Genomic DNA, 288358 nt, shown 5'->3' with positions numbered 1-288358 from the left:
CAGGGACTTTTACTGACCCTGAAAGTCAGTTTTAGATAGATTAGCTATCCAACAAGTTTCCAGGATATGCCTGTCTCCTTCCCCTGGGTACTAGCCTTCTGCCTTGTTTTTATGTGGATTCTGGGGATCTGAACTTATGTCTTTGTGTTTACAAAGCAAGCACTTAACCCACTTAGGCAGCTCTCCAGCCTTTTCTTTTCAAAGGAAACTTCAAGGGGAGAAAGGAAGTTTTTCAAGCCCTTATAAAAAGAAAGTTTGATTACCAGGTTCTCCCATTTTGCATATTGGCTTCATTCGTAGGCTTCTTTTTTATTATTATTCATTAAAGATTTCTATTTGTGTCGGACAATTGGGAATTGCTTGCATTTAACAGTTTAATGCCTGTGCACTCAGTGATACAGAGAAATTAACGTGAGTGAAAATAAATTGAGTACTATGCCCAGTAGGAAAGCACTCCAGCCTATAACCCTCATCTAATTCACTGCCTAAGCCAGAGAGCAGAACTTTTAATGCGGTATAATTTCCTCTTCATAAGGTGCAAAACACAGCCTCCATTAATGGTCATTTTGAAGAATGTTTCACAAAGAGAAAGAGCATCTGTATCTAGGAAGGTGCTTGGGAAGCTGGTGTCCTCTATATGGATTCTGGCTGGGGCATTCATCCTGAAGGCAATTTGGAGAGAGAGACAATAGGCAATAAAGTTAAATCATTCCAGAGACATCAGAGGGCTCTCTTCTGTGTCCGGGCAGTGGAGCTGGACTGTGGCCAAGACCTTTCTCTCTGCTCAGAATACAACCCCAACACACACACACACACACACACACACACACGCCCCTTCAAGGTCATTCTTCCTAGTAGGACAGAAAAGCAGAAGGGGCTGGGCTGACATGAGATCACTAACCACCTTTGCCCAGGAAATCTATGGCCTCTTATTTCTTATAATGCCCTTTGTGCCACATTCTTCATACTCCCAGCATCAGGGCTCTAGCAGCTCCAGGAGAATCTGACTATATGTTCACAATACTTGAAGAGATTTGCTTGTTTTATGCCCAGAGTGAAAATACATACACTTTCCCTCAAAAAGTGAAAGAAAAATTATTGTCTCTGATAATTGTACTTATTATATACATCCTTTGCAATTGTCCATATCTTCTTCAATAGACATTTATTGTTTTTATAGTTAGAAAAACACTGTATGAAATGTAGAAGGCTCCAAACCACCTATACACATAAAATAAATAATTCTTTAAAATAATAAAAATAGTAACTGTTTTTAAAGGTTTTTATCAACTGGTCAATTATGTATATACTTCACTAAGATTTACCAAGCACACAGTAGGCTCTGACCTCTGTTAGGACTACAGAATAAATAAGGCTCTACCCAGGGGCTGGAGAAATGGCTCAGCCTGTACGAGGACCTGCTGCTCTACAGTGAATTCAGGTGCTGTTCCCAGCACCCACAGCCTCCTATAACTCCAGTTCCTTGTGCTCTGACACCCTCTTCTGGCCTCTGTAGGCACTGTATGCAAGTGGTACATATATATACATGAAACAAAATGTTCATACACATAAAATTAAAAATAACAATAAAATTTAAAATAGAACTCTTTTCTTATCTCAAATGGATGTCAAAATATAAAGACATTAATTTCTTCTAAGTGTTTTACATGTTTACTGTAGGCTAAACAATATTCTTCACATTTTTCTCATTTTTTTCTTGCCCTTTGTATTGCCGATCAGGTGACCTATATAAAAGGACAACATATAAATTGCAGTTGTTTCAGCGATCTGTAGGAAAATAGGAAAAAAAATCTATTCTGGAGGACTAAATTGCCTTTGTTTCACTTCCAAAAGGCTCGTCACAGACCAAATGGTGTGGGTGGTTGTATGCTTGGCTTGAGTGACACACGCTGAGTACGTAAGGTCAGTGAAGACAGCCCTCACGCTAAGGTTCAACACCACCCAAGAGAAGTCTGGGAGAGAAGTTCCCCGTGGTGGGAAGGAGAGGCACATAATCAACACTGTAGGAACCGAGAACACACAACTCCCTTCAGCAGGAAATAGGATGGTTCTTCCCCTTTGCTGTCCACGGTCCAGATTTCTAATCTCCAGGGTCTTTGATCTTTCTGTTAAGAGGTAGTAGTCACCCAGCAATTCTTTACAGACCCTCCTATTCCTGCTAACATCTTGGCCCCAGTTTAAGGAAGCACAGCTCTTTAATGCAGAACCTATCTCTCACTCATCTTTGCGTCTTTCCTCCCCATGAACACAGCTCACAAGACAATTCTTTATCAACCAAGATGGAAAATCACAGAGCAGTGAATCCAATGGCATCCTCGGAAGTGACCAAGCTAAACAGAAGCTCTGAAATCTCGTGTCCAGTTATCGCCTAACGAGAACATAGCATTAGCCACAGGAAGTGTTCTTGATTGTACCCAGCATGTAAACAGGCCCCACTCATCCGAGATGGCACTGATTCCTTCCTGTCTGAAGTATCAGGGTGACTTTGATAGCCGTCTTACCGCCATGATTTTGCAGAAGGTTAGCTGCTTCACACTGACAGCGTTTTCCTGAGTGACCAATTAGACAACGTGTCACTTTAATGTGAACCAATTAGTTCTACTCTGGAAACGGTTCTCTATCTACAGGAAGCAATCTGTAAGATCAGAGAAATGCAGCTTTCACTCCGGAACCTCTTTTCCCTAATACCTAAGACCTGCTAGACCTACAGGATAAATAGATCCCATTTTTTTTAACCCAGTCAATCTACCATGGCCCTGAGCAATATCCATAAATCTGCCTGTAATTTATTTAGGACTTTCAGGGCACTCTGTTGAACCGACTCACACAGACACCAGGCCTTGTTTTTTGTTTTTTGGGTTTTTTTTTGCTTGTTTGTTTTGTTTTTTAAAAATTATCCTATCACTGAAAATGAGAAAATACAATTCAAGGCCATCATATGTTTAGAGTGACGGCATTTAAATGTTTGTGAATTCAAGTCCCAAGTTATCTTGGTGATGGCAGGGCAAACTGTTCCTCGTTTGACAGCAATTGATGCTGTGTGTGTCCATGGACAGTTCCCAAAGACAGGTGAATGTAGTTTAATCTATAACTCTCCCTGTATCAGAGGAGCCTGGAACTTCGAGGATAAAATTAGAAACGATAAGCACTCCGGTATTCTGTATGACTGCTGCCTCTCGATGGCTTTGCAAGCACCTTTAGTCCTTAAAGGAACACTGAATGAGCACCCCAGGTGAGAACGACACACGGTTACTGTGCTATTTCAAACCCATGCTCAGGCCATATACTCAGACCCAGCAGAGGAAAGAGAAATGATGCATAGATTTCTTTTGGTTTGGTTTGGTTTGGTTTGAGACTGGGTTTCACCGTGTAGCTCTAGTTTTCCTGGGGCTCACTGTGTAGACCAGGCTGGCCCCAAACTCACAGAGATCTGCTTGCCTCTGCTTCCTGAGTGCTGGGATCAAAAATGTGCACCACCACACATGGGCTGGTGTATAGATTTCTTGAAGGGAATACGAAGAGGAAAACAGTGAGACACGACCTTATCAGAAAGTTCCTACCCAGGGCCTTGTTTAATGGGAAGAGTGGCTGCTAGGGTCTGAACGTATACCCAGCATTCGTGTGTTAGAATGTTGAGTCCCATTGCAACTGTGTGCAGAGGTGGCCCCTCTAAGAGGTAAGAAGGCTGTAAACATTTGTCCTTGGGTGGGGTGGTCAAAGTGGTTCTTGCAAGAGTGTGTCAGTTGTCAGAGAAGTAGCACCCTGATAAAAAAGATGAGATCAGGGCTGGGAATGTAGCTCAGCAATAAAAGAGATTTGCTCTCCGTTTATAAGGCTGTGGATTCAATAACTTGCGCCTGAAGAAACAAAACATAGAAGCCCACTTCCTTGTCCTCTCTTCACCTTGCACCCTCTGTGAGCATAGAAGGAAAAGTCTCACCAGAACTCCTGGTACTGGACTTCTATGCTGTGAAAAGTGTGTGTGTGTGTGTGTGTGTGTGTGTGTGTGTGTGTGTGTGTGTGTGTACATTTCTAGGGATTGAACTGAGCTAGGACGCAAGACATGCTAGGCAACTGCTATGCCAGCTATATCCCCAGACTTTTCTTTGAACTCTTTCCTTTGAGATAAAGTCTCACTAAGTTGACAGACCGTCCTAGAATTCATCTGTAGTCTAAGCAGACCTTGAACTTGTGAACCTTCCCCAAACTCCTGTGTGGTTGAGACTATAGACCAACACCACTAAATCCATCTAGTACTAAAAATTAACTACTGTGTGAGATCCTGTAAAGTATATAAGTAAGTTGACTAAGACAGTGGAGAAGCAAGACTAGTAAGAGTGTAAGCCTTCAATGGCATCTTCTGATATTCTCTGAGATGTCAACGTCAGAATTAGACAGGCTGCTCACATTTAAAGTCAGCCCATTATATGCTAAGCACTGTGCTAGCCAATATGGCTTTCATTATAACAATATGCAAAGGGTTCAAACTTTAGCAGAAGGAAGCTGAGCCTGATAATGTGACCAGTACTAAGATGTCAAGGGTTAGCGATCAGGTGTGACTAGAACCGACTGTTACTTTAGAGAAGTCAATGAAACTAGAAAAAGGAACTATCCCAAGAGTACCATCAAGGCAAGCAACAATAAATAACCAGTAATCCAATAAAAAAAAGTGGGGGTACAGACCTAACCAGAGAACTCTCAACAGACAAATCTCAAATGGCTGAAAGACACCTAAAGAAATGCTCAACATCCTTAAGCAAAACAACTCTGAGATTCCACCTTACACCTGTTGGAATGGCCAAGATTAAAAACACTGATGACAACTTATGCTGGAGAGGATGTGGGGTAAGGGGAACATTACTCCGTTGCTGGTAGGAGTGCAAAGTCATACACCTCCTTTGGAAATCAGTATGTGATTTCTCAGAAAATTAGGACACAATCTACCTCAAGACCCAGCAATATCACTGGTGGGTATGTACCCAAAGGATGTTCAATTGTATCACAAGGACATGTGCTCACCTTTGTTCATAGCAGCATTATTCACAATAACCAGAACCTGAAAATAACCTAGCTGCCCCTCAACCAAAGAATGGATAAAGAAAATGTGGTACATTTACACAATGGAATACTACTCGGAGTTAAAAAAATAATGACATCTTGAAATTTGCAGGTAAATGGATGGATCTAGAAAAAAACATACTGAGTGGGGTAACCCAGACCCAGAAAGACAAATATAATATTACCCACACATAAGTGGCTTTTAGACATAAACCAAAGAAAAATCAGCCTACAAACCAGAACCCCAGAGAACCTAGACAACAAAGAAAACTCTAAGAGAAACATACATGGATCTAAGTAGAAAGGAGAAAAAGACAAGATCTCTTAAGTAAACTGGGAGCGTGGGGGTCACAGGAAAGGATAAAAGGAGAGAGGGAAAGAAAGGAGGGGAATGGAGAAAAATGTATAGTGCAATAAAAACAATAAAAAAAGATCTCCCAACATAACCCCATGGGACAATACCTATCACCCTGAAGGTCAACACTGAGCAGTCCCATAACCTTACGGATTAGCTTGTCAGAATCCTGAAAATGAACCTATATCACATTAAACAAGCTAAAAAAAACTAATGTGCAAGGACGGAGAAGGGGGTATTTTCTCACAATGAGAAATCAGTATCAAAGGGAACGGGGAAAGCAGTGCCAAACTCCATTTAATCACTGTTTTATGACCCTGTACAAAGAATTTCACAGATGGTTAGTTAGGGTGTACTTAAAAACAAGCAATTGGAAAAAGCCAATTCAAGTTTGTTTAAATAATTTGAAAAAGGCGAAATTGATTTATAGAACTCAAAAGATCAGTTGTAGGGGGGCTTGAGGCAGGACTTGACCTAGCATCACCAAGAATGAGATTTCTATTCTCAACATTTCCATTACATTGGCACCCTCCTACTTTTGTGACTGGAATTCAATATGAGGAGGTGGGCTTCTGCCTAATCACCAAATAAGAGCCCTAAACGTCAGCTTGATTGAACCAACTTAAGTAAATATCGGCTGTCCTGCTTTCATTTCTCTCACTGCGATTAAATGCCCTGCCAAACAGCAACTTAGGGGAGAAAGGGTTCATTCTAGTTCACAATTCCATATTACATTTTATGGCTGCTGAGAAACCAAGGCTACGGAAGCTCGGAAACAGTCACAGCGCATCCAGTCAAGACCGGAGAGAAATGAATGCGCGCATGCTCCTAGTGCTTTCTGTGTACGTTTATACATTCCAGCGCTCAGAAACCAGAAATCCAGGGAATGGTGCCGCCCACAGTGGGCGGGGTCTTCCCACGTGCATGAACATAATCAAGTCAGTCCCTCACAGACACGCCCCCAGGTCAACCTGATCTGGACAAAACCTCATTGAGACTCTTTCTGGGTGACTCAAGGCTGTGTCAGGTTGACTGTTAAAGTTAGCAATCACACCTGCCCATGAATTAATCATAGCCAGAGGACTGGGTTAGGCCTAGGTCAACATCTACCTGCAGATTGGTCATTGTGCCAAAACATAGGTGGTTATGGGAAGAGGTTTAAAGTTTAATCTCTTGAGTTAAGGAATTGTGTTACCCCTCAAACCTCAATACAACACTGTGTAGCATAAACAAGGTTGGATGGAGGCTTGGAAATTGCTAGTTAAATGTAAGTTAGAAAAGCACACCATAACCAGAGTGTCGCTTTATTAGTATGGAATCAGAACAAAGCAAAGCACACATACAAATGCTTGCGTGACATTAAGATAAAAAGCAGGATTCGCCCAACACTCAGCATGGATTTTCTTGCTCAATTAGGGAACCAGGTAACTTTTTGTGTATTCTTGCTTACTTTTCTTCTATTACGTACATTCATTATATAAAATTATGCATTTATTATGATATTCTCACACATGTATTTTCTATTTTGCTCACAGTCACACCCCATTAAGGCTAAATGAGCATACAACAGATAAGTGGCGCCCCATGTTTACTGCTGCCCTGTTCAAAATAGACAAGATAAGAAATCAGCCTTGGTGTCCATCAACGGACAAACAGATAAGAAAAATATGGATCATCTATGCACAGAGGAGCTTTCTCAGCCATGTATAAGAATGAAATGATGTCATGTGTAAGAAAATGGATAGAATCGGTAATCCCCGGGAGAACTGAAGTACTCCCCCTTCCCCTTTCATGTCTTTAAAACATTATGTATTTTTTAAATGTGGATTGTGCATATGAGTAAAAGCATGGGGTTTGTCTTCCTGAGCTTCACGGGTTACATGTCGTATGCTAACTCACACTCTCAGGTTTATATCCTAGAGTACTATAGCTGGATTATATGGTAGCTCTAACTTGAGTTTCCTGAGAAGCCTTCACACTGCCCTCCATCATGACTGCTCTAGGTTTTCTCATGTACATGTTTTGATCATAGTCTTTTCCCACCCTCAGCACTTCCCAGTCCCTTCTACCTTCCTATCCTCCAGCTTCATGTTATTTTTCTCCCCTAAAAAGAAAAACCAAAAATCACACACACGCGCGCGCAACAACAACAGTCTGTATTTTGCGTTGGCCAACTATTCCTGAGAACTAGGCCTGCCATGGGGTGTGGTTGACATCCGGTATCATTCCATCAAAGAAAATGTGTTTTTCTCCCCCTCACCCATCAGCTACCAACTGCACATCGCTTCTCACGACACTTTATATCTGCTTCCCGTTCTCTGTGCTGGGGTCTGTGTCTGGCTTGACCTTGTACACGCTGTCACACTCCGTGAGTTTCTATCTGTATCAGCCCTGTTGTGTCTGGAAGACGCTCTTTCCTTGGAGCCATCACCATCCCTGGCTCTTTCAAATTGTGCGCCTCCACTTCTGCATAAATCCCTGGGTCCTGAGGGGAGGTAAAGACATCCCGTAAGGGCTGAGTCTCCCTCTACACATTGTCTGGTTGTAGATTTCTGACTTAAATCCTATTTACTGCGAGAAGCTTCTCTGGTAAGAGCTGAGGAAGGCACTGCTCTATCTATGGATGTAGTAATATGTTTTCAAGGTCCATTTTGTTTCTATGTTCCTTTAGTAGAATAATAGTAGGTTTCTCCCTAGGGTCATGACCTGTCTAGCCTCAGGTTTCTGGACTCATTTACAGCATCAAATATGGGTTCCATCTCATGGAGTGAGCCTTAAAGCCAATTTTTAAAAAACAATCAGTTACTGTTAATTACTCTTAGTTACTGTTCTATTATTTTGAAGAGACACCATGACCAAGTCAACTTATAAAAGAAAGCATTTAATTGGGGAATTACATAAATAATTCAAGTAAAATAAACAAAAATACCCACAAAAAACTTTAAAATACATTAGTCTCCCAACATTCCCTCTGCCCTGTGAAGTTCTCCTGGATCAGAGAAGTGATATCCGTGTCCATGATGTGGGACACAGCCCTGTCTTCCTGGCAACTGGTGACAGGTCACTAAAGATGAGGAATAAAGGCATCAACAGTCCAGGTGAAAGATCCATATCCATCTGCTTCCAAGATGCACAGCTTGTATCAGCAAACTGCTCGCTGCTTCAACTCCTAAATCTCAGGATCTGACTGTTCATCCAAAAAATTGTAACCAGAGTCTGTTTATGTGTCTGCAACCCTGAGAGAAAGAGAGTTAAATGGATATTTAATTCGTTTCTTTGATATTTATTGTACTTTCTATTACAAATAGCCATACAACTATTTAAAACAGAAGATGCTCAAACATCTAGGAAGCACATTCACCCATCCTTTATTGAGTAACCTTTCATCTAAGTGCACACTATCTGTCAGATACCGTAACCGCAGATATTTTCACAAGCCATTCAAATCAACCTCTAGCTGTGTCAAGAAAGCTCAGACTAAGGAGCTGTCTCAGTTACCTAAGATCAAAGAGTTTCTCATTGTACTGGATTCGGGGTATACAAAGCCTACTTAACTTCAGAAGCCATCCTAGTCCCCACTCTCCACATTCTAGTCCAGGCAGAGCAATGTCTTTATTCCAGGAGTGAGTTCGCAATGTCCAGTCGCTACGGTCTCTGGTTCTGGGGGTGGGAGGACAGACATCTGGATTCCTTGCTTTGATTCCACTTCATGTGTGACAAGAATATCCTCTAACTACAGCTCAAGAGGCCTACACACTATAGGACTCATGCCCTAGGAACAGATGAACTATCTGTTCTGAATGTCAGAGACAATCAGAGTCCTTTTCTCTGGTGTTGATGTCTGCTACCTAATAATAAAACTTACTATTTGGGGACCAAGAAATTGCAAAACCCTAAAAGTAAAATTGGCCAACCATAGGAAATGCCCAAGCAATGCTACACCTAGTCACACACCCAAGCATACTGGCTGTGATGATCTGAACACTTACATTCTTCTGAACACATGATACATTCTTCTTTCTGATCTGTAAAAATAAGGATAGTACCCAAAACTCATGTATACTAAAAATCATCATAGTATCATTTCCAAGGAAAAAAATGGAAGTGAACAATGAACAAGTAATGGTAACCAAAAGAATATCCATGTTTTAAAAACATGAACATATAAAAGTATCACTACAAAGGGTGACATTTGTGATTTGCTAAGTAATTAAAAACAGTTGATGAGACAGCTCAAAGGGTAAGCATATTTGCCAATATATTTGTTGACCTAAGTCCACTCCTGGAATCCACATGTTGAGAGAAGAGAATGCAAAACCAGCTGGGTGGCTAGGTATCATAGCACACTCTTGCAATTCCAGCATTTGTGAGACTGAGATAAGATGACCCAAGTTCTAGGTCAACCTAGGGCCCATCGTTAGATCTTGTCACACAAATATTTAAAATAGATGTTACAAAAATATTTAAAAATAAGGTGTTAAGCCTACCCTAAAAATATGTGTGGTGTTTGTTAATGTACATAGGCTAAGAAGAAAATATGCTGAATGCTAACAGTACTGATGCCTGAGTACTCATAAGTCTTTGCCTCTTCCCTTATATTTTATCCCTTTTTAAATACAAAAATGCCAAATATAATATTATTAGATCCCAAAACAGAAAAAAGATATCCATTATTTGAAAAGTTCATTAAATCTGAAAAAGAAGGTTAGCTTACTTAATAACGTACCAGTGCAAATAACTTAGTTTAGTAAATGCATGTGACTACATAAGATATTAAGATCAAGGAAATCCAAGTGAAGACTATATGGGGACTCATGGCGCACTAGCAATGTAGTCTAGAAGTAAATATGTGTCTGTATCTACAAGGCATATGGACAGCATATGAACTCAAACAATGGAGCACAAACATGCAGTTTTATTTCCTGTATACATCTTGTTCCCAGAACTTCCTGGCCTATACCAGTGTCCTCCAAACAAGACTAAAAGAGACACAAAAGTCATTGTACTGTTACTTTCCTCTTTTTTTCAAGAATTTGAACTTTATTTCCAAGGGTATTTTAAATACATGGTAGAAAAAATTAACAAATCAATTGGCTTTAACTGAATGAAACTGCACTATAAATGAAAGACGTGTGGCATTTGCATTGACTTGGCTCGCTTTAAATGTCAATAATCTTTATGCTAATCATTCTGAAACAATACCTAACAAGGATCAGCAAGGGCTCTACGGCAATTATTCCCAATCTCTCTTCTCCCACTTAGACTCTCAACTACATGCATTGTTTTCTTCCCTAAAAGTTTCATAAACAATAAAATGCTTCCTAGAAGTTCAAGACCAATTGCTAAAACATACACTCAAAAAATCAGGTCATTGTATCAACAAAACACCCGTCTTCATTAACTGTAGCAAGTAATTCACTGCCATAAAAAGTCTTTAATGTTTATAACTAGTTTATTGCTTGCCTGTTACTAGTAAATTTGTATTACTTAAGGTGGTCTCTGTAAGGCCTTACACTCGCCCTCACTAGCTTACCTGCTAACGTGGCTTCCTCTGACTTCCTCGGTGGAAAAGGAAGAGGGGCAGGCCAGGCAGGGCTCAGGAGACACAAAGCAGTCCGGGTTCATTTCGGTGGCAAGTGTCCGTAGGGTGTCAGTCTGTTTGCACCTGCAGACAAAGGGAGACTGAGAGCCTCTGTGAGAAGGACCAGGGCTTCAGCTGTGAATTCTTGGTGCAGAACCCTACAGTCTGCCTACTGACCCATCCCAAGTAGCTTGTTTGAATGAGAAAGCAGTAAGACATCTGTGAAGACATACATCTCTTGGGCGAATGGCCGTGTTCATTTAAAGCAATGCTTCTTACACTTTCTAAATTCAGGTACTTTTTTCAAATGCAATCTTGAAGATCTTTGTTCATTTCTCTAATAATTTTCTAGCATCTTTACTGTCTGCTATTAGGGTACTGATGTTGGAATTAATAAAGCAGACTTTTCCCCCACCACAGATAATTTGTGGTGGAGGCAAGCCATGAGATGTGAGAGCACTCAGAAAGAATTCTTTTTAAAGTGTCAGGGAGTAAACAGGGCAATGGGTAAGGGGATCTCTGTAGGTAGGAGATCCAGAAAGAACTCTCTGGGGCAGGCACATGTAAGGAGAGAGCTGGAGGGCAGGACAGGCATGCAAAGCAATCAGGAAGATGGATGCACGACACAAACTGAACAAAAGGCTGGTCCTCGGGCTGGAGTATGAAAATGCGGAGCGGTGCTGCCTGGACAGTCATGCGACCTACGCATCAAAGGGAACTATCAGAGACCTGAGATTTACCTATGAAGACAATCTGCTCCAAGTTCTACACTATCCTTGCAGTCTGCCATGGTGACATGGAGTTGCTGAGGCCTCTTCAGCAGCTTTCACGAACATCTGGATATCTGAAACAGAAGTGAAGGTTGCTATCAAGAGTCTCTCACTTCCTAAGACAGCCTAAAATGGAGCCTAAGACAGCATTTTCTGCTGTGCTCTCCTGCTCCATTGCCCCATCTAAGGAATTCTGCAAAACTCAGCGATCACTTGCCACGTCTCACACACTATCCACCATTAACATAAATCAAGGCTTCCCATTTGTAATTTATGTTTTAGCATTGAAAGAATACCTTGCTAGTTATTTTAAATACATAAATCAAGTCAAAAACCTGTTATAAAATATTAGAGATGTCATAAAGTCCTCTGATTTATTTAACAATGTGTAACTTTTTTGATTTCAATTTATTTCAAGTTTTTAGGAAGAAAAATGGTTCTCTGCCTTATCCTGTTCTTATTTTTATTCCTTGATCTGGGAGATTATATCTCAGCTCAAACCATTTTTAATAATAAGATATGTAATTTTTAACTGTTGATATTTTAAAAGAATGAAAATGATTAAGATTAATCACATAGTGTTTGATATACTCAAATAATATATTAGTCTAAGCAGGATTATGATTCATGTCTGATAGTCAAGGCTTTATATTTTAACTTCATCCAAATAGAGAGAAATTTACTCTCTTATTTGCCTAAAAACCAGAGCTGCTACTCAATAGAAAGAAATGAATATGGACTCAGCACCGCTTGGGAGTCCACAGTTTACAAAGGACATATATTCACAGAAAAAGACTATTCGATAGCACTTTGATAGGACAAAATAAAGAGAAAATCGTGTCTGAGGACCACATAAAAGTTCTTCTCAGAGGTATAACTTGACAGAAATTAAGAACCCAGTCCATGAAGCAGGTATAATTACACCGGCAATTCCACTTGGGAATAAGAGGAAGGAGGACCATGAGTTCAAGGTCAGCCTGGATAACCAACCATGAGGTCCAAAGCCAGCATAGGCTACAGAGATCTTATGGCAAACAAAGCAGAGAAATTTACATAAGAAAGGCATTGAAAAAGACAGAATCTTAATAAACAAATAGAACAATGGAAGAGATTTTTTCTTCTTCTAAAAACTCTGCCCACGCTAGGTCTCGAGTCAGAAAGATCACACTTTTAGGAGTCATCGTATGTATAGTTTCCATATACTGGGTCTGAGAATCAGAGTTCAAGGTTGATCATAGAAAGAATGGATAAATTTATTCACTTATATTTGATGAATTTCTGTACTTATTAGAGTGTGTGTATGTATATGAGAGAGAGAAAGGGAAAAGCCACATGCTGCAGGGCCTCTTATGTGCATTTTAGAATGGACATCAAAGATTTATACTTTGCCATGATATTCTAAGGCCTTAACATGATGGCTTTTTAGCATTTACCCAGAAATAATATTGTGACAGTGTTGAACTAAGATTCACTACAAAAGCTGAGCAGTGGTAGCACACGCCTTTAATCCCAGCACTTAGGAGGCAGAGGCAGGCAGATCTCTGTGAGTTTGAGGCCAGCCTGGTCTGCAAAGAGAGTTCCAGGACAGCCAGGGCTGTTACACAGAGAAACCCTGTCTCAAAAAAAAAAATATTCATTATAAAATGAGACTATAGTTCATGATAGAAAGGTTACAAATACAAATAAAAATTAGCTTAATCATTCTTACATTACATGTTTATTATTCCTATAAAAATTATTAAATTTAACAAAAAGGAGAGGTTGGGGGAAAACTGAAACAGACTAGAAACTGTGTGTCCATTTGATACAGAAACAAACAACCAAAAAACAAACAAGGTTTCAGTTCCACCAAGAATAAAGGAAAAATACAAAAGGGTTTGGCAGTCTAATAAAACAGTGTGTTTTAAACTTGGGGTTTTCTACCCCTAAGAAATATCGAATGAGAACACTTAAAGGGATCTTTAAAACCACTGCAGTTTCCTGCATCAGCTCAAGCCTACAGCAACAGCCTCCATTCAATTCACGTTTCTCTTTACTGCTCCAGGGAATAAACACACACAAGCAAATCCCACGATGCTGCTCTCTCCTCCCAGCCACAGTAGTACCACACCGCCACTGCACACATCCACGCCCTGTGAATTCACACCACTCCTGGCACACAGACCACTTACACGCATGGTGAAAACATTACAGGATTATCAAAGCAATGAGAAGTACCATAAGGTCAATGAAGAAACACGGGAAAATGATGTAACTTACCAGGATTAGTTCAAATACTTGCAGATATTTTAAAAGAAAAAGAGTTGCTTCTTAGGGTGAAAGAGCCGTCTGGAGACAGAAGGGAGAGGAGACTTCATTCTCAGTAATAATGAAAACAAAGCAAAGCCATTTCTTAAGAGAAATAAAGAAAAATGGTTAGCAATCAAGCTTAGGTTGAGCAAATATTTAGGAACAAAGGGGAATTGTAAGCCATGACATTAGTAAGTTTACTATCAAATCACCTCCATTTTCAGATTCTCAGTTTCTGTGAGTAACCTTCTTGCAATGTTGTCTACACCATACATAGTAACAAAAGCAGCAAATGAACAACTAGAAGTTACAGAGTGAGAAAACAATGTATTTACAGATCAAAGTTAAATTCAGCTTCTCTGGTTCACAGCCTGCCCCATAAAATGAAAGAGAAAGACTCAGATGCTTGAATTTGGCTCCCAGTGAGAAGCCGCCTTGTTGACCAAAGCCCTCACACTGTCCTCTCCGAGTCTCCTGCCATCAGCATCTCCACTCACGTTCCTCTTAGCACTGTCGTGGGAGCCTCAACATTAATGCTGGGGGCGCAAGTATCCAGATCGCCGATTTTAGGGGGTGGGGGGGAGAAGAGCATATCGTTTAGTGAAATGTGCTCAGAAAAGTGTTAAATTTGACCCCAACTTGAAAATACATTTACCTAGTATTCTTTCTTAAAAATTGAGCTATACTTATATTAAATCCATTTAACTAGCAATTAAACAATTACAGAGGCTAGGGATGTGAAAGAGCTAAGATGGTGAGATACTATACAGGACCACTTTCTGTCTAACCCGCTGACGGTATTAAAACATTTATAAATGGGGCTGGCAAACATCTGTAATCTCAGCACCCCAGAGGCTGAGACAAGAGGTTCACAAATGAAGGCCTGGTACATAAGGAAACTGTCTGTGTATTATTTAATGATATGTATTAACCACATAACAACAAACTGCAGGCAGTGTGTGGCCTGCACTTGGACCCTAATTTACACAAACCAAATGAAAGAAATTATCCATTATTTTCATGTAAATTTAAACTTGGATTTGAGATGGCAGTTATAGAAAACTGGATGACCTTAGAAAGGTCCCTATGCATTAAAAAGTAGGTGCTGAAGTATTTAATAGCTAAGGGAAAGATAGTTGAAATTTTCTTTAATATTCTCAAGAAATAAAGGGAGATTAGTGAAAACAATATGTATAAAGTGTTATTATTGAAACAGGGACAAGTACATGGGAGTTCTTTGGAAATTAGAAAAAAAATTCTTTGAAAGCCAGCATTACCACCTATTTTCTAAAGGAACATAAATATTATAATTTATCTCAGCACAAAATAAAAATACTCCAAATGCTCTGCAGTAGCAACAAAAATTAAACTTTATATAATTATGATAAACCAATCTGATGAAAATAACTTAGTAATTAAAATGACAATATGAAAGACTAAAAGAACAAAAATGCCTGTAAAGTCAACATGTTAGAATGAGGGCTGGAAGCACACTCTTCTGAGAGCTCAAGTTTGAATAATATAAACAAACCATAAATAATAACAAATAAAGCAGGGCAGTGGCAAGTATAAGGATGGTGACATGCTCGCCCTATGGTGACGCAATATTGCTTCCGAAACGAAAGGTGACACGAAGACAGAGAGGAAGAACTGACGGCATGCAGAGGCCGGCACTTGTCTTGCTACACTGGAAACTGCATCAGGGTTGATCTTGGACAATTGGGACAGGTTATTTAAGCAATCTGAGGATGCTTCCTCATCTGTAAAATTAAAGTAACCACCTTGTAGGAACAGTGGAGACTCTGAGACGGTCAAAGTAAAGGCCTGCAACCACACAGGCACACAGTACACCTTCAATGGGCGGTACTTACTGCTGCTACCATACTCAAGATGGACACATGCCATGACAGTAGGGACAGGGGTGGGGTAAACCCATAGGGAAATGGCCTCAGACTTTTCATTGACAGAGAAAGGATGGGGCAAAGGGCTTTAAGCGTTCTTGTAGGCCAGCTGCAGGTAAGAGGTGGCAGGAGAGAGGCCAGGAGTTCTGAGTGGGGGGCCAAGTGAGCAACGGGAGCAGTGGAGAGCAGAGCGAGGCCACCTGTGGGAAGGATCGGAACAATTAATACCACACTGGGTTCAAATTTCTCTGCAACTCAAGGCAAATCCTACAGGAAAAACAAAGAAAAACTACCCAGAGGACCTCAGACTGAAACAGAGTACGGGACTGCCCAAAAGCTTTATGGGGGCTAACAGGGTGGAGCTCGTCGTGGTGACAGACAATCCCTAAAAAGATCATTAAAACATGAAAAGCGTTTCAAAGCTCGACTGATCTGGAATTCATGTAAGATTACCTCTTCTTGTCTATTTAATGAAACTAAGGGAGGGTGGTCTAAGAAGGGTAAGTCCTAGAACTATAGCCAGGTCACACCGGGACCATACTCCACTACACTCTGCCAACTTGACTGTCCCATTCACTTACCGTCACCAAGCCAATGATGTACCCACACTTATGAAACATAGGCAACTTTCTGTGTCTTGTAACACACTAGAAAATGCAAGCACTTCCTATCTTTCACATCTAAAGCGCCCTATGACTTCATGTCATTTTGCGGCATGCTAACAAAAGAGACTTTGTTCAGCAAACATTGCATCAATGCCTATTATGTGTTCAATGGTAGAGACACATACTACCATCAAGGAGCCTGTGTAGCCTTGGGTAAAGCACATCTGCCTGTCCATATGATCCAGTGAATACACTTCGCTCAGAGCGTCTTAGAAACAAAGAGAACAGAACTCAGTAGGCCTGAGAAGTGAGAGAGGGAACAGGCGATCTCAGGGAGCTGAGGCTGGAGAAGACCCTGAAGAGAATTGCTGCTCAACAGACAGGCAGAGGAAGGCGACTCTGACCCTGATTGACATTCTTCTCTGCAGCATGCTTGCCTGTGCCTATTAGACTACTCAAATATTAACCGGGTCCTGGTGCCTGTCATTATTAATTTGGAGAGGAACAGAGGCATACTGAGCCTTGGTACTGATAGATGTGAAGAATATGTTAATCAGAATACTCATTAGTCAGCTAAGTTACTATTTTTTCAGATGGCCTTCTCCACTGATCATTTTTTACATTTAGCCATTTTTCATCTCCAATGAAATATACTTGTTCCTTAGAAGGGGGAATGACTGGAAGGAAGGAAGAATGACTGTGTTCAACTTATACACACACACACACACACACACACACACACACGTACATACATATAGAGTATAAAAGAATTCGACACATATTTTAAATTTACCTAAAGTTATTAAATGAGATTATTTAAAATAGGATGAAAAAAATGGTCCTGGAGAGATGGCTCAGTGGTTAAAAGCAGAGGACCTGGATTCCAGTCCCAGCATACACATGGTGACTCACAACCAGTTTTAGGGTATCTGTTGCCTTCTTCTGACTTTTGTGGGCACAATCAAAACATTCATGCATATAAGTCTTTTTTATAAAAAAAAAGAAAGGAAGGAAGGAAGAAAGGAAGGAAGGAAAGAAGGAAGGAAGGAAGATTTTGCTGGGCAGTGGCGGTACATGCCTTTAATCCTGGCACTCAAGAGGCAGAGGCAGGTGGACCTCTGAGTTTGAGGCCAGTCTGGTCTACAGAGTAAGTTCTAAAAAAAGTCAGGGATACACAGAGAAATCCTGCCTTGAAAACAAACAGAAAATAGCATGAAAATAATATTATTTTTCTATTTTTAATTCACTTGTTTATATTTCATCCCAGGTAAAGCTAGCGACGTTCAGAGCCAACTGCTCGGGACACAGTCTGCCTACACCTACAGCTCGAGGTTGACCCTCACAGCCCCTCCACAAGTGAGCTCCCCGCACCGGAGGCCTCAGACCAAGGCTGTGGAAATTATCAACTTTCTGGTATTAACAACTATTAGAAACTCCGATTCTGATATTCTGATACCAAAAAGATCTAAGCTATGTTCAAAAAAGACATCAAGATACCACCTCACAGGGGCTGCTCCTGCCTTTAACACCAGAAAGCCGAAGTCAAAAGCTCAATGTCTTCCAAGAAATGAGCAGCGAAAACAGACAGAAGAAGATTGCACCATCTCTGGTTTCTGAAACATGAGAAGGGCCACCTTCACATAAGGGTGTACGAAATCAAGCCTTTCTCTCAGGGTATTGGACTCAAATATCATTGAAAATGAAATTAAATGGTAACTTTTTGTCTCCAAAATTCTTCAACCCAAAGCTGTAGTTAAGGAAAGAACCACATGCAGTTTCTAGGGAGACATCGCGCCTCCATGTTTTCGCAGACGTTGTACGCTTTTCCTTGTCATTTCTAAAAGGTCAGGACTTCGGGAGAGGGCTGTGCTCACGAATTGAGTGCTTATCTAGCACGCATGGAGCTGTTGGGAATGATCCCTAGCACTGTGCAAACTGGGCATGGAGGTGCATGCTTGTAATTCTCACACTCAGTGCCAGAAGCAGGAAGATAGGTACTCAAGGTCATCCTCAGCTACGCAGCAAGTTTGAGGCCAGCCTGGACATGTGAGTCTTTGCCTCAAAAACAAACAAAAAGGGTCAGAACTTCACAAATCCAAATACGGTATGTATAAGCCAAAGTCTTCAGTTAAGAAGGCTCACGCTTCACACCCAACTGCAGCGCCATGTGCTGTACAATGAACAGTCCATTCTACATAACTGGGGTGACCAATAATCAGGCCACTCCTTAGGTAGCTTGATAACCGCCCTCACTGTAGCAACTTAAGCCTGCAAGAGGATGCCCTGAGGGTGAGACACGCCAGTGTAACCAGAAATTAATGCTGGCTGTACTATCTCCATCATGTACACAAAAGCAGAACCAGAAAGGTTTTCAATCAGGAAGCTGGAATGGTCTCCATCACATTTTGTCTAAGCTGCCTACCATAAATCAGACCAGTGATGTAAGTTTTTTAAACATGGTTAGCATTGCTTGTCACAGCCCGGACTCAGACAGTGACAACTTCAAATAATAATAATAGGCTTCTTTTGATTCTTCTCTGTGCGTCTCAAAGGAGTAAAATGAAAAGTGGGGGAGGCATTTTCAGCTTCCAGTGTTCTGCAATTCATGTTTAAATTGATAATCTAGATTTCATCTTCTGACCTTGAAGCGACTCACTATTGCAATTGTAAAATGCAAATCTTAACCCATCTCCCCAAAGCATTCAGTGATGGATTATATGGAAATAATATACACACAAAACAGAATGCTTAGAAAGCAGGGTTATAATTAATCTCTGATTCTCTACAAACTCTTCTATGCTTTCTATTCTAGTCATTCAAAACCTTCTGGAACTCAGTTCTTTTACACTCATTATAATATAAAGGAAATCATAATCAGAATATAATGAAAAATTTCCTGGGTAGATTAAGTCACCCCCCTGTGTTAATTTAATTCCAAATTCTAACTGGCCTGCATTACTGTGAGAACAGAAAGAACACAGAACATATAAGGGACTGATGACATCCAACCTCCCTAAAGTTGCCAATGTTCTTTTTAATAAGGAAATGCTCAACATCCTTAGCCATCAGAGAAATGCAAACCAAAACAACTCTGAGATTCCATCTTACACCTAGAAGAATGGACAAGATCAAAAACACTGATAACAGCTTATGCTGAAGAGAATGTAGGGTAAAGGGAACACTCATCCATTGCTGTTGGGAATGCAAACTGGTTCAACTACTTTGGAAATCAGTAAGGCTGTTTCTCAGAAAATTAGGAAACAACCTACCTCAAGACCCAGTAATACCACTTCTGTGTATGTACCCAAAGAATGTTCAATTATACCACAAGGACATATGCTCAACTATGTTCATTATGCTCAACTATGACAGCATTATTTGTCATAGCCAGAACTTGGAAACAACCTAATACCCCTTGACCAAAGAATGGATAAAGATGTGTTACATTTACACAATGAAGTACTACACAGTGGGAAAAAATGACATCTTGAAATTTGCAGGCAAATAGATGGATCTAGAAAACATCATATTGAGTGAGGTAACCCAGACCCAGAACAACAAATATGTACTCACTCATAAGTGGCTTTTAGACATAAACCCCCCCAAAAAAAGCCTACAATTTACAATCCCAGAGAACCTAGACAACAAAGAGGACTCTAAAAGAGACATACATGGATCTAATCTACATGGGAAGTAGAAAAATACAAGATCTCCTGAGTAAAATGGGAACATGTGGATCATTTGAGAGGGTAAAAGGGGAAGGGGGAGGAAGGGAGGGAGCAGAAAAAAATATATAGCTCAATAAAAAAAATTTAAAAATTGATGTAAACATTCTCTTGTGACTGATCTCCCTCTATTAAGACTAAAGTGGGTCCATCAGGGATGAGTAAGCATAGGCACCAGGGTGGGTATGGGTAAGGATGAAAAACACTCATGGCTGCCAAGACTCCCAGACAGCTGGTACTTATTCCATTGTGGACTGAATTGATAATCAAAGCTCCCAGACATGCTCTTGAGAAAGATAGTTCTCAAAGAAAATAGAGCAGTTTTGTTACTGGTGGTCTCTGTCTTAAAAGGTATTTCCAGGTTCTTGGGATCTTGTTCAAAGAGTTGAAGAATCAGACAAATTAAGAAAAGCAGCAGAGGTTTGATTCTGAAGCAAAGGTTAAGTAGAGGTCAAATACGCTGCAAGGTAGTGGGATGTGAGCAGGCTTGCCACGTGAGAGTATCTGCTCACTGGCTGGGTCCACGAGAGGGAACAGCTGGTAGCTAGGAGCAAGCAAGTGATCTGCTTTTGATTGACAGGCTTGGGTTATGGAAGCCTTGGTTCACTTTTCATGTTCTTTCCCATTGTCTTAGTTTGGGTTTTCATTGCTGCGAAAAGACACAATGACCATGGCAACACCCATAAGGAAACATTTAATCAAGGGGGCTCATTTACAGTTTCAGAAATTCAGTTTATTACCATCATTGTGGGAAGCACGGCAGCATGCAGGCAGATATGGTAGTAACTCAGAGTTCTAAATCTTGCAGGCAACAGGAACTTGACTGATAGAGAGAAGCTTGAGCAAAAGAGACCTCAAAGCCTGCCCCCACAGTGACATACTTCCTCCAACAAGGCCACACCTCCTAATAGTGTTGCTGTCTTTGAAGGCCATTTTCTTTTCAAACCACCACACCCATGATGCATGTGACTTCAATCATATGCATACCCAATCATGTACACACATAAGATGATATAATCAGAGCACATAATTTGCCTTACTATACATCCACCTAAACCCAGTGGCTGGACCAGCCCATCGCCTGTAGTTCCTGGACAAGTTTCGGGATATGTCTGATGTGAAAAGGACACCAAAAGGCCACTTATACCCCATCCCTAGCAACTGACTCCTCTTCCTGAATCCACAAAAGGGAGCCCCAAGCAGTCATCAGGTTCTCTTGAGCACTGTAGCTTGGAGTCTACGGCTCCTTTGCGGCATATAGAACCTTTACATTTGCGTTATTCTGGAGACCTTTACCTGATGCTTGTGTGTGTTCCTTTGGTCTTTGAACAATGTTTAAGCAGCCTGGAAACACTGGGTCCAGGTAGAAATTACCTGTGTGTGTGTGTGTTCCAATACATAAAATCACCTCTTTTTAACTGTATTTCTTTACTTTTCCCCTTGCCTGAGAACTCACTATGGAAAGATTCTAAAAGGCAAGACTATTTAGTTATTCCAGAGATACTCATGAGTGACTCTGGTCAAAGAACACAGATTTAGGTTATCCCAAACTCCATGTTCCTAAGCGGTAAACGGTTTTGTGAAGTTTCTTCTGAATCAAGGCCTAAATAAACATGGACACAACCAAGCGGATTTCAACAGGACAGGGAAATCTCTACTACAGGAAAAGTACCTGATGACACTCTTGCCCTTGGGTTGGTGAAGTATTATGCAGTAGAGTGCAAGAGAGGGTACAGGGGAGGGCTGTAGTTTCCCTTGAGAGACGTGTAGACCTCTCAGGTGTCTGTCAATCATCCACCATATAAGGATCAGGATGGAGTGACCCTCTTTCTGGGATTCCCTCGCTCCTTTGTACAGGGAGGATGCTTAGCGGAGGCTGTAAACACTTATATGTATGGCATCTCCAACCATCTGCCAGGTTGCTACATGCCTTGTCAGTAAAAAGGGATGTTTGTGGAGTTCAAGCAAAGCAGAGTCCCAGGTTGCTAAGTCTTCCCTTCATTTGTTCTAAGTACAATGAATCGTTATTTCATCTTATCCACATTCGGATTTACAGGTATTTCATTTTACAGTCTTCCCAGTACTCAGGGTTACCACCCTTAGAAGAGGAACAAGAAAGTGAATTGAGTCCTCATCAGAAGATGGATATATCAGTTCAATTTCTGCATATGATAGTTTTTAATTGCAGTAGATTAAAAACAAATGTGCTCCCAGTTCTGGAGGCAGTCAGACATTGTCGCAGTTGAGGACACCAACATTAGAGCAAACTCTCAACTGGATACACATTTGTTGCAGCCCCTCTGTACCTGGGCTCTCCCATGTCTCACAACCTACACTCCTAGGCCTTGCTAACACCAGGAAAAATGAAAGGAATTACATGAAAAGATCAATGGTCTTCAACATAGAGTAACTTAAAAGCCAATTGCTACATCCCACCCTATGAACTGTGTCTTTTTAGTTGTGATTCTGGCGAATTCAGTACTTTATACTGGAATCCACAGGGTTCTGATACATTAGGGCCCATGGAGTACTAAGGTGTACAGCTAGGTTTACCAGATGGCTATGGTCAAATGTGAAGATGCCCTTGAAGAACAGGTTCTGGTCACTTACCATTCACTGCTGTTCAAAGGAAGAAGAAAATGTCAATTTCACGCAGGCCAAGATTGATGTAGAAATGAAAGCTCTGCCCCAGACTGCAATATTTATTCGCTTTTTAATAAAATTGATTTGGATCAATTTGAGATAACCGCTGGGAATGGAACATTTTCCTTTCAGGTGTGCCACTTATTTTTGTTTCTGATACGGTCTCAAAAGGAACATTGCTGATGCTTTTCTGTGTGACATTGTAGTTCTAGAAGAGTTAAAATAAGAAACTACCTGCTTAATCTGCCAGAAAACACATGAGAGGAGCAATCCGCTCTGGGAAGAGCTGCTAAGAATGAGTATGCCTGGCTGCTTTAGACCATGCTGTTTGTCAGTCTTTCAAAATTCAAGTCATTACGAGATGCTGATCTACTATAATATTGTGATATTTTATCTGATTACACTTACCTGATTGTGCCTTATCTGCTATTTGCCTCCCCATTCTTCCATGTGTATTAAATGCAGGTGCTTTTATTATTCCGAGAGCTAGAGAGTGTTGACTGCTCTGAATATAAATGGGGATATTATATCATTAACTTGCTCTGAAAGCAGGGCCATTCACTGTGTAAATCACATGCAAGGTACCTGCTGGAGACACAATAAACCATAATGTCTTGAGAAAGAAAGCAATGCGGAATGGATAAGGAGATAAAAATTTAATGCATTGTTAAAGAAGGGTAATCTTCAAAATCCTATTTGGTTCTTCCAAACTAGCATTTGTTGATAATATAACCTTTATATTAGAAACTTTTTTTAAGTCAAGGAAAAAAAATCTTCTGGGAAGACATGACAATATGGGATACTATCACCAGGGGAAATGGCACAAAACACAACCAGTAACGGTCTGTGGTTTGTCTGAGTTCGGAGAACATATTGTATGCAGCAGTCTAATCTTCCGCAGGAATGTTCTTTGATTTGGCAAATATATTCTTACCTTACTTGGGTGTGCTGCCTAGACAACTTGAAGAAATGGCCAACAGTGTCAGCATTTCCAGGTATTAGAAGGTGAAAAACTTAGAATCTCACTGCAAATTTCAAAGGAAGCAATGTGCAGAGACCTGACGCAGAAGTGTGACCATGTGTGGCTTCCCAACACTCTTGAGGCTTTATGCTCTGTTAAGCTTCCTCTGTTTCGGCCTTGCCAAAAGTTAATCCACAGTGACTTAAGTTTCAGGAACTCTATTTTCAGAACAAACATTATGTGAGAGTTTAAATGAGCACCACCTTCTGGTGAAGAGAATATCCAATGACTTGCTCAGTCATCGGTGTCTCCACTTGCGTAGCAGATGGGAGCCACACCTCCCATGTTAGTTACCTTTGTCACTACTGAGACAAACGGCTACGTAGGGGCTAGAAGTACATCTCAGTGTTGGGCTGGGTTGAATTCTCAGAATTGCAATAACCAACAAAAAAGCTGAAAAGCAACTCAGTGGAGGGGTGATTTTGATCCACAATTTGAGGGTGCAGTCCATCATGTGAGAAAGGCAAAGTGGTCCTCGGCTGTGACTCCTCACCTCGCCATACTTGAATGAAACAGGAAATAGAGCAAGAAACACTGGTGCTCAACTTGGTTTCTCCTTTCTTCCTCTTTTGTTTATTTCAGGGCCCCCGCTCATGGAATAATGCTGCTCGCATCTCACGGTAGGTCTCCCCGTTCAGTTAAGCCCCTCTGGAAACACCCGTCTAGACACATCTGGACGTCTGATTCCAGATGACTTTAAAACCAATCATGTTGACAACTAAAATCAATCACCATGCCTCCCGCGGACACAAGCTACAATCTTAGCTTGAAGGAGTGTGGCCAGTCAAATTATTTCAGTCTAGAAGCGTGGAGAAAACAAGTATAAAGACCAGTGGGGCCAGGAGGAGGAAGGTAGCCTGTATATCCCCCTCACAGGTTCCCCGTGGGAGGGCTCCTTGTGCTAATTTGACCTTTACCCAAAAGTGTGCAGGCCAGAACCTCTTCTGCTTAAAGCCAATCAAGGTCCGCCTTTCATCAGAAGAACTTTTAGTATTCGTAAAGCACATGCTGGAAGGCAGAGTACAACTCTGGAGACGGCCTGGTCTTTTTAATAATTCCATGCCTGCATACATTTTCTCAAGAGAGACATTTAATAGGATTCTCATGATCTTGTTAAACTTACTCGTTCTTAAATAAAAGCAATTTTAACTGGCTATTATTTTACACTTCTTTAGAAGATCTACTCTGAAAATCACCAAGACAGAAATAAGAAATAAATGAGCTATGCCTAAACATTAAAGGTACAAGGTTTTTAGCAAAGGAGAATGTGTGCCTAGATCACAGAAACCAATAAAATGTAAACCTTGAGCTCATCAAATGACACCATGAAGAAGAAGAGTGATGATAGAGACGGCAAGCCTCTGAGGAGACACTGATGAAGCGTGTCTGACAAAGGACGGGGGTCGAGACTGTGGCAAGAGCTGCAACAACACAACAGAAAGACAAACACCCCACTTAAAATGGGAAAAATTTTCAGAATCAAAAATTATATCCACAAGTGAGCAGGGATCACATGAAAAGTACCATGAATTGTCAGGAAGATGCACATTAAAACCACGTGGAGAGGTGAGGCACACATTGAGAGGGAAAGAAGACACTTCCACGGCTTTGGTTCCTAGCATTTTCTGAATCTAGATTATCCTACGCTAGATTTCCAAACTTCTCCAGCTGAAGTTTCCAGACTGAATATTTCTCTTTCCTCTCACATACACACAGAATAACAATGCTAGTCTGCAGTACTTGATCATTAAAAGACAGCTGAAGCAAACTGTCATTTGTCTGGTTTCTAGAATAAAGAATTCTTGGTTCAAAACAAAAAAAATTGTGACCTCTCCCTGGCTTGCTCAGAGAAGCCATCTGCACATTGGTTCTTTCATGATCTCTTTTAGGTTTGGCAACTACTATGCTTATTATAATATAGCTTGATGTATACAAAAAATATTAAGATTTCTATGTTTCATATTGTTATATATTCTCTTAGGATCTTTGGCTAGAGGTATTTGGATTAGAGATCAGGTGCTTGAAATAAAATCTTTTATCATGTGATCTCACAACATGGATTGGAACACTGAAGTATTTTATTTTACATCTCAGTTGTCTCTGCACGTGCCCAATACATGCAGTTGTGCACAAGACAGTCAGGAGGCTGAGATGTGGCTTAGTTTGGAAAAGTGGTTTCCTTGAATGAATAAAGCCTGGGTTCAATGTTCAGAAATACCAAAATCAGGCATGAGGTAAATATCTGCAATCCCAGCATTTGGAAGTTAAGGGGACCAGAAGTTCAAGGTCATCTTCTGCTACATAGCAACTTCAAAGCCAGCCTGGGTTACATAAGACCTTGTCTCCCCTGTCACCCCACCCAAAAAAAAAGAAAAGCTCATATTTCTTATCCTTACACACTCAATTTATTGCATAAAAGGTCAGATTCCAGTATCTAGTTCCTTTTCAGTGTCAAACTTTCTTCTTTTTTTCTAGATTCTTCCACTTCAGGAGGCATCAACAGTGCACATAGCCCTACTCGGCTATAATAGCATAAATAATATTTCCTTTAGCAAACACAAGAAATGTACCAATAACAAAAGTAGATATGTCTACCTTCTTATTGATAGCACAAATTCTTTCGGGAGGAACAGCGCTTCAGAAGCAGCAGTACTTTATAATAAAGATGCTCAGCTCTCTTTACAGTCCTGTCGAGTTTCTCTATTCCAGTTATCTAATATTTCCCATGGCGGTTTTCGCCCCTGTGAAGTGATATGCCCAATAAAACTTATAGATGTAAAAAGCTATAAAAATTATCCAGATGTAAAAAGGTTTTCCAAACACACAAACATGTCTATAAAAAGCACTACATGGAGGAAACCACTGTATGAAGATTATTAAAAATGTGCATAAGGAGTCTGGGGAGACCGATGGCTCAGTAGGTAAGGGCTCCTTCTGTGAAAGCATGACCGTCTCACTCTGAATCCCCAGTGCCCATGTAAAAAGGCATGGCTGCACATGCCTGTAACCCCAGCATTGAAGAGTGGAGACAAACAAATCCCAGGAAGTCATTGGTCAGTTAGCGTAGCAAAAACAGCAAGCTTCTGGTTCAGTGAGAGACCCCATCTCAAACCAACAAGGCAGAAAGCAATAGAAGACACACAACTGTTCTCTTTGGGTCTCCACATATGTACACATATGCCCATACTTGCGACAGAAAATTTTAACTATTTAAAATGTTCCTCCCACCTGGCCTAAATGTGTCAGAGCCGATGGCACTTCACAGATTACATAAATATCTCCTGACACCTCATTCCTTGTCTTCAGGGACAGAAAAGGAATCATTCAGGTTTGTATTTCATTTGAAAGTTCAATCACATTTACTCACTTTTGAATCATCTCCTTGTTTACTCAAAGAATTGGAAATGCTGGCAGTTTCCAGAGAAGGAAACAGGAAGTCTTAGCAACACTATGAGTTTTACGTCCCTGTGGAGCATTTGCTAAAAAAAAAAAATGTGGAAAGAGCAGGAAGGACTGCTAACATTGTAGTACCATTTCATTTCTATTTTAATAAATAAAGCTTACGTGAAGATCAGAGAGTAAAACAGCCCCACTGGTCAGCCTTACAGACCAGGCAGTGGTGACACACACCTCTAATCTCAGTAGCCACACTAGTTGCCATAGAAACTGGGTAGTGGTACACACCTTTAATCTCAGCACTAGAGAGGATTATAAAACATGAGGAAACAGCTCTCAGGCTCAGTCTCATTCTGAGATTCCTGGAGGCAGGATCACCATTTTTGGATTGAGGTTGAGATAAGAGCCAGTGGCTGGCTGGTTTGCTTTTCTGGTCTTCAAGTTGAACCACAATTTCCCTCTCCAAGTTTTTATTAATCATGGTTCAAACATGTTTTAAACATTCCATGTTAAAAATCAAGCTCATTAAAACTGTTCCAAAGAGAGGACCCAGGTTCTATTCCTACAACACATATGCAGACTCACAGTCACCTATAACACTCTTCCGGCCTCCACAGGGACCAGGTACACATGTGGTATACAGATACACAAGCAGGCAAAACACCACACAGTAAATAAAAACAGAAAGAAATAAAGAAGCATAAAATTCCCTCCTGCAAGGAGCCTGTTAAGTAGCAGGAAGTAAACAACTCTGAAGGTTTAGGAAGTCCCTGAAACTGACAAGATGCACTAGCCTCTTATTTCACAGGCAAATATACAGAGTAAAAACTGCTCAGAGACACTCCCAGACAAAAGCAGGTGAAGACCCCCAGATCAGCTGAGCTACCTGGAAGAACTCGAACACATCAAGCTGCCTACAAGTATGTTCCAGGTTTCTATCTTTGTGAGACGTCAGCCATGCTGGGATAGGTTCTTGGTAATAAAACTGACATTGAGTCATTTTACTTCTTTAAGCAACCCCTTACCCATATTCCTGCAAGTAACCCCAATAAAAATCATTGGTTCATCAAGCTGGATTTCAGTGGTATTATTATTTTGGTTTGTTGTCAGTTCCCTATCCTGGTGAGTAGATGTTTGTTCACATGTTTCCAGGAATGGTATCAAACAACACAATATGTATGTGTGCTTTTTTTAAAAAAATAATCTATTTTTTTATTTTGTGTGCATTGGTGCACATGTATGTCTGTGTGAGGGTGTCAGATCTCGGAGTTACAGACATTTGTGAACTGCCATGTGGGTACTGAGAATTGAACTCGGGTCCTTTAGGAAAACAGCCAGTTCTCTTCACTAATCCATCTCTCCAGCCCCTGTATGCTTTTATGTATGTATGCTTTTAGACAAATTAAATTAACATACACATAGTACATGTCATATAACATAACCTTATAAATATGGCAGAAATAAAATAACAAGGCTGTCAAATGTTTTAATAGCAGAGTTTTGAAAGTCATCAACAAAACCTATATCAACTTCTCATCCCAAGACACCATTGTTAAATTAAACTCACTGAACAGTCATAGCTAATTTCCACGATAGCATGGAAAGGTGTTTTTCTAGGCCTAACAGGGCAGGATGCTCCTCCATGCTTCCCACTTAAAATACAATGTGTCCTCGTGTAAAATGCTCAGCTGCTGACCTATTAGCTTTTATTGTAGAAAATCTGCCATCTCTACTGATACCCAGGCATCTAGGTTAGAAACAAAGGTGTCCTTAAAAGTTGGAAGCCAAGCAGCTATTCGCTTACTGAGCACTCATCCATCTAGAGATTGATCTCTGCCAAACGCTCCGTGATTCCGTTACTCTGTTATTTACGAGCAGCCGCGCCTTCATGTTTCAAAAACTACCAGCCAGTCAGCACTGATGGCTATGTATTTGTCTTGCTCGCTCACTGGCAAAAAACATACATAATAAATTCTTAGGAATGGTATCTCTTTCATTTAGAGCCAAAGCAACTGCTGAATTATTGATCAGCCGTAGACTCTGTTCATAGGTGGAAGGAAGGAGCACCTGTTAAAGACGAGGACTTCAACACTTCCGTGTTTCCACAATCAGAGAAGGGCTCATGTCCTAATACCAGTATCTGAAAGGCTTTGGCGGGAGGCTCGTGAGTCTAAGGCCACCATAGGAACACAGCACACTCCAGGCTAGCCTGAATTACATGAAAAAATAAACAACACCTGAGAATCAAAATAAGAATGTATGTTTTATGACTGGAAAACTATTTCTGAATATTCTTCAATTACTTTAATTCAATTATTTATTTATTATGGGAAGATGGCAGCAGATTCATGGCCTACCTGTGCATTTGATTTATAAATAAATAAACTTTAAATGAACGTACTGTACTTTTATACTTTAAGGGGGAACTTACTAGCATCTGCCTTTGTATTTTCTAGTCATCATATAAACATTATTTTAAACCATAAAACAGACTGTACATTCATTTTCATTTTTGCTGTTTAATAAGGGCCATAAGCTGCTGTCATTCCAAGTGTTTAAAATCTTATTTCTTTAATACAAAAAACAAGATGATAGCATAGTATTTTATTACCAGTGAAGAAGTCCCAGAAGGGATTTTTGAATTTTATAACAGAATAACTATCTCTTTTGGAGAAAATATTTAAAAGGAAAAACAGATGACTTAAGTCAAAACTCACTGTTAAAAGAAATAGGGGGGGGCTGGAGAGATGGCTCAGTGGTTAAGAGCATTGCCTACTTTTCCAAAGGTCCTGAGTTCAATTCCCGGCAACCACGTAACAACCATCTGTAATGAGGTCTGGTGCCCTCTTCTGGCCGGCAGACAGAATATTGTATACACAATAAATAAATAAATATTAAAAAAAAAAGAAATAGGGGGTGGCCAACCAGCTGCTAGAGGACCCCACGAAGGGGAAATAGCTTAAATCTCTTGGGTAAACTTTGAAGGGGGGTAAGTGGAGGGATGGGAGTGGGAACATAAGGGATCCAGATGGCTGAGTTGGGAGAAAGGGCCAGAGAGGGAGAGCAATGAAAGAAACATCTTGGTAAAGGGAGCCATTATGGGGTTAGAGAGAAACCAGGTACTAGGAAAAATTCCCAGGAATCTGCAAGGATGACCCCAGCTAAGACTCCTAGCAATAGTGGAGAGGGAGCCTGAACTGACCTTTCCCTGTAATCAGATTGGTAACTACTCTAATTGTCATGATAGAGCCTCCATCCAGTAACTGATGGAAGCAGATGCAGAGATCCACAGCCAAGCACTGGGCTGAGCTCCTGGAGTCCAGTTGAAGAGAGGGAGGAGGGGTCATATAAGCAAGGGATGTCAAGATAATGACTGGGTAAACCACAGAGACAGATGACCTAAGCTAATGGGAGCTCGTGGACTCTGGACTGACAGCTAGGGAACCAAACTAGATTCTCTAAATATGGATGACAGTTATATGGCCTGATCTGTTGGAGGGGGTAGAGGTTGGCAGTGGTACCAGGACTTATCCTGGGTGCACAAACTGGTTTTTTGGAGCCCATTCCTTAGGGTGGGATACCTTGCTCAGCCTTGATACCTAGAGGAGGTACTTGGTCTTACCTCAAGTTAGTATGCCAGACTTAAACTGACTCCCCAAGAGAGGCATTACCCCCTCTGAGGAGTAGATGGGGGGTGGGATGAAGGAGATGAAGAAGGTGGAGGAGGATGGGAGAAGGGGAGGGAGAGGAAAGTGGGATTGGTATGTAAAATTAAAAAAATTCAATTAAAAATATTTAAATATCCATAAAAATAAAGTATAGATAAATAAATTTATATTATATGCAATGCATTAGATCAAACAAATAAGGCAGCTTTTTCTTCCCCATGACTCCCTGCTTGAGCTTGCCCTGTTCTGATGCACCACAGTGGAAATAATCAACTACAGCTGACCAGGGCATCACTCAATCCCCACAAGAAAGCTCGTTTGTGAAACAGATGTGAATTAACAAAGAGATCCACAGTGGACAGTGCACAGAGAGTGGGAAAGTTTGGAGCACTCAGTCCTAAGTGGGATGTCTCCATCCAAGTCCTCCCCTCGAGGCTCAGAGATGCGTGCAGGAGAGGAGGCGGAAGGGCTGTAAGAGCTCTCAGAGCTGGTGGGTGACTCCAAGGAAACAGTCTTCCAGGCACAACAGGACTGCTATGCATATTAATACATAAAGACTGTGACAGAATACACAAGACCTAACACGTTCAAATCAGCAAAAGAAGAAGAGGAAGTAGGTACAAAGCTCTAACCCTACCCAAGAAGCTATTTGCAAACTGATAGCTGTTGGGAAGGGAAAATGTTTTCTCTAATGGAGTATCGCTGGGTACCTCAACCACACTGCAGGTCAGGTCCCATACCCAGGAATAATTGGCCAAAACAACACAGACCACACAGAGAAACCAGGGTAAATGAAGGTTCAAGATCTCCTGAAGAGTGTGTTTGTCTCAAACGTATTAAGATTGGAGTAATATCTTCTAAACCAGAAGTCAAATAGCCAGAGGAAAATCATTGAAGACAAACCCTGATGTGTACCCTAAACCAATGTTACACAAATTATTCTCTTGGCTGCTTACAAAGGTCAGTGTTACAGCTTCTGAGATGGCTCCCAAAGACCCAGTCCCCATGGGTGCTTGGCTCAGTGTGGAGTCTGTTAATGCTGTTAAAGCATTGTCCATATTAAATGACAGTTACCTGCTGCAAGCACTTTCTGAGTTTTTGTTCGTTGATGTTGTTTTTCAATAAGCTGAGATGTTTATGCTGGGCATTCTGACGTGAACTGACTACCATTAGGCTCCTTCTTGGTGCTTGGATGCTTAGAGTGGAGGCAGGGGAGACAAGCAGTCCCTCCTTGGCAGCTGGACCGTCTTTGTGGCAGGCTGCTTTGGACTCCCCATGTCAACAATATCTCTTCCTGACAAAGCACAGTTCCAGCCCTGGAAGACACTATTCCAGCCATGACTGCTCCAAATAACCTGCACCAGAGGTTTTGCCATCACAAGCCTCAAGCTCCTGAAGCTGCTTCATACCGGCCACAGGGGGAGCCTTTCTCTTGGTAGACAAGTAGAGACAGATTGTGCTTGATCTAAACATAGTCTTTTATGCGAATGATGAAAAATCCATGCCACACCCCTCTTCTGACCACCTAAGCCGACTATCTGGCTCACTTTTCATCAGAAGACACCTTGGGGTGCTGATGCCTGATATTGCGATGTTAGGGTCATTAAAAACCTGGCAGTGGTCTTTTCTTCCTTGATTTTTATCATCGATAGTAGAACAGGCTGAGGTGAAGAGACAGCAAAAATAACAAACGGAAGCAACATCAAGAAAAAGTGGGCCGTCAGGTTCAAGAGTGACCGGGAGCACAGGTGATGGACAGCAGAGGCCAGAACGTGCAGACCGTCCTCATTGGAAGAGGTCTAGGGATAAAGTACTAAGGGAGAAGGATACCAAGACCCTATTAGAGCAGAGTGCTCCGATCCTGAGGCCTGTTCAGAAACGGTAATGGGCGCAGACCCGGCCTGCTAGTCACTAATGAAGAAAGCAAAGGATCCCACTAGCTTCCAAAAGCCAGGGTCACTGCCATCTAAATCGTAGCACAATAAGCCCCCAACTTAAGCATCTAGAGGTGAAACTCCCTGGCCTCGAAAGTTTGGGACAATATGGTGAACAGTGTGACAACCCAGAAGGAATGGAATTCTGCCAAAAATCATGAAGTGAATATGAAAGTGGATCTTTTTTCAAGTCTAGCTATCACAGCCCAAAAGACCTCCCAACCTGTGAGAGGTCCTGTGCCAGACAAGCCAGGGAAGCTGACTGGAGTTCTGACCCACAGAAACTGTGACACCAAGAAATATCTGCTTTTTGAAGCTCCAAAATTTAGGAGGGCTACTTACACCACAACAGGCGATTACACACAGCCTTTTTATTGAAGTTACTGAATCAACGCTTTCCTTTCTTTCTCTTTCAGTTTTCGAGACAAGGTTTCTCTGTGTATCCCGGCTGTCCTGGAACTCACTCTATAGTCCAGCCTGGCCTCAGACTCAGAGATCTGCCTGCCTCTACCTCCCAAGTGCTGGCATTAAAGGTGTCCACTACCACTGCCCAGCTTTTAATCAGTGTTTTTATGATGAGGTTCGCAACTCTTGGACAATGATTCTGCTTCTGCGTGTTTCACTAGCTGCAATGACAATTTCTTTAAAAAAATATAATGTCAGAATAATCCTGAAGCTCCTTCTGCAAAGTCTTGAAATCATTTTCCTGTGAAAGTGTCTAGAAGACCGCTTACACAACACACAGGTAATATTACTAAAGCACTCCAATATGAAAGTGAACTCAAGAGAGATACACACTGCTTCTAGGACAGCCGAGGATGTGCTCATGGAAGCTAAACTCGGAATTCAATGAAGAAGTCCAATATTCTCCTAAATGTGGAATATAGAAAAATAATTACATTTTAGTATGCTAAAAATGTAAGCAAATAGATAATATTCCTAAAAGAGTAAGACATACGATAGGAATTTCTCTATGAAGTATAACACAGAATAGTCCATAAATAATACTCTTAGATGGATCCGCAAAGAAAGCATAGCAATTTAACCGTCACTCTGCTGATAAAAGGGTCCTTGGTGCAGCCCACCACATGTAAGATTTATTTTACTCAGCATTACTGCTGTGAAGTTTTCCTTATTAGATGCAGCAGTCTGCTAATACTCATTGCTATATTAATGTTCTAATATATGAAGAGAACACAAGCTCCTTGTACGATTGATGGATATCTGGAATATTTTCATACCTCTTGCTTTATGAATACTAGGAACATTTTAGGCTGAGGATGGAGTGATGTGGCCGAGAGCTGACATGCAGAATTAGGCCCAGGCTGCTGGGTCTAGACATGTATAAACTGGGTGTGTGGTGCACGCCTGTAATCCTAATACTCCAGGTATAGGCAGTGGGGTCAAAAACATCTTCAGCTACAAAATGATTCCCAGGCCTGCATGTGATACATGAAAGCCTGTCTCAAAACACAAACTAACTAACTAAAAAAACCAACAACAACAAAAATATTAAATATACCTTTCTTTCATTGTTCTTCTAGCGTGATATGAAACACAGTTCTAAACAGGTACACGTGTGGGCATCAAAATATACTGCTAAAGCTGCAAAAAGAGCTTGCGCGGCTTGGCTGTCAGTTTTAGCCTCTCTGATGGCAGTGTGGAGGCCCTCACTGTGGCTCTAAGGGTGAAGCCGTGAAGACTAATATGGTCTAGCACCTTACTAGCTCTCTTCTTTTCAAGAATTTGACAGTTTATCTGCCTTGTAAACATAGTCATAAAGATAAATGTAATCATAAACATAAAACAGAATAGTAAACATACAAGTATTCTCATTCTTGAAAAACAAATCAAAAACCAATGCAAAAAAAGAAATAAAATGCAAAAACCCTAGAGTTTCCAGAGAGCTAACAGCATTCCTTTGCTTAACTGAGAGGCAGTGATAGATCTGTTCAAATTACATTAATGTGTTGTCTTTTAAAGACTCCCAAGGGTAAACAAACAACCTGGATATTAGAACCATTAAAGATATGGCAACAGCTATTTTGACCATGCTTAGTGAAGTAAAGTACTGTCTGGACGAGGGAAGTGACAGGTGTCTCAACAGAGACACTGAAAACACATAAAAAAGAGTCAAATGGAGATTTCATAATTGAAATGTACAATTTAAAAGGCTTTAACGGATATTTTACAGGTTTAACAATAAGACTGAGGTAAAATTGGAATGAATTAGTGAATTTTAAGATGGTCTAGCAAATTAATCAAAACAAGAGAAAAACTTTTCCCTTAACAAAGCCTCAGGGATCTTTGGATAATGTCAAAAAGGAAAATATATAAGTAACTGAAGTCTCAGAACATGAAAAGACAAAAAATAAAGCAAGTATTAGTAGTGGCAGTCCAAAAACTGGCATATTACACACAAAAGTAACAGTTTATACACCGTGGATTTAGAGACTATGGAGGCCAGGAGACAACCAATCAAATAGCATCCGAGTGCTGAGAGGGACAAGGGCAGGCAAGGCAGGATTCTACACTCCGTGAAAATACCAAGAATGAAAGCTCCACTTCTGGTCAAAATGAAGTAACAGGAAATGAGTTTGCTCATCCACAAGAACAACCAAAACCCAAAGAGAGCACGGGAATCAACAGTCCTGAATTCAGCAGCAATGGCAACACAGAAGACAGGCAGACTCCGGGAAGAAGGAAACACCCAAGGTGTGGCCTATGACTGTTCTGAAATCGTCCAGGGCACAGAGCAGGGGACCCACATAGAGCCCAGATCATTCCCTCAGTTGAGGAAGTAAAGTTTAAGTTCAGAAAGACTGGAGCAGCAAGAGTTCTCAGGGAAGTGCAGCAGAGCGGAAAGCCACACGAAGAAAGAACAAGACCTGCCGCAGATCCCCACAAACATGCAACTGAGCACTGACGCGATCTGAGGCCAAGGAAGGGATGGAGCAGCTGTAGCCCCCACAAGGCCAGGCACAGTCCCTGCTCAAGCAGCCAGGTAGAGAGTCTTAATGCTTCACACCACGTGGGTTAAGACAGAGGGTGTCTCAGTTCCAGGACATCATTAGCCCTAGGTTGAATGAGACACAGTTCTGCCTGCCAGATATCAACAGTAAGAACAGAGAGTCTCAAACTCTTTACAATAACTACATCTCGATAAAAAAGGTCCATGACTACTTATGCAAATAAAATGCGGTGCATCCAGCAAAGTAACATGCAGAATGAATGGCATTCAATCAAAAGATGTTAGGTCTGCAAAGAAACCCGGAAACTCTCCATCCCATCACAACCTAAACAAGCCCAGAACTGGCACAATTGCTAGAATTAAAAGGACAAAGCACTTACTCAAAAGGTTTAGAACTGATTCCTACAAGTCCAGACAATATACAGATACAGACAATATACAGAGGTACCTCTCAGCTTTCTTAAAGGGAATACCACAATGTGTAACAGGAAAGACACATTGAATGGGGTCAACAGCAGCTTAGGTTGGTGAGTTTAAATAGATAATTTTTTTCAAATGAACAGAGCATTGATGGAGATTTGCTAAAATCACTGTTCTATTTGTCTAATTGGAGTGCTCAAAGAAAAATGAAGGGCAACAAGAATATTTGAAGAAATGATGACCCTAAGTCTTCCAAATGTGACCCAAGAAATAAAATGACAAATCTAAGAATCTCAATGTTCTTAAATGAAAGCATAGTAGGAAAAAAATGCAGTAAACCACACTATAATCAACTCTTTGTTAATTAGCTATAAAGAAAATTCTAGAGTTTGCAGCTAATGGAGTACTATTTGGAGATGAATATAATGAAGTACTGATACATGTGACAATATGAGCAGAGGAATGATAAAATTTAAAAGCCGGGTGCCCATTCCAGGCTTCTCTTTGTAGGTACTGGTAGGCAAGCCCAAGTATAAATAGTATACCAGTGTTGCCAGAGGTTGGGAGAAGAAAAAAGCATCTTCTCTGGATTATAATGATTTCCGGAGTTAGATAACAACAAATCATAATTCTGTATAAGTCACTGAACTGTACTTTTAAAGGGTGACCTTTACATATACGAATGGAATATCAACAAAATGGAGACTAAAGTGATAGCAGTCCACTGAGGAGCATTGCTGGCGCAGCATACATCCCCTATTCCGTAAATACAGAATTCCGTAAAAGTACCAGACCGCGTAGTGACAAATTGGCAAAGTTCTAAGTACAAGTCCGAGATTTAATTACTGCATTTAAATATTTTAAATGTAACTGATACAGAAGGTGAGATAGCTATTGTAAGAATAGAAATGGGGCTGTTCAACTATCAAATACTTTTCCTACCAGCTGACAAAAAGAAGCTGTCTCTTAGCCTGATGGCAATGAAAGACAGAAGATGAATCACTGCCTGTGGAAACCAATTTATTTAGTCCCTCAGAGTGGCTGTTATTTATGACTTGTCAACACACGCTGTTAGTGCAATTAAACATAAAAATCGGAAATTCTCTCCACTCCACAACCCTACCTTTTACAGAAAACAATACACAAATTTAAAACGTGCAAATCACATCTGAAGTTCATTGTGGCTTTATTATTTTGCTGATATGCAACATTTATTGCTTTGACTTGTTAGATTTAAATGCTCACAGGGACCGCTGTGAAAACATATGTGGGATCATCCATTTCAAAATAACACAAACCCCACGTTTAAAACAAGGCACTGATAGAATGTTCACTGAAAGCCTGAGACAGTAAGTTCATGACTAAGAAAGAGCATGGCTTCTTAATTGCTATGTAGGCAAAGTCTTACAGATAAGGTATTCTGCACATATTTGTTACATGAAAAATGCATTATAAAATTTCACTTTGACCAGGCCTCCACAGGGTTTTCATCATGTAGCTGCAATCAACCTTACACACACGCACATATACACGCACACACACACACACACACACACACACAAACTCTTATTCATATTATTATAAATACCAGACCTATAATAGCAACTGTTTCCGTGGAAAAGAATATCTGGGAGAGCAGAGAGCTGTAAGCAATATTTGTTAACTACGTCACTTATCTACCAAACATAACAAGCAGTTATTCTGAATGACGTTTCTCATTGAATTTATACCTTTATTTTTTTTGCTTTTGTTTTGTGGGATATGGGGAGCATTGCTTTTTTTTAAGATTTATGTTACGCACTCAAATGTTTTGTCTGCATGTATGTACATCACATATGTCCCTGGTACCCATGGAGATCAAAAGAGAGCATCAGATTCCTTAGAACTGAAGCTATGAATGGTTGTGAACTACCACATAGGTGCTGGGAACCAAACCTGGGTTCCCTGTAAGAGTAGCAGGTGCTCTAAAACACTGAGCCATCTCCTCAACCCTGTTTTTCTGAACTCTATGTAGACCAGGCTGGCCTTGAACTTAGAGACTCACCTGTCTCTGTCTCCTGAATACTGGAATTAAAGACATGAAACACTATGATTTGCTTAATTTATACCTCTTAAGTACCAAATCCAGCTCACTAGCTGTGGACCTCTAGGAGCTTTCAATAATAATAAACACACGCTTTAAGTGAGAGCAAGGGACTATGGATCCGAAGTGCACAAGTTCACTTCTTTTATTCTATTGTTTCATTCTATTGTTACACTCCTTTCATTCTGTTCTATTGAAAAAGAATCCCATTGTTTCCAGCAAACTTAAAGAATGTGATTGCAACCAAGGCACAATTCAAATTCAAATACGTGAAAGTGCATTTAATAGTGTGTTTTCAAACAGCTGCCTCAAGTTGATGTCACATTTGCCTCGTAAATCAAGAACAGAAGCTCAGATAGTTTCAACAAAATATTTTTGCAATGAAATCTACTTGCCAAAATCCCACATGAATCCTACTTCTTGCAGACTGTCTCATCATTAGAAACATCACTTATCACGTGATACATGGTACGATACATGCGGAATGCTGTTTGCCTTTACTTCTCTCCTGTTGCACATACTTCCTCTGCGTGTCTCCAACACATCTTACCTCCAACGTTCACTGAACCTGAAGGATAAGCTACCAAAGTTTACATGTATTTTAGAATGCTAAGATTTTGCAATTTCTTAATTATATGTGGGACATCTTGCTATCATAAGGATATTGCCCAGCCATATGGTTTTCTTATTTGTGCAAATGTGTTTTCTCCAGATTGTATCCTGCCTTTTCTGTTTCATTTTTTATATACTTGGAAAATGAGCCTCAATACGATTGCATGCGTACACACACATAAATATATAATTTATTTAGTGAAAAAGTTTACATACCACTAATTTAATTAACATATTATGATTTATAAATACAGAAAAATCACTACAACCATTAACTTATATCTAAATAGGATTCTCTATAATATTCTTTTTTGTACAAGACAGCTGCAACACCCACAATATTGCAAAGAAATTGGGAACTAAGGAAACAAAGGTTTTCAAAAAAAATTCTTGCAGCTCAAAATGAATGAATATTCATGTACTTTTGATAACCGAAACCCATTTATGGGAGAAAATACAAGAAAAAGAACCACATTTGAGTAACTATGTGAAAAAAACTTAGATTCTTCATATCCAAATGTATATCTGCAATTCAAAATGAATATTAAAAATGAGTTTGGTCTACTCACAAAAAAGAAATGTTAAATGTATCAATATTTAAAACTAGATATCCTCTAACCGGAAAACAAACGTGAAGGCTGGAGAGATGGCTCAGTGGTTAGGAGCACAGCCTGCTCTTGCAGAGAACAGAGTTAGATTCCCAACACCCACATTGAGCAATTCACAAGGGCCTGTAACTCCAGCTCCAGGGGAATCAGACACCTTCTGGGCTTGTAGGCACCGCACCCATGTGCACAAACCCATTCGCACACATTAACATGTATAATTAAAAAGGAAAAAAAAATCCCTGGACAGGTAAGGCCCCTGCCACCAAGTCTGAGAAGCTGAGATCGATATCTGGAGCTGACATGGTTGAAGGAGAGAGCCCATTCCCATGAACTGCTTTCTGCTCTCCATACACACACAAATAAATATAACTAAATTTTTTAAAAAAATATTGTTTTGGTTCTAAGAGTGTAAAATTTCTACCTAAAAATTAAAGGATAAGCTGGCAGTGGTGGTGGTACATGCCTTTAATCCCAGCATTTGGGAGGCTGAGGCAGGTGGATCTCTGTGAGTTCAAGGCCAGTCTGGTCTACAGAGTGAGTTCCAGGACAGCTAGGACTGTTACACAGAGAAACACTGTCTCGAAAAACAAAACAACACACACACACACACACACACACACACAAGCACAAATTAAAAGACAAGTTTTCAGAAAAAGTTCATGATAGATGTTTTTCTTAATATTTTTATGAAGTATGCGTATGTGGGTGGGTGTAAGCATGCATGCACATGTATTTTCATGAATGTAGAAGCCAGAGGTCATTCACCTTGTTTTAAAACACAAGATCTCTCATAGGTCTGGGACTGTCCGTTAGACCAGCTAGGCTGACTGGTAAGCGAGACTAAAGGATCTGCCTATCTTTGCCTCCCCAACGCTGGGATAACAGGCATGCATTATCATGCCTAGCTTTTTAAAGATGCACTTTAAAAACCTAGCTCAGATTCTCTTCCTGAATGAGTTCTCCCCTAAGACTCTTTCTTATTTACAGACTGAGAATGAAACAAAGTTGTTTGTGGGATTGATTTTTTTGTTTTGTTTTGTTTTGTTTTGTTTTGTTTTGTTTTGTTTTGTTTTGTGAGACAGGATTTCTCTGTCTAACAGCCCTAGCTGTCCTGGAACTAGTTAGTTCTGTAGACGACGCTGACCTCAAACAGTGATCCCATCTGCCTGCCTCTGCCTCCCAAGTGCTGGGATTGAAGGCATGAGCCGTCACCACCACGTGGCTGCTTGTTGTTATTGCTTTTGTTTTAATTTTTTTATTTTTATTTTTTTTTCATTCTTTTTTTTTGTAATTTTATTAAATTATAAAAAGTTTCCATTTACGCCCCTCCTCCCCACGCCCTCCCACTCCCCCCCTCCCTCTCCTCCTCCCTCTTTGTCCCCAAGGGAAGTCAGGGTCTCCTGCCCTGTGGGAAGTCCAAGTTCCTCCCCCCTCACTCCAGGTCCAGGAAGGTGAGCATCCAAACAGACTGGATCCCTAATTTTTTTATTTTTAAGGGTTTTTTTCCTCAATGACCAGTTAAGGGGAAAGCTATAATGTAGAAAGAGGAGTTTACTAGAGAAGTGAGCCAAAAGAGGGAAGAAGGGCAGACAGAAATGGTTATTCAGGAAGGGCCGCTTCAGAAAGAGAACGTGAGCAAAGAAGGCAAGGGCAGAGGAAACCTTCATCCGACGTTGGATGGCGATACAGATGGAGACCCATATTGGAACACCGAACTGAGCACTCCACGGTCCAAATGAGGAACAGAAAGATGAAGAAAATTAAAAAAGTAATCAGGACTGCTAGGGATGCGAGCACCCACTGATACAAGGGAACTGATATAATGAGAGTTCACCAAGGCCTGTTGGACTGGGACTGAACGAGGACGTGATCCAACCAGATTCTCTGAATGTGGCTGGCCTGGAGCCTTTTTGAAAAGCCATTGACAATGACACTGGGACTTGCTTCCTCTGCATATACTGGATTTTGGCGCTCCAGTCTGTTTGGACTCTCACCTTTCCTGGACCTGGAGGGAGGGGGGAGGAACTTGAACTTCCCACAGGGCAGGAAACCCTGACTGCTCTAGGGGATAGAGAGGGAGAAGGAGAGGGAGTGGGGGGAGTGGGAGGGTGTTGGGAGGAGGGGCTGAAATGGAAACTTTTATAATTTAATAAAAAAAAAAAAAAGGAAGGGCCGCTTCAAAGCAGGCTAAGGCGGTTAACTATTCACACAAAGTTTCTGTTCACAAAGTTCCATAAGAACTATACACAGACCAATCAAAATTTTATTTTCTAACAACCGCTTACAAATAATTTCAAACCAATTAGCAATAAAATGTGTTCAATGTTGATGATTTACTCTTAAGAGAAACTATAATTTTAAAAGTTCCTGAATTTCATGACAATAAACATAATTAAAGGTTAATTTTGAGGGCTCAAAATAACTATCAACAACATGCTTATCCTTCATTAAGGACTATCAAGCTTTTAAAAACAATCAGTATTGGTTCATACAACAGTGGAATCATGAAAACCCAGGCCTTATATTGTCAAATGTTGGTGCAACATATTCTGCCAGAACTGGTAAAGATGGTTTCATTTATTCAACATAGAAACCTGCAAGCAACATGAGAGGCTTTTTCCACATAGAAACTAAAATTCATATCCTGGCAAGAAGCGTTCCCAATTCTGACAGGTTTCCCACCTACCGACAGAGAGGGAAGGATGAATCTTAAAGTGGGTAGGGCAGCTAACTATGAACAAGCAGTAAGGAAGGTGGATGAGTTGTCCTCTGCAATTTCGCAACCATGCAGCTGTAACTGGTGTTTTGTTTTCTCCACTGATTAGAGCAGCAATCTGATAAACTAGTGCACAGCAAAAACTTTTTTTACTGCCTGCAGAATACTCAGTTTACATATTTTAATGTTAATAGCATGAAAGAACTATAAATATTAAATTTGACAAGAAAATACTGTATTTTTAACATTTAAATTTGGCTGCAAAGAAGGAAACACAATAAATATTTTTTCTTTCTCTATACGTTGCAGATTTTTTGTAGAAATAAAAGGGTTTATATAATGATAAGTAAAAGTCCCCATAATCAAATTGCAATCTGATATCTTAGTGTCATTTTCTTTCACATTTACTAACAGCAAAATCTTGCAAAAAAGCAATCTTTTTTTCACTAGGAGAGATAAAAACTTTATCATGCTTATGGATGTTTCTAGAATCTCTTTTAGGCAGAGGTTTTTTTTTTGGGGGGTGGATGACATTTAGTTTTCCTTCTATTTTATGATAGGCCAACAAACATGGTAGGCACAAATATAAATTTGCTATTTTGGTGATTCTAAATATTATGTAAGAAATGGAACTGTATTCAAAAATCCCACAGCAAATGTGTGTATAAGGTGTAAATCTATTACAAGACTTCTCAATTTTTTTTAACTTTGATAAGAATATATTCTACAGAGAAGATATGCTAAAACAGTAGAGTAATAAAAAATAAAAACAACTTACCTTTTACAGTGACAATGAATTCTACTCTCTTAAATTTTTTTTAAAAAAAAACATTAAAACACTGGTCCTTTTAAATCTACATGTTGTAGGTTTTAAAGCACTTTCTACTTTATAATCAAGATCTATTTCCTGCCTCGCTACTGTGGAGTCTCCTATCCTCGCTTCTTCCCACCATCCAGGTTACTTTTTCCTTCTCTTTCAGAATCTCACTTCCAGGTAGGTCTTCTGCTCTGGATCCCAGGCCTTGCTCACACATCCAGCTTCCCAGGAGCTCCAACTGCCAACTGACTTGGAGGGCACAGCAGAGGGAAGCAGAGGAGAGCAGGGCGTGAGTGTGCAGAACAAAACTAGGACAACCTGCGGCCTTGAAACCAGTTTCACAAGAGCAAACAACAGCTCAGTCCTCGTACGACTTACTCCTTGTGAACATTGTACATGTCCAATAGAAAAGAAAAATGTTATTAGAGCAAAAAGGAAGATGCCACCTAACAAACTCCTTCAGATGTACAAGTCCCAGCGCAGAAACAAAAGCAGCACACAGCCAGGCATGGTGGCGCACACCTTTAATCCCAGCACTTGGGAGGCAGAGACAGGCTACGCTCTGAGTTCAAAGCCACTGGTCTACAGAGTGAGCTCCAGGACAGCCAGGGTTACACAGAGAAACCCTGTTGCGAGAAGAAAAAATAATACAGAAAAAAATACAACTTTCCCCCCAAAGAGTAACTCATAGTTAATGAACTCTAGTGAGAATTATCAGAAGGCCTTCCAGAGACAAACTTCAAAAGGATTTTAACTAAATTCTGACAACTCAAAGAATATACAAACGTACTTCCAGAAGACAAAAACAATACGCTGAATGAAATGCAGAGGCTAATCCAAGATTCAGAAATAAAATTCTGGGGAGGATATGGGGAGGAGGGGAGGATGTGGAAATTTTTATAAATAAATAAATAAGTAAATAAAAAAAATAAAATAAAATCCTGTAAAGAGGTATAATTGCTGAAGAAAAGCAATGATGTTGGAAAGGAAAGTTAGTCAGTTAAATGAAAGCTTGAGCGAAAAGCCTCGCCAATGCACCAACACAATGATCACGTGGAGACAGTAGAGGAAATGGATCATTCAGTTAAGCCCAGTGGAAACTTTCTCTTTTTTATTTTTTGTTTTTGCTTTATTTGGGGGGGGAGGGGGTGTTGTTTGTTTGTTTGGTTTTTTTTTTTGGTTTGTTGTTGTTGTTGTTTTTCAAAAGGGTTTCTCTGTGCAGCCTTGAAGCCTGTCCTAGAACTCACTCTGAAGACCAGACTGGCCTCGAACTCGTTGAGATAATTTATATTTTATAACTTTTTTAACTTGTATACCTTTTAAAGATGGCACTTTTGTAGAAGGAGAAAACCAACTTAAAAACATGTTTTAAGTAGCTCATTTTTTTAAATAAGGTGACAATGGTTTGGGCTCTGATATGGAAGAGGAGGCAGATGATGGCTCTAAGGTGGCATCCGATTTAATCAGTCAGTAGGTTAAAACACAAACACTTTCATTTTCATTTCTAAATTTGTTATTGTGAGCCAATTTCTGACAACGTGACAATGCAGGCAATTTGTTGTTAAATTTTTACTTGTTCAACCAGTATTCTTCATAATGAAGACAAAGTGGAGGTGCCTGGAACAGGTGATATTGCCTAACAGATTCCAGAAGACTGAAATTATCCATCCTCAAGGAAAGCTGATTTAGCAAGGAAATATACCCTAATAGTTTTAAGAAATCCCAGAAACCGACAATATTCAGTATCCATAACTGAAATAAAGAAACTCAAGACAAATCATGTCACATGTAAGAGGATTTGACAAACTGAGCCATCAAAATAGGATGCTCTTCCACATGTAGATGTGCAGTACGCTTCAGATAGTCACTATTCTTAAGTTGTATCATTGTGGGGTTCAAGCTTCACAACAGCAACTGTATTTAACATATTATCTCTTATCCCACATTCCTTTCAGTAACTCCAATACATGTCATTGGTTCAACAAAAAAAAATAATAATATGTGTTCTTGTATGAGTGTGTTGTCACATGTTGGTGGGGGAGGCTAGAGGAGGGCATCAGATCTCCTGGAGCAGGAGTTAATTGGTTGTGAGCTGCCGGAAGTGGATGCTGGGAGCCCAGCTTGGATCCTCTGGAAGAATAGGAAGTGCTCTTAACTGCTGAGCCATCTCTCCAGCCTCTCTTTGAAGATTATGATTGTTTTTCTAAGGGTGTGTGTGTGTGCGCGTGTGTGTATGAGAACCTTTATGTACATATATATGTGTATAAACGTTTTTGAACTATTTCTTTTTACATGTGAATATATTTATATGTGTACTGCTACTGTAAATATGTAATTGGAATATTGTGATGGTAAAAAGTACTTGAGATTTTGAGAACCACTGTCAGCGGGCAGAGCATGAGTGAGTGCATGAATCAGTACTTCGTGTTCAAGCTGAAGTCTAGAGCTTTTCATGTTTAATAGAATCTTAGTGAGTAAGTATAACTCAGAGGGACAGTTTCACATTAAAGTGTAGAGAGGGGCTGGAGAATTGGCTCAGCAGTTAAAAGCACTAGTTGCTCTTCTAGAGGACCCCAGTTTGATTCCCAGCACCCCCATCGTTGCTCATAACCATCCCTAATTCCAGTTCCATGGAATCTGATGCCCACTCCTTACCTCCTTGGGTACCAGGAGGTGCCCATTATGTGGTGCGCTTACATGTAGGCAAAGTACTCATAAATAAAATAAAATAGATCTAAGAAAAAGAAATTTGTTTTGTTTTGCTTTTTCAAGACAGGGCTTCTCTGTGTAGCTCTGGCTATCCTGGAACTCACTCTGTAGAACCAGAGGGTCTCAAATTCACAAAGATCTGCCTGCCTCTGCCTCCTGAGTGCTGGGATTAAAGGCATGTGCAACCACCACCCAGCTGTAAACACTTTGTAAAATACTAATGGGACACAATAGAGGTTTGGAACACCATGAAAAGTTCTAACCTTCAAGGTAAGTGCACAGAAAATGATAATACCATAACAAAGATGTAGAGGATTTATCAGTAAAATCATAGAAGAAAATAGAAAGATGTCTGTCTAGGTACAAGAGGCCTACAGAATACCAAATAACATGGGACCAGAAAAGGCATTCCCAACATAATACATATTAACATATTACAGTTAAACCATTAAAAGCGCGGAATAAACAAGGGTATTGACAGTGACTCCATATGTGCACCTCACACGACTGTCTTGGCACACTCCTTGAAGGACCACAGGCTGCTCCACTAGGATGAAGGTCAGTCTGGCCAGCCCAGCCAACCGAAATGCAAGTTCCATTCTGGAGCCACTACCTTACAGACACCAGTATCTCATGTCACATTAAAAGGGGACTATATATATACATGTGTGTATATATATCTATATATACAATATGTATATATTGGTTTTTTTTTTTTGAGACAGGGTTTCTCTTTATAGCCTTGGCTATCCTGGAACTCGCTCTGTAGACCACGATGGCCTCAAACTCATAGAGATTCACCTGCCTCTACTTTCCAAGAACTGGAATTAAAGGCATGTGCCACTACCAGTCGGCCTTAAAAGGGGAACATTTACAAGATAACAACAGCAAAATCTTTTGAAAGCTAAAAATAGGATTTTTTTCTTTATCACAGAAAATACTGGCAAAGAAAACTAGAAAGAGGAAAGAAAAAGATAAAAATTAAAAGCAATTAAAAGAATTTAAAATCAGATAATCCAGAAAAACAGGTAAAACCAATACAGACAGCAAACACTTACCCAGGAAGCAATACTTAAAAAGTATGCAAATCGTTACCCTGACACTTTATCAGGCAACTGCAGAACAGAGGCTAAAGATCAGACTCGAAAAGCTCCCGAAGGGAAAGAGACAATATGCATTAAGGATCAAAAATCAGCTGACAAACGGACTCTCAAGAGCTTGAGTAAGCCAGCAGGTACTGGTACGGTTCTTCTGATGACGCCAAGCCCACATTCCTTTCTCATATAAAGTTTTGAGAAGGTTGTGTAGAACTGAGTCATACTGAGTCACACCAACGAACCAAAACATAGTGTTCATGCAGTCTTTCAAAGGAAGCTACCGGAGTCGGAGTGTCATTAAAATGAGGAGCAAAAGCTGAAAAGGAGGACAGATTGTTCAGAAAATGGAGATTCAATAGCAGGTAAAACCAATCAATCCAGAGGCAGTAGAAATGCAAAAGAAGATGGAGGGAAGAAGGGAGGAAGGGAGGGAGGGAGAAAGGAAATCCATTGTGTCTCTGAATCTAATTGGAACTAATATTGGGGTATAAATACAGAACCCTGAGAAAATGAAGCAATAAGGCAATCATATTAATTCCAAAATAAATGCAAAAATGAACCAAAGAAGGATATTCCATATACTTGTCACATCATCCAGCTATAGGGTAATTACATAGCCAAACTATTATAAATACCAAATGCTAACTTTAACAGAAAAAAGTGAGGTGTTCTGTATGAGAAGGGTGAAGGAGCATGGTGTCTAGAAGAGCAGTATAAGAACTAAAATTTAATCTTCCTGGTCCATAGCAGACCAGCAGATAAAACCTAAAGCCGAGCCATCACAGAATAATATAAGAATCACGGTGTTCGGGTGATACAAAGACTACGGAACAGTAAAAGACTTGAAAGTGTTTTCTCTGAGTAGTGATAGCTGGGTATAAAAAGGACAAAACAAAGCGAAACTGCTCTTCTTCACTGTAAGCTTTGGGAGGAAAAACAATGTATATTGTAGTTTCCAAATGTGTGTTTATGAACTTTGTTTTATGTGTGTGTATGTGGTTTTTGTCTATATTCTATTTATGTGGTTTTGTTGCTTTTGTTTGCCTATTTTCTAAAGAGAGAGAAAGAAGGGATGTGGAGTTTGCTGGATGGGAAGGCGGCAGGAATCTGGGAGGAGTTGTGGGAGGGAAAACGGTGAGCAGAACATATGAGGAAAAAAATTCCAATTAAATAAAAACCTCAACTTGAAATTACTTATGATAAATAATATGTTTAAAATAATCTAAGTTTATGGGCAAAAGTGAATAATTCTGAGCAGTATACATACCAAGAGATTCGGACAACCAAGAAGTTATTTGGGTAAAGGAAAGAAGTCACAACTAGACTGCAGTTCAAACCGAGGAGTCACAGAGAACAAAGGATCACGGCTGTTCTGTTCGGAACTGCAGGAGAAAGGGAAGGGAGGGGCTAAGAAACACTGAAGAGCTCTGCTGCATAAATCATATGGTCTTACTATATTAGAATTACAGAGTATTGTGGCCGCAAAGAGCTGTTTACATGGTTAACCACCTATTTCCCTCACTCTGCAGCTGTCTGGACAGGATTACACAGCCGCTCAGTAGAGAATCTGCACTCTTGCCCTTTAGTCTCACATTCATTACAGCACACCTGTGTGTGTGGTCAGCACATGTGTGTATTTAGGTTTGCACATGCGAGGCTGGAAGTTAACCGTGGAAACCTCCTTCCCTCCATCATCCTCTGACTTACTGAGGCAGGGTCTCCCAGTCTGAACCCAGACCTCCCCCAAAGCACAGTCTAAGTAGCCAGCTTGCTCTGGTGGGCAACTGCCTCCAACTTAGAAGCATCGGGGTTACAGGTGGGATGTCAACACACAGTATTTACATGTTCCAGGGACTCACACTCAAGTCCTTATGTTTGTGTGACAGGTGCTTCACCCATGGATCTACGTCTCAAGGAAATAATGCACCTCAAGTACTAAATACAAAATACACTCAAGTGCTTACTGGAAAGAATTTACACTTCATTTTAAAAAGGAATCCAGTGGTCGGAGTCCACGGGATTGCCTGCGGTTCCAGTACTTAGACAGATGAAGCAACAAAAGGACTACCATAAGTTTCAGGCCTGCCTGAGCTAATGGTAAGTTCAAGGCCAGCATGGACTACAATGCAAAACCATGTCTCTGGCCAACAAGAGGACCCGGTGGACAAAATCAAAAGCTATCACGCCAAAGACCTCGTTCAATACAAGAAGCAAACGGTAGACAGAGATAAATGACGCCTGGAAGGTTGTCCTCTGACCTCCAGAAAACGTGTGTGTGAGTCCCAGACACAGAAATCAATTTTTAATTTAAAAAAAATTTAATTCAAAACTTTATCATCTTGTTGGGCAGTGGCGGCGCACCCCTTTAATCCCAGCACTCTGGAGGCAGAGGCAGGTGAATCTCCATGAGTTCAAGGCCAGCCTGGTCTACAAGAGCTAGTTCCAGAACAGGCTCCAAAGATACAGAGAAACCCTGTCTTGGAAAACAAAACAAAACAAAACAAAACAAAAACCCAACTTTCTCATCTCAAAAAGTTTCCTTGGGGCTGGAGAGGTGGTTGAGCGGTTAGAGTATGCACTGCTCTTGAAAAGGATCCAAGTTGGGTTCTCCGCATTCACATGAAGCCCCTCACAACAGCTTATCAGGGCTCCGTAGGCACTGCACTCACAAGCACACAAACATGTAACTGAAAAAAAAAAAAATAAATCTTTTTAAACTCTACTTGTTAAGGTAAAAAGTGAAAAACTGGGAATGGTTCCCAATTTCACTAACCATGCTGTTCTGGGCGGCCCTGCACGCCACCACAGAGTCTGAAGAACATGGGCAACCTGGGATAAGCAGTATTGCCTATCTACCACCTCTTTTTGAATATGAAGAAAAAGTACAAATGGGGCTGATCTCTGAGGAATTCTTCCAGTTCCTTTATCCTAAAACTGCTGTAACAAGACCCTATATACTTGGAACTGGGCTTATCTTGTATTTTCTATCCAAAAAAATAAATGCCAAGTAACCCAGAGACCTTTTCTGCCATATCAAGTAGGGTTAACTGTCTATGTGATTAAAAATCCATTGATAAACTTAGCAAAAAAAAAAAATGCTCAACTAGAAATAAAGCGAGTGACCACCAAGGGATTCATGGAAAAGGCACAGCAAACACCGATCCAGAAGCAGGGTTACCTCTGATGCTCAGACGAACATTACCATGGCCGTGGCGGTCACTTACCAGTAATGGCTGTACAGGGCTACATAGTACAGGAGGTAAAGAGTCACCTAGACTATGCCATACTCCTGTACAGGACACGGTGGTGGACTGGGAGAAGCATGTGATGCAGAGCATCTCGACACGGCAGGGAAAGGAGGCCACTGCCACGTGCACTGTATGTATCTGGTATGTACCTAAAGCTGCTGGTGCACGACTGTATCTCTCTCAACTGCGATAGCCAGACACAGTTCACTAAACGGGGCCTGCTCTGTGTGTCAAAAATCCTCCTGTATTGCTAGCTATTGAAATTACAGATTCATTCCGTGGCTTAAATCCATTCTCCAGTAAGGTACTGCAGATCCTTGATCTGCATCTGAAGTTGTTTGGTGATGGCTTTTGAATAAGCATTTTGCAGCAACTTGCTGACTGACTAAAATAACCAAGTTATAGTATACACTTGTAACTAATTATACTATCTTGCAATACATTGACAAATGGAAAAAATAGTGAAAGGTAAAATTTTCAAGCACTGATCTTTCGTTTGTAAGACAAACAGGCATAGTCGAAGGAAAAAAAATAACCAGTTTCTTTTCCAACTTTTTATGAAGATATAGAACTGAGAAATGTTAACATCTTTAAGCTGCTCAAATTGTAGATTTAAAAATGTTTGTCCACCTTGAAAATGAAAATAGAAATGTATATTTTACTGTAATTTGTATTAGTGTTCAAACTACGAAGAACTCCCCTATTCAAATAAGTGATCATGGCCTGGGATCCAACGCTTGACTCAAAACAAGCTCTGAGAACAGACTTGTAGTAATAAATAGTCTAGTAGTCTCAAGAAATTGTTAGCATTCTACAAAAAGACCCTTTACTTAAAATAGCCTCTCATTAATGCTGAGAACCCATCACCAGCATTCAAGATTTGGGTTAAAGCCAGACATGGTAGCACACACCATTAGCCCAGCACTGGAGGCAGGAGGAGGAGAAGAGAGGGCCAGCCTATACAACAAACAAGATCACGTCCCCAAAATAGGGGACATAATCAGGCTTCGTCCCCCCCCCCAAAAAAAACCACATTTGGGTCATTTTCTTAGTCATGTTAAAACTGTCTGACATTAAATGGAAAAATTGGGTCTTTTTAACTTAATTATTAATTTTAACTCAAGAATTTTCCTCATTTTACAAAAGAATTACATATACGAAGAGGTAGTTCTCACATATTCATTCATCAGTCTACTTCATGCTCAAAAACCTCCTTAGAGACATTGAGTGACTGTCTCAGAGTTGGGGGCTATATAGTGGCAGTAGAATTACATGGTCTTTATTCCATTTCAACATTTCTAACACAAAAGTTCCTATTTTTTTTTTACAGCCAATTGTTTTCAGAAAGTTTTCAGTTTTCAATGTGGAAAACAAGTTTTTTTGTTTGTTTTTTTTTTTTAAATAAAAAGTCAGGCATCCGAAAATCTTTAACATGTCTAGTTCGTTCTTTCTCACACATATTCTACTTCAAATATCCTCTAGAGTAATAAATACACCAACTAGAACTGGCACACACTTTTTATGAGCAGTAACTAGAACTCAGATTTTTCTATTCTTGTATATTTAATCAGAGAAATGCAAACTGCTATTTTATAATTAGTAAGCAGTAACAGTTATTCTGTACTGCTTCATTATTTTAACATTTATGTTAGGATAAAAAACTTATTTCACCATAACCAAAGCTTGTTCATATTAAAGCACTGACAAGATCACACACTACTGAAACCAGGCCTATGTTTTCAGTAAGAGAAGTACTTCATGTGACAAAGATCTCTGTGCTTCATTAAAATCGGAGGGGAGAGAATGAAAGGATTACTTAAAGACGTGTTCAGAAGCAATAAATCCACACCAATGGTTTATAAACACGTCTTCTGTGCACCTAAAACCTCTCCAAATCAACATATAATTAAGTCAGCTGATCAAAGACAATCACTGCAAATTGTGTGAAGAGACTTCCTATATTACATCACTAGAGCATGGCTTATCAATAAAATATACCAAAATATTTGTTGGCAAATATAAAAGAGTTCCAAATCTCTATTTTAGAAAAAAGTCATTTATTTTAAGGAACCCTACCAAAATTTATTTTGGTATCAAACAAGTGTAACTAGTAATGAAACAAAATGTATCTATAATTGTGGCAAGATGCTAATTTGTTTATTAAAAAGCATACAAAATTAGCTTAATTACAATATCAACTTATCAAAGGTTCTTAAAGTCAATTTTGCTTTTGGAAAAGTATCAAGTCTTCATATCCAGAATAACAGCCTTTTATTATTGGGATTTATGGAACTATACATCAGATCTTCAAACAATGACATCAAATGAAACCCTGTATCATATTATATTACCCTTTTCCTGAAAGCTTGGAATGTAAATAAATTTTTTTTAATTGAAGGAAAAAATGTGAACAAAATACCCCCTAAAACACCAAACATATGTCAGAATCGCTTGTTGATGGAATTCAACATGAACAAATTAATTTTACATTGCTAAAAAAAAAAAGCCTTAAATTGAGTTTTTTTCTTTATTAAAAAAGCTTTTAAAGCAATTTCAGATCTTTGAGTCTTACAACAAAACAGTTCATTAGTTTTAGCTAGGAAATTCACATCCACAAAGGCATCCTCAGACAGTACATATCTTCAAAGTATATATACACAAAACTAAAGTTCTTAAATTGTTAACAAATCTAAGAGCAATAATTTAATATTATATTGAAAAATACAGGTAGCCTTAAGAGACATGCTTGGTCAATTTTTCTTAAAGCTTTAGAGTTTGTTGCCCAAACATTTAAAAACAAAGGAAAAAATATCCCAACTCCTTCCTGTTGGCTTTCAAGGTATCAATTTACAGACAGAACTAAAAGAAATATCCATGGTCTCCAACTATATCTGCCATGAATTTAAACACACATCTATAGTCTATAATATAAAAGTAAAAAATATATATAATTTCAGCCTACGATGAATTTACCTAGTAAGTTTTACAGGAGAAATATCACATGAGACCCAAATAAATGTCAGATATAAAATTATATGACATGGCTTCATTCAAACACACAAAAAATTCAAGTCAGAAAAACTAGACTGGCTTTTTTACATCACCAGCTTTCATGAGAGCCTTAATGGCTCTTGCCCTCATCTCAAGTTCTAGAAGTTCCAGCTGCTGCGCAGAAGGCTGAACATCTTCTGGAGGAGGAACAGTCAGAGTGGCCGCTCTGAGCTCCTTTGGGCTGCACTCTGCCAGTCCCAGAATCTCATTCACACTTTTCTCAATGTCTTTCTCCAGGTCGTCTATCTGAGCAGCTTCACTCTGGACTGTATTTTCTGGGGCTTCTGGAGCAGTGGCAGTGGCAGTGGTGGCAGCAGCAGCGGCTTCGTCATTGCATGGGCCTTCTATATCGCTGTCATAAGCATCTGCATTTATACTGAGTACATCACTATCTTCCCCTTTGCCTGAAACAAACAAAAGAAGGGGGTGGGGGAGAACCATGTAACCCAAAGCTCTGGGTCAACATTTTCTTCTACTTCTGACGAAGGGGTTGCCCTGACCTATCCCCACTCCTGAGGCCCAAGTTCATCTGTAATTCTTAGTGCACTCACTTCTTACTTGACTCTTCAACTTGAAAAACAAATTATATTTCATGTAAATCCTAGAGTAGTTTTCATTCCAATTTGGTGAAACACGGATCATTGGGAAACTTGGCCCATCATATGCAGTTCCCTTGATCGATTTTCCTAATTAAAGTGTCATAATGTCTTATACCACAATGAAGTTTATAGATTACAAAATGAGGACTCATGTTGAAAACCTTTTAAATAGAATATTATTGGGGTAATACAATTTTATCCTAGAGGATACACTTTGCTTTGTAGACTAGAAAAAGAAAAAAATGTCATCAGGAAACTAGATATTCTGCACATCGCTTATCACAAATCCTCTCTTATACTCATTGAAGCACTTGGTTCTGAATCAGTAAATTAATGAAGTTGGTATACAAGCATTTTAATGTTATGAAACTCTGATGTCAAGAATTTAATCTAAATGCAGATTATGATGCTCACGTAACTGTCTTGGCCTTGGCACTGGATATTACCTAACTTTAGATATCATTTACAACATTGAGTGATCACTTATTATCTGAATTTATTTCTATTTTAAGTATCAAACATGTTTTTATTTAAAAATTAATTCTCACACTTTTGGTGTAAGAATAAAAGTTATTTATAAAATACTGAATGGCAAGTGAAAACAACTGTTAACAGAATGAACAGGAAAGAGAAAATTCTACCTCATTTGTTTTGTAACATATACTCTACCAACCTTAATCTATAGCACTCAAATTACAAAACCACTTCCAATTCTAAAATTAAAGCAGAAAAACCAGTCAATCTATCATTTTTGTTGCCACACATAGAATGTGTAAGATAGTTGCAATTTAATAGATTCTAAAGAGCATTTTGTATCTCCTCCAAAGAAGCAAGAATTTCCAAACAGCAAAAAAAAAAAAAATCACAGCAAAATGAATAATTCTTCTTCTACAAAATGTTTGATAGAAATATTCTAACTTGAGATAAAAACAAACATAAGACATGAGTCTGCAGAACACTGCACACTCAAATCATAGCATGTTCTTTAACTTCATCAGCAGAAAGATGGCTTCCAAATGCCCATCTGAGCTAAGAAGTACAAAGTTACACACACATTTTTAAAGCCTGTTTATATAGCCTTATTTAAGACCCAGCCATAGCTAAAGAGTCACTCCCCTGAGCGTACATAGTAAAATGCTTTATAAAATCAGGACCACCAGAGATTCAGGATCAAAATGTCCAGAGATTCAGTCCCAAGCTCAAAGAAAATCTTTTTGAGTGCATTTCAAACATTTAAATGGAAAGAGATATACTGCTTTATACCTTTGCTTTTCTATCACAATACATCATTCTATCACTAAAGAAATTTGGTGTTCTCTGCTCACATTCAGAATTATCAAATCCAAGTAACTCGAGTTCTCTACAACACAGTATTGCTGAAGGTATTCACAGGTTGCATCTGTCCACTGTATACCACAGGTACCAAAACTCTGTAGCATTACATACCTAAAATGATTTGACATGTGCAGTTTTTCACAAAATTGAAAGTAAGTAACTTGTAGAAGTCATTAATTGAAGGTATCAATACCATTAGCCTCTCTACTATTTCTTAAGTTTCATCATTTCAGTAGAATCAGTCAGTAACTCATTTTTTAAAATTATCACCTGAAAACATATGAACACATTTCCAAAATAATTTGTTCTCATCGTTTATCAGAAGGGACTTATAAGGAATTTCCTTGTCTCACTAAGCAGAAAAGGCAAAGCTTATACATTCTTTTCAAAGAAGTGATTATCTTAAATGCCTATTCAAACTCATTAAAACTGTGTTCTATTCCTCTATACTCTCACTCTAGGTATATCTGTAAACACAAGAGTTGTGTGCATACTCATTTTCAGGGCAAAGTGAGTGCCAACTGAAATCATGCAAGAATTCCACAAAGTACCAACTTCAAATTTACAAATAAACTTACAGGAGTCTTAGAGTAACAATCTAAAAGGTAAATTATTTCTATTCCTTTAAATAAAATCTCATCACTAGAAAGAGCTTAAGCAGATAATGTAATATCTACTTTAATCAAAGTTTTAGAATTATTTTTTAGAAATTTATGTTCAAACTTTTTTCATAATAGACATACTCATGTGAATTATGTTAAGAATCCCAAAACTTGGTTTGTAGGCAAATTACATACTTGGGACTTTACAAAAGCACTAGTACTTAAATCCACTTTAATTACTCAAGCTTTATTAAAGATCTTTTTTTAAAAAAAAGACTTGATATATGCATAATATAAACAAAGGTTATTAAAATACAATAAGAAAAATAAAGTACAAATAAACCTAAATTGAAATATCAAATATGCAATTAAAATAGTAAGAATAAAAATTCAAACTATTAACTAAAACTATAAAAGACTAATCAAAAATAGTGCAGGGGAAAAAAAACAAGAAAAAATGAGCCCCAAGTTGCTGATGTTACAGAGCTGTAGTAATTAACTTTATTCACAGGAAACGGAGTCTATGATATATTCCTTATATTAACTCTGCTCCTCCAGTAAGATGGGTGACACCTCATATTACAGACTTTATAGAACTCTTCAGAGAAAAGCAATGTAAATAAAGAATGGGGTGAACTGATTATAGGAAAGGATTAAGGGGCCTTAAGAGCTTGGCTAGGCTACAGTGCTAGGAGACAAAGTGAAAGTGGGGGGTGGGGAGAGTAAAAAGTAATAAAGAATACAGGGATTTCCTGCGCATTTTTCTCTTATACTTGATGCTGCAGTCAATTCTGTGCCAATGCACATCCTATCACACTGTCCTCCGGTCTGCACTCTGTTTCAATGCGCATCCTATCACACTGTCCTCCGGTCTGCACTCTGTGCCAATGCGCATCCTATCACACTGTCCTCCGGTCCATACTCTGTGCCAATGCGCATCCTATCACACTGTCCTCCGGTCCGTACTCTGTGCCAATGCGCATCCGATCACACTGTCCTTCGGTCTGTAAGCTCTCAGCACTTCTCTTTTGTTCATGTCCTTGCTATCCTCTGTCTATCCTACCTGGTTGGTTCATAACCCAAACGCTGAACATGAGCACTAAAGAATTTTAAATAATAAACCAATTCATCTAGACTCAATATCTAGGCAGAAACATTAATCAATCATTACTCAAATTAATCATTGACATAGGTGAATATTCTGATTTAACAGAGTAATATTTGTTTACATTATTTGATGAGCGACAGATACGAGCATAGGAGACGAGCATGAAGGTTAAATATTTGACACTAAACATAACACCTTACACACTTTAAACATTTTACTGCCAAGGAGAAGAAAATAACCACTATCCATTCAGTTTAACACAAACTTCTGGGTCGAGGATTATAGGTTCAGTCTCCAACACTGAGAATGCTCTGAAGAACACACACCCACAAGAAACATCATGGGTATAAATAAAAAGGGCTTTCACTATGGAATAGGCAAAGATAAAATGCAATATTTGTATTTTACAATAATCTGCAACAAATTTCACTGCTTGAGAACTGCAAGGTTTCACAAAATTAAGTAAGAGGAAAACATTTCATGTCTATACTTGACTTTTTTCTAAGTATTTTCGATAGGACAGTCAATAAAAGTAAATAAACACAAAAACAGTGATGCCATCACAAGCTACACCACAGTGGAACTCATAAAAGTTAAAAGGCTATTTTAAGTTGTATTGGCGTATTTAGCATTTGTAAGGTCTTGTTATATTCTGGTTGTTAATTGAGCTCTTATTTGTAACACGAAAGGCTGGCCTGCCTGTGAAACTTTCTGATGGTGCATTAATACATAAAGCCAAGAGACAAGGCCTAGAAGAGTGAGCATTTACACAGCGGTCCGATTCCTACAAATGGCGACTAGTCACACAGGAGAGAAATACCTAAAGAATAGTACAAAATGGAAATTACTTGAAGAGAAGACAAGTAAATATGAGTCCTTCCTAAGCAACAAGAGAAAAAGGCTAAATATGTAAATATGAAAATCCCGCAAACAACAATAAAGTCGTTTCAGTTAAAGTCCTAGGGTTAGGGGTACAGCCCAATGGCAAGGGTTGCTCTAGTCCATGAAAGGCCCTGAGTAGAAGCCTGGGACAGGAAGGAAAAAAAGAAAAGAAAAATGAAAAAGAAAAAGGTAAAGACTTCTGAGATATGGATAGAATTCAAGAAAACACTACCAAAATAATTTTGTAAAAAAGGAAAAGTATAGAAATATATAGTTACAGATATGTATCATTGAGAAACAATCACAAGCAAGGGCAAGGGGTAGCAAGGCAATAGAGCTGGCCCTGGCAGTGTGAGTGCAGGGGAGCCAGATGTGAGGCCTTGAGAACAACAGAACAAGGGAACTGGCCCCACTCCTTGCTGCCTGCTGCATTGGGTGAGCTAGTGGGGCAGAACTGGAGAGCACACCCAGGTGGTGAGCTACCACTCAGGTCCACCCAACATTCACCTCATCTGTGAACTGTTGGAGCATGTGAAGGGGGTGGACCTGCAGATCGAAAATTGCAGGACCTCCACCAATACAGGACAGTAATAAGATACCCAAGAGGAGTCCCAGTGAGGGCCCAGCATCAATACTGCACCAGAAGCCAGAGGCCTGGAACCAGACCAATGACTCATCGCAATGAACACTTACCCGTAAAGATGTATGGACTAAAGAGTATACTGTGTGACTTATTGAACCATACTACAGAATAGCGTGCGTGCGTGTGTGTTTTGGTTTTTGGTTCTTTTAAATTTTGTTTTGTTTTGAGGGTGGAGGTTGTAAGGGCAGAGGGCAAATGAGAGAGCATGGGGAAATGAGAGGGATCTGGATGCATAATACAAAATCCACAGAGAATCAATAAAAAGTTTAAAAAGAAAAAAAAGAGGGTGCGGGTAGCAAGCAACGGGTCAGGCTTTCCACAAATTAAAAACCACAAAGGACCAACAAATAGATGAAAAAAGTTTCAACATAATTTCTAGTTAAGAAAATGTAAATTTAAAAGATACTGCTTTTAAGCCAGGCATGGTAGCACATGCCTTTAATTGAAACACAAAGGAGTTTGAGGTCAGCCTGGTCTATATACTGATACCCAAAGAAAGAAAAAGATATTACTTTTTACTGATTAGAGCTTTTAGTTTTTTGTGAGACAAGAGGGAATCTAGTACATTGGCAAAATAGAAAAATTACAAAAATAAGTTAAGGGAATAGGGCTCAGTGGTTAAGAAAAACCTGTTGCTCTTGAAGAGGACCTGGGTTTAGTTCCCAGCACTGGCACAGTGATTCACAAACACCCTTAACTCCAGTTCCAGGGGACCATATGCCATCTTCTGACTTCCATAGGCATCAGGAATACACACTTGTACACATAAAGAAATTAAGCAAGGGGTGGTGAGAAACACCTATCATAAACTCTGGGGACAGGGCTGAGAGACCTTGAGTTCAAGACCAACCTGGTCTATACAGGAGAGCTCGTCTCAACAAAGAAAAGCAGGAGCTTTTTGCAGCAGATAGAAACTATTACGGAAGTTCACAACTGGTCAAAGTACAGAGTATACATAACTCCAGGGTACCCATCCCTAAAGTGGAACATCTATAACACAGCCCTACCCTCAAGGCACCAGGAACATCAAGGAACAGGAGATGGAAATATTCTAAGGGCTGAGGACCAGGAGGACTGCTATAAACAATATCTTCTGGGCATGACAGGGAAGTTATACCCATGAATTATCAACAATGATTGTCCACACAAGACCACATCAGTTCACACCCAGAATGAAACGGGGAAGGGCTCATAAGGTCCTGGTGCGGGAGAATTGTCTGTATTCTGTCAATCATATTTTAATAAAACGCTGATTGGCCAGGCAGGCAGTATAGGTGGGAAAACCAGACAGGAAGTAGAGGTGATGCAATGAAAACAGGAGTATCCTGGAAAGCAGGAAGCCATTCCTTCACTCCTGCGCAGACCACCGAAGAGGCAACATGTAAGCTGTCACACTGAGAAAGGTACTGAGCCCATGTGGCTAACATAGATAAGGATAATGGGGTAATATATGTTATAAGAGTTAACAAGAAGCCTGACCTAATGGGCCAATCAGTTTATAATCTTATGGAGTCCCGTATGTGATTTTCTTTGGGGTTTGCCGGCTGGGGGGTACCGGGCAGGACGGAAACCCCAACAAGCCGGCCCTCATGCTACATATGGCGCCCAGACGTGGATAACTGAATCCACAAAAAGCCTGAGAAAGCTTGGAAAAGAATAGAGTAAAGCATGGCTTCTTGGTGGCAGCAATTTCTCAGGTCTACTTTGCTTGCTAGAGGCAAGCAAGCGCTCTCATCTGAGAGAGGCTTCCTGACTCAGCTTTAGCTGCAAAACCTTGCAGCTCTTTAAAGAGGTCCTGCCACAAAACACTTAAATGTTGTTGATGACAAGCTGAACGCATTCTTTTCATTTTCAGCTGTAGCAGGAGAAAAGCTGTGCTGTTTTAAAATGCCGGCTATCTGGACTGTCCTGCCAGGACAAACTCTGACTCTTGCAGGCAGGCAGTCCGACTGAGTGTGGTCTGTGAGCAGAATGATGCAGCTTGCTTGCTAGCAAGGACCTTGAAACACCATAGAGTTGTGGCAGTGAACACAGCTCTGGCTGGTATCTCAGCTATGAATCTGGAAAGCTAAGGAATGAGCTGGATCTAGCTGTCAAAGTCACGGCTTTCCATATTGCTTTGTAAATTAAAGGCTCATGTGGTCAGAAAAAGAGATATACAGTAAAGAGAGATTCAAAGAGGAAGAAAACCTCTAAATGTTTTACAGTGTGTTAGAAATATATATGCAGGCTAAAAGTTAAAGTTCTTAATGTAAAAAAAGGAAGAAAGAAAATAGTTGGGTGTGGTGGTACACACCATTTATCCCAATGCCTGGGAGGTAGAGGCATATTGACCTCTGTGACTTCAAGGGGCAGAGGTAGATTGACCTCTGTGACCTCAAGGTGTGGTAGTACACGCCTTTAATCCCAATGCCTGTGAGGCAGAGACAGATCTCTGTGAGTTCAAAGTGTGGTAGCACACACCTTTAATCCCAGTGCTGGGGAGGCAGAGACGGAAGGATCTCTGAATTCAAGGACAGCCTGGTCTACAGTGTTATTCCAGGACAAAGATATACAGAGAACCTGTCTCAAAAAGTAAAAGTAAAAATAAAAGAAATAGAGGTTAAAGTAAAGCCACATAAAGATGGAAAATATACAGAGAATCTTGATACTGTATGCTATTATGCTCTCTTTGGATTGTTTGAATGCTGAGGAAGGAGCAACAACTGCTAAAAGACTTTTGTTTATAAATGCTGCTGAACCAACCCAAGATAGGTATTTTGAAAATACCTTGGCTTCAAAACTGAAGTCAAAAGGTATGTTACTTTGGAGAAGAGATTTTGCTTTTGTTTCCACAGAAAATGAGAGGCTATGGATTTATTCAGAGTTAAGAAAAATCATCTTTGACCAAGGGAGGCCACCTGAGAAATCTCCGACAGGAACAGATGGCCCAGATGACAGAGTTCTACATCCAGAACTGATTTAAGACTGCAGCCTGCGATGATCAAGACTCCCAGGATACTTCAGTCAGGACTTGATTATAACTCTAAATTTTCTTTAGGTCCCCATAAGATCATCAGTGCCCCCAACCAGCAGGAAGTAGCCTGAAATACTACGCCCACATTCCCAACAAATGGACTATGGGTATTTTTCTTTGTTTTAAAAAAAAAAAAGAGGGAAATGGTGCGGGAGAATTGTCTGTATTCTGTCAATCATATTTTAATAAAACGCTGATTGGCCAGGCAGGCAGTATAGGTGGGAAAACCAGACAGGAAGTAGAGGTGATGCAATGAAAACAGGAGTATCCTGGAAAGCAGGAAGCCATTCCTTCACTCCTGCGCAGACCACCGAAGAGGCAACATGTAAGCTGTCACACTGAGAAAGGTACTGAGCCCATGTGGCTAACATAGATAAGGATAATGGGGTAATATATGTTATAAGAGTTAACAAGAAGCCTGACCTAATGGGCCAATCAGTTTATAATCTTATGGAGTCCCGTATGTGATTTTCTTTGGGGTTTGCCGGCTGGGGGGTACCGGGCAGGACGGAAACCCCAACAAGCCGGCCCTCATGCTACAAGGTCCCACACCTAGATAAAGAACTACAGGCAATCACCTGCTAAGGGTCAGTTTTCTTTAGGAACAGGCCCCATAGGCTATCCATGCTCGTGTGGTTAGCCCTATGCCCCTGGGCATACAGCAATACTAATTGGTAGATTTTACACACATTCTCTCTGCTAGCAACATCTTAATACTTCACAATCTGTCGGAATAGTCTGTGCTCAGCTTTGCTGTCTATTTCACATATGGACATGTTGCCTAAAACATTGCTTTTGCTTAATTAAATATATATATATATATAAGCACGGGGAAAGGTAATAAAATATAAAGGTCTTTTAATAAACTCATAAAGCAAACTATCATTATCAGTATGCTAAAAAACCTGACACAATATTTCATTAAACAAGCAATCATTCCCCAAAACTCAGAATATTTTGATTGAAGAAGTAGTAAAAATAATGGCCACTGTCAGTTCTTTTTACAGTCATTCTTTTCCTCAGGAGACATAAAGAAGTAGAGGGAACCCATTTGGGGGGGGGGAATTATCACGCTAACAAAGGTGGAAATTGTAAAAGTATCCCATGGGTTTGGGGTTTTGTTTTGTTTTTGTTTTTCTCCTGGAATAGTCAGAGAGAAGGCATGGGGAAAGACAGTTTAGGGGCATAGGAAGGCTCTATATTAAACTCTATAAATATCACCCAAATTACAAAATATCAAAAGAAATGTGACCTACAGAAAAGTGACTATTATAAGCACATTTTAAAGAGTCCATCATCCATCAACATAGAAGACTGGTAGAGAGCCTTATTACACATGTAATGAAAACAAAGCCAGAGACTAAAGGAAGCAAACAACAGATGGCCCATCTTGGTGAGGACAGAAAGGAAAAACAAGCACAGAAACAATGTGCTTTTCTGAGAAGGCACTGGAACGGCAGGTGAAATAAGCCAATACTGTTACAAAGCTAGAGTACTTTGCTTTCGTCTTCTGTATAAAGAATAATGTACGGACTATGAGGGGCAGCGAGATGATTCAACCAGTAAGGTGCTTTTCACCAAAGCTGACTGGTGATCTGAATTTAATCCCCAGTACTCACAGGTAGAAGGAAAAAACAGATACCTACAATCCGCCCTCTGACCTGCACAACGGCACAAGCACACACATTTATTCATCTATTTTCTTACTTATTCAAAAAAATTGACTTAAGTCCAATGTCTATGAACTAGTACTGAAGACTTAAAAGAACCAAGATATAAATAACTCTGTCTAATGAAGCACTCTATTTAAGTGGATAATCAGATGTGAATTCAAAAGCACTACAAAGTAGACAGCTACTTAAGAGTAAGAACCATGTCCAACTAGAATGTGGATATCCCTAAATATTTGTCAAGCTGTAAACAATAACTAGCAGTATTTAATAGGCAATGGTGGTTGCAATCAGATGCTGATCAGTTCTGTATCAACAGTAGACTAGGGCGCTTCACAGATTTGGAGCTCTTTGATTTTGCCTAAAGTTTGTTACTCACATAAACGAACTTAAGTCTTACATGTAGACATTTGGATCACAGTGTTGAAGCCCAGTGACAACTGACAGATTTTCACTTATACTCTAGCAGTGCAGGGCCAGCTAACAAATGAAGATAACTTCTTCATTTGTCTGCAAGCCTGACACCAACCCTGGGAAAGCCGAGGTGTATTACGTCTATGAGCTCTGGAGGAGGGGAGGGTAAACTAACTAGTTTAGACAGGCCAGAGAGAATTGGCATATGAAAGACCCATGTAATGAACTAGACAGCAAACACCAATAGCACAGATGAGAATGCTTGGAGTGCTGAAAGTCATCCAGGCTTTCTTCCTGTCAGTCTTGGGACTACTTAAGACCACCACCTATGGGATGTAGAAAAGTTCAGAGTCCTGAAGCACTCACTCTATAAAGTCAGGAGTGAAGGAGGGCCATACTGAGAATAGGAAAATCATCAATGGATCAAATGCAGTTAGGAGTCAGGAGGAGAAGGAAGCATCGACTTAGTTGTCAGCAACAGTTCAAAAGAAGGGGAGAGAATGATTTGGTAGAAGAACTGTCAAAATACAATAGAACCTGGGTACAAATAGAGGGCAAATCCTGACAGTGCAGAGCTCATCAGGTCAAGAACAGGTGAACATGAAGGGGAAAAGAGTACACATCTGTTTCCTTTTTTAAGTTCTTTCCAGGCCAGGGACATTTTATCTCTTTAGCCCTAGTGCCTAGCACTAAACAACAACGTGTTAGATGAAGAGATCAGTTCCAGAATTTTTAAATATACAAAGACACTTAAAACTCATTTTAAAACTTACGTTGTTTATTTTTTGAGACTGTGATATAATTACATCATTTCTCCCTTTCCTCCCTCCAAGCTCTCCCAAATAGCTCTGCTTGCTCACTTACAATTCAATAACTTCTTCACTGACTGTTGTCACATGCATATATTATGTATATGTACTCACTATGTATATACACATATACTTCTACATAAATACAGCCTGCTTGGTCTGTATAATGTTAATTGTATATATGTTTTCAGGGCTTAATTGGGTTACCAATTAATGTGCTATTTTGATAACCCAAAGGTCTCAGAATAACTAAGGAATATAAGTTGTTGGGAGCCACCTGGAGGCACAGGTGGTCCTGCAGTTTGGAGGTAGCCATGTGGGGCTGAGCACCCCTGCCTGCACCCTTGCCTGCACATGCTCAGACCAGCAGAATGGCATTAACCAATCAGGACAGCGTTCAAGCCGCTCCACCGTTTAAAAGCAGATGCCTCGGGACCCTACTTCCTCTCTCTAAGCTTTCTCTCGTCCCTGCTCTATCTTCCCTTCCCCCAATTTTCCTCAAGGGAATGCTCCAAATAAAGATGTGACCAGAGAAGGAATTCTCGTTTTTGGTGGGGTTCATTCCTGCTGGACAGGATGGCGCCCCGCAACTGGTGCTCGAAACCCCGGACGCTGAGGGACCCTGACAACTACGCCGGGGGACCCTGAGAAAGCCCGGGAGAAAAAGCCAAGATCAGACACCAGCACAGAGAGCCTTGAATTTCAGAACTCTGAGAACATGGAGCGGTGAGTGACGTCGGTTGAATTCCTCCAGAAAGGGGAGGAAAAGAAATGTAAAAAAGAATTTCAAAGGATAGGCCTAAAATAGAAAAGAAAAAAAAAAAAATCAAAGTTAAGGTATCTGAAAGAAGGTACAGAAAGCAACGGGGAAGAAAAATCCCTTAAGTTCAGTGCAGGAGGGATGTAAACAGCAGCAAAAAAGGCGAGGTAACTAAGGCGGGACTTTGAGGACGATGGGGTACGGGAGACCGCGGCTTCCGCTCCCTTTCCGTCCACCTGCGTACTCGCTGTTAGAGACTTGGAGGCAACAGTCTCGTAGGGAGGCGAACTTGATCACTGCCTTTCCTATTCTTAAAGAGCCACAGAGCTTTTGGAGGTGATTTTCGCCTAATTTTGTTAAGAGAGCTCAGTCTCTGGCTCTCACGTACAAAAAACTTTAATTTTTTGACTGAGAAAGACAAGCTGCTTGATCGTGCTGAGAGTGCTGGCGGCAGCCGGCCCGCCTTTGAGCGGTAATGCCTGATTAAAAACACGGAAGTGGGCCAGGCACGGTGGTGCACACCTGTAATCCCAGCTACTCAGGAGGGAGACGCAAAATTGCACTCTCCAGTGCTAGCTCGTTCGGGAGGCATGGCCATGCTAACCAGTTGCTGGCGGGAAATTTGCTGGAGTCCGCAGAGGCCTGCGAATAGCCAGGTCGCGGGCGGGCTAAAGTCCGTGTGACATCAGAGGCCTTCTGGCGGGGCTATGGTTTTTGGAGGACTTTTTCAGCACCTGAGCGGACTCGCCTGACTGAGGCGGAAGCTGCGTGGTGAGCAGCGGCGCCATAGAAGGCAGAGAGGAGCTGAATCGGCTCTGCGGAAAAACTGTGTTTCCATAGCAACATGGGCGAGCGGGGAGGTGAGTTCCCAGAGAACGGGGCTCTGCGCGCGGGCGGACCGGGCAGGAGAAGCCCCTCCACGGGTGGGCGGATGCCCCCCCTCGCCGGAGCTTGAAAAAGACTCACAGCCGGTGGTGCGAGTTCATTGCCTGAGGTGAAACGGCGAGCCCGCGCACGGCCCGGGGCGGGGCCATGCGGAGCGCGCCACATTGGGCCTCAGAGGCGGAGCTATGGCAGCCGCCGCCGTCTGCTGCCGCCGCCGTCCGCTGCCCGCCGCCCTCAGCCAAGGTCGCTAAGAATTCAGTCAGATAAAAACATTTGTCGCCAAGAATTCAGTCAGATAAAAACATTTATCCCCCAAACATCGCCCCTTTGTCAGCAGGAAGTAGCCAGATGATCGACGTCCATTCTCCCTCAAAGAACTGGTCCTAATTATCATAATAAAGGCGCGTCAACCTGGTTATCATTACCTATTGCCCCTGGCAACGGGTGAAATAAACAATGTTACCTAGAGGTTTTTTCATCTGAATAGGGGAGCTGGAGAGATGGCTCAGAGGTTAGGAGCACTGACTGCTCTTCCAAAGGTCCTGAGTTCAATTCCCAGTGACAACTGCTTTGGTTTTTAAACAATAGAGGGGGACTACACTACCAGTGACAGCTTCCCCCAGAGAAAGGATTTCTCTTGCATTCTATACACTTAATTTTTAATTCAAAATTTTGCTGGTACAGGCAAACAAGATTTGCTTTTTGAAACAGAGACCTGCAGGTCTCTAAGTTCAAAACCAGCCTACTTCCAGTACTGATTGTGCTGAATTTTTACACTGAGAGTTTTTAATACTCTTAAATGTTAATTTGGGAGGAGAGTTTTGTTTATGTTTTTCTAGGAATGCTGACATACATCTGGATGCCAGCGAGACCGACCAGAGAGATAAAGAAGATGACCCAATGGATGCTGAATGTCCTGCTGTGGAAGATTCGTACGGAGACAGCAGAGATGACCTTCTGGGCGGTGCCAAGAGCAGCTGTTTCACACCATCGACTTGAGCAACACCCTGTGCAACCTCTTATCTCTGACTCTATTTTGCCTTTTCCCTCCTTGGGGATGGGTGGGAGCAGATATCCTTGGCATGCTGCGTCTAGGTGGGGACCAGATTGGAAAATAGTTTTGCCTTATTGCTCTTAAAGACAATAATTAGGGGGAGATGTTGGGAGCCACCTGGAGGCACAGGTGGTCCTGCAGTTTGGAGGTAGCCATGTGGGGCTGAGCACCCCTGCCTGCACCCTTGCCTGCACATGCTCAGACCAGCAGAATGGCATTAACCAATCAGGACAGCGTTCAAGCCGCTCCACCGTTTAAAAGCAGATGCCTCGGGACCCTACTTCCTCTCTCTAAGCTTTCTCTCGTCCCTGCTCTATCTTCCCTTCCCCCAATTTTCCTCAAGGGAATGCTCCAAATAAAGATGTGACCAGAGAAGGAATTCTCGTTTTTGGTGGGGTTCATTCCTGCTGGACAGGATGGCGCCCCGCAACACCAGCAGAATGGCATTAACCAATCAGGACAGCGTTCAAGCCGCTCCACCGTTTAAAAGCAGATGCCTCGGGACCCTACTTCCTCTCTCTAAGCTTTCTCTCGTCCCTGCTCTATCTTCCCTTCCCCCAATTTTCCTCAAGGGAATGCTCCAAATAAAGATGTGACCAGAGAAGGAATTCTCGTTTTTGGTGGGGTTCATTCCTGCTGGACAGGATGGCGCCCCGCAATAAGTCACATGCAGAAACAGTCACAGGATTGGGAGCCAGCTCCACTGGTAAAGTGTCATGTAAGCATGAGGGCCTAAGCTCTATCCTGACAAACATGTTTTTTGGGGGGGAAAAAAAAGAACCTTAGTCATGGAAGCACATACAACTGTAATCCCAGCACTGGGGAAACAGAGAAAGGTGGATCCCTGGGGGCTTTCTGGCCAGTCAATCAAACCAAACTGGCAAGCTCCATGCTAAATGAGAGCTCTTGTCTTATTAAAAAAAAAAAAAAAAGTGACACCTGAAAAACAACCTGAGGGTTGACCTCTGACCCCATATACCCACACATGCACACACCTATACACACCAAACAATATCTAAGACAGATGTAATGGCATATACCCATGGTCCTACCTCTTCATTGGCTGAGATGGGAAGTGTTTAATGACTTAAAGTACCGACTATACCAAACAGGATCCAAATACCTGCTGGAAACTTGTGTTGTGCAGTCTCTGAAATAACTGCCCTAAGAATCCTAGGAAACATATCACAAAATCAAATGCTTAAAAATGGACATAACTTAAAGACATAAGGAAATAAATATTTCTCAGTATACTCAATCAACCCTTCTGTAATTTCATTCTTCATGAAACAAGTCAGGCATGGTTGCTCATGCTTATATCATCCAATATTTAAAGGCTGAGGTAGGAGAACCATATTAAAGGCCAGCCTGAGCTATAAACTATATATAACCTTATATCCAATTATGGCTAACTAACCTAGCCAATCACTGAGCTCCTGGTTCAACTGAGATCCCTGCCTCAATAACTAACGCCTATGTCATACCAAGAAAAAAAAATAATAACAAGTAATTTAGGGGAGGCTGGGCATGATGGCACAAGCCCTTGATCCTAGTATCTGAGAGGCTGAGGAGATTAGATTTCTATGAGTTCTAGGCTAGCCTAGTCTACACAGTGAATTCCAGTTGGGCAGGACTACATAGATCCAATGTCACAAAAATGTAAGAATAACAATAATAATTTTTTAAAGTAGGAAGAACACTGTTTCCATTTCTGGCAATGATGTATAAAAAAATTTCAAAGAAATGAAAAACAAGTACAGTTTTTTTCCCCCTGGGGGTAGAAAGAAAGAGGGTCTTAACTAGATAGGTCTTGCCAGGTGAGCCTACACCACAATCTCTTTTTACCTGATCAAGCCTTCAAAGATGTTAAGTCTGCAGTCAGAATCTGCATGACTGCTTACTTGTTGACGCTAGTTAAGAATATAAAAACAAGAGCTCAGAAGAAAAAGGAACTAGACATGGCTTGAAAAAAATAAAATAGTATACATGCCCTGTGCTCCCAACTGCAGACATCTTTGTACAACATTCTTCTCAGTCTCCTACGGCTCTTTAACACTCACAAACGCATGTAGGTCTTCTAAGAAGAAGTTCGTTTGCCAATCCAGAGATTTCTGTGGCAATACATACAAAGAAGATATTTAAAATGTACAGGCAACAAATGCTACTTCATTAGCTGATTGCCCTTCTCTTCCTGTCTAAAAATAAAAGCCTCTGGTGGTATCTGGTTTCCCATACATTTCCATAACTGTTTTCATCTATACTTGTGAAGTTCTTTTTAGCAAAACTAACCCTTTCACTCCCTTTTAGAGACAGGGTCCTGCTATGTAGTGCAGGCTGTTTGGGACTTGCTCCCCTCCAGCCTCAGCCTACAGCGCTGGGATTACAAGCATGCACCACCTCAGCTGGTTCTTGGGTGCTTCTGAATTTGCAAATCCACTTCTTCTGACCTTTGCTTTCATCTCTATCTACCTATTTTAGTTTCTTTCAATGTAGGACGACATTAGATCAACAATGGCAACAAGATCAAGAATCAGTTGTATTTTTCTAACTACCCCTCATCTTAAGAATTCAAATGACCACACCAACTTTTGTGCTTAATTCTGCTAAAAGACAACAAAATATTTTAGGTAACTTTTAAAATGTTAGAAATAAAAAATAAGCCATTATCAATTAGTTCCCCCCAGTTTTAAGGTATGACTTGCAGACAAAAGAGACATGACAGACAGCATGGTGTTTGCCATACTTATGTATTGTAACATAATTAAATTAGGCTACAATATCACTACCCATAATACATTTAGGATCTATTCTCTCAGATATTTTGGAGAGTCCAATCTGTATATTGATGTATAATCATGATGCTATACTATAGGTCTCTAGAACTTAATCTGAGACAAAAACTGCTTCATTGACACTTTCTTCCCTTTGTCTAGCTGCTAGACAACCTGTTTCTCAACTTGTGGGTCAAGACTCCCTTAGGGGTCACATACCTGATATCCTGTACATCAGATATTTCCATTACAATTCTTAATAGTAGCAAAGTTACAGTTATGAAGAAAAAAGGAAGTAATTTTATGGTTGAGGGTCACCACAACACAAGGAACTGTGTTAAAGGGAAGGTCACAGCGTTAGGAAAGTTAAGAGCATCTGATAGCATCTCTCCATTTGCTTGTCCCTGCAGTTCTCTGGCAGTTTATAGTGTTAGTCTGTCTGTAAAGGAAAACATTTTAAAACACCTACTCTAGTACATACATTCTACATTCCTTTTTGTTTTATTTTTTTGTTGTTGTTGTTGTTTTGAGACAAGATTTCTCTGTATAGCTTTGGAGCCTGTCCTGGAACTAGTTCTTGTAGACCAGGCTGGCCTCAAACTCAAGGAGATCTGCCTGCCTCTGCCTCCTGAGTGCTGGAATCAAAGGCGTGCGCCACCACCACCTAGCTAAGTTTTATATTCATATATTTATACCATTATAGTTACATAGGCATTTCATATGTACATACATAATCAAAAAGATTAAAGGAAAAGACTTAAAACTTGTTAGCTTATACTATTAATTTACTATATAAATTCTGGCATTTCCTCCTATAATTCTGGAAATATAATAAGCACATTATTGGTTACCACTAGTCTGAAAGGCTGAAAGCACATTTAAAATTAAAAGGTTTTACCACTTAGCTTAGCCACTGACAAACATTTTGTTCCTATTAAAACCAGCCTTACAATATTATTCTTTTTAAAGCCCGACTTTCAAATTCTTGAAGTTGTTATTAGCATTGTTTTCAGTGATGGGGATCACAGCCAGGGGCTGCCTATGCTAGGCTAGTGCTCCTCTACTGAGTCACACTCAGTAGCACTCCAGCACTGCCAAGCAATCCTGAATGCTGTCTAGTAATCATTAACTCATGAATTCAAAAGCTAACCTACAGCTATAGCAGTCAACTAGATTTAGTGGTAAGATTTGAGCCTAATCACAGCACAAATCTTATGTGCATATTTTATGGATATATGTATTTCTCCAATTTCACTTAAAAAAAAAGAATGTATAAGATTTCAAGTAAAATACAGCAAATGCCTTAGTGACACTGATAATTATATGTACTATATGGTTATATTTTTTCAATATTTATTTATTTATTACGTATACAATATTCTGGCTGTGTGTCTGCCTGCAGGCCAGAAGAGGGCATCAGATCTCATTTCAGATGGTCTGAAAGGCTGTGGTCATGTGGTTGTTGGGAATTGAACTCAGGACCTTTGGAAGAGCAGGCAATGCTCCCAACCGCCGAGCCATCTCTCCAGCCCCGTATGGTTATATTATTTATTTGAGCACCTAGATTCCAGTGAACATATTTCAAAAAATCATTAAATAGAACTAAAGGCAAAATCAAGCAACCTTTTTTCTAATGTAACAAAAAAAAAATGTAGAGATAATAGAAAAAAGTTTGTAAAGATTGCCCGACCATTACATAAAGTAAGAAAACACATTCAACACTTTGCCCAAGTACAAACAATGTAGTAGGCACTAGTCTTTACAATTTCTGACAATTTAAACCAAACTTCAAGAAAAGGGCCAGTCAAGCATTGATTTTGTTTGCTATACAACAGCACCACCAGGTGGTGGCTTATGCAATTCTCATTCAAGCACCTTCCATTGTAAGAACTCCAGGCAATCCAATGATATCTCTGATAGCTAGAAATAAACTCCAAAACTCTGTATAGTGATATTTCTGTCTACTGTACTTTTATAGTTATGAAAAATGCAGAATAAACTAATCACTTTTCTATTTAACAACTTTTCAAATGTTTTAGAATATAACAATAAAACTCCCAACTTTTCTCAATAACCTATCTATGTACTTTCTCAAGTAATATTTTATTTTTTAACATTACACATTAAAGAAGTAATGCAAGCATAGATTTTACTTTAATTTTTGAAGTTACACTATCTGAAAGCTACACACTGCTGCAAGACAAAAATTTAAATACAGACCTGCATTTTAATATTGCTGAAAGTCCTCATAAATAAGTCTGCAGGAAAATAACTCATTATACTACCAAAGATGGGTTTAAAAGTTTAACAATGTTTTCTAAACATTCATTAAGCAGAAATTATCCAATCTATAGCACAAAAAGATCCATTTTTTATTTAAATACATCATGTCTATTTTTAAAGTAGCACTAAGTTTTTTCGGCAATACAATAACTGATATTCTAGGAAACCTTAAGATCTAAAGCTCACAATAAGCTTACACAGGTGCATACTCATGTATACAACACACACACGGCTGTAACTGATATTCCTCATATAACTACCCTCTGGCTGAAAATGATTGATTTAAGAAATGATTTCCAACAGAAGAGTTAATTTTGCTACAGTTCCAATCAATCAAATAATATCATACCTGCATTTAAATATTTTCATGGTAAAAGTAGATCTCTAGTTGAGGTTATTTTATGAATTCAACATTCATCCTTAGCACTGCTAGTTTCAAACACGCTATTTCCTATCAGCACTTGACAAAGATACACCAACTTAACTGTGAGTGTCTGTCCAGGTCCTACCTGCATAACTACCTAAATAATACTTCAGCCCTTCAGAAACTGAAAAAAAAAATTTAAAGGTAACATAACTACATGTTTGGTTCATATAGAAATAATAGATCATAATAAGATTTATCTTCAAAGTACAAACAGAAAACTCAATGCTTCTTCATATTTTGGTCTATTGAACTTTAGAACAAACTAAATTTGAATGATTAATCTTTAATGGTCAAGCCATTAAAATCACAATGCATTCCCAAGGAGTATTATGTTCTTTTATTTTTGTTTGGTTTTTTCTTGCAGGGTTTGTCTCTATGGGTAGCCCTGGCTGTCCTGGAACTCGCTATGTAGACCAGGCTACTTGGGTCTTTTCTGTTCCTCTTGACTTTTCCATAGCAGATTTTCAAATGAGTATTACTTATTGTAGGAAAATCAGAGCAAAACAAACTACTGATATTGCAATGGGGTTCTTAAGAACTCCAGGAGTCTGAATATGGAGTCAAAATACATCTACCCTTAGAAAATGCTCTGCTGTAAATTGTGCAGTGCAGTTTCTGGCTTCTTTTCTACTGGAAGCAGAATCAACCCGCCTTATTCTACCCTTTCTATTCTTCACAAGATATTATTTTCTGCTATATAATCTAATAGCATACTCACACTCTCTGCTCAGTCGATACCAAGAACTTTAAAAACAAAGGAAAGTGATAATAGCAGGCTGTGTGTGGTGGTTATATCCCTATTCACAGCACTCCTGAGGCAAAGGCAAGAGGATCATGAGTTCAAGGCCAGCCTGGATACAAAGTAGGATTCTGTCTCACAAATAAAAAGAAAAGCTACAAAAGCACTGTGGTCTAATTATATGTGAAGTGTAAAGAGGGTTAGATGATCATAATTACACTAACTGAAAACAATGTGTTTATAGCTTTTATTTCTATGACAAAGAAATGCTGACAAACCAAATCTCAGATTCTATCTGTGAGAATATTCAGTAGTCAAAGTACAAATATATAATTTTGTTTGTCTATTTATGAGCCTAACACTAGAAAATTCCTAAAAGGCATTGGACAATTCCCAAGAATATCAGAAATATTAATAAACACCAATGTATTTTTTAAAATGTAGATAGTATATATATTAAGTATATATAACAAACTAAAAAATATACATTTTCACATTGTTAATCAATTATCAGTAACAAAGTGAAGCTTCAGGATTTCTACCTAAAAAAAATAAAAACCTATACTGAGAAGTTCCTATAGCTCAAGTTTTACAGAAATTTTAAGTCATCATTCCAATGAATAAAAAACAATTTATTGTTTATCTGAACAATAAATTTTTTTCTAATAAAGATGAGAAGAATTTTTTATTTTTAGTTTTGGTTTTTCGATACACGGTTTTTCTATAGCTTTGGAGCCTTCCCTAGAACCAGCTCTTGTAGACCAGGCTGGCCTCGAACTCACAGAGATCTGCCTGTCTCTGCCTCCCGAATGCTGGGATTAAAGGTGTGCGACACTACTGCCCAGCTGAGAAGAGAATTTTTAAAGCATTGAAATTATTAGCCCTATTAATCTATAAGGCTTAGATAAATTAAAATTACCACTTTATATCTACTAGCTGGTTATGTCAAAACCAATTTAAAGAAAGCAAATTCTTCTCTAAAGAAGTAAATAATGAAAAATATCTTGGCACAGAGAGGAGGGGTACTTATCCTACAAAGCTATCATCTTTGTTCCACATATAATCCAAAGATACCCAGCTAACTTACCTCCATCTTGTAACTGAAAATACACAAGAGAAATCACTAAAAACCTTTTTGGTGGCATCTGTAGTCAACCACACAACACTCAGGTCACCCAGTAGCTAAGCAGACATGATTATGGACAAATAGACTACTCCATTTCCCTCTCTGTAAAATGGGGTGAATTTTCAGACTAGAAATTTATTATTGGTAAAAACTATATAAAATGAAGTACTTGATCCATACCTTGTTTTGATTCCAAACCTTCTGGTTGTTTGTTCTCTCTCAGGGATGAAGTAAAATCTACACCGGTGTCTTGCCTAAGCAATAAAAACAAAAACTTTAAAAACTGTATTCAATCATTTAATGTCCAAGTTCTTAGAATTATGTTAGGTACCAGGGAATCAGGATGGATTCCAAGCCCCAGGGTATAATTTAGTACTAGGGGACTCATAACCGTGTACACATGTGTCAGAAGATGCAATTATAAAGTAATAATTTATGCAATGTACTTCTCTGTAAAATCAAGGAGAAAATCTAGGGGAACATGGATGCAATTTTTTCTCCCAAAACTCTGTAGGGTGGCTGATGGAAGAAATCAAAACTCACAGCAGTATCCAATAACTTCCCAGTTTTCACAGTTAAATATAATGGGCATTTTAGCATTCAAATTACTTTAGAGTCTTCTAATTTCATACCTCAAATGCTTTGATGTCTACTGTATGTGGAAAATACACTTGGTATGTCATATATATATATTCAAAGTAAATAGATTTATATATGTATTCAAAGTAAATAGATTAAATATAAGAGCATGCAAAAAGTACATCCTGCAGCAGAGTTTGAACAGTGTTGTACCATCTCAGTGCTGATGCTACAAACACCTTTTCAACAGAGTCAAGACACTATTTGTGAATATTCAAACGAAATAAGCATTGATCTTCTCAAATCAGGTAACTATTTCCTTCTGAGAATTTTCATTGCTATCCTGAAGGAAGCATTATAGAAATAATGTAGAAAATGTTGCTAGTCACAAAACTATTTTATGCAGTTATAAGTAGCATAAGTCTTTCAAGTAGCCTAAGAGTAAAACAGAGCTGCAAGTATTCCTTTGCCCAGTTTACTCTTTACAATAAATGTATCTGGCAAGCAAGTGTTTATTTTGTATTTAAAAATCACTAATACAAACACAAACTCAAACAAAGACAATAAAATCGTGTCTTTGGAAGCAGGCATGGTGGTGCACATCTATAATTCCACCACATGGGAGGACGAGGCAGAAACAGCTATATCTACCTAAAAGAAATCTATCTGGCTCTGCTACTAATAACTTCTATGAGATTTGTAGTTGCCATGACTCCATTTTTAATGTTTCTTTGCAATCTAATGTCACCTACTCAGATTTTATTCTTTCATAATAATGACTGGCAAGTCCCAAAGAGGTCATCAAAAATTCTCCTTGGTAATCCAGGAACAAAATGCAGAGCTTTGGAAGGAATAAAGTTAAAATGTTCTACCTTGAGCATGCCAATAAACTCAGATATTATCTAATCCTAAGCACTGATCAACCTTTGAAGGAAACATTTTATACATCCTCAAATCCCACATAATTCTACACATGCATGTATCTAAAATCACAAAAATATAAATCTGTATCAAACGATGACAAAGCATTCCATTAAAATTTGTAATTTTTATGTTTTTAAGTACCAATTAAGTTAATTAGTATTAATGTACCGAAATAACCACCAACAAAATATGGTATCACTGGTAAAAAGCACATAGGACATATATACTTTATATAGTATAAAGTATATAGGACATACAATACTCCAAAGATGACCCAATAAAAATCTCTGCAATCTAGCTGAGAATGTGTAGCCTATACAAATCATCAGGCAAACCTATCACTGAAAAGTAAAAGTTTTTTTAAAAGGAATTTTAATGTTTTTTAAAGAAAGACAAAAGGCGACAAAAATATTTCAAGTCAAAGGAATCTATGTAACCATGACAATTAAATATTATAAATAACTTGACTAGAGGGGGAATAAAGGCTGAAGTGAACTGAATCAAAAGAGAAATTGAAATACTGATAGCAGACAGGCTAAAAGCCTTTTATGAATGTCAAATTTCCTGAAATTGATACTCCTTTGAAAACACAAGGTAGCATTTAGTGCCATCATAATCTGACTTAAGCCTCAAATGTTCACGCAGACACAAAACGTACACATGTAGGCAGTAAGAGATGGCTCAGCAGGGTTTGCCATCCAAGCATTAGAACCTGAGTTCAATCCTTGGAAGATATATAAACAAAAGAGAGGAAAAGCTTGTTCTCTGACCTCCACACATGTGTGTAAACACACACACAGCATACATGCATACCCAAAAACTAAGGATTTTTTAAAGTATATGTATATATAAATAAAAGGCAAGTAAAGAGGATAAAATGTTAATAAAAAGTAACTCCACATAAATGTTCTACGGATTTCTCCTTTACTGTCTGATTTTTAAATGTATTTAGTCTAAAATTACTTCCAAATAACATATTTAAGTAAAAATGCAATAAAAACTGATCAAAGTCCCTAAAATATTTTTCAAATAAGACTCTTTAAAGATTATCTTCTGTTATAAACAATTTATTTGCATGCCCAATGAGAATACATATAAAATTCTATTTTTAGTTAGGTTTGATTAGGCTGTTGAAATCACACAGCATAATTTCCGTAAGTAGCTACAGTACACCACCCTGTGGCAGAAACATGAAAAGACAGAATTTTTTTCAATCAGAAGTAGCTCTTAATGATTTAAAATTTAAAAGTCAGTATTAAGCAGAACATAGTAATGTATGCCAGTAATCCTAGTACTCAAAGAGGCAGGGACAGGGAGACTGCCAAAAGGTTCAGGCCAGCCTGAATTACAGAGGAGACCTTGTCTAAAAATAAACAGGCAAAATAAAATAAATACAAATAAAACTAATACTAGATAATTTTTCTAAGATGTAGATTTTACAATTAAAATTGTCACATAGGCTTAGTTCTTTAACACAACTTAAAATTTTTCACTAAACAGTAAAGAAAACAAGATTCACAAAAACATATTAAAGTCTAAGAAAACTACAACAAGCATTTATTGTCATCTTCCTAGGTTCATGAGGGGTCTGAGTCTACGATGATAAAATATGCTAGTTGGCCAAACTAGGAAAAACTAAAAAAAAAAATGCAATTTATATTTAAATGATATTTGAACGTATTAAGTGCTTTAAAACTAAGAATATTAGAGCAAACAACTGGGGAAGAGAAGCTAAGGGAGAAAACACGACAACACCAGTTTAGACTATCCCCTTCTCCACCTGTATTCTCTTTAACACAGCTTACTCTATAATCAACGGCCTTGCTATAAGAGGACTCTACTTGCAGCCCTAGTCATAGTTCTCAAACTGACAAAAGTCCAACTATCTTTTACATGCCACTACTCTTCCTGTTAAAAAAAAAAAAAAACAAAAACAAAACCACATAATTTATTGAGTCTTTGGGAATGCATTCCAATCCCACACATTTTCCAATTCCTCCATATCTACCCTTCACCCTTGCAGTGCCCCACAAAAGAAAATAAAAAAATAAAAATATTAATCAAAGAAAACACCCCACTTCACTTCTCCTTCTCTCCTGCCTCTCTATCACCTCTTCAATCATCTTAGTGGCACTGGGAGCTGTGGTGTATCACGTATTATACATATGACTTTCTGTCAAAACAACTTTACTTGCAAATGTTCATTGTAATGAGTTGTTGGTCAGGTCCAAGGCCTCTGGTTTCTGGTACACTATACACACTGAACCCTCACCAAAACTCCCTTGGATATCCTGCTGTTACAGTCATGGAGATACTGCAGCTATGGCTCCACAGGACCAGTACCTTCGAGAGATGAAGCAGGTCACAGATGGGGTAGATGTTGGAGTGGGTCAACTCAAAGCACTGAATGTGGCCTGGGTGGGAGCTGAATTGGTCAGTCTGAGTCTCAGCTGGGATCGACCCCCTCAGGCGAGGTATGGAGACAGCTCCCCTGCACCCATGCCATCCTAGGTCAGGTCTCCCAAACCCACAGTGAGGGGTGGGCCCATCTCTCCAGAGTGCAGGGCTAGCTCTCCCCTACATCTTGCCCTCCTGGGTCAGGTCTCCCAAGGGCACAAGTGAGAGATTGGCCCATATCTCCCTAGTGCACAGCTAGCTCTTCCTGGGCCAGGGTCTTCAGGGCCAGCTCTCCCGTGTAGGGCAAAGCCAGCTCTCCAAGGGCAGAAACCAGCATGGCCCTCAGAATTCAATGTACATGGTTCAAATTTCCCTGGGCCTCCTGCCCTATGGTAACACAAGCCACAGACATCAACACAAACACCAGCTGTAGCAGGACCACAGACCCATACATGGCCCTGGGCAGCAGCTCCTCAGGGCCTGTGTGTTACCATGGCCTCATATAGTTCCCTTTCCTTTCTTACAACTCGTTGTTTTTTGAAAATGACAGTAACAGACTGGGGAAATTTATGGTACTTAATGAAGAACAACCACATGTGAATTAACAAAAGCTTGAAACAATATTTGTGTGTGTGTATGCATGTATGTGGTAGGTATGTGTGCGCCCACAACATGTGAAGCTGCTCATAAAGGACAGAACTGGGTATCAGATTCACTGAAGCTAGAGTTATAGAAAGTTGAGAGCAGCTGACATGGGTGCTGGGAACTCAACTCTGCAAGAACAGCAAGGGTTCTTGATGAGCAGTCCTTAAAATATATTTCTAAAGGGAAGGGAAGAATAATCAATTTCTTAAACAAATAAAAAGTGTTAGGGAAAAATCTTTCAACAAAAAGATAAACAAGAAAAACCATCTGATTTTTCTCAAAGGGCAAAGGTCAATTGGGAAAATCAGATAAACTGATAAAACAAAGGATATATATACAGTGCTGAATTCTCTTCTCAGTATAAAAGCAGAATAACGGAAATTTAATGGAAGAAAGACATTCTTTGAATAAATGCTATTAGTAAGTTAAACAGCTTACAGACGATCTTGATCTATATTTTATATCATATACAAATAATATTTCTGAACGGCTACAGACCCAAATGTCTAAATCTTAAACCTTTAGAAGACACAGAAAAATATTTGGTTTATGCTAGGATAAGCAAACAACAGAGCTGACAACCTGAGTTCAGTCTCTGGATCCTGCAATAGAAGAGAACACACTTTTCAGGTTTGTCCTCTAACGTCCACCCATGTGCCATGCCTCAGGCACCTGCATTTATTTACACATACTTACACACACACACACACACACACACACACACACACACACACACCAAATAAATAATTTTAAAACATGACCTACAAATAAAAATAATTACTAACTTGAATTTTATCAAAATTTACTATTTCTTTTTTTTCCAAAAAGACTAAGACAATAAAAAGCCAAACCGCAGGCTTGAGAAAATATTTGCAAGCCACGTATCTGATAAAGAGTGTGTATTGAAGCTTGACTGATGTGCCAACAATCCCAGATATGTGAAAAGCTGATGCAGGAGGACTACTTACAACATCGTGACTCTTGTTCACAACAAAACAACTTAATCTAGAACCTATAATAACAGTGGTTTGAATAAGATTTCTCCTATAGACTCATGTATTTGCACACATGGTCTCCAGTTGGTGACAACGTTTAGGAAGTTTATGGAATCTTTAAGAGCAAGAACGTTACAGAGGATGTAACTGGAAGTGCACTTTGAAATTTTATAGGATGGTCACATTTCCTGGTCTCTCTCTCTGCTTCTAAGTTACCAATGCAATTGAGAGGCCAGCCTCCTACTCCAGTTGCCATGTGTTCCATGCTATGATGAACTCTAACCATTCTGGAACTCAGTCAAAACAAATTTTTTTTCCCTTAAGTTGCTTTTGTTATGGTAACAAAAGCAACTAAGGTAATTATAATATAAAACAATAAAATATTAAAATTCCTTCAGTTGAAGGAGACTTAGTTGTCAAATAGAAAAAGCATCTCAAATCCAACTTCACTGTTATAGGGAAATGTGCATTAAAACCACAAAGCAACTAACAAATGAACTCTCAGTGTCGGCAAGTAAGGATGCAAAAATGACACAGCAGTCCTGATCTTAGGTGCTTCCTTTAGACAAAATACAAAAAAAAAAAAATGTTAGCAGTGGCTTTGTTTAAAATCATTAAAAATGAGAAGTAACCTTATTCCTTCATTAGTTTAACACTGACATAAAAAATCATGAGAAATCTGATCGTTTAAAAAGCATAAAATTTGTCAGGCATGGTAGCAAATGCCTTTAATCCCAGCACTTGAGAGGCAGAGGCAAGCAGATTTATGTGAGTTCCAGGACAGCCAGGACTATTATACAAAGAAACCCTGTCTTGAAAAAGAAAAGGAGGAAAAAAAGAGCATAAATTCACTATATTAATATTCTGAAAGTCAGCAGTACAATATGAATCTTGCTGGACTATAAGCAATGGATCTAGGGAGCTAGATATGGATTCATCTTCTGTTCTTTTTGGTTCTGGACAGAATTGTGTTCCTTGTGGCTGGAGGACCAAAATTCCTATTTCCCTAAAGGTGGTTACAGCCTAGACCTTTGATGTCATACCTTTCTTACTCCTCTCTCTCTGTCTCTCTCTCTCTCTGTCTCTCTCCCACTTTTAAGGTTCAGATGGTGTTTGTTGGTTTCAGCAGCACATATACTAAAATTGGAATGATACAGAGAAGATTAGCATGGCCCCTGTGCAAGAAAAATAAATAAAAAATAAAAAAGGTTCAGATGATTATAGCAGGCCCACATGGATAATCTAGGATAAGTCCCCTATCAAAAAGTTCTTAATCTTAAATCTAAAGTCTATTTTGTTATATAACGTAATATATTCTCAGGGTCTGGAGACTAAGGTATAAATACCACTAAAATGCCATTATTCTTAGAGTATATCAATTGGGGAATTAAAAACTGATATGCCTACAGGATGGAGAACTACTCAGCAATGAGAAGAAACTACTGAAATTCAAAACATGTATGAGCCCCAGATATACTATGCTACTAAAGCTAGTCTCAAAAGACTGCATATGGAGTTAAAGAAATGTCTCTGTAATTAGGAGTGCTTACTGCTCTATTAGAGTCACCACTGACTCCCAAATCCTTAAAGCTGGCAGTCAGCTGAAACCTTCCAATACTATACAAAGAATCGAAACAACCTGTTCTTTAAAAAGGCCTTTCCAATTAACAAATAAATCAAGTTTTGTCTCTACTGCATCCCTTGCACAAATGACACCAACATTCAATCCTACTCTAACCAAGGTATCTAAATGTGCAACAAGAAAAAGAACCTGTGGGTACCATAAAGTGTGAGATTCTACCTTAACATTATAAATCATGATGTTGTCAGTGATTCCATAATACTTTACTTAAGGTTTTCTGAAAACATTACTCTGCTATTTCAGAGAAAACTATGATAGGTAGAATACTAATTGTTATAACATTTAAAAAACCAATTTACAAAGCACATGTGACCATAATTGTGTCCAAATAACAAAACAGAAATTTTATTATTCTTTGCTGCCTAAAAGCACAGTCAGTTCTTTATTATATATATATATGAGACTCAAACTCCCAGAGAATGCTGTGAGAAGGAAGCTCTCTAATGCAGTAATATAAGCATAGAGAAACAGAACTTTTTATGCTGGTTATTTTTCCCATTGCTGTTATTCTGGTTCATGGTTTAAGAAGATAAAGTCCACCACGGCAAGGAAGGCAGGGCAGCAGAAATGACTCATGGCTACAGTAGCAGAAACATAAAAGCAGCTGCTTATTACACAGTATCAGCAGGGGGTAGGGTGTGCATATGATAAGGAAGCAGGGCCAGACTGCAACCCTAGAACCCAACCCCCAAAGACTACTTCCTAGTCTGACCCCACCTCCTAAAGGTTCCACAACTTCCCAACACGGTGTCACCAGTTGGGGACCAAGTGTTTACACGTGAGCCTATGGAGAACATTCCACATGTAGAACATAATGTTTTACACATACCTCCAACAGGCTCATGGCCATCTTATCATATAAAATGTTTGCCAAACTGGACATTAAATGTATGCACTGCCACACTCAGTCACATCATTTTTTTTAAGAACGGGGGAAAAAGACACATAAGCAATGAACTGTTTTTTATAAAATAGTAAAGAATAACTAAAAATTAAAAGTCATTTCACAGCTTTATTTAGACTTCATAAGAAAAAGAATGCAAGAAATTCCCAATATTCATCAATGTAAAGTAAAAGTTTTTATAATTTATTGTTAGAGATTCATAATAAAACTCTGCAAAGTAATACAGTAATTTTTTTCTATCTTTACCATATGGCAATTCTAAGGACTTTCATTCCTTTTTCCATTTGGTCATCATAATATTCTATGAGGTAGAATTTTGTTCTTCAGATGAGAAAATTAAGGCCAGAAAGTTTAAACAGTTTGCCAAATGTCAGATTGGCAGTAAACTGTGGGAGTCTCTTTAAAATGAGGGAACCTTAAACCCTGAACATCCACTTTATCTTTATGCGAACTCTACAGCTTACAGAAACAATCCCCCAAGTGGCAACACCATTACATAATAACCCACATTACACAGCTCTGTCTCTATCAAAGTAGGAGGTCAGTCATCATTCACAGTTGGTTTTCTTTTAAGTACACTGCTGCTACGCGATCCACACTCACAATTGAATCCTCCTGCCACAGTCTCCCAACATGCACTACCTTGCCCACCTTTACCTAGAATTTGGCCACAAGGCAATAAAATAATTCTCTCTTACTAGAAAAACTAGCGTATGCTCTGAAGTTAAAATATTAATTATTTTAAAAGTGGAAATTTTCAATAAAGGCAGTGCATGAACAAAAATCAAAAAACCTACTTTACAGGACTAGAGTAAAAAGTTAGGAAAAAGATGTATTTCTAAGTACACCCCTGCTGTGGGACCTTTAGACTCCAAGCATATTTAAACTCGTGCCCATGCCCTTGTCTTCTCACTTTAAAGAAAAGGCCAAGGCTGCATCTCAAACTGGCAGTCAAACTGGTAACATGCGAACATCTCTGATGTGGCACTAGTTTTAGTGGCACGAAACCTTCAGGACTGAAGGAGTGATGGAGAGAAGCTGACAGTCTGAGTTCAGTCCCCAGTGCCCATATGATAGAAGGAAAAAACCAACTCTCATAAACTGTTCTTTGACTTCCACATGCATCTCATGATATGTATGTGCAGACACACAGTCACACTGAATGAGTATAAGGGGCTGTTTATTTCCCTGAGCATCTTTTCAAGCATCCAGAGCTGCATTCCTTTCCCTTGAAGCTCTCCACAATCAACAGCATGATCTCTCTCCTGAGACCCTTTGCTTTCTTCTCCTTCTGTCAGGCAGTGTTCTGTATCAGATGTTCTTTCTCCCATACATATACATGTGGGATTGCACTCAGGACCTAGCCTGATAACACTGGAAACTGTTCAATATCAACCTGACATTTAAATCACATCTGCATTGCCCTTTTTTTTTTTTTTGCCAGGCAGACTAACAATGATAAACTGTAATATTAGGGTTTGGGTAACTTTATTACCTACCACAGACAGGGAAAAATTACATCTATACTTTCACTAAAATATCATGGAAATTAAGTTTTGGGTTGTTTTTCTTCTTTCTCTTTTCTTTTCCTCAAGAAAGAGTTTCTCTATATAGTCCTGGCTGTCCTGAAACTCACTCTGTAGATCAGGCTGGCCTCAAACTCAGAGATCTGCCTGCCTCAAGTGCTGGGATTAAAGGTGTGAGCCACCACTGCCTGATTAAGTATTGTCTTTCTATAGTACCAGTATTTCTAATTCTATCACCAATAGAAACCACAGATATCCTCAAATAATATAGTTGCTGCAGATATCTAAAATATTTTATACTAACTTTTACTTCAAATTATGAAAGTCAGTAGAACTGATGATACATCTTACATATTAGCAAGTGCATATATTACTATATCACAAAACATACAACTTAAGTTTCAAGGACTGATGTTCTTTGTGGTTCTATTTTAATGCAAAAGTTATAACTAAAAAGCAGGCTGAGAATAGCATTTGATCCCAGTACTTTGAAAGCAGAAGCAAGTGGATCTCTGTGAGTTCAAGGCCAACTTGGTCTACATAATGAGTTCCAGGACAACCAAAGCTATATAGTAAGATCTTGTCTAAAAAATAGATGGATGGATGGATGGATGGATGGATGGATGGATGGATAGATAGATAAGTGTTATTTTTAGAAGGATTATGTAGGCTTCATTATAGTAATACATTAAAGAAAATGACAAGGACAGGTGGAGTGAGCAAGGTAAGGAGATAAAATACAAAAGTTCTTATTATGACTTTAAAGTCATGGATACTGTAAATTATATGCATAAAAACATATACACATAAGCACACATACACCCTTTGTTGTTGTTATTGTTTGGGTCAATAAATGCCTATGTTCAATTCCATAACCTATATAAATGCAGTTTACATGGAAAAGAGGACTTTGCAGATGTGCTTAAAGATATTGAGAAATACTTTCACGTATTACCCTGATGTGCCCAATCACAGCAGTTATCATAAGAAGGACCCAAGAAGAGTCAGAGATAGAAAGAAGGCAACATCACATGCTTGGAAGATAAAAGAGAGTTCACGAGCCAAAAGGAATAGGCAGCACCTAGTAGCCATGAAGTCAAGGGCATATCCATCCTGCTGACTCCACCGCATGTCACATATCTACCCTGCTGACTCTATTGCATGTCAAGGACATGTCTGCCCTGCTGACTCCACCTCATTAGCCCAGTAAAAGCAATGTTTACATCTGACCTCCAGAACTAAAAAATAAAAAGCAATGCCAGGTGTGGCATTACTTGGCTATAGTGAACTCCAGAGTTCTAACCCAGGAGATAGCAGAAAGCAGACAGTGACTTGCAAGTCAGTCTAGACTTCATAGTGAGACCCTGCTCCACTAAAACAAAACAAAGAGGTAATGAATGGGTTACTTTAAATCATTCCATGTACAACTTTTTATACTGACAATAGGATGCTAAGACATAGAGCACTAAAAGATTTCAATAATCTCCAACTCATAAGAACATTCAAGGTACACAGGAACAAGTCAGATAAAAGCATGAAGAAGCACTCAGTAAGAGATACTACATAGGATCAATGCCCTTTCCACAGTATATTAAAATATTAATTAGAAAAGAAAAGTAGTGGGCACTTCTAAATGACTTTACAAGCAGGAAAATTTTCATCTAACAACTCTCAGGTCATAACTCGTCACTGAGGGAAGTCAGGGCAGGAAGGCAGGGTAGGAACCTGGAAGCACGAGCTGAAGCAGAAATCACAGAGGAGCACTGCTTACTGACTCGCACACCACGGCTTGTTCAGCCTGCTTTCTTGTATACACAAGGACCACCTGCTCAGGGTGGCGCCACCCATAATGGGCTAGGACCTCCCAAGTGAATTGCAATCAAGAAAGTGCCTCACAGGCTTGCCTACAAGCCAATCTGATGGGGACATTTCCCAAGTGAGGATCTATTTTCCCAAGGGACTCTAGTCTGTGTGAAGTTGACACAAAGACTAACTAGAACATATGTTAAGGAATATTCTTGAGAGAGTCTGGAAAAGTTTCTATCTGCTCCCCATTTTTAAACAAGTGGGTCACAATTTGCTTCAAAAGAATCAGACTGGACAAAGTTCAGAGGTTTAAAATACCAGAGAGGAGAAAAGTGGATGGTAAATTTGGAAGAACTCATCATACTACTGTCTTTTTACGTGCTAAAATTATTCCATACTTAATACAATTAAACATAACAATGTCATACATTCCAGAATGGTGAAAGTAACTGACTGAATCACAGGTCGATTTTCTAAATATATCATTCCCAACAAGCCCAGATCTCAGTTCTATCTTAGCTTCCCTTTAAAAGTCCATTGTCAGAAATACTTGGTTGTAATGTAAATTTGTGCTGCCTATTAATCGAGCTCAAGGGTATTCACAGTACTCAAATACTTCATTGCATTTAAGTTTAATAAAAGTGGGCTATGAAAGACTCCATTTCTAACAAGTTCAAGTTTTGTTTAAAAGCTATTGAGAGCAGTTGGCACTTGGTTAAACAGCATTCATTTATTTAAGGTTATTTATACAAACATAGTCAAGGGAAATTCCTCTAATGGAATAAACTCATAGCACTCTACTGACAGCTGAGCTTAACCACTAAACAGAGATCCCCATTCTTATGAAGAAACAAAAGGTAGTAAACATCTGTATTATGATGGCTCAACAGGAAAACTAACATAGCCACTAACGGCTGGCTGCCAACTGAGCTTTGCAAGTAAACAGACTAATATCTGAATTTGTAAGAGCTTATTAAACCAACCAACAACAACAACAACAGAGTTCCACAACATACAGTGCTAGGGTTTAACAACTGACAAGTAGTCACAAAGCAATTCTAGTTGCTGCTTTTAAGACAAAAGATCCCAATAATTCCTAAACTAAACCCTTAGTGCAAAGTAGTCATCAAACCTCACCATCCTCTTGTTCTAGCTTCTCAAGTAGCAAATATCTGGAAAACAGTTTAGAAGTTGGAATAGTTTATAGACAAAGAACCCTAGTTATTACATTAAACTAATGCAGTATAACTATAACCAGTATCTCCAAATTAGTAACTAAATAAAGTCAACTGATACTTCTAACCATACTAAAGTTTAAGGATCTCCAAAAATGAGATGAGAGAGAGAGAGAGAGAGAGAGAGAGAGCTAGGTGTGGTGGCACCTTTAACCCCAGCTCTCAAGGAGGCAGAGGCAGGTAGATCTCTGGGACCTCTTGGAATTCTGGGCTAGCTAGGGCTACAGTGAGACCCTGTCTCAAACTGAAAAAAGAAGAGAATGAGAATAAGAAGGAAAAAAAGGAAGGAAGGAAGGAAGGAAGGAAGGGAGGGAGGGAGGGAGGGAGGGCAGATGGATCTCCATGTAGATAGTTCATCTACACTGTCAACTTGACTAAATTAGAATCAAGATGGAAACTCACTTCTGGGTTGTGTAGATGAAGGTATTTCCAGAAAAGTTTAAGTAGGGAAGTTCCATGCTAAAGGTAAACAGCACCATCCCATGTGCTGGGTTCTCTGACTGAAGGAAGAGAAAAATACTGGGCACTAGCCCATTTCTCTGCTTGACTGTGACCAGCTGCCTCATACTACTGCTGCCATGCCTTCCCATAATGATGAACTGTAGCTTCTTAAATGTGAGCCAAAATAACATGCCTTTCAAGCTGCTCTGATTGGCCATTTGATCACTGCCTCGTCAACAAGAAAAGGAACTAATGCACCATGTCCTGTTTGATTTGCTGTGATACTGTGTTGAAAGAGTGTCTCATTGCTGGAATTAAAAGACAAGAAGCAAATTTTTAATTTACCTTTTACGATATCTTATTTTCTCTCACCATATGCAGATGCACAATGTATGTAATGGCAGGCATGTGCAGGCAGGTCAGAAACTTGTGGCGGTCAGTTGTTTTACTTCAACCATGTGGGCTCTGGGATCAAACTCAGGCTGCCAGGCTTGGCAGCAGAGGCCTTTACCTGCTATACCATCTTCTGGGCCTTTCAGGTCATTCTTACTGAGTGGGAGGGGTAATACTTCTACCACAATGCACATGCGGAGATCAGAACTCACCTTACAGGACTCAGCTCTCTCTACCTACCTTGTGGGTCCCAGGGACTGAATTCAGGCGACAACAGAGGCCTTTACCTCTGAGTCACTCACTGGAAAATGGAAGTAATTCTTAAAAAGACCAAGTCTCTTTATATATATTATATATTTATATTATGTGTATATATTATATATTTATATTATATATATAATATATATATTTCCAAAATTTAGGCATATTTTGTATATTAAAAAGTTAACATTAAAAGTTGAATTTGAAGGCAGGAGAGATAGCTCAGCAGTTAAGAGCTATCTCTTAACTCTTCCGGAGGACCCGGATTCAATTCCCAGCACCCACATAGTAGCTCACAACTGTCTGTAACTCCAGTTTCAGGGGATCTAACAACTTTATAAGTCATATATGCAAGCAAAATACCAATGCACATAAAATAAAAATAAATAAATAAATTTTAGAAAGTAGAATTTGATAGCTAATTCAAAGCACACCCTCTATGGAAAAAAGTTAGGAATGGCTGGAACAGTCCCAGAGTCTCATACATAATCTGCAGTAAAACTTATTTTGAGAATTTCAGAATTTTCTACCCTCTAAAACTATGATACTATTTCCTCATTGCTCATTACAACTTATTTTGAGAATTTCAGAATTTCCTATCATCTAAAACTACAATACTATTTCCACATAGCTCATTACCTATAGGGAACTACAAATTCATTTCAACTGACATATTCCACAATAAAACACATTCATTTAAAATTCATAAAAAGGTATTTAGCAATAACAATTCTGAAACATTGCGATGATTTCCCTAAAGTGTTTGTATTTTTATCCTTTATATATAAAAATCCCCATGCTGATTATTTTACTATGCTATTCAAGACTTAAATTTCATTACAAACACATTCTTTAGAGCGGCTAATCTCCTCTTTAGTGTGACTTTAAATGTAATAAAGCTCCTCTTCCAGCCAATAACCAGGTGGAGAGACCATGTTAGTTCCCAGGCTCTGCATTATGTTATGTGTTATTTCTGCTAAGCAATTTATCTTAATCTGTACATCTTATAAGTTTTGGAAATTCCTAACAAGGACAGCTGAGATGGTAAAGTTTTTAGGCTATCTGCAATACAATGTATCTTAGCTTGTTTGCTTCCTTACAGGGATTTAGAAACTGGGTATTAGATACTCAGAATTCTTAAATCTCATTCTCCTTTTTTTCTCTCCTTTTCTATTTTTTTATTTTATTTATTTATCTATTTTTGGAGACAGGGTCTTGCCTAAGCTATCCATGAATTTACCACTTCCTGCTTCAGCCTCCTCAGCTAGGATAACAAACACTTGCTACGGTACTCAACTGTCCTAGGTAGGTTTGGATTGCTCTGACAAAACACCATGACCGAAACAAGTGGAAAGGAAAGGGTTTCTTTCAGCTCACAGTTAGCCGCACACAATCCACCATGAAGGCAAGTTAGGTACTGTTCACTGGTTTGCCTCCCCACGGCTTGCTCGGACTGCTTTCTTAGAGAACCCAGAGCACCTGTCCAGGTCCCACAAGCCTCAGTGAGCAGCGGCCTCCTACATCAATAACCATTCCAGAAGATGCCCCTCAGGCATGCCTATGAGAGTCTAATGAGGATATTTTCTCAACTGAAGTTGCTCTTCCCAGATAACTTGAGTTTCTGTCAAGCTGACAAAGAAAGGGAGGGAGGGAGGGAAGAAGGGAGGGAAGGACAAAGGGAGGGAGGGAGGGAAGGAGGGAAGGAGGGAAGGAGGGAAGGAGGGAAGGAAGGAAGAAAAAGACCTAACTAGGACATTAACTTTAAATTTTTATGAATTTCAAAATGGCCAAGTGTCAAACTTTTTCATAACTACCTTTTCTGTTGTTATTTTGGAAGTAAAATAAACCCACTTTGAAATAAGCAAGGCTGGAGAGAGGGCCAGGAGATTAAGAGCACTTGCTGCTCTTCCAGGACTGGATTCTATTATCAGCACCCACACTGGGTGGCTCACAACTGCCTGCAGCTTCAACTCCAGGGGACCCAATAATTCTGGCCTTTGCAGGAACCTGCTGTACAAACTCACAAACACACATATACATAATGAAAAGTAAAACCTTAAAAATAATAATATAAGTGACAAATAGCAAATAAGCTTTCAGCAGGAGAATATAGTCTGGGAAGAGAAAAGCATTTCAACAACTGACCTTAGAGAAGAAACACAATTTGTGTTTAAAGTTGTCTACACAATGACTTAACATAAACTGTAAAGATAATTTTGGAACTCTTACATTTTATGCATAAACATTTTTGTGTACTTCCATATCTCTTTAGCAAGCTATAAGTAAACTAATAGATTATATTAAACACCACACTAGATCCATTGATTCCTGCTGAAGATGTTTGTGTCTCTCAATTCTATTAACATTATGTCCTTTCTGATTAAAGCTGCAATTTAAAAAAAAAGCCTGTATTGCTCAATTGAAGAAAACAACTGTTTGTCATGTTAGGTTTTTAGTTGTTATTTTCTTTTCTCCCCACAATTCTGGGGAACGAACCACTGGTCTTGTGCAGATCTAGCAAGAAATTTACATTGAACTATTCCACAACCCTTTAAGATACATTTAATCTTATTAATATTGATGCTTCATTCAGATATTTGAAAACCATTTGTTCACTGAAACAAGGATATAAAAGTCTGGTACTTAAGATCATACCTACAATCTCAGGATGTGGAAGGTAGAGAAAGGGGGACCAGATAAGCAGCTTGGAGAACCTAAGACTCATCGGTCTCAAACAATAAACAAACAAATGAAGCAATGGCTCAGTAGATGAAGCACTTGCCATGTAGGTCTGTTGACCTAAGTTCGAGCCCCAAAAGCCACATAAAGGCAAAAACAGACAACCTACTCCACAAGGTTTCTGGGCTTTCACACGTGCTATAGTGCATGCACATCCACACTCACACATCCCACAGAGAGACAGTAATAAACAACAATAATGATGCCAAAAATAAAACAAAACAACAAGAGTAAAGTGAAAATGACCAGACAAGATAGCACACACTTATGATCCCTGCACTTAGAAAGCTGACTCAATTCAAGGCCAGATTAGGCGACATAATAACACTTTTGACGCAAACACACACACAAACACTCACACACACACACACACACACACACACACACACACACACTTACTCATTCACAGTGTAAAAATACCAAGATACATCTTTTTTCAACTACAATATCTCAGGCATTGTACATTCATTGAAAACAGGGGCTGAAAAATTGCTCAGCAGTTAAGAGCAATTTTTTCTTGTGTAGGTGCTTAGCTGAACTGGGGTCTTGCAGAAGCTAGCTCACAGTCATCTGTAACTCCAAGTTCAGGAGACCTAACGCCCACTTCTCACCTCCAAGAGCACTGCATACACGTACAAGGTACATATATACACACAAGAAAAACAAATCAAATCAAATAAAAACAAATATTTAAATAATTTAACTAATTAAAAAGTAGTATCATAAACTGAACAAAGATACTTTAATTTCCTATTTTCATTAGTCACTAGGAAGCTAAGAAACTGATACATTTCCTAAACTAGTCTTTGGCTTTTATGCATTTTTTTCCTATAATCGGAACTTCATTTATAGATACCTTACTACATTAAATATTTAGGCAAACAAGGTACTACACAGTTGACTGAAATATACATGTCATACAAAGATACCAACACATAACTCCAAACAATGTTTGTCTTCCCAGAAAACTTAATCTGATATTTTTTTCAAAAAAAAAAAAAAGAAAGAAAAGAAAAGAAAATCCATATTTTGATATGTTGCTGCTTGGAAACCATTTCAAAAAAAATTATATAAAACTTTTGGCCTACTGCCCAGGTTTCAGCAAGTCATTGCATTATTTTCTTGTTGCTCCTGTAGCAAAGTGTTTAGTGGATTAAAACAAGATAAATCTACTCCCAAACAGTTCTTCAGGTCAGCAATCCAAACAGAACTAGAGCCAAGGTGGAAACATCTCTGCATGCCTTCAAGAGGCTACAAGAGAAAGCTCGTTTCTGTGTGTTCTTCACCCTTTAGAAGGTCATCTATATTTCTAAGTTTTTGGCTACTTCTTCCATTTTCAAAGCACATCAATTTTCACCTCCACACCTACTCTGGAGTCCACCTTTGCCTCATAAAAGAACTGTTATCCCTTGCTTGCAAAGTACTGATGCTTACAATCCCATTATAAACTGAAAATACTAGGATGATATGATGTGCATACATACAATACCAGCACTTACAAGGTAGAAGCATCAGGAAGGCAGTACCAACCTCAGCTAGAGTGAGAAGCCAGATGAGGCTACCTGAGACAGTCTCAAAAAACACAAGGCAAAATAAAAACATTGCTAATTAAATTGTATTTAATATACCTAACCAAATGAACATCATAGCTTATCCTAGCCTACCTTGACCATGATCAGAGTAATCACATTAGTCAATAGTTGAGCAAAATAATCCATAACAATGCCTACTTTTAACTGATATTGGGAAACATCATTAATAAGGTACTATATAAAATTTCCACCCACTTTATTTCTAAGAATCACACTCACGTTGGTCAGCTTATGCAGATAGGTTTTTTTTCTACTGAATCAACTCCCTAGTCCTACTCAATCTTTTCTAATATTCTCACACAAATGTTTCTTTTTTGTTTCTGAGGTTTTATTTAAGAATCCCACATTTCAGGCCTGACTGTCTGAGAGCAATTCCTACAACCCGCAATTAGAAGGAGAGAAAATACACACCCACGTGTGCATACACACACAATACACACATACACACAAAATAAGTAAGTAATGACATTTTAAAAATATATTTAAAAATAATAAGGAAAAGTATTAGTGAAGATGTGGAAAAAGAGAAGACCTTGCAAGCAGTTGGTAGAAATGTAAATTGTACAACTACTATAAAATAGTATGAAAGTTCTCAAAAAAAAAATTTTTTAAAGTAACTCTATATATACCTAAAGACAATGAAATCAGCACTTCATAGATATATTCACATTTGGTTTACATTGAAGTCTTATGCATAACAGTCAAGATATAGTAACAACCTCTGAGTCCTATGATAAAAAATAATAAATAGTAGCATATAATAATATATTGTATTTACACCTATTACACACATACATACACACATTCCTTAGACATAAATGCATGTATGTATTCAGCTTTTTAAAATGAGATCCTTCCATTTGTAACCACATGGATGAGCTTGGAAGCCAATACAGTAAGTGAAATAAGCAAAAAACAAAACAGGCTTAGTGGCACACACCTTTAATCCCAGAACTCAGGAGGCAGAGGCAGGCTGTGAGTTCTATATGGTGAGAATTCTGCAAGTTTGAGGCCAGTCTAGTCTATATGAGTTCTAGGACAACCAGAGATACATAGTGAGATCCTATCTCAAAAAATAAAAGAGGGAAAGAAAACAAAAAAAGTCCACAAAAAACAAACAAGAAAAGCAAGAAACACCATCAATCAATCATATATGCAATCTTAAAAGATTCCAATATAGGCCTGGAAAGATGGCTCGGCAATTAAGCACACTTGTTGCTCTTCAAGAGGGCTTGGGTTAACCTCAGAACCCATTGTCTAGAACTGACAGTGTCAAGAATTCTGACACCATTTTCTGGCTGCTTCAGGTGTTGCATGCACATGGGGCAAGCATACATGTAGGCAAAACACTCATTAAAAAAAAAAAAACCAAATCTTTAAAAACTTAACTACATTTAAACATAATAAAACAGTGTTTACCAGGGTAAGGAGAAGATAGGGTATAGGTCAAGGTGCATAAAGCTGTAGTTATACAGAATGATTAAGTCTAGAGCTAACGCACAGTATGCATCAGCTAAAACAATATACACAGGAAGTTTACTGAGCTAGATTTTAGATGTTGCTACAAGACACAAAAACCAACCATGCAAGGTGATTGATAGGCTTATTTGCTTGCCTAGTATTTATTTCATAATGGATCAAAACACTGTGTACTACACATTACATACAAGTAAAATGATGCTGAACATTACCAAAACCATTACATTTTCTATATATACTTATATGGTCATGTAATTTCTCTTTCAATTAGTAATATAAATTAAGCTAACAGATTTTCTAATTAGATTGTTTAGTAAAATTCCTGGAGTAAATTCTACATGATGAGCAGTGTAATTACTCACCTGATATACTGCTGGATTCTACATGTTAGTATTTCTATTTGCTTACACCTGCAAACCTATACTCACAAGTTGAAATAGCTTAAAATTTAAAGTATGCTTTCCTGGCACTACTTATAAGATTTTGGATATTAAGAGTATGCAGAAATCATAAGGTAAACTGAAAATCTTTTCATTTTTTTCTAGATACTATATGTACAGATATATCTGTCTGTGTATAGTAAGAGTTGGCAGTTATTATACATTTCATTTGCTGGAAATACACTAAACATGTTGACTTATCTAAGGAACAGTTCAGGTGTGAATACATCCATCTTGTTTTGGTGCTTCTTCAACAAAACTTCTTCACTTTCCAATTTCTCCTACATCCATCTCCATATTTTCAATTCTGTGGGGATCTACTTGCATTTTGCAAGAAAAGCATGTATTTAATAGTTTCACGGTAGTATATACAATGCCACATGAGAATTTTAATTTGTTTTAAGTGTACAGACACCTACGGAGCATACCCTTGCTTTCTAATCTTAACTGTTCTTCGCTTATTTCCTTCAAATCTTCTCTATAATATGGCCTTTACAAAGACAGAATTCAAAAAGGTTAAAGTCCTGGGTGCTTTCTATCTCTTTAGTTTTGACCTTTTGCCTTTGTCTCATTTTCTCAATGTTCTTTTAGTTTGTTACTTTTTCTTAGCAATGTGAAGAAAGTTCTTAGACTAATCATAAGCTTTTTTCTCTCATGTCCAAATGTTCCCTTTACACTGGGCAGTGTGGTGCTAGGAACAGAAGCCATTCTCAGCTTGTCTCTTGCTACATTTGGTAAAGATGAGGTACAACAGGAAGACTCAGAGTCAAGGGTAAAGTTGACTCTTCCTCTGCTGTTTAGTCTGGCAGCAGTAAGAGCTGCTTGGCTCAACTTCTGTGGGCACCCCTAAGGCATACTGGGTACCCTCAGTCACCATGCTCTGAAGAAAGCAGCACCAGTCAGAAGTTCCCCTACTCGATTCTAAGCCACCAATTTGCTCTCTAGTGAATTCAGTGTATTGACTTGCTTCTTAAAATCAGAACACAGATCAGATCAGCACCCATGCTAAAAACCTCACTATCATTTTAGGAACTCTTTTTTTCTCTAAATAAAGTTACAGTTTGAACCACTGTTGAGTAAGGCCTCAACAAACGAATTTAGCCCATAAGATCTTCTCTCATTATTCCTCCCTCTAGGGTCTTAAGGCAAATTTTTAACTCCAAACACGTAGTTTTTTGTTTATCCATGATAGGTCTCCTAAAACTGTGAGCTAACATATTTTTTGACGTTTTTCTGTAGCATTCTGCATTTATCTGCCCATCCTGCCTGGTTAGGACAATGATTCCGTTCCCATCATAACCAATCTTTTCACCACTCATCCTACTGAGTTAAGAGACACTGAATAGTGTTACTTCCCAAAATTACATTTGTACTCTAACTGTATTTCCTCGAGCAGTCCTATTATCTTGTTAAAGCTTTATTTCCTGTATTCTATTAACTTGGTGCTCAATAGAAGTTACTGAGTTCCTTTCAGTCTTTTTGTCTGCACGCAGCCTGGTCACACAATGAACATTCACTAAAGTGAAAAACAGAAGGTCATAGGACTTGGGAAGTTTAAGCACCAGATATGCCAAGCTCACTCTTCTGCTGAAGCCTGGAAAACGGTTTACCTCAATCTACCCACTAGTTCACTTCCCCTCAGATGAATAGAGCTCAATTGACCCTCGAAGTACAAAGCAAAATCCAAAAGGATACTATCAGCAAAGGCCTCTTAAGCTGCCTTTGCAAGCTTTGAGAAAAGAAAAACCTGTCTTTATTCTGTGCCTCCAATTTTGCTCAATAGCAGCAAATGAAATGCCCTGCCTTCATTCTGTCTGAAAACCTTAGTTTCCTGTCTTAGGTCTACAGGTTTGCTGATGTAGGTTATTCTGCTCCAAGAAGCAGGAGGAAAGAAGTCAGCAGCAGGAGCTAAAGCCGCTTCTCTCCAAATCCCCTCCCTTTCCCAGCACCTTCATGTTACACTCCAAGATGTCTCCTCATTCACAACTAAGAGGCTAAAAGACAATTTTGGGGAGTGAGTTGTCTCTTTCCAACATATGAATCCCCAGTATTGGACTCAGGCTATCAGACTTGATGCAAGTACCTTGGTCCAGTGATTCATCTCACTGGCCCTACATCATTCTTAGTAATAAAATCTGGCATCTCAGCTACTGAAGAAAGAGGCTGAGGCATGGGGTCAGAACTACTGAGCCCTGGAGCTCTTGCATCCTAGAGAGATAGATGACTGAGTGGTTAAAAGTGCATACTGTTCTTCCAGAGGACTTGGATTTGGATCCAGCAACCACATCAGGCAGCCTGTAACTCTGGTTCTAGGGCACTTGACACCCTCTCCTGACCTCCACAGACACCCATATACATATGCCATACACACAGCGACAGATATATACACAAGCACAAACACACACACAAATAAAAATAAATCTAGAAAAAAAGTCATTCAAGAAACAAATAATAAAAATAAAAGCTAGTATTAACCAGTAATTTCAATGAACTCAATCATCTGGCACATACCAGTGCCACTACTAACAGCAATGACAATTTGTGAAGTACAGGTGACATGTCCCTTATCCATGCTATTCAAACCAGTAGAATTCCAGGCTCACAGGGTCTATATTTAGTAACAGCTGTATACCAATTTGCCTGATTAAGACCCCTAAACTAAATAATCATCTCAAACCAGAAATTAAACCATTTTTGAGTGCCAACATACAAATCACGAAGTTCTAGAGCCTGGATTTAAGAGCTCTGGGTTAGAGATGCTCAGCCTCTGTTTGCAACTGCTTTGTCTACCTGACAGAACATGACAAAAAGTTCATGTAACCTGTCTGATCATACAGTGGGTTCCTGAGGACACTGCCTTTGTATCTATGTAAAACTTTTTTCATAATCATAATCCAAAAGTTAGATACTGAATTTTGTTGTGGTTCTAGGGGCTAAACTCTAGGGTCTAGTTGATACTAAGCAAGAACTCAATCACTCTGCTAAAATCCATAACTAGTCCTTGTTCTAACTTTCTTGGTTGTTTTGTTTGTTTTATTTTTTTTTTTAATGTATATGGGTATTTTCGTTGCATGTGTCTCTGGCCACCATATGCAAGACTAGTACCATGCAGGCTAGAGAAAGATGCTGAACCCTCTGAAGCTGGGATTCAAACCCAAGTGTTACCATGGTGTGAATGTAATTGGCCCCCATAATCTCACAGGGAGTGGCTTTGCTGGAGTGGGGATGGCCTTGTTGGAGGAAGTGTGTCACTGCGGTGGCGGGCTTTGAGGTTTCCTATGCTCAGGATACCACCCACTACTCCAGTCAACTTCCAGTTGTATGAAAGATACAGGACTCTCAGCTACTGCCCAACACCACATTTGCCTGAATGCTGCCGTACTCTCATGATAATGGGCTAAACCTCTGAAACTGTAATAGAGCCACCAATTCCATGATTTCCTGCATAAGAGCTGCCGTGGTCATATTATCTATTCACAGCAATAAAATCCCTAATTAAGACACCAAGTCTAGAAGACTTTTCATCCCCATGTTGTAATTTAAAAAGGACCAAATTTCTATTCTAATTGAGCAACCACTAAATGGCTTACACACACACACACACACACACACGCACAAAGTAGCAATATTGTTCAGGTGTGAAACAGTAAAGCATTAAACCTAAAAATGGAGGGAAATGAATAACGGGAAAATAAAAGCAATCAAGAAAAACTCAATTCAAGTTTCTAAAAGTAACATCAAGAAAAAAATAATTAAATTAAGAAATTGAAGGCTATGGATATACCTTGGTGGGACAATGATCCCTAGCATGTGTGAGGTTTGGGTTCAATTCCTGGAATTAAAATTAAAAGAAAAAGTGAGGAAAGGACAGAAGGGGAGACAGGATGGGGGAAAGAAGGAGAAGTGGAGAAGAAACTTAAAGGTACTAAAAAGGCGCAGGGCTGGTAAATATTTAAACTAAATAAACTGAGTAATGTGTGCTTCTGTACTAGATAAGGGTTAGCACTGAGTGTGTAAAGTGCACCTCTGTATTATAGAAGGATTAGCACTGAGTGTTTGTAAAGAAAAACTACTAAAATGACTCATTTAAAATGCGAACATTTGCCAGGTGGCAGTAGCGCACACCTTTAATCCCAGTACTCAGGAGGCAGAGGCAGGCAGATTTCTGTGAGTTCAAGGCCACCCTGGTCTACAAAGTGAATTCCAGGACAGCCAGAGCTACACAGAGAAACCCTGTCTTGAAAAAGCAAAACAAATTTCTTTTTCTTAGATTTATTTTATTTATGAGTGCATTGCCTACATGTAAGCGCACCACATAATGCCTGGTGCCCAAGGAGGTAAGGAGTGGGCATCAGGTTCCATGGAGTTGAAATTAAGGATGGTTATGAGCAACGATGGGGGTGCTGGGAATCAAACTGGGGTCCTCTAGAAGAGCAACTAGTGCTGTTAACTGCTGAGCCAATTCTCCAGCCCCTCTCTACACTTTAATGTGAAACTGTCCCTCTGAGTTATACTTACTCACTAAGATTCTATTAAACATGAAAAACTCTAGACTTCAGCTTGAACACGAAGTACTGATTCATGCACTCACTCATGCTCTGCCCGCTGACAGTGGTTCTCAAAATCTCAAGTACTTTTTACCATCACAATATTCCAATTACATATTTACAGTAGCAGTACACATATAAATAAATGCACATGTAAAAATAAATAGTTCAAAAACATTTTTACACATATATGTACATAAAGGTTCTCATACACACACGCGCACACACACACACCCTTAGAAAAACAATCATAATCTTCAAAGAGAGGCTGGAGAGATGGCTCAGCAGTTAAGAGCACTTCCTATTCTTCCAGAGGATCCAAGCTGGGCTCCCAGCATCCACTTCCGGCAGCTCACAACCAATTAACTCCTGCTCCAGGAGATCTGATGCCCTCCTCTAGCCTCCCCCACCAACATGTGACAACACACTCATACAAGCACACACACATTATTTTTTATAATCAAGGATCTTCAAAAAATAACAAATTTAGAAATGAAAATGAAAGTGTTTGTGTTTTAACTTACTGGCTGATTAAATCGGATGCCACCTTAGAGCCATCATCTGCCTCCTCTTCCATATCAGAGTCCAAACCATTGTCACCTTATAAAAAAAAATGAGCTACTGAAAACATGTTTATAAAATGGTTTTATCTTCTATAAAAAGTGCTATCTTTAAAAGATATACGTTTAAAAAGTTATAAAATATTTTTCTATTACTTGTATTTTTAAGATTGATTTTATCTATTTTTTAATATGTCTGTGTGTATATGTGTGTGACTAGGTACATGTGTGCAAATGCCCACACAGGACAGAAGTGGCATGACAGATGGTTATAAATTACATTGTGGGTACTAGAAACCACACTCAGATACTAGAAGAGCAACAAGTATGCTTAACCCTAAACCATTTCTCCAGTCTCCAGAGTTATATTTAAAATTGATTTTTTTCATTTGTCTTCCCTTTATCACAAACATACAAGAACATGCATGTACAAAATTAGAAACTACATACATATATATGTACATATTTCCAGAATCACACATTTATTTTTGTTATTGTTGGTAGTGGTGGTGGTGGTGGTATTGTTGGTGGTGGTGGTGGTGGTGTGTGTGTGTGTGTATACACATATGTATGCACAGTGGGAAAGATGTCTGCAAAAGCCAGACGATATGAGATCCCCTGGGGAGGGAACCACAGGAAAGTTACAGGCAGTTGTGAGCCACCTGGTGTTGTTACTCTGATCCAAACTCCAATCTTAACTACTGATCAATCTCTCCACCCTATTACTTCACATTAAAAAATAATAATAATATAATAATAAGTAAAAAAAATCAGTCTCTGTAAATGAAAAGTATCTGCTTTTTGTTTCTTCTGTGATACAAAATAAGAAAATTCTCTCAAAGGTCTAAATCAAACCAAATATATATATATATATAAATTGAAACTTCAAAATTCTAAAAGTTATCAAAGAATGATCGTAGTTTGGGAGACATAAATGCTGAAAAAATTACAAACAACTCTAATATTGCATCTGGGTCTTACTGAAACAGGAGAAATATGCTATAGTTCATTATAGGTTATAAAGACTATAAAGCAGAAAATATCTTAATTATTCTAAAGAAAATGCAACTTCATGGTGATTTTTTATAGCACTCCTCATTTTTTAAAAAAATTCATTTTATTATAGTGTACAAACATGGACTTATCTACATATTGTTTGGGGAAACCAAATTTGGGATTTTTTTGAAAGTTATATTCTGATATATAAGTTATATTTTTCAGTATAAACAGAAATAAAGATATTCTTATATGATTCCTCAATAATGAAATTAAAGTCACATTCAAGCAAGAGAAAGAAAACCTCAATATTTATGCAGAGAACTAATTAATAAGTTTGCAGAATGTAGAAATATTCATTCTTACCCTCAAGAATCTTCAAGATTTTTTTTTCAGACAGGAGCTCTAATTGTTCCTGGCATAGTTTTTTAATTTCTTCTACAGAACAGTTCTAAAGAAAATGACATTTAAAAAAAATTGTATTTATGTACTATAGCTCCAATATAAACTGGAAAACTACAATTATAAGAAAAATTCCAATTAGTAAATCTTATAACCAAACAAATTAAAGCCTTAAGAATATTCATATAAATTTTTTTATGGGATGAAATCTGAAAAGTTGTCAGTTGATATGAATCTTTCAGAGATTTGAAAGAATATATAAAAGTCACTTTGATCAGAAGGAAAAACTGAAGTACAAGTCAATCTTCCAAATACCCTTAATTGCAGACTACTCTATCTTTGGTAATTCTTACAGAACTGCAAATCTCCAGGGAGTGACTAGATGAGATACTTGCCCTTACAATTTGCTTGGGCTTCCTACAATCACAAAATCGGAATACCACATATTTCTCTAAAGTTTTCAGAAATGCATACATGAGAATACCTATAAACCTAGAATACCTAGAAACACAAGCTACTACAAACTATGCTGCCACTGTTACACAGCAGCATGCTATTCTTAAGCACTAGAAAGATACTATTATAGCTCCAATTAGTACCGTTACTGAGAAAGAATAGCATTATTTCCATGGGATCAATAAATGTCTTGCCTAAATATTTTTCTTTAAAAAAAGAAATGCTTGAACATAAAAGGTCACTTAAGGTTCTCCAAATTCTCTTCCTTGCATTCTCTCACGTAGCTTGTTTTAGATTAGAGCATCCAATCACACACTACACTCAGTGAAATGACTGCAACACAAGAAAGTTCTGTCTCCACGGTGTGCAGCCCACTAGTGCAGCCAAGTACCTTCAGCACATCAGGAAGCATCTTCTGCAACTTCTTCTCTCCTATTATACAGAAGCACTGCTGGAGCATTTCCTTTCTGTCTGATATATAGAAACTAACTGGTTTTAATGAAACAGTCAGATCCAGTCCACCTTCTTCAACATCACTGTGCTCTGCCAATAATAATTCTTTCTCCAGAGTTGGCAAAAGACACTTGGTTTCCTATAAGTAAAGAAATAAGGAATTATTAAATAACGCTATTTAAAATACTCTAAAGTGTTATACATGACACCATCTATTGTCATTGATTTATTCTTCATTAAACACTAAATTCCTTTTGCTTACACAATTATATATCTAAAGTCAGAAGAGAAAATTTAGTTGTTCATCCCTCCTTAATTTTACTCTCCATACTGCAGTTATCACAAGGAGTTGTAATAACAGAAAAACATATTTCACAAGACACAAATGAAAATATACTCCATGGGGACTAGTTTCTAAAATTTTAGACCTGAAGAATTAGATTTTTGTTTTGTTTTTCAAAGCAGGGTTTCTCTGTGTAGCTTTGGGGCCTGTCCTGGAACTAACTCTTGTATATCAGGCTGACCTCGAACTAACAGAGATCCGCCTGCCTCTGCCTCCCAAGTGCTAGGATTAAAGGCATGCGCCAACACCACCCGGCATGAGATTTCTTCAGGGACCTTTAATCCAAAAGCAATAAAGGCTTTGTCATTCTACTTAAATTCATATAACGAAATAAAACAGCAGCAAATGTTACAGACCACAATCACCAAGCCTTACTCCAACCACAAGCTATCATGTTTAAACTGTTGTATGATTTAATCATATTCAAAAAGTTCAAGCAGTTACAATAATTTAAGATACTCCTGAAATTTATACTTCCTGCCTTCCATAACTAGTTAGTCTTTCCAAATCTACTTCCAAAAGTCTTCCATAATCCTCCCTAGATTCTAGAGCCATGGAGCTGGCTTCCCCACATTCAGTATGAGACTTCAGTTACAAGATGAATTTTATAGAATGAGTCCTTATTCATCCTATTTTAAAACCATTAAGTGATTCCATGCTATCCTTGTGACACTATGTTCCACCTGGCCCTTCGTGCTCATATTTTTGTGTTCCCAGCACAAGGACCTTCTCTAAATCACTCAAATACAAACCTCCTTCCCTCGGCTCATAGAGACACTATTTTTGTGTATCTTTTGTGTAAGATTGCCTTTCCTCCCTCCTTCCCCTATACACCATATCACATTATTAACAAGTGAAGATGGAAGTCCAAATGGGGTAGGAAAGCACAAAAGATCTATAATAATTTTTATTTTTTCAATTTAAAATTTTGTTAAAATGAGTATATGATGTGTGAGCATTATACTCACACATGAAGGTCAAAGGACAACTTCTGAGACTAGATTTGCTCCTTCCACAGTAGTTTCAAGGATGGAACTCAGATGTAAAGGCCTGTGTAGTACCACTGAGCAATCTCACTAGCTCTTAAAATTTGTTTTATAAGAATGTCTTTTAGGGTAGGCAAGATGATAGCCATCTTTAATTGCAGCTCTAGAGAAGGCAAGGCAGATAGACCTCTGTGAGTTCAAGACCAGCCTGGCCTACACAATGAGTTCCAGGATAGTCAAGGATATATAGTGAGGCCCTGACTTAAAACAAACAAGACTAATTAAGCCTGTAAAGGCCTGCCAATGGTCAAGTTCTGATAGGCACATAAGGAAGATATTATAAACTACTATGGAATATACAAAAATTTCCCAGCTCAATCCACAACAGAAAATAAACTATAGGCTACTCTAATTAGGATTCATTACCCCTGCACTCCAGAGGCAAGTGGATCTTTGAGAGTTAGCGGCCAGCCTGCTCTAAGTAGTATCTTGACAGCCTGGGCTACATAGAGAGAGACTGTCTCAAAAAATAAACAAAAATATCTACCCCGAAGTAAAAATACTTCATATTACACATAAATGCAACACACCAAACAGGTGTACTATGTACTAAGACAGTACATAGCTTACTATTAACTAGCTTACTGATACTTAAACAACAAAATTAGACTGATACAATCACATAAACAGCATGTCAGGAAGCCACATGATAAACACAGACCCACGAAACCAGCTGAAATTTCCCTAACCTGACCAAAGTCACCTTTCGCAAGCTATCACAAATATACTTACTGGTAGATCCGAACTGTTCCCACTAGAGGTGGGTGTGTAGCTCGGTGCTAGAGCAGCTGTCTAGCAGACTCAAGGCCCTGGGTCTGGTACAGAAGGCAAGGAAGAAGAGAGGAAGGGGCAAGTCTAACTTTAAAAACAAAATGGGAAGAGAATGCCCATTGTCACTGCTACTGTTCAGTACTGTGTTAGGTTCTGATAATACAAAATGACTAGCAAAGAAAATAACACTAAAAAAGAAAAAAATTCAGTGTGAGCAGAAATATTACAGAAAGTCATTAAGAGAAAACAGTGTGATTAGGTAGAAGAAAATTATATAGACAGTTCACCCACAAGTCCCAATTTAAAAGTGTAATGTTAAAATGTATGAGGCTGGAGAGATGGCTCAGCAGGTATTAGAGCTTGCTGCTCTTCCAGAGGACAGAAGCTCAGTTCCCAGCACCTACAATGGTCTTAAAATCACCTATAGTTAGCTCCAATAGATCTTATGCCCTCTTCTGTACTCTCTGGGCACCTGCAGACACGTGGCACACACTCAAATGGGAGGCATAAACAACACACACAGACACACACGCACGCACACACTTTTTTTAAATCTTAAAAATACTATGAGAAGAGTCGGCAAGGTGGCTCAGCATGTAGGGGTGCTTGCTGCCATCCTGACAACCTGAGCTCAGTCCTTGGAATCCATGAACTGTAGAGAACTAATACCCGCAAGTTGTCCTCCGACTCCACAGTTGCTGTGGCACACACACACACATGCACAAAATAAACATGAACGTTGTTAAGTAGTATAAGAAAATACACAATTATTTTATAAATTGTAAGATCTTCCAAAACACAACATTCAGAAGGCAAAAGAAATCAGCTCTGGCTACAAAGAAATCAAAGGCTCCTGAACACCTTAAACAAAGGCGTAGCATTTCCTGTGCAGGCTACACAAAAGGTTAATATAAACACAAGTGAGACTTCTCAGTGAAAGACCGAATAAAAGGGAAAAAACCAGGCCTGCTTGTGAGTTTGAGGCCAGTCTGTTCTACAAAATCCAAAATCCAGATCAGTAGGGACTAGACAGTAAGACCCTGTGTCAAAAAAAAAAAAAAAAGTAATATTCACTTGGTCCATTAATCGAGGACAGCTCTCGAAAAGAGAAAAGACAAACGAAGGTATGGGACACACCTGTAATGCCAGCGATCCAAGGACAAAGGCAGGAAGGAGGGTGCTAAGATTGTGGCTAGGGCGCACAGACAGCAAGTTCTAGGTTAGTCAAGGCTACACAGTGAGGGTGGAGTGTTAGGAAGATAACATACACTAGTGAAGATCTGCAAAGAATCGTGAGCACGAAGCATTTCGTCAGTATATCATATGCTGCTAGGAAGCAAAGCAAAGGGATTCATTGTTCTTTAAAACGCTATACTTTTGCCTTTACAATTTCATTTCTGTAAGAGCTCTATGTCTATGTAAGTCTTGCACAAGATCCATGAACAACGTTCAGTTTGGTATTTTATGTAAAAATCAAGAAAACTAAAAAGCTAAATAGTAATCAATAAAGGTATGTGGATACTAGGAAGTCCATAAAACACACCAAGTATGTAAGGAACCCCATTCAACGTGGGCATATTACCCAGTTATGTAGGTGCAGCATAGCAACAGAACGTATGCAAATAAAGTGACAGTACGAAGGGCTTTCAGTTTCTGCCTTTACTTCTTACTTCTGTTTCCGATGACTTTTAAGAACACCTTCGTGTTATAGTAAGTTACAAACTACTGTTTGAAATGGTGGTCTCGCGACAGGTTGACGACACATAAAAAACATCTTTTGGGACCAGGTGTTTAATTCAAATGAAAGAAATATGAAATGCTTGCAATTGTGACTGTGGGTAAGACTCGCAAATTTGGGTCTTAGTTGTTCGTGTTTTTCATGTGTGATGTGAAAACAATCAGAATCCGTTCAAACGGTAAGGTATGATCAGTGCTTACACAGGCATTTGCGACTAGTTCCCATCCTACGGCAAAACCACGAGTGAAAAGAGCCACGAAAGTTTAATAGGGAAGGGGTACTGGGCAGTAAATCAAGAAACTTGGACGTTCAAAACACCGGGACGGGTTCAACCGGACGCAGAATCGAACCGGCGGCCCGGGGAAAGCCCGGCACTAACAATGAGCTCCTGTGCGCGCCCGCGCGGCTCCACAACCAGGCTCTTCGGAAGAGGCCGCTGCTCCGGGGGACGGCGCGAGGCGAGGCACGCACCTGCTGCACGGAGCCCGAGACGCTGGAGGACGAGTCGGTGCTCCTCCGCTTTCGGCGCTCGCTCCGTTCCGCGCCGCCCGCCACACTCGCCCCGCCGCCGCCGCTGCTGCCTCCTCCACTGCCTCCGCCGCCTCCCGCACCCCCGAAGCAGCCGCCGCTCCCGCAGCCGCCCGCGGTACCGCCCAGCACTGGCACCAGGTCCGGGGCCGCGAGCGCAGCGGCCGCCTCCTGCCCGCTCCGCTTGCGCCGCTTCTCCCGGGAAGACTTCTTCCCCGTCATGGTCCCCGCGCCGCAAGCATCGGCGACAGCCGGCCGTCTCTGCAGCAACGGAACACCGCTTCCGTAGCGGCCGGCTGTGCTGGCGCAGGCTTGACGTCACTTCCGGTGCCGGCGCGTTGGGCCGTGTGTCGTTTCTAGACGGAGGCGGGCCGCTGTGCCAGTGCTGAGGTGGGCTTGAGTTTTGGGGGTGACGTGTGAGCCAATAGGGCTGTTTGTTTTTCTTCAACCTCTGCAAAGATCCGAAAGTGGATTTTTTTCAAGAGCTCTTTGCCGTACGTGTAGCTCTTTTTAGTGTCTCTCAGCTTACAGATACGTCCCTGAGTAATTTTCCGTTGCCTTCAAGTTCCACGCGTGATGCCAACAACGATATAACAATAAAAAGAATTTCAGGGGAGAAGAATGTTTTCTCTCACTACGACCTCATTTGAGCATTTTTTTTAAGTGTACTTAAGATTTGTTTAAGAATAGCGGTCTTGCGTTTTCGTGTCTTTTCTCATACTAATTTCGAGGCATGATTCCATGTTAGTTTTAAAGAAATGTAGAGGCGGGGAGAGTAAAACGTTTAAAAAGAAAGGCTCTAGCTGTGGTATTGCAGTGTTTAGCAATGTGAGCTCAAGAATTTATTAGAGTCAGGAAAATGGCCACCTGTGGAGATGAGGTTTGGCTGCCTCAGTAGAAGTTCCTCAAATGGTCTAGAGAGAGGGGCTACTTTGTTTCTCTTTCTGACGTGTTGTCTAGTCAAACCTACAGCTCTTGGCAAAGCGTCTCTGCGTCTAGAATTGGTGGGATTAGAAACACACAACACTGTAAACACACAACTTGGGAAATCTGAATTTGAATAGGTTTGTGAATTTGATTTTGTTGTGACTGCGTGACATAAAAACCACAACTCTCCTCTTAAAGGTCACTATTTGGGGAACACGGATTTAGGTTACTCCAAACTTCATGTTCCAACTTTTTTTTTTTAATAGTTTCACTGAACAAAGATAAATCACAGCAAGTTTAAAATACATTACTGGGGGCTGGAGACATAGCTCAGGGGTTGAGAGCACTGGCTGCTCTTCCAGAGGACCCAGGGTTCATTTCCCAGCACCCACATGTTACTGCCTGTAACTCCAATTCCAGGGGACCTCACAGCCTCACACAGACATACATCAATGTATTTAAGAAGAAATTTTAAAAAAATAAAATACACATTAGTGGATACACCCAAGAGACAGACAGCCCTATTGCAGCACGGAATAGGCAGGAATTCCAAGCAGATAATAGACAGAATAGGTGGAGTCAAAGAGAAGCCATGTAGTTGCCAAAGGAGACAGACACTGGAGAACTCTACTGGTAAACCACAAGCCTCATGGCAAAATATGAAATAATAGAAATGGGTTAATTTACGATGTAAGAGCCAGCTAGAAATACACTTAAGCTATTGGCCAAACAGTATTGTAATTAATATAGTTTCTGTGTGATTATTTCGGGTCTGGGCAGCTGGGAAGTGAACAGCAGTCACCACCAACAGGGCAGGTTTGCTTATAGTCAAGGCTGGCCTGCAACTCTGTATAGTCAAGAAGGACCATAAACTATTTCTTAGTTTTTCATTTTGTTTTCTTTTTAGATTGTTGTATTTATTATGTGTATGAATGTGTTGCATGCATGTCTGTGTGTGCACCACTCCAGTGCCAGGTGCCCCCAGAGATCAGAAGCAGGCATTGGATCCCTGGAAATGAAGTTACTGATAATTGTGAGCCACCATATGAGTGCTGGGAGTGGAATCCAAAAAGCATCAATTGCTCTAAACTGTGCTCTGGACATATACTCACTCCCACAAAACTCATACAAGTACATATAATTTAAAAAGCAAATCTTAAAAATATCGACACTTTGACCATTCTAAGTGAGAAATGTGATAACAAAATGGCCTTTACTGAGTTATTTACTATTTTTATGGCATCACTCGGAAGAAATGTGCAATGCAAATATTCTAGGTAACTACAGTTACATTCCTGTTTTCCCTGAACTAAAAGATTCTGACCTCATTTCTTGTGATGTTTTCCAGCCCCTCTTAGTTCCCCCACTTTGATCAAAATCTTTCTCTATGAAGTGTGGATAACTGAATGCTAGTTCTCAAGAGTTAAGAATGGAATATTCCTTGACTGGGCAGTATTGGTGCACTCCTTTAATACAAGCACAGCACTCAGGAGGCAGAGGCAGGTGGATCTCTGTGAGTTTGAGGCCAGTTTGGTCTACAGAGGGAGTTCCAGGACAGGCAGGGCTACACAGAGAAACTCTGTCTCACAAAATCAAAAAACAAACAACAACAACAAAAATCCCTAAAAATCCCATGTTGCTAGAAAGACTCCTTCCTAAATAGTTTTCCCACAAACCTCTAGTTATGAGGTTTGAACTAAATTTTAGATAGCAACACAGGGTCTCTTGAATGAGGGCTTTGGCCATGTAATACAAAAAAATTCACGGAATCATGTCCAACTGTTGGACAGCGTAATTCTAGTAGGTTTATGTGTGGTTCCAGGAGAGAGAATAATTTATGGAGGACAACAAGCTTTCAAATTAATAAATGCTGAGACCTACATCTGAAAAGGGATCCAGTTCCTAGGGTAACGAGCTACTGGTTTCAGAAAGCTTAAATTCAAGCCAGCTGGAAAGTTGGTATGTCGTTTTGTCAATTTGGTAAGCTCAAATATATTAGTAGTTTCACACTTGACCTAAGGAGCATCTAACCAAACACAACATGAAAAATAAAGAGTCTCTGTGACTATAGCATTATCTTCTTTGATGCAATCAAGCATGAAGACTTGGGTTCATATTCCCAAAACATAATGTCAACAGCCAAGTCTGACTGTACACAACTATAATCCTATACCCGAGGAGAAAGACAGGAGGATCTCTAGGATACAATACTAGCTGTCCTAGTATTGTTGAATCAGTGAGTTCCGGGATCAATGACACTCCTCTGAAAAAACAAAAAACTAGACTGAATGAAGAATCACAGGATTTCCTTGGAACCCAATGGCCCTGGCAGAAGAAGTGATTCTATCAATGATTAAGAGATATTTCTAGTCATATGTTCCATTTCCACTGAAGCTGTTCTCACCCATGATTCCAGCATTTCGCCAGTACTTGCCTAGTGTCTGGATATGTACTGGGGTGTCACATCCCTGGCAGCATCCAGACCTGTTACCCTGCCAGTGCAAAGCACAGCTCTTACCTAAAAGGAGATAAAAGGTTGCTTATTATGAGCCAAATATGACTGACCACTGCAGAAGAACAAGGATCCAGGGGGCTCCAAATAACATGTTCCAATATGGAAGCAGTTAAATGAACACTTATTGTCACAGAACAAAACAAATTCCTAAGTCTGCATTTTCAATTGTTTAGATAGAAACTTATCAGGTAATAGTGAAGTGTGAGAAAACCTGTCATAGGTTTTAGATAACAAGGTAATAAATGCGTTCCAACCTGATATTTGAAAGGTTGTTAGTTCAGACCCAGAAGTGGTTAATGAAAAGGTACTATTAAAAGAACTAATGAAAACCTGGGATAATTTGACTCTGGGCCTAAAGGAGTCCAGCTATTCATAATCATGGAATTCTAATCATCATGTAGACTCTTTAATATAATTGTGTCATTTTAGGGGCAACTTCTTAGTCCTCATATTCTGATCCATCTAGTATCCTTATAAATCTCTTCTTTAGAGACTGATTATGAAGACAGGGATAATTAGTAGGTTTAAAAATAGTATAAGGTTTAGTTAGGTAATCTAATAGGAACTATCTACATCTGCAGTGAGCGGAGACATTCTTAAGCTGAGGGGTGATGTTTGTTTTCCTCCAACACCCAAAGGTCACACAGTTTCCCAGTTTCCACAGTTGCTAAGCTGTGTTTCAGTTTTGCTTTGGCAGGGGAGGAGGAGTTAGTTTGAAATTTTTTTTTGAGACAGGGTCTCATGTAGCCTCACCTGACCTCAAAGTTATTAGGTAACTGAGAGTGACCATGATTTTATGGTATTCCAGCTTCCCATCTCCAAAGGACTATTGCCAAAATGGAAATGGTTATGACTGGGGAGAGCAATAGCAACAAATGCTGGCACTGTTCTGAAGTCAGGGACTGATCTTTCAGACAGCCAATGAAATGCTGTCTGTTGAGCAGAAGGGCAAACAGGTAGCCAGGGACACCTAGTTAAAGCCAAACACCTGTATCAAAGCAAACAAACAAAAAGACAGAGGGTTAGGACATTGGGTATTGTCTTAGTAGGGGGTCTATCGTTGTCAAGAGACAGCCTGACCTTGGCAGCTCTTAGAAAGGAAAACATTTAATTGAAGAGGCTTATAGTTTCAGAGGTTCAGTCCATCATCATCACAGCAGGTGGCAGGAAGGTAGGCATGGTGCGAGAGAAGGAACTGAGAGTTTTACATCTTGATCTACAGGCAACAGAAAGTGAACAGTGTACGGCATTGAGTGTAGCTTGAGCAGAGGAGACCTCAAAGCCCACCCCCATAGTTAACACAGTTCCTCCAACAAGGAAGGCTATATCTACTCCAATAAAGCCATGCCTCCTAACAGTGCCGCTCCCTTTGGGGCCATTTCATTCAAACTACCACATTCCACTCTCTTCCCCCAAATGCTGTAGCCATATCATAATGCAAAAAATGCATTCAGTCCAACCTCTGAAGCGCGATTAATAAAAACTCAGAGGCATATATCGGGGTTCAACCTGAAGCCTATAAAAACAAAGCAGTCAGTCACCGACTCTTACCTCGGCCTCAGTCTGAAAATGGTGGTCATGCCTCTAGGAAACCTCAGAATGAGATTGAGACTAGTCAGGTGGTGGTGGTGCATATATTTAATCCCAGTACTAGAGAGGCAGAGGCAGGTGGATCTTTATGATTTCAAGGCCAGCCTGTTCTATAGAGTGAGTGACAGGACAGCCAGCACTGTTACACAGAGAAATCCTGTCTCAAATAACAAAAGAAAGGAAGGAGAAAAGGGAGGGAGAGAAGGAGGAAGGGAGGGAAGGAGGGAAGGAAGGAAATAGAGAGAGAGAGAGAGAAATCTTCATTAGGGTTAACCTTAATAACCACATGACAGAGTTAATACTAGGCTATTTTGAGATTTCCTCTGCTGACTGAATTAATCCAACACTCTTCACTTTAGTCTCAGGCAAACTTCAGCAAGGGCAAAAGCAGCCACATTCTTCACCAAAATATCACAAGACTGATCTTTAGGCCTCTAACATTACTCTCCTCTGAAACCTCTGAGCCATGCCCCTAACAGTTCAAATGAGTCTCAGTTAACACTGTTTTTCATGCTCTAATTAGTACGGCTCTTTAAGGAGTCGTCTGCTTTGCTAACCCAAAGTACCAATGTCCAAATTTCTTCAAACAAAAACAAGATCGGGTCTATCACAATCCCAGCTGGTACCAACTTCAGCCTTAGGGTTTCTATTGCTGTAAAGAGACACTGTGACCACAGCAGCTCTTACAAAGGAACACGTTTAATTGGGGTGGCTTACAGTTTCAGAGGTTCAGTGCAACATCATCTTGGCTAGTGGCCTACAGACAGATGTGGTGCTGAGACGGAGTTGCAAGTTGGACATCTTGATCTGCAGGCAACAGGAAGTAAACTGTGTACCACATTGAGCACAGTTTGAGCAAAGGAGGCCTCAAAGCCCATACCAACAGTGATACATTTTCTCAAAAAGGCCATGCCTACTTCACAAAGGTCACACTTCCTAATAGTGTCACTCCCTTTAGGGGTCATTTTCTTTCAAACCACCACAGGTGTGTATTGCATAATGTGTGCTCTTTGTAAATATCTTACATATCTAGGATGTGAATAAAAGTGGCATCCTCAGTCTTAACCACTAACATTTTGTAAAATGTTCCTAAGCCCATAAGGAGCAGACTCTTGATTCTGAATACAGTGTAACAGCTAATAACAGAGGATCAGGCAGAAAAATAGGAGATTTTAGACATGAGATAAGAAAATATGGCAGGCAATATCTACAGGTGTCTTTTTATAGGTTACATAAAGGAAGGAAAAGAGGAAAAATTCATGATAAGCACAAATGATTGTCAGTTGCAGAAGGATGGTGACATCCAACATGTCCAGGTTTACTTCGGCATGTTATTGCCTAGAATGGTAATATTTAACTAATCGTGGGTTTGTCTTCCACAGTGGGGTTTTTAAAAAGACCAACTATGAGTCTTTAAGAAAGAAAGTAGAATACAGGAATGAAAAGAAAAAAAAGTCATTTTGTTTGGACTGGGGTATGTATCAGAGGTAGAGTTCCTACTTAATAAGGCCCTTAGTCTGAACCCAGCATTGACAAAGCTAAAATTAATTTTGCTCAAAAGAGAGACAATAAAATGGATCATAAAACATCAACACAGTTAATAAGCCCATGGATGCAGCCAGATTCAAAAGAACAGGGAGTCTCTGAGCTAAAAATAGCTGAGCACATGATTCCTTCTGTCTCTTTTCCAGGCCCGGAAGTCAAAGGTAGAAGTGAGTTAAGATGTGTTGAACTGGAGATCTTTGCATTAAGTGGAATATGTAAGAGTCAGAAATACAAGCACTGCATGACCTTCATGTGGAATCTTAAACATTTGACCTCACAAAAGGTGTGAACAGGTGGTTAGCAGAGGCCACGATGAGAAGGGAGGTGGGGATGGCGGAAAGTTGGTCAGTGGATACAAAATAATTATAGTTACATAGAAGCAAAAAAACCTCTGGCATCCAAAGAAAGATTTTGAACTTTTTACCATCACAACATGATAAGTGTTTGAGAAGATAAACATGTTTTACCAGACTTCAATATAGTACAACGTGTGCATGTGTGAAAACATCACATTTGTTGCCCTGTTAGCATATACAATATTTATGATGACTGTAATTCAGTGATATAGTACTTACTGAGCATCTACGAGGCCCCAGGCTTGAACCCCAGCACTGTAACTAAGAAAGGAAGTAAATAAATAGATACATTTCTACATAACAGTATTTCTATGTAACAATATTTTTTTTTCCTTTTTTCAGTTAAGGGGCAAGCGATATGGCACTTCAGGAAAAGGTTGCCAAGCCTGACAACAGTTCAGTCTAGAACCCACTTAACGCAGAGAACTGACGCCACCAAATTGTCCTCTGACTTCCACATGTGCCCTGTGGCATGGAGGCCTACCTTCCCAGGAAAATTAGTTTAAAAAAAACATTTTTGGTTGGAAAAACATGGAGTTATCAGTCAATATAATGAGGCTCTCTGATGGGGATGCAGGTCTGAGTTTTTCAAACGCATCAATCAGTGTCTAGTGTCTAGGAGCAAAAGTTAACAATACCTCATAAGGTCCCTTCCAGGAAGTGGAGGGAGCCTTTTACTTGATTTAGCTTCCAGTGATCACAACCTCTAGGTTGAAAGCTGTGATCTAGAATAACATCTTTGTCCCCAGGAGCTCCCTAATTAACTTGGTTTTTTTTTTTTTTGTAAAAAGTTTAGCTGTTAACAGAAGTGGAAAATATCTTCTTTGAGGAGAGTTGGCTCATACGTTTCCTTCTACTAGGCAGATGGGTCTTTCTGTTATTTTTCAAAGGAAAACCTTGATGTTTTCCAGATGGGACTGGAACAAAGGATGAGCAAAATCAACAGAATAACCTTTGGACATGGAAAGTTAAAAATCTCTGCTAGCTACTGGGACTTTATTACTCCTTGTGTCTGCCACCAATCCATAAAACTAAGGATAGTAAGTACAAGGGAAGACTAAGAAAATTCACCACACATTACAAATAGACCGAATTATTTGACCCAGGAAATATGTTTCCAGGAAACTGGTGTTTAGAAGGACATCCCCAGAAAAGAATAGGGTTTTTTGTTTGTTTGTTTGTTTGGTTTTGTTTGTTTTGTTTTTTTCTGGTAGGATTTCTAGTATCATTTGGGTCATAACTCTGCAGCATAGACATACCCCAGGCTAATAAAAAAGCAGTTTATATGGTTCCAAAGAATGAACACACAAACATGTTGCAGGAAGGGAGGCTCAAGTCCTATGCAGAATTGGTCTGTTCTTTGCTCCACTCTGTAAGCTAGTTTCTAGTAAGGCCTACCCAAGTGCAGCGGCATGTGCCTGCAATAGCAGTGCTGGAGGCAGGACAAGGGGGCATGCACAGTCAGGGAGACACCAAGTTTGAGGCTAGCTTGCGCTACATAGTGTGATAAAGATAGACAGACAAACAAAAAGAATGTTTCTCCATTGTTCATAATTCCTTCTCTGTGGCTCTCTCAACAGTGTTTGCACTGGGCCTTCTTGTGCAAGGGCAATTCAAGAAGTTTAAGCTTCCATCAGTGTTACTATACAAAGTAACCCCTGCACGTTGGTGACTGTGAGTTCAAGTTCAACCTGGAATACATGGATACATAGTAAGTCTTAAACAACTAGAAGAAAACTTAAATGATTGCTTTAACTGGGTTGTAACACTGCTTTTAATAAGTCTAAAATGTGGTGACCACTTTTAATGGGTTGTCCTGAAGCGGTCAGGAAACCATGTTTTTGCTTTGCTGGTTTTGTTTTTGTTTCCACAATATTCTCAAATCTCTGGACCACTCCAACTGTATGCCAACTGTCTGTGTGGTTATTGTTTAGTCATATTACTTTCTGTCACTTGGCAGGACCTGGGTTAGGCAGTCAGTTCGGTTTGCTAAGTTGGTGACAGTCTGGGAGAGGTGGGGGTTTTTTGTTTGTTTGTTTGTTTTTTAATGATTCCCATTGAAGAGATAAATGTCTGTCCTGTGCTGTAGCACGAATAATAAAAACCTAGAGACAGATATTGGGGTTCAATCTAAAGGTCAGAAAAGCAAAGCAGCCAAGCCACTAGAGAGACCTTTTCCCTCTACCAAATCTTCAGACTGAAAGGGTGAGATCTTGTCTCCAAAAATCCTCAGACTCCACACACCACTGAGTTCCTGTCTCTTTCTCTTTTATACTATACTCCTCTCTCTGCCCAGCTATATCCTCCTGTCTCCACCTACTTAGTGCTGGGATTAAAGTGTGTGAATTCAAAACACTGGGATTAAAGATGTGAACCAACATCACTTGCATTTGATTCTGGATATATCCTGGGTAGCCCAAAGTAGACTTGAACTCACAGAGATCCGTCTGCCTCTGTCTCCTGAATCCTGGGATTAAAGGTATGTTCCACCACTCCCTGCTCTGTATGGCTGCCTAGAGGGGCTGCTTTGTTCTTTGCTCTTCAAGCAAGTTTTATTTTTTTATTAAAACACAAACAACACACCACTATGCTGTGCTGTTTTCACTAGAATTTAAAACCTGCATTCCGTCTATAAGGCAAACAACATCAGCGTCATGTGTTGGTTTTCCTTGCAGAGTTCTCTCCAGCATGAAGCAGACAGTCAAGGCAACACAGCCATAATGATGAGGCCTGCAGAGAGCAACGGAGGAGTAGCTTCAATTTAAGTAAAGATAAAAGGTCTTTATTCCAGGCAAGCCTACTGACTGTAGTGCCGATAGTTCAATAGCAGTCATAGGATGAGGCACAGAAATAGAACAGCCATGATCCTTCTACTGTCTAGAAGTCAGTTGCTCTCTGGCTGCTGGAGCTCTCAAAAAGGGAAGTAACTTTTGACTGCTGGGTCTACTTGTTGACAGTAATATCCTGGAAGTCTCTTCTGTTCACTCTGCTTTTTAGTGAGACCTTCTAGCATGTTTATTTTCATGCAAAACAGGAAATTTTGTTCACGTTCTAATTTCCCCCCATTGACATTTGGATTTTCTATGCTCCCTTTTTAGGTGCCCTCGTCTGTTACAATAGTAAACTCTTTTTACTGTGTTCACATCATGAGGGTGCTTTTTCTTGTTAAAGGGTCTTGTCTCGTCAGAAGGCTTGGTCTTAATTAAAGTTTCTATCGCTATGATAAAACACCACGCAGAAGCAACTTGAAGAGGAAAGGGTTCATTTTAGCTTGCAGTTTGACATCACAGTCCATCACTGAGAGAAATCACAGCAGGAATTCAAATAATGTAGGAACTGGGAGGTGGATGTTGAAGCAAAGGAGATGTAGGAATGCTGCTCATTGGCTTATTCCGATTGCTTTCTTACACCATACAGGACCATCCACCCAAGCACTGCCTCTCCCCCATCAAGAAAATGCCCCACAGAGTGCCCACAGGCCATCTGGTGGGGACATTTTGTCATCCTTTTGATGCCAAGCATCAAAATCTAGCTAGCAGGGCTGATACAGCTGAAAATTCCTATTAAAAGGCCTTGGCAGGTTTTCTTCCTGTAAAGTCCTTGAGAGTTATATATGAGTTGGTCATGAGTAGGAGGCACCCAATTAGAATAACAGCTTTCATCTTCTTTTCCTCATCCCTTCTCCTCTTCTTCATGTGTGTGTGTCTGTGTGTTGTGTGTGAGAGATGTGTATGTATGTGAAGTGTGTGTGTGTGTGATGTGCTGTGGGAGCACATTCTGCTCCTTCAGCCAATGAACCTTGGCAAAGGGCTTGTGCTAATTTTTTTTGGAGAAATTAATAGCAACTATCCCAAAAGACTTAATCTTATAAAGAAAACTTCTTGGATTCTTCCTCGAATTGTATGTGATGCTCCAATAACTGGAGCCCATACATTTCATTCTGATGCAAATAAATCAGGGAAGGCAGATTGCAAATCAGAAGAATTAAGTAAGGTAGAACAAAGCCCTTATAATTCTGTCCAGAAGGCAGAATTATATGCTATTCTCATGGTGCTAAGGAATTTTAAAGAACCTTTCAATATAGTTACTGATTCACAATATGCAGAAAGAGTTGTCTTACATATTGAGCTACTGAATTTATACCTGATGATATGGAATTGACTTAATTGTTCATTCATATGCAAGAATAAGCTTTGTCCTATATACATAACACACATCTGATCCCATACGTGTCTGCCAGGTCCTCTAGCACAAGGTAATGCAAAAATTGATCAATTTTTGATTGGAAGTGTGTTGCAGGCCTCTAAATTTCATTAAAAAATCATGTCGATAGCAAAGGTTTAAAGAAAGAGTTTTCTATTACATGGCAACAAACTAAGGATTATAAAAAGGTGTCCTACTTGCTCTTTCTATAATCAAACACCATTGTCTGCAGGGAGTAACCTTAAGAGTACTCAAAGGAATAAAATCTGGCAGATGGATGTGTTCCACTTTACAGAATTTGGTCAATTAAAATATGTGCACCATACCATAGACACGTATTCAGGTTTTGGGCAACTGCCTTGAGCTCAGAAAAAGCTGATTCAGAATCGCACATTTATTAGAAGTTATGGTCATCATGGGCATTCCTGCACAAATAAAGACAGACAATGGTCCAGGATTTGTATCAAAAAATGAAATGGTTTTTTGCTTATTATAATATAAAGCACATTACAGGTATACCAAATAATCCTACAGGTCAGACAGTCATAGAAAGGTCAAATCATACTATAAAGGATATGCTGAACAAACAGAAGGGGATGAAAAATACCTCCAGAAATAGATTGCATAATGCTTTATTAACTTTGAATTTTCTTAATGCTAATGAGAAAGGAACAATGGCAACAAAGAGGCATTGGGTAATGGAAAAAACTTCTAAATTGAATCAACCAGTATATTTCAAGGATGTGCTGACCTCACAATGGAAACCAGGAGATGTGCTACATTGGGGAAGGGGTTTTGCTCTTGTTTCCACAAGAAAAGAAAAATTATAGATACCATCATAATTAATAAGGAAAAACCTATTGTCGGGGTTTTCTGTCCTGCCTGATTCCCATAGTCATTAAGTCCCAAAGAAATCACACAGAGGTCTACATGAACTATAAATTGATTGGCCCATTAGCTCAGGCTTCGTATTAGCTCATATAATGTATATTAGCCCATTATTCTTGTCTATGTTAGCCACATGGTTCAGTACCTTTTTCAGCGAGGCAGTCACATCTTGCTTCTTCTGTGGCTGGTCAGAACTGTGCTATGACTTCCTTCTTCCCAGAATTCTGTTCTCATTGACCTGCCTCTACTTCCTGTCTGGTTGTCCCGCCTATACTTCCTGCCTGGCTACTGGCCAATCAACATTTAAAATATAATTGACAGAATATAGTCATTTGTCCCACACCAAAAACGTATTAAAACAGAAAAATGACAGCTCATCCACAGTGGTGACAACCATGCAGGTGGTAAGAAAAACTATATAGGGTTGGGGCAGTGTTCTGCTCTTATCTTTACAGAAAAATTACACATTATCAAAAATTCAAGAGACCCTGGATGTTTAAATGCTGACAAGATGAAAAATAACTATCCACTAAGAATCATCTAAAAAACAGAATATGGATTATGTATAAAGGTACTGGTTACACTTACATTTACACACACACACACATACACACACACACACACACACACACACACCATATATATATTCAGCTGGATTTGGAGTTGGACAATGGCTCTGTACTTCTCTAAATCCAAATGTGTTGTTAAAAGGAACATTCAGAATTTCTTTCTCATATCAGGAGACATCTGGTATGGGACAGAAGGAAGACTTTAAAAAGAATTTACCTTCCCCATGCCTATTTTGCCTATATCATATTCTTCATTGTATGTATGTTTATATGAATGATGTTTAAGTTTTCCATAATAAAGAATAGATTTTCCTACAGATCCTTTTCCTGCAGTAATCTTTGAAGTTTCCATGAAAAAGATGGGGCTCCACAGCAACCACTTCACCTAATTGAGATGACATTGTGATGTAGACAGCACTACTATAAGACCAGTTTGGGTACCAGCTGCTAAAATGGTACACCTTCTCATATTCTGGCCAAAACTCCAAATGAGAACTTAAAAAAAAAACCTATTGACTGCTTGGAAATTGTTTGCAACTATACTAGACAGTAATTTTGGAACAACCACCACTTAATTTTTGCAGGATCCTATTAAGAGAACACTGCCCCCATTACAGCAGGAAGCAATTCTAGAAGATGATGCCCCCATCACAAAAAAGTTTGTCCTTAGGGCTGGAAACATTGTTTAAAGGTTGTTGATTATTACTTGTACTAGATAGAGGGTTGGGGAGAAAACTATGCTTGTTCAAAAAAAAAAAAAGAGGGATAGTAATAGTGGGTAATAGAGTGAATACTTGTGACTTATTATTTATGGATAATTTACATTGGTATAGTTTTTGTATATTGGTACAAGCTCAAATTATATTTGTTACTTTTGTTTACATTATTTATACTTATATACAAAGTTATTTTGTTATATTATATATATATGCATGTTTCTACCTCAGTTTAGGACATTCTGTATATTGATACAACTTTTAGGGTATATTTTTATATTGCATTATATATTACTCCTACCTCTGATCAAGATACAGGTATTAATTATTATATGTCAATAGTTGTTCATGTTTGTTGTACATACAGAAAGATCAATTGTGTTCTTTAGATACATAGAGATTGTATTCTTTAACACACTTCAAGGATCTGTGAAACATAGCATTTAAGTAATTTAGGATTCTGTTGACATGAGACATGATTGCTTCTGACAGCACCAATCTATTCCCAAGAGAATGTTGAGCACAGAAGACACTCCACTTGGAACTTGTTTTCTTCTTGGCAAAACTGGCCTTTAGGCAAGGAACTGATAATGCCTTGACCACTGACAAGTTACATAGTATCCTGAAATGGATAAGCAGGAGTTTCAAATCTTGCCAAGACAGGGTAAAATGGTTTTGAAAAATTTCCTGCTTTTGAAAATGGTCTGTCAGTTACACTAGGCCTTAGCCAAAGTTGGTTGCTTCAGCATTGCAAAATGAGACTTTGGGTGATTGCCCAAGTAGCTAATTGTCTCTGTCATATATTGCTCGCTTTGGAAGCTACTTGATTGTTCTTCCTGGCTGTTCAAGTAATACTATCTCCTTTCTCAGGCCTTTGATGGGGTTGAAGATTAGACAGTAGTAGTTACTGTACTCTTATAATCTAGCCAAGCCATTTCCTATACAAGACTTAAACTCCATGGGATAAAATGTTTATTAAAACATTTAGCATATGTTCCTTGCTTAATATTGTTTGTGCTGGTTGTAATTCTAATTTTAGTTGATATCTGTTCCTATTGTACATAGTTTTGTATTGGGTTTAGAACTCTCTTAATTAAACAAAAAGGGGAGGTGCTGTGGGAGCACATTCTGCTCCTTCAGTCAATAGCCTTTAAGATGCTAGCCCACTTGGGCATGGTTTCTTATAATTTAAAAAGCAGCAGGAACTGTGCGCCTGCTCTCTTGCTTCCAGTTCCCATTCTGGCTGCTAGGCTCTGTTTCCTGTTTATGCTCAGAGGACTGTTGTTTAGGATAGTGATCTGTAAGTTTTTCCCTTTAAATAAATAACCCTTTTTAAAATCAAAAATTCTGAACTGGTGTGGGATTGTTTTATGGCATCAGCAATGTGTTTATGTCTTCATGTGTGTGTATGTATGATGTCTTTGTGTGTGTGTGTGTGTGTGTGTGTGTGTGTGTGTGTGTACCCATGAATATGGGTGCAATTGCCTAGACATGCATGTTATGCAGGCCAGAGCTTGATGTTAGCTGTTTCCTCTATCATCCTCCACCTACTAAGAGTCTTTCAATGAACCAGAACCTCACTGTTTCTAGCCAGTGAGCTCTCAGGATTTGCCTGTCTCCACCCCCTCCAATGCCCAAGAAGGAGAGGGGAGCAAAGTCACTGTTCAGGCTTTAGTAAGTGATTTCCTTCAGGGCCATCAGCACCTCAAATAATGACATGGAGACTTCTTACTAATTATGAAAGTTTGGCCTTAGCTTACGCTTGTTTCTGACAAGCTCTTATAACTTAAATTAACCCATTTTTAAAAATTTACTTCCTGCTTCATGGTTTTACTGCCTTTACTCTGTATTACCCACATTATTTTCTAGCTTCCTGTGTCTGGTTAGTGACTCCGCCTTTTTCCCAGTGTCCTCTCTGCCCTGAAAATCCTGCCTAGCTACTGGCCATTGAACTTTTTATTAAACAAATCACAGTATCGCATCTTCACACAGTGTAAAGGAATATTCCATAACAATTTCCTGATTCTTTGTGATCAAGAAGGGGTGGTGCAGGTCAAACTTGCTGCCTGTGACCTTAACTCCCTCAAGGTGGGTGTTGATTGAACTGATTCTTACGTTTCAGGACCTCAGTTACCTTGTAAATGTGATGTTCAAGGTAACAGGTACCTTCCTGTGCACCTTCCTGCTGAGCCAAGGTTCTTAACTATTCTTTTTTTATGGAGGCCATTATTTCTGAATTAATTTTTCATAGAACAGGTAGAGGCAGCCAGGAACTGCAGTGTTTGGCATCAGAAGTAACTGCTGTAGTTCACAGACAAATTAAAAGCTTCAGCATCTCGTTTAGGTCTTAGAATAATGAGATATCTATTTTTCAGGGTAGCTTTTAAAGCATGCAATAACTTATTCTGAAGACTATTTTACTCCCAAAGGATGTCTCAAATATCATAGAATCAAGCCAAAATAGCAGATACACAACATATACAACATCGCCAATAGTTTATTTATTTATTTTTTTTAAATTTCGAGACAGGGGTTTTCTGTAGCTTTGGAGCCTGTCCTGGAACTAGCTCTTATATACCAGGCTGGTTTTGAACTCACAGAGATCTGCTTGCTTCTGCCTCCTGAGTGCTGGGATTAAAGGCATGCACCACGCTGGGATTAAAGGCATGCACCACCACTGCCTGGGGCCATTAGTTTAGTCTATCAGTTTATAGGAAATGAAGATGTCATATGCAAATGCCAGTATGGCCCTACACAATTCTTCCCATAGTACTCACAGCCTTAAGTTATCCATTCCCCTTACGTAACCTGTTTCAAACCAATAGAATATCTGTTTCAGAGATGTAATTTTTGCGATTAGATTTTAAATATTCCTGCTAGCAGTGTCTTTTGTTGCTTAAATGAAACAAAATCTTATACTGGGAAATAAAGGACAGTTTTCTCCTGCCAAAAGGTAATTAGGATTTGAGCTCCTCCATACAAAGCCCCGAAAGAATGCAGCCACAAGCAAATGAACTTGAAAACTGCTGCTTCCCTAGTCCTTAAGTGGAGACTCTGGCCTTTGCTGATATCTTGATTGTACTCTCAGTTGAAATGAGGAGAGGATTCCAATGCCAAGATTTCTGACACAATATGAGGCAATAAATGTCTGGTATACACTAGTGTAAAGGGCCAAAAGGTCTGTGCACACAGATAAGCACTGTAGAAGCCAGGAAAGTCAAAGGCACAGCTTACCTCTGCAATGGAATGAGGTGTGCAGCTGTTCTTCCTGGAATGCCCAGGATGAAGTAGTTTTACAACCTGCTTATTCTGTGCTGTCCAATGAGACAGGCTCTTTCCATATCTTCCAGAATTTACTTATCTCAGATTCAATCCTCCTAAATCTTGAGCATTGTGTTTAGGCCATAAAAGTCATCTCTATGAGAGATTTTACTTGTGCTTTACAACAGCCTAAGTGACTTCTTTGTTATCTTAGGGCCAGGCCAGTCCTGTTCCCTCAGGCACTGTGTTTACTCAGTCATTTTCCCTAGGCCCTTAGTTTAAGTATTGTTTCTAAGTCAACAGGAAACTATCTTATGAAACCATATGTACTTTGCTAAGAACGCCAATATAAACATGTCTTAAGCTTTGTTGTACTCATGGGGCTATGCTGTTACCAGAATACTTTTTTCCAAAATTGTGTTGTACTTAAGTATGGCTAAAGTAAACTGATCTGGGTCAGAATCTAGAAGTCCTGGTTCTGCACTGGTTGTCTCTCTGTGGATCATTTTTCCTCCTGCTGTAAAATCTGCAGAGGAACACCCACACACTGGTTTGCAGTGAGCTACAACCACAGTCTATCTTTTAAATTTTTAAAATATATTGACAATTTTGTATGCATGAATATTTTCTAAGCCTTGGAAAGGGTAATATAGATAACCTGTTTAGAGCTGCGTACTCAATGGTTACTTCTTTTATTTTTTCTTTTATTTTTTTATTTTTTTTGAGACAGGGTTTCTCTGTGGCTTTAGAGCCTGTCCTGGAACAAGCTCTTATAGACCAGGCTGACCTCGAACTCAGAGATCCGACTCCCTTTGCCTCCCTAGTGCTGGGACTAAAGGCGTGCTCACCACCACCCGGCCTCAATGGTTACTTCATTTCAGCACCATGAGCCATATGTGTGCAGGCGCGCGCGCGCGCACACACACACACACACACACACACACACGTATGTGTACATCTTCCAATTACATGTACTCCACCATCTTCTCTTATCTCCTTTTTAATCCCCATTCCCATCAATCCCCCTTCTCCCTACAAGTCCCTCTTGCCCACTTTCATGCTGTTTTGTTATGCGCAAAAGTTGAACCAAGGTCATCAGCATGAGCATGGGTGTGAAACCACGGGCCCACTAGGAACACCACTGAAAACAATGACATCCCCATTCCACCCCACTACCCATCAATAACCAGTTTCTGGGGTGGGGTGGGGTGGGGGACAGAGCTTCAGCAGCTCCTCTCCATCACTGGACGCTGACAGGCTGTCTTGTGCAGGCCTCTGTAAGCTATCAGCCGCAGCAGCTGAGTTCATGATTGCAATGGCCTTGTAAAACTCATAGACAGTCTGTCTGTCACAGCCCTGTCCTCCACCACCCAGCTCTTAGAACCTCTCTGCCTTTACTCCCACTATTTTCTAATCCTGCCGAGAGCAAGCTCACAATGGTCACCTACCTGTTCTCAGCACCTTGAGCAGCCACAAGCCTGCTTTTCACTAAGCAAAGAAGCCTCTTTGATCGAAGCTGTGAACAGCACTTGTCTGAGGACAGTATTTACAAAGCTGTTTGACCCCATATCCATTTAGCAGCACAAAGGTAGTAGGTTCCCCACCCCACCCCCCTGGAGAGGTCAGTGCCTCTGACCTCTTCAGCTACAGGCTTTTGATCGGGTTTACAATACCAGTCATGAGTTCCTTCCTATAGGATGGGCCCCAGATACAATCAGAGTGGTCAGTTACTTCCCTAACAGTCACACGACTATTATAACTGTGGGCACATTTTGTCTAGGAAGTCTGTATGGTAGCACACAAGGCACTGCTGGGTTAAGATAGCTGTTGATAAGGCATTGTCTTAAACAATTAAGCTGTGGGGTAATTTAATAAATAAAATATAATACAGAGGGTTACAGAAATGTCTTCATCTATGGGGTACTTCACTTTCTAGCAGCCTCTAAAGACAGTATACCCACACCCACACACATACACACACACATTTTTTTTTCCTGTGTTGCCTTGGAACTCACTTTGTAGACCAGGTTGGCCTTGAGCTCAGAGATCTGCCTGCTTCTGCCTCCCAAGTGCTCGGATTAAAGGCATGTGTCATTAGCACCTGGCTAAAGACAGTATTTTTAAAAGATATACTATTCTAGAATGTGCACACCTCCCCCCATAAATCCTGATTAGATACTTTTAAAGCAAAAATTATATTGGGCATTTCTAGGGCAAATAAGGTCATTTCAAATACAGATTAGATACCAGACATGAAGTTAGTTATGTCAAATGTACAAATATACTTGCATTCAGAGAATATATTGAAATGCTTACTTAGTGTGAAACCTGCAATTTATTTTTATGCTGTCTCACAAGTATAGAAAAAGCAAATATAGAGAAATGGTAGAATCTACTGGGACAGTAGTGGTTTGACTTTACGGCATGAGAGTAATACCATTCAGTAGAAAACATTTGATTTTGAGCTTTTCTCGCTTAGCGATATATGCTAAGACGCTCTTAAACAGAACAGTGGCAATGCAGGACAGCCAAGTTAACCTGACAGTAAACAATCCATACTCCAGCGCCTAAAGTTGCTATGATGCTTGGTAGGTTCAGTGTATTAACATGGGTTTTCAAATTGAGGTAGTTTCTAGTAGTGGTCGATTGTGGGGGGAAGCACAACTCTAGCAAGAAGTACACATAGTTGGTAAATTCCTTGTAGCGTCACTTATTTTTTTCAATTTTTACAAACATCAAAAGGAAGTTCATGGGAAAATTTTATATTTTATCTATAATCATTTTGATCATAATTTGTTACAGAAATAATTTAAATATAATTTGTTACAGAAAATGCATTAAAAATTAAAATTAGATTTTTATTACTTTTAAATTATGTGTATGCATATGTAGCTCTGCATAAGTGTGCACCTAAGTGCTGAGCCTACAGAGAAGTTATCTAATTTTATGCAGGTTTTGCCAGCATATATGTATGTGCATGATGCTTGCATGGTGCACGGAGGTCAGAAGAGATTAGATTCTCTGGAACTGGTGCTTTAGATGGTTGTGAACTACCTTAAGAGCCATCTCTCCAGGCCCTTGGGTAACATTCTTTCTTTTTTTAAAATAATGTATTTAACTTTATTTTGGGTGCATTGGTGTGAAGGTGTCAGATTTCTCGGAACTAGAGTTACAGATAGTTGTGAGCTGCCATGTGAGAGTTGAACCCAGGTCCTCTGAAAGAGCACTCAGTGTTCTCAACTGCTGAGTCATCTCTCAAGCCCCTTTAGTAACATTCTTAATCATGAGTGTTTAAGTTCCTTTTCAAGACACGTAGGAGGGGATCCTCAAATGCTTCTTTACTTATCACTTCTTCATAAATTGCACTGTGGTAACCACTAAGGAACCTACTTTCCACGTATCCCTAGAATTATCTTTGAAAAGAATCTATGTTTATCTATGTCTCTTCTATCATTTGTAGAACATAATTGTGCTGCTGTGTAGTGATATATTACCAGTAAATCAAACATAGATAGTCATAAGAAAACCACAGCAACATATCTAAGTAAATGAAAATAACAGCTATGAAATGGACATAAAGTATGTCTTTTGTAGACAATGGGGTTTAAAATGCAATGTGAAATCCACTAATCTGGAATTGAAAAGTGCAGCTGATTTATTAGACATAGTTATCAGTTAAAAATTGCCTATTAATTTGATTCATCAATTTCTTGCACAGTGTATTTCTAGGATAAGACTGTTGTGTAATCTTTAATAGCATTGCTTGATAATCAAAAACAGGAAAGTTTCAGATAATAGAAAATGGGGATAATAATATAATGGAATATTAAATAAAATTTCTGAACGGTGCAAAGAATGCATTCCTTTTTGAAAAATAAAATGCATGTTTACATACATGCACTACAGTATAAGACGCTAAGATTGGTTTTCTGGTAGGATTACAGTCAATGAGATGTGTGTATGTTTTACTAAATGAATGTTTATTTCTTTTATATTCAAGAAACATTAAGAGATCTTTAAAAAAGTTTAAAGGAAAACAAAAATTTAAAGCACTATTTAACAGGTTCTTCAAATGAGATTATCTTTGCTTTTTTGTTGAACTGTACAAATAATAAAAGCTGGTATAAAAAGACAGTGATATGAAACAAAGTATTTACAGTTTTCCACCTCTTAGGTTCTCAAGAGTGAAGTCATGTTCTAAGTAAGAATACATCCAACCCTTTTACAAAGGTACCCACCCATCCTTTCAAAATAAAAGATAAATTGCATGCTAGATTGGATGTATTAACAAGCAGTGTATTGTAACAGAACCAGGATAATTTACGTTTTACCATTTAATTTTGATATAACAATTTTAATCCCAATTCAACAAAAGTAAAGCACAAATACATAAAATGAACAAGCAAGGAAGGGTTCAGAGTTTAGGTACACATAGGAGACTGTAATTTAACACTTAGTAAGGTACACAGCCCTATTTACATTTCCTTACGGTATTCTACGAGTTTTTCCCCTGGATTATTCCAAACAGTCAGGATTTTCTTTCCCTTAGTGGAAAAAATTTGTCCCTGAATTAAGTCAGGAAACCCCATGGTTCTCCATACTCTTAATTTTGAGAACATTGCTCATAATTTTAAGCAAAGTCCTTGTAAAACCATCTTTTTTCCATAATAAAAATGGAAGGACTGGAGCTGGGAATGTAATCCAGTGGGTAGAGCTTCCCCAGCATGCACCTGGGTTTGAGCTAGCACCACAAAACAAACAAAATCAAAATGCACACACATATACCAACACAAATACACTCTTTAAAAGGCATTGATCTGGGCGTGGTGGTTTTAATCCTAGCACTCTGGAGGAAGAAGCAGGCAGGTTTCTGAGTTCAAGGTCAGTCTCTGGTCTACAGAGAGTGCCAGGATAGCCAGGATTAGAGAAACTGCCTCACGAAACTAAAAAGGAAAAGAAACGACACTATTTCCCCCTTTGTTTCAGTTTCTAAGATATTCATAGACAAGCCTGTGGCTTCCTGTCTAGAAAGCTGCATCATGGCAAGTGCTCTGTGCAGACAGCATAAAGCACCCTCACCTTTACCTTCCCCCTCCCATTATAACTTATTCTATTATCTTTCCTTTTGAAAACAGAAGTATAATAACCATCTTTTAAAGAAAGCTGATTTGAGAATTAAATGACAATGTATATAATGTAGTATCTGGAGCATTTTAGGGGCTAAAAATACTTAATTTCACATGACAGATTCTTGATCTTAAAGTCTGATATATGTTGCTTGCACAAATGCCTAATGAATTCCAAAATCTTTTTGATGCAATGAAGATGATCAACAAGTATACAATCATATCAAAACTGACATGAAAAATGATGAAGGGCAAAAGAAATCATATAACTTGTAAAGAAGAATGACCAAATAATCAGATATCAAAACTAGAATGAAAAATGAAATTACCTCATTAGTGAAAGAAAATTAGTTATCCTAACACATAATCATTTAAGGCCTCAGTTGTCTGAATTGATATGTATAACAGCTTACCAATTTGCTTCCTTCATCGAAAAATGAACCATGAAAGTTGATACTTTCTATTTACAAATGGCTCAAGAAATTATTGTATTTTTTTCAATTGACAACTTATAACAAACTAAGTTAAAATTATTTTTCAAGTAAATCCTAAAGGACCTTGAAATGTGCTACTCAAAGAGCCCAACAGTGAAAGTAAGCAGAGAAGCTAATGCACAAGATAGAGGCCAACTGAACAAGGTCTCACAGAAGTAGAGGCTGACTACATAAATAAAAATCTCCGTGTTCTCCTGAGTAATAAAGGTAAGGAAGAAAAAGCCACTGTAATTGTGCTGTTATTGATTATAGTTTCAATGTTTCTATACCCTTGAAAATCTGCCCCATTACACAGGAAAACCTCACAACCATCAGTGCAAAAATTTTATTTATAATTTGTTTCTCCTCAATACAACTTTACAAGATCTGAACTTAATCCACAGTTTTGTTTTTTTTCTTTTTTCTCTTTTTAAACACCTGCAATCAGTCAGGTAAAATGTGAAAAAAAAAATGCCCTCATTAATCAGTTGAAAACCTCAGCTTCCCTTCCCCATTGTTACAGCAAATTTAAGATAAGTCTACAGCATTCGCTTACTTTAGCTGGCTCTGATACGGAGGCATACTTTTTTATTTGAGAGTCAACACCTAAGGACTTGGCTAATTGTATAGCATTTGAATCATCACTGATAAGTGTCCCAAGAGCCACAAGCAGTCTAAAAGTGGCTTCTAGGTCTTGTACAACTTCCAAGATTGTGCTAATTACTGATAAACATTGAGCTTTCCCTTCAATGTTATGGTCTTTATGGAAACAAACAGAATAGTTCAAGGTCAATGTAGCCAGAGCAATATGAATGTTCTTATTGCTCCCTGATTTCAGTTCTATTGCTTGTGACATCAGTGATTCCCTCTGGGACATCATGAGCTTTTGTCCTGCCTGACTAACAAAGCAATTGCAAAAAGTCCTAAGAGCAAGCAGCTGGTTTGCAGGCTTTCCTTTAGGGTTCAGGAGGTTGATGAGATGGCTGCTGAACTGATCTCCTTCTTTTTCACTGCAGAAATTCTCATTCACACTGGGATGTTTAATTGATAGCCGAAGAATGTCAAGTGCAGGAAAGACAATGTCTATTAAAAAGAAATACTCATTAATATGTATGAAAAATCTAGAAAACTCCTTATGGTTATTATTTAGTTTTACTTTATTTTTCCATTACAAAATGACCATTTATAGGAAATGTGAAAAATGTTTTTATATTTATATAGACTAGGTTATATGCTTCAAAATTGAGATAACTCAGACTGTCTAATAGTCTGACATAGCAAAATATTCATTAATGAGATGAATGACTGAAGTAGGGAATCTAGCTTTAATTATCTGGTAACCAAGCTAGAGAGTTAAATTTTGGTAGGAGCGTCCATGTGAACATTTACTGAACAATCTTACTGCGAATGTAAGGAAATATGACATTATATGCTCCATAGTACAAGAACAATCATGTGTAAAAGATCTTCACATACACCAGAACAAGAAAACCTAATAAACTAAAGTCTTAATTATGACACTCAAAGGAAATATAGTGATAGAACACAACAGGCAGTCAAAGCAAGCAGTTAAATCTTAAATATGGTTATTTTGTAGTAAAGGAAAACCATTTTTCCTCCAGTAAATGTCATGAAAAATAAGTCATGGGCTTGAGAGATGGATGAGTGGTTTAGAGCACTTGCTGCTCTTGCAGAGGACTCAGGTCCAAGTTCCAGGACCCACATGGCGACTCTTAACTCCCATGTTTGGGGATCTGTTGCCGACTTTCTACCTTCACATTCACAGGCACTCATGTGGCGCACGTACATCCGTGCACACATGACATTCATACACATAAGATTAAATACATTTCCGAAGTTTTTAAAAACCACGAGAGGTTCTTTTGATTTAAAAAAATATGATAATGATATAAAAGGTAGAATAATAGTAGATGCGTTTAATACGTTAATAGGTCACAAAGAATTTCTAAAGGTAATTATTATCCCAAATAATAAAATATAAAATCTCAAACATTTTAATTCTAAAAGAATAGAAATTCTAAAAGAATTTCTGATTTTGGATTGATTATGAATGTTCAATTAGTCAATGGAAATAATTCAAACTCTGGGAGAATCCAAATTCTAAAACATTCCTGGTTCCTAAATTTCAGTTAAGGAATACTGAACATACACCACTGGAATCTCACAGGCTGTGACTAACAAGATTATGAATTATAGTAATGTGTGAGGCCTTTTGCGTAACTGTTCATAATTTCAATTAGAAATACCCATATTAACTATTAGTTAATCTAGAAGTATCAGCAATATTGGCAGAAATAAAAGGTTCTTAGTTAAAATTTGAAGACTACTATTTACCTTCAGGCCAGTTGATGGCTTTCCACAAAATCTGAAGTTGCTGGGCTGTTGGCTTTTCTGAAGAATTATTACAAATTAGAGATAGTATCTTTTCAAGAAGTACCAGGTCATCCTCAGTTAGCTTCTTGTCTTCAGGTGCAGTTCCATTAAGTTCCTTCAGTTTTCCTAGAACCCAAAACCAATCTTTCAAAATTCTCTATCTGAACTTGGCTAAATAATACATACATAAGCCATTTCCAGGAACGCTCTTCTGCACAGCAACACTCTTCTCAGCAACTATCAAATCCCAGCAAATGAGGCCCACGAGCATTTCTGTGGAGTGCAGGAAAGCAGTCAAGACCCTCAGATCTTGATTCACAGCCACTCTGAGTGTTTTTCAAAGCAACAGTAATGTATGTATGTATGTATGTATATGTGTGTGTATGTATGTATATGCAAGTATAAGTCATCTTCCATTTCCCCTAAATTTGTAGTAACTTAAAATATTTATCTATTATTTTTATATGTTGCATGATATATATGTGAGTACAGACATATATGTGCCCATGGTTTGCATGAGGCAGCCAAAAGATAACCTAAGAACCAGGGCATCAACTCTCTCCTTTTACCACAGATTCCGGGATCAAACTTAAATCATCAAGCTTGCACTTTTACCGGCTGAGCCACCTCACCAGTTTCAAATTTAAAAATCTTTCTTTTTATTTATTTTTTTTTGTGTGTGTGCATTGGTGTCTGCATGTATGCCTGTGTGAGGGTGTCAGATCCTCTGGAACTGGAGTTACAGACAGTTATGAGCTGCCATGTGGGTGCTGAGAACTGAGTCCTCTGGAAGAGCTGTCAGTCTTAACCTCTGAGCCATCTCTCCAGCCCCCAAATTTACAACTCTTTAACAATCACAAATGGACTTTGGACCTATCTCACCTGTATTTGGCACTACAATTTCAACATTGCAAATTAATGAAAACAAAATTTTGAGAAATGTAGAAAACAAGAAATCTCTTAGAACTGTATAAGAATTAACAAATGTTTAAGTGTGTATACTTTAGTTCAAAATATTACCTATCAATGCTATTTGTAACAATAATATAAAGAACAATAATGAAAAAAATCTCTGCCCTATGTCGAGGTACAAGTGTTATGTCAATCAATCCTCACCATCAGCGTTGTAGTAAAGGAATAAAGTAATTTATAGTTTAAAATCTTCCCTTTTCACTTTGAGAAAAACCGACAGAAAAGTAATCCAAGCAAGCAATGTATTTTTTCTCTCTCTCATCACCTCTGCTCCCCTGTGGCCCCCTTCCCCAGATAGTCTCAATATACAATTCAGGCTAGCCTTAAATTTGTACTCCTTCTTCTTCATCCTCCCAAATGTTACAAATACCTGAATCTATTTTTATTTATCATTTTAAAAGCTTGACTTTACTCCATATACAAGATGCAGGGTTCACAGTGAAACAGTGGACAATAAACTCTTGATTGTGGAAAGGCATGGAGGTCAGAGGACATGCCGTTTCCTCTATCTCCTCCATTCGAGTCCCAAGAATTGAACTCTAGTTCTCACACGTGTCAACAAGTTTCTTATACCGACTGGCTCTGTCCACGGGGCATTATTTTTTTTTTTAATTGAAAATAGAATTTTTCCATTTATTCTGAGTAGAGTTTCTCCAGCCCCAACTCCTCCCAGATACTTCCTCCTTCTCCATCCATCTAAATCCACGCCCTTCCTCTCTCATTAGTATACAAATAGGTATCTAAAATACTAATACTACTAATAAGATAAAATAAAAGCAAACACAACAAGACAAAATAAGGAAAAAGAGAAAGAGCCAAAAAACAAACAAACAAACAAAAACCTCAGGAAACATATATAGGACCTCACAAACACAAACCTGGAAATCATAAAGCATCTGCAAAAATCTTACAAAGTTAAAAAAAAAAGGCTTTGAAAAAACATTATGAAACAAAGAACCTCCAAAAATACGACTGAGTTAATTTTGTGTAGGATACTTACTTATTTTTAAAGGTCAGACCTCTAAAGTGGGGTGCGGTAGTACAATGCCTATAATCCTAACACTCAGAAGGGTGAGGGAGATAGACCAGGAGTTGGGGACAAGCTACATAGTAAAAAACTGCTTTAAAATTACAGAAAAATATTATCTTTATTTTTCAAATATGCTACAATGTTACTCATTTATTCCCATCACCCCCCAAACCCTCAAGAACTTGAGGATGGAATTTACAATTCCCCCAAATAGGTGTTTTCTATTAAAGTCATGATAACCATTTATCCTGTATTTGTGCAAAACTTCTTATAACCCATAAAGGTTAAATTATCAGACTGTTGTCAACATAGCTGGCTAACAACTACCTCACTAGAAGTCTCTATTCATTTAGGAAGCCAAATCCTAGCACATGTCAAGTGGAGGAAGATTAAGTCTTGAGAGCATCTCTAGCTGTCATTGGGTATGCAATAAAAACATTAATATAGACTTACCTAATATTTGCATAGGGTTTGCTTGGTCAAAGGTAAGAGCTTCTTTTTTGGGGAAATAAATATTCACTGTTTTAGATGCAGCTGATCGGTAGGCACTACTTCCTATTTAGAGGAGATCATGAAAATCATAACATATACTCAAAGTGAAATTTTCCTATTTGATGACTTTGTTCTCACAATTACTGAGATATTTAACTTCTCAAGGTATGAAATAAAAACAGCAAGCCACCTCCAAACCATTCACAAACTTCTGGGTACTGCTTATATTTATCAATGTAGTAATTTCTGGCTCATTAAATGAAAGAAAAGATTTAGAAAAAAGACTATCATATTTCCTAATTTTGTTCTTAAAATTCTACCTAAAATATTTTAAAAGGGGTAAATAACAAGATAAGGATGAAACTTCATTCTCATCTTAATTAATACTGTTAACTCTTTCTTCATGTCCTTCATTGCTTATTTCAAATGATACAGGAGTCAGTCTCATCATTTTCTATATCTTTGTAAATTATACTTGTTAATTAAAACTCAGTCATCTGATGATTAATAAAAATGGGCCAATACAGCCAGATGTGGTGGTGCACACCTTCAATCCCAGCACTCAAGAGGCAGAGGCTGGCAAAGTTCTTTAAGTCCTGGGTTGGCCTTGTCTACATAGCAAGTTCCTGAACAGCCAGGGTTACACAGAGATTCTGGGGACAAACAAACCATTACAAATTGAAATTTCAGTGCAATAAAATGACTTCAAATTAAAATTTTTTCAATTAAAACTGTCTTTTGTTGTTACATATGTTTGTGGACACTTTTAATGCCAGCACTTGAGAGGCACAGGACTATACAGTGAGACAATGTCTTTAATTAATAAAACCAAAATCAAAATCTTTTGCAGCACCAGGGAATCAAAGGGAAGGCAGCATGTATTCTAGGTAAAAACTCAACAAACCAGGCTAAGGCCTAAGAAGTTTCAATGAAAATTTTAAAATCCAAAAGAAAAAGAAATTTAAAGTACCTACCTGTAAACGGATCGACTCCAGCCATGGAGGTGCCCATACCTGCAGAACCTGGCATGTAACGACCAGCACCTACAACACAGTAATACTCCCAGTGAGCAAAGTACAGATCATAAAGCCTACGTCATTGCTTCCTTTAACACGATTAATAAAAGCCCAGAGACAGAAACTGGGGTTCAACCTGAAGTACAGAAAAGCAAAATAGCCGGTCACGGGTTCTTACCTCTACCTCAGTCTGAAATGGTGATCCTGCCTCCAGAAATCTCAGAATGACACTGTGTGTGAGAGCTGTCTCCTCCCATCTTATATTCATCTCTAGGGCTGGAATTAAAGGCGTGCACCACTACTGCCTGTAAACTAGTGTGGCTACTGGGATTAAAGGTGTATGTCACTACTGCCTAGTCTGAAAAACTGATCACTGTGATTGTTTTATTCTCTGAACTTCAGGCAAGCTTCATTTATTAAAATACAAATGAAATATCACTACAGCTTCCTTACACTAATGATATCACCATCAGTAGTTACACTTCAAAATCACACACACACACACACACACGGTTCTACAGAAAAATGCTTATAACTGTGCTGCTGATTAGAAAGTGTCCACTACATTTTCACTAAAAAATAATTCTTGGGGTTGGAGAGGTGGCTTAAGAGCACGGTTCTTAAAATTACTGGTAAAGAGAAAGTCATCATCTATATATTCTTCAGGTCCTTATACCGTTTAAAATGAAATCATATACTCAAAAGAATTCCTTAACAGACAACATACTGCCAAAGCATATAGCTTGGGAGTTGGCTGTCAATACACAAGGTTTACAACCACTTGCATCAGAGTGATGACTTTATTCATTAGAGAAAGGAATCTCATCAAGAGAAATTTAGAGTTCCATGACGCTGACCTACAGTTATAGTGAAACAATCTACGGCTGAAAAGGGGCCGTAGGTTTATATTCCCATAGAGTGCTGAGTTTGGAAGGTCACTGGATTCCATTAAAGGTCATGAATCGCCTCCAAACGGGGTATATTGTCCATGAACTCTACCTCAAGATCCAACAGCATTCAAAAAGTATATTGATACATTCTGAAACTAATATTAACTTGCCTGTCTCAGGAAGTAAATAAATTCTGAAAACCTCTAATGACACTTTAAGAAGGTCACTAATAAAATTTAGATTAGGAACACTAATCCTAGATAGCTGGGCAGAATGCCTCCTTCCAGGCTTAGTCAAAATATGCATGAGAAACATCTTGATTGCGCTGCTCCATCCAATACCAAAGACTCATCTGGCTCCTTCTTTGCCTTGACTTACGATAGTGCCTTGCCAATGATAACACTGATCCTACATATTGGTTAGAGGACTCCCTTATTATCTCATTTTATAGATTAAAAAAAAAAAAGCCCAGAGGAGTTAAGTAGCTTGCCAATTTCTCACAGCAAGCATGTGGTAGAGCTAAGGTTGGCACTATGGTCATCTTACAATTAAATACTCTATTTCTAACTACTCTGCTCTCCTGGTAGAAAGAACCACTGGAGAAAACAATGTTCTGGTTACATGTTCTTTAAAATCATGAGAAAATCTACACACTGTAGGAAAAAGCAAAAAATTATAAGTAAAGGGAACTATTATTGGATCATATCTCCAAAATGTAAAGTCAATATATAATACAAAATCAAGTCAAGATTATAGTAATGAAATGCATCCCACCTGTGAAAGGATCTGCTGTCTGCACTGTGTTGGAAGGTCCTGAAGAGCCTGGAACATAGCGACCACCACCTATCCAAGCAGAACAATGAAAAGGATCAAATACATTAAAACTGATAAACAGCACAGTATTTATGCTAAAAGAACCCAAGTTTGGAAAAAAGACCAGGAGCAATGCTGTCAAATGACAGAATGATAGAGATTATAGCCAAATAGCTTACTGTTGTACAGAAACTAAAATCCAGTAGTTCTCCAGGCACAGTTCCTTTCCTTTTAAAAATGTATATGCCACTCACAAAGAATAAAATTAATTTTCTTCAATGTAGTCTCACTGGAGATATTAACCACGCTCGAGGACAGGCCCCACACCCAGTAGTGAATGGCTAACACAAAACAAACTCAACTGTACTTGCGTATTTTTGTAGACTTTTTTGTCTTATGTTGCTTTGTTTGTACTTTTTTTCCTGGTTTTATTGGTCTTTGGTTTGTATATTATGGTTTCCGATTTTGTGTTTTCATGGGTTTTGGTGTGTGTCTGAATTCTTGTGGGTTTTGTTTGACTATTTGTATTCTCAAGACAGAAAAAAAAAAAGGGCATGAAGTTGTATTGAGTGGGGAGGCAGGGAGGATTTGAGTGGAGTTGGGGAAAGGGCAGAATATATTTCGCGAAAAAATTTTATGTATTTTTTTTTTTATACCTGCATGCATGTCTGTGCACCATCCATGTGCCTAGGGTCCTCTGATGCATTCAGAGCCCCTGAAACTGGAGTTAAAAACAGTTGTAAACTGTCACATGGGTGCCGGTACCAGAACTTGTGTCTTCTACTAGAGTAGTAAGTGCTCTTAACCATTGAGCTGTCTCTCCAGCTCCTAAGTGTAGTTTCTTAAAGCCATTTTGAATTGTTAGCCCCAGCACATATATATAGAAAGAACTGAAATCAATATAATAGAATTGTAAGTAGTGTCTGGCCTATCAATATACGTATGAAATTCCTATCATCGTTGCTGTACAGGTTTACTAGGATTCCTGAGGTTGCTGCTGTATGAATACCACTGACCTCAAATGTTAATCTTTTGGAAAAGCTCTGGGTTCCTTAACTCACATGTCAAAGAGTACACAGTGCTGAAATCTAGCAGGAAACATAACTCCTGACATTAACTGATGAAGAGAAAGAAATGCTACAGCATATGACAGCAGCAAAGGAAACATTTTCACTGATGTGCACACAAGCGCAGCTATGTGAAATTTTTTTTTAGTACATACACATGCATGCACACTCACGCAGGTGTACCCCCCCCAACTTATAAAGTTAGAATTTAGAAAAACAAAACAAGCCAAGTAGTTGCTAATATACCAGACAGAGACAAGCGCCTAGCTTTACAGGACTACAATGTGTTCACTGTTTTGCACCATAGTCTGAAACAAGAAAACATCCAGGCACTAAGTATGCAGTCTCCCCCATCCTTCTCTTTATGCTAAATCCAAGTATTTGGAAAGTTAAGACATTTATGAAATTTGGAATTTTGAAATTTATGCCCTGGCAACGCTGAAGTATGCATGGGCAGACTGTATGACAGTTCTGTTGAACTTGTCCATATTGGGTTTCATGGTCTAAGTTGATGAGGACGACTGACCAGGTTTTGAAAATTTTGATTATGTGAGTTCATTTACATAAATAGACAATGGATTTATACACTAGAATGAGAGAAGAGAATGTGACAATCATGTGGTACTTGTGAGGAAAGAAAAGAAATATATCCTAAGAATTTGACAGAAGGGGACATGGGAATTTTATAAAACAAAAAGCACTAGCACATGAAAAACACGGGTAAGAAGTAAGAAGAGGAAACCACAGAAAAATGCCGGGCTAGAATGTGCAAGGCCTTTCCCGAATTTAATCCCAACATGCAGGCATACACATACATGCATCATAAAAGGAAGACATTAACTGTAAGTATCTATTTTAGAATTTTACTTAGAAGTCTTGTCCAAAGAAGAGACAAAACATACTACTTCCTGTGTACCTCAATTTTCTGGATCCAATATTTATAGTAATACTTTCTAGATTATAAGTATATGCCAGCAATAACTCCTAATCCCATTAATATCATTTTTATTACAGGTAACATTAAATTACAGTAATAGAATACAAATCATATGATCAATCTCTGCCTTAGAGTTGATGTACATCTATCAAGCCTCATATGAAAACACTGTGATGGTTTGAAAGAAAATAGTACCCATAGGCTCATGCATTTGAATACCCAGTCCTGAGTTGGTGGGACTGTTTGGGAAGGATCAGGAGGTGTGGCCTTGTTGAAGGTGAGTCACTTAGAACAGGCTCTGAGGTTTCAAAAACCTCACACAGCTCACAATTAATTCTCTGCCTTATGATTGTGTCTCAAGATGGGAACTCTCAGACACCGCTCTAGCACCTGCCTGCTGCCATTATTTTTCACCATGATGGCCATGGATTTTAACCATGAAACTCCAAGTCCCAAAGAAACTTTCTTTTATAAACTGCCTTGGTCACAGTGTCTTATCATAACAACAGGAAAGTAGCAAAGTGTAACACCCGATTCTGTGTTACCCCCTCGTGCACCACTGTACCTAATGCGAGTTGGGCAAGGGCCTGGAGACTGAAAGAACACACAAGAGACCTGGGTCATTCGAAAGGAGATCAGCTGAATGCCATTTATTCAACTTTGGGGAAATCCTTATATACCTAGCTGCTGCACAAGGATTTCCCCCCAGGCAGGTGGGAAATTACCATACCAAAGATGAAACAATGCCCTACAGCTAATCACCAATCAAGGCAGAGGGAGCACAGGAACAAACAGAATGTTTTAGCTGACTGACCAGAAACTGTCCTCAAGATGCACCCCAGGAGCAAGGTAGACCTGGGCCCTACAGCTAAGACAGCCATAACACACATTTTTAAAAAAGCCTAGAGCAGCTGGGCATGGTGGCGCACACCTTTAATCCCAGCACTGGGGAGGCAGAGATAGACAGATCTCAGAGTTCAAGGTTACTTAGCTGGTCTATAGAGTAAGTTCCAGGAGAGCTAGGGCTACACAGAGAAATTCTGTCTCAAAACAACAACAAAAACCAAAACCCAAACAAACAAAATAAGCAGCCCTGGTGAAGTGGCTTGAAAAGTGATGGCACCTGCTGGCCGGCCTAAGGACCCGAGTTTGGTCCTTGGGAACTACCTGGGAGAAGAGAACCAACTCCTGAGAGGTGTCCTCTGACCTCCACATGTGTTGTGGCTCATATATGTCTATAAACATGTGTACACATACACACAAATTAATTTTAAAAAATCCAGTAGAGGGCTAGAGAGATGGTTCACCGGTTAAGAGCATTGCCTGCTCTTCCAAAGGTCCTGAGTTCATTTCCCAGCAACCACATGGTGGCTCATAACCATCTCTAATAAGGTCTGGTGCCCTCTTCTGGCCTGCAGGCATACATGCAGACAGAATATTGTATACATAATAAATAAATATATTTTTAAAAAAATCCAGTAGAAAGCTTTATATTTTAAAAAACAGAAACTACAAAGACTGGGAGTGTAGCTTAGCAATACAGGCAAACAGCACGGTATGGATAAATTCCTGGATTTGAGGCTTATCACCGTTAAAAAAAAAAAGCATGTCTTTAATTTTTTATTCCAAATTATTGAATCAAAGTATTTTAATTTTATTTGGTTTACTGGGAGGTTATATATCTAGCTTTTTTGGATTTATTTTATTTTTATTCTATGTACATGAATGTCTTAAATGCATGTATGTATGTGTACTACATGTGTGACCTTTACCTAAGGACATCAGAAGAGGGCAATGGATTCCGTGGAACTAGAGTTACAAACTGGGAACTGAATCTGTGTGCTCAGTAAGTGTTCTTAAGCATCTTAAGCCATCTTCTCAGCCACTATGTATGTATGTATGTATGTATGTATGCATATTGATTGATACGTATGTGACATATATTTTTATTTAGTGTTAACTATGTGTAGACCTGTGTACAATGGGGGTACTATGCCTGCAGAGGGTATTAGTTTCTGGAGATGGAGTTTTAGGCAGTTGTGAGCCTTCTCATGTAGGTGCTGGGAACCAAACTTGAGTCCTCTGAAAGAGCGGCAGTAAGCATTCTTAACTGCTGAGCCCCACAAAGATATATTTTGAAAGAGAGTAGTTTTATAATTGTTTCTGTGAAATATAAACCTGGTGTACACTTTGACGTTTATCATTACAAGATAAAAAGACTGGGACATACCTCAGTGGTAAGAGTATGCATTTGCACATGCATAAGACATTGGTTAATATCTCCACTAAATCGAAACAAATATTCCCCCTCCCCTGACACACACACACACACACACACACACACACACACACACACACACACACACCCCAACCCTAGTACTAATGTTAGTACATAAGACTTAATACAAGTCCAAACTCACCTGTAAACGGGTCTGAAAAACTGGTATTACCAACTCCCAACATTTGACCTTTTGTGTTTTCAATAATAAATTTAGCCACCTGATCCAAAAACATGGGATTCAAATCATTTTTCTGCAAGAAGTTGTATGCTGCTAGCCAGGGATCCTCGCTGACATTATATGGCAATTTATATGATGGTCCACCTTCATTGACATCGATTGAAAAAACATAATCAAATTCCTATAATGAAAAAGGAAAACACAAAAGATAGATAATTCACCTATTCAAATATGGTAAAGATATATTTAAAGTAATACAGATGTTAGGTGTTTTTATTCTGACTTTAAAACTTTCTCCAAAATGCAAAGGTAAAAGCTTTCTATTTGGCAGATAAGGAACCAAAGTGTGCATGTGCTACAAAATTAGTGTTCTATTAGACCGGGGCAGGGGATGGCTCAGATGGGGAACAGATTTTCACTACTTATTAATTAATTCCAGATCCAAAAGGCTCCCAAATGGTTGATCTCAAGGTCAAAATTTTTAGCTGTTAGGGTGCCTTATCACCAAGGCATACTGGCACATAAGCACAGCCCTACAGTGTCCTTCATGGATTGCCAAGTTTAACAGAGACAGGCAATAAACATGAAGTGAAAGAAACTCCTAATCCAAACTGACTGGAAACTATTTTGTATGGGAAATTCTAAATGATAGATAATGGCTAATTTATCATATGCAGCTTCCTCTACACAGAAAGATTTTATATAGATATACATTTTAATTGTATATATTAAATCTACTTTAAGACAGATTTTTTTTACAGTAATGTACTTTATAATGCCAAAATATCAAAGAAAATTTTATTAGCAAAGAAAATTTCTGTGTAGTTTAAAATAATAATTAGAAAGTAGACATACTTTCCCTTCATATAAAACTTTTCCAGATGTTTGCTGATTAGCACCAGATGAGCCAACAACATCACCAATTTTTATCCACCTCCCGTCACTAACACTCCACTGGTAGGCTTCCACTCTCTCTCCATCTCTGATTAGACGAGTCTGTCCTTCTCTAGTACCTTAAAACAAATATTTTAACAATCAAAGGTTGACTAGCAGGCAAAATCCAAAAGCACTTAGACAAATTTTAACATATTTTTTAATAGATGTTTCTAAGTTAAAACATAAGACAAACAAGAAGAATATGTCTTCTCTCATCAGTTATGTGTCATAGTAAAAATCCTCAAGTATCAGTATCTGGCACTGAGAAAAAATGAAACATTACCAAACATTTTCTGTTATTACTTTTGGTATTCCAAAAGGCAAGTGTGGTGGCTCTCCCCCACCTTCCACCCCCTGAGATAGTTTCTCTGTTATGCCTTGGCTGTCCTGAAATTCACTCTGTAGACCAGGCCAGCCTTTAACTCACAGAGATCTGCCTGTCTCTGCCTCCCAAGTGCTGGGATTAAAGGTGTGTGCCACCACTGCCTGAACTACAATTACTCTATAATAGTTACCTGGTTCATTGAGATGTTCCCTCCCAGGAAGTTGCTCTGCATTAATGTCTCCTAAGTCACCAGTTTTGGAATCGATAGTTGCCTGAGAGAGCTCTCTCTCAAAAGCCTTGATTTCCTCAGTGCTTGCTGTCCGATCCTCTGACTCTGTAAACACTCTAATAATACCATCACTACAAGAAAAGTAAGCCAATTTAAGTCACTGACACAGTTTATTATCATTCCCTCATTTTAATAAAACAAAAATTATCTGTATGCATAAATATGAAAAGTATCACTATGCATTGTGAAGGAGAATGCTGACTATCGCATACATTATCCAGCTATGTAAAGAAGTTGCTGGTAAAGAAGAGAAAATACATTTAAACACAATTTTCAATTTCTAAAAAAATTGCCAATGACTGAATCTACCAGAACCTTGTATCCATTAGGCTAGGGCTCTACAGAGTTATACACCAGCATTCAATTTTTCTGAGACAGGTATGTGCACACAGCAAGGCCAGTCTTGAATGTGTGATTTCCCACCTCAGACTCTCAAGTGCTGGGATTACAGGTAAGTGTCATTATGACCAGCACAATATTCAATTCTATGCTAAATATTTACTGTGATAATTTAAAAATATAGTATTTACTTCTTAAAATTACTATTACATAGGCAACGTACACTATGAAAAACGGTTGGTTGGACATTGTGGCATATACTTCTAATTACAGCCTAGGTTTTACAGCAAGACCCTGTCTTGAAAACAAAACAAAAAAATTGAAAATAAGCAATCAAAACAACAAAACAAAAACTAAATGTGCACACACACACCCCCCAAAAGAAACAAAACAAAAATCCAAAAGACAAAGCAAGCAAACAAACAAAAAACCCCACAAAACAAAAAAGGGCCAGTTCACTTTATAAAATACTCAAAGACCCAACCTAGGCTTATCATACAGCAGGTGCTCAATATGCTCAGATAAAAATACAGTTCCATTTGAATGGCTAAACAGTAGGCCTCATCCTATATTCGCAAGAACATATTCTAGTCTTATGACTATGTTTTCTCAGCTTTAATAAAGTGGGGAGTCCCGCTGGCTGGTTAAACTATTAATGCTATAGAATAGTTCTTAACTTTCTACTAATGTCAGCTTCACTTTCTTGGTTGGCTTATTTTCCTTTGACTGTTACCAAGCTTTGTGAAATATTATGTCAAAAAATGAATCCCTGCTCCAACCAAACTAAAAGAGAGCTGTTAAATCTTCTACACAGAGCTGTCACCTTCTTCTTGCTCTCAATGTCTAGTTACAGTCTTTTCCTCTAACAACTACCCCTTCATTTCCTTTACTGTCCCACAATTTCTACTGAAATGTATCAGCAACAACATGTACCATCTTTCAAAAACAAATCCAAATGCTTTTCTTTCTTTCTGTTCTTCAATCTCTTACACACTTAGATCACTGACATTAAGCTCCCTCCAAAACCTTTTCCATTTCCCTGAATTCTGACATCTGGACTCCTGTGTCCTTTTTAACCTACTGATCTTTCTATAGTCAGAGTATTCCACAGGATTCATTGCTAGTCTTCTGTCCCTCTAGATTTCCTCACTCAGAGACAGTTTTGTGTACATCTTCAAGCTCGGTTGTTATACTAGAATTCCATCTCATTACTTAGGATCCACTGCAGTGTGGCAAGACAGTACTCAACAAGTCTTAAGTCAAAGTATTACCTTCTTTATGAACCAAATTAATTCTCCCACTTTTCTATTTTTATTAATGGGAATTATCATTTTATCATTAGTATTGTGAGGTCAGTGTCTTATAACCACACATTCCTAGAACAATTCATGCTTTCCTTCCCAATGTAACTTCTAGTTGAACCCAATCTGTATAATTCACAAATTCCACTTAAATTTGACCATGTCTTGCTCAAGCGCTACAATCCTAAATAACCTAGTTTGAATCTCGGCCCCAGGTAAGCTCCATCGCACCTACCATTTGCTATCCTCCAACCTTAATCCTCCAGCATTTCCCTCATCTACAACATTCACTCCATAAATGGAAATTGTGTTATCTCTTGACAGAAATTCCAATTTCTTTTCTTACTCAATTTTCAAAATCCAATTTAACATTTATAGAAAGTTTTCCCATACAGATCGCTAGTTTTTCTTCTAACTTCTTTGGAATTTGGAGTTTTCAATATACAATTTATAATACTGTACCAGGTCTTGAAAAGTTCTTATTACTGTTGTTTACTTAGTAACAAAAATGTGTAGTCTACCCAGTTCACCTGAAATTTCTATGGTTTACTTATGCACACTCAAGTACCAACCAACCACCTAAACACAAAAAATTTATTGACTGACTAGAATATAAATACCTCGCACCAACCACAATGTCACCATTATCCAGCACACAGCAGCACCATATAGATTGAGCTGGAAGTCGGATTGTTTGGGCACATTCACCATGTTTCCATATTCTCAGAGATCTGTCTTCTGCTGTTGTCACAAAATCTAAAATTAATGAAAACAGAAGAAAAATTTGTTTAGATAAAATTGAGTATATTTATAGATCATGTTTTTCTATGCAATAACTAATTTAAAATTAATTTTAGATTTTGTAACTTGTTACAACTTCAAAATTATATTTTTATTCATTTCATATTTTACACTCTATTCTTTAGACCAATCAGTTACACAAAGTCTCTCCTCAGACACTCAAAGGCCTTTTTATAATATAGTCATCTACTCTGAATTAATATAAAGGTGGTCACAGAAATTTATAAAGAATGGAATGCAATAGCAAAAATTTAAGCATATACCATAAATTAATCTTACCTCTACAATTTGGAAAGACAGATATGCTATAAATATAATTTGTATGTCCATAGTATACTTCAAGACACTCGCCAGTAATCTGCCACCTTCTAATACTCGCATCATTTGCACAGGAAAGAAATTCTGTTTCACTCAAAATTGCCAAACCTCTTACACAGTCTTCGTGCCCTGGATTTAAAAAAGAATACAAATCAATAAAATGCACCATTTGGTTGATAACACTGGGCAGCTTATTAATACCATAAAACTTATGAATACTGAAACCTAATTTTTCAAGTTATAGAAATTTTATTTTCTCCTGTACAAAGTGGTCTGATAATCAATGCCATTTAGCAATATTGTTTATCCCCAGTCATAGAAAGTTATTCTATATTTTTCTATCTTCTCCAGATGATTTCCAAAACCCTCAAGATATAGTAGACCAGGCTGGACTTCCAACTCAGAGAGATCTACCTGCTCTGCCTTCTGAGTGCTGGGCTTAAAGGAATGTGCCACCGGAACTTTAATTTTTAAGGAAAATGAAAAGGAAAAACAATAAAAGCTCACACCCAAATATTAATGGTCTACAGTAAATAAACAGTGTGACGCTCCTATTAGTCAGCAGAGGATGATGGTGTTGTTCAGCAGAAGTATGTGCTTTAAAGTACAAGGGAGTAAGTTCAAATTCCCAAAGCTGAAAGTCCACAAACAAATAATCATACAACGGATGCCTCACTGAATCAAAGAACTAGTTTAACTCCATACATTACAACACACACAAAACCACACTCACCCAAATGTCCCAATTATACTGAGTTTTTAAAATTACCATTTTTCAGCTTCTGAACTTCCGAGGAAAAACAATAAACAATTGAGCAGGTGAGAAGAATACTATGTATTATATAAGTTGTTAACACTGACATTACCTGAAAAAGTCCTCTCACACCTTCCAGCCTTCCACAGTTTAATAGTCTTGTCTGCTGATCCAGTTAACATCAGGCCCTGCTCTGGTAAAATCTTTACGGCCCATACTGCAGCCGTGTGACCCTGTAAGTAACAAAGGTATCAACCTGAGATGCCGCAGAATCTTCAGTCTCCACTTATTATCTAAAATATCCACACAGAAACGATACCTGCAATGTCATCATGCATTTGTCATTCAGCCAGACTTTAGCAGTGGTGTCCCATGAGCCACTAAGTAATGTCCCAAATTTTCCAGACGAAAGACTACAAACTAAGGGGGAAAAGTAATTAGTTAGTATATTTTCATGTGAACAAATGCTCAACCTGGCAAGCTTCTAAAGTATTATAATTTTTAAGTAAATTTGTGAAGTGACAGTTTCTTAGCCAATAAAATTCTATTCAGTGGAGCTGTGAGGGAACACAGTGATCAAGATGAAAAGCTTTGGTGCCTGAATGTCTAGGGAAAAGGCCGCTCTGAGTCAGCTAGAAGCTTTGTGGCCATAAGGGCAATACTCAGAGTTCTAGGGCTTGTTTGCTTCAATTCTTATTTCCATTTATGTGTATATGCCTGTATGAGTGTATGTTGCATGTGTGCAGGTGCCTGTAGAGACCAGAAGAGGGTACTGGATACCCTGGGAACTGGAATTACAGGCAGTTATGAGCTACCCAACCTTCAGGAGTGTTAAAGAACTGGCAAATGGACTTTGGCAGGGTCAGGATTCAAAGCATGAAAAAGATGTTGAGTCAGTTGGGAACTGTAAATATTCATTAGATAGTTGATAGTAAGAATTTTTGTTTGTTTGAAGTATGATAATGATAATACAGCTATTTCTTCCTTTTAGGACAAAAAAAGCTGGGGATGGGGAGAAAGCTCAGTTGGCAATGGGCTTGCCTTACAAGCAGGAGGACCTAAGTTCAAGATGCTAGGATTAAAAGGTGTACAACACTACACCTTGCCCAAAGTCAATTTAAAGAAAAAAGAAAAAAGAAAGGTGGGCAGCATTCTAAGAGCAACAGCCAAGGCTGTTCCTGCTCATCATTTCCCCCACCCCCACATACACTCACACACAGAATCACTGTTAGTGGGGGAAAAAAAATCAGCAAATTAATACACTTTAACCATTTGTTTTTTACAACCCACAAAAGCCAAACAATTTTATCTTCTTAAGTGATAGCGGAATTAAAACTACATTTGGTGAAACAAAAACTACATGAAATACACATTTCAAGTGTCCATACAATGAACTTGGTGGGATAAGCCTATAATCCTAGCTACCCCAGAGGCTAAGCAAGTTGAAGATCTGCCTATGGTACATGTACAATGAGTTCAAGAGTACCCTGGGCAATTTATGGGATAGACCAGGGCTAAACACTTCCTTATCATGTGAGAAGCCCTAAAGATTTACTGAAAAATAGACATTCTGATTCATGCTTTTGTGTGAATTAAGGAGTTATAACAGCCATATAGCCTGAAAAGCCTAAAACATTTAATAACTAACCCTTAACAGAAAAACTTTGCAACGATATATACTGAAATACTTATAGAAAAAAAAATACCAAAACTTCCTCTACCATGGTAGAGGAAGAAAATTAAATAATATAAGCCACTGATAATCCTTAAAGCTATGGAAACTCATAGAGGGGATTTTTATACTATTTACTCCTGTGTATATATATTGATTTAATAACTCACTATAAAACACCAAGTATCTAATTTGCATACATTTAAATTATTTCATAACAGAAACAACTTTAAATTTGTGTCACTCTGCATTTAAATTATTACATATACACAATTTCACATTCCTTATAGAAACTAAGTTTAAGTGTTTATAGATCAAGTCCCAAGCTTCTACAAACACTATATGTATAAAGTAAGTGCAGGGGCTGGAGCGATGACTCAGCTATCAGTGTATATGCTCTTTCAGGGGTCCTGAGTTCAGCTCCCAGCACCTATATCTGGTGGCTCACAACCACCTACAGCACCAGCTCCAGCTCCAGGAGAGTTCTTGTCTCTGAACTACACGAGCACCTGCACCCAGGTGTCTATGCAGACACACATACATAATTACAAAAAATAAAAATACATCTCCTTTTGTTGTTTGTTTGTTTTTCAAGACAGGGTTTCTCTGTATAGTCTTGGCTGTCCTGGAACTAACTCTATAGACTAGGTTGGCCTCAAATTCAGAGAGATCCGATTGTTTCTGCCTCCTGAGTGCTAGAATTAAGGCATATGCCAACACACCCACTTATAAAAATAAATCTTAAAAAGTGAAATAAAATAAAAACAAGTACACATAACCACACTGATTTTACACACCATTTTATAACAGAGAGCTATGATATTTCAAAGTATTTTCCCTTCAAAAATTATACCATGCCAGGCGGTGGTAGCACACATCTTTAATCCCAGCACTTGGAGGCAGAGGCAGGCAGATTTATGTGAGTTTGAGGCCAGCTTGGTCTACAGAGTGAGTTCCAGGACAGCTAGGACAGTCACACAGAGAAACCCTGTCTTGAAAAATAAACAAAAATTTTTTATCATACCCTTAAACACATCGTTCTCACTCTGTGTTTTGATGTGTTGATAATTGAGATTAGCTTACAAGATAAGACAAAACAAAACTCTTTGTTTTATTAAGTAAATAACTTCTTTATACAAAAAAGAAAACAAAAATTATGAGGCATAGTAATATCACAGTCTCTTTTATAACTCAATACTTTATCTTTCATATTTATATAGACTTGAAGTATAGCTCAGTGGTAGAGGCTTCCTAGTACACATGAAAATTATTTGATCCCCAGTACCAAAAGGTAAAAACTATTTGAATATACTAATTGTTAAATCTGCAAGTAAATTTATAACAGAAAATTTACATAACTAAGATGATCCATAAAGGTTTCCACTAACAAACATATCCAAAACACGAGAAAAAAAAGATAGGTGGATTATAACTGAAAGTCTTCAAACTAAAAACAAAACAAAACATCAAGTTATACTTACCAGTATCTTTGTGACCCTTTAAAGTATAAAGTGGCATTGGACTTTCCAGCGAGAAAATGCATATATTGTGGTCATTTCCTCCAGTGGCAATTAGTCCATGAGGATATATATCACTTGAGGGTATGATGCACACACAAGACACAAAATTCGAGTGGCCGCTCATACAATGCATTTCTGTAAAGCCCCTGTTAGGACTGGAAAGACAGAATCATTAATAGATATACATTTGCTTCCTCCTGGCTTACCCTAAGACATAAAAAAAACATGAACATATTCATTACCACTCAGTGTGCAGGCTAAACGTTAAGAGTGGATGCCATTCAACGAAGCTGTTGTTTTTAATGAAACACTGAATGGCTTCATTGCATGAGTAGAGTATTATTATCAGACTGGGAAAAATTATGTTTTCTCAGAGTATATTAATTAAGAGGAAAAACAAGAAAAGAAAAGGCAGGAGATGAATAGTCTAAGTGGCCTTTTCTCATTCTCCAACACCATTCTACTCATTAGTTATTGCTATTCTAAGATATCTCTGGAGAACTGAAATACTTGAAATTAAGATAATGAAATCCAGTCAGTAAACTAAATTTGCTCGATGAAGTATAAACTTACTACCCATTAGCTAGACAGCTAGAATGTCAATCATTTCAGTATGGGGAAAAAGGGAACAAATATACTGTCTGGGAGTACAGTACATTAGTAAGTACCTTCCTTGGATTACAAATGATTGCCCATTTGTCACATACATCAATGATTTAGCATTCCTGACTTAGGTAAGTGAAACAATGGTATGATACACTGTGCAGAAAACAATAAACTAGTAACTAAGAGGCATAGACAATTATATCTCTGGCAATCAAAGAGCTCACAATCCAGCTGAAGCAGCTAGGCAAGTACACATAACAAGATCAAACTGGAGACAAACTGAAACAATCCAACAAAAACCGAACACTCCAACACAATGGTCTACTTCTGTGTTTTTTTTTCCCCCAAAGCCTACTCACTAGCCATTTAAATATAAATGGTAGTTCATAGTCAATAAAGGCATTACAGGGAGGATGAAGGGGAAAAAAAGAAGAATGCAACTTTCAATAGTGTAAAAATAGCTATTTAAAAAGTAGTAAAAATTTAGGAGGCCCGTGGAAAATGACTTCTACACTAGCAGATTAAGAGGAGAATCAATGGACCGTCCCCTTCCCAAAAGGATAAGAACTGCAGAGACCTCTGTAAAGATGCTAGCTGAGGCTGGAAGAAGCAGGAACCTGTCATCCCACTCTGACAGCAGAATCCAGCACTGGCAGAATTTATCTGGTAGTACTACTTGAGAACTATGGTGTCAACTGATGGCTTGCAACTTCCAGGGTAAGTTATAGACTAGAAACAGAGTTTGCTGGGATCAAACCCTGAGCCCATGCACACTACACATGCGGCCTATTGAAGTTAATTTTAATCAATTTTGGCAATTGGAACAGTACCAGCTACCAACTTGTCACCCTCTAACTCCATGGGGGGTGATCCTCCACATGTTCCTGTAGCAGACTGCACACAAAAGCAGAAGCCAAAGGGTACATAAAGCATCCTGTCCCCCACATAGCAGAGCTGATCCCAGTTTGCTATTCAGAATTAGGTGGCCATTGTTGAAACTTCCTGTCTTCCCTGCTGATGCAAACAACTGCCTCTCTAACTGATGTGACTTGTGAAGAATTTAAAGGACCAGCACTCATCTGTCCCTTCAGCATTCTTTTTCTGCTTTTGAGAGCCAAACAATAAAATTCAGGATATTAGTAGCCAGTGCGATAGTACGTCTTTGCAGAAACTGAGGCCAGTGGATTTAGTTCAAGGCTAGTCTTGGCTACATGGGTAGATCTGTCTCAGAATACAAACAAAACAACAACCTCAAAATGAGGGTATTCAAAAGCAACTGCATTTATGGGGAACTTAGGAAGTGACTGTGCATGCCCAGGGAAAACACAAGTGAGAAACGATCTAAGACCTCAAGGATACACCTCGGCTGGGATTCAACACAGACACTGAACAACAAACCATCAGCAAACTCTGGCCACTCAAAGAAGCAAAATAAATCCCTACAAGTTGTTCCTGAAAAAGACCAGAAGGCCAATGGCAGGCCCATTAGTCAAAGTCTAAAACAATGATCTTAAGAGAAAGGATAACAAACAAAAGACAGGACCTCACTGGACCTGGAATTTGTAATCCTCCTGCTTCAGCATACCAAGTGCTAGAATTGCAAGGGAATATGTGCCATACCTGGTTTAAAACAATTGTCTTACAGATGCTGGAAGGCATAAGAGAAGATGCAGATAAACAAGGATAGAGGAGTAAAGAGAAATGTCAATAAGGAGATAAGTCCAAAAGAAATTCTGAACCTGCAGATTACAGGAACAAATGAAAAGTACCAGACAACTTCCAAAGCACAATACACAGGCAGGTAAGTTTGAAGTCAGGAAAGTAGAAGTGATTAAATCTGAGTAGAAAGGAAGAATACTAAAGTAAACAGTAGAGGCCCATGGGGATAAATGATGTGATGTGAACCATACGCATACTGTAGCAGTCCTAGAACAGGGAGCGAGGAAGAGGGTAGGAATATTTAATCAAATAATGGTCACAAACAAATTCAAATTTGATACAGGTATGAATGTATGTATCTATAAAAAATTTCAAGATAAGGCAAACCATACTGAGACACAGTACAATGACAGAAGCAACTCATTACATACAATCTCTCCAGTAATGATGGTAGACTTGGGCTTATAAAACAGCTAAGTAAAGGTGCTTGATGATCTACCTGGGTTCAATTCCTCAGACCCCCATGGCAGAGAGAAGCGACTGCTACAAGTTGTCCTTTGACCTCCACACAGAGCTGTGAAAAGTATACCTTCCCACATACACACAATGAATAAAATTATAATACTAGGCTTAGGAACAGAGAGGCAGGCGGCTCAGTTAATAAAATGTCTGATGTGCAATCAGAAAAACTAAGTCTGGATCCTCAGCATTCCTGTAGAGCCAGGCAATGACCCATTTCTAGAACCTTAGCAATAGAGAAGCAAAAACAGGCAGAGCTCATTGGCCAGCTTCAGATTCATTGGGAGACGTCTCAAAAAAATGTGAGTAGTGACAGAAGAAGTCACCAATATCAGTATCAACCTTTAGCCTACACACACACACACACACACCTTACTCACAAGATATGATACTAGGTAAATAATTCCCCATTTAAAATAAACAAACAACGAACCAAAAAAAAAACTTTGGAGGCATAGTTTAGTGGTTAAGTATTTTATATGCATGAGGCTCTGGGTTCAATTTCCACCATGCACATGTACAAAAAACTCTAGAGGTAGGTGGTACTGAGCCAACATATTCAAGTGTCAAAACACACAGAAAATAAAACAAAACCTGCCTATCAACCAGTAGGGGTCATGCCCTGTCAAACTGCTGTTTAAAATGGAGGTAAATGAAGATATTTCCAGATGTCAAAAGAAAGTAAACTTCACAGTAACAAACTTCTCCTCCCAGAAATATGTGTTTTCCAGATGAAATAAATTCAGAGTCATGAGAAGAAAAAGTCCTCCATTGGGCTAGTGGTACAAGCCTACAATCCTAGCACTTGGGAGATGGAGGCAAAAGAAATCCCAGCTCGAGACCAACCTTAGCTTTTTATTTCCTCCCTCTTTTTTTGGTTGCTTTTTTTTTCTTTAATTTTTTTTAACTTTTTAATTAATTAACTTATTTATTTTTAAATGTTGGGTAGTACAGTCAGCCCCGTGGTTTTCTCTAGTAAGGGCTGTTCTCTCTACCCCTTTGTCTAGGAGGAGTGTATCAGCAAAGTCTTGCTTCATCAGACTCAGCCTTCTTGGTCCTCCAGTGCTTTTTTTTTCCTAATTTATTTATTTTATAGGTATAAGTGCTCTGCACGTATGTCGGCATGCCAGAAGAGGGCATCAGATCCCACTCAGATGGTTTTGAGCTACCATGTGGTTGCTGGGACTTGAACTTAGGACCTCTGGAAAGAACAGTTAGTACTTTTAATAACTGAACCATCTTTCCAGCCCCAGTTTTGATTTTTGTTTGTTTGTCTGTTTAGGCTTTTTTGAGACAGAGTTTCTCTGCGTAACAGCCCTAGCTGTCCTGGAACTAGCTCTTGTAGACCTCTTGCAGACCCGGATAGCCTTGAACTCAGAGATCCACCTGCCTCTCAAGTGCTGGGATTAAAGGATAAAGGAATATAGCAATAATATTTAAAAAATTATAAAGTTATGCACCTAATAAGATCATCAAAATGTAGACAGTGAAAACTGACAGAATTGAAAGCACAGTTCTACTACCATAGTTAAGACTTCAATATCCTCCAGGGGCCAACACTAGGGAGGCAAAGGCAGACAGGTCTCTCTGAGTTCGAGGCCAATCTAGTCTACAAAGCTAGTTCAGGCCAGCCAGGGCTAAACAGAGAAACCCTGTCTCAAATAACCAAAAAAACTTCAACATCCAACTCAGTATCGAGAATGACAGCACAGAAAATAAGCCAGGGGCCTGGGGCACAGGTCAGCAGCAGAGCCTTTGTCTGCTAGGGTAAGGCCCCATCCAAGCTCCAGCAAGGCCAAATTATAAACAAAAACCCAGAGAACCTGAACAATTCACTAAACCAACTAAATGTAAGAGTATATGCCTCTTAAGAACAGGACATTGTGAAATACCGGGTAATTCTTCTACTCAGAAAACTAAACACTGAATTACCATATGATCCAACAGAAAAAGCAGTTTCAAAGAGCTCCTTAAGAAGTCATATTCATAGCACTTTACCATAGCTAAACTATGGGAGTAACCCACTGTCCACCATGGATGAATCGGTAAGGAAAACGCTCTGCAAAAACAGCCTTAAGAGGAAATTTTGTCACTTTAAATTGACTGAGTGCTCCAAACAAAAGACAGACGGGCAGAATGCTTAAAACATGATCTAAGTATGTACTGTCGACATATAAGAGTCTTGCTTGTATGTAGAAATCCTGACATATGTTACAATATGGACAACATTTGAAGACATTATGCTAAATGAAATTGGCCAGTTATAAAATGATGAATACTTTAGAGTCCACTTAGATGAAGTACAACTTACCTAAAAGTCAGTTTTTGTTAGTTTGTTTGGAGACAGGGTTTCTCTGTAGCTTTGGAGCCTGTCCTGGAACTAGCTCTTGTAGACCAGGTTGGCCTTGAGCTCACAGAGGTCCACCTGCATCTGCCTCCCAAATGCTGGGATTAAAGTCTTGCGTCAGTACCACCCGGCTTAAAAGTTAAAATCTTGCAGATCTAAAATAGAATGCTGGTTGCCAGGAGCTAAGAGGAAGAGGGGAATTACTACTGAAATACATGTAGTTTCAGTTTTACAAGATGAAATCATGAAGAGGGGATAGTATTGAAGTGGTACAACGTTAAAAATATAGTAAATACTATCAAACTATACACCTAAAAATAGTTAAGAGGATCAATCTTGTTGTATTTTGGTATATTAAAAATTAGGCTGGGAGATGGATGGCGTAATTTGTAAGAGCACATGCCACACAAGCATAAGGGCTTGGAGTTTGGATCCCCTGTACTCATGTAAATAGCCAGGTATATCTGTGAGCACCTGTAACAGCAGAGCTACCCAGAGGGAAGGGGGAAGACAAGAGGATCCCTGGAACCCGATTGCCAGGCAGCCTAGTTGATTTAAAATAAGTATGCTCCTAGTTCAGATAGATAACTTATCTTAACATATAAGGCAGAGAGCAATAGAAGAGAACATTCAATATCCTCCTTGGGTATCTGCAAAAACATGTGGGCAAACATAGCATGATGTTTTGAGTAAGAATGGTTTCCTTAGGCTCATATAGTTTAATATTTGGGAAGAATTAAGACGCATGGCCTTATTGGAGTAGATGTGGTCTTCTTAGAGGAGCTCTGTCACTAAGGGTGGGCTTAGAGGTTTCAATAGCCTAAGTCTTGCTCTCTCTGGCAGATCAGATATGAGCAGAGCCTGCTCCAGTGCCATACTTCCTGCCTGCAGCTGTGCTCCCCACCATAAATGTTCGCGGACTGACACACTGAAGCTGTGAGCAAACCCCCAATTAAAGGCTTTATTTTATACACTGTTTTGGTCACAGCAATAAAACAGTAACTAAGACACACAATCCCCCCCCCTTTTTAAAAATTAGAGCAGGGTGTGTAGGATGTGTAGAGGCTAAGGCAGTAGGATCCAGGGTTCAAGGTCAGCCCGGGCTACAGAGTGAGAAAAGAGAAGGCCAAGGGAGTTATTTGTTCAATGCATCCTCAAAATAGCAACAAAGAAGTCAGAGCTTTGTAAGAAAGATTAGTAGTAAGTCTTAGGAATCAGTCAGAAACTGTTCCATAGGAAAAAAATTCTTCAAAGGCTATTTGATAGTAGCTAATTTTAGTTTATCTACTTTAATGGGTTCTTGAAAATGTAATTTTAAATAATTTTATTAATAAGCTTGGACAAAAGCTAAAAGATAAAACATGTTTTTAAATGTCCCTGGGGTGGGAGAGATGGCTCAAAAAACAACTAAGAACCTATTTATGTTTCTTTTTGAAGCAGTCTTGGAACACAGTCCAAGCTTAGCTCAAGCTCATGATTCACTGTGGCCATGCAACATACTCAGCATAAAATCTATAGTATGTTAAACTATGTATATAATACCTTAGCAGTTTCCAACAGAGGTGTTTGTTTGGGTCATTTATAGTGATCTATTAGGATCTTAGTTGCAGAATTTAGTCTTATTTTCATGTTTGTATCTTCCCAAATTCCTACCACCATATTTTACATGGTTAAACATCAAGTCTGGTTCTCACAAGGATCCTGTGTATTGTGTGTTTACATTACAATTCATAACAGTAGCAAAATTAAAGTTATGAAGTAGCAATGAAATAATTTTATGGTTTTGGGGTCATCACAACATGAGGAACCAAATTAAAGGGTCACAGCATTAGGAAGGTTGAGAATCATTGCATTGAGTACTTCTTAAATCAATTGAGTACTACTTAAAAGCACTGGTGCGAGAGACAGAGAGGCAGAACAGGGAGACAGTGGCCTTCTTGTATCCCTAGAAAATCTGAAACTTTTGTTTTAAAAAAAAAGTTTTGGGAGTGGGGGAAGAACACCAAGTGGCACAGACACACAAGAACCATTGATTCTTGGAGTGTAAGGAATACGCTCATTCATATCACAGCCCAAGATCACAAAAAAACAAAACACCAGAGGCCAGGCCAGCATCCTGTTGGCAAATGAGCAAAATAAAACAGCTCTGCAGACGGTATTACTTTGGTAAAGGTTTCAGGCAGCAAGCCCCACCCAGAGGCACAGCTTCCCCGAAGCTTTGTAAATCTGAGCACATAAGGAATAACAGAGAATAACAGATATCCAAGGAAAACCTCCAGCATAAAACACAATGACCAGACCAAGAGGTGAGGTGGGAAACCAAAACAATCTGGAGAAAGAAGAGCACCAAGTAGAACATAACTTTAGTGCTAAAAGGCCATCTCCATTCCATCCATAGAGACATGGGAAGGTGCTGCAACCAGGACACAAGTTCCTCCAGTCAACCCCCTAAAAAGCAGCATGAGAAGAAGAGATGAAGAAAACCAGCCCAATATCTGAATAACAAGTTCCTAATAAGAAGACAGGAAAGAAATGGAGAATGAAACGTACAGATTAATTTGAGAAGTTTTGGACAGAGGTTATCATTGTTCAAGATTCCACTAACAGTTCAGGGAAACGGATGAAAACAGGCTCCTTTTAGAGGATAACAGGTAAAAAATATTAGGATGGCTTCAGACTTCTCAACAGTGTAAAGCCATCGATAAAAACACAGTGGAGCAATGTTGTAAGATCTGGAAGGAAAATTACTGCAGGATTAGAATCATAAACCATTTCAAGTGTCACTGCAGTAGCAGGACATAAAAACAGTTTTCAAACGTGCGAGTCTGAAACACCTTCGCTATCAATAAACATCATTCAGGAAGTGCCCGGAGTATGTAAGGCAAGATGAAGAAGACGAAGAAAGCTAAAGTTAAAGAGATCGACCACTAGCAGTCTAAACAAGCTGACAGTAAAAGTACCCAGGGTCACCTGTGCACCAATGACAGAAGAGGAAGCTGTCACTGCTAGAGGAGGCAACGTTTTTAAAATGCCAATTTAATTAACCCCACAGAACTGTCTTGACTTACAACCCATGGTGCCCAGTGTTAACCAGATGGAAAAGTTACTTTTGACTTAGCATGGTCAAGAAAAACAAACTGCAAAGTCTTAAATTTTAAATCATATCTTTAAATATGGGTAGTTTCAAAAGGCCAATTAATATAATGGCAAACCTAACGTCATCTCTCTCATCCCAGAAGTCTGTGACAGACTTGTGGAATCCAACTTAGTGTGTGATGTTTAAAGAGGTCTGCAGCAGTGTGAAACTATGGCATGCTGGCTGGCCCAGCTCAGTACACAAATCTGCTCAGTTAACCTTCTGCGTCTTCAAGGGACTTTGGCTAAAACCTAGGTTTTGGCTAAAACATCAGCTATTTCCAACTCCTAAATTCTATTATTCTTAGTTCATTTCCTCACTTACTGCTATGATCCAGGAGCATATCAACAACAGACAGGGAAAAACAAATTTCATTTACTACTTGACTCCCAATATGGTATAGCCCTTAATTAACTCAATGAATACACCAAGAAGCAAAAGCTTTCAGTATGCCGTCTACAGACTCCTCTTACATCATGAAAACCATTGCTGAGATGCAGAGGCTAATCACTGCGTGCCTAAGACACTAACCTCAACAGCTAGAATGAAAAGAGTCTCAGCTGCAAAATGCAAGCTTTTGATCACTGTTAGTCGAATAATGTGTAAACAAAATTTGAAGAACAAAAACAAATGAGAAGAAGCAGTTTTCAAACAGAAAATTATTTCAGTCTAAAGATCACCCCAGTTATTCACTTCTGTCAACCTACAACAGCCTTACAGACTGTACAGATTAATAACAGGATTCAACTACTAAAACAGGTATTCTTTCAATAGATACTCTTTACTGCAATGTTTCTGTCCTTCTGGATATATGGTTCTACTGGATTTAATTTTACTTACTTGTTGGGTGTTGAATTCTGGGTCTCATATAGACTAAGCAGAAAGTTACACCATACCCCAATATTTTTGAAGTTTATTTAATGAGTTTGTTTGAGAACTCCCATTTTAAAGGAGTAAATTTACTCCTTTTTTTTTACTTCAATACGTAAAAAGTTGCCTATTAGTTTTACCTAGTGGTTTGGGATGTCATAGACTCTTAATGCTGGAAGAGACTATCAGAGGTCATCTTATCCAACGCAACACAGCAGCCTGCCCCATAATAATCCTACTTCCATCACCTATTGGCTGCACTGAAAAGCCACCAAACACAGCTATTTCCACACTCCACCTTTAGACTACTTTCTACCTGGGGCGAGCAGAAACTTAAACCAAACCGCGCCCTGCTTGAAACCGCGTGTTTTTACATATAAACCCCAGAAGAGGGTTCCTGCTAGCCTTTGAGACCTGCCCTCTCATCAGTTCACCTCCTGACACCCTGGAACCTTTCTCTCCCAATCCTGCACCTCCGTTTTCTGTTACGCTAGCTGTCTAGCCTATAGTGTCCTTCCAACTTCAGTTTTTCCACTTCGAAGTTGGCCCATTGCACCTTCCACGGACCAGCTCAATCCATCTAATAGAGATGTCGACACACACACATGCACACACACGCGAGAAACATCTCAAAAAGGGCTTCTCTTCCCACCTATCTCTGTATGTGCACTGGCTTGCTTCTTGAGGCATATTCTCCCAAGAGATTATAAGAAAGTTCTGTAAACGGAGCGAGCCTATCAGTGATGTCACTTCTTCCCAGGGAATAAAATACACGGTACTCATCACTTAAGCTCAATTTTGCTTTCTGAAAACTGAAATCCGTTTACTGAGGATTAAGTTTCTTGCCTAATCAGTGCTTAAACGTAACATCTGATATTGATTTGGCCTGGATTTTAACTTTTGGTTAACTTGGGGGGGGGGGGAGAGCTTGCAGGCAGAATTTAAGGCAATGATAATTTTTTTCCCTCAGGAAATAGCACAGAATTTCTACACAACAATTAACATTTGAGAGGGTTCAGCCTGTCTTCTCCTCTAAGTTGGACAACCAGGAGAGAAATCCACGCCTAACTCTCTGCAAGGCAATTACTGAGAACTACAGTCTGCAAAAATCGAAAAGTGGGAGAAGACGACACAGCAGCTCCGGCGACCGGAGCGAGGGGTAAGTCAGCTGTTTTCGTCCTGCCTAACCGAGGAGGGTGCAGAGGAGCAATAAAGACTGAAGTCTAAGAAAAGCCTGAGAGATCATCTTGCCGAAGCTGAAGCCCCTAAAGCTGTCTGAAGTGCACGTCCAAGGTCAAGCCCCTCGCTAGTGGTGAAGTTAGGACAGGCAGCATTTCCTACAATCCCACACTCATGCCCCGAAATCCCGTCGGTTTCGCCGACCGCTCGCCGGGAGTGCGAAAGCTCGGGAAGCCGCGGGGAGGCGGGAGCAGGGCGGACAGCAGGAAGAGGGAGCGGTGCGGCGCAGGGAAGGAGGCTCATCCCTCCCACGTGTCTGGATCCGTCGCGGACGGCAGGGCTGGCGAGCGCTCACCTGTCCGGGGCCCAGAGGCGGGTGGTGCGATCCCGGGACACAGACACAAAGGCCCCCGGCGGGTAGACGCAGCACACCAGGCCCCTCACGTCCAGCTCGTGGCCCGGGAGCGAGCAGCTCAGCCTGTAGCGAGCTGTGCCGCTCGCCATGGCCAGCGTGGGTCAGGAGCCCCGGCTCCCGGGCACTGCGCGAGACTCGTCCACAGGCCCGGGCCGGCGTGCACCAGGCTGCGGCCCGAGACCCGCCTGCAGGTGAGGGGCGCGGGAGACCGGAAGAGCCCGTCAGCCGGTGCGGAAGGACTGAGTGACACAGCAGCCCGAACACGCGCACCGGAATTCATCATCCGCCGCAGCCCGCGGTGACGCAGAGCGTGTGCGTCGCGCTGCTGAGGCGTCGCGCGGCGAGGCTCTCTCCCCTTCTGCGCTCTGGATCGCGAGCCGAGGAAGGAACGGCGGGACTCGGAAATTCTGCCTAGATGTCGGAAGTCCTGGTCCTGCCAGTACCCGGTCGATTTCAGAGAACAAGCGAAGATTTGTGTAAGAGGGCAAACCGGGACTACAAATCCCACAATGCTGCGCGTGGCGAGCGACTCGCCCGCGCGCTGAGCCTGGGGATGTTTTAAATCTAGGTTCCAGCTGGACTCCTCTGAGTGGTAGAGTAACCCGACTCCTCTTGATGGTAGAGTGAAATTGCTTCTTTACCTTGCGTCACGGTTTGTTACCCAGTTTCTGCATGCCTGTTGGTAAAATCTCGGGATTTTCATAAATTCTTTTTCATCTAAAATGACAGACTCTGAAGTCAAGTGGAAACTTTAATCACTTTCATCCTTGTTAAGCTACCCGTATGTTCTTACCCATGCTATCAGATTTTGCAAATAATAATAATAATAATAACAACAACAACAACAAAACAACAAACGATGGTTCAGATTCATTCTTTCCAAACCTGAACACTGTTTGCCCGAGCTTTGGCTCTGTAGGTTTAAGACAGGGCAGAGAATGCCTTTCATTAATTAATTTATAAAGTCTCACAGTAGCCCCGGCTGGCCTCAAACTCTTGGTTCTCCTGCCCTGATCTCTGAATACTAGATTACAGGTAAAATTACGTATTTTTAGCCAAACCTCCATGGTGCTCCTGAGTGTCTCTGCATTGCATTGAGAGTGTCCCATCTACATTGTAGTAAAATTGCCTTCCGTATTATTGCCTCACATCCACCATAACACAAACTTTAAAGTTACCAAATCTAATCCAATGTGCATTTACCTTACTCACTCTCCTTAAAACTCTCATGCTAGACTTGAACTCACTATTCTTTTGTGTTTCTCAGGTTTAAATCCTGAAATGTTGGTATTTTAAAACCTCTTCTGACACTATACTCACTAGGTAAGCTCTCTTCAAATTATATTCTCAAGCTTTGACTATTTCCAGCCGTCTATTAGAAATTTCTGCCTAGTGGCTTAAATTATTTTAACATTGTCTTGTTTTTCTACCTCTTCTTCCCAGCCAGTTCTACACATCAAAGTAAGAGTCTTTTTCTAAATTCTAGATCTAAGTATTATTCCCTTAATTCAGTAATCCCAATAGCTAGCAGCTTTCCGGTTTAAGGAGTATAATGTTATACAAGGCCTTTCATGTTTTCCTGATTTATTTTACTAAAGTCATTTCCTGTAGGTACGTGTCTGCCTCAGCCATGTTAAATTTCTTACCTTTCTCAATTTCAACAAACCACAATGTTGAAGTTGATATTTCTGTGTTCCTAAAACAAACAAGCAAGTCCTAATGCCCGAGGAGGCTGAAGGAAGAGGATCACAAGACTGAAATATGGGCTGTATAGTGAGTTCTAGGCCATTCTGACTACAGGAGATGTCCCTTTCTTAAGAAAACATGCTAACGGGCTGGTGAGATGGCTCAGTGGTTAAGAGCACTGACTGCTCCTCCAGAGGACCCAGGTTCAATTCCCAGCACCCATATGGCAGCTCACAGCTGTCTGTAACTCCAGTTCAAGAGAATCTGACATTGTTATACCAATGCGCATGAAATAAAGTTAAATAAAGTTTTAAAAAAAAGAAAACACTAGCGGGGTAGTGGTGGCACACACCTTTGCTCAGGAAGCAGAGGCAGACAGATCTCTGTGAGTTCAAGGCCAGCCTGGTCTATAAAGCAAGTTCCAGGACAACCAGAACTGTAACACAGAAACCCTGTCTTGGAAACACGCATGCACGCACACATGCCCACTCACTTCACATGCCATAACAAAACTGTAATCTTTTCTCTGTATGTCACAGTTCAAATACCAGTTTATCTTCCGGACCTTCCTAACTCTTCTGTGGGCCAGTACAATTTTATTTCCAAATAGTGTTCATGGTATTGTAACATATTTCTGTAGTCATCATTTGTGATGATATTTCTTCAGAAAATTTCATTCTCTTTCAATATTTTTGTAGTTGCTGTTAATTTTTTTCTTTTCATTTTAATTATATTTATTCTGTGTGTACATATGTGTGTATGTGTGCTTGTGCATTTGTGTATGTACAGGCACCAGAACGCACATAGGACTCCAAGAACAACTTGCAAGAAACGGTTCCCTTTTTCTACCATGTAGGTTCTGAGAATCTAGCTCAGGTCCCCAGGCTTGGTGGGATGGCAAGCTCTTTGCCCATGAGACATCTCAGCCACTCTGTCTCTCACTAGCTTTGGCTGCCCCCAAATTCCCAGCAATCTTCTGTTTCAGTCTCCCGAGTGTTGTCACGATAGGTGTGTACCACTACTGAGATCCTGAGGTGGATGAGAGATTGATCCCCAATCTTAACCATCAGATTTACTGCTTTTTATTTAATAGATGTTATTTTTCTGTCAGCTTAGTGGCCACATCTAAAGCCCCAAGGCTGGGCAGTCATCACTCCAGCGGCTCAGATCGCAGCCTACAGGATCTGGTCCAGCTGGCTTGATTGTGGTCACCAAATGTAGGTTTTAATAAATGTAGGTAAATATAAATCATTATATTTACCAATAGACTCGGGGTCAGATGTTGGGCTTAAAAACCTGCTAGATCAGAGAAGCTGTGAAGCAACCAGCTGATCTTCCTTTTTGGCTGGAAACCAGCAAGAGAAGCATCTCTCCACTCTTCCCAAACCAAAAGGACGGCAAATCTCTAAGTCCCTCCCTGTTCCTTCCTGTGCACCTCTCTTTCCACATTCCTGAGTCCTCTGTACTCTATATTGCTAATTTTTGTCAGCTAGTCGAGGGCTCTGCTCCCAGTTCAAGATTAATTTTATTAACAGTCTTGGGGCTCCACAGTGTGATCAAATATCCCATAACAAATAGGTTCTCAATGGAAATTTCCTAACTACAGTATATCACATAAAATACAGATTTCATGTGGTTTCTCATTTAGTCCTTACAGTAATCCTACGAAGGGAATATAATCTCTATCTCACAGATAAAGGATTTGCATTGACTGAAAACAAAACAACAACAACAACAAAAAACCCATAGAGCAAAAACCAAAAGTGACCATTAGGCTAAGATGGCCCTAGCTATGGAGCCCAACTGAACAGTACTCAGAAACTAAAACTTAACTAATCAAAATCAGGGTCTGAAGAGACGGGTCAGTGGTTAAGAGCACTGGTGTAGTGACATTTCAATTGTATTTGGATAAATAAAGTTTGCCTGAAGTTCAGAGAGTAAAACAGCCACACTGGTCAGCCTTACAGACCAGGCCGCAATGACACACCTTTAATCCCAGTAGCCACACTAGTTTTCCATAGAAACCGGGTGGTGCATGCCTTTAATCCCAGCCATAGAGAGGATTATAAAACAGGAGGAAACAGCTCTCATCACACAGTCGCATTCTGAGATTCCTGGAGGCAGAATCACCATTTCAGACTGAGGTCAAGGTAAGAGCCAGTGGTGGCTGCTTTGCTTTTCGGATCTTCGGGTTGAACCCCAATTTCAGTCCCTGAGCTTTTGTTAATCGTGCATCACATTGGCTTCCAGAGGACCTGGGCTCAGGTCCAAGCACTCACATCATGGCTCACAACCATCTATAACTCTGGGTCTAGAGATCCAGTGTCCTCTTCTGCCCTCTCCAGGCACTACATGCGCGTGATACATTAAATGTGTGTAGGCACTCATACACATCAATAAATCCTTTAAGTTTAAATTGTTTTTATGGTTTTATATGAATGTTTTGCCTGCATGTGTGTGCACCACTTGCATGGTTGGTACCTGTTGAGGTCAGAGGAGGATGTTGGATATCCTGGAACTGGAGTTATAGGTAGTTGTGAGCCATGATGTGGGTTCTGGGAATCAAATGTGGGTCATCTAGAAAAGCAGCCAGAGCAAATTCTGAACTATCTCTCCAGGTCCAATAAATAGTAATGGGATGCCCTTCTGTATGCTGTAAATATGTTTTATTACTATTGGTTAATAAAGAAAATGCTTTGACCTATGACAGGGCAAATATAACTGGGCAGGAAATCCAAACAGATACAGGGAGAAAGAAGACAGAGTCAGGGAGACACAAGTAGCCGCCAGAGAAGCAAGATATGAGGTAACAAGACATGAGCCTCATGGTAAAAATATAGGCTATTAGAAATGGGTTAGTTTAAAAGTAAGAGATAATTAGTAATAAGCCTGAGCCACCGGCCAAACTTTTATAATTAACATAAGCCTCTTAGTTGGCAGGCAGGAGAGAAACTTCCAGTTACAAAATAGAACTTTAAAGAACATAAAAGGTGGCCAAACCTTCCTCTGGGACTTTACACTTTAAAGAATCAAGTACATGTTCTTAGTCTTGTTTGTAGAACACGTGATGTAAGTTTTTCCCTCATGGTTCCTAGGTAGAGTCCAAACTGTTGGAACTCCTGGACTCAAAATAGCTCTACTAGTTGATGTTTCAATAGCATGGGTGTGTGCATAGTTTTCATTGGTTTAATTGTTTAGTTAACAACTGAACTGTTTTAAAGTCACATATCAAGAACACTTGACTGAACTTAAATCCTGTGAAGAGTAAGAATGAATTCTTGGGACTTTTTTTTCTAATTATTACATTTTATATCAAGGACTCAAAGGTTTAAAAACTAATGATTTCTTCTAACTGTCCATTTTCATAAACTCTTTGTCCCATGACAGAGGACATGTAGAAATCCTCACAATATCAATAGTTCTTTCAAAGACAATAGATGAAACAGTTGAACTTCCATAATAGCCATTTAAGTTTGTACAAACTGATATAGCTCAATAGTAGAGTTTTTTCATTAGATTTATGAGACCCTGAGTTTGATCTTCAGATATAGCAATAAAGGAAGCAAGGGAATGAGCAGGACAAGGCAGGCAGGGTACAGTGTCACACAGCTTTATCCCATCCCTCAGGAGGCAGAGGCAGGGAATCTCTGAGTTTGAGACCAGCAGGTCTAGGTAGATCCCGAAAAACACATAATGGCACATGACTTTAATTCCAGCAGTCAGGAGGCAGAGGCAGACTGATCTCTGTGAGTTTGAGGCCAACCTGGTCTACAGAGCAAGTTCTGGGACTACATAGAGAAACCTTATTTCCAAAAACAAAACAAAATAAACAAACAAGACCTGAATAAATAAAAAAAATAGACTTAAGGTATATAATTTTTGTTCTCAGTATGATGCTTTCAGTGTGACATTTTTATTTGTTGTTTGTTTGTTTAAAAGCCTAAATTCAGGGGATCATGATGGTGTACACCTTTAATCTTAAGACTCAGGAGGCAGAGGCAGGTGAATTTCTGAGTTTAAGGCCAGATTGATCTACATAGGGAGTTACAGGACAGCCAGGGGTGCATAGAAAGACCTATCTCAAAACCAACAGAAGCCTAAAATTCATTATAGAAAACCTAATGTTAAAGATAAGGATATAAAGTTGGGGTCAATATGGCCCAAGGCTGGTAACTTGAGACAAATTTTGCTAAGCTGAAAACTAGAAATTTTAATAAATACCAATGACATTTGGTGTGTCCATCTATGTGAATAAAATTGTGGTAATAGAATGTGGGTACATAAGGAACTATGGCCTCTGCTCTATTTGCTGCCATAAACTGACAAAAACATTACATATGAGCAAAAGTATAAGGATTGCATACATAGAAACAATCACATAATGGAAGTGCTCATGACCCCTAAAAGATTCAGGAGTGTCTGATGTTTTGGCGTTATTATATGACATTGTCACCTTCAGATGTATTGGGACACATTCTTAGTTATTCTGTGGCCTGTGGGCACATGCTGGCCATGCATGATAGATGCTGATATACCTCAGGTCTATAGGTGTGTTGAAATTTTTGTTTATCGTTCTAGGAATTGAACCCAGGGTTCATGTGAGTGTGTTAAGCACACACTAAACTATATTCCCAGTTCCTTTTATATCTAAAGGAAAATGAAATTAGGAATTATGGAAAATATTAAAGTGACTATAAGCAGTTTTTGTAAAGTCACTAAGTTTGTAAAACATACCATGTTTGGAACACAGACTCAAAGAACACACATTAGTTTGTGAATGATTCTCTTAGGGACAGTGGTATGTGACACAAGCCTATCCAGCTGTGTTGACAGACTGCAGACTTGTTTCTGCAAGGTGAGTTTAGTTTTCTCTGGTTAATGTAGTGATATTTTGTTTATGATTTAACAAATAAAGCTTGCCTGAAGATCAAAGTGCAGAGCTACGCCCCCAGAGGCCAGGTTAATGATATTTTCAGTAGAAAGACTTCTGCTTTGTGTTTCTCTTGGCTGCTCTGGTTAGGTGAAAGGTAACTTTGCGGAAAGTTTCTCCCAGCACTGAGAGGGAAGAAAAGCAAAGGAAGGTCAGAAGGTCAAAATGCTGTCTTATAAAATGGAGCCTGAAAACTACTATTTTGTATGATGCAAAGTAGCTTAAGCAGGGTACATCTTGAACTCTCTACAGAGTATAAATTGTGTGGCACTTACCAACAATGCAGAATATTAAAGAGCTTTCAAAGCAAATACAATTAAATACATTCTTTACACGGCGCTACATTAGGTAATAGCTGTTTTCAAGTTTTTGGTGCTCGGAAAGAACGAAGATACTTTACTGAAGCTGACAGCTTCTTTTTTCTTGCTTAACATCGAGAACTCATATCTTTTCATATGCTTTGGGAACATTGTCCAGATAATTGCTTAATTCATTTAACAAATATGAAAATTAATCATGGTCTTTGTTTTCTTTGACATTAAAATATTGTAATGATACATTTCATTAAGATACAAAAGCTTTAAAAAGATAGTGTGCAAATTTTCAAATCTTAACCACCCAGTTTTCTTTTCTGGAGACATTATTATTACTTTCTTGTATGCTCCCCACAGATTGTTTAAATAGGTGTAAGAACATGTTAGCTGTGATTACTTTTCACCTTGCTTTAACCATATATCCTGAATGACTTTCCATATTGTTGGGGAAGAGCTTTTCATCTACCCCATCATGTTCAGTATCTTGGGATCTTAATAATTAACACGACAGAAACAAAAGTGGGCATAGTAATACAGGTTTGTAATCCCAACACTTGAGAGTCGCAGGCAGGAAGTTATATAGCAGGTCTAAGGCCAGCCTGGACTACAAGAGGCTCTGTTCCAAAAATGTAATAACTAACAAAATACAGATTAAAAAGAGGAGAAAAAATCAGTTTTTACACAAATTGAGCTAATAAAAGAAACAACTGTTTCATCAAATGGTTAAAAGCTTGTAGGCCCAATTTAGTAAAGAAGAGTGAGTGTGTAATGTGAAAAAAAGTATTAATGAGTAATACACATTGATTCTTTAGAAAATACAAGTGTGTATTCCTGAGAACAGATTAGCAAGTGTGCTAGTGTTCCCCTATAGAGGTGTGCCTTTGCAGTTTCTGCAAGGTGGCAATCCAAGAACCTATAATGGTCTCATCTCATTTCCTATATATTTCCACTGTGATGTTTTCAGATAGGAAAGCTCTAAGAAGTCCCTTCCCCATTCATCTGGTGAATCTCCCATTTCTTCAGCCTAATTTCATTTGTGCTAACTCCAGGCTTCTAAGTTTATCACCCCAACATCAACACTCAAGGGTGTATTCGCAGCTCAGGGACAGTGATTTTAATGGTCAAATTGTATGTACTTTATGACGATTGCCTTGTTGGAGACACAGATCACTGGGGAAATCAGGAATGTTAACCATGCAGGGTTGTCTCCTTAAAGGAGGAAATGCCTGCTTTTTACCTAGAAGTCTGGGAGTGGATATTGTTAATGACCTGGTGACCTGTGCTGTCTATAGAGCCAGACCTTACCCAAAGCCCCCAGAATGTTTATCCCATACTCTCCCACCCTAGTCCTTTATCCTCAGCTCTCAGTTAATAGAACCCATCCTGAGGGTAGATGTCACATGTACTTTAAAACCTGTTCCCTGCATGCTATCTCAGAGAGCACACTGGATCCTACCTAGGCCTTTAAGCTGTAGATCCTATCTTCATGGCAACATACTATATAAAGGAGTTTCTTTGTAGTCACACATTAAGCTTTATCGTGCATGGGATTGGAAATGATTTTTGCTCGGAAACTTTTTCCAAATTGTACTGTGTTTAAATATGCTTTCATTACAATAGACTGCCTGGCGTCAAACTCACTAGAAGTTTGATCCAGTCTGACTAAGTCAAGCTGAACCAAGTTTTCCTCTCTTCCTTCATGCAGCTTGTCTTTCTGCCAGCAGTGGAGCTTGCAGGGACCCCAGTGTGACCTTAACTAATTTTCCTATAACAAATACTGCTCAGATGAATAACTGTAAGATTTGCTTTCCTTTAAATTAAGTGTGTCTGTGTGTGTCTGTGTGTGTCTGTGTGTGGGTAGGTGCACATGAGTGCAGTGCCAGTGAATCCAGAAGAGGGAGCCGGATCCCCAGAGTAGAGTTCCAGAAGGTTGTGAGTGGGTAAGGGTGGTGGGAACCAAACTCAGAATCTGCAGCATCTTCCATTTCAATGCTTCTCAGAATGGATCAGTATTTTTGATTTAATAATCACCAATGCAGAGAATAACACTTTGCATAAACACATTATACAAAATGATAGAAATATGTTCAGGGCTCCCCTTGAAATTCTATCCTGATTCAAGCCGAAATTCATTTGGCAATATTTTTTGAAACTCAAGTTATCGTCTTAAACAGTTTTTTAAATCAATCATTCTAATGCAGTAAAATCCAATAATATACCAATTTGATACTTGCATTAAGGAACAAAGATATAAAAATATTGAGCTCTTATTTTCTGTAATTAAGACATTATGATTTTTCTCTTTGATGTATTTTTTAAAACAAACATACCATATGTATAACAATCCAATTTACATATTAAATAGCATTATATTGGAATGATCTGATACAGTTTTAAGTAGAAGAAAATGGGAAAAAATTTCAGGTTCTAAAATCCTCCCTCCCCCAGACAAACAAACAAACAAACGAAAACCTTTCTAAAATTAGTCAATGTACAAAAGTATCTGTGACTAGTCAAGTCTAATTTCTGTTGATGGAATTAAATGAAAACCCAAATTTCAAAACAAAGAAAATAATATATGTTACATTCTCTTGGAATGCAAAGAAGTTTCTTGCTACTTCAATACCCCAAAAGTTTAATTAATTTTTTCATTTTTTTAAAATGATTTTTTATACAGTGTTCTGCCTGCCTGTTTGCCTTCACGCCAGAAGAAGGCATCAGATCTTATTGTAGATGTTTGTGAGCCACCCTGTGGCTGCTGGAAATTCAACTCAGGACCTCTGGGAGAGCAGACAGTGCTCTTAACTTCTTCTGAGCCGTCTCTTACGTTCCCTAATCATGTGTTTATAACAGTAGAAAACTCTATAGTAAAAACACTGGAGTTCATAGTAAATATTCTTGACTGTGAGCCAAGGTGTCTGAGGCAGCACTGGTTGGTATGGTGTGGTGGGAGGGGAGAGTGCTCAAGTGATTCAGAACCAAAGCTTTAGTGAAGCCGTTCAATGCAGCATGGGTGAGTGTTGCCACCTCCAATTTGTTACTCTGTGTTCTTTAATTTTTGTTCACTGTGTTCAGACATTTTTTACTATTGTAAACTTGGGGGAACCCCCACATTCAGTTAAACCCCATGAGGGCTCGTGATCTACAGTTTAAGAAGCTGAGGTCTAGAGACAGAAAGCTTTATCCAATTCAGTTACTTGATGTAGCCTAAGTAAGTTCCTATAAAGAAACAGCAAAATCTTGGACAGTGGGTGTGTAACCCAGTGGTACAGAGCTTGCCTAGTATCCATGTTGTAGGAGCTCCTTCAGCCAATAGCTTTTAAGATACCGGGCCCACTTGGGGCGTGATCTCATGTACTGTAAGTACATGGGAGGGAGATATCCAGGAGACCACACCAAAACAATCAAGCAAAAGACAAAATGAAAATGACCAAAGTCAAATAAAGTGGATTGCATTCCTTAGGAAAGCTGAGAGGCCACTAAGTGAGATGTTCTGAATTGTTTTCGTTACATAAAAGATATGGGGACACGGTTGATTACTCAAATGATTTAAAACAAATTACTTAATCTCTCTAAAATTGGGTCAAGAACACCTGTCCTACCAATTTCAGTTGTCACATCTGTCAGAGTTCTTAATTGGAAGGCACAGAAACTATGTTTAAACTAAAAACTGGAAGTGGGTTTATTAAGGTTTATTAAACTGGGTATGTGGTGGTGCAAATCTTTAACACCAGCACTTGGGAAAGGGAGGAGGATCTATACATCCAGCTTGGTCTACTTGAGTTACTAAGACAGGCAGGGTTACGTAGAGAGACCCTATCTAAACTTAAAAAAACAAAACAAAACAAAAATCAGTCTTAAATCCTAGACATAGTTGCTGGAGTTGGCATTCTTGCTGAAATAGACCCTGAAGTATTCCTTACGGTTTACATTCATATTTCGGGTGTGTGCATTGGGTTAGATTGGAGCTAGCAAGCAATAAACCCAGATTCCGCTATTAAGGAAGACTGGCACAGCCAATGCAGTCACTCTCATTCCCTGTAGGGGAGCTGGTCGGGATAAGACAAGGAATCTGTCAAACGTTTAGTTATCCAAACAAACGAACAAATTCCCACCACAAACAGTTCCGTTCTAAAAAGATACTTGTCACCCAGGGCTACGTAGTGATTTAGACCTACATCACTATAAAAGTGAGGCCTTGTAAAATAGATCTTTTAAGGACACCCAATTACACAGCCTCTCATAAACAGGTTAAAACAAACAAACAAACAAAAGACCTCTGGTAGAAGAAAACACCAGTTCTTTCAGGAAAGTCTGGGGCGAGAGGAAGAAAGGCTTTCCTCAAATCTCGCGAGACCCCCCCCATCAGAGGCGCAGCGCCGGCCAATCACGAGAGGAGGTTTCCGCGCGGTGGCCGTTGCTGGGATACGCGGCGTCGTGCAGGGCTTTGAGGCCTGGCGCCCAGACCGTGGTTAGTTGAGCGGTGTGGCTCGCTCTGTCTCCTCGGAGAGAGGTTCGTGTTGCGGGGTCCCCCATTCGTACCGGGCAAGGTGAGCCATTTCAGCTTCTCGCCTTTTCCCTGCGCGGGTTATCCTTCTCTGGAGACTCTGACGCGTTCCAAACAAAACAAATTCGAATCCGTGGGCTCTTGGCTGTTCTATGACTTGGGGTCGGAGGCTTGGCCTGGGACGTTCACCTTAGGCATGGACTAAGACTGGACTCACCAACCCAAGGAAGGACACTGACCGGCAGGAGAGTCTCTGCTCTAAAGGAGGAGACCGTCAGCGGTTACAGGGGGAAGGGACTTAGCAACTTTTCTCTTACCCTAAGTCAGAATGATTGGCTTAGGGAGGATAATGGTTGTAATGGCAAGGAAAAACTAAGAACTGAACTCCACAACTCTGCAAAATAAGGACTCGTGGCCACACTTTTGTTTTAGAGACGAGAAAACACATCCCAGGCAAAGGTTATGTAGTGGTTACTGTCAGAGGTAGAAGTGTTTTTACTTATTTTGAGGAAGTGTTTTGACTGTAGGACCTGTATTTGAAAAAGGTACTTCTTTTAACTTTTCTGATTTCATTTGGAATAATGCTGTTGATGTCTCTGTGTAGTTGAACACAGTAGGGAAGTTAGGGGAAGGGTGCTGCTTGGCAAAGAAAGGGTCTAAGGTAGGTGTTCATTTTTTTTTCCTACACGAAGAGATAGTTGTATAGATGCCCAAATGGAAATGTTCAGTAAACAGGTGACCATTTAGAATTGGTGCCTGGTTTGAATGATAGGATTGCAGACAACTGATTTATGAGTTATTACAGTTGGAACTGAAAGTGTGTAGGACTGTAGAAGTTGACAATATAATGACAGATCGTGGGCTGATGCAAAGAAGAGCAAGAGAGAGCTGAGCGTGGGGTGTTGAATAAAGCACTTGGGTTCGACTACGTTTTGTTTGCAGTCACAGTGATTCTTCCCTTCCTCTCTTTCTTCTTCCTTCCATCTCAGGCATGCACCGCCATACATTTCTTTTAAAAACCTGAGACAAGTTAGACGTATCGTCTCAAACATTTATTTATTATTTTTTGAAGACAGTTTTTTTCCCCCCCTTGGTGCTAGAGGTTTGGTTGATCTGACAGTATTTTTATGTTCTCTACCACAGAACTACTTTCTGAACCCCAAATTAGTGGATGATTGTAATTGGGATGCCTTTGTATTGAAGGAGATTAAGAGATACAACAGTGTAGTTTCTGCCTGCCACGGAGACAGATGCTGAGGACTTACAGATACGAGCTAGCTCTTGTTCTCAGAGGGAAGGAGGACTTAAGCAGCTTCTTTCAGTTACTGTGGTAGGTACTGGGGCAGGGTTATGTGCAGGATATATGATAGTGTCTGCACAGCCCGGTAAGCCCGAAGACGGTTGAGGTGGTTAAGAGTAGTCATGAAAGAGTTCCTAGAAAAGCCAGCATGCAAGATATGTGTTAGGCAAGGAGATTCGATAAGAGGCCAATTTAATTACCGGCCTGAATTAGTGAGTCCCTAAACTGACTGCCAGCACTGTAAAAATAGAGGGCAGTATGTGTTTAGCATTGAAAGGAATGAAATCAATAGGCCATTGGCAGTGAGAAACAGGAGAAATCAAAGACCAAGTTTCTGACTTATATGAGTAGGAGGTAATGCCAAGAGGAAGGACAGTTTTGGGGGACGTGATAGATGTTCATTAACTTTATACATGTTTGCCTTGTATGTGTGAGTTAGACTCTGAGTTAGACTATGTGTGAGTAGAGAAATTGTGTCAGGGAGATAAGGAGTTGTGAATCCTTAGCTCATTGTTTGCTGAAGCCCTGAATGTGACTGTAAGAAAATGAGACTGGATGGCATCGTGTGGGATGCTGCCATACCCAGGCAAGTGGAGGATGGAGGAGCCTAGAAAGAGAACAAGAGCAGGCTAGTGTCATGTCGATGAGTTCCTGTAGATCACATACCAGTCAACCATGATGTTTATATCCATGTAAGGTTGACAGAGGGCGTTTAAATGATGTAGTGAAACCTAGGAGGTAGTGGAAATAGATTACTCTGGAAAGCCTGATTGCATAAGGAAGACTTTCTGCACAGGTTAGGAGTTTGTAGGACAAATACATTAGTTTCTGTAATTAGGGAAAAATTGAACTTGACAGTAGGTGAAAGATACGTAAACTGTAAAGATTGCTTCATCTCAAGGGAGATGTGGAGTGCAGCACATGACGGGTTGAAGAAGGCAAAGCAGAATTGATACTGAAGAGCAGGATGTACTAGCTTGATTTGGATGCTCTAAAGGTGATGGAATATATGTCCTAATTTTCTCAGATTACTAGGAAGTCAACTTACTTACTGAGAGTGATAAGAATAGATGGAAACATGATTAAGGGTTATATATATATACACCAAGAAGAAAGAGTTAGAGGGTCTTGCCTTTGCTGAGCGGGATATTGAGGAAGGAATATTGTAATAAATGATCTCATTTATTTTTCATTTACTCACATATTTTAATTATTTACTATTGTATGTGTAAGTGCACGGTGTGAGTGTGGGGATGGATGGTCATGCTGCATTGTACATGGGGGAGGGCCAGAGGGCAAGTTTGTAGTCAGTCTCTTCTTCCACCTTTATGAGGGTTCCAGGGACGCAACTCACGTTCCCAGGCTTGCATGACAGGTGCTTTTACTCAGTGAGCCATTTCAGTAGCCCCAATCCCATAGTTCTAAATAGAATTTTAAAGTAAAATTTGAATAAAATTACAGCCAACTTAGCCTTGTAAAAGTGTCAGGGAATGGCAGTTTGCAAGAAAAAAATCATTATGAATTAAGTATTTGAAGGAAGGGTATAATGAGCTACTAGTGTTCAGGTGTATGAGACCTCTAAGGAAAAACTGAATTATGTTTTTGTTTCCAAACAGTGGCTAAAGTGAACAATGGCCAGTAACCACAAATCTTCAGCACCTCGCCCTATTTCTCGGGGTGGAATAGGGCTAACAGGAAGACCTCCTTCTGGAGTCAGACCCCCATCTGGGACTGTTCGGGTGGCAACTGCAGTAAGTTGGGAGTCTGTGCAATAACAGATTTTACTTTGTTGTCCCTTTATTCTGTAAGCAATATTAATTGTATGAAAAATGTTTTAAAATATGTAAAAATACAATGTGGAAGAGTGAGACCATTATCAAGGCATTGTGTCTAGTGATACCCATAAACGTATTTTAAAGCTTTAACAGTTACTTTTGTGGTGCTGGGATGAAACACAGGGCTTTGTATTTATTAGGCAAGGGTAAAGTAAAACCATTATAGTTAGAATTGGACAGTGTTTCAGAGTCAGAAGCAAATGAGATGAAATAGACTAAAACCAGAATCAAGCATTTTAAAGAATTTTACTAGTAATGTGACTTTTCAAATTAGTTGAAAAATACATAAAATATTCTTGAGGCCTTGCCCCAAACCTAATAAATTACTTCTTAAAGCAATTTTTGTTCATTCTTGTATCATTTATAAGACTTATAAAGAGTATATAAACTTGATATTATAAAGAGTTTATATAACTGGTAGAGTTTCCAGTTATATATATATACATATATATATATACATAATTATTTAATATAAACTTGATAAAGTCTGAGGACTTTCTAATAATGTTAGAAAAACTAAGTACTTGAAAATATTTTTAATTTTTATATTTGAATTTACAAAAATTAAAAATACCTTAAAAATGAAAAAAAATGACAAACTGGTAATTTTTTGTATAGATCATTAATAACTTTAAAAAATTGAGACAGAGTCTTTCTAATATATCTTGGACTAGCCTTGAATTCAGAATCTTCATGCCCCAGTCTCCTTAGGGCTGGCTAGGATTACAGACTGTGCTGCCACACTTACATATCAGTATTCAGAACCTTGTTTGTTTGTTTGTTTTTAGAGGCATGGTTTCTCTGCGGAGAGCCCTGACCATCCTGGAACTTGCTCTGTAGACCAGGCTGGCCTTGAACCCACAGATATCCACCTGCCTCTGCCTTCTGAGAGGGCTGGGATTAAAGGCGTGCGCCATCACCGCCTGGTCCAGTATTGAGAATCTTAAAATGAAAAAGCAAACTTTACTAATTTGTATGCATTTGTTCTGTGTTAAAGTTATAATAAACTCACATTCAAATAGAATACAGTGAGACTTTTTTTGATACTGGGGAAGAATAACATTATAAAAATGGGCTCAAAACCTTTCAGAATAATAATAATAAGAAAAGGCATAATAGTAGTGAATAGTATGAGTAAAAATATATTTTGAGCCAGGTGGTGGTGGTGCAAACTGTTAATTACCAGTACTCAGGGGGCAGAAGTAGGCTGATCTCAGTGAGTTCGAGGCCGTGTATAAGAGCTAGTTCCAGGACAGCTAGGGCTGTTATACAGAGAAACCCTGTCTCAAAAACCAATATATATTGGTCACAGAAAATGAGAAATATATTTAGTAACTGTTAAGATAGTGGTATAAGTCAATGTAGCCGGAAGAAAATCATCATATTTGAGAAAGTACAGAATTTGAAAACTGAGCATTCTAAGAAATATAAACTACAGAGATTATTATATTTTCATTATCATAATAATAAAAATTTGGAACAAATTGAAGACATTATAAACATTTTTGAAGGTTTATTTTTAATTGTGTATATGTGCATTTGTGTCTGTGAGCATGCATGAAAGCATCGTTACCAGTGAAGGCCAGAAGAAGGTGTCTGATTTCTTCCATCTAGAGTTACAGGTAGTTGTGAGCCTCAGGATACAGTGCTGGGGAATGAATTGGCAGTTTTCTTGAAGAGCATCAATTGCTGTTAACTACTGAACCATCTTTCCAGCCCCATAAGCAAATCTTAAGTAAATTGTATCTGCTATTAAAAATATGTCTGGCTATTCTTAAAATTATTTTTAATTATAGAACTACCTAGGATCGGAACAACTGGAGAACCACCATAAACAGGCTTCCCATGCATGCTTAAGCGTTGCTGGGGCATAAATAGTGATGAATGATGATGATATTGAGAAAACTGTTCTTTGTAATACATGATTTAAAAAGCGATGTAATATCTTTCTTTTTTTAAAATATTTTTTTATGGTTTATTTAACTTTATTTTTTTATGTGCACTGGTGTGAAGGTGTCAGATCCCCTGCAACTGGATCTTCAGACAGTTGTGAGCTGACATGTGGGTGCTGGGAATTGAACCTGGGTCCTCTGGAAGAGTAGTCAGTGCTCTTAACCACTGAGCCATCTCTCCAGCCCCAAAGCGATGTACTATCAATTCAACATAGTAATATACATGATGCTAGAAATGAAATGGTGGGCTAGGAATGGTGACATTCCTGTAATCCCAGCACTCTGGAGGCTGAAGCAGAACCAGACTGGCTACATAGTTCCAAGTCAGCCTGGGGTAATAGCAAGATTCTATCCAGGCCAATAGCAATATGATATATGCATCTCAAAAAACAAACAACAACAAAACCCTTCTCTCTGATACAGTATTTTCTGCTGTTGTTCCTACACTGGTCTTGAGTAACAGAAAGTGTGCAGTGCTGATGTTCAGGCTCCAATAGTAGGCTAAACTTGTAGAGGAGCTGTAATGCTGAGTCCTGTGTGTGTATAGGACAACAGTGGTTTTTTGTTGTTGTTGTTGTTGTTTTAGGGAATAAATAATTGGTTTTCTTAAACTTTTATGGTTTTTCCAGAGTTTCAGATAATAGTATATAACCTAAAATGGAAATGATTTTTCTGAAGTCTTCTTATATATGTTTTTTCTCTTGTTCTAGTAATAATTGATTCTTCTGATGCTTGTTAATTAAATACTTGCAAAAATTATCTGACATTATTGACCAACTCCTATTTGTCATGCACTTTACTTGTGTGATGTCTATGATTTTGAAATAAGTGATGTTCATTGTAAAATAAACTGTGGCTGATTTTTTGAGAGCTTTTTTCTATTCCAGGCAATTGTCAGCTGTTTGGTATATATCTTATAAGACTTTCCTGTGTATTTACAGACACAAAAACACATATGCATATGTAGTCTGATTCAAAATCAGGATAATATTTTGTTGGGTTTTTTTTGTCTTTTTCAGTAATAGATTTTTGAATGTTCTTCCAAATGATACATATACTCACACATTATTCCATTTTATTGTTCTCTATACTTCATCTCATAAATAAGAAAGGTAATTCAAGTCGTTCTCCAAAGTGTACTTGCATAAAGCAGAAAAAAGAGTGGTTTAGAAAGTTTCCAAAGCAAAGCTTTCTCAGTCTCTCCTAGAAACCACTGTGGGTAGCCCTGAACTCTTTTATTTGAATTGCATTTGTTTTTGTATTTAGCATAGTCTCTGGAATGTGTCATGGTGTTGATAATGTAACTAAGTAAGTTTGCAAGTAATTCTCCGAGTCACCTAAGAACTAGGTTGTTTGATAGTGCTAAAGACTACCAGCTAACAGAAATAAAGACAACAAAGTAAATGGCAAAAATTTAATAATCTAAAATTTCTACTCCATATTTAGTCTTCTACTGTATGTTAGTCTTTGGCAGGGAGAGCTAAAAGAAAAGGATAAAAAAGAGAAGATGCAGAGAGATTTTGGAAGAGTTTCATGTTGCCCTTTATAATTTCCCATGCTTATATGCTGCATAGTTTGTAACATGAGGGGTCCTGTTTGTTTGGGGGTTTCTGTCCTGCTCAGTTCCCCACAGCCAGCTTGTTCCAAAGAAAATAACACAGAGGTCTGTAAGTTATAAAGCTGATTGGCCCATTTGCTCAGGCTTCCTGTCCATTCTTGTAGCCTATATTAACCCATTATTCTGATCTATGTTAGCCATGCGGCTCAGTACCTTTTTCAGTGGGTCAGATCACATCCTGCTGCTTCAGTGATCTGGGCAGAAGTGGGAGCAATCAACTTCCTCCTTCCCAGAATTCTGTTCTCATTGCATCATTTCTACTTCCTGTCTGGTTTTCCCTCCTATACTTCCTGCCTGGCCAATCAACATTTATTTAAAACATGATTGACAGAATATAGCCAGTTCTCCCTCACCAGTAGTTGACAAGAGAGAGTTGTGACTTTCCTCAAGACATGTAATAGTACTCTTTTTTTCAAAATGAAAGTTTTCTTTTTCCTAAATTTTGAGGAATTATATATATATATATATATATATATATATATATACTCAACATAATAATGCTTAAAGCACCAGATTTTGCAAAGGAGAAAATCAACTATAACATCATTATGTAACTTTTTGTTAACATTTATTTCTTTATCTAGGTGGAAAAGTACTGTGTGGAGCCCAGGGATCTAACTTAGATCATAAGGTTTCTCAGTATGTGCATTATCTAACTGGCCCTAGTATTTTTTTATATTATTATTTTTCAAGTAGTTTTTTTTCTGGTATGTAGTTCTAACTGGTATTGAACTTATAAATTGTGTAGAGTTTCAGTTTTTAGAAAAATTCCCTTGATAATCTTATGCTGGTACTGTTTTTTCCTCATTTCATAAAAGTGAAATCTTTCTTGTCATTTAGATGCCACCATCAACAGCAAGACCAGGTTCTCGTGGTGGTCCTCTAGGGACTGGTGGGGTTTTGTCGTCGCAAATCAAAGTTGCTGATCGTCCTGTAACTCAACAAGGTTTGAGTGGAATGAAAACTGGGATGAAAGGTATTTATTTTATGAAGATGAATGTATTTTGTTCCAAAACTGTTATAGCACATCTTAATAAGAAATGTAGCATATAGTTCTTATTCTTTGATTTATAAAAATTGTTGTGAAATAATAGAATATATGTGAAATTCATTGTGAATTAGAAAGCTATGAGCATATATATATATTCATATACATATATACATATATACACACACACATATATGTAATGTATATGTGTAGTAAGGAGGCTGCTTGTTTCATTCCTGGCTGCTCAGCCCTGAAATAATTAAATCACTGCTTGGCCCATTAGCTCTAACTTCTTATTGGCTAACTCTTACATCTTAATTTATTATTCCATTTCTATTTATCTGTGTATCACCATGTGGCTGTGACTTACCAGCTAAAGTTCCATCTGGCTCTGGCAGGGCTACGTGGCTTCTCTCTGACCCTGCCTCCTTTCTCCCAGCATTCACTTTAGTTTTTCCTGTCTAGCTGTGTTCTTTTGCCCTATCACAGGCCAAGATAGTTTCTTTATTCATTAACCAATAAAAGCAACAGATAGACAGAAGTACCTCCTATATCCTATATATATATATATATGTATATATATATATATATACATACACACACATGTAACATGACGACTGGCTTGTTGGGGTTTCTGTCCCGCCCAGTACCCCAACAAGCCGGCAAGTCCCAAAGAGAAATCACACACAGGACTCCATAAGATTATAAACTGATTGGCCCATTAGGTCAGGCTACTTATTAGTTCTTATAACTTATCTTAACCCATTATTCTGATCTATGTTAGCCACATGGGCTCAGTACCTTTCTCAGTGTGACAGCTTACATGTTGCCTCTTCGGTGTTTCTGCCCAGGAGTCGTGAGAGAGTTTCTACTTCCAGAATACTCCCAGTCTCTTTGCTCCACCCCTACTTCCTATCACACACACACACACACACACACACACACACACACACACACACACACACACACATATATATGCTCTACTTGGAGCTGGATTTTTCTGACCAAGGAGTTTTGCTACAACTGGAAGAAATTTGTAAGGTTTATGATTGGGAATTAGGTTTTCATTGCTAGATAAAAGTATTTTGAAATTCTTTTTGATAGCTTTCACCTTGGAATGGCACTTACTGGGCAAGTGAGATGGCTCATCACATGAAGGCTCCTGGTCCTAGGCTTGATTATCTGAGTTTGATCTCCAGGACTGATGTGATAGAAGGAGAGAACCAACTCTTACAAGCTGTACTCTCACCTCCACACAGGTGCCATGGCATACACCCATACACATAGAATTTAAAAAATTTCATGTAGTAAAAAAATTAAATAATACTATTGAAAACATTTATTAGGTGTTAATTTCCTCTTTTTTCTCCATTATAATGATTAAGAAAAGAAATGAGACTGACTTGCTTCTCTCTAAGGCATAATAATATATTTTATTTTTTAGATAGTCTCAAAAATAGTTACTGGTCTTGCATTCACTATGCATCTGAGGATAATCTTGAACTCCTATCTTTCTACTTCAGTTCTCTCAAGTGTTGGTATTGCCACATGTGGCTTAAATTTGTTTTGTAAGTTCTTTTTGATATGACACCAGAGATTGACCCTAGGGCCTTGTGTACAGTAGGCAAGTGCACTACCAGTAAGTCATATCCCTAGCACCATTACACTGTACTTGTTTCAGAAGTTTGATTAGTGTGATGTATAAACCCAACCATGATTAATATTTTTGGGTTTCTTTTTTTTTTCTTGTGACTAGTGATTTCTGAGGTCTAAAGCTACTCCTGAGGTACAAAATTAATTTTAAGGTAGATTGCAGTATAAATATAACAATAATGATATAACTGTATAGCATTAATAAGACATTATAAGTTATAGGCGAAATTTTTTGTTGGGACCACCTGTCAGCTCTGTTCCTTCAGCCTGCTCCCAAATAACCATACAGAGACTTAATATTAATTATAAATGCTCAGCCGATAGCTTAGGCTTGTTACTAACTAGTTCTAACAATTTAAATTAACCCATATTTCTTATCTAAGCAATACCACGTGGCTCATTGCTTGTTACCCCATTTTCTACATGTCTTGCTTCCTTTGTGTCTGACTAGAGACTCCCAAGACTCTACCTTCTTCCCAGCATCCTCCTACTCTGGCTCTCCCACCCAATCTCTTCCTTCCCTGTTATAGGCCAGTCAGCTTCCTCTGAACCAGTGAGAGCAATACACATCCACAGTGTACAAAGATTGTTCCACAGCAATGTCATCCGGATGGTTTTAAGTAGTGTGAGGTAGTGTAGCTCCATTATGTGAAAATACTGCAGAGCTCTATTGGAGACTTGAGCATCCTTGAATTTCAGTGGCTGTTGCGGTCCTGAAGCCAGTTCCCTTTAGATACAGAGGAAAAACTGTATTTTTATTATTATTTCTCTCTCTCTCTCTCTCTCTCTCTCTCTCTCTCTCTCTCTCTCTCTGTCTTTCTCTGTCTCTGTCTCTGTCTCTGTCTCTCTCTGTATAGGGATTGAAGAGATACATATGTATGTATAATAACTTTCTGGAGTTGGTTCTGTCCTACTATGGGTTCCCAGGATCAAACTCAGGTTGTCAGGCTTGTTACCCACTGAGCCATCTTGCCAATCCTAACCATTGTACTTTAGTAGTATGGTATTCCTTTCAGGAGACTTAATTTTTTAAAATATCATATTGCTTACTAAGTAGAAAAACCATTGATTATATAGAAAATTTTATTAATATTAATAATAAAAAATGAGTCAAAATTATTGTCTCTGACCCTCACATGTGTGCTATGGCACATGCACGCCCTCATATTATACAATCTGATGATAATGAAATAGCATTTTTAAAAAAGTCCTTTGTACTGCTCTGTTCTAGGCTTCCATAGGTCTAGTTTCTAGCTAGTCTGTCCTTTAGTATCTGGTTTCTTTTAAAAAATACTGTATTATTATTTTTTAAATTATGTATGTGTGTGTGTATCTGTGTATGGGTCTGTGCACATACATACAGTGTGCAAGCCAGAAGAGACTAAGATTCCCTGGAGTTGGAGTTACTGGCAGTTATGAGCTGCCCAGTGTGTGTGCTGATAATTGAACTTGGGGTCTCTGAAAGAGCAGTATGTGCTCTTAACCACTGAGCCATTTCTCCAGACCAGATTTTCATTTCTTTTTTAAATTTTATTTTATTATTATTATTTATTACTTTAAAAAAGTACCAATCCAAATTCCCACTTCCTCCCCTCCTCCCCTCCCTCCACACATCGTCTTTCCCACCCCCCTCCAATCTTAAGAGAGGGCAAGGCACCTTGCCCTGTGGAAAGTCCAAGGCCCTCCCCACTACATCCATGTTGAGCAAGGTCTTATTTCTTAACAGCCTAGCTTTTAAAAGTCCCATTCTTGCTGTCTAAATTCAGCCTCCTTTATGTCATGACTCCAGAATGCTAGCTTTTAGTGGTTCTTCATGATGTGTTGAAACATTCATGAGGAATGTCTGAGAACTGTGGCAAGTAATGGTGGTTGTGCTTTGGATTTGTTTATTTTGCTCTTTTTATAACAGAGTATTAATATTGACATTAAAAACATTTTGTAGGTCCCCAGAGGCAAATTTTAGACAAATCTTACTATCTTGGACTTCTTAGGTATGTAAAATAAATGTTTTTTTTATGCATGATCTTGGAGTTTTAGTTGTATTTATTTCAACAATTAGTTACCTTTTGAGTTCTAAGAATAATTTTATATTCCCACATAATGTCTGATTAATAGACTGTACTGCATGATAATACAATTAGACTGAAATTTGGTACAGGGAGGTGCATTCCAGTGCCCACATGTGGGTTAATATTCATACAGTTGTGTGGGTGCATGTGGATGCTGGAGGGTGACATTGGGTGTCATTTTTCAGATACCATCCACCTGTTTTTGAGACAAGATCTCTTTGTTGCCCTGGAGCTTGCTAAGCAGGCTAGGCTGCTGACTGGTGGACCTTGGTGAGCCTCCTGTTCGTGTCTTCCCAGGGCTGGGATTGCAAGCATGAACCACCAAACCCAGCTTTTTACATGGGTTCTGGGGTTTGGACTCAGGTTTTTGTACTTGCAAGGCAAATTCTTTATCAACAACTAAATGTCCCCCCAGCCCTAGACTGAGAGCTTATGGTTTTGTGTAGTTCTGTGATGGATGAGGAAAGCAGGACCAGCCCTTTTGTAGGCACTAACATCCATGAAATAACCTTCGTGGCCTAGTTACAAACCAGAAGAATCGGTTCCCTTTTTGGAGGGGAAAGGTGTGGAGAGGGCAGGTTGAGACAAGGTCTCTCCACATAGCCCTGCTGTTCTGGAACTCACTCTGTAGACCAGGATGGCCTCTAACTCACAGAGATTGTCTGCCTCTGCCTCCTGAGTGCTGGGATAAAGTCTGCACCACCACTGCCTGGCAAGTTTCAGTGTGAATTTTAGAAGGAAGACAAACATTCAATCATATCATGAAGTTCACTCTTTCCTTGAAGTGATAGTATCTTTTATGTTTTTTAGTATTTTTCTGAATATATTACTCATATAATTGAAATATCACTGATTGTACTAAGAAAGAAAAGAAATGTTTATACTTAATCACAGAGTTTTATGTAAATATATATTTGGTCATTTGATACATGCATGCCCTACTTTTAACTAACTTATAAGCCCCCTACATTTTTTGTAATTATTTTGAGTTGGGGCATCACTGTATATATATCCTTGGCTGTCCCAGAACTCACGTAGACCAGGCTAGACTCAACTCACAGAGATCAACCTGCCTCTGCCTTTTGAGTGCTGGGATTAAAGGTGTACACCACTATGTCTGACTTCAGGCCTATTTATTATGTGTATGAATGTTATACATGTATGTATGTGTTGAAGCATATATATGCCCTTTGCCTGTGGAAGTCAGAAGAGGGCACTGGAGTCCATAACTCCTGGAACTGGAGTTACGGCAGTTATGAGTTGCCATGTGGAACTGATCCCTGGTCTTACCTACTAAGCCGTATTAATTATTTTCCACCTAATAACTTTCTCTTTTCAGATGTCCTAGTCATGTAGCTCCATTTTCCTTTGTTTGGATTTTGGTTTTGCTTCTGTTCTTTGAGTCTGTGCCCTACTGTAACACTAGCTGATTTGGAGCTCCCTGTACAGACCAGACCAGGCTATCCTCAGACTTGGATTTCTCTTCCTGCTCTCTGTGTTGGATCAAAAGTGTATACACCGCCTTGCCTGTTTCATCTTCCTTGATGATTAGAGATTCTGTGTCAGCCAATTTTTCTCATTGGCTCATCATTCTTAGTCACACTACTCCCTGAAACTGTTCATTTTGAGGGATTTGATAAAGCCATACATATTGTTACACATTTACTAAGTTTATTTTATTTAACTAGTAGTCTTTTCTGAGTTAGAAGCATTCCTAAATTTCTTCCTTTTTTTTTTAACTTAGGAGCAAAATAAGTGAACTTACAGCTGAAATTAATAAACTTCAGAAAGAAATAGAAATGTACAACCAAGAAAATTCAGTGTATTTGTCGTATGAAAAGAGGTGAGCAATTTTACAATTAAGATATGCAAGATCTTTATTAGGAATACATCCCACTGAATATTAATTCAGTATTTATTCAGTATTGTGAACATAATTTATTAAATATGACAACATCCATAAGGTTCTTATATTGATCTGCTTATGTGTTTATGAATGCATTTGCTTTTGTTTGTAGGGCAGAGACATTAGCTGTTGAAATTAAAGATTTTCAAGGACAACTAGCAGACTACAACATGGTATTGTGTCTTTTGTCAGAGAATTTCTCCTTATGTTTGTTTTTATGCTCTTGACACTTAAAAATAAATTTTAAACATCAAATATACACAACTATATATATACATTTCTTGTGAAAAAGTTGGAAGTATAAAAATACAAAAATTAAATTGCTTTTTTCATTTCTCCTTCATTTCCTTCCCCAGAAATAACTTGGCTTAACAAATTGATAGGAATTCTTCTAATTTTGTTTGCATTTTAAAAATATATTTATTTTACCTACTGTTTATTTATTTGTTATTTAGTGTGTGTGTGTGTGTGTGTGTGTGTGTGTGTGTGTGTGCAGGCACATTTATGAAAGTCAGATGACAACTTGTGTAAGTTACTTTTTTTCTACTATATGGGTCCTAAGAATCAAATACAGGCCACCAGCCTTGGTAGAAGAAGCTTTACCTGCTGAGCCATTTTGCTGGCCTCATTTTTTTTAAGACACTTATAAATCATACAAAAGCTTTTTCCCCCTTACAAATGTTTGAATAATATTTTTTTAAGCATTACAATTTATTAGGTAAGAATGATTCCGTTGCTTTAAAAACACCTTTGCCTTGCTATGGAGCATTGCCATCATGAAATTTAAATTCTTATTATCATCAGATTACCTCCATCTGAGTGTTCAATTTTGTGTGCATTCTTTCAAAATAGAGTACACTCATAGTTCCACCGAGGATGTTTCCCAGTGCAGACTACCATCTTGGCAATGCTGTTAACTCCCTGTCCTTGGAGTAACACTACCTCCAGGAAGTTTCTAGCATCAGAATTTTCTTTTTTTAAAAAAAAAAATTATTTATTTATTATGTATACAATATTCTGTCTGTGTGTATGCCTGCAGGCCAGAAGAGGGCACAAGACCTCATTATAGATGGTTGTGAGCCACCATGTGGTTGCTGGGAATTGAACTCAGGACCTTTGGAGGAACAGGCAGTGCTCTTAACCTCTGAGCCATCTCTCCAGCCCTAGCATCAGAATTTTCTTCTAATTCCCGAGGCACATTAAACAATTATGGCGTGACTAGCTTTTGTCTCCTCTCTTGATTAGGTAAATTATGATATAACTAGTTAATGTTAATACTTATCAGTGAAATTTTGCTAATTAGAATATTTTGTAGTTCCTAAATTTTCTGAAGACCATACTCTATAAAAACACCTTGAGACCCAATATTAATTAGAATTTTTTTAGTAAGTGTTGTTTTCTATTATTTTAAAGATTTTGCTTTACTTTTAATTATGTGTATATGTATGCCCCTCAGAGGCCCAAAGGAGGTGATAGTGTGGATTCCCTGGAGACAGTTAGAGGCACTTAAAACTGTTTGATGTGGGTGCTAGGACCTGAACTCACGTCCTCTGTGAGAGCAGGACATTCTCTGACTTAAGATTAGATTTACTAGTGTACTGTTTTATAAAATAAACTTATGGGAAAGAAAGTTGTTTTGCCTTTTCACTACTGTAAAACAGTTAATATTTCCAGGAGGGGAAAAATTCAAGTGGCAGATAATTCCCAATGCTGCTTTTTTTCTGTTTCAGACCTTTATAAACTTGGTCTTTTCAAAGCAGAGAAAGCTCTTCATTGTTCTTAAAGGAACAGTAATTCATCACTTCTCACTTACTGGCCAAATGAAGAGTATGTTAGGTTTTCAATATTGTTTTTTAATGTAGCTCACTATTTTTTTTTTTAGAAAGTAAGACATTTGATAGTATTAACACTGGAATGACTAGCTATTTATGAAAATAGGTATGCATAGTAAGACTTACCTAAACCTTATTAAGGCTAACCAAATGGTGCTTTCTTTTTTGTTTTATTTTTGCTCTTAGTTGGTAGATAAACTCAATACCAATACTGAAATGGAAGAAGTTATGAATGATTACAACATGGTAAGAAAATATACAAATATAAGTAATAATTGTACATAAATCATATCCTCTAAAATAAAGTATTTAACTAGAAGTAGTTTGGTAAAACCTTATGGCCATTAGAGGTAATTATGACTCTGATCATAAATACCACAATTATGATTAATCACTTTTCATTGTTTTTTTTATATCTCTGTTGCTGTTGGAGTAAATATCTTAATATTTGTCAATAAATCTAGGGAAGAACCATCTATATTGCTTGGATATATATTAACAATATTTTGGTGTATAACTTCTTTTTTAAAAAATGTTTCCTTAAGTTTTAATTTTTCTACAACTCCAATTAAAATTCAATGGAAATAATATCTTTAAAAGTCTTCTTATAGTTTTCTTTTGAGTTAATTAAAGTGTGTGGATGTTTTATCTGCATATATGTTTATGCTCAGAGGCCAGAGAAGGCATCAGATTGCCTGGGACTAGAGTAAAGATGGCTGTGAGCCCCCACAGAGGTGCTAGAAAATGAACACAAGTGTTCTGGAAGAACAGCAAGTGCTCTTAACTGCTGAGCCACCTCTCCAGCATCTCCTCATAGTTCTTATAGCAAGGAGAAAAAGGAATGGATATGATACCAGGCATAGCTAACTACTAATTTTGGTAAATGAGAATTTGTGTTCAGTGTTCATGTTAATATTTAACTTACTTTCATTTTAAATATTTGAGTAAAATATAACAATATTATTTAGCTTATAATTTATTTACTTACATGATCAAAGAATTCTGTGAAAACAGCCCTTTTTTTTCGGACACAGGGTTTACCTGTGTAGCCCTGGCTGTCCTGAAAGCCCTCAGTAGACTAGGCTAGCCTCAAACTCAGAGATCTGCTTACCTCTGCTTCTTAAATGCTGGGATTAATGGCATGTCCTGCATCATCCTGGCTAAAAAAAAAATTCCAGAATTTTTAAAATGAGTTTTAAATTTGGGGGTTCTAAAATAATTAAGTAAATCATTTTTAGTTTCACAAACTTAGAAATAAATTTTATTGCTAGAAATAAATATAGGAAACTTTGAAAAGTATTTGCTTTTTTATTTGGGGTGGATCCTAGCTGTCTGTGTACATACAGTCAGCTAGGAGTATTTAGGAAATCATGAAAGATTTAAGAACAAAATACGTTGATTCTAAATTCAGCATATGGGTAATCAAGTATTTATTGAACATACAGTATGTTTTTGAAATGGTTTTTACATCAATTAAGTTTAATTTTAATTATTGGACAGATCACTAAAGAGAAATGAATTATTTTGATGTGAACTTATAATATCAATATAAAGGACTAATTTAACTGATAGTATTCTTTGTTAAATGAAAGATGCATTTTTCTTCTAATTTTTGTATTTGGTATTATTATAATAATCTCATTTAGTTCATAGCTAGAGTAACCTTTACAAAGAGAGTTTGGTTTGATGGTTATCTTTTTTAATGACTTACTTCTATGGTAACTGTTTGCACAGCTTAAAGCTCAAAATGATCGAGAAACACAGAGTATGGATGTCATATTTACCGAAAGACAAGCGTAAGTTCAGATTTGTAAATGAGTTTTGGTAGATGGTTTAACTTGTGAGTCATTTACTTCCTTATAAAATTTTAACTTTTTCTCTTAATTTGCTTTTTTTCCTTTATAAATAATACCATTCATAATTTCCACCTCCTTCCCTCCTCCCATTTTCCTCCCACTCCCCCACTCACCCTCTCCCCTCCCCCTCCCCCACTCACCCTCTCCCCTCCCCCTCCCCCACTCACCCTCTCCCCTCCCCCTTCCCCACTCACCCTCTCCCCTCCCCCTCCAGTCCTAAGAGAGGGCAGGGTAGGTACCCTGCCCTGTGGGAAGTCCAAGGTCCTCCCCCCTCTATCCAGGCCTAGGAAGGTGTGCATCCAAACAGACTAGGATCCCAAAAAGCTAGTACATGCAGTAGAATCAAATCCCAGTGCCATTATCGTTGGTTTCTCAGTCAGCCCCCATTGTCAGCATTGGCATCTTACTGACCTGTTACAAACATATATTTGTAATAGAAAATTATCATTTTTTTCTTAATTTACCATAACATCTCAATACAAAATCTATCTTAAAGTCAAGGAGCCGAATAGTATACAAAAGAAAGAATACCCAATTCTATAAATATGATTTCTGATACCAAGAACTTAAACTCTAAGATGAATTATGTCTTTATATCTACTCTTAGAATTTATCAGAGACTTTTAACTAGTTTGACATTTTAGTTCTACTTTAATGAAAGCAGTTATTAGTCAATAAGCTTTGTACATTAACTGACATTATGGTAATTATATTCTCTATGATAATGTAATTCTCATAATATTATATAATTCTTTATGCGGTCTATAAATTATATGTGAATTTATACATAACTTACTTATAAAGACTAAGTATGAACTAGTTTTGATTTCCATAATAAAATGTAACATTAATCTCTACAAGATAATAAATATGAATTAAAATAATTTTTAAAATTAGTTTTGACCAATATCAAATACTTCAGCATATGGTAAGGTAAATGTAAAAGTTGAGCTATGGTGTATAAACATATGTATAGCATTCTGTTCCAGAAGCTTACTACTGTTAATCTGTTTGAGAGCAAGGTTAGTTATTAACCAAAATTACTGAAGTTTATTAACACCAAATACACTCCCATGTTACTTCTACAGTAGACAACCTGATGAAGAATAGGCTGTTAAATATAATAATAAAATATTTGGGAGAGAAATAATAATTCCTCTGTTAGTTAGAAACAAAGGAGTATCTTTCCCCCACCAATCATTAATACTTCTCTACATAACTTTCTTAAATATGGCAGCCTCTTCTTTATACAAAGAATACCAAACTCTTTCTTCAAATGTTTTCTTGCTTCCTTTCCTCCCCTTTCCTTCCTTCTTTGAAACCATTGAGCAAATGTATGTCATTTATTTGCTGTTTACAAGATTCTCTTTTAAGTACTCTCTCTCTATATATATATGCAAACATATAAGTTGTAACTCTGAATGCTTCAAAGATTTTAAAACCCTATTTTATTATCTCAGAATTTATGCTAATACCAAAATTGTATATATAAATTTTACAGTTTTATGTTTTAAAGGTGTGTATGCTAGAAATAAAAAGTAAAAGATTTGAAAAGTATTTGGTCACTGGGCTTAATCTTGACTATGTATTTAGAGGAACTAAGGATGGCCATACATATTGACAACATATGGAAAAAGCTTCCATTTTTGCCATCATTGAGTGTGGTTTGATTCTCTGGTTTATTATGGAAAAGCTGTCTAGTATAAGCTGGTTGTATGTATAGCCCCAGCAAATGATTGCAACCATGTTTACATAGTAAATATATGATTTTAATTGAGTCATCTTTCTAGTTTGGCATTGGTCAAAATAAACTGTCCTTTAAAAACATATTAGTCACAATTTTATGTTCATTTATTCTTCCTCAGTCAGATATTTACTAACTACCCAAATAATAAATTGTTGAATGTAAGAGATTACGTATAATCTTACTTATATTTTATTTTATACTATTTCTCCAAAATTAATTTTTAGATCTTCTAAGCAGGAAATGTTATTTAAGTAGACTGATAGATTATTTAGAAAAAGATGCTTTTTGTTTTAAAATTGATACTTAAAATAAATTATAATTAATAAGACTGAATATGTTTGTATTCTTTGTGTTACTATAAACATTAATATGTATTAACAAAAATCAGTCATTTGGTTCAAGGAACATATTTTATTTTCTATCTGTGAACATTCCAACTGAATGTACTATTTATATAACCTTTAAATATTTTTAAATTTATTATTGTGTGTGTGTATATATGTATGTATGTGTTGGCACACTTGTAACATAGTGTACATGTGGAGCTCAGAGGACAACTTGATTCTCTCTGTCCACCATGTTGGTCTGGGGATTGAACTCAGTTTGCCAGGCTTTGGTGCATGGACTTTGAACTGCTGAGCTATCTTGTCAGCACTGTTTATATAACCAATCTACATTACTAGTCTTTTGTAAGATGTTATCATGTACATTTTTTGAATATGTTTATTAACTAGAAATTGGAACATCAGAATCGGAGCATTGTATACCCATGTACTCATTTCTAAGTTTTGTCAGCACATTTCCAGCTGTGCTCCATCTTCAACTCTAGTCACTGTCCTCTTCTGTGTATGTGGATGACGAAAATCATACAAAATGTTACATATTTCATCCACAAGTAAAGTTCAAAAGTTCAGTGTTTTGCCATAACCTTATCTCTAAAATAATCAGATAAATACATTGAGTTCCCTGCATATAGAATGGTAAATCACAGACTCTGCTAATTTTTGATTGTACTCTTTAAACTGGTAAGTGGTTCAGATTATATTTGCAGCTAATTCATTATACAAGGATTGGTAACCATTTCACTTTAGATAGACCCTTCCTATTTAGGGTTAGCATTTCCAGAGTGTGTCCTTTGGTCTTTTAATGTGCTGTGAGCTTTTAGCTATATTTCCAAGGAAGGGTTTGGTTATCAAGTAAATTTTAAAGTTTCTTTGTGTGTGTGTGTATGTGTGTGTGTGTGTATGTATAATATATGGGGGAGTAAAAACTGAGGGTTTTTTTTTACATTTACATTACATTTGCTATGTAAATGCTCTTCAAAACTTACTATTTTACTCTGCGTTATCAGAGAACACCTCAGCTTAGTAAAATCTATATCAATACTAAAGGAAAGAATCTTAGTTCACCTTGTTTAAATTCAGATTCTTTTGGTAAGTTGACTAGGTACCTTTTCCTTTTTCTGTAAATGCTTGTCAGTGTCATTGTAGAAAATCAGTGTTTTAGAAAACAATTTGGGAAGCATTGCTCTGTTTATTGAAACACAACCAGATATGTGTGGATTACCTAAGTATTCCTCAGCTCTAGCTCAGAATGATTTGAAAAATAATCTCTCAAAAGAGATATAGAAATGTGTGTTTTAAAAGAAAATTCATGAGTAGTTGTGATGCCCAGTTTAGAAACCATTGTAATATTGAATATAGCAATTGTATGTGGAACCCTTCCTAACAATCACTGTCAAAATCAGTAGCGATTATTAGGGATTATTCCTAAACATTGTGCCTATGCTTTAAATTGCTGCAAGTTTTTAAGAAAACTTTTTTAGGTTCAGGCAGTGAGCATTAGACCAATTTCTATAGTCAAAGATCCTCACTTTGATGATATAAATCTAAATTTTGTATTACTTTATTGATTAAAATTTAGTATAATTTCAGACATTGCAGCACATGCATTTGTTAATACCAGATTCTGTTCGTTTTCGTTAGTAAATAATCATTCTTAGGCTTTGTTTTTACCAGTTTGTGGTTTTTTGAATACTTCTGACACTAATAAGTGGTGGTGGTGTAGATAAATTGTTCAGCTTTTAGCTAACCAGAGTATGAGTTACTGCATTTGGACTTGCTTGTGCAATACAGCAAAAAAAAAATTGTATGATATTTACATAAAGTACTGCTTAATATGACGGTTTGCTGGTTATAGGTTTTTTTTTGCAAATAAAAATCTTTTTGTCTAAGCTATAAGTAGACTAATAATATTTTTTCAAATTTTCAACATGATAAATTATTTTTCTTCATGTACCTCATTGACATCTATATATCTGTCTTCAATAAAGCCATCATCATTCTCCACAAATGAATGCAATTGTTCGAATATTACTGTGATGTCTTCAGAGTTTGTATCTGTTATTTGTGAAAGAGAGCTTGGGTTTCTAGTAAGATCACTGTCATAGGTTTCTGCTTCATGCTCTTCCAGGCGATGATGATTGTAGCTAAGCAGAATATTATACCATACCGGACATTTGATAGCAATAAAGATGAGGAGTGACGTTACCAGTACAGTGACGACAACACCAACAAGGAGAACCCAGCTTTTTCCAAGAGGTTCATGTCCTTAAATAGAAGAGAGAGAAATTTTGTTGACAAAAGTCGAACAGTGTTAGAAAGGAACATACTTTACAGTTTTCTTTGAATTAAAATTACTAATACACTAAAGAAAACTATGGTCAAAGAACATTGTTTTCAAAATGGCTAAAGGCTGAGCAATCCTAGTTAAAAAACCCAAGATGCTCCAAAATCTAAAACTAACTCATTGAGCACTAACATGATTTCACAAGTGGAAATTCCATAGCAGTACTCCAGGGATAGGCCACCGTAAAAATGCAGATGCCCCAAAAGTACTGTATAAAATTATCTTCAGACCACATGCATGTGATATTTTGACACATAAATGAATTTTGTGTATAGACTTGTGTATCCTCTCATGTTTATGCAGTAGCCCATACTAAAAACCAGGTATTGTTACTAGCTCACATGAAACCATTAACTTATACTTGTGAAGTGTGGTGTCTTGACTAGCAAAATAGTTAGCTAACTAATACACAATTTCATGTGAATGATATATAGTAGAGCTTCAGTTGGAATTCCAGTATTTTGTAAACCTTCATTGAGATGAATTGTTTTTTTACCTTGTTCATAGAAGCTCAGAGTAGTGAAAGACAAGGAGAGCCGTGTGGTTAGCTGACACACTCAGCAATAGTAGTGCTCAAAACCAGTACATTACCTGAGTTCCGTGTTAAGTTTTTTAAGGAGCTATTAGAAGTTGAGTTCCCAATGGACTGGAAATTAATATACAGATCTTCAGTTATAGTGGAAATAAATTTAGAGTGGCATTCAGCTGTGAAGGGTGCTGACTTAATGCTGTAGTGTTTTAGGTCATCTGGGTAGCTACACGTAGTGATGTTCTCATTTTCTGGTAAAGAAATAAATTAAGATGTATTATTGACAATAGAAGGGGCTCATAACATAATGTTGATATAGAAGTTTTGATAAGTTGGCTTCATAGAGAGATAATAAGAAGGACTGGAAAGGTATCTCAGTAGTTAAAGCACTTGCTACTCTTGCAGAGGATCAGTGTTTAATTTCCAACTTTCACATGGTTGTGCATGACCATCCTTAACTCTAGTTCTGGGATCCAATGCCCTCTTCTGACCTTCACAGGTACCAGGTACACACATGGTGCACATACACTTAGACAAAACACTTAAACACAAAATATAAAATAAATGAAACAAAAAAATTATTATAAGAGAAAAGAACTCTTGATGAGTTTGTATGACAACATGAGTGTTGATGCATATTTCTGTTATACAGGTTAATTGAAGTTTTGTAGTTTGTATGTTAGAGAGTTTTATGATTAAGATTATTGTTATAATCTGAATCCCAAGCCGAGTATGATGTGCAGTTAACAAAATCAGACAACACCTTGAGTTCAAGCCCCAGTGCTGGAAAACAAGTAACTAACCAACCAAAGGGACCTCTTTTTGTGTATTTTGTGGTACAGTACCCTAAAGAATAGACAGGAAGTACTTGAAGAAAAATTAATCTTTTTTTAAGCTAGAATTTCACTGTGTAATCCTGGCTTGTCTGGAACTCACAAAATTCTTTCTGTCTCTGCCTACCAAGCTTTGGAATTAAAGGTATGCACTACCACACCTGACACGTAAAAATAACATTACATAATGACTCTGCATGTTTAATACTACTTGCACATATTATTGTTTAAATTATCACCCTCTGCCAGGTAGGCTAAGTGCATGTCTATTCTGCAGTTTCTTCCAGGTGGTATTTTTGCTTTTTTTAATTTATTGTTTTGTTCGGTTTGATATTGGCTTATTTTTAACTGTGCTAAAGATGAAGTTCAAGGCCTGAGTCTACCAATGAGCAGTACTTCCAGCCCAGCTGTTTTCTTTTATCTATTCCAATTCTGACATAAGCCATCAAAGTTCTTTCACATTGTCTTCTCGCTTACCTAATATCACATTAGACTTGTTCAGCCAGTTCTGTAGCTGGAGTAGACCACAGGTGCAGTTCCATGGATTTCCATCCAATGTTAGCAGTTCCAGATGAAATAGTTGTGGCATATCAAAGTGGTTTATCAAGTTGCCTTGCAGATTCAGAACTCTCAGGTTGAATAGAGGTACAAATGTATTGGGATTAAGTTGTAATATTTTGTTTTGGCAAAGATATAACTGTTTTACTTTATTTAAGCCAACAAATGAGCCCTGTTCAATTACACTGATGGAATTTCCACAGATGTTTAAAATTTCTAGGTTGGAGAGATTACTGAAACTATTATTGTGTATGGCAGTAATGCTGTTCTCCGTCAAGTAGAGCTCAGTGAGTAAAGAATACATCTGTAGCACCCTGATGTCCGAAGCATTCAGTGTGATCTGGTTATAACTGAGATCAAGGATGGTAACACTGTTACTGATACTCTCTGGAATAAAGGAGTAATTCCTTCTGGTGAAATTACATTTGACTTCCTAGAAAAGAAAAAAAAATAGAAATGTTTTAATCAGGGAAAATTCTAACAGAAGAGATTAAAGTTAACCGGGTGGTGGTGGCGCACGTCTTTAATTCCAGCACTCAGGAGGCAGAGGCAGGAGGTTCTTTGTGAGTTCGAGGTCAACCTGATCTACAAGTTCCAGGACAGGTACCAAAGCTACAGAGAAACCCTGTCTCAAAGTACCAAAAAAGTCCCCCCAAAACAAAAAACATATCCAAGATGAGATATTGAATAAAAAAATTCTGGAAAAAAATTATACTTTAATTTGGAAAAGAAAGAGCAAACATAGTTCTTTATGGAGATGAAATACTGAAGATTAAGGAATTCTGGTACAACTACCCAAGGAAAGTACTTTGTTCCATAGGTGTCTTCCACCTGTTACTATATAAGCATTACAGAAAGAGTATTTCTCTATTTTTTCTTATAAAACTATAAGGGAAATAGCAGTTTTGTTGACTTACTTAATCAGGAATGTTGGCACATGCCTGTGATCCCTGCACCTGGGAGATTGTGGCAGGATACTAACAAATTCAAGGCCAACTTTGGCTATACAGTGAGATGCTTTCTCAAAAAAAAAAAAATTAAAACAGACTAAAATCTTTGATGTTAGCATGCAAGATAGATAGATATATGGGGAAGTTTGAAGTTTGTGGCGATACCGTCACATACCTAGAACTATTAGATAATCCAAATCAATGCCCAACACTCTCTGTTGGTATGACAGCACAAAATTTTGGTATTTTAAAAGTAAATAATTGTTTTCTATCAAATACAGAACCATGCTGGATGTGGTGATACACAATTTTAAGCACAGGTAGAGGCAAATGGCTCTTTATAAGTTCAAGGATAGCCTGGTTTACATTGTTGTCTCAAAACAATATAAAAATAAAATAATGATTATTAATGAGCTATTAATACAAGACATGATTCCCATATGTAGCTATACATCGAATAAATAGTTCTTGATAGGTTCTGCAGTTGCATGATGGTAAGTTGTATCAGTGAACTTTTCTTACATTTAATGATTTTTGTTGATTGACATGGGGGGTTGTTTGTTTTGATGTTGGTTTTGTTTGTAATAGGGTTCCAGTATATTGCATGAGCTGGCCAAATTCTGATCATCCTGCCTCATGCTAATACACTTTGGATTACAGGTATATGTCAACACAACTGACTTAGTTGCTTAAAATTTTTTTCGGCAGAATTGGGATTGATCCCAGGGCATTAAACAAAAGCTCTCCCACTAAGCTCTACTCCTAAGCTATATCCTGTTTCTTTACATTATTATTATTTTGCATATGTACAGTATGTGCTTGCCTGTGCATGAGGAAGAGGAGAGGTCAATGTTGGATGTAATTCAGATCCTCTTGCTTGCACTATTTCCTCAGCTATCTTGCCCCCATTCTATGATTTGAACTGACTTTTTTTTTTTTTGTCTTGAAACTAATTTCTGATTTTATAGTGAAAATTTACAGGGCTCTATTCAGTTTTAAAGTTTTTTTTTTTGCTTTTATGTGTGTGTGTGTGTGTGTGTTCCTGCATGTAAATATGTGCATCATGTATCTGCTTGCTATCTGTGGAAGTTAGAAAAGTTCTTTGAATCTCCTGAATCTAGATTTGTATATACATATGTGCCGACATGTGGGTTCTGGGAACTGAACCTGGGTCCTCTGCAGGAGCAGAGTGTACTCTTAACTCCCGAACCAGCTTTTTATTCCCATTTGCTTAGCTTTGAAAAAGAATTCATTTTATAAAACAAAGAATGCTTTTGCTCAGAGGTTACAGAATTTTAGTGTATATGGATAATTACAATTTAATTTTTATTTTATTATTTATGTATATGTGTGTGTGGTTGTGTGTCCGTGTCCGTGTCCATGTACGTGCATGTCATAGCACATGTGGAAGCAGAGGACAGTTTTCAGGAGTCAGCTCTACCTTTTATAGTGTGTTTTGGAGCTGGAACTCAGATTGCTACACTTTGGCAAGCACATTTAGCTGTGAAGACATTTCGCTGGTTCTCAAGAGTTAATTTTTAATAGTTCATCAATTGTCTTTATTTCTCTTTTGCTGGTCTTTTGCTTTTATATATTTTACTACTTTTTTACTATTGTTTGTAAAAACTTACTGTTTCAGAGGCCTGGCTTTTGTCAAATAGTAGCATAGAGAGTGGCCAAAACACGGTCATGAAGTGTGTGATTTTCATACTGAAGGCCTAAGAGAAAAGAGAATAATTTTATTTCAAGAGATGAACTTTAGAGGTTAGGAATACTGATTTCCTTTTTCCCCTTTACATATATTTTTCTTTTAAAATACAAAAAATATGAAGCAATAACATTGCATTTCATTATCCTGTATACTAACTAACCTTAATAAACTGAACAGTCTCTGTGGACACCAAAACTCAGTATTTTTCTAGGATGTGTTATTAGCTTCAGAGCTAACAAAAAGAAAAAAAACCCTTATAAATAATTTAAATTCTTGTGTTAAAAATTTTCAGTATATATATATAGCTAAAAAAGCCCAGAGGAATATATATTTGCAAATATGTCCAAATTTAAGTATATATTTAAATTGATGCTTTTTGATAATTCAATTTGGGGTGTTGTATTGATATTGTAGATTGATTTGTAGTGATGGAAGACAAAAATTACTTCACGTATTCACTACTGTAACCTCCAGTATGTTGACTGTTCATTTCTAACACTTAATGGATTTTACCAGATGAATTTTCAGGGTTTATAATGTCACGACCATGTGTAAATTATTGATTACTGAACCATGCAGCATGATTACTCTTTCCATTTTAGACTTTTTTATAAGCTGAGCTTTTTAAAATGTGTTTATTTTTTCATGTTTTTTTTTTGTCATGAATTTATTCCCATGCTGTCCTCTAGCAAATCTCTCAGTAGGTAGTGTGTACTAAATATTTCCTTGTCAACTACATGAAAAGCCTCTCCTGGAGCTGTTGCTGTGCTTAGTTTAGACACGCTGACCAGGGATGACGTCCATGTTCATGTCTGACTTTCATGTACAGATCCTCCATAGTCTTTATTATAGAGACAGGGTTTCTCTGTAGCTTTGGAGCCTGTCCTGGAACTAGCTCTTGTAGACCAGGCTGGCCTCGAACTCACAAAGATTCACCTGTCTCTGCCTCCCAAGTGCTGGAATTAAAGGCGTGCGCCACCACCGCCCGGCCTTTAACAGTTCTTGGTCTTGCTTTATTGTTTCATTTTTTTTTGGTGGGGCATCATAATTTCCAAGGACCGCAGGAAGGATGTTTTTGCTGTTTTTAACCTTAAGAGATTTTGGCTAGGTAGGAAATAATTTTCCCTTAAAATACTGATGGCCATTGTTGTACTGTTTTTAAGTTTCAGTACTTATGATTTTCCTGGTCTTTGTCATCTTGTCCACCTTGCCTCTCCCTAGTCCTCAGAGCACTAAAGTCAGTGTTTTCAGACTCATGAGCCTGTGCCTTTTAAAGTTTGATTTCATCAGTCAGATGGGTACCTGGTTCTCTTCCAATCTGGAAGTTATATCACTCAGTTCTGAGAAAATTCACTTCTAAATTATTCCATTGATTGATAATACTAATTGTAGAACTACCTAAATTGAGTATTGTACCATCTGGAATAACTTCCATTTTTCAGATCCTCATTTTCCTATGTATGTTGTAGTTTGCTTTACTACAATTGTACTTGGAGACAATCTCAACTTTATCTTTCAAGTTTTTTTCCTATATCCTTTAGATTCTAAACTTTTTTCTTTCTTTCTTTTTCTTCTTTTTTTAATGAATAACTTTTGTGTACCCGTTTTATTTTTTTACAGCTCTGGAAGCTTTCTTCATGAATTTTACTATTTTGCTTGGGGGTAAAGTGTGAAACTAAGCACCTGATAGAAAACTGGGTGTTTGCATTGTTGACTTTAGACATTCCTGTAGAATGAATGTGCTGGACTTTTGAGGACATTCTCAAATGTCATTACCTTTCTTTCAGGCTAGTTGTATTTCACAAAATCTAAATTACTTCTTATACATACAAGGCTTTGTAGCAATCATTTTAAGAACAGAGTGGTAAAAGGTGATTTAATACTAATATTTGGTGTATCAGATATAGCTTCATCTAAGCATTGTTTCTCTTTTTGCTTGGGTCTAGTATCCAAATTCCTCTGCAGAAAAAGCAAGTTCTCAGCTTCTATAAAGAAGGAACATCACATGTCATAGTAGAGGTATGGAGGACTTTGTGCCTCCTCCTCTGTTTCCAGAATAGCTGATAATGGTAATTTCTGAACAGTTTAAGTTCCTGTAATAGAAATCAAGTGGTGTTTCTGTTTTTTTCCATTGTTAACATGAGAAAAACTTGCTTTTTCAGTTACCATTTAACTTTCAGACTTGTAAATCTTATTATTGTTACTTCCTAGTCCATTTTCTATTCTTGTGAGTTTATACTCCCCTTTACCTTGAACTTTTATTGTGGTCAAGTTTTGAATAGAAGTCAAAGTTAATAGGTGTATTCGACGTGCTGCTCAAAGTAGAAATTGCCCTTTATTGAAAAGTAATATTCTTAGTATTTATTTTCTATTTCATTGTTTATTCATATTATCTGTCTACCTATTTTCTCAAAGTCGTCACGTATTTGAAAGGATATAATTATTTCCTGTCATCTTTAGAGGTCTGCTAAAATTTAATCACTTTTACCTTTCTAAGCAGTTGTTATACTTATTTAAGATATTTAAAGAGAAAATTATTACATCCAAGAAAGAAGGAAAAAACCAAGTAGAGTAAGATTCTTTTCAAGTTACTGAAGCCTGCTTGCTCTTCAGTGATAAGAATTTATTATTTTTCATTGCTGGTATGTTCTTGTCCACTCATTCATTGCTTTCAATTTGTTGATATGTTTGGCTTTATTTCTCTTCTTTTTGTCATTTCATGTTTGCTAGAAAAAGTTACTTGCCTCCTAGATTTTATGCAATATAAGTTTTATATGAAATACATTTTTATCACTCTTTTAGAGCCAGAATTTGAATTAAGCTACAATGTACTCCACACCTTTGGCTATAAAAAAGAGATGCCTAGGTTATTTATGAAAGCTAGCTTATCTGTACTTAGTGATCTCTAGGAATACTTGGGCAGCCTCTTTGGCGGCTTGCACTGTGGTATGGTAAGTTAGTACTAATGTCCTCAGTGGTATGCACACATGAGTGAGGAGGGCTAAGTAATGGAGAAGTACTAGTTTTTCAGCCATATGGGATAAGGATAGTTAAAGAAAGGAAATAGGCTACGAAAAATTAACTAGTTTAAGTGAAGAGATGCTGGTAAACAGAAGCAAATGAGGGTCCATGCTTTTAATCCCAGCTCTGCAGAGGCAGGCGAACCTGTATGCGTTTGAGGTCACCCTGATCCTCATATGTGTTCCAGAACAGCCAAGAGTAAATAGAAAGACCCTGTCTCAATAAGCAAAATACAGATGAAGAATAAAGTGGAGTCAAGGTAGGGCTGTGAGCCATTTGGGAGAAGGAGATAGGGGACCATGTTGTATTTATCATTTAGTAATTGTTTTCTATAGTGTACTAAAAGAAAATTACGAAGATTAGAAATATCTTTCTTCTTAATGAATTTTAGAATTAAAAGCAGCATATAGTAAAGGTTCTCCTTTCAACATCTACAGTGTTACTGTTTAAAGTTGCAACCCATGCTGTCTACAGGCTTCTTCACACGTGTGTGTGTTTAGCTAGGGGAGATCAAGAGAGAGTGAATGTTAAGACTGTGATACCACACAAATCCACAGACAAAAACATGTCTTTCAGTGTTGATTTAAAAAGAAGACAGTAAAAAAAGGGGGGCAGTTAAATAAGGCCATTTCTTTGGGTTTTTCTCAATTTGAAAGTTATTTTGAAATGATTTCTGTCTTTTGAAAGAATTAATAACATCAGGAAGAAATAGAGCACCAGTTTCTAATAGCTGGTGTATGTATTTAAGAACCTTTACACAGGAAAACCAAATCTAAACACAAAGTGATGATGTTGTTACAGAATTCATATTCTTCTTATAGGAAGTTTACAGTATGAGTTTAGGAATTTTAGCTTATTATGTGCACTGAGATAAAAGTATGCTGTACATATTTTGATTTTGTTAAAGTCCAGAAGTAATTTTGTCCTTCAATATTTTAGATATTTATACCACAATACAGTTCATTTGAAGTGAGAGATTAACAATTAACAGTTATCTTTATTTCTTTCCTTAACTACTGTGTGATATTTGAATTTTAAAAGTTAAATAATAAAAAAACTTATATTTGAAATTATTTTTGAAAGCTGTTTAATAATAGTCGTTATTACCCAACTTCAGAAATTTCAGCTAGTGATTTTTTTTTAATCTTGTAAATTTGTTTTAAGGTTAAAGTTACTTTAGATTTTGCTGATTAACATTTAAAATAAAAAATTCTTAAAAATTTGATTAGTAGATGAAAGCTTTGTATATCACTATAACTTTATTTGTAAAGCACTGTTGGTCACTTCCTAGATTTATATTATTTCTGCAGTAGACAGTATTAAAATATGATCATGTTAGTCACTAAGGCAAGAATTGCTCTGCAGATTTAACAAAGTGAATTTCTTTAACTCAGTAACAACAACCAGATCTTAAGTATATAAGATCTTACCTTTCCTTTGTCTTTTTTGTATCTGAGACGGGTGTGCTCAAGACATTTATTCTGGTTCTTCTACGCCATCAGAAAAGCCTGTGTCACATGATTGCGTTTCACTTTGTCTTAACCTTTGTACCCAGTGAACAGGTGATTAGGAAGCTGGTATTCCTTAGCAAAAGATTGACTAGAATTTCTTAAAGACATCCTTGACTTTTTTTAATGTAACAAATAACAGTTTGCTTAGTTTTTTGTATTTTGTTTCAAAATTTTATCAAAATATTAACAATTTTGTTTCGTGATTTAAAGTGTATAATACTGGGAGTATTTTGAACCATGTTTCTAAAGCAATGTGGTCAAAGCTATTTTGTATTTTGTTAGATTCAAGTATACCACCAAGTTTTATATTCCACTGCCTTTCAACATTGCTGTTTGCCCACTTTTATGGTACCTTGCTTTTATTGTCACTTTACTGCCAGGTTATAGCAGGAGCAAAGTGCTCAAGCCGTCTAGAACCTGACAGCCATTATATGTCTTCAGAAAATAATACGCACCTTCCTTGTGATGCAATCTCAGCCCTCTGTAAATGAAATACTATATAATATTAGCTTCCATCTCACTACATGGACAGTGGAAGAAACAATGTTTGTTGAGTAATGAAATGTAGAATGAGTTTTCCCAAAATGATAGCTCCTTGGTTGGTGTCTTGGTAACTTAAAAAAAATACAAAGATTGAAATAAATGACATTTTCTGCTTCAGATTTCTGTGAGCTCATGTGCACTCACATAAATTTTGGTAGTAGAAATCCCATTGTTACATTTTAAGGATTTGTGGTCAGAGGGAAAATATCATGCCTGTTCAACAGTGAGGCAAAAGTAAATTGCAATTTCCATTGTCTGTTATGTTACCTTCATCTTTTATTTGGTTATTCTGAGACGTTTGTAGGAAATGTTCTAAGTTTAGGTGCTTTTGCTAGTTGTAGGACATGAATGTACAGAAGGTAAATGGATCTAATGGAGTTAGCTATTAATTGATTAAAGATAGTACAAATTATTATCTATGAGTGAAGGCTGTAAATAATGATAAATCAGATTTTCGAAAACTAGTGAGAAATTCATGATCTGGGCACTAAAAATGTATGTTGATCAAACTTACTCTTTCCACTATTCTGTCTTCTTTTTGTGACAGGTTCTCACTGTGCAGCCCTGTCTGGCCCAGAATTCCCTATGTAGACCAGACTGGTCCTGAACTCAGAGATCTGCCTGCCTCTGCTGCCCAAGGACTGGGGATTAAAGGCATGGGCCATCATACCTAACAAATAAATTCTGCCAGCTTTATTTAATGAAATGACCCCTCGTAGGTCAACCATACTCTAGAAGGACAGGCTCCACTCCCAAGAGAATTGCACTATACAAACTGCACTGGGCTGGGGGCAGGAGAGATAACTCAAAAGTTGGGGAGAAGGAGCTATATGAGAATAGAGAGGGCAGATATGAGAGGAATAGTGTACGGATCAAAATATATTATATGATCTTCAAAGAATTAATAAAAATACTATTTTTTAAAAAGGAACAATGTGTAATCTATTAGTAATTGACTGTGACGAAAATAAAATACAGAGTATACTAGTATTTCTTGTGATTATATTGTGATTTCATTATTAGGGTGGCTATTATTAAACAATGGTTATATTTTTCAGGAAATTAATGTATTATGGTGCTAAATATGCTTGTTAAATATCCATTTGTTTTAGCTAGGGTTTTATTGTTGTGTAGAGACACCATGACCGTGGCAACTCTTATAAAGAAAACATTTAAATGGGGTGGCTTACTTACAGTTTCAGAAGTTCAGTTCATTATCATCATGGTGGGGAGTAAGGCAGCATGCATGTAGAGCTGAGAGTGCTACATCTTGCAGGCAACAAGAAGTCAACTGACTGTCACACTGAGGGAAGCTTGAGCAAAAGAGACCTCCTCAAAGCCTGCCCCCACAGTGGCACACTTCCCAACAAGGCCAAACCTCCCTTAAAAGGCCATTTTTTTTTTCAAACCACCACACCATTGTATTTAAAGTAATAGGTAAAAGGACATTTAAGCAAAGTATATTAATGATCTTAAGGTATAATTTCTTTTAAAGTTTTTATTAGAATTTTATTGTTGTTGTTTTTGTTGTGTGTCCGTGTGCATATGAGTACTCAGGTGACATGGAGAGTGTGGATTATGTCTGCCCTGCTTTGATTGAAAGATTATCAGACATGTTCAGCAACATGTCACTTAGACTCCCTGAGCCATCTCACCCAACCTATGATTTCCTTTTTTTAAAAGATCAAATTGTGGGGCTGCACAGTGGCTCAGTGGTTCAGAGCACTTGTTCTTACTGTGGATTGGTGTTTGATTCCCAGCACCCACTGGCATAAGCTCTCTGCAACTCTAGTTCCAGTGATCTGACACCCTCTTCTGACTTCTATGGGCACCAGACATACACATAGAGCACGTACATATATGCGTCAGAACATTCATTCATATAAGATAAATACATCTTAAAAAAAGTATTCATATTGCAGTGTAGCTCTCTGAATTGGCCAGTGCAGTCAGAGCAGCCTTGCTTTAAATGATTCACGTGGTAACTTTCTCTACAGAGCTTGGCTTGATCAGAGAAGGCTGTGACTGAAAGTCACCATTGTAAGACGAGTATGATCACCAAAAGATAGTGAACCACATATGTACATAGGCCTAAGAGATTGTGTGCGATAATCTTTCTTTTATTCATACATTTAAGTGGAGAATAAAGAAACTGGATTTGGGGATGCAGAAGAGAAAAGTCTGTGCTGAGGGCATCAAGTTTTATATACTTTTTTTTTTTTTTTACAAGATAAGGACTTTAACACACTGAGGTTGATTTTCTTTTTAAGTACCTCTAAATAAAATTATTTAATTTTTTTCTCCCTCAATATACTAGCAGAAACATTGCATGCTTTTGATTTCAGAAAGGAAAAACAAATCAGAAGTGTAGAAGAAGAAGTTGAGCAAGAAAAGCAAGCAGCAGATGGCATTATCAAAAATATGTCTCCTGAAAAACAAGTCAAGTACATAGAAATGAAAACCACAAATGAGAAACTGCTGCAGGTAATATTACCCTGGGCGGTGTGCTGGGCCTGTAGTGCCGTGCTGCATGTACTCAGAGTCGACATCAGTGTCTCTGAGAACTGAGCTGGACCTGCTAATCAGAATCTCACTGTCACAAAGTCCTCAGCTAATTCCCACAATCTTTGAAATGTGAGAAGCATTGATACAGGCTTCATTTTCTTATGTTGCTTTTAAAAAATGCATCATAGCTCTCTGCATCTTTCAGCTTTATATGACATAGAAGTATATGAAAACACTTGGGTGAAGTTACTAATTCGAGACAAGGTCTCACTATGTAGCCATGGCTGCCTTGAAACTTGGTCTTTAGACCAGGCTGGCCCGGAACTTACAGAGATCCTCCTGGGAGTAAAGGCAAGCACCACCACACATGGTCTAAAATTTGGGGTTTTATGCACTTTTATTGGAAACATTAAAGGGGCTCACAGGCCAGAGGCAGATGGTTATTAGTTTTCTTTCATTTTTTCCCGTTTCATAAGCAACAAACCCTTTTTCTTGTTATGTCTCTGATTTTTTAAAGGAACAGTTTATGTGCCTGCCAATAACACTTCTCAGAGCTAAGCGTTACCATGCTTATTCAAAGATGACACTTTCCTGAAGGATTACCAAAACATTGGGCCACTAGCTGCCCAGTAATGAATATGTTTATTTTCAAGATATTCCTTTTCTCATTTTAGTAGAACTTTTTTTTATCTTAGACAAAATTTATTGGATAAAATGAGTCATTAAAGAAAGAATACTGTACAAATGCTGAACTCCTACCAAAGTATATTAAATTTTATACAGGGTTATGAATGACTAATCAATGGTTCTTTCTCTTTCATCTTTCCTCCTCCTTTCCTCCCTCCCCCCTCCTCTTTTTTTTTCTCTGTGTCAGTTGTCTTACCCTCTCTCCCTCTCTCCATATTTCTCCCTTTGTCCCATTTCATGTCTATGTAAGGGGCTTGACCCTAAAAACATGTAGGCAAAAGATGTGAAAATGTAAAAATATTAGAATTTTGAATCTTGATTTTGAGCAATGGCATCATGAGTTTGAAGGTTTCTGATAATGACTGTGATCAGAACACTGATAGGGTGACTGTGATGGACTTAGGAAGTTGTAGACTGATGATGACTGTGATCAGAACACTGATAGGGTGACTGTGATAGACTTAGACAGTTGTTGACTGATGATGACTGTGATCAGAACACTGATAGGGTGACTGTGATGGACTTAGGAAGTTGTTGACTGATGATGACTGTGATCAGAACACTGATAGGGTGACTGTGATAGACTTAGACAGTTGTTGACTGATGATGACTGTGATCAGAACACTGATAGGGTGACTGTGATGGACTTAGGAAGTTGTTGACTGATGATGACTGTGATCAGAACACTGATAGGGTGACTGTGATGGACTTAGGAAGTTGTTGACTGATGATGACTGTGATCAGAACACTGATAGGGTGACTGTGATGGACTTAGACAGTTGTTGACTGATGATGACTGTGATCAGAACACTGATAGGGTGACTGTGATGGACTTAGACAGTTGTTGACTGATGATGACTGTGATCAGAACACTGATAGGGTGACTGTGATGGACTTAGACAGTTGTTGACTGATGATGACTGTGATCAGAACACTGATAGGGTGACTGTGATGGACTTAGACAGTTGTTGACTGATGATGACTGTGATCAGAACACTGATAGGGTGACTGTGATGGACTTAGACAGTTGTTGACTGATGATGACTGTGATCAGAACACTGATAGGGTGACTGTGATGGACTTAGACAGTTGTTGGCAGTGTGAGGGAAGGATTGTAGAACTAATGAAAAGAACTATTTCAAATAGGATAAAACCTTGGTAAGCTGTAGGCAAAATGAAAAGATAGAAATTGAATATATTTACAAAATTTATTACATTCATAGGTGAGTTATTAAAAAATAAAGAAAAATTATTAATTTACATTTGTCTTTTTTCCCCTTAGGAATTAGATACACTGCAGCAACAACTAGATTCACTGAACATAAAGAAGGAGAGCCTAGAAACTGTGAGTATGAGCCACAGGAGCACTTTCCTGTCACTGAGCTCTGAGAGATAATTCAGGGCAACATTAACCACACTCATGCATTCAGCAGTTTACTAACAAAAGTTTTTTCTTCCCATTCTGTGGAAGGAGCAGTGGGCTGCGTCCAGCCACCCAGCTTCCGGCTAGCTTACCCCTGAAATAATTACACGTAAACTGTATTCTTTTAAACACTGCCTGGCCCGTTACCTCCAGCCTCTTATTGACTAACTCTTACATATTGATTGAACCCATTTCTAATAATCTGTATCTCACCACGAGGTCGTGGCTTACCGGGAAAGATTCAGCATGTCTGACCTGGCAGCTTCATGGCAGGCAGCTCTCTGCCTCTGCCTCTTTCTCTCAGCATTCTGTTCTGTCTACTCCGCCTATCTAAACTGCTGTACTGTCAAAGGCCAAGGCAGTCTCTTTATTAACCAGTGAAAGTAACACATAGACAGATGACCCTCCTACATCACCATTCTGGACCACAGAGGTCTCAGATAGGCAAGAAATACATTATTTTTGTTCTTTTCTTTTTTTTTTTATACAAAGCAAATCACTGCCCTATAGAGTACTGTGCAAAAATATAACAACAGTTTAAATACACTATAAGAGACTAAAATCAGGTAAACAGGAGGGAGGTAAATCATTTGAGGGTATAACACTGGATTTTTCTTTTTTTTTTTTTAATTTTTATTGATTGTTTGTGGATTTCATGTCATACATTCCTATCCCACTTATCTCCTTGTTTCTGCATTTTCAAAAAAAGTTTTAGTTCACAAAATAAAGGTGTGTATATGGTTTTAAAACTGAAAAAAAATAAATGGCTTAAAAATTTTGGTTTCTTACCCTGTTCAGACAGAACTACTTTGACATTTCCTCCTTCCTTACCCAATTTTGTGAGCTCTTTATGCACATCACCATATGTTTATTTAATCTGCACACAGCTATCCTGTAATCCTATCTGTTTATTAAATTGTAGAAAATTTTAAATGGGATTCATGTTTGGAGTTGTGATATGGCACTGTAGTGGACCCTGCCCCCTACACACATTAATGACATCTTCTTGATTATGTTTGCATAACTTTATAGTTATCCTTAATTATTTTAAATTAGTATATTGTATAATATTTATGATTAAAACAGCCTTGCAAATGAATAGGTTAGTTGTTTTCAGGGCTTATTAATAATCTCCATTGAAAATGTGCATTTTTAAGAAAATATTTATTTTATGTGTAGGAGTATTTTATCTGCATGAATCTATGTGCACCACATGCATTCTTGGTACCCGCAGAGGCCAAAATCAGAGTTTATAGTTCCACAGATCAATTGCTCAATAAACAATAGGTTCAAATGTCAATATATTCATTGTTATTGCTGCAGTCACTCTAGCTCTTTTTATCTAAAGAATTTGATAACATCTGTTTCATTTTAGTGGTGTGTGTGTGTGTGTGTGTGTGTGTGTGAAAGCGGAACTATGGTAAACACACAGCAGCTGTTGTACCTGCATTCCTTTCCCAGTGTTCCTGTGACAAGCGATCACAGTCTGGGTTATTAAAGCTGTAAACATTTATTTTCTTGTGGTTGTGGAGGTTAGAGTTGTGTGTCAGCAGAGTGTGCTCCCTCTGAGACTCTGCAACATCCCAGTATTCCTTAAGGCAGTGCATTCCCTGCGGTTGCTGCCTGTGCTGTCAGTCGGCGTTCTCAGCCTGGGCTCCAGTGTCAGTCTGAGGACACCAGGCATGTTGGACTAGACGGCCTCATGACTTTATCTTAACTTTCTGTCTCTACAAAAGATCACCTGAAGTTTTTTTTTTTATTCTCAGGAAATAGCACACTCCCAGGTAAAACAAGAGGCTGTATTACTACATGAAAAACTTTATGAGCTAGAGTCCCATCGCGATCAAATGATTGCAGAAGACAAAAGCATGGGATCACCAATGGAGGAGAGGGAGAGATTGCTTAAGCAGGTAGGGGAAGAAAGTTTATCTTTCTTATTTATTTATTTATTTAAGTTTATCTTATTTATTTATTTATTTATTTATTTTAGATGGCATTTCTCTGTTTGGATCTCATTCTGTCCTGGATCTCATTCTGTAGACCAGGCCTCAAACTCAGAGATCTGCCTGCCTCTTCCTCCCAAGTGTGGGATTAAAGCCGTGTACCCCCATCTTGCAGCCATTTATTTGTTTTAAGAGCTTTGAATTAAGCAGAAAACCAATGTGATTATTATCCAAAAACCATAGTTAGCTTCATCTCAATATGAAATACTGAGCCAAGAAAATGTCGAAAAATCTTTGTTTCTTAAATAACATGGTTTTGAAGTAAATACTCACTTTTTATTTTTTGTGCATATTTTAGTCATTGTTTCATGGATACTTCTTTATTGGTGATTTAAGTGGATAGATAATCTCACTGGAAAATGGGTTCTATTATTTATATTTATCTCTACAAAAAAAGAAGTATTCCAAATCTGATGACTCCCTGGTATCAGTGTCTTTGTGAAAACAATGGAATGTAACCATCATATGAAATTGTATGTGACATAATCTTGTGTCATGTATTTTGTAGCTTTCCCCTACTTTTTGGTTGCTTTAATTTAGCTGTAAGTTACAATGACCACATTTCTGCTGAGATATGCTAAGTCTAAGACCCTTTGGAGAATTTTATCTTCATATAGGGCAGAGATTATCTCCAGGAACTCCTCTGAGGTCTTTTATTTTTATTTTTTTGTGTCTTGTGACTTGTGTGTTTTTGGAAACATATGGATCAGTTCAGTGACTGTTAGAATCAATCTTTCTAGAATGATCTAAATCTTGATTTGTATGATGTCTCAACAGGTAAAGGCTCTTGCTACTAAGCCTGGTGGCCTGAGATTAATCCTAGGAACCCATGTGGTGGAGGGAGAGCTAGTTTCTGCAAGCTGTCCTCTGACTTCTATACTGCACTGTAGTATTATTTATAATAATAAATAAATTACAATGTAATAAAATTTAAAAATTTTAATCTAAAACTTCAGAAATCCCTTGCAAAGAAAAGATTTGGGACAGGAAAGGAGACAGTACTCTTTAGCTGCATTGCTAGTTAAACCTGAGTTTATATGGGGTTGGTGTCAGACACTTTTAGTCCGAAACTTGGGAGGCAGAAGCAGGAGAATCTCTGTTTGAGGCAAGCCTGATCTACATAGTGAGTTCCAGCACAACCAGGGTTACGCAGAGAAATTTTGTCAAAAAAAAAAGTGAGTTTAAGATAATTTAGGATTAATAAATGCATATATGTGTGTATACACACACACATACATATAGCATTATGTGTATCCCAAGTACTACATTGCATGGTATAAATATATCCTAAAAGTTACTCATAGTTTTTCTGAAATTTGATTTTACTGGTGTTTCCCAAATCTGGTAGCTGTACCCTAGGGTGTAGGAGAGTCTGAGGAATTCAAGAAACTTACTGTTAACTCACCTGTGTTGGAAGATATGTTAGCTTGATAGAACATGGTAGGTCAGTGTCCTAGTTTGAGTTTATATAGCTAGGATGGAGCATTACTAACAGTAACTTGGGTGAAGAAAGGGTTTCTTTCACTTAAACTTCTTGACATAGTTCACAATCAAAAGCAGCCAGGGAAAGAACCCAAAACAGGGCAGGAAATCTGGAGGAAACAGGAGATGACACAGAGGCCATGAACAATTGCTGCTGACTGACTTGTCCCCCACAGCTGGCTCAGTCTGCGTTCTTAAAGAACTGAGAACCACCAGCCCATGGATGTCCCTGTCCATAATGGGCTAATCCCTTCTGTATTTGTCACTAATTAAGAAAATGCCATATAGGCCTGCCTACAGCTTGATTTTTAAAAATTTTTTGTTTATTTATTTGTTTAGAGACAGGTCTCTCTGTAGCCTTAACTGTCATGGAACTCACTATGTAGCCCAGGTTGGTTTTGAACTCACAGATATCCACCTTCCTCTGCTTCCTGATAGCTGGCATTAGAGGTGTGTACAGTCACACCAGGCTTTACAGCTTAATCTTGTAGAGGTATTTTCCCAATTTAGGTTCCCTTCTCTCGGATAAACTCTAACTTGTGTTAAGCTGTCATAAAACTAGCCAGGATAGTAGGTAAGAGTGTATTTGAGGGAGAAGGCAGGAATCTGTGAATAGTTTCTTAATGATGTTTTCTTTCAGATAGTCTAATAATGAGTTATTCTTTAAATGCTGATTTCTTTTTACGTCTGTACAGGTTAAAGAAGATAATCAGGAAATAGCCAGCATGGAGAGACAGTAAGTACCTTTGAACCAGGACATTTTATATCATTCATCTTTCAGATTATATTCTAAAGCTTTAATAGTACATGCATTATAGGCGTTTTTCCTGTAGTTCACACTAATGATTTAATATTTATTGAACTTTCAATTTTCAGCTTTTAATTCTCAGTCATTGCTTGGTATAATTGCTTTGAAAAATAGCCTTAAGAGATAGCTTATGCAAGTTATATATTTAAAACATATAATTCAGAGCTTCTTGTTATATTTACAGTTAGACAATCAGCACCACCACTTGAGTCTTCCCAACAAAATCCCAAAGCTTTTAGCCGTTCCTTTCCTTACCCTTCCTACTCTATGTCACCATAGATTTGCCCGTTCTGGATGTTCGATATGTGTCGTCCTACAGCTGTCGGTCCTCTGCGGCTGCTTTCATTTAGCCTAACGATTTCAAGGCTCATTCGTTGTTTAATCCCAATTAATATTCTGTTGTATGCATATGATATGTGCTATTTATTCATCAGTTGATAGGCTTTGACTTATTTCTATTTTGTGGCTATTAAGAATCATATTGACTTGAACATCTATGAGCTAGTTCTGTGTGGGTATTTACTTTTACTTCTCTGTGTAAATGTTCAGGAATTATAAATGTTCAGGATTGCTGGCTTATGTGGTTACTTTGTGTTTTACTTTTTAAATCACTTAGCTTTTCTGTCTTTTTAAATTATCTGTCGTTTCATTACAGCCATGCCAATGAATGTGAATTACCCTTTCTGTGGCTTTCATTTGCAAATCCTTGATGGCTCATGGTGTTGAGATTCTTTTCCTGTGCTGTTGGCCATATGTATATCTTTTTGAAAGAAGTGTTTATTAATGCCCTTTGCACATTCTCATGTGAATTTATTTTTGGTGGTATTGAGTAAAGCGAGTTCTTCATATATTCAAAATATAATTCACTTACTAGATACATGATTTAAAAATACTCATATTATATCACATGTATTTCTTTGTTGATACTCTGGTAGGAGAAAAGTTTTCAATTTGATGATGCTCGTTTATTTTTTTTTCTTTTGTTGCTTCTAAAGTTCATTAATATTTTTAACAGGTTAACAGATATAAAGGAAAAAATAAATCAGTTTAGTGAAGAAATTAGACAACTTGACATGGATTTAGAGGAACACCAAGGTAATATATATGGTTTATTTTAGAATTTTTAAAACTCTAACATGTATCTATACAGATTGTTAATTGTGATCTCAGTGTCTTCTTAAGTTTTATTATTTCTCTGTGATTATTTCTAACTTTAATTACTGAAATATATTTACCAAGTAATTATAAGTAGTATTAAAACAATTACTCTAATTGACAAAAATTTTAAGTAACCTACTGATTGTATAAGGCAAGTACTTAATTTTTCAAAGGATTTTTTTTCTTTTTCTAGTGAAGAAGGTGACAGGTAACACATCTCACAAGCAGCTCAGAGAAACTTGATTTTCTGGTAGGGCACAGTTACGAGGGAACAAGCACTGATTGTCCACATTTCCCCCAGCCGAGGCCTTAATAGTAGAAATTCTGTGGTGGGAGATGTGTGTGGGAGAAGAGGTGTGGGGGCCATGATTCCTAACCAGCTTACTCTTGTTTTAAACAGTCCTCTTAACTACAAACTAGTAAATGTCTAGTACATTTTGCTCTTGGAGTAACAATGGCTAACTATGTCTTCTTACCAGTTAGTGGGGGACGTCAGGGTAACTCACCACTGAATGACAGTAGACAGTCACAGTAGCCTCTTCTTAAACGTCATTTTTACTTTGGTTTTAAAGATGGTATTTAGCCTTTTTGTCCTCATAGAAATGGTATTTGTTTCAGTACCTGGACATGGCACTCAGAAACTTTTGAATCCTAACTAATCCATTTTAAACCTGTGAAAGCTTTGAGAAATTAGCAGTTTGCTAAATTCTCTGTTAGTAAGTAGTAGACTAAACTTAAACCAGAGTTTTACTGACTCTAAATTCTTAGTTCCATTGCCAAAGCCAAAGTTTGATTTTCTTATTCAAAGTACTTCATTTGTGAAATTACAATGTTCTTAGAAACACATAGTTCTATCTACATGTGGTCACTAATGATCTTAATATGGTTTCTAAAGGCAGGAAAACATTAGTTTAGGTAAGTCAACTTGTCTATGCCTTAGTTTCCTGATCTGGGAGGTGAGTATAATGGTTATGTTTCACTAAAGTTTATGTATTAAATGGCATTTGTGACAAAGAAAGGCTTATAAAATAAATTAATACTAAGGTTGTGTTAATTTAAAATGTTTTTAAATGAAAAATTAAATGAAATTTAATTTTAATAATTAATAATTAATTTAATTTTATAATTTTTTAATTTTAATAATAAATTTAATTTTAATAAATAAAATTAAATGAAAAATTAAATTAAACTCGTTTTCATTAATAAGATTATATATATTTATTGTTTGTAGCATGTTATGAAGTATGTATATATTTTAATGGCTCAGTCAAGCTACATGTGTATTACTTCACACATTATGTAGCGAGAGTGACTCAAAATCCACTCTTCATGATCTCTAAGAATATTCTACATTGTTGCCTGGCGTGGCAGCACACACCTTAAATCCCAACACTCGGGAGGCAGAAGCAGGTGTGTTTCTATGATTTTGATGCCAGCCTCGTCTATATGGGGGGAAAATACATTTATACTGATGTCTTACAATGGATCTCTTCAATCGATTCTTATCTCAAAAAATTTTATATCTTTTGTTTATGTTATTTTACTGTTGCTTTTTATATTTATAGATCTATTCTGAGAAATCTGATGTTTTCAATTTTAGAAACTTTACAGATTGCATCCTTAACAATTTCCTTCCTAAACTATATAGTTTTCTTTCTACTAAAATGATGCATCTGGGAGGTAAAATTTATTACTAACTAAACTTGTACAATAAATGGAATATGGAATGCTTTGCTTTTTGCTTCTGTTTTCCTTTTTTGTTTCAAATGTTTGTCATTTTTATTAATGTAGAATAAAACAATCCATAATTGTGTAATAGTGATAAAAGCACATAAGTATATGTAAATGTATAATATAAACATAGGTGCATGTATATGTATTCACAGGTAAGCGTATTGATGTCTCAGAGATTTTTGTTCCCACTGCTCTGCTGTGATCCTCCTTGGTTGTTGCAACAACTCGGGGGTTTGTAGAAGGTGACTTGTTAGAAGGTTACTTGTTAGTTCAGGACCTCATTACTTTCTGCCTGAACTATTGCAGTAGCCTCCTCACTGGTTACCCCACCTCCATTCTTGCTCCTTCTCAGTTTTTTACAATATAATTCTACAGAATAATTTATGTAAAATGTGGCTCAATGTCCTTTCCTGCTTAAATATGGTTCACCTTGATGCACAAGATAACAGAATTTTCGTATGTCAAATTAGTTCTACTTTAGTCTGATTCTGTCAGCCTCCTGTTCATCCCATAGTCATCTCTGCTCTGCCCCCGTTTAAACCAGGTCTTCTAGGATTTATGCTTGCTGAGAACTCACTGTATACCTCAGGCTGGCCTCCGCTTCCCAAGGCAAGAATTACAGATATGAACCGTCATGTGCAGCTCTGTAGCAGTCTATTAATGACAGTCTACTTTTGCTACCTGTATTCTCAGTATTATTCATTCAACTATATTAGACTTTAACTTCTTGTTTTTATTTTTTTCTAATTGTTCTTCTGTTCACTGGACTAAATTCTTATCCTATAAGATTTGGCACAAGCATCCTCTTACTGAACATAACTCTGAACTTCCTTCCCTAACTAGTTTCTAGGCTTAGCTGAGTAACTTTCCTCCATGTTACTAGACCACACTGTGTATTACAGTTGCCTACTTACGTGTTTGTCTTCCTTCTTAGCCTGTAAGCTCTCTAGGGCAGGGACTTCTTAACTTATGTCAGTAATCTAGTTCATCAACACTATATCTGGGAAGTAAATGCTTGTGGGATAACCTAAACGATCCATAATTTAAGAGTGAAGGAATTGTACAATGAACTAATGGTGAAACTTGAATCTGTTCTTTGGGTCCTCTCATTTTAGGATATAGGTTTGCTCTCTCCAGAGAAAACTTGACTACAAAGATTTTATTACTTTCCAGAGGATCCCTAATTTGGATTCATGTTTTACAATAAAGTGCTATATTTTTGTCTATGTCTGCATTTTCACCTGGAATAATTAATTTTGATTGTCAATCTGATTCAATTACAAAGCACTTAAATTGGTAGTGTATGTAGGAGAGTGTTTTCTCTGATAACCACCTTAGGGGTAAGATCAGCTGAAGTGTGGGCAGTCTCATCCCATAGGATGGGGACCCAAACAGCATAGAGGTTTCTCTCTGCTTCCTGGCTTACTGTATGTGTGCTCTTCTCTTCCTCCTTACCATGATGGGTAGAAACCTCTGAAAATAAGCCAAAACAAATCTTTTCTCTCTTATATTTTTTGTTAGAAGTGGAAAAAAAAAAAGGAAAAAACTATCATAGACAATTGGTACCAAGCTGGGTGTGCTGGTACAAGTTGATAGTCCAGGAGGCTGAGGAAGGAGGATTGCTGCAAGTTCAAGGCTAACTTTGGCTACATACTAAGTTCAAGGACAACCTGGGTTACAGTGTCTCAAGTTCCTTTTACTAACCCCCCTCCCCCAAAACCTTTCTCAAATAGAAGTGATCCTTAAGCCTTTGGAATTGGTTTGTAGGAGGGATTTAGAAAAGTTTGAAGAGATGATCTAAAGAATGTCAGGGATACTATAATTCTGGTAATAACTGAGAAGAGCAGGATGTCCAGAGAGTGTGAATGCAAATAGAGTATGCTCGCAAACCCATGATGTTTTAGATGGGAATAGGACTTAGATCATGCAATTTTATTCTGGCAGTGAACTTGGCTGTACTCTGTGTCCTGAGATTGTGTGTGATGCTGAATTGGAAAGGACTGACTAATTAACTGGGGAGAGGGAATTTCAGGGGAGATCAGCATTTAGGTGGTCCTGTAGCTTAATGCTAGCTGATTTTTTTTTTTTCTGTCAGATTGACAGGGAAAATTGTGAACAAAAAGCAGAGCAGAAAGATTTGAAAACTTGTCCTGTCTCCAAAATAGCATCTAAAGTTAGGGCCAAGGAAAGTGTAGCCCTTGAAGAGATGACAGCAGCTTGAACCACCAAGTAAATGTATCTTTAATTGTTACTTTTTTGTTTCTAATTAAGTGCTTGCTACATAGTCCACATTGGCCTTAAAATCTTGGTGATCTTGCTAATAACTCAACCTCCCAGTTGTGAACCAAATACTTTTTTTTTTTAAGGTTTTTCTGTTTTTTTTTTTTTGTTTTTTTTTTTAAACTTTATTTTTTTTTATTAAATTATAAAAGTTTCCATTTCAGCCCCTCCTCCCAACACCCTCCCACTCCCCCCACTCCCTCTCCTCCTCCCTCTCCATCCCCTAGAGCAGTCAGGGTTTCCTGCCCTGTGGGAAGTTCAAGTTCCTCCCCCCTCCCTCCAGGTCCAGGAAAGGTGAGAGTCCAAACAGACTGGAGCGCCAAAATCCAGTATATGCAGAGGAAGCAAGTCCCAGTGTCATTGTCAATGGCTTTTCAAAAAGGCTCCGGGCCAGCCACATTCAGAGAATCTGGTTGGATCACGTCCTCGTTCAGTCCCAGTCCAACAGGCCTTGGTGAACTCTCATTATATCAGTCCCCTTGTATCAGTGGGTGCTCGCATCCCTCGCAGTCCTGATTACTTTTTTAATTTTCTTCATCTTTCTGTTCCTCATTTGGACCGTGGAGTGCTCAGTTCGGTGTTCCAATATGGGTCTCCATCTGTATCGCCATCCAACGTCGGATGAAGGTTTCCTCTGCCCTTGCCTTCTTTGCTCACGTTCTCTTTCCTTCTGCCTCTTATTTGGACCTAGGGAGCTAGGTCCAGTGTTCCAACGTGGTTCTCCGCCTCCATCTCCATCCATCGCCAGATGAGGGTTCTATGGTGACATGCAAAATATTCATCAGTATGGTTGTGGGCCAAGGCCGGTTCAGGCACCCTCTCCTCTGTCCAGAGAACCATCTGGGGATCTCTCCTTGGACCGGGGATCCCCTTTATAATCAAGTCTCTTGTAAACCCTAAAATGATTCCCTTAGTTGAGGTATATACTTGCCTGATCCCATATCCATCCTTCCTCCCTCCCCCCCATCCCAGTCCCCCGATCTTTCCCCAATCCTCCCCTACTCCCTTCTCTCTAACCCTCTCCCTTTCCGACAACCCTCCCACCCCCCCATGCACCCGAGGTTACCTGGGACTCTTGTCTATTTCCTACCTCCTGGCGGATAGCTAAATAATCTTCATCAGGTTCATCTTCTTATTTAGCTTCTCTAGGATCACGAATAATAGGCTCAAAGACCTTTAATTATGGTTAGAATCCACTTATGAGTGAATACATACCATGTTCCTCTTTTTGGGTCTGGCTTACCTCACTCAGTAAAGCGTTTTCTATTTCCATCCATTTGCATGCAAAATTCAAGATGTCATTGTTTTTTACCGCTGAGTAAAACTCTAATGTGTATATGTTCCACACCTTTTTTAACCATTCTTCTATTGAGGGGCACCTAGGCTGTTTCCAGGTTCTGGCTATTACAAATAGTGCTGCTATGAACATAGTAGAACAAATGCTTTTGTAGTATGTTAAGGAATCTCTAGGGTATATTCCCAAGAGTGGAATTGCTGGGTCCTGAGGGAGGTTGACTCCCAGTTTCCTGAGAAACCGCCACACTGATTTCCACAGTGGCTGCACAAGTTTGCATTCCCACCAACAATGGATGAGTGTTCCCCTCATTCCACATCCTCTCCAGCATAGGCTATCATTGGTGTTTTTGAGTTTGGCTATTCTGACAGGTGTAAGATGATATCTCAAAGTGGTTTTGATTTGCATTTCCCTGATTGCTAAGGAGGTTGAGCATGACCTTAAGTGCTTTTTAGCCCTTCGAAGTTCATCTGTAGTGAATTCTCTGTTCAGTTCAGTACCCCATTTTTTAATTGGGTTAATTAGAGTTTTAGTGTCTAGTTTCTTGAGTTCTTTGTATATTTTGGAGATCAGACCTTTATCTGTTGCAGGGTTTGTGAAGATCTTTTCCCAGTCAGAAGGTAGCCTTTTTGTCTTACTGACAGTGTCCTTTGCTTTACAGAAGCTTCTCAGTTTCAGTAGGTCCCATTTATTTATTGTTTCTCTTATTGTCTGCGCTCCTGGGGTTCTGGTTAGGAAGTGGTCTCCTGTGCCTATATCTTGTAAACTACTTCCCACTTTCTCTTCTATCAGGTTCAAAGTGGTCGGATTAATGTTGATGTCTTTTATCCATTTGGACCTGAGTTTTGTGCATGGTGATAGATATGGATCTATTTTCATTCTTCTACAGGTTGACATCCAGTTATGCCAGCACCATTTGTTAAAGATGCTATCTTTCTTCCATTGTATAGCTTTAGCTCCCTTGTCAAAAATCAGGTGTTCATAAGTTTGTGGGTTAATACCCGGGTCTTCTATTCGATTCCATAGGTCGACTTCTCTGTTGTTATGCCAATACCAAGCTGTTTTCAATACTGTTGCTCTGTAACACAGTTTGAAGTCAGGGATGGTAATGCCTCCAGAGGTTCCTTTATTGTATAAGATTGTTTTGGCTATCCTGGGTTTTTTGTTTTGCCATATAAACTTGATTATTGTTCTCTCAAGGTCTGTAAAGAAGTTTGATGGGATTTTGATGGGAATTGCATTGAATCTATAGATTACTTTTGGTAGAATTGCCATTTTTACTATGTTGATTCTCCCTATCCAAGAGCAGGGAAGGTCTTTCCATTTTCTGGTATCCTCCTCAATGTCTTTCTTCAAAGACTTAAAGTTTTTGTCAAATAGGGCTTTCACTTCCTTGGTTAGAGTTACCCCAAGATATTTTATGCTATTTGTGGCTATCATGAAAGGTGATGTTTCTCTGATTTCCCTCTCTGCTTCTTTATCCTTTGTATAAAAAAATACAAAATATATATATTTTTTTATATATATATAAAAAAATCGGAGGGCAACCGATTTTTTGGAGTTGATCTTGTATCCTGCCACATTACTAAAGGTGTTTATCAACTGTAGGAGTTCTTTGGAAGAGTTTATGGGGTCGCTGATGTACACTATCATATCGTCTGCAAATAACGAAAGTTTAACTTCATCTTTTCCAATTCGAATCCCCTTGATCCCCTTATGTTGTCTTATTGCTATTGCTAGAACTTCAAGCACTATATTGAAGAGGAATGGTGAGAGTGGACAGCCTTGTCGTGTTCCTGATTTTAGTGGAAAGGCTTTGAGTTTCTCTCCGTTCAATTTGATGTTAGCTGACGGTTTGCTGTATATTGCTTTTATTATATTTAGGTATGATCCTTGTATCCCCAGTCTCTCCAACACCTTTATCATAAATGGGTGTTGAATTTTGTCAAATGCTTTTTCCGCATCCAATGAAATGATCATATGGTTTTTTTCTTTCAGTTTATTTATATGATGGATTACATTGATAGATTTGCGTATGTTGAACCAGCCCTGCATCTCTGGGATGAAGCCCACTTGATCATAATGGATAATTTTTCTAATGTATTCTTGGATTCGGTTTGCCAGTATTTTATTGAGTATTTTTGCGTCAATGTTCATGAGTGATATTGGTCTGTAATTCTCTTTCCTGGTTGTGTCTTTGTGTGGTTTTGGTATCAGGGTTACTGTAGCTTCATAAAAAGAGTTTGGCAGTGATTCTTCTGTTTCTATATTGTGAAATACATTAAGGAGTATAGGTATTAGCTCTTCCTGGAAGTTCCGGTAGAATTCTGCATTGAAACCATCTGGTCCTGGGCTTTTTTTGGTAGGGAGATTTTTAATAACAGCTTCTAATTCTTCACGACTGACAGGTCTATTTAGATTGTTCACCTGTTCTTGGTTCAACTTTGGTATATGGTACTTATCTAAAAAAATGTCCATTTCTTTTACATTTTCCAACTTTGTGGCATATAAATTTTCGTAGTAAGATCTAATGATTCTCTGAATTTCCTCTGTGTATGTGGTTATGTCCCCCTTTTCATTTCTGATCTTATTAATTTGCATGTTCTCTCTCTGCCGTTTGATTAATTTGGATAGGGGTTTGTCGATCTTGTTGATTTTCTCCAAGAACCAGCTTTTTGATTCATTGATTCTTTGGATTGTTTTCTGTGTTTCTATTTTGTTGATTTCAGCCCTCAGTTTGATTATTTCCAGTCTTCTACTCCTCCTGGGTGAATCAGCTTCTTTTTTTTCTAGAGCTTTCAAGTGTGCTGTTAAGTCTCCAATGTGTGCTTTCTCCGTTTTCTTTAATTGGGCACTTAGTGCTATGAACTTTCCTCTTAGCACTGCTTTCATAGTGTCCCATAGGTTTGAGTATGTTGTGTCTTTATTTTCATTAAATTCAAGGAAGACTTTAATTTCTTTCTTTATTTCTTCCTTGACCCAGGGGTGATTCAGTAGTTGACTGTTCAACTTCCATGAATTTGTTGGCTTCCTGGGGGTAGCACTGTTCTTGAATTCTAACTTTAATCCATGGTGGTCTGACAAGACACAAGTGGTTACTAATATTTTTTTGTATCTGTGGAAGTTTGCTTTGTTACCCAGTATGTGGTCAATTTTCGAGAACGTTCCATGAGCTGCAGAGAAGAAGGTATATTCTTTCCTATTTGGGTGGAATGTTCTATAGATGTCTGTTAAGTCCATTTGATTCAATACCTCCAGTAATTCTCTTAATTCTCTGTTAGGTTTCTGTCTGATTGACCTATCCATTGGAGAGAGAGGAGTGTTGAAGTCTCCTACTATTAGTGTGTGTGGTTTGATGACTGCCTTGAGTTCTAGAAGTATTTCTTTTATATAAGTAGGAGGCTTTATATTAGGGGCGTAGATATTCAGGATTGAGACTTCTTCCTGATGAATTGTTCCAGTTATGAGTATGAAATGTCCATCTCCATCTCTTCTGATTGATTTTAGTTTGAAGTCAATTTTGTTGGAGATTAGAATGGCCACGCCTGCTTGTTTCTTAGGTCCGTTTGCTTGAAAAACCTTTTCCCAACCCTTTACTCTGAGTAAATGTCTGTCTTTGTGGTTGAGGTGTGTTTCTTGTAAACAGCAGAATGTTGGATCCTGTTTTCGTATCCAGTCTCTTAGTCTGTGCCTTTTTATAGGTGAATTGAGTCCATTAATATTAAGTGATATTAATGACCAGTGGTTGTTGACTCCGGTTATTATTATTTTTTGTTTGATTAATAGAGTTTGTATGTGTCCCTTCTTTGAGTCAAGCTCTTGAAGGGTCGCTAGATGTCTGAGTTACTGTAAGCAGTGCTGGCAATGTTGGACTCCTTTGGTTGCAATTTTCCTTCTATTACTTTCTGTAAGACTGGGTTTGTGGCTGCAAATTGTTTAAATTTGTTCTTATCCTGGAATATTTTGTTTTCTCCATCGATAGTGAATGATAGCTTGGCTGGGTATATTAGTCTGGGCTTGCATCCATGGACTCTTAGTTTCTGCAGTACCTCTATCCAGGACCTTCTGGCTTTCATGGTTTCCATAGAGAAGTCCGGTGTGAGTCTGATAGGTTTACCTTTATAAGTTACTTGCCCTTTTTCCCTTGCAGCTCTTAATATTCTTTCTTTAATCTGTATGTTTTGTGTTTTGATTATTATATGGCGAGGGGATGTTTTTTTTTGATCAAGCCTATTCGGTGTTCTGTATGCTTCTTGAACCTTCATAGGAATATCATTCTTTAGATTGGGAAAGGTTTCTTCTATAATTTTGTTGAATATATTTTCTGGTCCTTTGATCTGCAGTTCTTCTCCTTCTTCAATCCCTATTATTCTTAGATTTGGTTTTTTTATTGTGTCCCAGATTTCTTGAATGTTTTGTGATGAGAATTTATTGGATTTGCTGTTTTCTTTGATCAGAGCATTTATTTTCTCTATGGTATCTTCAGACTCTGAGATTCGTTCTTCCATCTCTTGTATCCTATTGGTTATGCTTGATTCTGTAGTCTCTGTTCGTTTACCTAGATTTTCCATATCCAGCCGGCCCTCGTTTTGTGTTTTCTTCATTGCCTCCATTTCAGTTTTCAATTCTTGAACTGTTTCCATTACCTGTTTGATTGTTTTTTCTTGGTTTCCCAATATATCATTCATGAATTTACTCATTTCTTCAATGTTTTTTTTATATTTTTCATCCATTTCTTTACTCATTTCTTCAATCTTTTTGTTATACTTCTCATCCAGTTCTTTAAGGGAGTTATTCATATCCTGTTTAAGGGACTCTATTGCTTTCATAATGGCATTTTTTCCCGCTTCTTCTGAATTAAGAGGTTCAAGTCCTTCTATTGTAGGGTCATTGGGTTCTGGTGTTTTCATGTTGTTTTTTAGATTGTTGGAGGAGTTCTTGCCTTGGCGTCTGCCCATCTCTTCCTTCAAATGCTCTCTACTGGATCTTCTAGTACCAGGTCAGGTTCCCTTGTTGGGCAGGGAATTCACTGACAGAAGGCCTACCTTTCCTCAGGCAGTCTATTGACACACAGGCACTCCCTACTACCGGGTTGTACTCACAACCCAGGTCCAGCGAGCAAGGGAGTTGCTCTGGGGAGATTTTGTGGCCCCAGAGGGAAGGGGGGGAAGAGAGGAAGGTGTAACTGGATAAAGGCTGGGACAGGATTCGGGAGAACTCTGCAGGGAGGAGTCGCCTCTGCCTGGTGACCAGATTGTCGAGGGGGGCGGGGAAAGGCTGAATTCCTCCTAGAGGAAGCCCTCTGGCCAGGGGAAAACTCACCCCTCCTCCAATGGAAGTCTGCTAGAAGTTCACTCTTTCTTGCTGGCCAGGAATGTGATTGAGCTGAGACAGGGCTTGCCTGTCCTCAGACAGGCTCTCAAAGCACCGGAGCTGCCCCTGCCGGACCGAGCCCACAGTCCAGGCCCAGCGTGCAAGGGAGCAGCTCTGGGGAGATCTTGTGTCTCCAGAGGGGAGGGGGGGGAAGAGAGGAAGGTGTACCTGGATAAAGGCTGGGACAGGATTCGGGAGAGCTCCACAGGGAGGAGTCGCCTCTGCCTGGTGACCAGATTGTCGAGGGGGGCGGGGAAAGGCTGAATTCCTCCTAGAGGGAGCCCTCTGGCCAGGGGAAAACTCACCCCTCCTCCAATGGAAGTCTGCTAGAAGTTCACTCTTTCTTGCTGGCCAGGAATGTGATTGAGCTGAGACAGGGCTTGCCTGTCCTCAGACAGGCTCTCAAAGCACTGGAGCTGCCCCTCTCTGTTTTTGTTTTTTGAGACAAGGTTTCACTGTAGCTTTGGAACCTGTCCTGGAACTAGTTCTTGTAGACCAGACTGGCCTCGAGCTCACAGAGATCCATCCGCCTGCCTCTGCCTCCCGAGTGCTGGGATTAAAGGCATGCACCACCACCACCACCCAGCCCAAACTATACAGTTCTTTTAGGCTTTAGTGTTTTATTTTTATCTATTATGTTAGTTTCCTTTCTAGTGGCTGTGACAAAATACCCTGAGAAAAGCAACTTAGGGAAGAAAGGGTTGATTGTGGTTTAGTATGAGAGGGGATGTACTCCATCATGGTAGTGGGAGCATGGGGCTAGCCCAGCAGTCAGAAAGCAGAGAAATTACATTTTACCTCACAGGGGCAGTTGAGAGCCATGATGGTCTAGGACCAGGCTATAAGACCTGAAAGCCTGCCCCGATGCACTTACTTCCACTAGCACGGCTTTGTCTCCCAAAGGTTCCCCAACTCCCCAAACAATGCTGCTCGCTGGGAACCAAATTTTCAAACATGTGACCTTGTGGGGATATTTCATACTCATATCACAAAAACTATATAATATACATCATTCCACATGAAGATGTGTGTTTCATTTACCATTGGGAGCTAAAGGCTCAAGAATGCTGCCTGGTACAGATTAAGCACTGTGATAACCATTAGCTGCCATCACAGTGTGATAGTATAGTATTCATTGTTTCAACGTTGACATTAAGGTTGCATCTAATTTTTCATTATCAAAAATAGATGATGGCATATCTTTAATCGCAGCACTTGGGAAGCAAATGCCGGTGACTTCAAGTTCAAGGCCAGCCTGGTCTGCATAGTGAGTCTGTGGACAACAAGGGCTGCATAGTCAGACCCTAACTCAAAATAAAACAAATAGTGGTGCCATAGATATTCTGTCCATTCGTGTTTATTAACATGTGGACTCCACAGATTAAATTTCTACAATGAGATTTTAGTCAGAATAAATCAGAGTTATTACTTTTAATTTTGATAATTTCTCAAAGGATTGAGCCATTTACTATAGGTAGAAGTAGTATGTGGACATTGTTTCTCACCAGTGCAAGTTATATAAATGTCCTAGTTTTTGTTAGTTAAAGTAATGTACCCACTCCATGACAATTCCAAACTCCTGGGACTATTGCCAAGGCCTGAATATGCAGTCTTACCAAGATCCATAAGGTGGGGCTAATTTTCTGAGACTCTGTAGATTCGAGTTAACATACACAGTTAACAAAGTACAGCCACATTCACTCACTTTGCAAGAAGAGTGTTTGTTTGAGCATAGTTCCTAAAATGTATGCCTTCATTTGTAGAATCCAGTATTACCCCAGATTTGGATTAGACAGCATGATAAATATGTGATTACTAATCTGTCTCAGACATAAAAACCTGATATGAAAGTGTGGTGGATATCATAGACATGCACATGAAGTATGTAGGGCCTCTGAATCACTGTCCTAACATGCAATAAGTACTTATAACTTATTCCATAATGTATATATAGCTTTGAATAATCAAAATATACATACTTTACCTATAGGATACTACATTTTTTATACAGGGTATCTGTGTAGCCCTGTCTAGCCTGTAACTTACATAAGATATTTCTTATATAGATAGTTTGTAAGGCTTGTTTTAGGAGTCTTTTGTTCGTAGCAGAATATAGGTAAAATAAAAAATTAAGGCAGAATTTTTGTATCCTGCAACTAAACATGTCTTGACTTGAGTCTACACAGTGCTGCCTAAGTAAAAGTTATTCATGAGGGTACGTGCCTATAATCTCAGCATTTAGAAGATTGAGGCAAAAGGATTGTGAGCTTGAGGCCAACCATGGAACTGGCAAGGGATGGGTATATCACTTTTTCTGCATAGTGTTTGAAGCCAGTTCAAGGTCAGCCTGAATCACGCCATGACTTTCTTGCTTCATGGATCCTTCCTACATACCCTTGAGTAGTATGTAAAAATTGCCCCTCACTTATGCAAGCTATATATATGCTACCTCTGAGGCAGCTGCGAAATAAGTAATTAGTTTTTGCAAAATCACTCCTGCCTTAACCTCTCAGAAATTGCCAATTCTTAGTCTATATTTTAAAGTAACAGCTCAGGACTGAAGAGAAACATCTCTGTCAAAATTTAAACTATTTTGCAAGTTGGATGTTGCCTAAAGTGAAAAGTTAGTTTAAATCATCTTTATTATTATTATTATTATTATTATTATTATTATTATTTTCAAGACAGGGTTTCTCTGTGTTAACAGCCCTGCTGTCCTGAAACTAGCTCTTGCAGACCAGGCTAGCATCGAATTCACAGAGATCTATCTGCCTGCCTCTGCCTCCCAAGTGCTGAGATTAAAGGTGTGTGCTTTCATTTTTATGTGCTCATAGCAATTTAGAAGTTTTTGAAATCGGCATTTATTGCTTACTGCTACATTGACAGAAAAGCAGTAGGTGGATGGGAGACTAAGTATAAAAATATGTAATTTAGTAGAATATCCAAGCTAATTGAAATTGAAATAGGAAAATTGTCATGACTCACTAAATGCATGAAATGTTAGAGGGGGTCTGAAATAATAACTCAATATAAATTAATGGAGTTTCACCCCCAAAAGCCGCTTAAACAATAGTTTGCATGAGCAAAAATTGGTTATATGAACTGTAGGAAGTAGTGGTCTTCTTGAAAGAATGAACAAGAAGTCATTCGTAGTAGAGATGAGAATGGTAGTAGAGAAGCTGCTCCACAGGAGGAACAGTAGAAATGGGAGGACTAGGAGGTGGTGTGCCTCAGAGAACCCGGTGCTGACGTTGTAGGCGAGGGAGCAGTGAACCGCTGAACTAGACTGCTCTATGGGTATAAAGAAGAAAAGTTTATTGTAAATATGGAAGTGCTTCATGGCTATCTCTCACGTGGTAGAGATGTTGGGGGGAGTCCAAACCTGCTATGGCTACCTCTTGGGAGCAGAGAGAAGTGAGAGGGTGGGGGAAGCCTTGCATGTTAATGAAGGGAGAGTAGATGCAGAGAGGTAGGCATGCAAGCCAGAACAGCGGGGAAGCTAGGGGACCAGAAGAGCCTGGGTTGCTTTGATATGCAACATGTTAACAGCTACATGTTAATAGGGACCAAAGCAGCCTGGAAGATAGCATGGGCTTTGTTTGATACACATCACAGGTATTTGCCAGTAGGGAATCAGGTGCTCTATTCAGAGATAAGGGGAGATAAGGGAAATGGTTCTTTCTGACAGACAGAAACACAGGTTTCTGGGATATGTCCAGCGTGAGCTAAGCCCACACTGTGTTAGGTCTCAAACCCCAACCCCTCCACCTCCCAGTCCCAAATAGTAGTACTACACTAAATGACAATCTGGGCTGTGTTTTACTGGCATGTATGTCTGTATACCATGCGTGCCTTTAGAGGGCGTTGGATCCCCTGGAACTGGAGTCGCAAGACAGTTCTGAGCTCCCATGTGGGTGCTGGAATCAAACAGATCTTCTGGAAAAGCAGCCAGGACTCTTTAACCATGGAGCCATTTCTCCAGCCCCATTAATTTTTGAAGGTGTGTGTGTGTGTGTGTGTGTGTGTGTGTATGCGCAAGCACCCTAGGGAGTCCAGAAGTGATTGTTGAAACTCCTGGAGCTGGAGTTGGAGGTAGTTGTGAGCCTCCTGATAATGAATACTAGGACCTGGAGTCTGTTCTTTCTGAAGAACAGCATCTTAACCACTGAAACATCTATCCAGCTCCAGATACTAATTTCCATTGAGAAAACACAGCCTAGACCAGTTCACTAATGCTCTCACGTGTCTGTCTCAAGAGTGATCAGGAATTTTTGTTTTGAAGCTTGGGAATCTTCTGAGATATACGGGAGCTCTGTTTCATCTAATCCCATTGGCCAGGTGTGTAACTCAAGATGTTGGACAGGTAGACCTTCCCATTGAGTATATTGGCAACAAGAAGGTTAGGTTTGTGAGGAGTGGGAGAGAGGACTCCTAGGTTCCTGACTTAAATGATGGTAGGTTTTGAGGACAATCCAATAGACAATAAAGAGGTACAGATTTTGAGGGAGGCTGCTGATAAATTTAATGCATGTACTATTTTTTAAGTTCCTCAAAGGACGTCTAAATACTAATATAGCAAGAAATTAGGTGAAAAAATTTGAAAAATGGAAAACAGTTAAATTAAGGGTTCTTAGAAATCACAGGACTAAACAAAGTGTCATCGATAGAGTACAGTTTTAGAAGTCACTTAAAGGCTAAAGAGTTGGCTTGGAAGATGAAGGCACCAACACATGTGGCAACCTAAGACTGATCCCCAGATCCCACAGGACAGAGCCAGTTCCCACAAGTCATTTTCTGACCTTCATACATGTGTTGTGGAACACATGAGTGCACACAGACAAATATATATATATTTACATATATATATGTAAAAAATTGATTGAGAAGACTCAGGTTTAAATAAGGAAGGAGGAGGAAAGCATGAGAAGACAAAGAACAATCTTAAAAGAAAAACTGCTTTAGTCAGATCTGTGAAGTTTATCTGTACCATATCATAAGATAAAGAACATAGATTGTTAAAGTTTTAGTGTTTGGTATTCTCATGCTTCCACACCTTTTAGCCCTTTAGCTCCTGTTCCTAACGGTCCTTATTAATGCCAGCTTTTAACTAGGAATCCCCATGGAAATAGCTTGCTATTCTTTCCATCTCTTTTGGTGTCACTAGGCTTTGTTCGAGGAAGCTAGGGACTGATCAACTGGTATGAAGAAACTGGTTTGAAGCAAGCTCAAATTTATCCTTTCCTATTTGATGCCCTAGAACATGGAGTTGTAGCAGTCTTCCTCTGAGAACAGATCTGTACTGCCGTGGCTCAGTGTTTGTCATGGTGAAATAATGCACCCCTTTGTGAGGCTGCTCTGCCAGAGATGTCCTTTCCAGCTTTGGGTTTTTGTTCCCTTAGACATGACTTTCATATTCATTACACTCAGTATGTTCAATCCTTCCGCATGTAACTTTTCATCAGTCTGTTCCCCTTGCAGTTAATGCAGCTGTCTTCAAGTTGCCTGAGTAGAATCTTGAGAATCACCCTTGGTTCCACTTTCTCCCTTGTCCCTCTGGCTCTTGATACTCGAGATAAAAATCCACAAATTTCTATCCTAATTACCCCCATACTTCAAGCAGCTTTGATCTTCTACCCAGACTTTCGAGACATGTAACTGGCCTTCCAGCTTCCAGTCTTTTGTTCTCTAAGATAAAATACTTGTCAGTAGTTTTCCTTTTACTCTCCTGCTTCAATTCTTTAGCAAGTGGAGGAGAGCCGACTCAGTGGTTGAGAGTGTGCTGCTGTGCAGAAGGCCCGAGTTCCAGTCCCAGTGCCCAGGTTGATTGGCTAGCAGTCATCTGTAAATCAGCTCCAGGCCTTTTGCTTTAGTGGGCATCTGCACTTATGTACACACGTGAACACACACACACACACACACACACACACACACACGCGCGCGCGTAATTCAAAGTTTTTGCAACAATTGTTCTTAGTTAAGTCCAAATTCTGAGACATTGCTTTTAGACATGTTCATAGTCTGCTTCTCATCTTGTTGTTGCTTTTCTGTTTCCAGTTCTCTGCGTTAGCCATGCCACTCTTAATTCCTTGTGCTGTTGGTACCAAACTTGAGATCGCAGTCTGTGTCCCAAGAGGCCAAGCTTCGCAACTGATTCTGTGATTATACTTTCATAGTCATCATCACTTCCAAATTTTTGTATTGATCATATTTTTTTCTTTTTTCAGGTTTAATTTTTTTATTCAATTTACTTATCAACCACTGTTTCCCCTCCCTCTCTTCCTCATGCTCCCCAACACCTTCCCCCCCCCCCCACTGCATCCTCCCATCCACTCCCCAGAAAGGGTAAGGCCTCCCAATGGGGAGTCAGTGAAGCCTTGCACATCAAATTGAGGCGGGACCAAGCCTCACCCCGCTGCATCAAGGCTGATCAAGGCATCCCACCATAGTGAATGGTCTACAAAAGGCCAGCTCATGCACCAGGGATAGATCCTGGGCCCACTGCCAGGGACCCCACTGTTAGGAATTTTTCCTAACGTGAGCTCTCTGCTGATGCAAAAATCCCAATCAAGCCAAATGACAATAAGTCGAATTTAAGGTTATCCAGGTTTAGTGGGATTCCTGAGCTCTCTGGTGGCCCCGAAGGGAACCAGAAAGATGGGGAAGGGGGGGCAGAGACAGGACCGGACACTGGAGGCTGCCTCATCCCTCCTTGGGGGAGGGGCCGAGGTTTTGTCAGGCACAGGGGCGGGGCCTCCAAAGATCCCAGAGACTGGGACTTATACCCACAAACGGACCAAGCCACACAGTTGTGAAGAGGGCCTAGTTTGGTCCCATACAGGATCCCCAGCTGTCAGTTCAGAGTCCATGAGGTACCACAAGCTTGAGTTAGCTGTCTCTGTTGGTTTTCCTATCATGATCTTGACAGTCCCGCATATACTCCCTCACCCCATCCACCCACCCCATCCGCCTTACCCCCCCCCCTTCCTTGCTCATATAATTTTTCCTCCCTCTCTATTCAACTGGTCTCTCAGAGGTCAGCCCAGTGCTTGGGTGTGGATCATTGCATCTGCTTCCATCAGTTACTGGATGGAGGTTCTATCATGACATTAGGGTAGTCACCAATCTGATTACAGGGAAAGGCCAGTTCAGGCACCCTCTCCACTATTGCTAGGAGTCTTAACTGGTGTCATCCTTGTGAAGTCCTGGGAATTTTCCTAGAACCAGGTTTCTCCCTAATCCCATAATGGCTCCCTCTGTTGAGCTGTCTCTTTCATTGTTCTCCCTCTGCATCCCTTCCCCAACTTGCCCATCCTGTTACCTCTTGTTCTTATTTCTCCTACCCCCACCCCCAGTTTGCCCAGATCTCATCAATGGTCAAATTTTTTGTCATTGACTTTTTCATATCTGACCAAGTAACTTCTTCCTGTTCATTCCTTATAATGTAGCATGAATATCATTTAGAGAATATTCTACAGTACCTGAATTAACTTAGTTGTATGTTTTATAGTGCCTTTCTTTATTCATATGACAGCATTTAACATGTTAAATTTCTAGATGCTATGCTCTTTGAGGTAAGAAATGCTGCTGTCATGCTTGCAAACTGTTCATAGATGCTAGATTTGCCCGAACTTCTCTTCTGTCCCCAGTAGTGTTCATGTCGAGCTGAACAGCTTCACATTTGGAATGGAAAGGCTGTAAGTCTGCTCCAGTCGGGAGATTCCCCCCATTGTAAAAGTACAATTAGCTGCTTTAAAAGACTTTGTAATAAAATATAAACAAATTTCTCCAAATTAAAATTCAATTAGATATTGACTATTGAATATTCAGCGACTAATGGCATAAAGAGAACCCAAGAAATATTTTAAATTTAGAATATAATGATTGGAATTTTAAAATTAGTATTGTTTTGCATTTTTTGTAGGTGAAATGAATCAAAAATACAAGGAGCTTAAAAAAAGAGAGGAAAATATGGATGGTAAGTGATGATCTTGTGTAACTCTTAGATTGCCATTCATTTGTACTAGGCACTTAAGACATTTGCCACATTGACCCATTGAGAAAAAGTGATGTTTTAAATAAAATTTGGTTCTGAGTGAATGGGTTCTGTATCCTGGAATTTTTCTTTTTTTCCTTTCATTTAAAACCTTGTCAAATCATTATCTATTATGGTATGATTTAACATACAAATTGGATTGCAATACATAAAATATGGTTTTTAAAAATTAAAAAATATATACTATACCATTGAGCTATCAAAAAGAATTAGTAGAAAAATTATAATGGAAATATATTACAGAATGCATGCAATGTTTATGCTATTGTCTTACTAATAGTAAAATTTTAACTACTTATTTTTAATTTTGAAGGTTCCATAGTAATAATTGAAGAAATGCAAATTAGAGCAAAAGTATATATGAGTTCTAGATTTGACAAATGGATAATTTCTTAGAATATTTATTAATAATCTGGATAAATGAAAAAATTCATCATTAAGTCAGTATTTGATTCATTTAATGAAAAGGTATTTTTAGATGAAATAGTAATATTTTAGAATTTAGTAATATTTATTTAGTAATATAAATTTCAGAAATAAAATCAGCAGCTAACTATAAATGTTAATAATTATAGCTGTATCAAGGAAGCCATATATAAAAGTGAAGTTTTTCTTATTTTTGAGGTATCAGCTATTTCTTATGAGCCTGTATAACTTTCTAGTTTTACTTATATTAAAGTCATAACAGGTTTTAAATATTTGAAAGTATGTAGAGTGGGTTACTAGTTTAAAATTTCTCTTTACTTGGAATTTGTGGAGAACAGTCTGAAGTTCTACAGCCCTGAGTTTATTCAGTGTTCACTCTGCCAACAGTAGTCTGTATTACATGTTTCAATTGGCAGCTTTTATAGAGGCTTTTGAGGAAACAAAGAATCAGGAATTGGAACGGAAGGCACAGATAGAAGCCAGCATTGTCGCCCTTTTAGAGCATTGCAGTCGGGTAAGTGCTGTGTGCCTGTCTCAGACTCCTAACTTTTCAAATAACAACACAGAAAAGTAGAAGATTCACTAGTGTATCTGCCCACTTAAACTGTTTCCTTTAAATTTCCTTGTTTCTTCAGCCTACTGTTTATCTCTGTAGCAAACTCTTAGCTAATTAGAGTAAGGTGGGAAGGGTGGCATGTATATGATCGGTGCTAAGCAGTACATGAAGCTGTGATTAGAATAAATTTCAAGATTTCCTTCCATTGCTAATTTATCTGAGTTTACTATTCCAAAACCTAGACATTATTTTAGAAAATGGTAATATGTTTTATACTGTAATTTTTATTGTAAATATTTTCTTATAGATAAATCCAATGAGTACAAAAGTTCAGAAATTGTTTATTCAGGATCTACTATGTATCATGCTAAAGGAGGAAAATGTATGACCCCTCTTCAGTATTTTTAGTGTATTAAGCATTTAGTTCTTTAAAATTTGTAGCTACTTTTTAATTCAGTTTAATAAAGCAAGTGAAATAAATGAACTTGTGTGAAAACATGACTGAATCCTACTGCATTCTATAAAACATCAAAATTGAATATATATTTAAAAAATAATATTCAAAGCATCTCATCCTTTTTGGTTTTGGTAGCTAAATCCTCTGTTTATTTCTCTTCATATACAGAATATAAATCGTATGAAACAGATATCCTCCATCACCAACCAAGAGCTGAAAATGATGCAGGATGACCTCAGCTTTAAATCAACTGAAATGCAGAAGTCACAGACAACAGCTAGGAATTTGACCTCAGGTAAGAACAATAGCTAAGAGTTTATAGTTTCTGTTTTTTCTCTAGCAAATTGGAACTTCAAAACTCATCTTCATTCTTTTTGAGTTCTTTTGAAAGTCCTATAAGGAAGAATCTAATTGCAGTCTGAGAATTCTGTGACATTACCCAGGAACTTACTAGTAGGACATTGGCATATTCTCGTTCATTTAGTAGTATTTATTGAATACAGTCAGTTGCCAGCTTATGAAGGCTTTGACGTACCATTCTGTGTATGTATGTGTGTGTGGTGCTTGATATCTGTTCTAGTACTGACCTACAATCCCAGGCCCTGATCTGTACATTCTCAGACTTTACAGTGCTGCGAAACTAGCACGCAGAACTGAGACTTCTGCTTCAGATTTTGAAGTCTGGTCTTTTCGCAGGGTAATGGTGTGTAGTCTATGTAGTATGGTGTTCTTTCACAGTGCTCGGCACTACCACAGCCATAGCTTCCAGTGAGCAGCGAAGTCAGGAGGCTAAGCAGTCAGTTCCTATAGTGAGGCTCAGATGAAAAGAGTTCTGAGATCCTGACTAGAGCTTGGCCAGGGAGAGACTCTCTCAGTATTCAAAGGTTTAAAAAAAGGTCAGATCTGTTTCCCCAAGGAACTCTCATCATTCAAGGCAGTGAAATGATTGTATAGAAGAGGTGTGGAAATGCATCCTGGTCACACATATCAGGCCAGTCTTTGATAATTAGGAGTGTCGAGAACCGGTGATGTTGGAATAGTTTTAGCTGTGCTCACTAGCACAGCATTGACCAAGGAAAATGGCGAGCAAACCACATGCTTGATTATATTTTGTTGTCATTTTAAAAACTGAAGAATGACAGATGAATTTTAATTTTATTAATCAAGATATTTTAGAAATTGATATTTCAACCTGTATTCTATAAAATGGTGGGCTTGTTAGTTGTATAGTATTTTAATTTAGATTAAAACTATTTCAAGTGATCAAAAAGCTTTATGTGTCAAGTGACATAGATTGAGATCAGATACAAACTGTAAAGTAAAAAAAGTTCATATGGAATCTTGGGTTTCTGTACTGGCAGACTGAGTGTTATGGTGTGGGTGACTGAATTAGCTGCTTTTGTCTGCTTAGATTTGTGCTGCCAGGTAATGAGTTTAGAGAAAATGAAGACTTAATTGTTTGCTTACTTGTGTACTTTAAAAAAAAATTTTTTTTTGCTTCTTTGTGTATTTAAGGGTCCAAGCTGGGGAGATGGCTAAGTCAGTAAAGTGCTTACAAGCAAGGGGAACCAGAGTTTGGATCCCTATTGTGCCCCTCCCCACACTAATCCTAATGCTAAGGTGATAGAGAGAGGAGGTCTCTGGAGTTATTGATAAGTCAACTAGCCTTGCCAAATTGTGCTCCAGGTTCAGTGAGAAACCATGTCTCAAAACTAAGGTGGAGAGTGATTGAGGAGGAGAACCATGGTCAGTATCTGACTTCCACATGTATATGCAGATACATGCATACCTAGTACATGCCATGTGCACACACACAATGTTTAAGTATACTAGAAATATTGTACTTTATATCTTATGGATGATGTGGGAGGTCCTCTGTCTATGTGTTGATTTTATTGGTTAATTAATTAAGAAAACTGGCTTGGCCTTAGCATGGGAGGAAGAAGGGCAGAGTCAGGCAGACGCCCTGTATCCTCTGCCTGAGACAGATGCTGGGAACATTACCCTGTAAGCGATACACAGATTAATGGAGATGGGTTAAATTAGGAAGGCAGAGACAAGACGCCATGGATCTGCCACCGGAGATAGATGTGCTAAAACTTTGCTGATAGGCCACGACCTTGTGGTGATATACAGATTAATAGAAATGGGTAAAATTACATGTAAGAGTTAGCCAATAAGAAGCTAGAGCTAATGGGCCAAGCAGTGATTTAATATATACAGTTTTTGTGTGATTGTTTCAAGTCTAACTAGCCAGGCAGCTGGGAACCAAACAAGCGGCCCTCCCTGCAACATATGGGGATCCCCGAAATCTAAAATGTTGTTGGCAATAAAACTTATTCTGACCTGAATTGACTATGCTTTTTATTGTAGAAATATTCATGTACTTGATAGCCAGTACTGTCTCAGATCTTGCTGTGTGAGTTATGCAGTTACTACATTATGTTATCATTCTAACATTCAAAGAAATCTGTTTGAAAGCATGGTTGCCCAGGAATTAGGTAGGGAATTAGGGGCTTATAAACATATTAAATAATGCTAAGATGCTAATTGTAGCACAAATAATAAAAACCCAGAGACAGATATAGGGGTTCAAGCTGAAGATTAGAAAAGCAGAGCGGCCAGCCACTGACACTTACCTCTACCTCAGACCCAAACAGGCAGTCCTACCTCCACAAATCCTCAGACTGAGACAGAGATGAGACCTGTTGTCTCCCGTCTTATATTCCTCTTTAATGCTGGGATTAAAGGTGTGCACCACTACCACCTGGCCTGTATGACTGACTAGTGAGGTTGCTTTGCATTCTGATCTTCAGGCAAGCGTCATTTATTAAAATACAAATACTATACCACTATAGCTAATTAATTAAAAGTTATGCTAAAATAGACAAGTTCTGTTATTCTATGTTAAAGAATATTTTATACTTAAATTTGTTTAGGTTTTTTTTTTGCTGTAGGATTACTGCTTCTTTTGAATACAACTAGAAGAGGTGCATTCCAGTGTTGACCTAAATCTATAATTACTTTGTATTTTTAGCATGTTAAAAATACACAAAATTTATTATTTTAGCTGTTGTTCACTTTATCTTTTAAGTTTGTATACAAAGTAAATGGGTGTCACAATAGTGTGCTCATACATGTATGCATGTATGTCATTGTACTTTGTTTTTATGGATCTCTAATGCCATCTAGCTCACTTTAGTTGGTACCCTTCCTCCCTTCGAAATACCCCTTCTGCTCTCATGACATATACATTCCATTTTCCTCTCTTTCTTCCTGTCCTCCTCACCTCCTCCTTCTTTTTCATGGTTCCCTTTATATTTTTAAGACTTCTATATACACACAAATTTAAGTTCAGCATACATGAAAGTGTATTTGTCTCATATTCCACTAATTAAAATTCCACTGTACAGATGCACCATATTTTCTTTAATTCCTCATCTATTGATGGACACTGGCTGGTTCTGTTTCTTAGTTGTTATAAATGGCACAGAAAAAAAAAAACATGGATGTGTAAGTACCTCTGTGATTGTTGACTCAGAGTCCTTCCGTGTAATTCTAAGGTTTTTATTATATATATTTGAGACTGGGTTTCTCTGTGTAGCTTTGGTGCCTGTTCTGGAAGTAGCTCTTGTAGACCAGGTTGGCCCTGAACTCACAGAGATCTGCCAGCCTCTGCCAAAGATCCGCCTGCCTCTGACAAAAATTTGCCTGCCTCTGCCTCCCAAGTGCTGGGATTAAAGTCATGCACCACTACCTTGCTTAATTCTAAAATTTTTAAGGAGCCTCTACACTGATTTATGTCCTGTCTTCAAGAGTTTACATTCCAGCTAACAGTGTTTGTGGTTTATTTTCTTGATGATCCACCTTAACCAGTTTTGCATATATAGTCTGGTAGTGTTTACTGTATGCACATGATTCTACAATAGAGCTCCAGGACTTTTTCATCTTATAAAACTGAAATTTTATCAGGATGCTGCATACGAGTGCACCCAAGACTGGCTTTTTCTGCTTAGTGTATCAGACTCAAGGTTGTAACATAGGACAGGATTTCCTTTTTCTATGACAGCTGAGTAATAATTTCATATATGCTCTACTTTATCTATTCATCAATGCATCTCTCTTATTTTTAGGTTCTTGAGTTGATTTGAGTATTTTAAAACCTTTCTTTTCTATAAACTAAGAAACTACATTAATTCATCTATATACTCACTTATCTAAGGTTGATGTTAGTTCAACAAGCTTTTTCCTCCTTTAAGTTATCTCAGTGCAACAGCCATTGGAAAACATTTCTTAAAGGCAATATAAATGCCAGGAAACAAAGTCAGTGATTAGGGTTGTATTTTTTACGTGCCTTTATGCTTTGTGTTTACATTTCCTTTTAAAAACTGGTCGCTGTGCTTTCTTCAGTTGTACAGTTGGAAAAGAATGAGAATGGACTTTAATAGAGATGAAAAATCAGTCCGTCACTATAGTAAAGCTTTTCTTTTTCTGGAAAATTTCTTTAGTAAGATTTGAATTCTGACTTTGTAATTTATTTCATCTACTGTTTCTTTTGTTTGTTTATTTAAGCCTTCTTTAACCCTTCTTTTCTTTATATCATTGCCCACACTTAAGACATTTCTTTTATCTGAAAATCACCAGAAGTTTATGATAATCTTCTTAACTGTTCTGAGATAATGTTTGCTTAATAGTGCCCTTGAGTGAATTGCCTCCCTTTCTGTCTTTGAGATTATTACTGGAACTCACCTGCCTCTTTTGTTCCCACTCTGTCTCTTAATTGGAGTCCCCTTGCTCTCAAGGGGCAGCAGTACTTCTTAGAGAAGGTTGACAGGAACCCTATCAGACCAGTGGGATGACTGTGATTGACCAAAAGGAAAAACAAGCCCACAAAGGATTCCTATGGGATTAGTAATACAAACAAGTTGAGAAGCTCTAATACTGCAGGGTAGAGGCAAGGAATCTTGCTAACACTAGTTTTTATTTATATTTTTAGAAAGGAAACTCTGGGGAGTAAACAAATGTGCTGATGGCAGAATATTTCAGAAACATTTCCCCAGGTCAAAGTGGCTCCTCCTGAGATTTGCTACTCTGTACACACTGGTTGGTAAACTCTGCAACTTCACAGCATATCAGAAGGAACTGACTGCTTCCTCTTCCTGTCTCTTCCCTTGGAGAAGCTTTCAGCTTTTCATGGGGACATGATGCAAAATAGAGATAAACTTTACTCTATACCAACCAAACGTTTATTCCTTTTCTCAGTTTGTATAGTTCTTAAATGTATTTCCCGAGTATGTATCCAAATTACATTTGCAATTAAATTTATGCAACTGCTTACTTCAGTTAGCTAAGCATGTTTTCTATCTATGTTATTAAATATCCTAAATTTGTGTCCTAAAATAAGCCTTAGTAACTTGTTCAGCATTTTATTCTTATACCTGTTTATAACCTTAGCAGAGATATGAATCCAAATTAAGGCTTTTATGGTTTTGGATTTCTGAGATAGTTATGTTGCCCAGGTTAGCCTTGAACTCAGAGCCTCAGCCTCCGGATGCCAGGATAACAAGTATGTGCCTCGCTTGAAATAGAAACTATGATAATATTTAAATCTTGTTGTAATATGTGTATTTCAATATGGTTAAGCTTAAAACTCTGAAGGGGATAAATGAAACCTTCAATGAATACTAGGTTAATTATACCAACTTTAAAATATTTGGTCATAGAACCACCATTTTTAAAAATTACTTTCGTGTGTTTGTATGTGTGTTTGCATGTGTGGGGGTGCACTGTGTGCATATAGAGACTCAAAGCTGATGGTAGGTGTCTTCCTCAATCACTTTCCACTTTTGAAGTAAGGTCTCTCAAAGGACCCTGAACTTGTCAATTGTGGCTTCTCTAGGTAGTCAGTTTGTTCTGGGATTCCCTGTTTCTGTCTCCTGCGTGCTGGGACTAGAAGCAGCTGCCATGCCTGCCCACCATTTTTGAGGGCCTGGGGGATCCACACTTTGGTCCTCATCCTTATGTTGTAAGCACTTTCTCCACTGAGCCATCTCCATAACCCACAACTCCCTTTTAAAATCAGGAACTTTTTAAAAGAACTGTTTGTCTACTAAGTGGAATTTAATATCCATTATATTGAATTTCTGTTCGTGTTCTGGGATGCCATGTGTTCTTGCCTCCTAAGTTACACAATATTTTTTCTAGAACACTCACCTTCTCATTTGTTCCATTGTATTGCAAAAAAATGTGTTTTTCCTTCCTTCCCTCTTCCCTCTCCCAAATCACACTGTTTAAATGTTCTACATTCAAAGTGCTAATGTGCTGTCTAGTATGTTCTTAAAAACAAGCAGTTTATTACATACCTTAAGAAGAAAATGTACATTAAATATGCCCGATGCACAAATAAGGTATATTGTTGTTTGCTGCAAGTTAATTATTAACACTCATGAATCTACATTAAATAAAATGCCCTTAAAAGAAACATATGCAGTAAAATTATATATTGGTCAGATGACTAAAATGTTCTGACCAGACATACCAAAAACCTAAGGCTAGTCATGTAAAAGGAATAGAATTTTAACTATTACCTTAAATTCTTATGCTTCAGACAGTCAGCGCCTACAGCTGGACCTACAAAAAATGGAACTTCTGGAAAGTAAGATGACAGAGGAACAGCAGTCTCTGAAAAACAGAATTAAGCAAATGACTGCTGACCTGGAGACATACAGTGATCTGGCAGCTTTAAAGTCATCCGCTGAAGAAAAGAAGAAGGTAAATGCACAACAGAATCTTTGAAAATTATCACCCAAATAATATTCTTCCTTCCTTCCTTCCTTCCTTCCTTCCTTCCTTCCTTCCTTCCTTCCTTCCTTCCTTCCTTCCTTCCTTCTTCTCAGGTTGGCCTCAAACTTGCTCTGTAGCAAGGGTGGCCTTTACCTCCTGATCTTTCTGCCTCATCTCTAAATCCTGGGTTACAGGGTTGTACTACTATGCATGGTTTACTTGGGGCAAAAACCAGGGCCTCAGTTGTTTTTCCTTGATTGACTTTAATTCATATGTACTTTATAGGACTTACTACTTTCAGTATATTATTTGATATATAAACTAAGAAGTAATAAGATTTGTTACATGTATATTTATAATCTAAAGAGATTTGGAGGTTTTCAAAGAAGGTAAAAAGTAAAAAAGCAAAGTGTAAGTTGCTCCCTAATATAGAGCATACCAATCTGTGGCCCTTGCCAACTCCAGATTTGGATTATAGGTCTCCACTTCAGACTCATCAGTGTCTCTCCGTTGCCCTTTGCCTTAAAGTAAATCTTTTAGGGTCAGGATAGATATGGAAGTATTTATTGAGTTATTAATGCAGTTACTATTCATGTAACTTATTCAAAGAGTATTTTTGTAAATAAATCTTAAAGTAATTATAACTCTAGTTTTATTTTACAGAGTAAAATCATTAAAATTTCTAAGCCAATGTGATTTCTATATTGACTTTTTAGACAATTGCTATAGCTTCTATGTATTACTGTTTGGATCTATCTAGAAATTGCATCAAGAAAGAACAGTGTTATCAACCTATAGAAATGCCTTTAAGAAAACAATGGAAAAGCTGACGACAGATTATGAGACACTGAAAACACAACTGCAAGAAAACGAGACACATGCTCAGGTAAGAGCATTCAAAGCCCACTTTGAAATCAGCTCCCTTTCCTGTTGCCTGTCTTGTTCTTAGTCTGTGTTTTTTATTCCAAATTACTCTTGTTTTTTTTCTTGCTTTATAAGCCTTCTAGATTTTTTTTGTCACTTTGAAACAGTGAGATTTTTGTGCTAATTTCTCTTTAGTATGAATTAATGTCTACCTTATTCTCTCAGTAAGCCTGTATGAAAGGCCAGGTTTTTTTTAATTTTATTTTTTTATTGATATTTATTGAGCTCTGTATTTTCCTCTGCTCCCCTCCCTGCCTCTCCCCTCTCCCTTTCAATCCTCCCACAAGGTTCCCATGTTCCCAATTTACTCAGGAGATCTTGTCTTTTTCTACTTCCTACTTCCCATGTAGATTATATCTATGTAAGTCTCTTAGTGTCCGCATTATTGTCTAAATTCTCTGGGATTGTAGTTTGTAAGCTGGTTTTCTTTGCTTTATGTTTAAAAACCACCTATGAGTGAGTACATGTGATAATTGTCTTTCTGGGTCTGGGTTACCACTCAAAATAATGTTTTCTAGCTCCATCCATTTTCCTGAAAAATTCAAGCTGTCGTTATTTTTTTCTGCTGTGTAGTACTTCATTGTGTAAATGTACCACATTTTCCTTATCCATTCTTTGGTTGAGGGGCATTTAGGTTGTTTCTAGGTTCTGGCTATGACAAACAAAGCTGCTATGAACATAGTTGAGCACATGTCCTTGTGGCACAATTGAGCATCCTTTGGATATATACTCAAAAGTGGTATTACTGGGTCTTGAAGAAGGTTGTTTCCTCCTTTTCTGAGAAATCGCCACACTGACATCCAAAGGGGTTGTACCAGCTTGTATTCCCACCGGCAATGCAGAAGTGTTCCCTTTCCCCCACAACCTGTCCAGCATAAGTTGTCATCAGTGTTTTTGATCTTGGCCATTCTTACAGGTATAAAATGGAATCTCAGAGTTGTTTTGATTTGCATTTCTCTGATGACTAAGGATGCTGAACATTTCCTTAAGTGTCTTTCAGCCATTTTAGACTCCTCTTTTGAGAGTTCTCTGTTTATATCTGTACTCCATTTTTTTTTTATTGGACTATGTGATCTTTTGTTGTCCTTGAGTTCTTTGTATATTTTGGAGATGAGACCTCTGTCTGATGTGGGGTTAGTGAAGATCTTTTCCCATTCTGTAGGCTGTCATTTTGTCTTGTTGACCGTGTTCTTTGCTCTACAGAAGCTTTTCAGTTTCAGGAGGTCCCATTTATTAATTGTTTCTCTCAGTGTCTGTGCTGCTGGGGTTATATTTAGGAAATGGTTCCCTGTGTCAATGCATTCAAGTGTACTTCCCACTTTCTCTTCTATAAGGTTCAGTGTGGCTGGCTTTATGTTAAGGTCTTTGATCCATTTGGACTTGAGTTTTGTGCATGTTGATAGATTTGGGTCTATTTTCATTTTTCTACATGTGGATATCCAGTTATGCCAGCACCACTTGTTAAATATGCTTTATTTTTTTCCATTTGATATTTTTTGCTTCTTTATCAAAGATCAGGTGTTCGAAGATGTGTGGATTGATATCTGGGTCTTCTATTCGGTTCCACTGATCCTCCTGTCTGTTCTTATGCCAGTTGGAATACCAGGCTATATTCCAGTACTGTAGCTCTGTAGTAGAGTTTGAGGTGAGGGATTGTGATGCCTCCAGAAATTCTTTTATTGTACAGGATTGTTTTGGCTATCATGGGTTTTTTGCTTTTCCATATGAAGTTGAGTACCACTCTTTCGAGAATTTTACTGGGATTTTGATGGGGATTGTGTTGAATCTGTAGATTGGTTTTGGTAAAATTGCCATTTTTATTATGTTAATTCTGCCTACCCAAGAGCATGGGAGATCTTTCCACTTTCTGGTGTCTTCAATTTCTTCAAAGATTTAAAGTTCTTATCGTACAAGTCTTCCACTTGTTTGGTTAGAGTTACTCCAAGGTATTTTATGTTATTTGTGGTTTTTGTGAAGGGTGTTGATTCTATGATTTTTTTCCCCTGCCCTTTTATCATCTGTGTATTGATTTTTTTTTAGTTAATCTTGTATCCTACTACATTGCTGAAAGTGTTTATGAGTTGTAGAAGTTCCTTGGTAGAATTTATGGGATCATTTATGTAAACTATCATATAATCAGCAAACAGTGAGATTTAGACTTCTTCTTTTTCAATTTGTATCCCCTTGATCTCCCTTTGGTGTCTTATTGCTCTAGCTAGGACCTCAAGAACTATATCGAATAGATATGGAGAGAGTAGACAGCTTTATCTTGTTCTTAATTTCAGTGGAATTGCTGGGAGTTTTTCTCCATTTAGTTTGATGTTGGCTGTTGGCTTGCTGTATATTTCCTTAATTATGTTTAGGTATGTTCCTTGTATCCCTGCTCTCTCCAAGACCTTTATCATGAAGGGATGTTGTATTTTGTCAAAAGCTTTTTTGGCATCTAAGGAGAAGATCATGTGGTTTTTATTTTTCAGATTGTTTATATGGTGGGTTACATTGACAGATTTTCGTATGTTGAACCATCCCTGCATCTGTGGGAAGAAGCCATCTTGATCATGGTGGATGATAGTTCTGATGTGTTCTTGGATTCAATTTACCAGCATTTTATTAGTAATTTTGCATCAATGTTCATGAATGAGACTGGTCTGTAATTCTCTTTCTTAGTAATGTCTTTATGTGGTTTGGGTATCAGGGTAATTGTAGCCTCATAAAAAGAATTTGGCAATGTTCCTTCTGTTTCTATTACGTGGAATAACTTGAGGAATATTGGTATTAGTTCTTCTTTGAAAGTCTTGTAGAATTCTGCACTGAAACCATCTGGTCCTGAACTTTTTTTTTTTTGGTTGGGAGGCTTTTGATGGCTGTTTCTATTTCTTCAGCAGTTACAGGTCTGTTTAATTTGCTTATCTGGTCTTGATTTAATTTTGGCAAGTGATATTTATCCGGAAGGTGTCCATTTCCTTCAAGTTTTCCGATTTTGTGGAGTACAAGTTTTTAAAATATGACCTGATGATCCCCTGTATTTCCTTCGTGTCTCTTGTTATGTCCCCCTTTTTCATTTCTGATTCTGTTAATTTGGATATTCTCTCTCTGCCTTTTGGTTAGTTTGGATAAAGGTTTGTCTATTTTGGTGATTTTTCTCGAAGAACCAACTCTTTGTTGCATTGATTTTTTGTATTGTTTTCTTTGTTTCTACTTTGTTGATTTCAGTTCTCAATTTGATTATTTCCTGCCACCTAGTTCTCTTAGATGAGTTTGCTTCTTGTTGTTCTAAAGTTTTCAAATGTTTTGTTAATTCACTAGTGTGGGATTTTCCCAGCTTCTTTATGTAGGCGTTTAGTGCTGTGAACTTGCCTCTTAACACTGCTTTCATTGTGTCCCATAAATTTGGGTATGTTGTATGGTCATTTTCACTGAATTTTAGGAAGTCTTTAATTTCTCCCTTTATTTCTTCCTTGACCTATTGATGATTCAGGTGATTGTGATTTAATTTCCATGTTTGTGGGTTTTCGGGAATTAGTATTGCTGTTGACTTCTAGTTTTAAACCATGGCAATCTCTTAAGGTACATTGACTTATTCCAATTTTTTTTTATTTATTGAGGTTTGTTTTGTTACTGAGTATGTGGTCAATTTTTGAGAAGGTTCCATGAGGTGCTGAGAAGAAGGTATATTCTTTTCTGTTTGGATGGAATATAGATGTCTGTTAAGTCTATTTGAGTTATAACATCTGTTAGTTCTCTTATTTCTATGTTTATTTTTTGTCTGTTTGACCTATCCAGTGGTGAGAGGGAAGTGTTGAAGTCTCCCACTATTAGTGTGTGCGGTTTAATATATGATTTAAGCTTTAGAAGTGTTTCTTTGACATATGAGGGTGCCCTTGTATTTGGGGCATAGATGTTCAGTATTGAGATTTCCTCTTGATGGATTTTTCCTGTGACTAATATGAAATGACCTTCTTTGTCTCTTGACTGATTTTAGCTTGAAGTCTATTTTGTTAGATATTAGGATAGCTACACCCACTTGTTTCTTGATTGGTATATTTTTTCCAACCCTTTACTCTGAGACAATGTTTGTCTTTGAGATTGAGATGCATTTCTTGTATGCAGAAGAAGAATGGATTCTGGTTTTGTATCCAATCTGTTAGCCTGTGCCTTTTTATAGGTGAGTTGAGTCCATTTACATTAAGGGATATTAATGACCAGTAGTTGCTATCTCCTGTTAATTTAGTTTTCATCTTTGTGATGTTAATTTGTGCATTTTTTTCTTCTTCGGGATTTGCTGTTATGAGATCATCAATTGTCTGTGTTTTTGTTAGTGTAGCCATCTTCCTTGGGTTGGAGTTTTCCTTCTAGTATTTTGTGTAGGGCTGGGTTTGTGGCTAGGTATTGGTGAAATCTTGAATTTATCATGGAATATCTTGTTTTGTCCTTCTGTAGTGATTGACAGTTTTGCTGGGTATAGTAGTCTGGGCTGGCATCTGTGGTCTCTTAATGTCTGCATAATGCTTGACCATGACCTTCTGGCTTTCATTGTCTTCAGTGAGAAGTCAGATATAATTCTAATAGGTCTACCTTTATGTGTTACTTGGCCTGTTTCCTTTGAAGCTCTTAATATTCTTTCTATACTCTGTATGTTTAGTGTTTTGATTATTATGTGGCGAGAGGACTTTTTTTTGGATCCAGTCTATTTGGTGTTCGGTAAGCTTCTTGTATCTTCATAGGCATATCTTTCTTTAGGTAGGGAAAGTTTTCTTCTACAATTTTGTTAAATAAATTTTCTGTGCCTTTGAGTTGAACAACTTCTTCTTTTATACCTATTATTCTAAGATTTGGCCTTTTCATGGTGTTCCATAGTTCATGGATATTTTGGGTTAAGCTTTTGTTAGATTTAATGTTTTTTTTTTTTAACTGGTGAGTGTATTTCCTCTATTGTATCTTCAGCACTTGAGATTCTCTCTTCCATTTCTTGTATTCTGCTGTTCATGCTTGCATTTGTGCTTCCTGATCTTTTTCTCATGATTTCTGTTTCTACAATTCCTTCAACTTGTGTTTTCTTTATTGTTTCTATTTCAGTTTTCAAGTCCTGGGTAGTTTCTTTTATATGTTTGATTTCTTTTTCTTGGTTTTCTTTAAGTGATTTGCTGATATCTTCCAATTTTTTGTTTGTCTTTTCCTCAATTTCTTTAAGGGAATTTCTTATTTCATCTTTAAGAATTTCAAACATTCTCTTGAAGTTATTTTTTAGGTCATTTTCTTCTGGTTCATTCATATTTTGTTGTTCAGGTCTTGCTGTTTTAGGGTTTTTAGGTTTTACTGGTATTGTGTTGCTCTTTGTGGTGTAGCTTGTGATCTTACATTTTCTACTCATCTTTTCCTCTAATAGGTGTGATTGGGGCTATTTGAGATTCTGTTGAATAATCTTCTAGGTGCCAGTGAATCCAAAGCTCAGATGGTTGTTCCTCGTGGTACAGTCAGTGTCACAGTTCTAGTTACCCTGTTGGTTATTCCTATTCCTGGAGGTAGCTCGGTGTTCCTGTGCTTTGGTCTGTTCTCTTGGAGTCTGCTGTCTCAGGCCTACTTTGGCCTAGGCTTCTGCCTTTGATCTGTTTCTGTAAATCCTGGTCTGGATCCCCTCCTGCAGAAGTCCCTGGCTTGGAGTTGGACCTGTTCTGGTGGAGATGTCTGACTCTGGGTCTGGTCACTGGCTCAGTCCTGATTCACCAATGTTCCGGGACTGAGTTGACTCCCAAGACTGGATTTGCTCCTGACTTCTGCTTCTGCTGGAGCTTGTTTCCTCAGGCCCTCTCTGTCCTAGGTGGTTCATTCAGTCCCACTCCTGTGGAATTTGTTGCCCAAGGTGGAGTTCCTTGCCTCAGGGCAACTTTAGCCTAGGTTACCGGCTTTGACCTCTATCTGTAAATTCTGGTCTGTATCCCCCTCCTGCAGAAATCCCTGGGTTGGATTTGGACCTGGAAAGGTTTCTGGTTCTGGTCTACTGCCTCGGAGGTCCCAGGCTGGGGTGCGCCCGATGCAGAGGACCTGCCTACTTCCTCAGAGGTCCCAGTCTCATGCTTGGACCCACAGGGGTTCCAGGTTCCTGCCTATTCCCTTTGATGTCTCAGACCAGTTCCCGAGCCCACAGAGATCCTGGTTCAGACCTACTCTCTGAGGTCCCAGACTCACGCCTGGCCCCACCGAGATCTCTGATTCCTGCCTGTCCCCTTGGAGGACTCAGGTTCATTCAAGCCCAGGCTGGCAGAGGTCCTGGCTCAGGCCTAGTTCCTGGGAAGGTCCTAGACTCTCGCCCAGACCCACCTGAGTGTTGGCTTAGGTCTACTCCCTTGAAGGTCCCAGATTCACCACCTGCTCAGCGGTTACTCCCCTGTACCTGTTCTGGTGGAGATCGTTGACTCTGGGTCTGGTCACTGGGTCAATCCTGATCCGCCTGTGACCTGGGACTGGATTTGCTCCTGGCTTCTGCTTCTGGTGGAGCTTGTTCTGTCTCTGTCCTTGGTAGCTGGTTCAGTCCCACTCCAGTTCCAATGGAGTTCGCAGACTCCGAGTCAAGTCGTTGGCTCAATCCTGATCAGCCAGTGTCCCAGGACTGGGTTGGCTCCTAGCTTCTGCTTCTGGTGGAGCTTGAAAGTCCGGTTTTACAAAATGTGCTCTCTTGGGCATGGCCATTGCACCACTCTGGGTGGTTGCTTTAAAATTTATCAAAAGTAAACAAAAACTTTTAACTTCTGTTGAAACTCCACAACATCTAGAAATAACATAAAGTCCAATGACAGACAGATTTTCTTGTCATTTTGAAATGAGTAAAGCACGTGTACAAGGCACCCACATGTACACTTTTATGTACAGACACATATGTATATACACAAATTACCTATGTGGCTAGCTCGGGACTTTTCTGTTGTTGTTTTCATTTAGTTTTGTTCTTTGATACTTTGATACATATCTCTCTGGAGCTTTCACACACCCTCTCTTCCTCCTCCTCCCCCACTGAAACCTCTGCCCTAGCAACACCTGTCCCACTATGGTATGTTTTTATACACACTGAGCTCAAGATTGCTTGTGTGAGGGTGTTGGGGGGTGTTATTTACTACAGCATGGGAAACTTATTTTTTAATTGAAAATAATTGTTTTTCATACAAAAAATTCTGATTATGATCTGCCCCTCTCATTTCTTCCCAGATCATTCTTACTTCCTCACTCACCCAACTCTACACCTGCTTTCTCTCTCTCTTTAGAAAATGAACAGGCAAGTAAAACAAACCAACCAAAATAAAACAAACAGAGAAAACAAAGAAAAAGGATGAGAAACACACACACACACACACACACACACCATAAAATCACAAAATTAGAAACCATTATATATACACAAAAGAGCAGTAAGGTTAAAAAAAATAGCCAAACAAAGCATTATGAGACCAAATCTCTCCAAAAATATTGAGTTAGTTTGGTTTGGGCTATCTACTTCAGGCCTGCTGTTAAGTGTGGTTTATATACCCAGAGAGACTTCATTGGAAAACACCAACTTTCCCTTGGTAAGTAGTTGACATTTGGAAGTAGCTTCTGGATCAGGAATGGGGGCTCATGTCTGCTTCTCCTCTCAGTGCTGAGACTCCACTGGTTTTGGGCCTATGCAGGCCCTGTGCATGCTGCCACAGTTTCTCTGAGTTCGTATCAGCCTCAGTCCTGTTGTATCTGAAGGCATTCTTGCCTTGGTATCTTTCATTCCCACTGACTCTTACATCTTTACGCCTTCTTTATCACATAGCTCCCTGAGGCATGGGCATCTTATTAGTTGTTCCACCACAGAGCACAATGACAATCCTTTCCTGCAGTACCCACTGACTGCCCACATTCCCTGGGGTGGGGCCCCGTGAACCCTTGTTGATGGGACCAGTCTTGTGCACACAGCTGTATTGAGTCCATGAGTCAATTGCTGTGTCATTTCCAGAAAACATTGTTTTTCAGTACTCATCCACAGCCTCTGCATTTACATAATTTCTACTCTTTCCACAATATTCCCTGAGCCTTGAGGGGATGGATTGAGGCTAGTGATATACATGTCCTGTTAGGGCTCATGCTCCTCCTCACTTTGCTCGTCTGTAAGACTTTGAGTTAACTGCAGCCCTGTGCAAACAGAAGCCTTTCTGATGAAGGCTGAGAGCAGCACTAAACTCAGAGTGCAGCTGGCATCTGCTTGTCTATCTGTCTATCTACTTTGTGTGTATGTGTGTATGCATGCCACTATGTATGTTTGGAGTTTGTATATAATATACTACTACATGATAAAGCATAGTTTGCAGAACCAGTCTCTTAATGGACATTAGGTAATTTCTAGTCTTCATCTGTTCTAATAATACTATGTAGAGCAGTCCTGTTCTTAAAGCTTTTGATTCATATTCCTATAGACACAAACTACACTTTTCATATTACTCATCGTCATGGAACTTATCTGAACTGTGTTTGAGGTCTACAGATTACGGACTGTCAGAGGGTACTGTCCATTCAGTTTACTTTGTCTCTGGCACCATGTTACTAGTTTGCATGTGCTAGATCTATAGTATTTTCTAATTACCTAATGAAGCATTATGTGATGTATTCAAAGTGAGTAGTTACAGTCAGGAAGGGATTGGTTATGGTCATGTGTTGTGGAATATTTGTTTAACTATGCATAGATGTGTTGCATTTGTTTATGTTGCAGGGTATTTGTTTAACTACATAAAGATGTGTTGTATTTGTTTCTGTTGTGGAATAATTAACTATGTAAAGGTGTGTTGCATTTGTTTAATTAAGATGTGTTACTGTTTTACCTTGCCTGCCTAATGATTGGTTTAATAAAAAGATGAATGACCAATAGCAAGGAAGGAGGTATACCCAAGACTTCAGGGCAGGGCGAGTAAGGAAAGTAAGGAGGAGGAATTTAGGCTGGGGTCAGGGAGAAAGAAAAGAGATGCCAGGGACCACCAGTCAGCCAGACACCGAGGAAGCAGGAAAGTAGGACATACAGAATGAAAGAAAGGTAAAAAGTCCTGAGGTAAAATGTAGATGAATAGAATCAGGTTAAATTTTAAGTTAAAAAGAGCTAGTGGGAGAAGCATAAGCTAAGGCCAAGCATTCATAATTAATAAGTCTCCTTGTCTTTATTGAGAGCTGGTTGTTAGCCCAAAGAAAGTTCTAGCAACAGTCATGTCTAATCAGGCTGTGACTGAAAACTGTAAATGCATGAAATTCCCCAATGTTTTAGTAGTATGATGAAGGTACAAAAAGCAAAATCAGGTCTCTCTTACCCAGAAGTGACCATTTCTAATACATTGGTGTGTGAAGACTTGAAGGCATTTTCCTCTTTGTATCAATTCATCACATCATATTCTTACAAAAAAATTCATTAAAAACAGTCTTTAAATATTTTCTTAAACATTTTAACCTTTAAAAATGTTTCTCTTAGCTATTGCAATGTATGGACATAGAGTTTAAAAAGATAACTTCACATCTCTACGGAAAGAAATAGAATCTTATAAGAGTTTGCAGTAACCATTAAAGTTTATAAATCACTAATTAATGTATCTGGTTTCTTTGTCCATCTGTCTCGATTTCATAATATAAAACCCTACAGATGGATTTATAGTTGACACTGTAAAAGTTTGCTGAGTGGGGATGAGTGCTAGAGGAAAACCCAAGAAAAGTTTTGTAACTACGTTATGTTGTTGGGAATGGTTTGTGGGAAGAGGACTGCCTTTTTGTTTCAACTGTTGGCATTCCTCTTCCACTACATAGGTGATCTAAGGCATTGGGCAGACACCATTGCTTAGTTGCTTTTTCCCTAAATCATAATGTAAGCCACAAATTTAAATATGTCTCTATATTTTTGTATTTTGTTAATCTTAGTTAATTAAATGAAATCCTTGTCTCTAAATCTTTTATTACCGTTTTCTTAAAAAGTTTTATATTTATAAATAGTTTTATATAATATATTATTTGAATAAGCTATAGAGATAAAGCAAGATTTTCAAAATTGGTATTTTAATGGTAAATGTCAAACAAGTCAGTAATGTGGATGTAAAAGGCATTTGATATGATGTCGTTTATATCAGTTGTATAGCACTTAGAAGGTCTGCTGCCGTATGAGAACAAAAAGGAACATGTCTCGTACTTGACTTTGCAAAGGATTATTAAAGATTTATTGCCAAAATGTGCTGACTGCTTCCCTAAGGGTCATCCTAACTTCGAGGTCTTATTTATGACAGATAGATTTGATTTAATAAGTTCTACCTTAAGGGCCACATATTTTACACAGTTAGCCATTATTTCATCCTGATACCCAAATTTATCTCTCTAGAGGAAACAATAGGATAGATATGAGCACCCTGAAAATAATCTTTACGTGAGAATTAGAAGAAACATTTTTCTTGCTTCTTCATTTACCATATTCTTTTAAATGTCCATTACTTCTTTGAGATGTCCAAGGAGAATATTATTTTAGTGCTTCATTTTCCAGACAGTCCTTTGCATAGGGAAAACTGTGTGTATCCAAAAAAAGAAAAACCATAACTCAGAGTTACAAGGTTAATTAAATCAGAAAAACAATTTAATTCTGTAACAGTGAAATTGTCTTCTGAGGAAGCAACCATCAATGTAATATCCACATTCGTTTCCTGTTGATGCAGAAATTGTTGTAGCAGGGCCAGCTTTTCACAGACTCTTACAATCTTCACACTGCAGCTCTGCCCTTATCGTAGCCTGTGAAATGAGACAGGAAACTTAGCTCTGGAAATAAGGAAGTTTTTCCTATATGACTGAACCTTTGACAATATTAGAATATATATTACCTTTGTGGCCTTAGGCTTCCAGAATTTAGGGAGAGATTCCCATTGTGTCACATTTTTCTTTCTAAGTTATTTTACAAAAAGTCATAAACTTTTTGGCATGATAGACATTTTTACTATTTTTAGCTAAAATAAATGATGTAAAACCTTTTATAGAATTTAGTTTTGTCCTAAATATAGCTATTGTATGATCTAATCTAATTGAAGTTTCTTCTCTGGCAACTCTCACTTTATTTAATAGAATGCAAGGAATTGATATGACTTAAAATGGTGTGTTGTTTTTCACAAAGGGATGTGTAATAATTCTGGCTATGAGAATTAGTTAACATTCATTTTTCTTGTGTTTCTAGCTTACAAATTTGGAGAGGAAATGGCAGCACCTTGAACAAAATAATTTCGTGATGAAAGAGTGTATCCTTTAAACTGGCTTAATATGTCCTTACAAATACTTGATATGTACAGAACTCTGAACTAATTATATGGGGTCATAAAGACTAGCATCACTTTCTGCTCTGTAGTCTCTAGAGGTTGTTTACTCAGAGTAACTATGAGAAAACTGATTTTAGGAATTACCCGAAGTATGAAGTCATCATATAGGATAGTGGGACATATGTTATAGAGTCAGATTATCAAATTTTGAATGTTTGATTCTATCACTGATAAGCTACAGTCTTTTTAGACAGTTCTCTTGATCTGTTTAAGCCTTAATTTTTATCATATCTAAAACAGTTTTTACTCACAGAGTTTAGATGTAGTTATAGGTGTTAGTTGTTTGTAATGCTAAAACTTAGCTGTCTGAACGGCAAAGGGTGGTAACCAGTTAGGATCATAAGAAATTTGACCTCTGAGTTCATTCGTGTTATAGTTGATTCAACTGCGTCATATTTCTACGAAGATGATATTTATATCTTATCTTTCATGTTCTATCTAAGAGGCAGTAGTTGCTAAGGGCATACATTGTGACATCACAACACTCTCTCCAGAATTTGTTTCCTGTTCCCTTTGACTTATTCAAGGACATCTGTCCTCAGAACAAAATCCTACTCAGTGGTACCATAGGCACTCTTTTAGGGTGTTACTGAACTTACCTCAGGGGCAGCAAGTATCTCAGCTTACTTCTAGTTAGGATGCTCTAGAAACGCTAGTTATACTATTTCACACAGCTCAGTTTGAAAGGCAGATTTTGGTATTCATGGGGTGTTTAAAAGTCCAGCATTCCAGCTTTATGCAACATAAATGCACATGACTCTGAAACAGTGAAGTCTAAGAGACTTGCCTGAAATTCTGTGTGACATTATAGAGAACCGTTTTTTCCAAAGGCTTGATTGTTCTGTGAGTAGAATTAGATTGAGCAACCTGACATTAAAGAATCAAAAGTGTTTATATTGTAAGTTAATTTTTTAAAACAAGTTTTATTTGGCCCTTTTGTTTCAACTTATGCTTTGTTAAAATAAGATTATATCTTAAAATTATTCTAGTTGTACTTTTTATGTACTGTCTACATTCACTGTGATAAATACCCAGTCTGCTTCAGTTCCTTTCTGAGTCACAGACTACTGTTTTTTACTGACATTGTTCCTCCTTAACTGTATAATTAGTCATAGCAACCAAGAGTCAAGAGAGTGATTACCAGCCAGTTATTAAAAATGTGATGAAGCAGATTGCAGAGTACAATAAAACCATCATGGATGCTCTACACAATGCCAACAGAAGCTGAGACTGATTGACTGCATCTAGAAGCACATCTTCAAGCTTGCTGAAAGTAAACTAGCTTCCCCTTGAAGAGTTAAACCCCAGGTTTTTGAATGCCATGGTTTTGTGATCTCCTTAAGGAGAGACATCTTGCATAGTAAATAGTTTAATAAAACGTGTACTGTTATGTGTCTTTCTCTGTCCTGTCAGCCAGCTCCCAAATTGTGAAACAGAGATTTATTAATTATGAAAGCTTGGCTGATAGCTTAGGCTTGTTTCTAACTAGCTCTTACAGCTTAAATTAACCCATTTCTTCTACTCTATGTTTTTTTTTTTTATGTGACTATGTTACCTTTACGCTGTAATGCCCATGCTGCTTGCTCTGTGTCCTGACATCTCCACCCTTCTTCTGAGCATCTTCTGTGCCTGGAAATCCTGCCCTGGTTATTGGCTGTTCAGATTTTTGTTAAACCAGTCAGGGTGATGCAGCTTCACAGTGTACAAAAAGATTATTCCACAACATTTCTCCCTTTTTGTCTAAACAAAAAGGAAAGGTTTTTTAACTCTTAACACAGTAAAGCTATATACAACAACCATTATCAGGTAAGAATTATATTCACATGTCCAGTTCATTTGTATTTGGCATATTTGGAGAAAATACTCTATTGTTTGTTTTATTTTTTGTTTTTTTTTTGAGACAGAGTTTCTCACCTGTATATGGAGTCAGTCCTGTAACTTACTCTGTAGACCAGACTATTATCTATCATATCTTGTTGAATATAAAATTTTTATACCTAAACCATTTTCTACCATAACTTGTATTACCATCCTAAAATATCTTTTTAGACTGTAAAACATCTTTTTAGATAAACAGCTTTTTATATTTCTATGTTTTTCCATCTTATAAACTTTGGATCTCTTATGTAAATTTCTTTTCTGAATTTGGTAACAGGGAAAATTTTACAACTTTAACTATCTAGTCTTCAATCCCTTCAAAGACCTGAGGATATAATATTACCTGAGTAAACAGGCAGTGAAGAGCAAGCAACTTCCAAGACAATAAAAAATGACAGAAACACATCTGGCTTCCTGGACAATTGCCCATGGTTCCTCTGTAAGATTGGGGCATCCATCTTTGGTGTATAGGCCTAGAATATTTGACAGACTTTTCTGTGAAGCAGGAATTTTGAAGGACTATCCCACCTTGTCTTGGCAAAGTTTGACAGTTTTCTTTTTGTGTCCTGTTTGTCCAATTTGGATAGCATACTGTCAGCAGTCAAGGCAAGGGCAATTTCTTGTCCAAATGACTAGCTTTTGCCACAAAGGAAGTAAACTTCAATCAGAGGTTCTTCAATGTCCATTACCTTTTTATGAAGTAGATTGATGCTACCAGGAGCAGACATGTCTCATTGTCATGAAAAGCCTTATGTATTTAAAACAGTTTAAATGCCATGTTCTGTATAGTATATGACATTGTTTGGGATTAGGAAAGGAATGTCCTGAAAATGGGTCCTGGAGACAGTACTAAGTGTAATTTAATTCACACTATACAAGGTGGGCTGCATCTAGAATTCCTAGAAGTAGCTTGAAAGGGGTGCAGGAGAGGAAACATTTTAAAGAAATACTTAAAGCCTCCCTTTCAGGATTAAAAAAAAAAAAAAAAAAAAACTTCTCCAAAATCTCACGCTGGGGGTGGAGAAAGGCTGAAACCTGGTACTTCCCAGAGAAGAAATTTGTCTCCCAGGGAAAGATTTTAAACTGTTTAACAGACCAGAACCCAGCTCAGTGATAGCACATTGATGAGTGAGACCAAATCTTAACTAGACCCAATTATACACACCTTATTTCCTCTATTTAAACCTAAACACCCTGTCAGTTTCCCAAAATGGCTTTGGGAGTTTCTGGGCCTCATTGTCTTATTCCTTTTTCCAATGTGTCCACATCAAATCGACCTCTTTTTTCTACTGATCACTATACTATCTCATGTTTTTATTAGCATATGTTAACTATACATAATAGGTTTCATTATGGCATTTTTATACATGTAAGTAATATATTTGAATCATATTCACCCAACTCAGTTACCCTCGCTTATCCTATTCTATTGCTAAACTCCTTTTCTTCCCAATTAGTCCTTCTTCATTTTTTATTGAGACAGTGTCTTGTTCAGGCTAGCCATGATCTTTTGGTCCTCCCACTATAGCCTCCCATGTAGTTGAAATCACCACATCAAGCACTATAAATGGTATTACTTTAGTTTGTATAAGTTTAAGTAGAAGATTGACCCTGATTGAGCTTGGTTTACTATAGAGCAGTGGTTCTCAACCTTCCTAATGCTGAAACCCTTTAATACACTTCCTCATGTTGTGGTGACCCCAACCATAAAACTATTTTCACTGATACTTCATAACTGTAATTTTGCAAAGTAAATATCTGATATGAAGGATATCTGATATATGAGCCCTGTGAAATAGGTCATAGCTTGAAGGCTGAGAACCACTGCTCTATATTACTAATAATTTAGCTGAAGATCCTGGACAACTATCCTAAGGTGACAATTATAAAATATGTTCTTCAGAGACTGAGTTCCTTGGATTATCAGTAAACATTCTACCACCAAAGGATTTGTGGTCAGAGAAGTTTGGAAACACTGTATCAAAGACAAATCATTTTCTTCTTGACTGCTAAGAGCCATAAATCTGATATAATAAATATGTATACTGAAAGCATTTCTCAAAGATGTTTGTCTCCAGAATTCTTGTTTTCACAGAACTTCATTCATATGGAATTTGTTATCTAAGAAATATGTATCAGATTTTGTATACCAGTTTCTTCTCAAGTCCTTTGGGATGGATTTTTGCTCTCCACGGCTGGCTTCCTAAGTGTCTGCTTTTTGCCAGTACAGTATAGTGACTACACATTTCTTTCACCATGGTTTTGTGGAGTTTTCCATTGTAAATTGGTAGCAGATTTAATTCCACTAGAAAACACTCTTTGGAGAGGTAAAGAAATGAACTCTGAAATTGAGAAGTATCAAGTAGTGGGTTTTGGTGGCATTTTGCCAAGCCACCTGCTCGTTGGTAAAGTGCTAGTTTAGTTTGATAATTAGAAACTTTTCTGTGAATGCTGAATGTTGAACAATATTCCTTTTCTGCATAGCAACAATCACAGGTTTATGTAGTTGGCCTTTTTCATTAGGACTGTCGGCTCCCCATTATGACATACAGACTTATTAATTTTGAAAGCTTGACCAATAGCTTAGACTTGTCCCACTAGCTCTTATAACTAAAATTAACCCGTATCTTTTGATCTACATTCTTTCAAGTGGCTTGGTTATTTTAGCACATGGTTCTGTGTGCCATGTCTAGGGATCCTGGTGAGCCTTCCTAGTTAAAAACCTTAGCCCTTTCTCTTATGAAGGCCTCTCTGGTATGTTTGAATCTCTCTTTAAAATTATTTTCATTTTATAATTATTTTGTTTTTATATTTATGAGTGTGTGTGTGTGTGTGTGTGTGTGAGCCATGGGTGAAGGTCAGAGGACAATTGACAGCCAGTTGTTCTCTTGTAACATTTAGAATCAAGGAATCAAACTCAGAAATGTCTACTTTGCAGAACATTCTTGGTACCCAAGTATGTCATTTTGATACAGGCCAGCAAAGTTTTGCAGAGCAACAGTCTATTTTACATGAGAAGAGAAGAGACTTGAGGCAGCAAAACATCATCTTCAGTCTTGTAAAATTAGTAGTGTTAAAATGTTGTTGTATAGCATAAATCTGTACTGGGTAAAGATTTCAAAGAGGATATTTAAAATTAAAACTTCTTCATGTGATTTGGGATATGTAAACACTCTGCACATTAATTAACCCACTTGTCTATCAATAGTAATTAAGTCTGCTTGGTTTGCTTTAAAATGCATAATGTGCCAGGTTGGATGGTATAGGCCTGCAATCTTAGCAGCACTCAGCACTTGGGGAGCAAAGGCAGGATACTGCAAGTTTGAAGCCAGGTTGGGTGATATAGAAGAACTTATGTTAACGAAAGAAAACAAAGAGAAAGAAGGTAGGACATTCTCAAGGTTGTTTATATCAGACTCATGAAGCCAAAGGAAGTGTTCTGGAGAGGCTAGGCAGGGGCACTGTGCCATCTGAGCACTTACGACCAACTGGCTTCTCTCTAGTGCCAATGTCATTAATCATGCCCTGAATATCACCTCACCCTGTTGGCATGTTGGCATGCTCCATAGAGTACTGTAGAGTACCAGGCTCCCATGTCTAGAACAGGGCCTGATAGCGATCATCTATAATCCTGGAAGCAGGAGGCTGAGGAGGTTGAGTGCCAGGCTAGGCTGGGTGATACTGCAGGACTGTTTCAAAGCCCTGAAGAACCTCTGCTTGTTAACTGAGAAATTAAACAGGAGAGACTATTTAGCTTTCCCATGTTGATCTTCATTAGTAAGGGTGACCAGGTTTATTCGGTCTGCTGCTGCTTTTCACATGAATTTCAAGGCGTTATTTGTAACAGGAATAGAACTCAGAATGATGGAGCTGAATAAGGAAGGGCTGGCTCATGCAGATAGAACCTCCAGTTCTACCCCAGCAAAAAGAAGACTCTTGTTGGATTTGTTGAAAGGCTTTGAGAGGAAGGAAGAGACATTAGTGAGAATTTCCCTCAGATAACACATGTTTTAGTTTTAAAGAAAACCTCCTCAATGTGTTTCCCCAAATATCACATATGAGTAAGTTACAATGGAAACTGGAAACTTTGCTTTTTTTGCAAGAATTTTTTCCCATCGAACTCTCTATTGTTGTAATGTGGGTTAGAGTAAACACTCAGACATAAACACACTATTACCTTATGGAATATGCCAGTCTTCCCTTTTCTTCCTGGGCAAATACTGGTTGAGTTCTAGATAGCACCAAGAACTGGGTTTTTACTAACCCAAGTCAACGTTTGTTACTGTGATAAACATACACTGTTTCCTTGGAGTCTCTTACAGCTCTTCCGCCTCCTCTCCTGCACGCATCTCTGAGCCTCGAGGGGAGGGTTTGGATGGAGACATCCCACTTAGGACTGAGTGCTCCAAACTTTCCCACTCTCTGTGCACTGTCCACTGTGGATCTCTTCGTTAATTCACATCTGTTTCACAAACGAGCTCTCTTGTGGGGATTGAGTGATGCCCTGATCAGCTATAGTTGATTATTTCCACTGTGGTGCATCATAGGACAAGCTCAAGCAGGGAGTCATGGGGAAGAAAAAGCTGCCTGATTTATTTGATATAATGCATTTAAATACTTTCTTTATCCAAAAGGGAAGAACCATATCACAGTCACAAATCAAAGCAAAACTAAAGTTCACCAGTGTAAAACTTGGGGTCATACTTCTGGGACCCAGCCACCGTCCTCTGTACTCCCAAGGGCCTAGGACACTTCTTCAGCTCTATTCTCTACGTTCACAGCTTCTCTCCTAGGCTCAGGCTGGTTCCACTCTATGACTACTGCTGTCCTTGGCAGTAGTCCATGGTATGCCATCTCCATGACGCTGGGGTCTTCACTGCAACTGTTGCACCTTCACCAGTAGCCTCTCTTGGTCTTTCTTCAGGGACTCTAACCCTGCCACATTGTGCCAAGACTCAGCTTCTATGACCTCTTCAATTCTGGTGCTTCTGCTACAGTTGAGGCTGCACATTCACCAGTGGCTTCTCCTGGCCTCTCTTAGTACCAAATTTCAGGTGCTTCCCATGACCCCTTCATGCCTTCAAAACCAGTACCACCTCGGGAGCTCTTAGACATTGCCAAGCTGCTAGCACGAGGTACAACCTTGGCAGCCTCCAGAAGAGAGCTTTTGTTTGCTGATTCTGAGGAACGTTCCAAGAAGATTTTGCCTCAGTGATGTTAGTCTCACAGTGTTTTCTTCAGTTCCAACTAAACAATATCAATTGTCCCAGTAAGTCAAGAGTTTCATTTGAATGGTTCTGTTCTCTCATTAATCACAGCTGATTCTTCCGCCTCAGCTGAGAATCACAGATTCTTCAAAGTACTGGAGGTCTCAGGTATAGTCTTTGAGGATCCTCAAACTTCCCTCTGAAATTTCATGAACCAGGTCTTCATTATCTTCATTGCTCTTAGCATTGCTCTCAAACTCCCATGGAACAATCCATTGAGCTTTGAGAACGCAGTGACTTTTCCAGTCCAAAGTTCAAATGCCTTCATTCTCCTCCCAAATCACATGATCAGTTCTGTTACAGCAATACTCCACTCCTGGTACCAACATTTTTGGTCTTTGTTAAATGCTGTTATGAAGCAACTTGGAGAGAAAAGGTTTGTCTCTTGCAGCATCTCCCAGAGAAATCAGGCAGAAACCTGGAGGCAGAAACTGACGCAGAGGCCATGGAAGAGTGCTGCTTACTGGCTTGCTCACTGTGGCTTGTTCAGATTGCTTTCTTATACCATCCAGAACCCCCTTAGGGGGCGGTACCATCCCAGTGAGTTGAGCCCACTCATATCAGTCATTTAATCAAAATGCACTATGGACTTGCCTAGAGGCAAATCTTACGGTGGCATTTTCTCAGTTTGGAGTCTCTCTTCCCAAGTGTAGCTTGTGTTAAATTGACAAAAAAGACTATCCAGCGCACTATGGCAGAAGTGAAGAAGCTGTTATTCAGTTGACCATACTATTAGAAGACAATAGTTGACTAGCTAAGCCCACTGAAGTGCCCCATTTTCTGTTACCACACTCAGCAGATAACTTCCCTGTGTTAGAGGAAGTCAAGCGACACAAGCTTAATACTATCCACACTTAATCCTACGTCTGTCAAAGGAAAATATAATTCCTTTTAAAAAACATTTATCAGCCTTTCATTTTATTGTTAAAATCAACCTTCCCTTAGTTCACTAGAGGCTGATGGGCTGCCTTAGTGATTGGCCATTCCCTTCCCTGTTCACCAGCTTCATCCCTATTCCCCGCCCCCACCTAGGACAAAGCAGGACTTGTGTCTTGGGATTAGGGGAAATGGTTAAGGAAAGGAAAAGAAAATTGCTTTTTCAGCTTCTCCTGCTTCCCATGTAGCGTACAATGAAAAAGCAAGCGTCCCTTGGGAGGAAATAACAAAAATGCCAACAGGAGATGGATGGCCAAAGCCTGTGTCCCTGAAATGGATTGGAGTCACTGCCTTCCAGGTGTCACAGGCTTCTGCCCTTCACTCTTTGTGGTTATCAGAAAACCAAGTAGTGATCCCCTCCTGAGGCCCTTTACTCCTGAAGTCATTCATCAACTTAGTTTTCTTTCCTGCCAGAAATAGCTAAGTCAGAGAAGGAGATCTGGTGAGTTGTAGGAGACCCATTGACTTCTTTCCCAAAGTGCATATGGGCTGTGCTCACAGCCCCGCTTTCCTTCAGTGCTGGGCTTACAGGTGAGCACCACCACCACAGAGGGCTGCTGCTTGTTGCCTTAAGATGGGTACCAGGGAGTAGCAAGAACTGCACACTCATTTCTGTTAATGCAGAGGTCTTTCACCACTGTGGGCTTTCTGCAGACAGGTTGGATGTCTTCACTTCCTCTCTGCTAGTCAATCACTTGGCACGGAAGCTCACAGTGAGTGCTCACTGTGTTGAACTAGTTTGTGGGCCACGTGCTCACAGTAATAAACCAAATAAAAATAGCGGGAAGGGTGTACAAGAGAAAGTGCTGGGGGGGATGAGTATGATCTGAGTATGTATTATGCATAAGTTGAAGATGCCACAATGAAACCTGTATGTATTTTGTATAATTAATGTATGCTAATTTAAAGGAAAAAGGTTGGGGGCTGCTTTGGACAAGAGTTCCAAAGTTCTGCAAATATGTCTGTAATCCCAGCACTTGGAAAGGTAAGGCAAGGATGAGGTTTCAGAGATATCCTGGGCTACATAATGAGACCTTGCTTCAAAAAGTCAGGGCTCTTTCTCCCCAACCTTGCAGCTTTTGTTGTCAGGTGTTTTGTTGATTGTAGCCATCATGACTGAAATGAGGTGAAATCTCAGAGTTGTTTTTATTTGCATTTCCTATTGCTAAGGGTGTTGAACACTTTTTGGGCATGTTCATTTCTTCTGTTGAGAACTCTCTGTTTAGATCCCTAGCCCATTTTTAAATTAGGTCATTTACTTTCTTGACTCTGTTTCTTTTGTTGTTGTTGTTTGTTTGTTTGTTTGTTTTAGTTTTTTGTATTTTCTGGATATTAATCATTTGTCAAATTTGTAGCTGGCAAAGAGTCTCTCCCCTTCTGTGAGTTTCTTCTTCACTTGGTTTATTGTTTCCTTAGCTGTATAGACGCTTTCTGGGCTTTTGTGGTCCCCATTGTCAGTTGTTGACTTTAATTCCTGGGTAAATAGAGTTCTGTTCAGAAAGTCTTTTTCTATACCTTTGCCTTATAGGCTTGGAAGAGAAAGGATAAAGAGTATAGAGACCCATAAAATAAAGGTAATGTTTTAAAAGGGTAAAGTCTTTAAAGAGACAGAGTACAGATAGTCATATATTAAAAAGAAAGAAAGAAAAATAAGCCATGTGAAAATGGAAAGTTCACAGAGAGTCTGGATTCTATATATTATTGTGTTTTCTTTGAATTTTTTTTGACTGTGAAGGAGCTAAATACAGAGAGACATTTCATTGTGGGGTCTGCTAAGATAATCCAACATGAAGGTATCTTGACTTCAGAATTTGGGTCTAAGGATATGATGCTTTGGAAAAGAGGTTCTTCTTTTGTTTTCACAGAGAATGAAACCCTGTGGACTGCTTCTAGACCAATATGGTATGATAGACCACGCCCTTCTGAAAGGTTGCCTTAAGCACCCTCAAAAACTTAATTTGCTCAACTGCTGACTGAGATGAACCTAGCTTACAGGATACACCATGAAAGACCTGATTAACAGTGCCCCTATACAGCACGAAGCAGTTTGGAAAGAAAAAACTGCGCCCATATTCCCAAATATTGTTTATAAATGTTCTGTAAATGGGGCAGTAAGTGGTACTCTGTTGTTGGTAACCAACAGCTTTCTAATTGAACTTAACACCACCTCAACAGGAAAAAAATCCATGCCTGGTAATTGAAACCTAGCCAGCTTTTCAGGAGTAGTAATGTTAGGGACATTAGAAAAGATGCTACCTCTACATTTTGCTAATCCCTTACTACATTCTAAATCTTATATTCAGAGAAGAGTATAGCCACTACCTCTCATCAAAGAAGCCTCTCTTTATTTATTTATTTATTTATTTATTAAAAATTTCCACCTCCTCCCCACCTCCTCCTCCCTCTCTAGTCCTAAGAGCAGTCAGGGTTCCCTGCCCCATGGGAAGTCCAGGGTCCTCCCCTCTCCATCCATGTCTATAAAGGTGAGCATTCAAACAAACCAGGCTCCCACAAAGTCAGTCCATGCAGTAGAATCAAAACCCAGTGCCATTGTCCTTGGCTTCTCAGCCAGCCTTCTTTGCCAACCACATTCAGAGTGTCCAGTTTGATCACATGCTCCATCACTCCCAGTCCAGCTGGCCTTGGTGAGCTCCCATTAGATCAGTCCCACCATCTCAGTGGGTGGCCGCACCCATCATGGTCCTGACTTCCTTGCTCATGTTCTCCCTCCTTCTGCTCCTCATTTGGACCTTGGGAGCTCAGTCCAGTGCTCCAGTGTGTGTCTCTGTCTCTATCTCCATCCATCGCCAGATGAAGGTTTTATGGTGATATGCAAGATATTCATCAGTGTGGCTATGGGAAAAGGTCAGTTCAGGCACCCTCTCCTCTGCTGCCCAAGGAACAATCTGGGGACCTCTCCTTGGACCTGGGAACCCCTCTAGAGTCAAGTCTCTTGAAAACCCTAAAATGGCTCCCTTAATTAAGATATTTGCTTCCCTGCTCCCATATCCATCCTTTCTCCATCCCATTCCCCTAAGCTCTCCTGAATCCTCCCCTTCTCCATTCTCTCTACCCATCTCCCCTTACATCCACCCCCCACACCCCCGTGCACCCAAGTTTTGCCTGGCAATCTTGTCTACTTCCAATATCCAGGAGGATAACTATATGATTTTCTTTGGGTTCACAAAGAAGCCTCTCTTTACAGTAGGTAGAGACTATCATAGAGAAGCCACAACTGGACACAATACAGAAATTGGTGGATTGTGGAGAGCCCAGCAGCAACAGATATGTATGTAACACAGCTCCTGTATCTATGGTACAGGGGACTTGATAGAAGAGGGCACAGAAAAACTGTAAGAACCAGAATTATCAGAAAAATCTGCAGTGAAACATTCTCTCCTGGAAATGGCTGCATAAGCAAGACCAGAACAATTGTAATATCAATGGACATATTAACATGGAAGGGGGAAATTTACAGGGTCCTATCCCTGAATAAAAAACTACAGGCAGCTAATGACTGCTGGCAAAAGGAGAATTAGCCTCTCCCAGGGATGAGTCCATGAACTGGTTGTCCAATGAATGCAGAGTGGTCAATCTGAGACCATATACACAAACAAAAACAGACTCAGAGGTTGTATTTATATATTTGTGTACACACACACACACACACACAATGATAATAAAAAGGCTATCAATGAGAGTGGGGTTCATGTGAGGAATTGGAGAGAGAAAAGGGAGGGGGAAGTGGTGTAATTCTATTTCAATTAAAGCTGTATTTAAAAAAATCAGGGCTGGGGATGTAGCTCGACAGAATGCCTTAGGTTTGCTCCTGAGGACTCTTTATACATACAAAGTGAACTGAACATATTCAAGCAAAAATGCATCTAAAGGTTAATGGTAATATTTCTCACACTTGTCTAAATGTAACAACCAATAACAAATCGTATGTATTGCAGTCGAACATTATTTTACATAAAGAATGAAGTACTGACATTGTAAATTTTTTTCACTGTAACAACAAAATACCATAAGAAACGATTTAAGGAAATAAGAGTTTGCTTTGGCCCACAGTTCCAGGGTGCATTGTATAGTGATGGAGAAGTCCTGGCAGTAGGAGCTTGAAGCGGCGGCTCACAGTGCATCCACGACAACAGAGAGCAAAGAACACCGCTAGTATATATTATTTAAATTTACATTTACCGGCCATTTTCCAGACTTTTAAATGACTGTGACTTCTCTAAGAGGGACTAGGGAGGTAGCTCACACGATAAACTATAAAATGTAGGGTGTTGCGGCTTAGTCTGGGTGTAGATTCCAAGCATCGTCACAGTTTGCAATAATGGTCATTAATATTTTTATTGGGAAAATGGGGACATAACTGATTCAGAGAGTAATTATTGATGCTTTGAAGTGCTTTAGTCAAATGTATTTTCATGGAAGCGTATATCACAGCTCTTTGCAGCATATTTATTCAGAGGCTGAGCCATCTGGTCCTCTAGGAAGAAATACTTCCCTGATGACTCTACAGAGCGGCCCCACCATCCAGCAGAAGAATAACCTGAGCAAAGACAGGAGCCAAATGCACAGATGCAAACCTCTCAGGATGTACACTTACAGAGCAGAAGGAAGCAGTGAGATTAGTTTTCAAAATATTTTTAACTCATCCTACCTGAATATTTCAACATGTGGCTAACAGGAAATTACTGATGAAATAATTTGGAGTGTTTTAGTCTAAGTTTTGGAGATGTTATGCATATAATACTTAAAGCATATAATCCAGATTTGGAATATTTAAATGACCGGTGGCCACATGGGAGTGACTAATACTGGAAGTACGGCCTTAGACTTTAGTCTTTTTATTTGGACAGCAAGAGGATGAGCCACTGGAGGAAGCTGAATGCAGTGTGTTCAGAAGAGGAAGTCTGTCCTATAAGGAGGAAAACACTTTTCCTATGTGACATTGCAATCTAAAGAGGACATTTTGTGTTTCCTTTCATTACTCTCCATATATGGACATATTTTATTGAGGAGCAACCTTAATTAGTCCAAGAACACACACACACACACACACACACACACACACACACACACACAATGTGTGTGTGGTATGTAAGAAACATTTTATATTATTCTGAATGAGACCTCTAAGAGGTTATGACAAATTATGTAAATTCAATAATTAAAAGTATATAGATGACTAATGATCATGTTTACATTTAGCAACTCTAACATTAATCATCATAATCTGCCTGTACTCATATTTCATAGAATTCCATTATCAATATTGTCTTAATTTATCTGTATATACAACCAGTAAACTTTCTCAACATACTTATTTTATGACATAAATTTATTGAACAAAGCAGTGGGTTTCATTAAGACATTTTCAAACAGGTATATGATAGACTTTCTTTACATTACCCCTCTCCTGCTTGCCCCCTCCTTTTCCTAGTATCTCCCCTTCTACTTTAATGACATGTATAAACTGAACATAAATATGTAGATTCCACATATGAGAGAAAACACGCCATTTTTATCTTCCCGAGTTTGGCTTATCTCGATTAGCATGGTGGTCCCCAGTTTCATTCTTTTCCCTGTAATTAGCATATTCCACCAAATAAAATTTCATTGTGCATATATGTCACATTTTTACTTGCCAACAGCTAGGCTAATTCTGTAACTTGCATTTGTAAATAGCAAGGTGTTAATTCTTGACAGTCAAAATTGATAGAATGTCCTTTTGCAGGATATGAAATGAGCTGGCACACACAGATAAACTGACGTTAGAGTTGACTGCCCGGGAGCTGTGGAACTGTGTGCAGCTCTCCCTGCCCCCTTCTCAGCCAAGTGCTAGCTCTCCAGGTCTTCCTCTGAACCTCCCAGATCTCTGGCACTAATCTCAGCAGAGGAAGGAGTGGGGATGAAGCTAAGTGTATTAAAACAATAGAGAGGGGAAGAAGACAGAGTAGGCAGAGTACCTTGTGACCTTAAAATAATGAGCTGGGTTTTCCTGTGTGTCTGGTGAGCTGTCTTTAAAGACAATTCCAAAAAAGAGGCTTTAAAATGTTGAGAATAAAGGGCGAATTCTTGGCCGTGGTTGTGCGCCTGCCTTACCAGGTAGGCCATTTTGAAGTACCACACACATTTGGATGTAGCTGCAAAAAAAGAGTTCAGTATGCTTGGAAGTTAAAGTCTGGGAATGAGGCCCATTCTTAACTTGAAAATCATAGCTTAAATTTTAACTCCTTAAAACAGTTGATAAAAGACAAATATCAAGAGATACTGAGAATTTCTAGGCTAAGACAGAAATTTCCAATTTTGATTTGTGGTTAACGCTACTTTATGTTTTAAAGAAACAACAACAACAAAAACCTTTTTACACCAAAGTAACAAGAGTGTAGAGCTCAGCGCAAGGAACAGTCTTTAAAATCTGTGAGCAGAACAATGCTCCCCAACTTGGCCATGCCCTGGCCCTGAAGACTGCAAACATGTTACCATTTTAAAATAAGATTGCTCCAAATTAATGAAAGATCTTGAGGTGGCCAGATTGTTTTGTAATATCCAGATAGATTGAATGAGTCACAGACATCCTGTGTGTTTTTCGACATAGCAGGAACCTACCAACCATTACGTGGCAATAGAGGGCCCCTCTATAACATAAGAGAATATGTAGTTTTCTTTGTGTCGGGGGTGATTGGTAAGTTGTTCTACGTAACTATTCTAAAGGAGTGTTTAATTGAACGATACAGGAAGCTTCATATTCGCCATGGTGTTAGCCAAATGAAGAAGTGTTAGTAAGCTCAAACTTCAAGTAAAAAATGAACCTAAGCCGGGAGTGTGCCAATTACGAACTAAACTCCCGAGTTGTCCCCGTCTGTTTCTTCCTCTTTACATCCAGTTTATGAGCAGTTTGAAAGATGTCTGCAAAACATCTTTAGAACCCATTTCCATCACGGCACTCAATGCGCCGCGCTGCTGTGTTTTGAATGGTCTTTTAATGGACCTCTTCCTACCCAGCATTGTTTCAGAGCTCTTACAGTAATGCCTTACTGTCTTGGAAAGCAGTCAAAGTTCGGTAAACACAAAGAACGTGACAACAAACACCAGTCTGCTCGGTACCTGGGGTGATGGCAAGTTGTGGATAATTTGTCTTTACGGATATAAATGGCAATGAAAATATGACCACAGCAAGGCATATTGGTGCATACTTGTAACCCAGCACTTGGGAGGCAAGGACAAGAGAATTAGAAGTTCAAGGCTAGTCTGGAACACATGGGGAGACTATCTTAAAAAAAAAAAAAAAGCAGACATTACAAATAAGATAGGTTTCCCTCCCCAGTTCCCAAGTCAGCAGTTAATAATTTCCTTAAATTTGGTGTTTGTTTCTCAAGTTTTTTTTACAATCATATACATCATATTAATAAAATACAGAATTGTTTTATATCCTTGTTCTCCGCCCCCCCCCCCCATTGGACACTATTCCATTGAAAGCTAGCTTGTTGTTTTATGTAACTATTTGAACTGCTGTTCTGTATTTCACTGTACAAATGATGCATGGGTAACTTCTTTGAACGGTCCTAGTAATTGGCATTTAAGTTGCTTCCTATTTTCTCCTTTGAAGCGCTCTGGCACTTCCCATGCATTGATATACACCTTTTAAAACATGGCTGGAGATGGACAAGCTCACAGAGAACATGGGTTTTCAGTCAGTTTTCCCTCAAGAGTCTGTGATGAACTTGGCATTTTCAAACTTTAATTTTTTTTAAATGTTGCTTTAACCTGGTTCTTGGATGACTATTGAGGTCTAGCACTGTCTTGTGTCAGGACTGTACACTGATTCTCCTTCTGGAATTATCTGTTTCTCTGTATGTTGCCTATTTTCTACTACATTTCTTTTCATTTCAGAGGTTTTCTTATCACAGTTTTATGTCCTGACCATATATGTTATTAGTTGTAAGTACCTTTTATCAGGATGTTCCATTATTTTTGGATAGGGTAATAGTTATTTGATTTTTTTGATCAAAAGAGTTTTTTTAATATTTATTGAATTTTAAGGTTTTTGTCATACAATATATTTTGATACCATTCCTTCTCTTCCCCTAACTTCTCCTAGGTTCTTACCAATTCCCTATACATTCAACTCCTGTTCAGACAGAGTTTATCTGTAGCTTTGGAGCCGTCCTGGAACTTGCTCTGTAGTCCAGGCTGACCTTGAACTCACAGAGATCCACCCATCTCTGCCTCCCAAGTGCTGGGATTAAAGGCGTGTGCCAACACTGCCCGGCCTCCACCCTTGTTCTTAAAGGGGGACTGCAAAGACAGCTCAGTGAGTAAAAGCACTTGCCAGAGCACCTGAGTTAGGATGCCAGGAATCTGTGTAAAAACCAGATGTAGTACTATAAACATCTGTGAGCCAGGCACGCAGCTGCGGCATGAGGGGAAGTGGAGACAGAAGAATTGGCCCAAAGCTCACAGACCAGGAAGTCTGAAGTATGCAGTGGGACAGAAGCAATAAGAAAATCCTTGCCTCAACAAAATAGGAGGAAAGAACCAAAAGTTGTCTTATTACTTATACATGCCAAATGTGCGCGTGCACACACACACACACACACACACACACACACACACACACACTAATAATAATTTAAATTTGAAATTTAAATAGTAACCATATAAAAATTCAATGTAACTGGTATATATTGGTATACAAAACTGATATTGTATTGGTACACAATTGTACTACTTGGCACATGGTAACAAACAAGAACAAGTAGTTGATGGAGAAATGAATGGCCTTTATTTCAATGCTGTGGATTGAACCCAGGACCCCAGGGTTATGTTAAGCATACACTCTACCAATGAACTACACTACTATTTCCGTAATGATTATTTGTCTTAATAGCATAACATTTAGAAATAATAAGCTTAAAATCCCAGGTTGATTTAATCAAGATTTGAATTTTAAGACTTATCAAAAGTAGATGAGCGAGAGTCTTCCCGATGGAATGTCCCACTTTTCAGGTATACCATACATCATAGGAGCCCCACAACTCAGCTTACGTTAGTAAGGAAGACCGTGGTGACATTGCAGTGCTCTTTTGGGTTTCAGAACAATGTGTACCTAGAGCAGAAAAGTTAAGAGTCATAACTGGGTGTGATGCCCATGCCTGGAATGCCTAGTGTCAGGAGGATCACAGTAAAAGGACGCGCCAGCTACATAGCAAGTTCAAGGCCAGCCTCAGCGAGCTACAGGAGAACTCATCTAAAAAAAAAAAAAAAAAAAAAGCCTAGATTCTGGGGGTCCGTGAAGTGTTGTTCAGCTTGTGAGCTGTGAAACATGTTACCAACAGTCTTCATTGATTCTCAGTTTCAGCAACTATAGAATAGGAAAATAATATCTCCCTCAGTCTGAGTTGATATACTGAGGCAGTAACATAGTTTTCAATGAACGATCCAGTTCACATTTTGAGATGAAGGTTATTATATAGTATCAGGCTTTATATAATGGAAATATGTATATTTAATATTTTTTAAGATTTAAAAAATTATCTATGTGCTGTGTGTCTGTGTGGGAACGTGCCCATGTGTTTGCCCGGTGACCTAAGAGGCGAGAAGAGGACATCAGATCCCTCGGAACTGGAATCACAGACAGTCGTGAGGAACTTGCCATGGGTGCTGAGAGCTGAACTTGGATCTTCCAGAAGAGCAACAAGCACTCTTAACCACTGAACCATCTCTACAGCCCCCTAGATTTAAGTTTTGATTGACTTTTAGGTTAGTATCATTACAGCAAGCAATACCTTTCCACACGAGAGCAGATGTCCTCAGATTATGTATTTCCTGCTGGGTTGGGGTGGCACTGGCTACCCAGACAGGGCTTTGCAGAGGCCGGTGCTGTTGTTGAGCTATATCTCCAGCTCCGCTTCTGTCATTGTTTCTGGTGAATACTTATTGTTGGGCAAGTTTCAAGTATTATTGCCTAAGCCTTTTATTTATTTATTTTTTTTAAATTGTTAAATCTCCTTAAGCCCCATTCCCATGTCAATATGTGGAAAAAGCCCAGTATCTCTCCATCTGCTTTCCCCCTAAAGTCATTAAATTTTATGTAAGTATAGTTTTATATGTACTTACATATAAACAAAGGCTTTTTTTTAGCATTATTAGTTAAAAATAGCCCATATTTTCTCCCTGAAATTACTTGAGAGAAAGAACCAGTTCTTTGGATGAAACTTGAGTTTATCTTTTTTTATTTTGTTTTGTTGTTGTTGTTGTTGTTTGTTTGTTTGTTTGTTTTTTGAAACAGGGTTTTCTCTGTAGCTTTGGGGCCTGTCCTAGAACTTGCTCTTGTAGACCAGGCTAGCCTCGGATTCAGAGATCCAGCTGCCTCTGCCTCTGGAGTGCTGGGATTAAAGGCTTGTGCCACCACTGTCCCGTCTGGGTTTATCTTTTTAATGGCCACAGAGTTGGATAGAGCATTGTCTAGGCATTGCTTCCTGAGTGTTGGACATCATATCCATCTCATTCTGGCACTGTAGACTATGCTATAATACACACCTGTATATGTCCTTTTCTGCCGATGTATCTGTTGCTGTGGGAGAGATTCCCGGGAGTGAGTTGCCAGCTAGGAATATGTTTGCATTTCAATTTAAATATTTTTTGCATTTTTAATTTGATAACTAATTTTAATAGCAAGGTTGATCACTAGCAGCAAGCAATAGAGAGAATTCATCTCCTGTAGAGAATGCTGCTCACACACAACCATCGCTTGCATGGCAATGGTGACAATAAACGATGGTAAGGAAGTTCCAAACAAAGGAGCACTCCACTGGGATACATCCTCCTTTTTATTACTGTGACTAGGAAGTGGAGCGAGGCAGGGGGATGGAGGATGGAGCAGGGGCAGGGGACTTGAGGAAGAAGGGTTACAGAAATAGAAAAGTTCTCAAGTTCACTTTCATCTAGAGCTGACTTTCCCCTCCGCAGCAGGCAGCACTGTCCTGAGACAGGATGTCTGAGCATTTTGGTAAGGGTCACGTGGCACTGCGCACTTTTCCTTTCAGACTCCTTGGCTTCTTTCAGTTAAGCGTTTTGGAGGTGCAGCACGCCAGCGCATCCCACCAAAGCACCATCACCTTTTCTGCAGTGGTGAACCAAGGAGGCAGAGCGCCAAGGATGAAGGTTCTGATGATGCTGAGCCCTGATCCTAACCTATGGTATGCTTAGATGCTCCAGGATTAACTGCTCAGTTTACACCTTTATAGTGCATCTTTGAAAGAGGCAAAATAAAATATTTTGATTTTTGAGTACATGATTGTAACTCCAATACTAGGGAGGCTGAGGTATGAAATCACAGGTCAAGGCTAACTTGGTCTACATAGAAGACCCTGTCTCAAAATAAATAAATAAATAAATGTGATTAAATGCCATGGTTGGAATAAAAAAAATTCTTCTAAAATATATTTATCAGACATTTATGTCAAAAGGAACATTAACAGAGGCTAATTATATTTTAAGATGTCTCCATTAGTAGTTTATATTAGGAGATATGAGTTTTCTGTATAGTATATAGTATATAATAAAGATTAACCTGATCTGCGCATTTAGTTTTATTTTCCAAATCTGGTAGACAGTCTAGCATACACTGTTGAAGGTCCTTTCAGAGCCAGCCTGGTTGCTCCATACGACTGTCTTTTAAGAGGCAATTGTTAAAAATTGGCTAACAGGAAGTTGCTTAAGATGCTGTGAACAAAACTCTCAGAAACCTCTCCTTCACCCACTAGGGAAGGACCCTGCTTAATCCGTGACAGTAAACTAAGATTAAAAACACCTCTGGGCAGTAGGGGTGCATGCCTTTAGTCCCAGTACTCGGGAGACAGAGGCAGGCGGGTGAGTTCTAGGCCAGCCTGGTCTACAAGAGCTAGTTCCAGGACAGGCTCCAAAGCTACAGAGAAACCCTGTCTCGAAAAACCAAAAAAAAAAAAAAAATACAGACTAACAAACAATTTAAGACTAGCTCAAGCTGTTCTACAACTATGTTCACTGAACAGGAAAAGAAGCTTTTATTAGGCTACTGTTTCAGCTCCTGGGGAAATTTAGGCAGCGAGAAGGGTACTTTAGTTTCTTTTTTACCTTCATTTTCTTTTGCGTCACAACTATTGTCCTGAGACAAGGGCATCTTTGAGAACATTTATTTATATGTATTTTAGAAAGGAATTTGATACCTTTTGAAAGAGCTAAACAGACTCTGCTTAGTTATTTTAAATAGCATCAATTCAATTCAAGTGGGCAGAGCGTTTATAAGAAGGTAAAGAAACCCTTCCTCAAAGCCTGTCAAAAACAAAATGTTTGTTTTTTTTTCCATTAACACTAAGTTGGCTCTTGTCATCAGTTCTCAGTTTGTTCACACCCTGGGCCTGGTTTTTCTCAGGCCCCCAGTGCACCGAAGAGAAGAGGAGAAGGCAGGCGCCAGCATCCTTTCCATCATGGGATCAAGAAGGGCCCAACTCTACTTTTAAGTCCAAATCTTCAAAGAGAGTAATGGCTAGAAGAATTTAAAGTGTCAATCAAGGAACACACAGAGGATACCTGGCTAACACGGGGCAACTCATAACATTGCCCCACAACTGGAAGAAGAAAGAAATCTTTAGAATTACAATTAATAAAACGCACATGTGAATAGCTTATGAGATCTGTAAAGGTTCCAAGTGGGTTCTCCATTACTGAGAGAGTTTTCTGGAAGGGTTCTCAGGAAACCTAAAGATTGTCTAGCACAAGATTCACAAATCCAACACAAACCAGGCCTGCTTCTCTACCTATGATACTTGTTCTGGCCAAGTAGAAGCTAGTAGCTGTGTGCTATTTAGACTTTGTACTTATGGAGAAACTGAAACAGAGAACCCACTAAAGTAACTCTTTAACCAAGGACATGTAATCAAACTTCTAGAGAGGAGCTTATCATTTGTAAGTGAATCCATCATTGTGCCGTGTGGTATCTGGAAATATTAATGGTCTTCTTGCTCTTGACTGTGTTTCCATTTTTGTTACCATTTACATTAATAAAACTATAGAATTACTAGGCATAGATTGTAGAACCTGTGTACTTTGGGAAGAGAGAGAGAAAGAGAGAGAGAGAGAGAGAGAGAGAGAGAGAGAGAGAGAGAGAGATATCAGGGTGTAATGGTTCACATCTGTGGTCGCAGCACTTGGGTGACTGGGGTAAAAGGATTGCCACGAATGCAAGGCTAGTCTAAGCTACACAGTTCCAACATAACGTGGGCTATAGCATAAAACTTTATCTCAACAGACACATACATACACACACACACACATGCATGCACATGTCGGAAAAGTGTTTTAAATTTCCTTCTGTGTTCTGTCTAATCACGCTTGCCTGCTACAGTAGCCTCCCCTCTTGCTGGTTTCATCCGTTTGTCCTGTATCCTCTCCACACCTCAAAGCCCTCAGCAGCTCTCAGAGTTTTGGTGGACAATGAGCAGTAGCTGATCTTTTTGTTCTGAGTAGTGTTCAATCCACGGTGTGTTCTCTGCTTAGGAACTAATATGAAGCCCTTTGTTTGGTATGCAGAACCTGTAGAGCTTAAATTGTTCATTCTCTAACTTATTTTCCATAAGTACTCATTGAAAATAGACCACACTTTCTGTGATCTTGGATGTTATTTATGGAATGTTTCTTTGCTATTTATGGAATGGAACTTGCTATCTTTCGTGGTTGTGGAAGATTAAGATAACAGGACAGTCAGCGCCTGTCCTGGGTTCTGAGAAAAATGATTGCTTACTGTCTCTTTTATAAACAGGTTTCTGAAAACCAGGGGGCGAATGAAATGCTTGACTTGTTTTAAAGAACTAGGGTTATCCTAGCATGAAGATTTCCTGGTGCCAATAAATGTCTCCTAACTAACTATCAACTTTAGGTATTCATAGCTAGGAAATATGAACCTTTTCTGTTTATTTTAAGAGACTCCCATGGTCAGATGTTTGAAATGGACATGAGAGATTCTTCTGTTCTTCTATTTCTCTCTACCACAGCAAGGCTTTTAGACGTTTGTACTACGGTTAGATTATCATATTTTGGTTCCATCCTCAGGCATTAATTTATAAAATTTTGCATGCTGTACAATTTTATTATTTGTAAACTTCTTTGGCTTGGCAAATGGGTAATGCCATTTATGTATCATTGCAGTGCCAGGTAGAATTGCATTGTTGCCTTGAAAGTCTGCTGTGTTCTGTCGGTGTAATACTTACTCCCAAGCCCTGGCGACCACAGTTCTATTCTCTGTCATTATAATAGTTTTTGTGTCATTATAGTTTTGTCCTTCCCAGAATGCTGTATAACCGGAATCATCAGACTGCCTTTTTTTTTCATATGGCCTTGCGTTTTTAAGAGTCACCTACATCTATGCTCAACTTGATACTTCATCCTCTGTATCATCGACTAGTATTTCACTGGGTGGATGCATATGAATGCTTCTCTTGTTTGCTTTCTATTGCTGTAATAGAAACAATGACCAAAAACAAGGGAGGAAAGGGTTTATTTCAGCTTACAGGCTCAGAGTCCATCACTGAGGCAGGCCAGGGAAGGAGCTCGAAGCAGGTGCTTGAAGCAAAATCAAAACAGCATGGACGTCAGGGAGTGCTGCTCACTGGCTAGCTCACTTCCAGCTAGCTTTCTTATACCGACCACGCCCACCTGCCTAGATGTGGGCCCGCCCACAGTGGGCTGGACCCTTCCACAGAAATTAGTAATTAAGAAAATTCTTTTGAGTATATACCTAGGAGTAGAATTTCTAGATTATACAATAATTCTGTGCTTAATCATAGACGTACCCATAGGCCAAACCAATGGAGGCGGTTTCTTCCCAGATGTGTCAAGTTGATTAGCCGCCACGGACATTCAAGGCACATTTTTGTTTCATGCACAGGATATCTTACAAACTTCTGATATTAATATTAGTCTTTTTACATGTCTTTGTCTTCTGTTTGTGTACCATTTCCTTCAGGTAATTTCTCTGGCTGTTTTTGTAAGCATCTGTTCTTGCCTTGGTAGAAACATCTGTGCTGGCTGCCTGCTGAGGGATGTGATACCTGAAGGCCCAATTGTTCTGCTGACAGGGACACCCACTGCAGCAGGACATTACCTTGGGCTGCTCAGTCTCTTCAGAGTTGGTCCCTCTGCGGAGGGGAATATTGCTGACTGTCGTGTCCATAAGCCAGAAAGGTGGGAGGCCCCATTTTAAATTCAATTCCAAACTTCAGCCTGATCCTGCCGCTCAGTTTGTATGGACCAGAAAACCTAGCTTTGCCACCATCCAGAGAAGGCCCACCCTCTTGTGAAAGCCTCTCTGAAATGCTGACACCCACATACGCATTGTTGGTGTGCAAGTCTTTAGACATCTGCAGTGTTACCTTGCTACTTTTTCCTGGACATTTTCCTCACCCAGCAATGACCCAGGTGCTCTGAGCAGTCTCTCCAACACATTCCTCCCCCTTTGCCCTAGCTGACCTCTAACCTACTTTCTCTTTCTATGAATTTGGCTTGTCTGAACATTTTATATAAACAGAGTGATACAATGTGGCCTTTAGTGGCGGAATTATTTTCCTTAGCCTCTGTGTTTTCGAGATCCATCTCTGTTGCTGCACACGCCAGCATTTCATTTTTAACTGCCAAATAAAGCCCATTGTATAAATACAACATTTTTTTCTTATTTGTCAGTTGGTGCTTTGGAGAGTTTTGCCCTTTGGGGTTTATTATGACAATGCTTCTCTATCCCATGAGCCTGTTTTCATATTCCTTAAGTACATACTTAGGAGTAGAATTTCTAGATTATACAATAGTTCTGTGCTTAATCTTTGGAAGAAGAATCCGTGCTTTTCATAGAGTTTATTTATTTATGGACCCAGAACAGCACTCGAGGGCTCCAGTTCACCATGTCTGTGCGACACGACTAAACTTTCACGACAGCCGTTCTCGCACATGTGACATTTCGTTTTGTCTCACTAGTCTTAACAGACTCCTAGACACTTTTAGTCCTCCTTACCCTGTCTCTTCCCTCACACATTAGTTTGTAATGCTTGAGGTTCTGAGGCATTTTTCTGAGGTGTTTACTGCTTCTGGCTGGTCTCAGGGTCCCCGCATTTCTACCTACAAGCTAACTGTTCTGAGAGTTGCTAGCTTTCCAAATTTTGCACTTTCTTTTGTCTTGTTTGCTTTCATGTCCATCAATTCTCTTTCATTTATTTTTAACGAATTTTAAGAGGGGAAAGTAGATAATGCATAAAATCACAACACTATCCCTCAAGCAGAAGTTTGCTTTCATTCATATTTACACTGTAACTAGATTTTTATTTTTATTTGTAAGGGGACGGAGGCAAAGTGATGTTTCCCGTTGCAGAAGGAGGTAATGACACAAAAGGCACACTGACTGCATCGTTGCTCTTGGAAACAAATGAAAACAGATGGTGCGTCCTTACTCTTGGGATCCCTGACATTTTATATGGATGCCATGCTTGCACTGTCTCGTTTGGTACTTTAACAGCCTTATAAGTTCATTTCTATCAGAGTAACATTACACAAGGAGGCTAAGCCCCTAGTATCTCTTAGAACATGCTAGGGCAGGGTGGGAATAGGTGTTTATGTCTACCTTTTCTGATCCTAGGCTTCTCTGTCTTACTAGAGTTCTACACTGTACTTCCTGGAGACCTTGGTTTGTCCATTTGTAGGTTGGCCCGTTTGGCTGAATCTGTCAGGGCAGTATGCTTACATGTGATTTACAGATCTGTCACCAACATATCGAATTAAACATATATAAAGAATTCAATACATTTTCCTATATGTGGATTTTCTGGGTGGTTTGTGTTCTTCTTGTTTTGTTGAGATGGTCTCTTTATGGAGCCCTGGCTGACTAGGAAACTCTGATCTTTCTTCTTGGCCTCAGAGTGCTGGGGTTAGAGGTGTGCACCACACCCCCAGCCTTGGCCTTCTGTTCTTTGGCACAGGTTAAAGGCTACAGAATTTATTACTTAACCCTATTAACATGAAGCTAGAATGCAGAGTCAGAGATGGTGATTCAAGTAGGACTTTACAGCAGAAAATGACAAGCGCAGGCTCTATACTCCCAGCTTGTGAAGAAGTATTCTGCAAAACACAAGAGAAAAAAAAAAACCTCACTTTGGGAAATGTTAGTTTCTAATTTGGGTGTCTCTGTTAGATTCCACATTCCAACTGCCATTGGCCTCAGCATTCAAGGGGAAGCGCTGATGGCCACCTTGGGAGCACTATGTGCTCGAGGAGACTCCACACAGCCTAAGTGTTCCAGGTTCAGGTTTTTTCCCTTCTCCACATTCTGCCCCTGCCACCGAAGCGATAAACAGAGAGAGTTGTTAAGACAAAGGGAGAAGTTACCATAACTCCAGGAGGGCGGGATGTCTTGTGGGAAATTAGCCTGAATGTGCCAGGAAAAGAGAAGAGGCTATTGTACCTACAGTGCAGAGGGCAAAGGGTGGCGGCCCCAGATAAAACCGGAGCGCTTGGCACGATGGTCTCTGGAGGCTTCCGCAGGCCAGGCCAACAGTTCAGGACAGATCAGGACAGAGCCCTTGAGTCGTGAAAGTCAGGAGACTTGTGTGGTCTTACACTGAGTCCCCACTCTTGTGTCCCTTGGAGATCAAAAGGCAGAGATTTAGGGCTAAGCCTCTAGTAGTTCGGGGTGGTACTTAGTCCTCAGAGGAATGCTGCTTAGTTATTCTTACTGGGATGAGCCTGTGTTCTCCCAGCAATGTATTCTTACAGTGATGAGCCATTTATCATGTGTGGACACACACACATGGATATTATAAACCCTGTGACAAAGATGGACTATCTTTGAGAGCTTCCCGGGACATGTAAGTCATCAGGATAGCAACACTGAACTGAACAAACTCCTGTCTAGCTGAGATGCCTTCTTTGCTTTTCCAAGTGTCAGAATAAACTCCAGTCCAAAACAGCTTCAAGTCTCCGCATTTCATGCAGAGCATTATCCATAGTAACTCTGCAGGAGACAGAGTTAAGGGGAGCAGAGTTGTTACTATTGGGAAGCCACAGCCTAATAATGAAGGGAGGATTGGGAGGATTACGAGACCAGGTGCCACAGCAGACCCTGACTCAACTTTGCCTGGGGTGGGGGTGGGGGACTACAGGAAACCGTGTTCAGTGAGGATGATGGCGACAGTTATCATTCTTAAGTACTGCATTGGTGCTTTACAACAATTGACACGGTCGCAAACTCAGACTGGCTCTAGTCTCCTCACTCTCGCCCACCACGTTTTCACCTTAGCATGTCCAATTCTCTCCGACTTTAATTTTTTTTAAGATTTGTTTATTTTGTACATATAAGTAGTTTGCCTGGATGTCTGTTTGAGTCATCATCTCTCCAGCTCCAGTTCTCTTCGATGCTGCTGTAGACTCTTAGTTTGTGTATTCAGATGCAACATTTCAATATTCATCTATCAATGAGTTTTCTGGGCTTCAGTTTTAAAAAAATTAGCATGCCATTGCTCCCAAAGTGATCTCAGGGTGAAACGCTGATCATGACACTTTCTTACTCAAAACGTTTTCTTCCCAGTTGTTAAAACTGTAGTGGGGATACAAGTGGACCCAAGTTTCGTTCTTGTTGCTTTTTTGTTGTTTGTTTTTGAATGAAAATTGTCTCCAGAAACACCTTTTCCAACATATTTCATCCTCTGTCAAACACCTACATTTTTTTTCCTGTGTGATATATTATTTCATACTTTTTATTTTGACTTATATTATGGACCCATTAGTCAGAAATGCTAGCCTCCCCTCTCTCTAATACTATGGTTCTCCTGGTAAGCAAATACCTTGGTCTCAAGTTACAGATTCTCTCTCTGTACCCTTTTGCAAAGTGAAGGTCTGTATGAAGATGTAACCATGAAGAGCAGAAAGTCTTCCGTGTTAAACAACAATAAGAAAAACACCCCTCCTAATTAATATTTTTTTAAAAATGTTTCCAGATAAGGAACTCTGAAGACAACAATATTTAAAAAGAATAAATGGATAATTTTAACAAGATCAGTAACAAATGCAAATTTCTAAATTTGAAAAAAACTTAAGAAATGGCTTACATACATGAAAAATTGTCAGAACTAAAAAGGTAACAGTCAATCTGTAGTTAGAGATGAACCTTTTAATTTTTTCCTCTTAGAAACTGAAAGCATAAACCCTGGAGATGAAGGTCTAGAAGTAAGGTCTAGAAGGCAATGTGATGAAGCAATCAAGCCAAACTGAAGACTCCAGAACATTCCAGCAACACACACACACAAAACTTGCTCAGTCTGTACAATGTTACTTGTAAATATATGATTTTAGGACTGATGACTTGGTATTTAATAACTAATTGTGGGTCTTTTCTCAGGGAAAAACATATCTCTCACTCTCAGCATCCCTTAGTTACCTGTAACTCTTTGTCTATGGGTTGGGACCCCATGAGATTCTCCTTCCATGTTAGGATATCAGATGGTGTCATCCTTGTCCAGGTCTTCTTTAGGCCGCCATCTTGATGTATAGCATTATTCGATTATGTTAAAGGAATGCTGCCAATTACCATCATGTTTCTCCTTAAGTAGATTGGAAAACAACAGATTAACATCAAAACAAACAGAAGGACACAAGAAAACACAAACAGCTAAAACAATGTTGAGCAAGTAACAAATCCTGGCAAGGATACGGAGGAAAAAGGACTCAGTACACTGTTGGTAGGAAGGTGGTTTAGTAGAACCACTGGGGAAGCTTATATGGAGGTCCCTCAAAACACTACAACGAAGACCTCCATATGATCCAGGTAGCCCATCTTGTGTATATACCTGCCTTAATTCGCTTTCTATTGTTGTGATCAAACACCATGACCATAAATAACGTGGGGAGGAAAGGGTTTATTTCATCTTACAGCTTGTAGTCCATCACCCAGTGGAGTCAGAACAGAAACTCAAGACAGGAACCTGGAGGCAGGAACTGGTGCAGAGACCATGGAGGATGTTGCTTACTGATTTGTTGCTCATGGCTTGCCCAGCCTGCTTCCTTAAACAACATAGGATCCTCTCTCTGACCAGGGGTGGCACCAGCCACAGTAAGTTGGACCCTCCTACGTAAATCACTAATCAATGAAATGCTCCCCCACTGCCCCGGAATCCTCTAGAAGTGTTTTCTTAATTAATGCTTTCTCTTCCCACATGACTCCAGTCTGTCAAAACTAGCCATCACATAGAGAAGAGATTCCTTAATACTCGGGTTTACTGCAGCAGTATTCACAATGACTAATAAAGTAAATCACCCCAAGTGCCTATCAAAAGGGTAATTGAATGAAGAATTTGTAATATATAGATACATATAATATGATGGAGTATTCACCTGCAAATAGTAAAACCTTGCCATGTGCAGCAAAATGGATGGAGTTAATGATCTTTATGGTAAGAGGAATAGCCAATCACAGATAGACATGTTGAAAAATTCTAAAATCTGTGGCCCAACAATTTAAGTATGATTAGCATCATGCACTTGGACACTTAAAGTAGTTATGATGGTCAACTCTATTGTATGTGCTTTTTACTTGAATTTTCAACAGCAGTGATTTTACTATATATAAATTAAATCTGAACGAGCATGACTTGAAGAAGTAATCAGTGTTCTTACTTTTACCTGATTGGCTTTCATTGGATTATGACTCTGTAAGTCCTCATATCAAACAATCAAGGGGCTGGAGATATAGCTCAGTAGCAAAACACTGGCCTCACTCATTCAAGGCCCTGGATTTGTTCAATAGTGAGGGTTGAGTGTGGGGTGGAGGGTAAGTCCATTTCTCTACTTTGGATTTAGTTTTAGCTGTGTGATTCACTAAAAGAATGTTTCAGAAGCAATGGTGTGCCGACCGATGTTTAGCCTATGCTTCAAGAAAACTTTCTTATTTGCATTCATTCTCGGATTTCTGACCCTGTCACATAAAAAGACAGGCTGATGTGCTAGCAGACGAGAGGTCTGGGGCTTTGTCCATCTCGATCTTCATGTCTGAAACTGGGGATGCTAAATAACTCACATTTTAGTGAGGACACAGGAGGTCGGCTGAGACAGAATGACCCAGGGCAACTGGAGTTCACAACAGAGAAATGAGACCCATCGGTAAAGACATGCACTCAAAAGAAGCACATGTCAGCTGGCTACAAGGTGGATGAACTGTGCAGATGTAGGTCAGCATTGGAGTGGTTTGTTATACCATCAGTTACTGCTGCAGGGATGGCTCACGGATATGGAGACATCTGAACTCAAAGATGAGTAGAAGTTCACCTTTCCTTTTTATTTTAAAGCTTTTTTTTTTTAAAAAAAGAAAATATCGGGATTTACTCCATCCTCATTGTGAGTATTTTTATTACCTTTTCTCTTCTTATGCTAAAGATTGACCTCCCCCAGGGATAGTACATATTAGGCAAGAGCTCTGCCACCAAACTACATCCTCTGCTTGAGTTTTCTTTCGTTTATTCGTTCCTTCCTTCCGTTTTTCTTTACTAGGAATTGAACCAAAGGCCACTATGAACACGGGAAGGGTTCTACCACTGAGCTATATCCCATCCCATGCCACTGCTACCACTACAAACACTCTTGCCTCCTCACCTTCCCCCCTCCTCCTCCTCAGCAGTGTTTATTATTTTCAAGTAGGATCTCCCTAAGCCTCCAGCACTCACTGTGCAGCCTAGGCATGCTTTGAAGTTGTGATCCTCCAGAGTCGCTGGGACCACAGGCTTGCTCAACGAAGCCTGGCTAATATTTGAAGCTTTCTTTCTCCTAATAGTTGAAGGTATTCTGGTCCCCCTTTGCTTTGGGGCCTTAAGGGACTTAAGTGGCTCTGAGAAGATGCCACCTGCGCCTAGAAAATATCAGGAGGATTAAAAAAAAAATAGCATGGTAACGGGTGATTTATGGCCCAAAAGGTACCAAAGCAAAGAACTACGGAACCTCTCGTTGCCGGTACCACTCAAGGCATTTAATCACACAATGCTTGGTTTTGTTCTTTAACCTTCCTGTTATGATGCACTGCCACGGCTTGTGTAATTACGGACTTCAAAAGCAGACGGCATCAGCTACCGCGTGTCTCTTCTTCTAAGGACTTATTGTCCACTTACCAGTTAGATGCTTACGACAAAGAAAGGAATTAGTAAAACAGAAAGAGAAAGGAAAGGAAAACGGCCCCTGACAGGGTTTCAGGAAAGCGCTCTGGAGAGGGTTAGGTATTTTCCACAGCCGTCCCCCAGAGTGGGTGTTGCCGCTTCAGCTGTGCCGGCCTGGCTGAAGGCCAGGGCCCGATTGTTGCGGGCCCTTCCTCTGCTGCTAAGTGTTAAGAGCAGCAGGTTCACAGAAAGCTTCATGGATGCCTGGAAGAAGCCAGAGGGGATGACGCCAAGGCACAGTGCTACTGACCAGCAGAAAGCAGAATGTCTGGGCTACGCTACGAGTCACCGACACCTGATCTGACCACTGAAGTCCTGTAGGCGAGGACCACTTGTATTCAACCCGTTTTGCCAGTGAGGGTTTTAAATACATCTACTGCCAAGGCTCCGAAGCTGCAAGGACTCCCTTTTGGCTTCTTTCATGTATTTTCTCTTTGCTTTAGCACAGTGGTTCCCAACCTTCCTAATGCTGAGACCCTTTAATACAGGTCCTCATGTTGTGGGGACCCACAACCATCAAATTATTTCATTGCTGCTTCATAACTGTAATCTTGCCACTGTTATGAGTTGTAATGGACATATCTGATATGCGGGCTATCTAATATGCGACCCCTGGGAAAGGGTTGTTCAACCCCAAAGAGGTCGCAGACCACAGGTTGAGAACCTTTGCTTTAGGAGGTACTGGGCTTGTAGAAAGCATGGAGTAGAGTAACGATGGGTGTTTTGTTTGCTACGCCACAAAAACAATCAGCAGGCACTTGAAGGTTTTAGTAAGTTTGCTATATTCCTGTGAATGTGTAAACACGTCACCTTGTTCTCATCAGTCTTTCTTAATCAACACACCCTAACACCTTCGTTCCTCCCTGGTCATCAGCTCCACCTTGTTGTCTAACACTTGGGCACTTTATCCTGTAGTAGGATAGGTATACATTTTATTGTTACTCAGACTGTTTCCTGGTTTTGATTATTGTCAATAATGCTCCCAGAACATACATTTTAGAGCACATCTTTTAGTTTTGCTTGTAAATGTCATAAAACAGTCCAGAGGTGCTAGTGCTTGTGGGTGGAGCAGGAAGCCATAAAGTGCTTTTATTCAATGTGTATTTGATACAAATGATTATTTTTCCCACTCCAAAGATGTGGAGTCTGAAGCTGAGATACCTGAATGGGAGCAGCCACATCGCACAGAGAGTATATTACAAATATGGTAAAGAAAGCCTGGTTCTGCCTGGCTTCAAAGCCCTTTGCTTGATGTGCACATATGAGTAACAGTGGCAGTACTTTAATTTTTATCAGTTCACTAAATATTTCTATAGGACTTACTGTGGAGGGAGATAGAAGGGTACGAGATGGGGTCGTGGGAGTAGAAAAAAGTGGGGAGAAGGAGAACTAACATAAACTAATTCTGTTTGAATATGTCATAAGAAGACCTAAATTACAAAAGACCCACTATGTTTTCCTCACTGACTGTGCTCTGTCTTGGAAATTTAGTGGGAAAGAAATTAGGTATGTTCCCAGTTTCAACTAGGGGACAGAGGAAGACATAGAAAAGATAGACACGAGTGTATAATTAGTGCCATGAAAGCCATGAAGAAGAGTAGAGCAAATTATTGTGGAGACCTAATTTAGATGGGGTGGTCTTCAAAGGCCCATTAGACACTGAAGTTTAGAGTTAACAAACCTCTCTCTCCAAAAATATTTGCCTTGTGGTTCCTAACAGGAGCATTACAGTTCTGAAGTAGCAATGACATTAACTTTATGGTTGGGGATCATCACACCTTGAGGAACTGTATGAAAGGGTCGCAGCATTAGGGAGGTTAAGGACTAGTGGTTTAGAGGCTGAGAACTGGAACACAATGGCAAGTTGAGGGCAACCATTCCAGCGGATGGAGCGACTGAGGGCACAGTTGATGCCCATCTGAACAGCGGATAGAGCGGCTGTGCCCATCTCCACGGCAAGGCTCCTCAGAGATGAAGATGCACGAATGATGACCACACCCACTTTCTAAAGATGGTTTCTGAGAACGTCCAAGCACCCTTCGTTATGCATTGGGAAAAGGCTTGTCTAGTGAAGGAAATGGTCTCTCTCTCTTATTGGCTATCTCGGCAAGCCAACCCATTTAAAAACTTCCCAACCTACTGCCCATCAGATTTCCAGAACTATTGGTCCCAGAGCATACCGGGACACCCCCATTCTTGTCCTTTGATAGGTTCTTTATATTCTGAGATCCAAGGAGCGGATATTCCAAGTAGAGAATCTCGGAGAGTCTGCTCATGATTAACTTCATTTTATACCTGTACATTATAACACATGCTAAAGATTCTGATTCCCCAGAGGAAAATTTGCCCAGGCCTTTGACCAGCTGCAAACTGGAAACCCAGGAGCACGTAGGAAACTAAGTCACTATTCTGGATGATAATGGAAAGAAACAAATGAGATTATTATCTTTTTAATTTTAAAAATTGTTTATTTCATTTTTATATTTTATTTATTACCATTTTATAATCTTTTATTTATTTTAAATACCAACCATAGTTCCCCCTCCATCCCCTTCTCCCTCCCTTCCCACCTCCCCACAACCCACCCCTATCCATTCCCTAGAAAGGATTAGGCCTCCCATGGGGAGTCAGTTGAGGTAGGACCAAGAGCTTTCCTGCTTCAAGGCTGAACAAGGCATCCCACCATAGGGAATGGACTCTAAAATGCCAGCACATGCACCAAGGATAGATCCTGGTCCCAATGTCAGGGGTCCCACAAACAATCCAGGCTACACAACTGTTATCCACATGCAGAGGGCCTTATTGGGTCCCATGTAGACTCCCCGGCTGTTGGTCTAGAGTCAATGAGCTCCCATGAGTTCAGGTCATTATTAAAGTATCTGGAAGACTAAAATAAGCCACAGCATTCTTCTGGATAATGGAGAATTAAACTTTGGCATCCTACCTGAACTGCAGAAGGAAGGTGGAATCAATCTTTCTGGGTAATGGAGGAAGGAAGAATTGGATTAATATTTTGGGGATAACATTACATCTTACTGGCTAGCAGGGCAAAGGAAACGGAGTTGCCTTTCAGAGTGACAAAGAAAGTCACCCAAGTCGATGTAGCAAGATCGTCCTTTCAACTCATGAGAAAGTCAACAGGGCAGGTGTGGTGGCACATGCCCATAATGCCAGCACTGAGGCTGAGGCAGAGGATCATGAATCCCAGTCCAGCCTAGTCTGCTTACCAAGGCCCTTTCTCAAACAAAAATTAACCATCAAAGAAAATAGCTACCCGGGGAGGCTGTGAGCAACAGAGACCACCTGAGTGGTCACCAAGCATAAGGAAAGCTTGTCTGCGAATGTAGGTGCTGGGAAATGGTCTCAAAGGCCTTCCATTACTGCCTCATGTGGCTTGAGCCCGGTGGACTTCAGAAAGCCTCAGCCACCATGTTCTTATACAGAGCACATTGGCCGGGTGTAGTAACTTGTGCCTATAATCCTGGCACCTGGGAGATCGAGGCAAGAGGATTGCCATGCATCTCAGCCCAGTTTGAGCTACTGTGTGAGACTGTCTCATCCCCTTCCCAGTTCTACCAGAAATCAAATGGACAAATAAAAAATCCAGGCCACAGGCTTTTACTGCAACATTGGCACGAAGAACTGCCCCGATGAAAGAGTTTGGCCCCAGCCTGGGAATGCTGAAAGTGGGACCATTGATTTAATAATTTCATACTTATAAGATGATAGATCCAGATGAAAAGTTATTTTTTTTTTAAGTCTTTATAACTGAAGAATCAGGATGACTCGGAAATGACCATAGCAGAGCTGGGATTAGAACCCAGTAAGTTGGATTCCCAGTCTATTTTATAATGCCAAACAGAACTTTCTCAGGAATTCTAGAGAATGCCTTTTTGGCAGAGCTCTTTGGACTTAACTAAGAACAGATTGGAAAGACGAAAAGAAACATACTAAGATCTAACAAAAATCAGGCTCAGTGCCAGATAATTCTGCATATTAATATGATTATTTCCATTTTTGAGACAGGGCATCTTGTAGCGTGGGATGAATTCACTGTGTAGTCAAAGATGACCTTGAACTCAATCCATTCCAGAGTGTTTGCGTAACTTATTTCACCACCGTTTTCCCAAATGTTTGATCTTAGATCACCTGTGGAGAATGGCGTGGCGGCTCACACCTCGGGCCTCAGCATTTGGGCAGCCCCCAAGATGGGTGCTTGCAGGCTAGCTATAACATACAAGTTTCAAGTCGGAGCTGCAGGGCTCCATGAAGGAGACGCCATTGCCATTTAAAAGATGCTAAAAGTGACAACAGCATCAGATTCTTCTGTCTGAGCTGTGGCCACATCAGAGGAGGGGCAGGTGGCACTTGACTTCAGGAGATTGGCATGCCAGAGTGCGAGGCACTGATGAGTGAGTCTCAGATTGGCAAGGCCCCTGAGGGCTTCGGCCCCAGAAAGTCTCTTGCTACTGCTGTGTCTTTACTTGTTTGCTGCTGCCATTTTTCTCTGGTATCTGGCATGGTGTGAATGGGTGATGCATTTAATGTAGTGTGAGTATCTCATGTAACTATCCCATTGTACTGGGCATTTTTACCTGTGAGTTATTATGAAGATGGTTTCCTCTTACACCGTACTGTTTAACTGAAGCAATGATTTTATACAGTAATAGTGTCTGCTTAACTAGGATTTTGAAGATTGAGGGTTTTTAATAATTATAGTTAGGGACTGTGATAGAGGTTAGCTCAGTGGAAACTTAATATAGATAAAGGCAGGATATAGCATTGCCCCCACCCCTGATAAAGCAGGGGTTGCAGAGGATAGAAAATAAAAACAAGGAAGTGTCATGCAGCTAGGACTTAAGAGTTTCTCTTGAGGAGCTGTATAGACTGTGGTTTAGGTTAATGATTAAGAAAAACAACTGAGTCCCAGAAGCTTCGCTTGCTCCGGTTCCTTTAATGTTGAGAGATGTGTACAGGGTTCTGGTGTGCACCTAGCTGGGACAGAGCTTTACACAATGACTTAAGGTCAGGTTAAGATGTTTCTGTTAATGACTTTGAAGGAGAAAATCTTGGGGAACAATTTAAATTTTAGAAAGACACAGTTTTAATAGTTGAACAAGGGACTCAGGGAACAGGAACAATGGCAGCCTGGCTATTTCTGGCTGACGACCCTTTCTCGCTGGGATGGGTTGGTGATCAAAGGTGATGATTAATTCCTTGTACCCGTGTCTGCCCTCGGCTTCCTGATATAAAAAAAAAACAAAACTGTTGAGTGGATATGCACTCTGAGGATTAAAAGTAGAGCTGACTGGTTGTTTTCAATATATAAAAGTTTAGATTTGTGATTCCTGTAAGAATTTTTATGAGATTACCTTTTAAGATAAATAATAAAATGATTGATCCTATCCTTGTAACTGCAAAATGCAGCCTGCCAGTAAAAGAACTGGCTAAGAAAAATACCTTGCTTGCTTACACTCTGTTAATCAATAACAACTTACTTGAACACGAATGTCTGTGGGTTCTTGAAAATAATTTTTCACCTGTAATACATAAAATGTCTAATCATGTAAGGGAAATGGGAAACATGTCGCCTTTTTACATGTATTCTTTGTAATCACTCACTTGAAAAATCAACTATAACCACATTTTAATCTTTATATTGCTTGAAAGATTTTGCTGGAGAAGGAAAATACCAGGAAAGATGTAGAAGGAAAGTTAGAAGGAAGACATCAAGAGAGGTACAGAAGGGATACAACTGGAGAGAGGTAAGAAAATAAAGAGATGAGAGAAAAAGAAAAAGGTGTGTGTGTGTGTGTTCTACCCCTTTTTAATTGGCCCCAGAGAGTTGTTTTGCCCCCTCTCTGTACCCACAGAATGAAGTTTTACTCCTTCAAGTAGACAAGTTGAGTGATTAGTTTGCCAACTCCATGGATCCCCCCTCAATCCCTGAGCAGCTGAAGGCTCCTCCTCATGGCAGCAGTTCGAGCCAGTGTCTGCCCTCAGTCGTGCCCGAGGACTGAACTCGGCTCTCCACCCCTCAGGCTGGAAGCATTCCTGGTCCTCAGTAACTGCTAGCAATCAGTTAAGGTTGAATCAGTGTTTGAGATGACTCAGGGGTGCTTGAGGACAGAGCTGGACGATCTCCCCACTCAGGTCGGAAGCACTGTGGACACTAAAGGTCATTTCTGAAATGATAACACCTAGGGCAGAAATCGGTCAAGACCAGCAACACGGTCTCTTCCTGTGGCTCGTGGGAAAGGGAGGGGCAAGTCTTTCTTCGTGCAAAGTCGGGTGAAGTGGGGTGCTTGCTTTATCCTTCAGGGAGAGATTAACACAGAACGAACCAACGCTCAACTGGATAAGCTTAGGGTGCCCGAGCTTGCTGGAGTACCCATCACTCCAGCGGTTCTATATCTTTTGACCCATAGACTCTGCTCCTATAGACATAATCACTTTTGTTTGCTCTTTATAGAGCTACCTTAATTTTTTGTTTATATTTTCCATGTATGTGTGTGTGTGGATAAGGTATCATATGAGGTGCACATTTCCAGGTCTCTGTCTTTCCATCACATGGGCTTTGGATTGAACTCAGGTATGACTTTACCTGCTGAGCTATCTAGTCTGCCTGATATTTTTCAAAGATCTGGACTAATCCAGGAGTGGGGTTTACAGTTGTAATCTCAACACTCAAAAAGCTGAGGAAGGAGCATTGTGCATTCAAGGCTAGTTTGGGCTATAGAGTTTGTTTCC

At 38.8% G+C, this 288358-nt stretch overlaps 4 protein-coding genes, 1 long non-coding RNA gene, 2 other non-coding genes and 1 pseudogene across 14 annotated transcripts; 4 read left to right on the top strand and 4 right to left on the bottom strand.

The window, feature by feature from the left end:
- Window positions 1–52383: 52383 nt before the first annotated feature.
- Window positions 52384–106554, bottom strand: Caap1 (caspase activity and apoptosis inhibitor 1). Its single transcript, XM_085686254.2, has 6 exons — window positions 106204–106554; window positions 101773–101973; window positions 100890–100974; window positions 99492–99567; window positions 74603–74676; window positions 52384–53703 (listed from the first exon to the last, which is right to left on the bottom strand). Exons 1-6 carry the CDS (start codon window positions 106480–106482, stop codon window positions 53330–53332), a joined length of 1089 nt encoding a protein of 362 aa, XP_085542380.1. The 5' UTR covers window positions 106483–106554; the 3' UTR covers window positions 52384–53329.
- Window positions 59676–61935, top strand: LOC148122756 (uncharacterized). The gene is made up of 2 exons (XR_015737564.1): window positions 59676–59871; window positions 61306–61935. It is a non-coding gene; the product is annotated as an uncharacterized LOC148122756 (long non-coding RNA).
- Window positions 65949–66138, top strand: LOC148122755 (Nuclear RNase P; annotated as a pseudogene).
- LOC125412710 (U6 spliceosomal RNA) lies at window positions 81072–81182 on the top strand. Its single transcript, XR_007235661.1, has one exon. It is a non-coding gene; the product is annotated as a U6 spliceosomal RNA (small nuclear RNA).
- A 20595-nt stretch (window positions 106555–127149) lies between the features above and the next one.
- Window positions 127150–159724, bottom strand: Plaa (phospholipase A2 activating protein). Of its 2 annotated transcripts, XM_085686259.2 has the most exons (15): window positions 159426–159549; window positions 153850–154067; window positions 148716–148909; window positions 145882–145982; window positions 145675–145795; window positions 144770–144937; window positions 144310–144445; window positions 141951–142120; window positions 141355–141512; window positions 140461–140680; window positions 135998–136066; window positions 134292–134360; window positions 133279–133380; window positions 130785–130949; window positions 127150–129512 (listed from the first exon to the last, which is right to left on the bottom strand). In XM_085686259.2, the coding sequence occupies exons 3-15, from the start codon at window positions 148885–148887 to the stop codon at window positions 128947–128949; spliced, it is 2217 nt and encodes a 738-aa protein (XP_085542385.1). In that variant the 5' UTR covers window positions 148888–148909; window positions 153850–154067; window positions 159426–159549; the 3' UTR covers window positions 127150–128946. The 2 variants fall into 2 exon arrangements, with proteins under 2 accessions (XP_085542385.1, XP_048309025.1); XM_048453068.3 differs by lacking the exon at window positions 153850–154067 and having other exon boundaries at window positions 159426–159724.
- Window positions 152475–152602, bottom strand: LOC125412731 (small Cajal body-specific RNA 4). The gene has a single exon (XR_007235677.1).
- Window positions 159725–159820: 96 nt separating the features above from the next.
- On the top strand, window positions 159821–255244 carry Ift74 (intraflagellar transport 74). Of its 4 annotated transcripts, none has more exons than XM_048453072.3 (20): window positions 159821–159961; window positions 173839–173973; window positions 178468–178603; window positions 182211–182259; window positions 184082–184180; window positions 184356–184416; window positions 186262–186321; window positions 187810–187871; window positions 204368–204506; window positions 206497–206559; window positions 208404–208547; window positions 210818–210858; window positions 211946–212025; window positions 230691–230744; window positions 231665–231762; window positions 232430–232556; window positions 238869–239032; window positions 239805–239930; window positions 251163–251223; window positions 252411–255244. In XM_048453072.3, exons 2-20 carry the CDS (start codon window positions 173854–173856, stop codon window positions 252527–252529), a joined length of 1803 nt encoding a protein of 600 aa, XP_048309029.1. In that variant the 5' UTR covers window positions 159821–159961; window positions 173839–173853; the 3' UTR covers window positions 252530–255244. The 4 variants fall into 4 exon arrangements, with proteins under 4 accessions (XP_048309029.1, XP_048309031.1, XP_048309027.1 ...); XM_048453074.3 differs by lacking the exon at window positions 159821–159961 and adding an exon at window positions 160790–160808; XM_048453070.3 differs by lacking the exon at window positions 159821–159961 and adding an exon at window positions 170814–170965.
- Window positions 179313–201525, bottom strand: Lrrc19 (leucine rich repeat containing 19). 4 transcript variants are annotated; one of them, XM_048453080.3, is made up of 6 exons: window positions 201399–201525; window positions 196868–196954; window positions 194206–194719; window positions 192958–193146; window positions 192229–192287; window positions 179313–180995 (listed from the first exon to the last, which is right to left on the bottom strand). In XM_048453080.3, the coding sequence occupies exons 2-6, from the start codon at window positions 196943–196945 to the stop codon at window positions 180936–180938; spliced, it is 900 nt and encodes a 299-aa protein (XP_048309037.3). In that variant the 5' UTR covers window positions 196946–196954; window positions 201399–201525; the 3' UTR covers window positions 179313–180935. The 4 variants fall into 4 exon arrangements, with proteins under 4 accessions (XP_048309037.3, XP_085542386.2, XP_048309035.3 ...); XM_085686260.2 differs by lacking the exon at window positions 179313–180995 and adding an exon at window positions 188129–188342; XM_048453078.3 differs by lacking the exon at window positions 179313–180995 and adding an exon at window positions 188129–188342 and having other exon boundaries at window positions 191977–192287; window positions 201399–201448.
- Window positions 255245–288358: the final 33114 nt, after the last annotated feature.

This window comes from Myodes glareolus, chromosome 3 (genome assembly GCF_982192425.1).
Source record: "Myodes glareolus chromosome 3, mMyoGla1.1, whole genome shotgun sequence".
Taxonomy (NCBI): domain Eukaryota; kingdom Metazoa; phylum Chordata; class Mammalia; order Rodentia; family Cricetidae; genus Myodes; species Myodes glareolus.
This window is presented reverse-complemented; position numbering and strand designations above follow the sequence as displayed.

Coding starts and splice junctions, on each gene's coding strand:
- Ift74 (XM_048453072.3), top strand. CDS start 173,854: ATGGCCAGTAACCACAAATCTTCAGCACCTCGCCCTATTTCTCGGGGT. Junction 173,974..178,467: donor CTGTTCGGGTGGCAACTGCA/GTAAGTTGGGAG, acceptor CTTGTCATTTAG/ATGCCACCATCAACAGCAAG. Junction 232,557..238,868: donor AGCTAGGAATTTGACCTCAG/GTAAGAACAATA, acceptor CTTATGCTTCAG/ACAGTCAGCGCCTACAGCTG.
- Lrrc19 (XM_048453078.3), bottom strand. CDS start 196,945: ATGAAAATCACACACTTCATGACCGTGTTTTGGCCACTCTCTATGCTA. Junction 193,147..194,205: donor CAAGTCTAATGTGATATTAG/GTAAGCGAGAAG, acceptor TTTCTTTACCAG/AAAATGAGAACATCACTACG. Junction 192,288..192,957: donor AAACTTAACACGGAACTCAG/GTAATGTACTGG, acceptor CTTCTATTTAAG/GACATGAACCTCTTGGAAAA.
- Caap1 (XM_085686254.2), bottom strand. CDS start 106,482: ATGACGGGGAAGAAGTCTTCCCGGGAGAAGCGGCGCAAGCGGAGCGGG. Junction 101,974..106,203: donor TCTCGGGCTCCGTGCAGCAG/GTGCGTGCCTCG, acceptor CTTTACTTATAG/GAAACCAAGTGTCTTTTGCC. Junction 100,975..101,772: donor TGCTTCCTGATGTGCTGAAG/GTACTTGGCTGC, acceptor CATTTTCTTTAG/AACTGTTCTGTAGAAGAAAT.
- Plaa (XM_048453068.3), bottom strand. CDS start 159,574: ATGGCGAGCGGCACAGCTCGCTACAGGCTGAGCTGCTCGCTCCCGGGC. Junction 148,910..159,425: donor CGCCTCTGGGCCCCGGACAG/GTGAGCGCTCGC, acceptor CTGTCTTTCCAG/TCCTAACAGGGGCTTTACAG. Junction 130,950..133,278: donor AAACCCTATGCAAATATTAG/GTAAGTCTATAT, acceptor TTTGGGTTCTAG/GAAAACTGAAGGAACTTAAT.